The 236,991-nt window shown below is 36.6% G+C and overlaps 97 non-coding genes across 97 annotated transcripts; all 97 read left to right on the top strand.

Annotated features, from left to right (window-relative positions):
- Nucleotides 1-2,131: 2,131 nt before the first annotated feature.
- Nucleotides 2,132-2,249, top strand: LOC145997537 (U5 spliceosomal RNA). Its single transcript, XR_014442940.1, has one exon. It is a non-coding gene; the product is annotated as a U5 spliceosomal RNA (small nuclear RNA).
- Nucleotides 2,250-9,350: 7,101 nt separating this feature from the next.
- On the top strand, nt 9,351-9,468 carry LOC145997857 (U5 spliceosomal RNA). The gene has a single exon (XR_014443245.1). It is a non-coding gene; the product is annotated as a U5 spliceosomal RNA (small nuclear RNA).
- Nucleotides 9,469-11,029: 1,561 nt separating this feature from the next.
- Nucleotides 11,030-11,146, top strand: LOC145997792 (U5 spliceosomal RNA). The gene has a single exon (XR_014443183.1). It is a non-coding gene; the product is annotated as a U5 spliceosomal RNA (small nuclear RNA).
- Nucleotides 11,147-12,707: 1,561 nt separating this feature from the next.
- Nucleotides 12,708-12,825, top strand: LOC145997853 (U5 spliceosomal RNA). The gene has a single exon (XR_014443241.1). It is a non-coding gene; the product is annotated as a U5 spliceosomal RNA (small nuclear RNA).
- A 1,552-nt stretch (nt 12,826-14,377) lies between these two features.
- On the top strand, nt 14,378-14,495 carry LOC145997803 (U5 spliceosomal RNA). Its single transcript, XR_014443194.1, has one exon. It is a non-coding gene; the product is annotated as a U5 spliceosomal RNA (small nuclear RNA).
- A 6,377-nt stretch (nt 14,496-20,872) lies between these two features.
- LOC145997536 (U5 spliceosomal RNA) lies at nt 20,873-20,990 on the top strand. Its single transcript, XR_014442939.1, has one exon. It is a non-coding gene; the product is annotated as a U5 spliceosomal RNA (small nuclear RNA).
- A 1,561-nt stretch (nt 20,991-22,551) lies between these two features.
- LOC145997815 (U5 spliceosomal RNA) lies at nt 22,552-22,669 on the top strand. Its single transcript, XR_014443205.1, has one exon. It is a non-coding gene; the product is annotated as a U5 spliceosomal RNA (small nuclear RNA).
- A 1,560-nt stretch (nt 22,670-24,229) lies between these two features.
- Nucleotides 24,230-24,347, top strand: LOC145997871 (U5 spliceosomal RNA). Its single transcript, XR_014443257.1, has one exon. It is a non-coding gene; the product is annotated as a U5 spliceosomal RNA (small nuclear RNA).
- Nucleotides 24,348-25,907: 1,560 nt separating this feature from the next.
- Nucleotides 25,908-26,024, top strand: LOC145997791 (U5 spliceosomal RNA). The gene has a single exon (XR_014443182.1). It is a non-coding gene; the product is annotated as a U5 spliceosomal RNA (small nuclear RNA).
- Nucleotides 26,025-27,585: 1,561 nt separating this feature from the next.
- Nucleotides 27,586-27,703, top strand: LOC145997852 (U5 spliceosomal RNA). The gene has a single exon (XR_014443240.1). It is a non-coding gene; the product is annotated as a U5 spliceosomal RNA (small nuclear RNA).
- A 2,624-nt stretch (nt 27,704-30,327) lies between these two features.
- LOC145997789 (U5 spliceosomal RNA) lies at nt 30,328-30,444 on the top strand. Its single transcript, XR_014443181.1, has one exon. It is a non-coding gene; the product is annotated as a U5 spliceosomal RNA (small nuclear RNA).
- Nucleotides 30,445-31,996: 1,552 nt separating this feature from the next.
- Nucleotides 31,997-32,114, top strand: LOC145997535 (U5 spliceosomal RNA). Its single transcript, XR_014442938.1, has one exon. It is a non-coding gene; the product is annotated as a U5 spliceosomal RNA (small nuclear RNA).
- A 6,375-nt stretch (nt 32,115-38,489) lies between these two features.
- LOC145997534 (U5 spliceosomal RNA) lies at nt 38,490-38,607 on the top strand. Its single transcript, XR_014442937.1, has one exon. It is a non-coding gene; the product is annotated as a U5 spliceosomal RNA (small nuclear RNA).
- A 1,561-nt stretch (nt 38,608-40,168) lies between these two features.
- Nucleotides 40,169-40,286, top strand: LOC145997814 (U5 spliceosomal RNA). Its single transcript, XR_014443204.1, has one exon. It is a non-coding gene; the product is annotated as a U5 spliceosomal RNA (small nuclear RNA).
- Nucleotides 40,287-41,845: 1,559 nt separating this feature from the next.
- On the top strand, nt 41,846-41,963 carry LOC145997870 (U5 spliceosomal RNA). Its single transcript, XR_014443256.1, has one exon. It is a non-coding gene; the product is annotated as a U5 spliceosomal RNA (small nuclear RNA).
- Nucleotides 41,964-43,523: 1,560 nt separating this feature from the next.
- On the top strand, nt 43,524-43,641 carry LOC145997696 (U5 spliceosomal RNA). The gene has a single exon (XR_014443092.1). It is a non-coding gene; the product is annotated as a U5 spliceosomal RNA (small nuclear RNA).
- A 1,560-nt stretch (nt 43,642-45,201) lies between these two features.
- LOC145997868 (U5 spliceosomal RNA) lies at nt 45,202-45,319 on the top strand. The gene has a single exon (XR_014443254.1). It is a non-coding gene; the product is annotated as a U5 spliceosomal RNA (small nuclear RNA).
- Nucleotides 45,320-46,879: 1,560 nt separating this feature from the next.
- On the top strand, nt 46,880-46,997 carry LOC145997533 (U5 spliceosomal RNA). Its single transcript, XR_014442936.1, has one exon. It is a non-coding gene; the product is annotated as a U5 spliceosomal RNA (small nuclear RNA).
- A 1,560-nt stretch (nt 46,998-48,557) lies between these two features.
- Nucleotides 48,558-48,675, top strand: LOC145997867 (U5 spliceosomal RNA). The gene has a single exon (XR_014443253.1). It is a non-coding gene; the product is annotated as a U5 spliceosomal RNA (small nuclear RNA).
- Nucleotides 48,676-50,235: 1,560 nt separating this feature from the next.
- Nucleotides 50,236-50,353, top strand: LOC145997695 (U5 spliceosomal RNA). The gene has a single exon (XR_014443091.1). It is a non-coding gene; the product is annotated as a U5 spliceosomal RNA (small nuclear RNA).
- Nucleotides 50,354-51,913: 1,560 nt separating this feature from the next.
- Nucleotides 51,914-52,031, top strand: LOC145997866 (U5 spliceosomal RNA). Its single transcript, XR_014443252.1, has one exon. It is a non-coding gene; the product is annotated as a U5 spliceosomal RNA (small nuclear RNA).
- Nucleotides 52,032-53,591: 1,560 nt separating this feature from the next.
- Nucleotides 53,592-53,709, top strand: LOC145997532 (U5 spliceosomal RNA). The gene has a single exon (XR_014442935.1). It is a non-coding gene; the product is annotated as a U5 spliceosomal RNA (small nuclear RNA).
- Nucleotides 53,710-55,269: 1,560 nt separating this feature from the next.
- LOC145997863 (U5 spliceosomal RNA) lies at nt 55,270-55,387 on the top strand. Its single transcript, XR_014443251.1, has one exon. It is a non-coding gene; the product is annotated as a U5 spliceosomal RNA (small nuclear RNA).
- A 1,560-nt stretch (nt 55,388-56,947) lies between these two features.
- LOC145997531 (U5 spliceosomal RNA) lies at nt 56,948-57,065 on the top strand. Its single transcript, XR_014442934.1, has one exon. It is a non-coding gene; the product is annotated as a U5 spliceosomal RNA (small nuclear RNA).
- A 1,560-nt stretch (nt 57,066-58,625) lies between these two features.
- On the top strand, nt 58,626-58,743 carry LOC145997854 (U5 spliceosomal RNA). Its single transcript, XR_014443242.1, has one exon. It is a non-coding gene; the product is annotated as a U5 spliceosomal RNA (small nuclear RNA).
- Nucleotides 58,744-65,010: 6,267 nt separating this feature from the next.
- Nucleotides 65,011-65,128, top strand: LOC145997821 (U5 spliceosomal RNA). The gene has a single exon (XR_014443211.1). It is a non-coding gene; the product is annotated as a U5 spliceosomal RNA (small nuclear RNA).
- A 1,562-nt stretch (nt 65,129-66,690) lies between these two features.
- LOC145997529 (U5 spliceosomal RNA) lies at nt 66,691-66,808 on the top strand. Its single transcript, XR_014442932.1, has one exon. It is a non-coding gene; the product is annotated as a U5 spliceosomal RNA (small nuclear RNA).
- Nucleotides 66,809-73,104: 6,296 nt separating this feature from the next.
- On the top strand, nt 73,105-73,222 carry LOC145997699 (U5 spliceosomal RNA). Its single transcript, XR_014443095.1, has one exon. It is a non-coding gene; the product is annotated as a U5 spliceosomal RNA (small nuclear RNA).
- A 1,479-nt stretch (nt 73,223-74,701) lies between these two features.
- Nucleotides 74,702-74,819, top strand: LOC145997787 (U5 spliceosomal RNA). Its single transcript, XR_014443179.1, has one exon. It is a non-coding gene; the product is annotated as a U5 spliceosomal RNA (small nuclear RNA).
- A 1,560-nt stretch (nt 74,820-76,379) lies between these two features.
- LOC145997785 (U5 spliceosomal RNA) lies at nt 76,380-76,497 on the top strand. The gene has a single exon (XR_014443177.1). It is a non-coding gene; the product is annotated as a U5 spliceosomal RNA (small nuclear RNA).
- A 1,487-nt stretch (nt 76,498-77,984) lies between these two features.
- On the top strand, nt 77,985-78,102 carry LOC145997784 (U5 spliceosomal RNA). Its single transcript, XR_014443176.1, has one exon. It is a non-coding gene; the product is annotated as a U5 spliceosomal RNA (small nuclear RNA).
- Nucleotides 78,103-79,662: 1,560 nt separating this feature from the next.
- On the top strand, nt 79,663-79,780 carry LOC145997783 (U5 spliceosomal RNA). The gene has a single exon (XR_014443175.1). It is a non-coding gene; the product is annotated as a U5 spliceosomal RNA (small nuclear RNA).
- A 1,559-nt stretch (nt 79,781-81,339) lies between these two features.
- LOC145997782 (U5 spliceosomal RNA) lies at nt 81,340-81,457 on the top strand. The gene has a single exon (XR_014443174.1). It is a non-coding gene; the product is annotated as a U5 spliceosomal RNA (small nuclear RNA).
- Nucleotides 81,458-83,831: 2,374 nt separating this feature from the next.
- On the top strand, nt 83,832-83,949 carry LOC145997528 (U5 spliceosomal RNA). The gene has a single exon (XR_014442931.1). It is a non-coding gene; the product is annotated as a U5 spliceosomal RNA (small nuclear RNA).
- A 1,563-nt stretch (nt 83,950-85,512) lies between these two features.
- Nucleotides 85,513-85,630, top strand: LOC145997773 (U5 spliceosomal RNA). The gene has a single exon (XR_014443165.1). It is a non-coding gene; the product is annotated as a U5 spliceosomal RNA (small nuclear RNA).
- A 1,562-nt stretch (nt 85,631-87,192) lies between these two features.
- Nucleotides 87,193-87,310, top strand: LOC145997849 (U5 spliceosomal RNA). The gene has a single exon (XR_014443237.1). It is a non-coding gene; the product is annotated as a U5 spliceosomal RNA (small nuclear RNA).
- Nucleotides 87,311-96,830: 9,520 nt separating this feature from the next.
- LOC145997847 (U5 spliceosomal RNA) lies at nt 96,831-96,948 on the top strand. Its single transcript, XR_014443236.1, has one exon. It is a non-coding gene; the product is annotated as a U5 spliceosomal RNA (small nuclear RNA).
- Nucleotides 96,949-98,511: 1,563 nt separating this feature from the next.
- Nucleotides 98,512-98,629, top strand: LOC145997807 (U5 spliceosomal RNA). The gene has a single exon (XR_014443197.1). It is a non-coding gene; the product is annotated as a U5 spliceosomal RNA (small nuclear RNA).
- Nucleotides 98,630-100,192: 1,563 nt separating this feature from the next.
- On the top strand, nt 100,193-100,310 carry LOC145997846 (U5 spliceosomal RNA). The gene has a single exon (XR_014443235.1). It is a non-coding gene; the product is annotated as a U5 spliceosomal RNA (small nuclear RNA).
- A 1,562-nt stretch (nt 100,311-101,872) lies between these two features.
- LOC145997772 (U5 spliceosomal RNA) lies at nt 101,873-101,990 on the top strand. Its single transcript, XR_014443164.1, has one exon. It is a non-coding gene; the product is annotated as a U5 spliceosomal RNA (small nuclear RNA).
- A 1,562-nt stretch (nt 101,991-103,552) lies between these two features.
- LOC145997862 (U5 spliceosomal RNA) lies at nt 103,553-103,669 on the top strand. The gene has a single exon (XR_014443250.1). It is a non-coding gene; the product is annotated as a U5 spliceosomal RNA (small nuclear RNA).
- Nucleotides 103,670-105,232: 1,563 nt separating this feature from the next.
- On the top strand, nt 105,233-105,349 carry LOC145997858 (U5 spliceosomal RNA). The gene has a single exon (XR_014443246.1). It is a non-coding gene; the product is annotated as a U5 spliceosomal RNA (small nuclear RNA).
- Nucleotides 105,350-106,911: 1,562 nt separating this feature from the next.
- LOC145997873 (U5 spliceosomal RNA) lies at nt 106,912-107,028 on the top strand. Its single transcript, XR_014443259.1, has one exon. It is a non-coding gene; the product is annotated as a U5 spliceosomal RNA (small nuclear RNA).
- A 1,562-nt stretch (nt 107,029-108,590) lies between these two features.
- On the top strand, nt 108,591-108,707 carry LOC145997872 (U5 spliceosomal RNA). Its single transcript, XR_014443258.1, has one exon. It is a non-coding gene; the product is annotated as a U5 spliceosomal RNA (small nuclear RNA).
- Nucleotides 108,708-110,269: 1,562 nt separating this feature from the next.
- On the top strand, nt 110,270-110,387 carry LOC145997771 (U5 spliceosomal RNA). Its single transcript, XR_014443163.1, has one exon. It is a non-coding gene; the product is annotated as a U5 spliceosomal RNA (small nuclear RNA).
- A 1,559-nt stretch (nt 110,388-111,946) lies between these two features.
- Nucleotides 111,947-112,063, top strand: LOC145997861 (U5 spliceosomal RNA). Its single transcript, XR_014443249.1, has one exon. It is a non-coding gene; the product is annotated as a U5 spliceosomal RNA (small nuclear RNA).
- A 1,563-nt stretch (nt 112,064-113,626) lies between these two features.
- LOC145997860 (U5 spliceosomal RNA) lies at nt 113,627-113,743 on the top strand. Its single transcript, XR_014443248.1, has one exon. It is a non-coding gene; the product is annotated as a U5 spliceosomal RNA (small nuclear RNA).
- A 1,563-nt stretch (nt 113,744-115,306) lies between these two features.
- Nucleotides 115,307-115,424, top strand: LOC145997770 (U5 spliceosomal RNA). The gene has a single exon (XR_014443162.1). It is a non-coding gene; the product is annotated as a U5 spliceosomal RNA (small nuclear RNA).
- A 1,562-nt stretch (nt 115,425-116,986) lies between these two features.
- LOC145997859 (U5 spliceosomal RNA) lies at nt 116,987-117,103 on the top strand. The gene has a single exon (XR_014443247.1). It is a non-coding gene; the product is annotated as a U5 spliceosomal RNA (small nuclear RNA).
- Nucleotides 117,104-118,665: 1,562 nt separating this feature from the next.
- On the top strand, nt 118,666-118,783 carry LOC145997856 (U5 spliceosomal RNA). The gene has a single exon (XR_014443244.1). It is a non-coding gene; the product is annotated as a U5 spliceosomal RNA (small nuclear RNA).
- A 1,560-nt stretch (nt 118,784-120,343) lies between these two features.
- Nucleotides 120,344-120,461, top strand: LOC145997527 (U5 spliceosomal RNA). Its single transcript, XR_014442930.1, has one exon. It is a non-coding gene; the product is annotated as a U5 spliceosomal RNA (small nuclear RNA).
- Nucleotides 120,462-122,022: 1,561 nt separating this feature from the next.
- Nucleotides 122,023-122,140, top strand: LOC145997845 (U5 spliceosomal RNA). Its single transcript, XR_014443234.1, has one exon. It is a non-coding gene; the product is annotated as a U5 spliceosomal RNA (small nuclear RNA).
- Nucleotides 122,141-123,701: 1,561 nt separating this feature from the next.
- LOC145997526 (U5 spliceosomal RNA) lies at nt 123,702-123,819 on the top strand. The gene has a single exon (XR_014442929.1). It is a non-coding gene; the product is annotated as a U5 spliceosomal RNA (small nuclear RNA).
- Nucleotides 123,820-125,380: 1,561 nt separating this feature from the next.
- Nucleotides 125,381-125,498, top strand: LOC145997843 (U5 spliceosomal RNA). The gene has a single exon (XR_014443232.1). It is a non-coding gene; the product is annotated as a U5 spliceosomal RNA (small nuclear RNA).
- A 1,562-nt stretch (nt 125,499-127,060) lies between these two features.
- LOC145997841 (U5 spliceosomal RNA) lies at nt 127,061-127,178 on the top strand. Its single transcript, XR_014443230.1, has one exon. It is a non-coding gene; the product is annotated as a U5 spliceosomal RNA (small nuclear RNA).
- A 1,563-nt stretch (nt 127,179-128,741) lies between these two features.
- On the top strand, nt 128,742-128,859 carry LOC145997811 (U5 spliceosomal RNA). Its single transcript, XR_014443201.1, has one exon. It is a non-coding gene; the product is annotated as a U5 spliceosomal RNA (small nuclear RNA).
- Nucleotides 128,860-130,420: 1,561 nt separating this feature from the next.
- On the top strand, nt 130,421-130,538 carry LOC145997840 (U5 spliceosomal RNA). The gene has a single exon (XR_014443229.1). It is a non-coding gene; the product is annotated as a U5 spliceosomal RNA (small nuclear RNA).
- A 4,756-nt stretch (nt 130,539-135,294) lies between these two features.
- LOC145997768 (U5 spliceosomal RNA) lies at nt 135,295-135,412 on the top strand. The gene has a single exon (XR_014443161.1). It is a non-coding gene; the product is annotated as a U5 spliceosomal RNA (small nuclear RNA).
- A 1,556-nt stretch (nt 135,413-136,968) lies between these two features.
- Nucleotides 136,969-137,086, top strand: LOC145997525 (U5 spliceosomal RNA). Its single transcript, XR_014442928.1, has one exon. It is a non-coding gene; the product is annotated as a U5 spliceosomal RNA (small nuclear RNA).
- A 1,562-nt stretch (nt 137,087-138,648) lies between these two features.
- LOC145997844 (U5 spliceosomal RNA) lies at nt 138,649-138,766 on the top strand. Its single transcript, XR_014443233.1, has one exon. It is a non-coding gene; the product is annotated as a U5 spliceosomal RNA (small nuclear RNA).
- Nucleotides 138,767-140,328: 1,562 nt separating this feature from the next.
- On the top strand, nt 140,329-140,446 carry LOC145997669 (U5 spliceosomal RNA). The gene has a single exon (XR_014443065.1). It is a non-coding gene; the product is annotated as a U5 spliceosomal RNA (small nuclear RNA).
- A 1,562-nt stretch (nt 140,447-142,008) lies between these two features.
- On the top strand, nt 142,009-142,126 carry LOC145997842 (U5 spliceosomal RNA). The gene has a single exon (XR_014443231.1). It is a non-coding gene; the product is annotated as a U5 spliceosomal RNA (small nuclear RNA).
- Nucleotides 142,127-143,688: 1,562 nt separating this feature from the next.
- LOC145997839 (U5 spliceosomal RNA) lies at nt 143,689-143,806 on the top strand. The gene has a single exon (XR_014443228.1). It is a non-coding gene; the product is annotated as a U5 spliceosomal RNA (small nuclear RNA).
- Nucleotides 143,807-145,369: 1,563 nt separating this feature from the next.
- LOC145997809 (U5 spliceosomal RNA) lies at nt 145,370-145,487 on the top strand. Its single transcript, XR_014443199.1, has one exon. It is a non-coding gene; the product is annotated as a U5 spliceosomal RNA (small nuclear RNA).
- A 1,561-nt stretch (nt 145,488-147,048) lies between these two features.
- Nucleotides 147,049-147,166, top strand: LOC145997838 (U5 spliceosomal RNA). Its single transcript, XR_014443227.1, has one exon. It is a non-coding gene; the product is annotated as a U5 spliceosomal RNA (small nuclear RNA).
- Nucleotides 147,167-151,922: 4,756 nt separating this feature from the next.
- Nucleotides 151,923-152,040, top strand: LOC145997767 (U5 spliceosomal RNA). Its single transcript, XR_014443160.1, has one exon. It is a non-coding gene; the product is annotated as a U5 spliceosomal RNA (small nuclear RNA).
- Nucleotides 152,041-153,596: 1,556 nt separating this feature from the next.
- On the top strand, nt 153,597-153,714 carry LOC145997524 (U5 spliceosomal RNA). Its single transcript, XR_014442927.1, has one exon. It is a non-coding gene; the product is annotated as a U5 spliceosomal RNA (small nuclear RNA).
- Nucleotides 153,715-155,276: 1,562 nt separating this feature from the next.
- On the top strand, nt 155,277-155,394 carry LOC145997833 (U5 spliceosomal RNA). The gene has a single exon (XR_014443222.1). It is a non-coding gene; the product is annotated as a U5 spliceosomal RNA (small nuclear RNA).
- Nucleotides 155,395-156,956: 1,562 nt separating this feature from the next.
- On the top strand, nt 156,957-157,074 carry LOC145997668 (U5 spliceosomal RNA). Its single transcript, XR_014443064.1, has one exon. It is a non-coding gene; the product is annotated as a U5 spliceosomal RNA (small nuclear RNA).
- A 1,561-nt stretch (nt 157,075-158,635) lies between these two features.
- On the top strand, nt 158,636-158,753 carry LOC145997816 (U5 spliceosomal RNA). The gene has a single exon (XR_014443206.1). It is a non-coding gene; the product is annotated as a U5 spliceosomal RNA (small nuclear RNA).
- A 1,561-nt stretch (nt 158,754-160,314) lies between these two features.
- LOC145997683 (U5 spliceosomal RNA) lies at nt 160,315-160,432 on the top strand. The gene has a single exon (XR_014443079.1). It is a non-coding gene; the product is annotated as a U5 spliceosomal RNA (small nuclear RNA).
- Nucleotides 160,433-162,000: 1,568 nt separating this feature from the next.
- LOC145997687 (U5 spliceosomal RNA) lies at nt 162,001-162,118 on the top strand. The gene has a single exon (XR_014443083.1). It is a non-coding gene; the product is annotated as a U5 spliceosomal RNA (small nuclear RNA).
- Nucleotides 162,119-168,392: 6,274 nt separating this feature from the next.
- Nucleotides 168,393-168,510, top strand: LOC145997523 (U5 spliceosomal RNA). The gene has a single exon (XR_014442926.1). It is a non-coding gene; the product is annotated as a U5 spliceosomal RNA (small nuclear RNA).
- Nucleotides 168,511-170,078: 1,568 nt separating this feature from the next.
- On the top strand, nt 170,079-170,196 carry LOC145997686 (U5 spliceosomal RNA). The gene has a single exon (XR_014443082.1). It is a non-coding gene; the product is annotated as a U5 spliceosomal RNA (small nuclear RNA).
- A 6,275-nt stretch (nt 170,197-176,471) lies between these two features.
- Nucleotides 176,472-176,589, top strand: LOC145997522 (U5 spliceosomal RNA). The gene has a single exon (XR_014442925.1). It is a non-coding gene; the product is annotated as a U5 spliceosomal RNA (small nuclear RNA).
- A 10,969-nt stretch (nt 176,590-187,558) lies between these two features.
- Nucleotides 187,559-187,676, top strand: LOC145997521 (U5 spliceosomal RNA). Its single transcript, XR_014442924.1, has one exon. It is a non-coding gene; the product is annotated as a U5 spliceosomal RNA (small nuclear RNA).
- Nucleotides 187,677-189,236: 1,560 nt separating this feature from the next.
- LOC145997520 (U5 spliceosomal RNA) lies at nt 189,237-189,354 on the top strand. Its single transcript, XR_014442923.1, has one exon. It is a non-coding gene; the product is annotated as a U5 spliceosomal RNA (small nuclear RNA).
- Nucleotides 189,355-190,914: 1,560 nt separating this feature from the next.
- LOC145997518 (U5 spliceosomal RNA) lies at nt 190,915-191,032 on the top strand. Its single transcript, XR_014442921.1, has one exon. It is a non-coding gene; the product is annotated as a U5 spliceosomal RNA (small nuclear RNA).
- A 1,560-nt stretch (nt 191,033-192,592) lies between these two features.
- Nucleotides 192,593-192,710, top strand: LOC145997516 (U5 spliceosomal RNA). Its single transcript, XR_014442920.1, has one exon. It is a non-coding gene; the product is annotated as a U5 spliceosomal RNA (small nuclear RNA).
- A 1,560-nt stretch (nt 192,711-194,270) lies between these two features.
- Nucleotides 194,271-194,388, top strand: LOC145997515 (U5 spliceosomal RNA). The gene has a single exon (XR_014442919.1). It is a non-coding gene; the product is annotated as a U5 spliceosomal RNA (small nuclear RNA).
- Nucleotides 194,389-195,948: 1,560 nt separating this feature from the next.
- On the top strand, nt 195,949-196,066 carry LOC145997514 (U5 spliceosomal RNA). Its single transcript, XR_014442918.1, has one exon. It is a non-coding gene; the product is annotated as a U5 spliceosomal RNA (small nuclear RNA).
- A 1,560-nt stretch (nt 196,067-197,626) lies between these two features.
- Nucleotides 197,627-197,744, top strand: LOC145997513 (U5 spliceosomal RNA). The gene has a single exon (XR_014442917.1). It is a non-coding gene; the product is annotated as a U5 spliceosomal RNA (small nuclear RNA).
- A 1,560-nt stretch (nt 197,745-199,304) lies between these two features.
- On the top strand, nt 199,305-199,422 carry LOC145997718 (U5 spliceosomal RNA). The gene has a single exon (XR_014443114.1). It is a non-coding gene; the product is annotated as a U5 spliceosomal RNA (small nuclear RNA).
- A 1,561-nt stretch (nt 199,423-200,983) lies between these two features.
- On the top strand, nt 200,984-201,101 carry LOC145997512 (U5 spliceosomal RNA). The gene has a single exon (XR_014442916.1). It is a non-coding gene; the product is annotated as a U5 spliceosomal RNA (small nuclear RNA).
- A 1,560-nt stretch (nt 201,102-202,661) lies between these two features.
- Nucleotides 202,662-202,779, top strand: LOC145997754 (U5 spliceosomal RNA). Its single transcript, XR_014443148.1, has one exon. It is a non-coding gene; the product is annotated as a U5 spliceosomal RNA (small nuclear RNA).
- A 1,562-nt stretch (nt 202,780-204,341) lies between these two features.
- Nucleotides 204,342-204,459, top strand: LOC145997794 (U5 spliceosomal RNA). The gene has a single exon (XR_014443185.1). It is a non-coding gene; the product is annotated as a U5 spliceosomal RNA (small nuclear RNA).
- A 1,561-nt stretch (nt 204,460-206,020) lies between these two features.
- LOC145997661 (U5 spliceosomal RNA) lies at nt 206,021-206,138 on the top strand. Its single transcript, XR_014443058.1, has one exon. It is a non-coding gene; the product is annotated as a U5 spliceosomal RNA (small nuclear RNA).
- Nucleotides 206,139-207,700: 1,562 nt separating this feature from the next.
- Nucleotides 207,701-207,818, top strand: LOC145997662 (U5 spliceosomal RNA). Its single transcript, XR_014443059.1, has one exon. It is a non-coding gene; the product is annotated as a U5 spliceosomal RNA (small nuclear RNA).
- A 6,290-nt stretch (nt 207,819-214,108) lies between these two features.
- Nucleotides 214,109-214,226, top strand: LOC145997640 (U5 spliceosomal RNA). Its single transcript, XR_014443038.1, has one exon. It is a non-coding gene; the product is annotated as a U5 spliceosomal RNA (small nuclear RNA).
- Nucleotides 214,227-220,596: 6,370 nt separating this feature from the next.
- Nucleotides 220,597-220,714, top strand: LOC145997660 (U5 spliceosomal RNA). The gene has a single exon (XR_014443057.1). It is a non-coding gene; the product is annotated as a U5 spliceosomal RNA (small nuclear RNA).
- A 1,563-nt stretch (nt 220,715-222,277) lies between these two features.
- LOC145997701 (U5 spliceosomal RNA) lies at nt 222,278-222,395 on the top strand. Its single transcript, XR_014443097.1, has one exon. It is a non-coding gene; the product is annotated as a U5 spliceosomal RNA (small nuclear RNA).
- Nucleotides 222,396-223,956: 1,561 nt separating this feature from the next.
- On the top strand, nt 223,957-224,070 carry LOC145997781 (U5 spliceosomal RNA). The gene has a single exon (XR_014443173.1). It is a non-coding gene; the product is annotated as a U5 spliceosomal RNA (small nuclear RNA).
- Nucleotides 224,071-225,635: 1,565 nt separating this feature from the next.
- On the top strand, nt 225,636-225,753 carry LOC145997684 (U5 spliceosomal RNA). Its single transcript, XR_014443080.1, has one exon. It is a non-coding gene; the product is annotated as a U5 spliceosomal RNA (small nuclear RNA).
- A 1,563-nt stretch (nt 225,754-227,316) lies between these two features.
- LOC145997700 (U5 spliceosomal RNA) lies at nt 227,317-227,434 on the top strand. Its single transcript, XR_014443096.1, has one exon. It is a non-coding gene; the product is annotated as a U5 spliceosomal RNA (small nuclear RNA).
- Nucleotides 227,435-228,995: 1,561 nt separating this feature from the next.
- LOC145997780 (U5 spliceosomal RNA) lies at nt 228,996-229,109 on the top strand. The gene has a single exon (XR_014443172.1). It is a non-coding gene; the product is annotated as a U5 spliceosomal RNA (small nuclear RNA).
- Nucleotides 229,110-230,674: 1,565 nt separating this feature from the next.
- On the top strand, nt 230,675-230,792 carry LOC145997511 (U5 spliceosomal RNA). Its single transcript, XR_014442915.1, has one exon. It is a non-coding gene; the product is annotated as a U5 spliceosomal RNA (small nuclear RNA).
- Nucleotides 230,793-232,355: 1,563 nt separating this feature from the next.
- Nucleotides 232,356-232,469, top strand: LOC145997779 (U5 spliceosomal RNA). The gene has a single exon (XR_014443171.1). It is a non-coding gene; the product is annotated as a U5 spliceosomal RNA (small nuclear RNA).
- Nucleotides 232,470-236,991: the final 4,522 nt, after the last annotated feature.

Below are 236,991 nucleotides of genomic sequence, written 5' to 3'. Positions count from 1 at the left end.
AACACAGAGATTGAGGTTGATCTTGATGTAGGGGATGGCTTTATACACCCCCACAGAGCAGATCTATACATCAAATTTGATGTTGTAAAGCTCGATGGAACAGATTATCCGGCAAATTCAAATATAAGATTGGTAGATAATTTTGTGCCACATCTATTCTCTGAAATTGAGATCAGAAAGCATGGCGTTGTTATAAACAGAGTGGATTATCCCGGCATTACCTCCACAGCTTTGGCCACACTAAAATTATCCAAAACCGAGGCTTCTTACTACAAAATAGGTGGATTTGAGGCTGGTGATAAGATATTATCTAAGAACCACACAGTGCTGTTCCCTATGCGCCTGTTGCCAGGATTCTTCTCAGATTACAAAGATATTATGTGAAAGGGTGGTTTAAGAATCACATTTAGAAGAGCTGCAAATGATAACAATGCTTTGATGAGGTACAGCACATTAAACTCTACAGGGGAAGCTCTGCCTAATACCCTACCTGATGAGGGCAAATGCATTATTCAGACTATGGAGTTAAGAATCCCGGTTGTTGAGTATGAAGCCAGCTATGCTCTTAAACACAAAGCAGATATAATAAAAAATCCACAGATTCCATTACAATTTTATGCATATCAATGTGTACAGAAGCCCGCATCTGCTACCTATTATGAGTTTGATGCTACAAATTCATTCTCCAGCATACAATACGACATGCCTGATTTTGTGGTGGTATTGTTTCAGACTGGAAGACACAACAATCAGGAAAAAAATTCAAGTAAATTTGATAACTGCAACATCAAGAACATATATCTTAAAAATGGCAGAAATGAGGTATTTAATAGAGAAAATTATAATTTAGACATGTCCAAGGATAATTTCCTCAAATTATATGAGGCATTTTCGGCTTTCAAAAGGGTCACTACTGGCAATACTGACATGTATTACACACCAGATGAATTCAAAGCACAGAGACCCATGTTTGTAATCCACACTTCAAAAAGAAAACAAGTTGTGGTGAATGACAGAACAAATATTAAAATTATCTGTGAATTCCATGAGGCATTACCTAATGACACCATATGTAGTGTTATTCTCATAGGAGAAAAATCATATGTTTATGATGTAAGAAATGAGAGGGTCACAGAGCAATTCTAGAGAGTCTCTGCATATTGCATTGTTTTAATATTAGATAAACAAATTGAACCTGATATCCAATTGAACTTAAACCGGAAGTAAATATGAGTGGGTAGGTATGGGTTTTTGCCTTAATTTCAGGTGTATCCAAAAACAATATCAATTTTTAACAAGCTTATGGACAAAAATCTGGCTGATGCAACTTTTGTAAGTATGGGCAAATCAATCTGAGGGGGCTCATCATTTGTACACTGTAGTTTCAGAGCATTTTTACAAAAATCTTGGATTAGACAGAGTTCCACACTTGGCCGATTGGGGCATATGCCCGATTTGCCATTGTTTTAAGTGTGGGAAAATCAATCTGAGGGGGCACATCATTTGTTGTCCTTATAATACAGTCAATACAACTACTTCGAAATGTAACTTGCTTTGATGCCGAGAATTATTACGTTAAGTAATTTCCACGGAACTATCTTGTTTTATATTCATGGCTATTGCCCAATCTATACTAAATTTCGAGATTCCATCACTACATATATACGTGCAAGAATAGCATGACATGAAAGTGACCCGTCACAACCGAAATAACTGCGGTAATTCTCTTTCTTGCTTCGGTTTGGTTTCTTTACGAAACATTATTAAGCATGCCTGTGGGAGAAACCCGAAAGTGTAATCGTGTTGCATATGAGAACAGGTAAACTGAAAATTCTTCGTGAAATGGAATTTGTTGCCAAAGTACAAGTTCCCACTAGTTGAAATGGTGGCCGAGAGATGGCAGAATTTGCTGTCGGTTTATCATTTGTGTACGTTGGTCCGTGCACATGACGCAAATTAGAAATCGGCACGGATTTATATCCTTATTCTCTCGTTTTAAGAAACGAAAATCACACAAAACGAGGTTTTATGTTTCAACAAGTAAAACAGCAATTTCCTACGGAACCTACACGTTCCCATGAGCAGTGAATAGAACTGCAACATAGGCTTGGAAAAATTGGTGGCCTGGAAACAACTCTGGTTTCCCTTCATACGCAAAAATCTTTCGCCTTTTACTAAAGATTTCCGTGGAGGGGAACAACAAACGAGTCTAATATTATTTTTTATAAAGGCTTGGTACAAACTGAGCCCGATTAGCAAACACAACGAAAACTGTAGGTGGAAATGTGTGCTCTTGCTCAGCTTGATAATCTCTCACCTTCTGAAATTTGCAGGCAGGAGGATCTGTATGGGCGCTTGCTGCTAAATTTCCAAATGCTCTTGTCATTTCACAACGAAGCCGAACATGGAAATGACTTCACAGGGGGGATTGTATGGAAACAGAGTTAGCATGATCAAAACAAAGTGCTTTAAACAATGTGTTCTCTTCGTTTAAAACATATTTCTTTGTTTATTTCAAATGTTTTAAAAAAAGCGTTTGAAACATGTTTCTTTTCAGATTTGTTTAAAACACATTTTGATACATGACGTTTGATAGTTTGTGATTATTTGTGTGTTTTGTAACTACGCGTTTTCTTTAAATGAGTATCATTTTCCTCATTGTGCATTAGAATCTTCTCAGTGGATCAAAATGTACATCAAATAACACACTAATCGTGATGAATACCGTGGGCCACGTTTAAAATTCATGGCTATGATTTATGCAGATGTTTAAGATTTAGATCCATTCACGATGATAATTAATCAGAAGCTACCACTTGGACTCAGTGGGGCCTGGAAACTGTGGATTAGTTGGAGCTTCTCGAACAGCGTATAGGCGAGATTTAAGACTAACATAAATGTGTATTTTAAGAAGTTAGTCAAGCGTTTGCTTGTAATATGAACACAATCAATCCTTGGATGTTCTACAGATACATTATTTTTCATTATTCTTAAAAAAATGTCATCTTGGCATTTTGTTTAACTCTTTCGCTGCGGTCGTCGCATTTATGCACAGCACGCCAGGTGCCTTGCTCTGCGGAAGTCGCATTATTGCGACTTCGTACTCCCACTCGCTGTGGGTGTCGCATTTCTGCAGTACGTCGCTTTTAGTAGCCTTCTGACATCTGTTGATAGTATTTGGAACTATTTGAACTTGTAGTTTTGTTTTTATCCGTATGATGTCACTAATTACGCCTCCGTTTAGAATTCTTTGACATACGAGCGTTGAGTTTCTCTGACATGTCAGTTTCAAATGCATGTTCGAATGTAAACAACATGACTTCGTCAAGTTGTCAACACTTGTCTGATAATGATGTTACTCAACTGTTATTTGCCGACTCAGAATCAGAAGGTGAATTAAGTTGTGACGATAATAGCGACAGTTTTTATGAGACTTCAAGTGGTGACAGTGATTGTGTAGTGTCTGATGAAGAATTTGTACCTCCGTCCGTAACATCATGGAACAGATGTTTTTTGTTTTTTTTTCAAAATTTCAAAATTTTTCAAAATATCATACCACCAGGGTATACGTACAGAATGGTTTACCAGTGCAAGGAATGACTTTTGTAAGTTCTCTATAACATATTTTGCAATGTAATTGTGTAAAATTATTGTCTCTAAAAAAATGTTTGTAAAATTGTTGTTTCTAAAAAAATGTTGTTGTTTTTTCAAAATTTCAAAATATCATACCACCAGGGACTACAGAATGGTTTTCAAGTGCAAGGAATGACTTTTGTAAGTTCTCTCTCATATATAATGCAATGTAATTGTGAAAATTATTTGTTTATAAATAAAATATATTTTCAAATTTAATTACGCAGCCAAGGGATATTGTGTGCCAGAGAATTCCGCAGTGAAAGAGTTAAAAGTTTTATTTTTTTAAAAAAATATATCCTTTTCGACAAATCAACATTAAAAGCATGTTAAAACAAACAAAAGAACACAAATTTGCCAACCCTGTATGGAAGTAACATTGTGAAAAAGGAGTCGTTAGCGTATGATTGGAAAATTTGGAACACAAAATTCCTTTTACTTATTTCTTTCTCTCTAATTTACAATTGTCGAAATGTAACTTGCTTTGATGCCGAGAATTATTACGTTAAGTAATTTCCACGGAACTATCTTGTTTTATATTCATGGCTATTGCCCAATCTATACTAAATTTCGAGATTCCATCACTACATATATACGTGCAAGAATAGCATGACATGAAAGTGAACCGTCACAACCGAAATAACTGCGGTAATTTTCTTTCTTGCTTCGGTTTGGTTTCTTTACGAAACATTATCAAGCATGCCTGTGGGAGAAACCCGAATGTGTAATCGTCTTGCACATGAGAACAGTTAAACTGAAATTTCTTCGTGAAATGGAATCTGTTGCCAAAGTACAAGTTCCCACTAGTTGAAATGGTGGCCGAGAGATGGCAGAATTTGCTGTCGGTTTATCATTTGTGTACGTTGGTCCCTGCAAATGACGCAAATTAGAAATCGGCAAGGATTTATATCCTTATTCTCTCGTTTTAAGAAACGAAAATCACACAAAACGAGGTTTTATGTTTCAACAAGTAAAACAGCAATTTCCTACGGAACCTACACGTTCCCATGAGCAGTGAATAGAACTGCAACATAGGCTAGGAAAAATTGGTGGCATGGAAACATCATGGCATCCGGGGAGGCCCAATCCCCGAGAATCAAGGTGGAAACCTAACGGTGACAACTGAAGCCTTGATTGTGCATCGCGAACTGTGCTGCAATCCACGTTTACAGCACTTTGTATTCTGCTTAACTGGAAGCGAACTGTGCTACAATCCACGTTTGCAGCACTTTGTACTCTGCTTAACTAGAAGCGAACTGTGCTACAATCCACGTTTGCAGCACCTTGTACTTTGCTTATTTTTGTAACACCTGAAATAACTCTGTCTCCTAATTGTTTCGTCTTCGAAAAGGATTACTAGGTTGCCTCCCTTCGCTCACCATGCATAAAGGGCTCCCCCAACAAGTTGGGGGTGCAAACTCTCGAGGCAGGATAATCCAAAAACAAGACCGAGGCAACTCAAGAAGCACTTCAGCCGATTCAAAAACACCCAGGGATCGCTCTCGATCTCCTCTTCAACTACAAAAGAAACAAAAATATCAAGAACAAACACGCAATCCAAAGTTAAATCCCAGAGATACCACACAAATTGATGACCGAACTGAAGAAAATCCCACTGTCTACAACTTCCTACTACAAAATTACGACCCCAAGTACAGAACTCCTAAGTTGCTCCTTCAACAGTTACAAAAATACCTCCCCCGAGCACAAGTAGAACAAATTATATTCACCAGAAATGGCATCATTATCAAATCCAGAGATCCGCAATTTCTATCCACCTTGAGAAACAAAGTTTCGTTCGAAATTTTTGGACCACAGGCTGCTCTATCCCAACTGACACCCAAAACTGCCAAACAATCACCACCCCCAAACAAACCACCTCATATGTCAGTCGTTATTAAAGGCGTAGATCCAGAACTCGCTGACCAAGAAGTATTAGAAGAACTACGTTTGGAAGGGCATGAAGTTATAAAATGCGTTCGAATCCAAAACAACAACGGACCAACTTACCTGATGCGAGTAATAACAGACTGTTCCAGCACAATCGATCGCTTACTTCATGAAGGGGCTTATATATATCGCCAACGACACAGGGTTGAACCATCGCATTCAAGGGCACCTCTTCCGTTACGATGTGAACGCTGCCAGAAATACAACGCCCACACTACGGCAAATTGCCCCGAAACACCTATCTGTGGCTATTGCTCTGGCCAACACACGACTAAAGAGTGCACAAATCTGAATGCACCACCCAAATGTAACACGTGCAAACAGGATCATCCCTCATATAGTTACCGTTGTGCGGCACGCCCAAACCCCGAAGCCTCACGCCCTGACCTAACTGTACCATTAAGAACTATGGATACTACAACTCCACCACAGAACTCTCTGAAACAACCAGTGACTGTTGAAGATCTACTTAGATTTCAAACATTAACCCTCCAAAATATCCACCCATTTCTACGCCAACATATATTACAACAGATAGTACAGACAGCTAAGACTCTTTTTCGAGTCCACCTGTTCGCTACATATTCTGGTCCACATGTACATTTTCAAATTGTACCACTGGAAACTGAAGTTTAGAAACCTAACTGTTATTCATACATTTATGGCGGGATATATACATTATAATTTCCTATTTATGAACATCCGTTCTCTACCGAAACATAAAGCTATATTCCAGGAACTTCTCCTGGAAGAAGACATTCATTTCTTTGCACTGAATGAAACCCGTATCCCCAAAGCCACACCCCTTTACATACCCAGGTATTCCTTGCTACATACACCTGGTCCTACAACGGCGCAACGATTATGTGGTGGAGTAGCCCTGGGGATCAAGCCAAAATTTCCCTATAGAACAAATATATTACCACTTCAATTTCCATACCAAGAATATTCAATTGCTACACTTTATCTCAAAAGTATAAATGTGACATTGGCTACTGTATATATACGACCCACTAGCCCTCTACCTACGGACTTCTTTCTTTATATCGCTTCTACATACCGTCACTACTTCATAGTAGCTGATATTAATATACATAGCCGAACAAATGCAGAACGAACAGCTTTCCACACTACCATCGATAACAATACTACAGGTATATTTCAAGATTTACCATCTGCAACTCGTCCAGAGAGTAACACAACCCCCGATGTAGTTTTTGTATCACCTTCCTTAGCTGACAAAATTAACATAGAAGTCCTAGCACCGATAGGAAGTGATCATGCACCAATTAAAATAACTCTACCAGTGCACCACTATACTCAACACAAACAGGTTCCTCCAAAGCGGATCTATGATTATAACAGAGCAAATTGGGAAGGTTATCGAGAAGATCTCTCCACTGTCTTTCAAAATTTCACCCCTCCAACGAACTCTAACGAGCTAGATAAGGCTGTAGAAAACATCACGACAGAAGTCAAACAAGCAGCAAGTACACATATACCACAGATAACTGTGAACAGTTTTAAACCTAAACTACCACCTAAATACCTTCATCTAGTGACTGCATCACGTCGTGCCTATCGGGAATATGTACAAACAAGGAATCCTGAATGTCTGCGAGTTCACCGTCAATGGATAAGAACTGTCCATAACTACATAAAGGCACACAAACAACGTCAGTGGATCGACACTTGCAATCACCTTGATGCTGAAAGCCATCCTAGCAAATTCTGGAAACGATTTCATATGCTTACAGGAAAACATACAAGTACTACGTATCCTCTTCTCTCACAACAACAAGCTCTTACAAATGATTACGAAAAGGCAAATGAATTTGCACAAATTCTCCAAGACACATTTACTCCTCCGCTTCCACTTGCTCCTAATAGCAGATTAGAATCTCAAATAACAAGGAAGGTACATCCTGAAAATAGACAACTGCAACCCAGCCCTCATCATGCTACCAACGCAAATCACCCTCTTACTACTTTAATTACCACAGATGATATAACAAACGCAGTCCGAAACAAAAGAAACACTGCCCCAGGGTTTGATTCCATAACATATGTTTTGATAAAGAAAGCTCCACTAGCAATGTTGTCATTTCTCGCCTTGATATACAACTTAATCCTTCGCACTGGATATTACCCTGTCGAATGGAAAGTGTCGAAAGTACTCATGTTTCCGAAACCTGATAAAGATCGTACAGATCCAAAATGCTATAGACCTATACAACTAACATCAATACTCAGCAAAATCCTTGAAAAAATTTTAGTCCGCCGATTACACTCTCACTTATCGTCAAATAATTTTCTCCCGATCCACCAAGCCGGATTTAGGCCACACTTTAGCGTCTTGGATAACCTACTAAGACTCTCAAATCGAATCTACAACCAGTACAATACATCTAAACCCTCTTGTTTAATACTATTCGATCTTGAAAAGGCATTCGATAAAGTGTGGCACACCGGCCTCATATATAAACTGCATAAGTTTCGCCTTCCTCTCTGTTACATTCGTTTAATTTTCAACTTTCTTACCAACCGAATGGCATATGTAACAATAAATAACAATATGTCTCACCCTATCTTCTTGAACGCCGGAGTACCGCAAGGATCGGTTTTATCTCCACTGCTCTACTTACTTTATGTCGCAGATATGCCAACATTCTCTCAGGTGTCAACATACCAATACGCTGATGATACAGCTCTACTGGCTTGTGGTTCTACAATTCAAGCAATAAATCGCATTATGCAACCAGCTATTAATGTATTTCAACGATGGTGCGACACTTGGAGACTCACCATCAATAGCGCAAAAACTCAAGCCATAATATTTCTTCCTACAGGATGTCGCTCACGGATACAAAGAAATCCAAGTCTGTTAGATCTTAAGATCCGTGGCACACGCATAATACCTACCAACAGCGTCAAATACCTTGGTGTCATATTTGACACAAAACTAACATGGACACCACACCTGCAGAACATCAAAAAGAAAGCCAAAAACAGACTACAGCTGATGAAGAGACTTGTCGGCACGAATTGGGGACTTCGAGCAAACATCCTCCTAAATACCTATCTGGCCTTTCTTCGGCCCGTACTTACGTATGGACACACAGCATGGCTCTCAGCAGAGGACTCGTTCTATGAACGACTACAAATCATAGAGAGACATGCATGTCGACTGGCATACAGAATCAAACTACCAAGCCCAACTCGACTCTTATATACACGAATAAGTTTTCCACATTTAACACTTCACCTAGAGGCATTGCGAAAAGAATATATAAATAACAGGATGAACAAAGAACACCCACCGTTGGTTCACACAATCCGTGAAGATGCAATACACGACTGCTACCCGTACAGATTGTATACTCCATTACAACATCTTTTAACTCTGTATACTCTGACCATCGGGCCCAGACATCCTGATTATGAACTATACACCATTCATCATCCACCACAATTACGACCACATTTATACCCTTCATATTGCAACTAATAATCAAACTACAAGAAAGGGTATTTATTTACTAACATAAGAATGAAAGTAGGGTGTTATATAATATAGCAATGAAAATCCAAGGTCATTTCAAGACCAGGTTAGTGTTCATTTCATAATCCCAAAAATAGAAAAAGTGCACTTAGCCTATCTATTATTATTATTATATATTTAAAAGTATCAGCACGTACCGAAGAGAGGGACATAACCCTCTAAACGGATGAACGGGAAAAAAAAAAAAAAAAAAAAGGCATGGAAAAAACTCTGGTTTCTCTTCATACGCAAAAATCTTTCGCCTTTTACTAAAGATTTCCGTGGAGGGGAACAACAAACGAGTCTAATATTATTTTTTATAAAGGCTTGGTACAAACTGAGCCCGATTAGCAAAGACAACGAAAACTGTAGGTGGAAATGTGTGCTCTTGCTCAGCTTGATAATCTCTCACCTTCTGAAATTTGCAGGCAGGAGGATCTGTATGGGCGCTTGCTGCTAAATTTCCAAATGCTCTTGTCATTTCACAACGAAGCCGAACATGGAAATGACTTCACAGGGAGGATTGTATGGATATAGAGTTAGCATGATCAAAACAAAGTGTTTTAAACAATATGTTTTCTCCGTTTAAAACATATTTCTTTGTTTATTTCAAATGTTTAAACAAAGCGTTTGAAACATGTTTCTTTTCAGATTTGTTTAAAACACATTTTGATACTTGACGTTTGATAGTTAGTGATTATTTGTGTGTTTTGAAACTACGCGTTTTCTTTAAATGAGTATCATTCTCTTCATTGTGCATTAGAATCTGCTCAGTGGTTCAAAATGTACATCAAATAACACACATATGGTGATGAATACCGTGGGCCACGTTTAAAATTCATGGCTATGATTTATGCAGATGTTTAAGATTTAGATCCATTCACGATGATAATTAATCAGAAGCTACCACTTGGACTCATTGGGGCCTGGAAACTGTGGATTAGTTGGAGCTTCTCGAACAGCGTATAGGCGAGATTTAAGACTAACATAAATGTGTATTTTAAGAAGTTAGTCAAGCGTTTGCTTGTAATATGAACACAATCAATCCTTGGATGTTCTACAGATACATTATTTTTCATTATTCTTAAAAAAATGTCATCTTGGCATTTTGTTTAAAAGTTTTATTTTTTAAAAAAAATATATCCTTTTCGACAAATCAACATTAAAAGCATGTTAAAACAAACAAAAGAACACAAATTTGCCAACCCTGTATGGAAGTAACATTGTGAAAAAGGAGTCGTTAGCGTATGATAGGAAATTTTGGAACACAAAATTCCTTTTACTTATTTCTTTCTCTCTAATTTACAATTGTCGAAATGTAACTTGCTTTGATGCCGAGAATTATTACGTTAAGTAATTTCCACGGAACTATCTTGTTTTATATTCATGGCTATTGCCCAATCTATAGTAAATTTCGAGATTCGATCACTACATATATACGTGCAAGAATCGCATGACATTAAAGTGACCCGTCACAACCGAAATATCTGCGGTAATTTTCTTTCTTGCTTCGGTTTGGTTTCTTTACGAAACATTATTAAGCATGCCTGTGGGAGAAACCCGAAAGTGTAATCGTCTTGTATATGAGAACAGGTAAACTGAAAATTCTTCGTGAAATGGAATTTGTTGCCAAAGTACAAGTTCCCACTAGTTGAAATGGGGGCCGAGAGATGGCAGAATTTGCTGTCGGTTTATCATTTGTGTACGTTGGTCCGTGCACATGACGCAAATTAGAAATCGGCACGGATTTATATCCTTATTTTCTCTTTTTAAGAAACGAAAATCACACAAAACGAGGTTTTATGTTTCAACAAGTAAAACAGCAATTTCCTACGGAACCTACACGTTCCCATGAGCAGTGAATAGAACTGCAACATAGGCTAGGAAAAAATCGTGGCCTGGAAACAACTCTGGTTTCCCTTCATACGCAAAATCTTTCGCCTTTTACTAAAGATTTCCGTGGAGGGGAACAACAAACGAGTCTAATATTATTTTTTATAAAGGCTTGGTACAAACTGAGCCCGATTAGCAAACACAACGAAAACTGTAGGTAGAAATGTGTGCTCTTGCTCAGCTTGATAATCTCTCACCTTCTGAAATTTGCAGGCAGGAGGATCTGTATGGGCGCTTGCTGCTAAATTTCCAAATGCTCTTGTCATTTCACAACGAAGCCGAACATGGAAATGACTTCACAGGGAGGATTGTATGGAAACAGAGTTAGCATGATCAAAACAAAGTGTTTTAAACAATATGTTTTCTCCGTTTAAAACATATTTCTTTGTTTATTTCAAATGTTTAAACAAAGCGTTTGAAACATGTTTCTTTTCAGATTTGTTTAAAACACATTTTGATACTTGACGTTTGATAGTTTGTGCTTATTTGTGTGTTTTGTAACTACGCGTTTTCTTTAAATGTGTATCATTCTCTTCATTGTGCTTTAGAATCTGCTCAGTGGTTCAAAATGTACATCAAATAACACACATATGGTGATGAATACCGTGGGCCACGTTTAAAATTCATGGCTAAGATTTATGCAGATGTTTAAGATTTAGATCCATTCACGATGATAATTAATCAGAAGCTACCACTTGGACTCAGTGGGGCCTGGAAACTGTGGATTAGTTGGAGCTTCTCGAACAGCGTACAGGCGAGATTTAAGACTAACATAAATGTGTATTTTAAGAAGTTAGTCAAGCGTTTGCTTGTAATATGAACACAATCAATCCTTGGATGTTCTACAAATATATTATTTTTCATTATTCTTAAAAAAATGTCATCTTGGCATTTTGTTTAAAAGTTTTATTTTTTTTAAAAAAAATATCCTTTTCGACAAATCAACATTAAAAGCATGTTAAAACAAACAAAAGAACACAAATTTGCCAACCCTGTATGGAAGTAACATTGTGAAAAAGAAGTCGTTAGCGTATGATAGGAAATTTCGGAACACAAAATTCCTTTTACTTATTTCTTTCTCTCTAATTTACGATTGTCGAAATGTAACTTGCTTTGATGCCGAGAATTATTACGTTAAGTAATTTCCACGGAAATATCTTGTTTTATATTCATGGCTATTGCCCAATCTATACTAAATTTCGAGATTCCATCACTACATATATACGTGCAAGAATCGCATGACATTAAATTGACCCGTCACAACCGAAATAACTGCGGTAATTTTCTTTCTTGCTTCGGTTTGGTTTCTTTACGAAACATTATTAAGCATGCCTGTGGGAGAAACCCGAAAGTGTAATAGTTTTGTATATGAGAACAGGTAAACTGAAAATTCTTTGTGAAATGAAATTTGTTGCCAAAGTACAAGTTCCCACTAGTTGAAATGGTGGCCGAGAGATGGCAGAATTTGCTGTCGGTTTATCATTTGTGTACGTTGGTCCGTGCACATGACGCAAATTAGAAATAGGCACGGATTTACATCCTTATTCTCTCGTTTTAAGAAACGAAAATCACACAAAACGAGGTTTTATGTTTCAACAAGTAAAACAGCAATTTCCTACGGAACCTACACGTTCCCATGAGCAGTGAATAGAACTGCAACATAGGCTAGGAAAAATTGGTGGCCTGGAAACAACTCTGGTTTCCGTTCATACGCAAAAATCTTTCGCATTTTACTAAAGATTTACGTGGAGGGGAACAACAAACGAGTCTAATATTATTTTTATAAAGGCTTGGTACAAACTGAGCCCGATTAGCAAACACAACGAAAACTGTAGGTGGAAATGTGTGCTCTTGCTCAGCTTGATAATCTCTCACCTTCTGAAATTTGCAGGCAGGAGGATCTGTATGGGCGCTTGCTGCTAAATTTCCAAATGCTCTTGTCATTTCACAACGAAGCCGAACATGGAAATGACTTCACAGGGGGGATTGTATGGAAACAGAGTTAGCATGATCAAAACAAAGTGCTTTAAACAATATGTTTTCTTCGTTTAAAACATATTTCTTTGTTTATTTCAAATGTTTTAAAAAAAGCGTTTGAAACATGTTTCTTTTCAGATTTGTGTAAAACACATTTTGATACATGACGTTTGATAGTTTGTGATTATTTGTGTGTTTTGTAACTACGCGTTTTCTTTAAATGAGTATCATTCTCTTTATTGTGCATTAGAATCTGCTCAGTGGTTCAAAATGTACATCAAATAACACAAATATGGTGATGAATACCGTGGGCCACGTTTAAAATTCATGGCTATGATTTATGCAGATGTTTAAGATTTAGATCCATTCACGATGATAATTAATCAGAAGTTACCACTTGGACTCAGTGGGGCCTGGAAACTGTGGATTAGTTGGAGCTTCTCGAACAGCGTATAGGCGAGATTTAAGACTAACATAAATGTGTATTTTAAGAAGTTAGTCAAGCGTTTGCTTGTAATATGAACACAATCAATCCTTGGATGTTCTACAGATACATTATTTTTCATTATTCTTAAAAAAATGTCATCTTGGCATTTTGTTTAAAAGTTTTATTTTTTAAAAAAAATATATCCTTTTCGACAAATCAACATTAAAAGCATGTTAAAACAAACAAAAGAACACAAATTTGCCAACCCTGTATGGAAGTAACATTGTGAAAAAGGAGTCGTTAGCGTATGATAGGAAATTTTGGAACACAAAATTCCTTTTACTTATTTCTTTCTCTCTCATTTACAATTGTCGAAATATAACTTGCTTTGATGCCGAGAATTATTACGTTAAGTAATTTCCACGGAACTATCTTGTTTTATATTCATGGCTATTGCCCAATCTATAGTAAATTTCGAGATTCGATCACTACATATATACGTGCAAGAATCGCATGACATGAAAGTGACCCGTCACAACCGAAATAACTGCGGTAATTTTCTTTCTTGCTTTGGTTTACGAAACATTATTAAGCATGCCTGTGGGAGAAACCCGAAAGTGTAATCGTCTTGTATATGAGAACAGGTAAACTGAAAATTCTTCGTGAAATGGAATTTGTTGCCAAAGTACAAATTCCCACTAGTTGGAATGGTGGCCGAGAGATGGCAGAATTTGCTGTCGGTTTATCATTTGTGTACGTTGGTCCGTGCACATGACGCAAATTAGAAATCGGCACGGATTTATATCCTTATTCTCTCGTTTCAAGAAACGAAAATCACACAAAACGAGGTTTTATGTTTCAACAAGTAAAACAGCAATTTCCTACGGAACCTACACGTTCCCATGAGCAGTGAATAGAACTGCAACATAGGCTAGGAAAAATTGGTGGCCTGGAAACAACTCTGGTTTCCCTTCATACGCAAAAATCGTTCGCCTTTTACTAAAGATTTCCGTGGAGGGGAACAACAAACGAGTCTAATATTATTTTTTATAAAGGCTTGGTACAAACTGAGCCCGATTAGCAAACACAACGAAAACTGTAGGTGGAAATGTGTGCTCTTGCTCAGCTTGATAATCTCTCACTTTCTGAAATTTGCAGGCAGGAGGATCTGTATGGGCGCTTGCTGCTAATTTTCCAAATGCTCTTGTCATTTCACAACGAAGCCGAACATGGAAATGACTTCACAGGGAGGATTGTATGGAAATAGAGTTAGCATGATCAAAACAAAGTGTTTTAAACAATATGTTTTCTCCGTTTAAAACATATTTCTTTGTTTATTTCAAATGTTTAAACAAAGCGTTTGAAACATGTTTCTTTTAAGATTTGTTTAAAACACATTTTGATACTTGACGTTTGATAGTTTGTGATTATTTGTGTGTTTTGTAACTACGCGTTTTCTTTAAATGAGTATCATTCTCTTTATTGTGCATTAGAATCTGCTCAGTGGTTCAAAATGTACATCAAATAACACAAATATGGTGATGAATACCGTGGGCCACGTTTAAAATTCATGGCTATGATTTATGCAGATGTTTAAGATTTAGATCCATTCACGATGATAATTAATCAGAAGTTACCACTTGGACTCAGTGGGGCCTGGAAACTTTGGATTAGTTGGAGCTTCTCGAACAGCGTACAGGCGAGATTTAAGACTAACATAAATGTGTATTTTAAGAAGTTAGTCAAGCGTTTGCTTGTAATATGAACACAATCAATCCTTGGATGTTCTACAAATACATTATTTTTCATTATTCTTAAAAAAATGTCATCTTGGCATTTTGTTTAAAAGTTTTATTTTTTTTAAAAAAATATATCCTTTTCGACAAATCAACATTAAAAGCATGTTAAAACAAACAAAAGAACACAAATTTGCCAACCCTGTATGGAAGTAACATTGTGAAAAAGAAGTCGTTAGCGTATGAAATAAAATTTTGGAACACAAAATTCCTTTTACTTATTTCTTTCTCTCTAATTTACAATTGTCGAAATGTAACTTGCTTTGATGCCGAGAATTATTACGTTAAGTAATTTCCACGGAACTATCTTGTTTTATATTCATGGCTATTGCCCAATCTATACTAAATTTCGAGATTCCATCACTACATATATACGTGCAAGAATCGCATGACATGAAAGTGACCCGTCACAACCGAAATAACTGCGGTAATTTGCTTTCTTGCTTCGGTTTGGTTTCTTTACGAAACATTATTAAGCATGCCTGTGGGAGAAACCCGAAAGTGTAATCGTGTTGCATATGAGAACAGGTAAACTGAAAATTCTTCGTGAAATGGAATTTGTTGCCAAAGTACAAGTTCCCACTAGTTGAAATGGTGGCCGAGAGATGGCAGAATTTGCTGTCGGTTTATCATTTGTGTACGTTGGTCCGTGCACATGACGCAAATTAGAAATCGGCACGGATTTATATCCTTATTCTCTCGTTTTAAGAAACGAAAATTACACAAAACGAGGTTTTATGTTTCAACAAGTAAAACAGCAATTTCCTACGGAACCTACACGTTCCCATGAGCAGTGAATTGAACTGCAACATAGGCTAGGAAAAATTGGTGGCCTGGAAACGTCAGTGCGTCGAGAGAAAACCCCCTTGGAACATTCGCTGTGACTGTAATTTCAGTACGTTTGGAACGGACGACTGGAGGTAATTGCAGTCTATACAGTGGTTTGGTGTTTCCGAGGTACATTGTTGAACGCCTTGCTGCGAAGGGATATCTAGCTCGAACGACACTTTTCAGGTGGCCGCAACTAGGTTGTAGCCCCAAACTTTCAACGGTGGAGCTCTGGTCACCAGTAACTAATCCTCCAGGGCACAGTACTTAGAGGTATCAATACTGCTTATTTTGAAGCAAACCGTGTTTTGCAACCCACGCTTGCAACACGTGCTTGTACAGGAGCAACCTGTGTTTGCCACCCAGTTATATCTGGAGCAAACTGTGCACGCAATTCCCGTTTGCAGCACTTGTCACTCTGTTTCTCATTGTTGTTTCCGCCTTGTTGATTTTAAGATAAGTATCGGTAGGTGTCCTCCCTGTGTTCACCATGCATAAAGGACTCCCCCAACAAGTTGGGGGTGCACACGCTCGAGACAGGAACATACAAAAACAAGACCGAGGAAAATCAAGAAGCACCTCAGCTGATTCAAAGACGGCTAGGGATCGCTCTCGATCCCCTCTCCAACAACAAAAGAAGCAAAAATACCACGAACAAACATGCAATCCAAAGTTAAATCCCAGAGATACCACACAAATTGATGGCCGAACTGAAGAAAATACCACTGTCTACAACTTCCTACTACAAAATTACGACCCCAAGTACAGAACTTCTAAGTTACTCCTTCAACAATTACAAAAATACCTCCCCCGAGCACAAGTAGAACAAATTATATTCACCAGAAATGGCATCATTATAAAATCCAGAGATCCGCAATTTCTATCCACTTTGAGAAACAAAGTTTCGTTCGAAATTTTTGGACCACAGGCTGCTCTATCCCAACTGACACCCAAAACTGCCAAACAATCACCACCCCCAAACAAACCACCTCATATGTCAGTCGTTATTAAAGGCGTAGATCCAGCACTCGCTGACCAAGAAGTATTAGAAGAACTACGTTTGGAAGGGCATGAAGTTATAAAATGCGTTCGAATCCAAAACAACAACGGACCAACTTACCTGATGCGAGTAATAACAGATTGTTCCAGCACAATCGATCGCTTACTTCATGAAGGGGCTTATATATATCGCCAACGACATAGGGTTGAACCATCGCATTCAAGGGCACCTCTTCCGTTACGATGTGAACGCTGCCAGAAATACAACGTCCACACTACGGCAAATTGCCCCGAAACACCTATCTGTGGCTATTGTTCTGGCCAACACACGACTAAAGAGTGCACAAATCTGAATGCACCACCCAAATGTAACACGTGCAAAAAGGCTCATCCCTCATATAGTTACCGTTGTACTGCACGCCCAAACCCCGAAGCCTCACGCCCTGACCTAACTGTACCATTAAGAACTATGGACTCTACAACTCCACCACAGAACTCTCTGAAACAACCAGTGACTGTTGAAGATCTACTTAGATTTCAAACATTAACCCTACAAAATATCCACCCATTTCTACGCCAACATATATTACAACAGATAGTACAGACAGCTAAGACTCTTTTTCGTGTCCACCTGTTCGCTACATATTCTGGTCCACATGTACATTTTCAAATTGTACCACTGGAAACTGAAGTTTAGAAACCTAACTGTTATTTATATAATTATGGCGGGCTATATACAATATAATTTCCTATTTATGAACATCCGTTCTCTACCGAAACATAAAGCTATATTCCAGGAACTTCTCCTGGAAGAAGACATTCATTTCTTTGCACTGAATGAAACCCGTATCCCCAAAGCCACACCCCTTTACATACCCAGGTATTCCTTGCTACATACACCTGGTCCTACAACGGCGCAACGATTATGTGGTGGAGTAGCCCTAGGGATCAAGCCAAAATTTCCCTATAGAACAAATATATTACCACCTCAATTACCATACCAGGAATATTCTATTGCCACACTTTATCTCAAAAGTATAAATGTGACATTGGCTACTGTATATATACGACCCACTAGCCCTCTACCTACGGACTTCTTTCTTTATATCGCTTCTATATACCGTCACTACTTCATACTAGCTGATATTAATATACATAGTCGAACAAATGCAGAACGAACAGCTTTCCACACTACCATCGATAACAATACTACAGGTATATTTCAAGATTTACCATCTGCAACTCGTCCAGAGAGTAACACAACCCCCGATGTAGTTTTTGTATCACCTTCCTTAGCTGACAAAATTAACATGGAAGTTCTAGCACCGATAGGAAGTGATCATGCACCAATTAAAATAACTCTACCAGTGCACCACTATACTCAACACAAACAGGTTCCTCCAAAGCGGATCTATGATTATAACAGAGCAAATTGGGAAGGTTATCGAGAAGATCTCTCCACTGTCTTTCAAAATTTCACCCCTCCAACGAACTCTAACGAACTAGATAAGGCTGTAGAAAACATCACGTCAGAAGTCAAACAAGCAGCAAGTACACATATACCACAGATAACTGTGAACAGTTTTAAACCTAAATTACCACCTAAATACCTTCATCTAGTGACTGCATCACGTCGTGCCTATCGGGAATACGTACAAACAAGGAATCCTGAATGTCTGCGAGTTCACCGTCAATGGATAAGAACTGTCCATAACTACATAAAGGCACACAAACAACGTCAGTGGATAAACACTTGCAATCACCTTGATGCTGAAAGCCATCCTAGCAAATTCTGGAAACGATTTCATATGCTTACAGGAAAACATACAAGTACTACGTATCCTCTTCTCTCACAACAACAAGCTCTTACAAATGATTACGAAAAGGCAAATGAATTTGCACAAATTCTCCAAGACACATTTACTCCTCCGCTTCCGCTTGCTCCTAATAGCAGATTAGAATCTCAAATAACAAGGAAGGTACATCCTGAAAATAGACAACTGCAACCCAGCCCTCATCATGCTATCAACGCAAATCACCCTCTTACTACTTTAATTACCACAGATGATATAACAAACGCAGTCCGAAACAAAAGAAACACTGCCCCAGGGTTTGATTCCATAACATATGTTTTGATAAAGCAAGCTCCACTAGCAATGTTGTCATTGCTCGCCTTGATATACAACTTAATCCTTCGCACTGGATATTACCCTGTCGAATGGAAAGTGTCGAAAGTACTCATGTTTCCGAAACCTGATAAAGATCGTACAGATCCAAAATGCTATAGACCTATACAACTAACATCAATACTCAGCAAAATCCTTGAAAAAATTTTAGTCCGCCGATTACACTCTCACTTATTGTCAAATAATTTTCTCCCGATACACCAAGCCGGATTTAGGCCACACTTTAGCGTCTTGGATAACCTACTAAGACTCTCAAATCGAATCTACAACCAGTACAATACATCTAAACCCTCTTGTTTAATACTATTCGATCTTGAAAAGGCATTCGATAAAGTGTGGCACACCGGCCTCATATATAAACTGCATAAGTTTCGCCTTCCTCTCTGTTACATTCGTTTAATTTTCAACTTTCTTACCAACCGAATGGCATATGTAACAATAAATAACAATATGTCTCACCCTATCTTCTTGAACGCCGGAGTACCGCAAGGATCGGTTTTATCTCCACTGCTCTACTTACTTTATGTCGCAGATATGCCAACATTCTCTGAGGTGTCAACATACCAATACGCTGATGATACAGCTCTACTGGCTTGTGGTTCTACAATTCAAGCAATAAATCGCATTATGCAACCAACTATTAATGTATTTCAACGATGGTGCGACACTTGGAGACTCACCATCAATAGCGCAAAAACTCAAGCCATAATATTTCTTCCTACAGGATGTCGCTCACGGATACAAAGAAATCCAAGTCTGTTAGATCTTAAGATCCGTGGCACACGCATAATACCTACCAACAGCGTCAAATACCTTGGTGTCATATTTGACACAAAACTAACATGGACACCACACCTGCAGAACATCAAAAAGAAAGCCAAAAACAGACTACAGCTGATGAAGAGACTTGTCGGCACGAACTGGGGACTTCGAGCAAACATCCTCCTAAATACCTATCTGGCCTTTCTTCGGCCCGTACTTACGTATGGACACACAGCATGGCTCTCAGCAGAGGACTCGTTCTATGAACGACTACAAATCATAGAGAGACATGCATGTCGACTGGCATACAGAATCAAACTACCAAGTCCAACTCGACTCTTATATACACAAATACGTTTTCCACATATAACACTTCACCTAGAGGCATTGCGAAAAGAATATATAAATAACAGGATGAACAAAGAACACCCACCGTTGGTTCACACAATCCGTGAAGATGCAATACACGACTGCTACCCGTACAGATTGTATACTCCATTACAACATCTTTTAACTCTGTATACTCTGACCATCGGGCCCAGACATCCTGATTATGTACTATACACCATTCATCATCCACCACAACTACGACCACATTTATACCCTTCATATTGCAACTAATAATCAAACTACAAGAAAGGGTATTTATTTACTAACATAAGAATGAAAGTAGGGTGTTATATAATATAGCATGAAAATCCAAGGTCATTTCAAGACCAGGTTAGTGTTCATTTCATAATTCCAAAAATAGAAAAAGTGCACTTAGCCTATCTATTATTATTATTATATATTTAAAAGTATCAGCACGTACCGAAGAGAGGGACATAACCCTCTAAACGGATGAACGAAAAAAAAAAAAAAAAAAAAAAAGGCATGGAAACAACTCTGGTTTCCCTTCATACGCAAAAATCTTTCGCCTTTTACTAAAGATTTCCGTGGAGGGGAACAACAAACGAGTCTAATATTATTTTTTATAAAGGCTTGGTACAAACTGAGCCCGATTAGCAAACACAACGAAAACTGTAGGTGGAAATGTGTGCTCTTGCTCAGCTTGATAATCTCTCACCTTCTGAAATTTGCAGGCAGGAGGATCTGTATGTGCGCTTGCTGCTAAATTTCCAAATGCTCTTGTCATTTCACAACGAAGCCGAACATGGAAATGACTTCACAGGGGGGATTGTATGGAAACAGAGTTAGCATGATCAAAACAAAGTGCTTTAAACAATATGTTTTCTTCGTTTAAAACATATTTCTTTGTTTATTTCAAATGTTTAAACAAAGCGTTTGAAACATGTTTCTTTTAAGATTTGTTTAAAACACATTTTGATACATGACGTTTGATAGTTTATGATTATTTGTGTGTTTTGTAACTACGCGTTTTCTTTAAATGAGTATCATTCTCTTCATTGTGCATTAGAATCTGCTCAGTGGTTCAAAATGTACATCAAATAACACACATATGGTGATGAATACCGTGGCCCACGTTTAAAATTCATGGCTATGATTTATGCAGATGTTTAAGATTTAGATCCATTCACGATGATAATTAATCAGAAGCTACCACTTGGACTCAGTGGGGCCTGGAAACTGTGGATTAGTTGGAGCTTCTCGAACAGCGTATAGGCGAGATTTAAGACTAACATAAATGTGTATTTTAAGAAGTTAGTCAAGCGTTTGCTTGTAATATGAACACAATCAATCCTTGGATGTTCTACAGATACATTATTTTTCATTATTCTTAAAAAAATGTCATCTTGGCATTTTGTTTAAAAGTTTTATTTTTTTAAAAAAATATATCCTTTTCGACAAATCAACATTAAAAGCATGTTAAAACAAACAAAGGAACACAAATTTGCCAACCCTGTATGGAAGTAACATTGTGAAAAAGGAGTCGTTAGCGTATGATAGGAAATTTTGGAACACAAAATTCCTTTTACTTATTTCTTTCTCTCTAATTTACAATTGTCGAAATGTAACTTGCTTTGATGCCGAGATTTATTACGTTAAGTAATTTCCACGGAACTATCTTGTTTTATATTCATAGCTATTGCCCAATCTATACTAAATTTCGAGATTTCATCACTACATATATACGTGCAAGAATCGCATGACATGAAAGTGAACCGTCACAACCGAAATAACTGCGGTAATTTTCTTTCTTGCTTCGGTTTGGTTTCTTTACGAAACATTATTAAGCATGCCTGTGGGAGAAACCCGAAAGTGTAATAGTCTTGCATATGAGAACAGGTAAACTGAAAATTCTTCGTGAAATGGAATTTGTTGCCAAAGTTCAAGTTCCCACTAGTTGAAATGGTGGCCGAGAGATGGCAGAATTTGCTGTCGGTTTATCATTTGTGTACGTTGGTCCGTGCACATGACGCAAATTAGAAATCGGCACGGATTTATATCCTTATTCTCTCGTTTTAAGAAACGAAAATCACACAAAACGAGGTTTTATGTTTCAACAAGTAAAACAGCAATTTCCTACGGAACCTACACGTTCCCATGAGCAGTGAATAGAACTGCAACATAGGCTAGGAAAAATTGGTGGCCTGGAAACAACTCTGGTTTCCGTTCATACGCAAAAATCTTTCGCCTTTTACTAAAGATTTACGTGGAGGGGAACAACAAACGAGTCTAATATTATTTTTTATAAAGGCTTGGTACAAACTGAGCCCGATTAGCAAACACAACGAAAACTGTAGGTGGAAATGTGTGCTCTTGCTCAGCTTGATAATCTCTCACCTTCTGAAATTTGCATGCAGGAGGATCTGTATGTGCGCTTGCTGCTAAATTTCCAAATGCTCTTGTCATTTCACAACGAAGCCGAACATGGAAATGACTTCACAGGGGGGATTGTATGGAAACAGAGTTAGCATGATCAAAACAAAGTGCTTTAAACAATATGTTTTCTTCGTTAAAACATATTTCTTTGTTTATTTCAAATGTTTAAACAAAGCGTTTGAAACAGGTTTCTTTTCAGATTTGTTTAAAACACATTTTGATACATGACGTTTGATAGTTTATGATTATTTGTGTGTTTTGTAACTACGCGTTTTCTTTAAATGAGTATCATTCTCTTCATTGTGCATTAGAATCTGCTCAGTGGTTCAAAATGTACATCAAATAACACACATATGGTGATGAATACCGTGGCCCACGTTTAAAATTCATGGCTATGATTTATGCAGATGTTTAAGATTTAGATCCATTCACGATGATAATTAATCAGAAGCTACCACTTGGACTCAGTGGGGCCTGGAAACTGTGGATTAGTTGGAGCTTCTCGAACAGCGTATAGGCGAGATTTAAGACTAACATAAATGTGTATTTTAAGAAGTTAGTCAAGCGTTTGCTTGTAATATGAACACAATCAATCCTTGGATGTTCTACAGATACATTATTTTTCATTATTCTTAAAAAAATGTCATCTTGGCATTTTGTTTAAAAGTTTTATTTTTTTAAAAAAATATATCCTTTTCGACAAATCAACATTAAAAGCATGTTAAAACAAACAAAGGAACACAAATTTGCCAACCCTGTATGGAAGTAACATTGTGAAAAAGGAGTCGTTAGCGTATGATAGGAAATTTTGGAACACAAAATTCCTTTTACTTATTTCTTTCTCTCTAATTTACAATTGTCGAAATGTAACTTGCTTTGATGCCGAGAATTATTACGTTAAGTAATTTCCACGGAACTATCTTGTTTTATATTCATGGCTATTGCCCAATCTATACTAAATTTCGAGATTTCATCACTACATATATACGTGCAAGAATCGCATGACATGAAAGTGAACCGTCACAACCGAAATAACTGCGGTAATTTTCTTTCTTGCTTCGGTTTGGTTTCTTTACGAAACATTATTAAGCATGCCTGTGGGAGAAACCCGAAAGTGTAATAGTCTTGTATATGAGAACAGGTAAACTGAAAATTCTTTGTGAAATGGAATTTGTTGCCAAAGTTCAAGTTCCCACTAGTTGAAATGGTGGCCGAGAGATGGCAGAATTTGCTGTCGGTTTATCATTTGTGTACGTTGGTCCCTGCACATGACGCAAATTAGAAATCGGCACGGATTTATATCCTTATTCTCTCGTTTTAAGAAACGAAAATCACACAAAACGAGGTTTTATGTTTCAACAAGTAAAACAGCAATTTCCTACGGAACCTACACGTTCCCATGAGCAGTGAATAGAACTGCAACATAGGCTAGGAAAAATTGGTGGCCTGGAAACAACTCTGGTTTCCGTTCATACGCAAAAATCTTTCGCATTTTACTATAGATTTACGTAGAGGGGAACAACAAACGAGTCTAATATTATTTTTTATAAAGGCTTGGTACAAACTGAGCCCGATTAGCAAACACAACGAAAACTGTAGGTGGAAATGTGTGCTCTTGCTCAGCTTGATAATCTCTCACCTTCTGAAATTTGCAGGCAGGAGGATCTGTATGGGCGCTTGCTGCTAATTTTCCAAATGCTCTTGTCATTTCACAACGAAGCCGAACATGGAAATGACTTCACAGGGAGGATTGTATGGAAATAGAGTTAGCATGATCAAAACAAAGTGTTTTAAACAATATGTTTTCTCCGTTTAAAACATATTTCTTTGTTTATTTCAAATGTTTAAACAAAGCGTTTGAAACATGTTTCTTTTCAGATTTGTTTAAAACACATTTTGATACTTGACGTTTGATAGTTTGTGATTATTTGTGTGTTTTGTAACTACGCGTTTTCTTTAAATGAGTATCATTCTCTTTATTGTGCATTAGAATCTGCTCAGTGGTTCAAAATGTACATCAAATAACACACATATGGTGATGAATACCGTGGGCCACGTTTAAAATTCATGGCTATGATTTATGCAGATGTTTAAGATTTAGATCCATTCACGATGATAATTAATCAGAAGTTACCACTTGGACTCAGTGGGGCCTGGAAACTTTGGATTAGTTGGAGCTTCTCGAACAGCGTACAGGCGAGATTTAAGACTAACATAAATGTGTATTTAAGAAGTTAGTCAAGCGTTTGCTTGTAATATGAACACAATCAATCCTTGGATGTTCCACAAATACATTATTTTTCATTATTCTTAAAAAAATGTCATCTTGGCATTTTGTTTAAAAGTTTTATTTTTTAAAAAAAATATATCCTTTTCGACAAATCAACATTAAAAGCATGTTAAAACAAACAAAAGAACACAAATTTGCCAACCCTGTATGGAAGTAACATTGTGAAAAAGGAGTCGTTAGCGTATGATAGGAAATTTTGGAACACAAAATTCCTTTTACTTATTTCTTTCTCTCTCATTTACAATTGTCGAAATATAACTTGCTTTGATGCCGAGAATTATTACGTTAAGTAATTTCCACGGAACTATCTTGTTTTATATTCATGGCTATTGCCCAATCTATAGTAAATTTCGAGATTCGATCACTACATATATACGTGCAAGAATCGCATGACATTAAAGTGACCCGTCACAACCGAAATATCTGCGGTAATTTTCTTTCTTGCTTCGGTTTGGTTTCTTTACGAAACATTATTAAGCATGCCTGTGGGAGAAACCCGAAAGTGTAATCGTCTTGTATATGAGAACAGGTAAACTGAAAATTCTTCGTGAAATGGAATTTGTTGCCAAAGTACAAGTTCCCACTAGTTGAAATGGGGGCCGAGAGATGGCAGAATTTGCTGTCGGTTTATCATTTGTGTACGTTGGTCCGTGCACATGACGCAAATTAGAAATCGGCACGGATTTATATCCTTATTTTCTCTTTTTAAGAAACGAAAATCACACAAAACGAGGTTTTATGTTTCAACAAGTAAAACAGCAATTTCCTACGGAACCTACACGTTCCCATGAGCAGTGAATAGAACTGCAACATAGGCTAGAAAAAAATCGTGGCCTGGAAACAACTCTGGTTTCCCTTCATACGCAAAATCTTTCGCCTTTTACTAAAGATTTCCGTGGAGGGGAACAACAAACGAGTCTAATATTATTTTTTATAAAGGCTTGGTACAAACTGAGCCCGATTAGCAAACACAACGAAAACTGTAGGTAGAAATGTGTGCTCTTGCTCAGCTTGATAATCTCTCACCTTCTGAAATTTGCAGGCAGGAGGATCTGTATGGGCGCTTGCTGCTAAATTTCCAAATGCTCTTGTCATTTCACAACGAAGCCGAACATGGAAATGACTTCACAGGGAGGATTGTATGGAAACAGAGTTAGCATGATCAAAACAAAGTGTTTTAAACAATATGTTTTCTCCGTTTAAAACATATTTCTTTGTTTATTTCAAATGTTTAAACAAAGCGTTTGAAACATGTTTCTTTTCAGATTTGTTTAAAACACATTTTGATACTTGACGTTTGATAGTTTGTGCTTATTTGTGTGTTTTGTAACTACGCGTTTTCTTTAAATGTGTATCATTCTCTTCATTGTGCTTTAGAATCTGCTCAGTGGTTCAAAATGTACATCAAATAACACACATATGGTGATGAATACCGTGGGCCACGTTTAAAATTCATGGCTAAGATTTATGCAGATGTTTAAGATTTAGATCCATTCACGATGATAATTAATCAGAAGCTACCACTTGGACTCAGTGGGGCCTGGAAACTGTGGATTAGTTGGAGCTTCTCGAACAGCGTACAGGCGAGATTTAAGACTAACATAAATGTGTATTTTAAGAAGTTAGTCAAGCGTTTGCTTGTAATATGAACACAATCAATCCTTGGATGTTCTACAAATATATTATTTTTCATTATTCTTAAAAAAATGTCATCTTGGCATTTTGTTTAAAAGTTTTATTTTTTTAAAAAAAAATATCCTTTTCGACAAATCAACATTAAAAGCATGTTAAAACAAACAAAAGAACACAAATTTGCCAACCCTGTATGGAAGTAACATTGTGAAAAAGAAGTCGTTAGCGTATGATAGGAAATTTCGGAACACAAAATTCCTTTTACTTATTTCTTTCTCTCTAATTTACGATTGTCGAAATGTAACTTGCTTTGATGCCGAGAATTATTACGTTAAGTAATTTCCACGGAAATATCTTGTTTTATATTCATGGCTATTGCCCAATCTATACTAAATTTCGAGATTCCATCACTACATATATACGTGCAAGAATCGCATGACATTAAATTGACCCGTCACAACCGAAATAACTGCGGTAATTTTCTTTCTTGCTTCGGTTTGGTTTCTTTACGAAACATTATTAAGCATGCCTGTGGGAGAAACCCGAAAGTGTAATAGTTTTGTATATGAGAACAGGTAAACTGAAAATTCTTTGTGAAATGAAATTTGTTGCCAAAGTACAAGTTCCCACTAGTTGAAATGGTGGCCGAGAGATGGCAGAATTTGCTGTCGGTTTATCATTTGTGTACGTTGGTCCGTGCACATGACGCAAATTAGAAATAGGCACGGATTTACATCCTTATTCTCTCGTTTTAAGAAACGAAAATCACACAAAACGAGGTTTTATGTTTCAACAAGTAAAACAGCAATTTCCTACGGAACCTACACGTTCCCATGAGCAGTGAATAGAACTGCAACATAGGCTAGGAAAAATTGGTGGCCTGGAAACAACTCTGGTTTCCGTTCATACGCAAAAATCTTTCGCATTTTACTAAAGATTTACGTGGAGGGGAACAACAAACGAGTCTAATATTATTTTTATAAAGGCTTGGTACAAACTGAGCCCGATTAGCAAACACAACGAAAACTGTAGGTGGAAATGTGTGCTCTTGCTCAGCTTGATAATCTCTCACCTTCTGAAATTTGCAGGCAGGAGGATCTGTATGGGCGCTTGCTGCTAAATTTCCAAATGCTCTTGTCATTTCACAACGAAGCCGAACATGGAAATGACTTCACAGGGGGGATTGTATGGAAACAGAGTTAGCATGATCAAAACAAAGTGCTTTAAACAATATGTTTTCTTCGTTTAAAACATATTTCTTTGTTTATTTCAAATGTTTTAAAAAAAGCGTTTGAAACATGTTTCTTTTAAGATTTGTGTAAAACACATTTTGATACATGACGTTTGATAGTTTGTGATTATTTGTGTGTTTTGTAACTACGCGTTTTCTTTAAATGAGTATCATTTTCCTCATTGTGCATTAGAATCTTCTCAGTGGTTCAAAATGTACATCAAATAACACAAATATGGTGATGAATACCGTGGGCCACGTTTAAAATTCATGGCTATGATTTATGCAGATGTTTAAGATTTAGATCCATTCACGATGATAATTAATCAGAAGCTACCACTTGGACTCAGTGGGGCCTGGAAACTGTGGATTAGTTGGAGCTTCTCGAACAGCGTATAGGCGAGATTTAAGACTAACATAAATGTGTATTTTAAGAAGTTAGTCAAGCGTTTGCTTGTAATATGAACACAATCAATCCTTGGATGTTCTACAGATACATTATTTTTCATTATTCTTAAAAAAATGTCATCTTGGCATTTTGTTTAAAAGTTTTATTTTTTAAAAAAAATATATCCTTTTCGACAAATCAACATTAAAAGCATGTTAAAACAAACAAAAGAACACAAATTTGCCAACCCTGTATGGAAGTAACATTGTGAAAAAGGAGTCGTTAGCGTATGATAGGAAATTTTGGAACACAAAATTCCTTTTACTTATTTCTTTCTCTCTCATTTACAATTGTCGAAATATAACTTGCTTTGATGCCGAGAATTATTACGTTAAGTAATTTCCACGGAACTATCTTGTTTTATATTCATGGCTATTGCCCAATCTATAGTAAATTTCGAGATTCGATCACTACATATATACGTGCAAGAATCGCATGACATTAAAGTGACCCGTCACAACCGAAATATCTGCGGTAATTTTCTTTCTTGCTTCGGTTTGGTTTCTTTACGAAACATTATTAAGCATGCCTGTGGGAGAAACCCGAAAGTGTAATCGTCTTGTATATGAGAACAGGTAAACTGAAAATTCTTCGTGAAATGGAATTTGTTGCCAAAGTACAAGTTCCCACTAGTTGAAATGGGGGCCGAGAGATGGCAGAATTTGCTGTCGGTTTATCATTTGTGTACGTTGGTCCGTGCACATGACGCAAATTAGAAATCGGCACGGATTTATATCCTTATTTTCTCTTTTTAAGAAACGAAAATCACACAAAACGAGGTTTTATGTTTCAACAAGTAAAACAGCAATTTCCTACGGAACCTACACGTTCCCATGAGCAGTGAATAGAACTGCAACATAGGCTAGGAAAAAATCGTGGCCTGGAAGGCAAGGTTTCCTGGATTGCTATGTCCGACTCCTCCAATCTTACCTGAGCAAACGCAGTTTCTTTGTCTCCTTCTCAGGTGCAACGTCCCAAACCCGGCTCATATTAGCAGGTGTACCTCAAGGAGCAGTACTCTCTCCACTATTGTACACGCTATATACAGCAGATGTCCCAACTTCAGAGAGATGTTTCCAAGCCACATATGCTGACGACACCGCATTTTTTGCAGCCAGTCGTCGAATAGCCTTATGCTACCGCTACCTTCAACAACAACTCGATGAGTTCCAAGCGTGGGCTCGCAAATGGCGTCTGAAGGTGAACACCGGGAAAAGTGTATGTGTCATCCACACAAAAAGAAGAAAGTATGAACTCAGACAACTTTCATATTACGGACAAGCAGTGCCACATGAAGACAAAGTCAAATATCTAGGGGTCACCCTAGATCGAGGACTCACGTTTGCCTCTCACATCCAAGATGTGGCCAACAGAGGACTACGAAAAGTATTTGCACTTTTCGTTATGTTCACATGTCCGGAACTCACACTACAGACGAGGCTACATCTACTCCAGATGTACATCATTCCAACTTTGACCTACGCGGGCCCAGCCTGGCAGCATGCCGCCTATTCACATCTTAAACGATTGGAACGGGTGCAAAGCAAAGCAGCTCGGATAATCTCAGGCCACGACATCTATACACGCAGCACCCAAGTTTTGGAGGATCTGGAATTAACTCCAGTGATCCAGCAGCTTCGAGACGCTCACCAAAAATTCTGGCAAACCCTGCCGAGACATACAAATCCGGAAATAGAACATATGGGAACAGCAAATCCCTTCAGACACACATATCCAATGCCACGGCCATGAAACATAATTTCCATATGAAGCATTCCTTGTGTTGCGACAGTTGCACACACAAGATCCACGTATAGCCACAGGCACTTTTCATTAATCCCACACACACTTCACTTATACACTTTTCATAGAGTCAAGGGCCAAAACAGCTCGACACTCAACTTCAAAACGTCAGATTTATGCCATGCCATGCCATGCCATGCCTGGAAACAACTCTGGTTTCCCTTCATACGCAAAATCTTTCGCCTTTTACTAAAGATTTCCGTGGAGGGGAACAACAAACGAGTCTAATATTATTTTTTATAAAGGCTTGGTACAAACTGAGCCCGATTAGCAAACACAACGAAAACTGTAGGTAGAAATGTGTGCTCTTGCTCAGCTTGATAATCTCTCACCTTCTGAAATTTGCAGGCAGGAGGATCTGTATGGGCGCTTGCTGCTAAATTTCCAAATGCTCTTGTCATTTCACAACGAAGCCGAACATGGAAATGACTTCACAGGGAGGATTGTATGGAAACAGAGTTAGCATGATCAAAACAAAGTGTTTTAAACAATATGTTTTCTCCGTTTAAAACATATTTCTTTGTTTATTTCAAATGTTTAAACAAAGCGTTTGAAACATGTTTCTTTTCAGATTTGTTTAAAACACATTTTGATACTTGACGTTTGATAGTTTGTGCTTATTTGTGTGTTTTGTAACTACGCGTTTTCTTTAAATGTGTATCATTCTCTTCATTGTGCTTTAGAATCTGCTCAGTGGTTCAAAATGTACATCAAATAACACACATATGGTGATGAATACCGTGGGCCACGTTTAAAATTCATGGCTAAGATTTATGCAGATGTTTAAGATTTAGATCCATTCACGATGATAATTAATCAGAAGCTACCACTTGGACTCAGTGGGGCCTGGAAACTGTGGATTAGTTGGAGCTTCTCGAACAGCGTACAGGCGAGATTTAAGACTAACATAAATGTGTATTTTAAGAAGTTAGTCAAGCGTTTGCTTGTAATATGAACACAATCAATCCTTGGATGTTCTACAAATATATTATTTTTCATTATTCTTAAAAAAATGTCATCTTGGCATTTTGTTTAAAAGTTTTATTTTTTAAAAAAAAAATATCCTTTTCGACAAATCAACATTAAAAGCATGTTAAAACAAACAAAAGAACACAAATTTGCCAACCCTGTATGGAAGTAACATTGTGAAAAAGAAGTCGTTAGCGTATGATAGGAAATTTCGGAACACAAAATTCCTTTTACTTATTTCTTTCTCTCTAATTTACGATTGTCGAAATGTAACTTGCTTTGATGCCGAGAATTATTACGTTAAGTAATTTCCACGGAAATATCTTGTTTTATATTCATGGCTATTGCCCAATCTATACTAAATTTCGAGATTCCATCACTACATATATACGTGCAAGAATCGCATGACATGAAAGTGACCCGTCACAACCGAAATAACTGCGGTAATTTTCTTTCTTGCTTTGGTTTACGAAACATTATTAAGCATGCCTGTGGGAGAAACCCGAAAGTGTAATCGTCTTGTATATGAGAACAGGTAAACTGAAAATTCTTCGTGAAATGGAATTTGTTGCCAAAGTACAAATTCCCACTAGTTGGAATGGTGGCCGAGAGATGGCAGAATTTGCTGTCGGTTTATCATTTGTGTACGTTGGTCCGTGCACATGACGCAAATTAGAAATCGGCACGGATTTATATCCTTATTCTCTCGTTTCAAGAAACGAAAATCACACAAAACGAGGTTTTATGTTTCAACAAGTAAAACAGCAATTTCCTACGGAACCTACACGTTCCCATGAGCAGTGAATAGAACTGCAACATAGGCTAGGAAAAATTGGTGGCCTGGAAACAACTCTGGTTTCCCTTCATACGCAAAAATCTTTCGCCTTTTACTAAAGATTTCCGTGGAGGGGAACAACAAACGAGTCTAATATTATTTTTTATAAAGGCTTGGTACAAACTGAGCCCGATTAGCAAACACAACGAAAACTGTAGGTGGAAATGTGTGCTCTTGCTCAGCTTGATAATCTCTCACTTTCTGAAATTTGCAGGCAGGAGGATCTGTATGGGCGCTTGCTGCTAATTTTCCAAATGCTCTTGTCATTTCACAACGAAGCCGAACATGGAAATGACTTCACAGGGAGGATTGTATGGAAATAGAGTTAGCATGATCAAAACAAAGTGTTTTAAACAATATGTTTTCTCCGTTTAAAACATATTTCTTTGTTTATTTCAAATGTTTAAACAAAGCGTTTGAAACATGTTTCTTTTAAGATTTGTTTAAAACACATTTTGATACTTGACGTTTGATAGTTTGTGATTATTTGTGTGTTTTGTAACTACGCGTTTTCTTTAAATGAGTATCATTCTCTTTATTGTGCATTAGAATCTGCTCAGTGGTTCAAAATGTACATCAAATAACACAAATATGGTGATGAATACCGTGGGCCACGTTTAAAATTCATGGCTATGATTTATGCAGATGTTTAAGATTTAGATCCATTCACGATGATAATTAATCAGAAGTTACCACTTGGACTCAGTGGGGCCTGGAAACTTTGGATTAGTTGGAGCTTCTCGAACAGCGTACAGGCGAGATTTAAGACTAACATAAATGTGTATTTTAAGAAGTTAGTCAAGCGTTTGCTTGTAATATGAACACAATCAATCCTTGGATGTTCTACAAATACATTATTTTTCATTATTCTTAAAAAAATGTCATCTTGGCATTTTGTTTAAAAGTTTTATTTTTTTAAAAAAAATATATCCTTTTCGACAAATCAACATTAAAAGCATGTTAAAACAAACAAAAGAACACAAATTTGCCAACCCTGTATGGAAGTAACATTGTGAAAAAGAAGTCGTTAGCGTATGAAATAAAATTTTGGAACACAAAATTCCTTTTACTTATTTCTTTCTCTCTAATTTACAATTGTCGAAATGTAACTTGCTTTGATGCCGAGAATTATTACGTTAAGTAATTTCCACGGAACTATCTTGTTTTATATTCATGGCTATTGCCCAATCTATACTAAATTTCGAGATTCCATCACTACATATATACGTGCAAGAATCGCATGACATGAAAGTGACCCGTCACAACCGAAATAACTGCGGTAATTTGCTTTCTTGCTTCGGTTTGGTTTCTTTACGAAACATTATTAAGCATGCCTGTGGGAGAAACCCGAAAGTGTAATCGTGTTGCATATGAGAACAGGTAAACTGAAAATTCTTCGTGAAATGGAATTTGTTGCCAAAGTACAAGTTCCCACTAGTTGAAATGGTGGCCGAGAGATGGCAGAATTTGCTGTCGGTTTATCATTTGTGTACGTTGGTCCGTGCACATGACGCAAATTAGAAATCGGCACGGATTTATATCCTTATTCTCTCGTTTTAAGAAACGAAAATTACACAAAACGAGGTTTTATGTTTCAACAAGTAAAACAGCAATTTCCTACGGAACCTACACGTTCCCATGAGCAGTGAATTGAACTGCAACATAGGCTAGGAAAAATTGGTGGCCTGGAAACGTCAGTGCGTCGAGAGAAAACCCCCTTGGAACATTCGCTGTGACTGTAATTTCAGTACGTTTGGAACGGACGACTGGAGGTAATTGCAGTCTATACAGTGGTTTGGTGTTTCCGAGGTACATTGTTGAACGCCTTGCTGCGAAGGGATATCTAGCTCGAACGACACTTTTCAGGTGGCCGCAACTAGGTTGTAGCCCCAAACTTTCAACGGTGGAGCTCTGGTCACCAGTAACTAATCCTCCAGGGCACAGTACTTAGAGGTATCAATACTGCTTATTTTGAAGCAAACCGTGTTTTGCAACCCACGCTTGCAACACGTGCTTGTACAGGAGCAACCTGTGTTTGCCACCCAGTTATATCTGGAGCAAACTGTGCACGCAATTCCCGTTTGCAGCACTTGTCACTCTGTTTCTCATTGTTGTTTCCGCCTTGTTGATTTTAAGATAAGTATCGGTAGGTGTCCTCCCTGTGTTCACCATGCATAAAGGACTCCCCCAACAAGTTGGGGGTGCACACGCTCGAGACAGGAACATACAAAAACAAGACCGAGGAAAATCAAGAAGCACCTCAGCTGATTCAAAGACGGCTAGGGATCGCTCTCGATCCCCTCTCCAACAACAAAAGAAGCAAAAATACCACGAACAAACATGCAATCCAAAGTTAAATCCCAGAGATACCACACAAATTGATGGCCGAACTGAAGAAAATACCACTGTCTACAACTTCCTACTACAAAATTACGACCCCAAGTACAGAACTTCTAAGTTACTCCTTCAACAATTACAAAAATACCTCCCCCGAGCACAAGTAGAACAAATTATATTCACCAGAAATGGCATCATTATAAAATCCAGAGATCCGCAATTTCTATCCACTTTGAGAAACAAAGTTTCGTTCGAAATTTTTGGACCACAGGCTGCTCTATCCCAACTGACACCCAAAACTGCCAAACAATCACCACCCCCAAACAAACCACCTCATATGTCAGTCGTTATTAAAGGCGTAGATCCAGCACTCGCTGACCAAGAAGTATTAGAAGAACTACGTTTGGAAGGGCATGAAGTTATAAAATGCGTTCGAATCCAAAACAACAACGGACCAACTTACCTGATGCGAGTAATAACAGATTGTTCCAGCACAATCGATCGCTTACTTCATGAAGGGGCTTATATATATCGCCAACGACATAGGGTTGAACCATCGCATTCAAGGGCACCTCTTCCGTTACGATGTGAACGCTGCCAGAAATACAACGTCCACACTACGGCAAATTGCCCCGAAACACCTATCTGTGGCTATTGTTCTGGCCAACACACGACTAAAGAGTGCACAAATCTGAATGCACCACCCAAATGTAACACGTGCAAAAAGGCTCATCCCTCATATAGTTACCGTTGTACTGCACGCCCAAACCCCGAAGCCTCACGCCCTGACCTAACTGTACCATTAAGAACTATGGACTCTACAACTCCACCACAGAACTCTCTGAAACAACCAGTGACTGTTGAAGATCTACTTAGATTTCAAACATTAACCCTACAAAATATCCACCCATTTCTACGCCAACATATATTACAACAGATAGTACAGACAGCTAAGACTCTTTTTCGTGTCCACCTGTTCGCTACATATTCTGGTCCACATGTACATTTTCAAATTGTACCACTGGAAACTGAAGTTTAGAAACCTAACTGTTATTTATATAATTATGGCGGGCTATATACAATATAATTTCCTATTTATGAACATCCGTTCTCTACCGAAACATAAAGCTATATTCCAGGAACTTCTCCTGGAAGAAGACATTCATTTCTTTGCACTGAATGAAACCCGTATCCCCAAAGCCACACCCCTTTACATACCCAGGTATTCCTTGCTACATACACCTGGTCCTACAACGGCGCAACGATTATGTGGTGGAGTAGCCCTAGGGATCAAGCCAAAATTTCCCTATAGAACAAATATATTACCACCTCAATTACCATACCAGGAATATTCTATTGCCACACTTTATCTCAAAAGTATAAATGTGACATTGGCTACTGTATATATACGACCCACTAGCCCTCTACCTACGGACTTCTTTCTTTATATCGCTTCTATATACCGTCACTACTTCATACTAGCTGATATTAATATACATAGTCGAACAAATGCAGAACGAACAGCTTTCCACACTACCATCGATAACAATACTACAGGTATATTTCAAGATTTACCATCTGCAACTCGTCCAGAGAGTAACACAACCCCCGATGTAGTTTTTGTATCACCTTCCTTAGCTGACAAAATTAACATGGAAGTTCTAGCACCGATAGGAAGTGATCATGCACCAATTAAAATAACTCTACCAGTGCACCACTATACTCAACACAAACAGGTTCCTCCAAAGCGGATCTATGATTATAACAGAGCAAATTGGGAAGGTTATCGAGAAGATCTCTCCACTGTCTTTCAAAATTTCACCCCTCCAACGAACTCTAACGAACTAGATAAGGCTGTAGAAAACATCACGTCAGAAGTCAAACAAGCAGCAAGTACACATATACCACAGATAACTGTGAACAGTTTTAAACCTAAATTACCACCTAAATACCTTCATCTAGTGACTGCATCACGTCGTGCCTATCGGGAATACGTACAAACAAGGAATCCTGAATGTCTGCGAGTTCACCGTCAATGGATAAGAACTGTCCATAACTACATAAAGGCACACAAACAACGTCAGTGGATAAACACTTGCAATCACCTTGATGCTGAAAGCCATCCTAGCAAATTCTGGAAACGATTTCATATGCTTACAGGAAAACATACAAGTACTACGTATCCTCTTCTCTCACAACAACAAGCTCTTACAAATGATTACGAAAAGGCAAATGAATTTGCACAAATTCTCCAAGACACATTTACTCCTCCGCTTCCGCTTGCTCCTAATAGCAGATTAGAATCTCAAATAACAAGGAAGGTACATCCTGAAAATAGACAACTGCAACCCAGCCCTCATCATGCTATCAACGCAAATCACCCTCTTACTACTTTAATTACCACAGATGATATAACAAACGCAGTCCGAAACAAAAGAAACACTGCCCCAGGGTTTGATTCCATAACATATGTTTTGATAAAGCAAGCTCCACTAGCAATGTTGTCATTGCTCGCCTTGATATACAACTTAATCCTTCGCACTGGATATTACCCTGTCGAATGGAAAGTGTCGAAAGTACTCATGTTTCCGAAACCTGATAAAGATCGTACAGATCCAAAATGCTATAGACCTATACAACTAACATCAATACTCAGCAAAATCCTTGAAAAAATTTTAGTCCGCCGATTACACTCTCACTTATTGTCAAATAATTTTCTCCCGATACACCAAGCCGGATTTAGGCCACACTTTAGCGTCTTGGATAACCTACTAAGACTCTCAAATCGAATCTACAACCAGTACAATACATCTAAACCCTCTTGTTTAATACTATTCGATCTTGAAAAGGCATTCGATAAAGTGTGGCACACCGGCCTCATATATAAACTGCATAAGTTTCGCCTTCCTCTCTGTTACATTCGTTTAATTTTCAACTTTCTTACCAACCGAATGGCATATGTAACAATAAATAACAATATGTCTCACCCTATCTTCTTGAACGCCGGAGTACCGCAAGGATCGGTTTTATCTCCACTGCTCTACTTACTTTATGTCGCAGATATGCCAACATTCTCTGAGGTGTCAACATACCAATACGCTGATGATACAGCTCTACTGGCTTGTGGTTCTACAATTCAAGCAATAAATCGCATTATGCAACCAACTATTAATGTATTTCAACGATGGTGCGACACTTGGAGACTCACCATCAATAGCGCAAAAACTCAAGCCATAATATTTCTTCCTACAGGATGTCGCTCACGGATACAAAGAAATCCAAGTCTGTTAGATCTTAAGATCCGTGGCACACGCATAATACCTACCAACAGCGTCAAATACCTTGGTGTCATATTTGACACAAAACTAACATGGACACCACACCTGCAGAACATCAAAAAGAAAGCCAAAAACAGACTACAGCTGATGAAGAGACTTGTCGGCACGAACTGGGGACTTCGAGCAAACATCCTCCTAAATACCTATCTGGCCTTTCTTCGGCCCGTACTTACGTATGGACACACAGCATGGCTCTCAGCAGAGGACTCGTTCTATGAACGACTACAAATCATAGAGAGACATGCATGTCGACTGGCATACAGAATCAAACTACCAAGTCCAACTCGACTCTTATATACACAAATACGTTTTCCACATATAACACTTCACCTAGAGGCATTGCGAAAAGAATATATAAATAACAGGATGAACAAAGAACACCCACCGTTGGTTCACACAATCCGTGAAGATGCAATACACGACTGCTACCCGTACAGATTGTATACTCCATTACAACATCTTTTAACTCTGTATACTCTGACCATCGGGCCCAGACATCCTGATTATGTACTATACACCATTCATCATCCACCACAACTACGACCACATTTATACCCTTCATATTGCAACTAATAATCAAACTACAAGAAAGGGTATTTATTTACTAACATAAGAATGAAAGTAGGGTGTTATATAATATAGCATGAAAATCCAAGGTCATTTCAAGACCAGGTTAGTGTTCATTTCATAATTCCAAAAATAGAAAAAGTGCACTTAGCCTATCTATTATTATTATTATATATTTAAAAGTATCAGCACGTACCGAAGAGAGGGACATAACCCTCTAAACGGATGAACGAAAAAAAAAAAAAAAAAAAAAGGCATGGAAACAACTCTGGTTTCCCTTCATACGCAAAAATCTTTCGCCTTTTACTAAAGATTTCCGTGGAGGGGAACAACAAACGAGTCTAATATTATTTTTTATAAAGGCTTGGTACAAACTGAGCCCGATTAGCAAACACAACGAAAACTGTAGGTGGAAATGTGTGCTCTTGCTCAGCTTGATAATCTCTCACCTTCTGAAATTTGCAGGCAGGAGGATCTGTATGTGCGCTTGCTGCTAAATTTCCAAATGCTCTTGTCATTTCACAACGAAGCCGAACATGGAAATGACTTCACAGGGGGGATTGTATGGAAACAGAGTTAGCATGATCAAAACAAAGTGCTTTAAACAATATGTTTTCTTCGTTTAAAACATATTTCTTTGTTTATTTCAAATGTTTAAACAAAGCGTTTGAAACATGTTTCTTTTAAGATTTGTTTAAAACACATTTTGATACATGACGTTTGATAGTTTATGATTATTTGTGTGTTTTGTAACTACGCGTTTTCTTTAAATGAGTATCATTCTCTTCATTGTGCATTAGAATCTGCTCAGTGGTTCAAAATGTACATCAAATAACACACATATGGTGATGAATACCGTGGCCCACGTTTAAAATTCATGGCTATGATTTATGCAGATGTTTAAGATTTAGATCCATTCACGATGATAATTAATCAGAAGCTACCACTTGGACTCAGTGGGGCCTGGAAACTGTGGATTAGTTGGAGCTTCTCGAACAGCGTATAGGCGAGATTTAAGACTAACATAAATGTGTATTTTAAGAAGTTAGTCAAGCGTTTGCTTGTAATATGAACACAATCAATCCTTGGATGTTCTACAGATACATTATTTTTCATTATTCTTAAAAAAATGTCATCTTGGCATTTTGTTTAAAAGTTTTATTTTTTTAAAAAAATATATCCTTTTCGACAAATCAACATTAAAAGCATGTTAAAACAAACAAAGGAACACAAATTTGCCAACCCTGTATGGAAGTAACATTGTGAAAAAGGAGTCGTTAGCGTATGATAGGAAATTTTGGAACACAAAATTCCTTTTACTTATTTCTTTCTCTCTAATTTACAATTGTCGAAATGTAACTTGCTTTGATGCCGAGAATTATTACGTTAAGTAATTTCCACGGAACTATCTTGTTTTATATTCATAGCTATTGCCCAATCTATACTAAATTTCGAGATTTCATCACTACATATATACGTGCAAGAATCGCATGACATGAAAGTGAACCGTCACAACCGAAATAACTGCGGTAATTTGCTTTCTTGCTTCGGTTTGGTTTCTTTACGAAACATTATTAAGCATGCCTGTGGGAGAAACCCGAAAGTGTAATAGTCTTGCATATGAGAACAGGTAAACTGAAAATTCTTCGTGAAATGGAATTTGTTGCCAAAGTTCAAGTTCCCACTAGTTGAAATGGTGGCCGAGAGATGGCAGAATTTGCTGTCGGTTTATCATTTGTGTACGTTGGTCCGTGCACATGACGCAAATTAGAAATCGGCACGGATTTATATCCTTATTCTCTCGTTTTAAGAAACGAAAATCACACAAAACGAGGTTTTATGTTTCAACAAGTAAAACAGCAATTTCCTACGGAACCTACACGTTCCCATGAGCAGTGAATAGAACTGCAACATAGGCTAGGAAAAATTGGTGGCCTGGAAACAACTCTGGTTTCCGTTCATACGCAAAAATCTTTCGCCTTTTACTAAAGATTTACGTGGAGGGGAACAACAAACGAGTCTAATATTATTTTTTATAAAGGCTTGGTACAAACTGAGCCCGATTAGCAAACACAACGAAAACTGTAGGTGGAAATGTGTGCTCTTGCTCAGCTTGATAATCTCTCACCTTCTGAAATTTGCATGCAGGAGGATCTGTATGTGCGCTTGCTGCTAAATTTCCAAATGCTCTTGTCATTTCACAACGAAGCCGAACATGGAAATGACTTCACAGGGGGGATTGTATGGAAACAGAGTTAGCATGATCAAAACAAAGTGCTTTAAACAATATGTTTTCTTCGTTAAAACATATTTCTTTGTTTATTTCAAATGTTTAAACAAAGCGTTTGAAACAGGTTTCTTTTCAGATTTGTTTAAAACACATTTTGATACATGACGTTTGATAGTTTATGATTATTTGTGTGTTTTGTAACTACGCGTTTTCTTTAAATGAGTATCATTCTCTTCATTGTGCATTAGAATCTGCTCAGTGGTTCAAAATGTACATCAAATAACACACATATGGTGATGAATACCGTGGCCCACGTTTAAAATTCATGGCTATGATTTATGCAGATGTTTAAGATTTAGATCCATTCACGATGATAATTAATCAGAAGCTACCACTTGGACTCAGTGGGGCCTGGAAACTGTGGATTAGTTGGAGCTTCTCGAACAGCGTATAGGCGAGATTTAAGACTAACATAAATGTGTATTTAAGAAGTTAGTCAAGCGTTTGCTTGTAATATGAACACAATCAATCCTTGGATGTTCTACAGATACATTATTTTTCATTATTCTTAAAAAAATGTCATCTTGGCATTTTGTTTAAAAGTTTTATTTTTTTAAAAAAATATATCCTTTTCGACAAATCAACATTAAAAGCATGTTAAAACAAACAAAGGAACACAAATTTGCCAACCCTGTATGGAAGTAACATTGTGAAAAAGGAGTCGTTAGCGTATGATAGGAAATTTTGGAACACAAAATTCCTTTTACTTATTTCTTTCTCTATAATTTACAATTGTCGAAATGTAACTTGCTTTGATGCCGAGAATTATTACGTTAAGTAATTTCCACGGAACTATCTTGTTTTATATTCATGGCTATTGCCCAATCTATACTAAATTTCGAGATTTCATCACTACATATATACGTGCAAGAATCGCATGACATGAAAGTGAACCGTCACAACCGAAATAACTGCGGTAATTTTCTTTCTTGCTTCGGTTTGGTTTCTTTACGAAACATTATTAAGCATGCCTGTGGGAGAAACCCGAAAGTGTAATAGTCTTGTATATGAGAACAGGTAAACTGAAAATTCTTTGTGAAATGGAATTTGTTGCCAAAGTTCAAGTTCCCACTAGTTGAAATGGTGGCCGAGAGATGGCAGAATTTGCTGTCGGTTTATCATTTGTGTACGTTGGTCCCTGCACATGACGCAAATTAGAAATCGGCACGGATTTATATCCTTATTCTCTCGTTTTAAGAAACGAAAATCACACAAAACGAGGTTTTATGTTTCAACAAGTAAAACAGCAATTTCCTACGGAACCTACACGTTCCCATGAGCAGTGAATAGAACTGCAACATAGGCTAGGAAAAATTGGTGGCCTGGAAACAACTCTGGTTTCCGTTCATACGCAAAAATCTTTCGCATTTTACTATAGATTTACGTAGAGGGGAACAACAAACGAGTCTAATATTATTTTTTATAAAGGCTTGGTACAAACTGAGCCCGATTAGCAAACACAACGAAAACTGTAGGTGGAAATGTGTGCTCTTGCTCAGCTTGATAATCTCTCACCTTCTGAAATTTGCAGGCAGGAGGATCTGTATGGGCGCTTGCTGCTAATTTTCCAAATGCTCTTGTCATTTCACAACGAAGCCGAACATGGAAATGACTTCACAGGGAGGATTGTATGGAAATAGAGTTAGCATGATCAAAACAAAGTGTTTTAAACAATATGTTTTCTCCGTTTAAAACATATTTCTTTGTTTATTTCAAATGTTTAAACAAAGCGTTTGAAACATGTTTCTTTTCAGATTTGTTTAAAACACATTTTGATACTTGACGTTTGATAGTTTGTGATTATTTGTGTGTTTTGTAACTACGCGTTTTCTTTAAATGAGTATCATTCTCTTTATTGTGCATTAGAATCTGCTCAGTGGTTCAAAATGTACATCAAATAACACACATATGGTGATGAATACCGTGGGCCACGTTTAAAATTCATGGCTATGATTTATGCAGATGTTTAAGATTTAGATCCATTCACGATGATAATTAATCAGAAGTTACCACTTGGACTCAGTGGGGCCTGGAAACTTTGGATTAGTTGGAGCTTCTCGAACAGCGTACAGGCGAGATTTAAGACTAACATAAATGTGTATTTAAGAAGTTAGTCAAGCGTTTGCTTGTAATATGAACACAATCAATCCTTGGATGTTCCACAAATACATTATTTTTCATTATTCTTAAAAAAATGTCATCTTGGCATTTTGTTTAAAAGTTTTATTTTTTTAAAAAAATATATCCTTTTCGACAAATCAACATTAAAAGCATGTTAAAACAAACAAAAAAACACAAATTTGCCAACCCTGTATGGAAGTAACATTGTGAAAAAGAAGTCGTTAGCGTATGAAATAAAATTTTGGAACACAAAATTCCTTTTACTTATTTCTTTCTCTCTAATTTACAATTGTCGAAATGTAACTTGCTTTGATGCCGAGAATTATTACGTTAAGTAATTTCCACGGAACTATCTTGTTTTATATTCATGGCTATTGCCCAATCTATACTAAATTTCGAGATTCCATCACTACATATATACGTGCAAGAATCGCATGACATGAAAGTGACCCGTCACAACCGAAATAACTGCGGTAATTTGCTTTCTTGCTTCGGTTTGGTTTCTTTACGAAACATTATTAAGCATGCCTGTGGGAGAAACCCGAAAGTGTAAGAGTCTTGCATATGAGAACAGGTAAACTGAAAATTCTTCGTGAAATGGAATTTGTTGCCAAAGTACAAGTTCCCACTAGTTGAAATGGTGGCCGAGAGATGGCAGAATTTGCTGTCGGTTTATCATTTGTGTACGTTGGTCCGTGCACATGACGCAAATTAGAAATCGGCACGGATTTATATCCTTATTCTCTCGTTTTAAGAAACGAAAATTACACAAAACGAGGTTTTATGTTTCAACAAGTAAAACAGCAATTTCCTACGGAACCTACACGTTCCCATGAGCAGTGAATAGAACTGCAACATAGGCTAGGAAAAATTGGTGGCCTGGAAACAACTCTGGTTTCCCTTCATACGCAAAAATCTTTCGCCTTTTACTAGAGATTTCCGTGGAGGGGAACAACAAACGAGTCTAATATTATTTTTTATAAAGGCTTGGTACAAACTGAGCCCGATTAGCAAACACAACGAAAACTGTAGGTGGAAATGTGTGCTCTTGCTCAGCTTGATAATCTCTCACCTTCTGAAATTTGCATGCAGGAGGATCTGTATGTGCGCTTGCTGCTAAATTTCCAAATGCTCTTGTCATTTCACAACGAAGCCGAACATGGAAATGACTTCACAGGGGGGATTGTATGGAAACAGAGTTAGCATGATCAAAACAAAGTGCTTTAAACAATATATTTTCTTCGTTAAAACATATTTCTTTGTTTATTTCAAATGTTTAAACAAAGCGTTTGAAACAGGTTTCTTTTCAGATTTGTTTAAAACACATTTTGATACATGACGTTTGATAGTTTATGATTATTTGTGTGTTTTGTAACTACGCGTTTTCTTCAAATGAGTATCATTCTCTTCATTGTGCATTAGAATCTGCTCAGTGGTTCAAAATGTACATCAAATAACACACATATGGTGATGAATACCGTGGCCCACGTTTAAAATTCATGGCTATGATTTATGCAGATGTTTAAGATTTAGATCCATTCACGATGATAATTAATCAGAAGCTACCACTTGGACTCAGTGGGGCCTGGAAACTGTGGATTAGTTGGAGCTTCTCGAACAGCGTATAGGCGAGATTTAAGACTAACATAAATGTGTATTTTAAGAAGTTAGTCAAGCGTTTGCTTGTAATATGAACACAATCAATCCTTGGATGTTCTACAGATACATTATTTTTCATTATTCTTAAAAAAAGGTCATCTTGGCATTTTGTTTAAAAGTTTTATTTTTTTAAAAAAATATATCCTTTTCGACAAATCAACATTAAAAGCATGTTAAAACAAACAAAGGAACACAAATTTGCCAACCCTGTATGGAAGTAACATTGTGAAAAAGGAGTCGTTAGCGTATGATAGGAAATTTTGGAACACAAAATTCCTTTTACTTATTTCTTTCTCTCTAATTTACAATTGTCGAAATGTAACTTGCTTTGATGCCGAGAATTATTACGTTAAGTAATTTCCACGGAACTATCTTGTTTTATATTCATGGCTATTGCCCAATCTATACTAAATTTCGAGATTTCATCACTACATATATACGTGCAAGAATCGCATGACATGAAAGTGAACCGTCACAACCGAAATAACTGCGGTAATTTTCTTTCTTGCTTCGGTTTGGTTTCTTTACGAAACATTATTAAGCATGCCTGTGGGAGAAACCCGAAAGTGTAATAGTCTTGTATATGAGAACAGGTAAACTGAAAATTCTTTGTGAAATGGAATTTGTTGCCAAAGTTCAAGTTCCCACTAGTTGAAATGGTGGCCGAGAGATGGCAGAATTTGCTGTCGGTTTATCATTTGTGTACGTTGGTCCGTGCACATGACGCAAATTAGAAATCGGCACGGATTTATATCCTTATTCTCTCGTTTTAAGAAACGAAAATCACACAAAACGAGGTTTTATGTTTCAACAAGTAAAACAGCAATTTCCTACGGAACCTACACGTTCCCATGAGCAGTGAATAGAACTGCAACATAGGCTAGGAAAAATTGGTGGCCTGGAAACAACTCTGGTTTCCGTTCATACGCAAAAATCTTTCGCATTTTACTATAGATTTACGTAGAGGGGAACAACAAACGAGTCTAATATTATTTTTTATAAAGGCTTGGTACAAACTGAGCCCGATTAGCAAACACAACGAAAACTGTAGGTGGAAATGTGTGCTCTTGCTCAGCTTGATAATCTCTCACCTTCTGAAATTTGCAGGCAGGAGGATCTGTATGGGCGCTTGCTGCTAATTTTCCAAATGCTCTTGTCATTTCACAACGAAGCCGAACATGGAAATGACTTCACAGGGAGGATTGTATGGAAATAGAGTTAGCATGATCAAAACAAAGTGTTTTAAACAATATGTTTTCTCCGTTTAAAACATATTTCTTTGTTTATTTCAAATGTTTAAACAAAGCGTTTGAAACATGTTTCTTTTCAGATTTGTTTAAAACACATTTTGATACTTGACGTTTGATAGTTTGTGATTATTTGTGTGTTTTGTAACTACGCGTTTTCTTTAAATGAGTATCATTCTCTTTATTGTGCATTAGAATCTGCTCAGTGGTTCAAAATGTACATCAAATAACACACATATGGTGATGAATACCGTGGGCCACGTTTAAAATTCATGGCTATGATTTATGCAGATGTTTAAGATTTAGATCCATTCACGATGATAATTAATCAGAAGTTACCACTTGGACTCAGTGGGGCCTGGAAACTTTGGATTAGTTGGAGCTTCTCGAACAGCGTACAGGCGAGATTTAAGACTAACATAAATGTGTATTTAAGAAGTTAGTCAAGCGTTTGCTTGTAATATGAACACAATCAATCCTTGGATGTTCCACAAATACATTATTTTTCATTATTCTTAAAAAAATGTCATCTTGGCATTTTGTTTAAAAGTTTTATTTTTTTAAAAAAATATATCCTTTTCGACAAATCAACATTAAAAGCATGTTAAAACAAACAAAAGAACACAAATTTGCCAACCCTGTATGGAAGTAACATTGTGAAAAAGAAGTCGTTAGCGTATGAAATAAAATTTTGGAACACAAAATTCCTTTTACTTATTTCTTTCTCTCTAATTTACAATTGTCGAAATGTAACTTGCTTTGATGCCGAGAATTATTACGTTAAGTAATTTCCACGGAACTATCTTGTTTTATATTCATGGCTATTGCCCAATCTATACTAAATTTCGAGATTCCATCACTACATATATACGTGCAAGAATCGCATGACATGAAAGTGACCCGTCACAACCGAAATAACTGCGGTAATTTGCTTTCTTGCTTCGGTTTGGTTTCTTTACGAAACATTATTAAGCATGCCTGTGGGAGAAACCCGAAAGTGTAATAGTCTTGCATATGAGAACAGGTAAACTGAAAATTCTTCGTGAAATGGAATTTGTTGCCAAAGTACAAGTTCCCACTAGTTGAAATGGTGGCCGAGAGATGGCAGAATTTGCTGTCGGTTTATCATTTGTGTACGTTGGTCCGTGCACATGACGCAAATTAGAAATCGGCACGAATTTATATCCTTATTCTCTCGTTTCAAGAAACGAAAATCACACAAAACGAGGTTTTATGTTTCAACAAGTAAAACAGCAATTTCCTACGGAACCTACACGTTCCCATGAGCAGTGAATAGAACTGCAACATAGGCTAGGAAAATTTGGTGGCATGGAAACAACTCTGGTTTCCCTTCATACGCAAAAATCTTTCGCCTTTTACTAAAGATTTCCGTGGAGGGGAACAACAAACGAGTCTAATATTATTTTTTATAAAGGCTTGGTACAAACTGAGCCCGATTAGCAAACACAACGAAAACTGTAGGTGGAAATGTGTGCTCTTGCTCAGCTTGATAATCTCTCACCTTCTGAAATTTGCAGGCAGGAGGATCTGTATGTCCGCTTGCTGCTAAATTTCCAAATGCTCTTGTCATTTCACAACGAAGCAAAACATGGAAATGACTTCACAGGGGGGATTGTATGGAAACACAGTTAGCATGATCAAAACAAAGTGCTTTAAACAATATGTTTTCTTCGTTTAAAACATATTTCTTTGTTTATTTCAAATGTTTAAACAAAGCGTTTGAAACAGGTTTCTTTTCAGATTTGTTTAAAACACATTTTGATACATGACGTTTGATAGTTTATGATTATTTGTGTGTTTTGTAACTACGCGTTTTCTTTAAATGAGTATCATTCTCTTCATTGTGCATTAGAATCTGCTCAGTGGTTCAAAATGTACATCAAATAACACACATATGGTGATGAATACCGTGGCCCACGTTTAAAATTCATGGCTATGATTTATGCAGATGTTTAAGATTTAGATCCATTCACGATGATAATTAATCAGAAGCTACCACTTGGACTCAGTGGGGCCTGGAAACTGTGGATTAGTTGGAGCTTCTCGAACAGCGTATAGGCGAGATTTAAGACTAACATAAATGTGTATTTTAAGAAGTTAGTCAAGCGTTTGCTTGTAATATGAACACAATCAATCCTTGGATGTTCTACAGATACATTATTTTTCATTATTCTTAAAAAATGTCATCTTGGCATTTTGTTTAAAAGTTTTATTTTTTAAAAAATATATATCCTTTTCGACAAATCAACATTAAAAGCATGTTAAAACAAACAAAGGAACACAAATTTGCCAACCCTGTATGGAAGTAACATTGTGAAAAAGGAGTCGTTAGCGTATGATAGGAAATTTTGGAACACAAAATTCCTTTTACTTATTTCTTTCTCTCTAATTTACAATTGTCGAAATGTAACTTGCTTTGATGCCGAGAATTATTACGTTAAGTAATTTCCACAGAACTATTTTGTTTTATATTCATGGCTATTGCCCAATCTATACTAAATCTCGAGATTTCATCACTACATATATACGTGCAAGAATCGCATGACATGAAAGTGAACCGTCACAACCGAAATAACTGCGGTAATTTTCTTTCTTGCTTCGGTTTGGTTTCTTTACGAAACATTATTAAGCATGCCTGTGGGAGAAACCCGAAAGTGTAATAGTCTTGTATATGAGAACAGGTAAACTGAAAATTCTTTGTGAAATGGAATTTGTTGCCAAAGTTCAAGTTCCCACTAGTTGAAATGGTGGCCGAGAGATGGCAGAATTTGCTGTCGGTTTATCATTTGTGTACGTTGGTCCGTGCACATGACGCAAATTAGAAATCGGCACGGATTTATATCCTTATTCTCTCGTTTTAAGAAACGAAAATCACACAAAACGAGGTTTTATGTTTCAACAAGTAAAACAGCAATTTCCTACGGAACCTACACGTTCCCATGAGCAGTGAATAGAACTGCAACATAGGCTAGGAAAAATTGGTGGCCTGGAAACAACTCTGGTTTCCGTTCATACGCAAAAATCTTTCGCATTTTACTATAGATTTACGTAGAGGGGAACAACAAACGAGTCTAATATTATTTTTTATAAAGGCTTGGTACAAACTGAGCCCGATTAGCAAACACAACGAAAACTGTAGGTGGAAATGTGTGCTCTTGCTCAGCTTGATAATCTCTCACCTTCTGAAATTTGCAGGCAGGAGGATCTGTATGGGCGCTTGCTGCTAATTTTCCAAATGCTCTTGTCATTTCACAACGAAGCCGAACATGGAAATGACTTCACAGGGAGGATTGTATGGAAATAGAGTTAGCATGATCAAAACAAAGTGTTTTAAACAATATGTTTTCTCCGTTTAAAACATATTTCTTTGTTTATTTCAAATGTTTAAACAAAGCGTTTGAAACATGTTTCTTTTCAGATTTGTTTAAAACACATTTTGATACTTGACGTTTGATAGTTTGTGATTATTTGTGTGTTTTGTAACTACGCGTTTTCTTTAAATGAGTATCATTCTCTTTATTGTGCATTAGAATCTGCTCAGTGGTTCAAAATGTACATCAAATAACACACATATGGTGATGAATACCGTGGGCCACGTTTAAAATTCATGGCTATGATTTATGCAGATGTTTAAGATTTAGATCCATTCACGATGATAATTAATCAGAAGTTACCACTTGGACTCAGTGGGGCCTGGAAACTTTGGATTAGTTGGAGCTTCTCGAACAGCGTACAGGCGAGATTTAAGACTAACATAAATGTGTATTTAAGAAGTTAGTCAAGCGTTTGCTTGTAATATGAACACAATCAATCCTTGGATGTTCCACAAATACATTATTTTTCATTATTCTTAAAAAAATGTCATCTTGGCATTTTGTTTAAAAGTTTTATTTTTTTAAAAAAATATATCCTTTTCGACAAATCAACATTAAAAGCATGTTAAAACAAACAAAAAAACACAAATTTGCCAACCCTGTATGGAAGTAACATTGTGAAAAAGAAGTCGTTAGCGTATGAAATAAAATTTTGGAACACAAAATTCCTTTTACTTATTTCTTTCTCTCTAATTTACAATTGTCGAAATGTAACTTGCTTTGATGCCGAGAATTATTACGTTAAGTAATTTCCACGGAACTATCTTGTTTTATATTCATGGCTATTGCCCAATCTATACTAAATTTCGAGATTCCATCACTACATATATACGTGCAAGAATCGCATGACATGAAAGTGACCCGTCACAACCGAAATAACTGCGGTAATTTGCTTTCTTGCTTCGGTTTGGTTTCTTTACGAAACATTATTAAGCATGCCTGTGGGAGAAACCCGAAAGTGTAAGAGTCTTGCATATGAGAACAGGTAAACTGAAAATTCTTCGTGAAATGGAATTTGTTGCCAAAGTACAAGTTCCCACTAGTTGAAATGGTGGCCGAGAGATGGCAGAATTTGCTGTCGGTTTATCATTTGTGTACGTTGGTCCGTGCACATGACGCAAATTAGAAATCGGCACGGATTTATATCCTTATTCTCTCGTTTTAAGAAACGAAAATTACACAAAACGAGGTTTTATGTTTCAACAAGTAAAACAGCAATTTCCTACGGAACCTACACGTTCCCATGAGCAGTGAATAGAACTGCAACATAGGCTAGGAAAAATTGGTGGCCTGGAAACAACTCTGGTTTCCCTTCATACGCAAAAATCTTTCGCCTTTTACTAGAGATTTCCGTGGAGGGGAACAACAAACGAGTCTAATATTATTTTTTATAAAGGCTTGGTACAAACTGAGCCCGATTAGCAAACACAACGAAAACTGTAGGTGGAAATGTGTGCTCTTGCTCAGCTTGATAATCTCTCACCTTCTGAAATTTGCATGCAGGAGGATCTGTATGTGCGCTTGCTGCTAAATTTCCAAATGCTCTTGTCATTTCACAACGAAGCCGAACATGGAAATGACTTCACAGGGGGGATTGTATGGAAACAGAGTTAGCATGATCAAAACAAAGTGCTTTAAACAATATGTTTTCTTCGTTAAAACATATTTCTTTGTTTATTTCAAATGTTTAAACAAAGCGTTTGAAACAGGTTTCTTTTCAGATTTGTTTAAAACACATTTTGATACATGACGTTTGATAGTTTATGATTATTTGTGTGTTTTGTAACTACGCGTTTTCTTCAAATGAGTATCATTCTCTTCATTGTGCATTAGAATCTGCTCAGTGGTTCAAAATGTACATCAAATAACACACATATGGTGATGAATACCGTGGCCCACGTTTAAAATTCATGGCTATGATTTATGCAGATGTTTAAGATTTAGATCCATTCACGATGATAATTAATCAGAAGCTACCACTTGGACTCAGTGGGGCCTGGAAACTGTGGATTAGTTGGAGCTTCTCGAACAGCGTATAGGCGAGATTTAAGACTAACATAAATGTGTATTTTAAGAAGTTAGTCAAGCGTTTGCTTGTAATATGAACACAATCAATCCTTGGATGTTCTACAGATACATTATTTTTCATTATTCTTAAAAAAAGGTCATCTTGGCATTTTGTTTAAAAGTTTTATTTTTTTAAAAAAATATATCCTTTTCGACAAATCAACATTAAAAGCATGTTAAAACAAACAAAGGAACACAAATTTGCCAACCCTGTATGGAAGTAACATTGTGAAAAAGGAGTCGTTAGCGTATGATAGGAAATTTTGGAACACAAAATTCCTTTTACTTATTTCTTTCTCTCTAATTTACAATTGTCGAAATGTAACTTGCTTTGATGCCGAGAATTATTACGTTAAGTAATTTCCACGGAACTATCTTGTTTTATATTCATGGCTATTGCCCAATCTATACTAAATTTCGAGATTTCATCACTACATATATACGTGCAAGAATCGCATGACATGAAAGTGAACCGTCACAACCGAAATAACTGCGGTAATTTTCTTTCTTGCTTCGGTTTGGTTTCTTTACGAAACATTATTAAGCATGCCTGTGGGAGAAACCCGAAAGTGTAATAGTCTTGTATATGAGAACAGGTAAACTGAAAATTCTTTGTGAAATGGAATTTGTTGCCAAAGTTCAAGTTCCCACTAGTTGAAATGGTGGCCGAGAGATGGCAGAATTTGCTGTCGGTTTATCATTTGTGTACGTTGGTCCCTGCACATGACGCAAATTAGAAATCGGCACGGATTTATATCCTTATTCTCTCGTTTTAAGAAACGAAAATCACACAAAACGAGGTTTTATGTTTCAACAAGTAAAACAGCAATTTCCTACGGAACCTACACGTTCCCATGAGCAGTGAATAGAACTGCAACATAGGCTAGGAAAAATTGGTGGCCTGGAAACAACTCTGGTTTCCGTTCATACGCAAAAATCTTTCGCATTTTACTATAGATTTACGTAGAGGGGAACAACAAACGAGTCTAATATTATTTTTTATAAAGGCTTGGTACAAACTGAGCCCGATTAGCAAACACAACGAAAACTGTAGGTGGAAATGTGTGCTCTTGCTCAGCTTGATAATCTCTCACCTTCTGAAATTTGCAGGCAGGAGGATCTGTATGGGCGCTTGCTGCTAATTTTCCAAATGCTCTTGTCATTTCACAACGAAGCCGAACATGGAAATGACTTCACAGGGAGGATTGTATGGAAATAGAGTTAGCATGATCAAAACAAAGTGTTTTAAACAATATGTTTTCTCCGTTTAAAACATATTTCTTTGTTTATTTCAAATGTTTAAACAAAGCGTTTGAAACATGTTTCTTTTCAGATTTGTTTAAAACACATTTTGATACTTGACGTTTGATAGTTTGTGATTATTTGTGTGTTTTGTAACTACGCGTTTTCTTTAAATGAGTATCATTCTCTTTATTGTGCATTAGAATCTGCTCAGTGGTTCAAAATGTACATCAAATAACACACATATGGTGATGAATACCGTGGGCCACGTTTAAAATTCATGGCTATGATTTATGCAGATGTTTAAGATTTAGATCCATTCACGATGATAATTAATCAGAAGTTACCACTTGGACTCAGTGGGGCCTGGAAACTTTGGATTAGTTGGAGCTTCTCGAACAGCGTACAGGCGAGATTTAAGACTAACATAAATGTGTATTTAAGAAGTTAGTCAAGCGTTTGCTTGTAATATGAACACAATCAATCCTTGGATGTTCCACAAATACATTATTTTTCATTATTCTTAAAAAAATGTCATCTTGGCATTTTGTTTAAAAGTTTTATTATTTTAAAAAAATATATCCTTTTCGACAAATCAACATTAAAAGCATGTTAAAACAAACAAAAGAACACAAATTTGCCAACCCTGTATGGAAGTAACATTGTGAAAAAGAAGTCGTTAGCGTATGAAATAAAATTTTGGAACACAAAATTCCTTTTACTTATTTCTTTCTCTCTCATTTACAATTGTCGAAATGTAACTTGCTTTGATGCCGAGAATTATTACGTTAAGTAATTTCCACGGAACTATCTTGTTTTATATTCATGGCTATTGCCCAATCTATACTAAATTTCGAGATTCCATCACTACATATATACGTGCAAGAATCGCATGACATGAAAGTGACCCGTCACAACCGAAATAACTGCGGTAATTTGCTTTCTTGCTTCGGTTTGGTTTCTTTACGAAACATTATTAAGCATGCCTGTGGGAGAAACCCGAAAGTGTAAGATTCTTGCATATGAGAACAGGTAAACTGAAAATTCTTCGTGAAATGGAATTTGTTGCCAAAGTACAAGTTCCCACTAGTTGAAATGGTGGCCGAGAGATGGCAGAATTTGCTGTCGGTTTATCATTTGTGTACGTTGGTCCGTGCACATGACGCAAATTAGAAATCGGCACGGATTTATATCCTTATTCTCTCGTTTTAAGAAACGAAAATTACACAAAACGAGGTTTTATGTTTCAACAAGTAAAACAGCAATTTCCTACGGAACCTACACGTTCCCATGAGCAGTGAATAGAACTGCAACATAGGCTAGGAAAAATTGGTGGCCTGGAAACAACTCTGGTTTCCCTTCATACGCAAAAATCTTTCGCCTTTTACTAAAGATTTCCGTGGAGGGGAACAACAAACGAGTCTAATATTATTTTTTATAAAGGCTTGGTACAAACTGAGCCCGATTAGCAAACACAACGAAAACTGTAGGTGGAAATGTGTGCTCTTGCTCAGCTTGATAATCTCTCACCTTCTGAAATTTGCATGCAGGAGGATCTGTATGTGCGCTTGCTGCTAAATTTCCAAATGCTCTTGTCATTTCACAACGAAGCCGAACATGGAAATGACTTCACAGGGGGGATTGTATGGAAACAGAGTTAGCATGATCAAAACAAAGTGCTTTAAACAATATGTTTTCTTCGTTAAAACATATTTCTTTGTTTATTTCAAATGTTTAAACAAAGCGTTTGAAACAGGTTTCTTTTCAGATTTGTTTAAAACACATTTTGATACATGACGTTTGATAGTTTATGATTATTTGTGTGTTTTGTAACTACGCGTTTTCTTTAAATGAGTATCATTCTCTTCATTGTGCATTAGAATCTGCTCAGTGGTTCAAAATGTATATCAAATAACACACATATGGTGATGAATACCGTGGCCCACGTTTAAAATTCATGGCTATGATTTATGCAGATGTTTAAGATTTAGATCCATTCACGATGATAATTAATCAGAAGCTACCACTTGGACTCAGTGGGGCCTGGAAACTGTGGATTAGTTGGAGCTTCTCGAACAGCGTATAGGCGAGATTTAAGACTAACATAAATGTGTATTTTAAGAAGTTAGTCAAGCGTTTGCTTGTAATATGAACACAATCAATCCTTGGATGTTCTACAGATACATTATTTTTCATTATTCTTAAAAAAAGGTCATCTTGGCATTTTGTTTAAAAGTTTTATTTTTTTAAAAAAATATATCCTTTTCGACAAATCAACATTAAAAGCATGTTAAAACAAACAAAGGAACACAAATTTGCCAACCCTGTATGGAAGTAACATTGTGAAAAAGGAGTCGTTAGCGTATGATAGGAAATTTTGGAACACAAAATTCCTTTTACTTATTTCTTTCTCTCTAATTTACAATTGTCGAAATGTAACTTGCTTTGATGCCGAGAATTATTACGTTAAGTAATTTCCACGGAACTATCTTGTTTTATATTCATGGCTATTGCCCAATCTATACTAAATTTCGAGATTTCATCACTACATATATACGTGCAAGAATCGCATGACATGAAAGTGAACCGTCACAACCGAAATAACTGCGGTAATTTTCTCTCTTGCTTCGGTTTGGTTTCTTTACGAAACATTATTAAGCATGCCTGTGGGAGAAACCCGAAAGTGTAATAGTCTTGTATATGAGAACAGGTAAACTAAAAATTCTTTGTGAAATGGAATTTGTTGCCAAAGTTCAAGTTCCCACTAGTTGAAATGGTGGCCGAGAGATGGCAGAATTTGCTGTCGGTTTATCATTTGTGTACGTTGGTCCGTGCACATGACGCAAATTAGAAATCGGCACGGATTTATATCCTTATTCTCTCGTTTTAAGAAACGAAAATCACACAAAACGAGGTTTTATGTTTCAACAAGTAAAACAGCAATTTCCTACGGAACCTACACGTTCCCATGAGCAGTGAATAGAACTGCAACATAGGCTAGGAAAAATTGGTGGCCTGGAAACAACTCTGGTTTCCGTTCATACGCAAAAATCTTTCGCATTTTACTATAGATTTACGTAGAGGGGAACAACAAACGAGTCTAATATTATTTTTTATAAGGGCTTGGTACAAACTGAGCCCGATTAGCAAACACAACGAAAACTGTAGGTGGAAATGTGTGCTCTTGCTCAGCTTGATAATCTCTCACCTTCTGAAATTTGCAGGCAGGAGGATCTGTATGGGCGCTTGCTGCTAATTTTCCAAATGCTCTTGTCATTTCACAACGAAGCCGAACATGGAAATGACTTCACAGGGAGGATTGTATGGAAATAGAGTTAGCATGATCAAAACAAAGTGTTTTAAACAATATGTTTTCTCCGTTTAAAACATATTTCTTTGTTTATTTCAAATGTTTAAACAAAGCGTTTGAAACATGTTTCTTTTCAGATTTGTTTAAAACACATTTTGATACTTGACGTTTGATAGTTTGTGATTATTTGTGTGTTTTGTAACTACGCGTTTTCTTTAAATGAGTATCATTCTCTTTATTGTGCATTAGAATCTGCTCAGTGGTTCAAAATGTACATCAAATAACACACATATGGTGATGAATACCGTGGGCCACGTTTAAAATTCATGGCTATGATTTATGCAGATGTTTAAGATTTAGATCCATTCACGATGATAATTAATCAGAAGTTACCACTTGGACTCAGTGGGGCCTGGAAACTTTGGATTAGTTGGAGCTTCTCGAACAGCGTACAGGCGAGATTTAAGACTAACATAAATGTGTATTTAAGAAGTTAGTCAAGCGTTTGCTTGTAATATGAACACAATCAATCCTTGGATGTTCCACAAATACATTATTTTTCATTATTCTTAAAAAAATGTCATCTTGGCATTTTGTTTAAAAGTTTTATTTTTTTAAAAAAATATATCCTTTTCGACAAATCAACATTAAAAGCATGTTAAAACAAACAAAAGAACACAAATTTGCCAACCCTGTATGGAAGTAACATTGTGAAAAAGAAGTCGTTAGCGTATGAAATAAAATTTTGGAACACAAAATTCCTTTTACTTATTTCTTTCTCTCTAATTTACAATTGTCGAAATGTAACTTGCTTTGATGCCGAGAATTATTACGTTAAGTAATTTCCACGGAACTATCTTGTTTTATATTCATGGCTATTGCCCAATCTATACTAAATTTCGAGATTCCATCACTACATATATACGTGCAAGAATCGCATGACATGAAAGTGACCCGTCACAACCGAAATAACTGCGGTAATTTGCTTTCTTGCTTCGGTTTGGTTTCTTTACGAAACATTATTAAGCATGCCTGTGGGAGAAACCCGAAAGTGTAATAGTCTTGCATATGAGAACAGGTAAACTGAAAATTCTTCGTGAAATGGAATTTGTTGCCAAAGTACAAGTTCCCACTAGTTGAAATGGTGGCCGAGAGATGGCAGAATTTGCTGTCGGTTTATCATTTGTGTACGTTGGTCCGTGCACATGACGCAAATTAGAAATCGGCACGAATTTATATCCTTATTCTCTCGTTTCAAGAAACGAAAATCACACAAAACGAGGTTTTATGTTTCAACAAGTAAAACAGCAATTTCCTACGGAACCTACACGTTCCCATGAGCAGTGAATAGAACTGCAACATAGGCTAGGAAAATTTGGTGGCATGGAAACAACTCTGGTTTCCCTTCATACGCAAAAATCTTTCGCCTTTTACTAAAGATTTCCGTGGAGGGGAACAACAAACGAGTCTAATATTATTTTTTATAAAGGCTTGGTACAAACTGAGCCCGATTAGCAAACACAACGAAAACTGTAGGTGGAAATGTGTGCTCTTGCTCAGCTTGATAATCTCTCACCTTCTGAAATTTGCAGGCAGGAGGATCTGTATGTCCGCTTGCTGCTAAATTTCCAAATGCTCTTGTCATTTCACAACGAAGCAAAACATGGAAATGACTTCACAGGGGGGATTGTATGGAAACACAGTTAGCATGATCAAAACAAAGTGCTTTAAACAATATGTTTTCTTCGTTTAAAACATATTTCTTTGTTTATTTCAAATGTTTAAACAAAGCGTTTGAAACAGGTTTCTTTTCAGATTTGTTTAAAACACATTTTGATACATGACGTTTGATAGTTTATGATTATTTGTGTGTTTTGTAACTACGCGTTTTCTTTAAATGAGTATCATTCTCTTCATTGTGCATTAGAATCTGCTCAGTGGTTCAAAATGTACATCAAATAACACACATATGGTGATGAATACCGTGGCCCACGTTTAAAATTCATGGCTATGATTTATGCAGATGTTTAAGATTTAGATCCATTCACGATGATAATTAATCAGAAGCTACCACTTGGACTCAGTGGGGCCTGGAAACTGTGGATTAGTTGGAGCTTCTCGAACAGCGTATAGGCGAGATTTAAGACTAACATAAATGTGTATTTTAAGAAGTTAGTCAAGCGTTTGCTTGTAATATGAACACAATCAATCCTTGGATGTTCTACAGATACATTATTTTTCATTATTCTTAAAAAATGTCATCTTGGCATTTTGTTTAAAAGTTTTATTTTTTAAAAAATATATATCCTTTTCGACAAATCAACATTAAAAGCATGTTAAAACAAACAAAGGAACACAAATTTGCCAACCCTGTATGGAAGTAACATTGTGAAAAAGGAGTCGTTAGCGTATGATAGGAAATTTTGGAACACAAAATTCCTTTTACTTATTTCTTTCTCTCTAATTTACAATTGTCGAAATGTAACTTGCTTTGATGCCGAGAATTATTACGTTAAGTAATTTCCACAGAACTATTTTGTTTTATATTCATGGCTATTGCCCAATCTATACTAAATCTCGAGATTTCATCACTACATATATACGTGCAAGAATCGCATGACATGAAAGTGAACCGTCACAACCGAAATAACTGCGGTAATTTTCTTTCTTGCTTCGGTTTGGTTTCTTTACGAAACATTATTAAGCATGCCTGTGGGAGAAACCCGAAAGTGTAATAGTCTTGTATATGAGAACAGGTAAACTGAAAATTCTTTGTGAAATGGAATTTGTTGCCAAAGTTCAAGTTCCCACTAGTTGAAATGGTGGCCGAGAGATGGCAGAATTTGCTGTCGGTTTATCATTTGTGTACGTTGGTCCGTGCACATGACGCAAATTAGAAATCGGCACGGATTTATATCCTTATTCTCTCGTTTTAAGAAACGAAAATCACACAAAACGAGGTTTTATGTTTCAACAAGTAAAACAGCAATTTCCTACGGAACCTACACGTTCCCATGAGCAGTGAATAGAACTGCAACATAGGCTAGGAAAAATTGGTGGCCTGGAAACAACTCTGGTTTCCCTTCATACGCAAAAATCTTTCGCATTTTACTATAGATTTACGTGGAGGGGAACAACAAACGAGTCTAATATTATTTTTTATAAAGGCTTGGTACAAACTGAGCCCGATTAGCAAACACAACGAAAACTGTAGGTGGAAATGTGTGCTCTTGCTCAACTTGATAATCTCTCACCTTCTGAAATTTGCAGGCAGGAGGATCTGTATGGGCGCTTGCTGCTAATTTTCCAAATGCTCTTGTCATTTCACAACGAAGCCGAACATGGAAATGACTTCACAGGGAGGATTGTATGGAAACAGAGTTAGCATGATCAAAACAAATTGTTTTAAACAATATGTTTTCTCCGTTTAAAACATATTTCTTTGTTTATTTCAAATGTTTAAACAAAGCGTTTGAAACATGTTTCTTTTCAGATTTGTTTAAAACACATTTTGATACTTGACGTTTGATAGTTTGTGATTATTTGTGTGTTTTGTAACTACGCGTTTTCTTTAAATGAGTATCATTCTCTTTATTGTGCATTAGAATCTGCTCAGTGGTTCAAAATGTACATCAAATAACACACATATGGTGATGAATACCGTGGGCCACGTTTAAAATTCATGGCTATGATTTATGCAGATGTTTAAGATTTAGATCCATTCACGATGATAATTAATCAGAAGTTACCACTTGGACTCAGTGGGGCCTGGAAACTTTGGATTAGTTGGAGCTTCTCGAACAGCGTACAGGCGAGATTTAAGACTAACATAAATGTGTATTTAAGAAGTCAGTCAAGCGTTTGCTTGTAATATGAACACAATCAATCCTTGGATGTTCCACAAATACATTATTTTTCATTATTCTTAAAAAAATGTCATCTTGGCATTTTGTTTAAAAGTTTTATTTTTTTAAAAAAATATATCCTTTTCGACAAATCAACATTAAAAGCATGTTAAAACAAACAAAAGAACACAAATTTGCCAACCCTGTATGGAAGTAACATTGTGAAAAAGAAGTCGTTAGCGTATGATAGGAAATTTTGGAACACAAAATTCCTTTTACTTATTTCTTTCTCTCTCATTTACAATTGTCGAAATGTAACTTGCTTTGATGCCGAGAATTATTACGTTAAGTAATTTCCACGGAACTATCTTGTTTTATATTCATGGCTATTGCCCAATCTATACTAAATTTCGAGATTCCATCACTACATATATACGTGCAAGAATCGCATGACATGAAAGTGACCCGTCACAACCGAAATAACTGCGGTAATTTTCTTTCTTGCTTCGGTTTGGTTTCTTTACGAAACATTATTAAGCATGCCTGTGGGAGAAACCCGAAAGTGTAATAGTCTTGCATATGAGAACAGGTAAACTGAAAATTCTTCGTGAAATGGAATTTGTTGCCAAAGTACAAGTTCCCACTAGTTGAAATGGTGGCCGAGAGATGGCAGAATTTGCTGTCGGTTTATCATTTGTGTACGTTGGTCCTTGCACATGACGCAAATTAGAAATCGGCACGAATTTATATCCTTATTCTCTCGTTTTAAGAAACGAAAATTACACAAAACGAGGTTTTATGTTTCAACAAGTAAAACAGCAATTTCCTACGGAACCTACACGTTCCCATGAGCAGTGAATAGAACTGCAACATAGGCTAGGAAAATTTGGTGGCATGGAAACATCATGGCATCCGGGGAGGCCCAATCCCCGAGAATCAAGGTGGAAACCTAACGGTGACAACTGAAGCCTTGATTGTGCATCGCGAACTGTGCTGCAATCCACGTTTACAGCACTTTGTATTCTGCTTAACTGGAAGCGAACTGTGCTACAATCCACGTTTGCAGCACTTTGTACCTAGCTTAACTGGAAGCGAACTGTGCTACAATCCACGTTTGCAGCACTTTGTACTCTGCTTAACTAGAAGCGAACTGTGCTACAATCCACGTTTGCGCACCTTGTACTTTGCTTATTTTTGTAACACCTGAAATAACTCTGTCTCCTAATTGTTTCGTCTTCGAAAAGGATTACTAGGTTGCCTCCCTTCGCTCACCATGCATAAAGGGCTCCCCCAACAAGTTGGGGGTGCAAACTCTCGAGGCAGGATAATCCAAAAACAAGACCGAGGCAACTCAAGAAGCACTTCAGCCGATTCAAAAACACCCAGGGATCGCTCTCGATCTCCTCTTCAACTACAAAAGAAACAAAAATATCAAGAACAAACACGCAATCCAAAGTTAAATCCCAGAGATACCACACAAATTGATGACCGAACTGAAGAAAATCCCACTGTCTACAACTTCCTACTACAAAATTACGACCCCAAGTACAGAACTCCTAAGTTGCTCCTTCAACAGTTACAAAAATACCTCCCCCGAGCACAATAGAACAAATTATATTCACCAGAAATGGCATCATTATCAAATCCAGAGATCCGCAATTTCTATCCACCTTGAGAAACAAAGTTTCGTTCGAAATTTTTGGACCACAGGCTGCTCTATCCCAACTGACACCCAAAACTGCCAAACAATCACCACCCCCAAACAAACCACCTCATATGTCAGTCGTTATTAAAGGCGTAGATCCAGAACTCGCTGACCAAGAAGTATTAGAAGAACTACGTTTGGAAGGGCATGAAGTTATAAAATGCGTTCGAATCCAAAACAACAACGGACCAACTTACCTGATGCGAGTAATAACAGACTGTTCCAGCACAATCGATCGCTTACTTCATGAAGGGGCTTATATATATCGCCAACGACACAGGGTTGAACCATCGCATTCAAGGGCACCTCTTCCGTTACGATGTGAACGCTGCCAGAAATACAACGTCCACACTACGGCAAATTGCCCCGAAACACCTATCTGTGGCTATTGTTCTGGCCAACACACGACTAAAGAGTGCACAAATCTGAATGCACCACCCAAATGTAACACGTGCAAACAGGATCATCCCTCATATAGTTACCGTTGTGCGGCACGCCCAAACCCCGAAGCCTCACGCCCTGACCTAACTGTACCATTAAGAACTATGGATACTACAACTCCACCACAGAACTCTCTGAAACAACCAGTGACTGTTGAAGATCTACTTAGATTTCAAACATTAACCCTCCAAAATATCCACCCATTTCTACGCCAACATATATTACAACAGATAGTACAGACAGCTAAGACTCTTTTTCGAGTCCACCTGTTCGCTACATATTCTGGTCCACATGTACATTTTCAAATTGTACCACTGGAAACTGAAGTTTAGAAACCTAACTGTTATTCATACAATTATGGCGGGATATATACATTATAATTTCCTATTTATGAACATCCGTTCTCTACCGAAACATAAAGCTATATTCCAGGAACTTCTCCTGGAAGAAGACATTCATTTCTTTGCACTGAATGAAACCCGTATCCCCAAAGCCACACCCCTTTACATACCCAGGTATTCCTTGCTACATACACCTGGTCCTACAACGGCGCAACGATTATGTGGTGGAGTAGCCCTGGGGATCAAGCCAAAATTTCCCTATAGAACAAATATATTACCACCTCAATTTCCATACCAAGAATATTCAATTGCTACACTTTATCTCAAAAGTATAAATGTGACATTGGCTACTGTATATATACGACCCACTAGCCCTCTACCTACGGACTTCTTTCTTTATATCGCTTCTACATACCGTCACTACTTCATACTAGCTGATATTAATATACATAGCCGAACAAATGCAGAACGAACAGCTTTCCACACTACCATCGATAACAATACTACAGGTATATTTCAAGATTTACCATCTGCAACTCGTCCAGAGAGTAACACAACCCCCGATGTAGTTTTTGTATCACCTTCCTTAGCTGACAAAATTAACATAGAAGTCCTAGCACCGATAGGAAGTGATCATGCACCAATTAAAATAACTCTACCAGTGCACCACTATACTCAACACAAACAGGTTCCTCCAAAGCGGATCTATGATTATAACAGAGCAAATTGGGAAGGTTATCGAGAAGATCTCTCCACTGTCTTTCAAAATTTCACCCCTCCAACGAACTCTAACGAGCTAGATAAGGCTGTAGAAAACATCACGACAGAAGTCAAACAAGCAGCAAGTACACATATACCACAGATAACTGTGAACAGTTTTAAACCTAAACTACCACCTAAATACCTTCATCTAGTGACTGCATCACGTCGTGCCTATCGGGAATATGTACAAACAAGGAATCCTGAATGTCTGCGAGTTCACCGTCAATGGATAAGAACTGTCCATAACTACATAAAGGCACACAAACAACGTCAGTGGATCGACACTTGCAATCACCTTGATGCTGAAAGCCATCCTAGCAAATTCTGGAAACGATTTCATATGCTTACAGGAAAACATACAAGTACTACGTATCCTCTTCTCTCACAACAACAAGCTCTTACAAATGATTACGAAAAGGCAAATGAATTTGCACAAATTCTCCAAGACACATTTACTCCTCCGCTTCCACTTGCTCCTAATAGCAGATTAGAATCTCAAATAACAAGGAAGGTACATCCTGAAAATAGACAACTGCAACCCAGCCCTCATCATGCTACCAACGCAAATCACCCTCTTACTACTTTAATTACCACAGATGATATAACAAACGCAGTCCGAAACAAAAGAAACACTGCCCCAGGGTTTGATTCCATAACATATGTTTTGATAAAGAAAGCTCCACTAGCAATGTTGTCATTTCTCGCCTTGATATACAACTTAATCCTTCGCACTGGATATTACCCTGTCGAATGGAAAGTGTCGAAAGTACTCATGTTTCCGAAACCTGATAAAGATCGTACAGATCCAAAATGCTATAGACCTATACAACTAACATCAATACTCAGCAAAATCCTTGAAAAAATTTTAGTCCGCCGATTACACTCTCACTTATCGTCAAATAATTTTCTCCCGATCCACCAAGCCGGATTTAGGCCACACTTTAGCGTCTTGGATAACCTACTAAGACTCTCAAATCGAATCTACAACCAGTACAATACATCTAAACCCTCTTGTTTAATACTATTCGATCTTGAAAAGGCATTCGATAAAGTGTGGCACACCGGCCTCATATATAAACTGCATAAGTTTCGCCTTCCTCTCTGTTACATTCGTTTAATTTTCAACTTTCTTACCAACCGAATGGCATATGTAACAATAAATAACAACATGTCTCACCCTATCTTCTTGAACGCCGGAGTACCGCAAGGATCGGTTTTATCTCCACTGCTCTACTTACTTTATGTCGCAGATATGCCAACATTCTCTCAGGTGTCAACATACCAATACGCTGATGATACAGCTCTACTGGCTTGTGGTTCTACAATTCAAGCAATAAATCGCATTATGCAACCAGCTATTAATGTATTTCAACGATGGTGCGACACTTGGAGACTCACCATAAATAGCGCAAAAACTCAAGCCATAATATTTCTTCCTACAGGATGTCGCTCACGGATACAAAGAAATCCAAGTCTGTTAGATCTTAAGATCCGTGGCACACGCATAATACCTACCAACAGCGTCAAATACCTTGGTGTCATATTTGACACAAAACTAACATGGACACCACACCTGCAGAACATCAAAAAGAAAGCCAAAAACAGACTACAGCTGATGAAGAGACTTGTAGGCACGAATTGGGGACTTCGAGCAAACATCCTCCTAAATACCTATCTGGCCTTTCTTCGGCCCGTACTTACGTATGGACACACAGCATGGCTCTCAGCAGAGGACTCGTTCTATGAACGACTACAAATCATAGAGAGACATGCATGTCGACTGGCATACAGAATCAAACTACCAAGCCCAACTCGACTCTTATATACACGAATAAGTTTTCCACATATAACACTTCACCTAGAGGCATTGCGAAAAGAATATATAAATAACAGGATGAACAAAGAACACCCACCGTTGGTTCACACAATCCGTGAAGATGCAATACACGACTGCTACCCGTACAGATTGTATACTCCATTACAACATCTTTTAACTCTGTATACTCTGACCATCGGGCCCAGACATCCTGATTATGAACTATACACCATTCATCATCCACCACAATTACGACCACATTTATACCCTTCATATTGCAACTAATAATCAAACTACAAGAAAGGGTATTTATTTACTAACATAAGAATGAAAGTAGGGTGTTATATAATATAGCAATGAAAATCCAAGGTCATTTCAAGACCAGGTTAGTGTTCATTTCATAATCCCAAAAATAGAAAAAGTGCACTTAGCCTATCTATTATTATTATTATATATTTAAAAGTATCAGCACGTACCGAAGAGAGGGACATAACCCTCTAAACGGATGAACGGAAAAAAAAAAAAAAAAAAAAGACATGGAAACAACTCTGGTTTCCCTTCATACGCAAAAATCTTTCGCCTTTTACTAAAGATTTCCGTGAAGGGGAACAACAAACGAGTCTAATATTATTTTTTATAAAGGCTTGGTACAAACTGAGCCCGATTAGCAAACACAACGAAAACTGTAGGTGGAAATGTGTGCTCTTGCTCAGCTTGATAATCTCTCACCTTCTGAAATTTGCAGGCAGGAGGATCTGTTTGTGCGCTTGCTGCTAAATTTCCAAATGCTCTTGTCATTTCACAACGAAGCAAAACATGGAAATGACTTCACAGGGGGGATTGTATGGAAACAGAGTTAGCATGATCAAAACAAAGTGCTTTAAACAATATGTTTTCTTCGTTTAAAACATATTTCTTTGTTTATTTCAAATGTTTAAACAAAGCGTTTGAAACAGGTTTCTTTTCAGATTTGTTTAAAACACATTTTGATACATGACGTTTGATAGTTTGTGATTATTTGTGTGTTTTGTAACTACGCGTTTTCTTTAAATGAGTATCATTCTCTTCATTGTGCATTAGAATCTGCTCAGTGGTTCAAAATGTACATCAAATAACACACATATGGTGATGAATACCGTGGCCCACGTTTAAAATTCATGGCTATGATTTATGCAGATGTTTAAGATTTAGATCCATTCACGATGATAATTAATCAGAAGCTACCACTTGGACTCAGTGGGGCCTGGAAACTGTGGATTAATTTTCAGCTTCTCGAACAGCGTATAGGCGAGATTTAAGACTAACATAAATGTGTATTTTAAGAAGTTAGTCAAGCGTTTGCTTGTAATATGAACACAATCAATCCTTGGATGTTCTACAGATACATTATTTTTCATTATTCTTAAAAAAATGTCATCTTGGCATTTTGTTTAAAAGTTTTATTTTTTTAAATATATATATCCTTTTCGACAAATCAACATTAAAAGCATGTTAAAACAAACAAAGGAACACAAATTTGCCAACCCTGTATGGAAGTAACATTGTGAAAAAGGAGTCGTTAGCGTATGATAGGAAATTTTGGAACACAAAATTCCTTTTACTTATTTCTTTCTCTCTAATTTACAATTGTCGAAATGTAACTTGCTTTGATGCCGAGAATTATTACGTTAAGTAATTTCCACGGAACTATCTTGTTTTATATTCATGGCTATTGCCCAATCTATACTAAATTTCGAGATTTCATCACTACATATATACGTGCAAGAATCGCATGACATGAAAGTGAACCGTCACAACCGAAATAACTGCGGTAATTTTCTTTCTTGCTTCGGTTTGGTTTCTTTACGAAACATTATTAAGCATGCCTGTGGGAGAAACCCGAATGTGTAATCGTCTTGCACATGAGAACAGTTAAACTGAAAATTCTTCGTGAAATGGAATCTGTTGCCAAAGTACAAGTTCCCACTAGTTGAAATGGTGGCCGAGAGATGGCAGAATTTGCTGTCGGTTTATCATTTGTGTACGTTGGTCCGTGCACATGACGCAAATTAGAAATCGGCAAGGATTTATATCCTTATTCTCTCGTTTTAAGAAACGAAAATCACACAAAACGAGGTTTTATGTTTCAACAAGTAAAACAGCAATTTCCTACGGAACCTACACGTTCCCATGAGCAGTGAATAGAACTGCAACATAGGCTAGGAAAAATTGGTGGCATGGAAACAACTCTGGTTTCCCTTCATACGCAAAAATCTTTCGCCTTTTACTAAAGATTTCCGTGGAGGGGAACAACAAACGAGTCTAATATTATTTTTTATAAAGGCTTGGTACAAACTGAGCCCGATTAGCAAACACAACGAAAACTGTAGGTGGAAATGTGTGCTCTTGCTCAGCTTGATAATCTCTCCCCTTCTGAAATTTGCAGGCAGGAGGATCTGTATGGGCGCTTGCTGCTAAATTTCCAAATGCTCTTGTCATTTCACAACGAAGCCGAACATGGAAATGACTTCACAGGGAGGATTGTATGGATATAGAGTTAGCATGATCAAAACAAAGTGTTTTAAACAATATGTTTTGTCCGTTTAATCATATTTCTTTGTTTATTTCAAATGTTTAAACAAAGCGTTTGAAACATGTTTCTTTTCAGATTTGTTTAAAACACATTTTGATACTTGACGTTTGATAGTTTGTGATTATTTGTGAGTTTTGTAACTACGCGTTTTCTTTAAATGAGTATCATTCTCTTTATTTTGCATTAGAATCTGCTCAGTGGTTCAAAATGTACATCAAATAACACACATATGGTGATGAATACCGTGGGCCACGTTTAAAATTCATGGCTATGATTTATGCAGATGTTTAAGATTTAGATCCATTCACGATGATAATTAATCAGAAGCTACCACTTGGACTCAGTGGGGCCTGGAAACTGTGGATTAGTTGGAGCTTCTCGAACAGCGTACAGGCGAGATTTAAGACTAACATAAATGTGTATTTAAGAAGTTAGTCAAGCGTTTGCTTGTAATATGAACACAATCAATCCTTGGATGTTCTACAAATACATTATTTTTCATTATTCTTAAAAAAATGTCATCTTGGCATTTTGTTTAAAAGTTTTATTTTTTAAAAAAAAATTATCCTTTTCGACAAATCAACATTAAAAGCATGTTAAAACAAACAAAAGAACACAAATTTGCCAACCCTGTATGGAAGTAACATTGTGAAAAAGAAGTCGTTAGCGTATGATAGGAAATTTTGGAACACAAAATTCCTTTTACTTATTTCTATCTCTCTCATTCACAATTGTCGAAATGTAACTTGCTTTGATGCCGAGAATTATTACGTTTAGTAATTTCCACGGAACTATCTTGTTTTATATTCATGGCTATTGCCCAATCTATACTAAATTTCGAGATTCCATCACTACATATATACGTGCAAGAATCGCATGACATGAAAGTGACCCGTCACAACCGAAATAACTGCGGTAATTTTCTTTCTTGCTTCGGTTTGGTTTCTTTACGAAACATTATTAAGCATGCCTGTGGGAGAAACCCGAAAGTGTAATCGTCTTGTATATGAGAACAGGTAAACTGAAAATTCTTCGTGAAATGGAATTTGTTGCCAAAGTACAAGTTCCCACTAGTTGAAATGGGGGCCGAGAGATGGCAGAATTTGCTGTCGGTTTATCATTTGTGTACGTTGGTCCGTGCACATGACGCAAATTAGAAATCGGCACGGATTTATATCCTTATTTTCTCTTTTTAAGAAACGAAAATCACACAAAACGAGGTTTTATGTTTCAACAAGTAAAACAGCAATTTCCTACGGAACCTACACGTTCCCATGAGCAGTGAATAGAACTGCAACATAGGCTAGGAAAAATTGGTGGCCTGGAAACGAATCACGTCAGTGCGTCGAGAGAAAACCCCCTTGGAACATTCGCTGTGACTGTAATATCAGTACGTTTGGAACGGACGACTGGAGGTAATTGCAGTCTACACAGTGGTTTGGTGTTCCCGAGGTACTTTGTTGAACGCCTTGCTGCGAAGGGATATCTAGCTCGAACGACACTTTTCAGGTGGCCGCAACTAGGTTGTAGCCCCAAACATTCCCCGTTGGAGCTCTGGTCACAGTAGCTAGAGATACCAATCCTTTCTTTCTTTCGTTGGCTCTGGTTTCTGTCCTCGTTTCTCATTGGCTGTTTGGTTCTAAAATCTTGTTTGGTAAGTGTCTGTTACGAGACTTTGACTCTGACTCTCTCCATCACGTGCAAAGTGCAGCTTCCACACTCACTCGCCGATTGCAAAGTAGTGCAAGGGAGGCGATGCATAAAGGGCTCCCTCAACAAGTTGGGGGTACTGTCCCTAGAGATGTCAGAGCCAGAGGCCGGAACAAGCTGGAAAACTCAAATTCCCGAAGCTCTTCCATGGATTCCCGCGATCGATCTAGGTCACCACTTGCCAACAAAAAGCAGAAACTTCCAGAGAGAACAGACTCCAGACGGAACAAGACCGAAGTAAACACACAGACACCAGAGCTGTACAATTTCCTTCTTTCGAACTACGACACCAAATACAAAACGCCAAAACATATCCTAAATCAAATCCTAAAATATGTGCCAAGAGCTTCAGTTAATGAAATAGTCTTCACCAGGAACGGAATACTTATAAAATCTACTGACCCACATTTCTCCACCATTATCAGAGACAAGGCCTCCTACCAAATTTTTGGTACAAATGCCAATATGAAGCCACTAACCTCTACACGTCCAAAGCAACCTCCTCCGCCTAAACGAGCACCAATGCTATCAGTGGTGATTCGGGGTGTTCCCCCTGAATACACCGACACAGAAATCGCTGAAGAAATTCAGGCAGAAGGTCACACCATCCACAAGTGCATGAGAATCCGAAATGACAACGGACCAACTTATATGGTTCGAATACTGACAGCAGATAAAGATACCGTGGACGAACTATTGCACAATGGAGCCTATATATATTGTCGAAAGCACAGAGTCAAACCTTCCAGGACGTCAACACCACTGCCCGTGCGTTGTGAACGTTGTCAAACATACAATCAGAACACTACAATCAACTGTCCAAATTCAGCAATCTGTGGATACTGTTCTGGGCCACATTCTACCAACACTTGTACAAACATCCAGAACCCGCCTAAATGCAACACATGCTCTGAAGGACATCCTACTTACAGCTATAAATGCCAAGCCAGACCTAACCCAGAACCTAATCACCCTGAGCTTGTTGTTCCCATCCGAACTATAGATAGCTCAACCAAACCGGCAAATTCACTAATGGACCCAATCACTGTGGAAGATCTGCTACGATTCTTTACTATTACAACTCAAAACATCCAGCCATTTCTACGCACACATATTCTGGACCAAGTCATACTCGCTGCAAAAACACTTTTCAAACTGCAGTTACACGCTACGTATACGGGACCACATGTCCATTTCAATATCAACCCTCTTGAAAACACAAGTACATCCTAAAACAGTTTTCAGACTCTTCATAACAATCATGGGTTATTCTTTTCTCTTCTTAAATATTCGCTCTTTAACAAAACACAAAAGATTATTTGAGACTGTCTTGCAGGAAAAGAATATATCAGCTTTTGCCCTCAACGAAACATTCCTAACGCCAAAATTCAAACCCAAGATCAGCGGATATAATATGATTCGACATGATGGGCCAACGGAAGCTCAACGTGCAAATGGAGGGACTGCAATTGGCTTTCGAAAATCATATCCGCACAGAGAACACACATTACCACCGCATTTCAACCTGCCGGAATACAGCATAGCAACAATATATCTGAGACACAGAAGCATTACCCTAGCAACCATCTATGTTCGGCCTGGACATCCTATACCATACAACTTTATCCATTACATTGAAAACAGCTACAAGCATTACATAATCATGGCCGACATAAATCTCCATAGTCGACCACAAGCCGAAAAGCGACAATTTCACCAAACTATAGACAGCTGCCAAAATTGCCATTTCCACCAACTTCCGAAACCATCTAGACCAATCAGCAGTACTTCTCCAGATGTTGTACTTACATCGACTTCCCTCCTTACAAATAGCAAAGTGGATATACTTGAACCCATTGGTAGCGATCACGCACCTATAATCTTTACAGTTGACGCACCTGCACCAACTCCTCACAAACCCTTTCTCATAACAAGGTACTCCTACGATCAAGCAGACTGGGAAAAATATCGTAATGCAATCGAAAACACCGTGCAAAACGCAGATACGCCAACAAACGATAGGGATCTGGATGATGTAGTCCCATTACTCACTTCTGCCTTAACTGAAGCTGCGAAAAGTACCATACCACTTCAAACCATCAATTTATATAAACCAAAATTACCGCCGAACTATCTAAAACTGATTTCAGCCTCCAGGCGTGCCTTCCGAGAGTATGTTGTAACAAGAAATCCTGAAGCGTTACGGCATCATAGACAACTCCTCCGCACGGTACAAAACTATATCATTGCATATAAAAGAAGGAATTGGATAAAAACGTGCAATACACTGGCTGATACATCCCATCCATCAAAATACTGGCAGCAATTTAACAAACTCACAGGGAAAAGGTCAAGAACTACATATCCCATTATAGTCGATGGGAAATCCGTAGACGACGACCAAGAGAAAGCAAACGCCTTTGCGCACCACTTCCAAGGTATCTTCACACCACAAACTGAACCATTACACAAAACAACCCAATCACGTACAATACAACGTGTCTCAAACCCACATAACCGAGCTCTCAAACCTAACAATGACCATAGTATGGATGAAAACGAACCTCTAACCTCACCTATAACACCAGAAGACATCGCATGCGCCATATCTCGGAAAAGAAACACTGCTCCAGGCTTCGACTCGGTAACCTACCGACTCGTCAGAGAGGCTCCAAGAACCTTCCTGCTAATCCTAGCCACCATATATACCTATATACTACGAACAGGCTACTTCCCGACAGAATGGAAAGTTTCCAAAATGCTGCTGTTCGCCAAACCCGGGAAACCTGTTCGCGAAGTATCCTCTTACAGACCAATACAGCTCACATCGACCCTCAGCAAAATCTTTGAAATAGTACTTGTACACAGATTGCACCAACACCTTTCATCCAAGAAGCTCCTACCTGCACATCAAGCAGGCTTCCGACCATCCATCAGCCTCAACGACCAACTTTTGAGATTGATAACAACTATAACAAACCACTATAACAAGTCCTTGCCATCGTGTCTTCTTTTATTCGATCTCGAAAAGGCGTTTGACAAAGTATGGCATTCGGGATTAATATATAAACTCCACAAATTCCAACTTCCTCAATGCTACATTCGCCTTATCCATTCGTTCCTGGCAGGCCGCATGGCATACATCTCTCTGAACTCGGCAACTTCCTATCCCATCTTCTTGCACACAGGAGTCCCGCAGGGGTCTGTTTTGTCACCGCTGTTATATTTAATGTATGTAACAGATATGCCGACCATGGATACCAGCACACACGTATTCCAATTTGCAGATGACACTGCTTTCCTAACTCTTGGGAAAACAGTTCAATCCATTAATAAAACACTCCAAAAGGCCGTAGACTCCTTTATTCGCTGGTGCAACCAATGGAAACTATCAATAAACTCTTCAAAAACTCAGGCAGTAGTTTTCCTACCTCCCCACTGTCGCTCCAAAGTACACCGAAACCCCAAACTCTTGGAGATTATAATAGAGGGGAGACGCATCTTACCTTCAAACCACGTAACATACCTTGGGGTTACCATAGACGAAAAACTGACCTGGCGTCCACACTTAGAAAGGATAAAGAAGAAGGTAAAGAACCGCCTAAACCTATTATGGAAACTGGTGGGTACATCTTGGGGATTACACCCGACAACAGTCCTAACCACCTACAAAATGTTCTTGCGCCCAGCCATCACTCACGGGCATATTGCTTGGATTGACGCTTCTGCCTCCTTCTACGACCAACTGGAAATCTTTGAACGGCACGCATTTAGATTGGCTTTCCGGATTAAATTACCTTATCCCACAGCACTACTGTATGACAGAATTTCCTTCCCGACCATTTTGTATCACGTCGAGAGCCTTCGCCAACGATACATAAACAAAGCCATGATATCCGAAAACCCAGTATTCTGGAATACCATTCATCTTGATATCCGACATGATGCAGCACCTACACATATTTATACGCCATTACAACACCTGCTCACCATGTATTCATGTTATCTAGATGATCTAGACCCACAGAAACACGAATACGATATATATCATCCATCGCAGTTATCAAGCCATATTTATCCCACCACTACAGCCTAAACAGTACCAACAATACTCCGACTCCAAATATCGAAATCCATATTTACAATCTTCTCAACCATGCCCAAAAGTAAGTTAACACATACGAATCACCAATCTTGATAAGAAAAAGATTCTGCAATATAAAAGAGCACTCAGACCATCCAAAATGATGAAAGACACATAACTTACAATGAAATCACTTACCGAAGTGAGGGCATAACCCTCTCAACGGATTAAAACTAGCAAAAAAAAAAAAAAAAAAAAAAAAGCCTGGAAACAACTCTGGTTTCCCTTCATACGCAAAAATCTTTCGCCTTTTACTAAAGATTTCTGTGGAGGGGAACAACAAACGAGTCTAATATTATTTTTTATAAAGGCTTGGTACAAACTGAGCCCGATTAGCAAACACAACGAAAACTGTAGGTGGAAATGTGTGCTCTTGCTCAGCTTGATAATCTCTCACCTTCTGAAATTTTCAGGCAGGAGGATCTGTATGGGCGCTTGCTGCTAAATTTCCAAATGCTCTTGTCATTTCACAACGAAGCCGAACATGGAAATGACTTCACAGGGAGGATTGTATGGAAACAGAGTTAGCATGATCAAAACAAAGTGTTTTAAACAATATGTTTTCTCCGTTTAAAACATATTTCTTTGTTTATTTCAAATGTTTAAACAAAGCGTTTGAAACATGTTTCTTTTCAGATTTGTTTAAAACAAATTTTGATACTTGACGTTTGATAGTTTGTGATTATTTGTGTGTTTTGTAACTACGCGTTTTCTTTAAATGAGTATCATTCTCTTCATTGTGCATTAGAGTCTTCTCAGTGGTTCAAAATGTACATCAAATAACACACATATGGTGATGAATACCGTGGGCCACGTTTAAAATTCATGGCTATGATTTATGGAGATGTTTAAAATTTAGATCCATTCACGATGATAATTAATCAGAAGCTACCACTTGGACTCAGTGGGGCCTGGAAACTGTGGATTAGTTGGAGCTTCTCGAACAGCGTACAGGCGAGATTTAAGACTAACATAAATGTGTATTTTAAGAAGTTAGTCAAGCGTTTGCTTGTAATATGAACACAATCAATCATTGGATGTTCAACAGATACATTATTTTTCATTATTCTTAAAAAAATGTCATCTTGGCATTTTGTTTAAAAGTTTTATTTTTAGAAAAAATATATCCTTTTCGACAAACCAACATTAAAAGCATGTTAAAACAAACAAAAGAACACAAATTTGCCAACCCTGTATGGAAGTAACATTGTGAAAAAGAAGTCGTTAGCGTATGATAGAAAATTTTGGAACACAAAATTCCTTTTACTTATTTCTTTCTCTCTAATTTACAATTGTCGAAATGTAACTTGCTTTGATGCCGAGAATTATTACGTTAAGTAATTTCCACGGAACTATCTTGTTTTATATTCATGGCTATTGCCCAATCTATACTAAATTTCGAGATTCCATCACTACATATATACGTGCAAGAATCGCATGACATGAAAATGACCCGTCACAACCGAAATAACTGCGGTAATTTTCTTTCTTGCTTCGGTTTGGTTTCTTTACGAAACATTATTAAGCATGCCTGTGGGAGAAACCCGAAAGTGTAATAGTCTTGTATATAAGAACAGGTAAACTGAAAATTCTTTGTGAAATGGAATTTGTTGCCAAAGTACAAGTTCCCACTAGTTGAAATGGTGGCCGAGAGATGGCAGAATTTGCTGTCGGTTTATCATTTGTGTACGTTGGTCCGTGCACATGACGCAAATTAGAAATCGGCACGGATTTATATCCTTATTTTCTCTTTTAAAGAAACGAAAATCACACAAAACGAGGTTTTATGTAAATTGGTGGCCTGGAAACAACTCTGGTTTCCGTTCGTACGCAAAAATCTTTCGCCTTTTACTAAAGATTTCCGTGGAGGGGAACAACAAACGAGTCTAATATTATTTTTTATAAAGGCTTGGTACAAACTGAGCCCGATTAGCAAACACAACGAAAACTGTAGGTGGAAATGTGTGCTCTTGCTCAGCTTGATAATCTCTCACCTTCTGAAATTTGCAGGCAGGAGGATCTGTATGGGCGCTTGCTGCTAAATTTCCAAATGCTCTTGTCATTTCACAACGAAGCCGAACATGGAAATGACTTCACAGGGAAGATTGTATGGAAACAGAGTTAGCATGATCAAAACAAAGTGTTTTACACAATATGAATTCTTCGTTTAAAACATATTTCTTTGTTTATTTCAAATGTTTAAACAAAGCGTTTGAAACATGTTTCTTTTCAGATTTGTTTAAAACACATTTTGATACTTGACGTTTGATAGTTTGTGATTATTTGTGAGTTTTGTAACTACGCGTTTTCTTTAAATGAGTATCATTCTCTTTATTTTGCATTAGAATCTGCTCAGTGGTTCAAAATGTACATCAAATAACACACATATGGTGATGAATACCGTGGGCCACGTTTAAAATTCATGGCTATGATTTATGCAGATGTTTAAGATTTAGATCCATTCACGATGATAATCAATCAGAAGCTACCACTTGGACTCAGTGGGGCCTGGAAACTGTGGATTAGTTGGAGCTTCTCGAACAGCGTACAGGCGAGATTTAAGACTAACATAAATGTGTATTTAAGAAGTTAGTCAAGCGTTTGCTTGTAATATGAACACAATCAATCCTTGGATGTTCTACAAATACATTATTTTTCATTATTCTTAAAAAAATGTCATCTTGGCATTTTGTTTAAAAGTTTTATTTTTTAAAAAAAATATATCCTTTTCGACAAATCAACATTAAAAGCATGTTAAAACAAACAAAAGAACACAAATTTGCCAACCCTGTATGGAAGTAACATTGTGAAAAAGAAGTCGTTAGCGTATGATAGGAAATTTTGGAACACAAAATTCCTTTTACTTATTTCTTTCTCTCTCATTTACAATTGTCGAAATGTAACTTGCTTTGATGCCGAGAATTATTACGTTAAGTAATTTCCACGGAACTATCTTGCTTTATATTCATGGCTATTGCCCAATCTATAGTAAATTTCGAGATTCGATCACTACATATATACGTGCAAGAATCGCATGACATGAAAGTGACCCGTCACAACCGAAATAACTGCGGTAATTTTCTTTCTTGCTTCGGTTTGGTTTCTTTACGAAACATTATTAAGCATGCCTGTGGGAGAAACCCGAAAGTGTAATCGTCTTGTATATGAGAACAGGTAAACTGAAAATTCTTCGTGAAATGGAATTTGTTGCCAAAGTACAAGTTCCCACTAGTTGAAATGGGGGCCGAGAGATGGCAGAATTTGCTGTCGGTTTATCATTTGTGTACGTTGGTCCGTGCACATGACGCAAATTAGAAATCGGCACGGATTTATATCCTTATTTTCTCTTTTTAACAAACGAAAATCACACAAAACGAGGTTTTATGTTTCAACAAGTAAAACAGCAATTTCCTACGGAACCTACACGTTCCCATGAGCAGTGAATAGAACTGCAACATAGGCTAGGAAAAATTGGTGGCCTGGAAACAACTCTGGTTTCCGTTCGTACGCAAAAATCTTTCGCCTTTTACTAAAGATTTCCGTGGAGGGGAACAACAAACGAGTCTAATATTATTTTTTATAAAGGCTTGGTACAAACTGAGCCCGATTAGCAAACACAACGAAAACTGTAGGTGGAAATGTGTGCTCTTGCTCAGCTTGATAATCTCTCACCTTCTGAAATTTGCAGGCAGGAGGATCTGTATGGGCGCTTGCTGCTAAATTTCCAAATGCTCTTGTCATTTCACAACGAAGCCGAACATGGAAATGACTTCACAGGGAGGATTGTATGGAAACAGAGTTAGCATGATCAAAACAAAGTGTTTTAAACAATATGAATTCTTCGTTTAAAACATATTTCTTTGTTTATTTCAAATGTTTAAACAAAGCGTTTGAAACATGTATCTTTTCAGATTTGTTTAAAACACATTTTGATACTTGACGTTTGATAGTTTGTGATTATTTGTGTAAAATGTACATCAAATAACACACATATGGTGATGAATACCGTGGGCCACGTTTAAAATTCATGGCTATGATTTATGGAGATGTTTAAAATTTAGATCCATTCACGATGATAATTAATCAGAAGCTACCACTTGGACTCAGTGGGGCCTGGAAACTGTGGATTAGTTGGAGCTTCTCGAACAGCGTACAGGTGAGATTTAAGACTAACATAAATGTGTATTTTAAGAAGTTAGTCAAGCGTTTGCTTGTAATATGAACACAATCAATCATTGGATGTTCAACAGATACATTATTTTTCATTATTCTTAAAAAAATGTCATCTTGGCATTTTGTTTAAAAGTTTTATTTTTAGAAAAAATATATCCTTTTCGACAAACCAACATTAAAAGCATGTTAAAACAAACAAAAGAACACAAATTTGCCAACCCTGTATGGAAGTAACATTGTGAAAAAGAAGTCGTTAGCGTATGATAGAAAATTTTGGAACACAAAATTCCTTTTACTTATTTCTTTCTCTCTAATTTACAATTGTCGAAATGTAACTTGCTTTGATGCCGAGAATTATTACGTTAAGTAATTTCCACGGAACTATCTTGTTTTATATTCATGGCTATTGCCCAATCTATACTAAATTTCGAGATTCCATCACTACATATATACGTGCAAGAATCGCATGACATGAAAATGACCCGTCACAACCGAAATAACTGCGGTAATTTTCTTTCTTGCTTCGGTTTGGTTTCTTTACGAAACATTATTAAGCATGCCTGTGGGAGAAACCCGAAAGTGTAATAGTCTTGTATATAAGAACAGGTAAACTGAAAATTCTTTGTGAAATGGAATTTGTTGCCAAAGTACAAGTTCCCACTAGTTGAAATGGTGGCCGAGAGATGGCAGAATTTGCTGTCGGTTTATCATTTGTGTACGTTGGTCCGTGCACATGACGCAAATTAGAAATCGGCACGGATTTATATCCTTATTTTCTCTTTTAAAGAAACGAAAATCACACAAAACGAGGTTTTATGTTTCAACAAGTAAAACAGCAATTTCCTACGGAACCTACACGTTCCCATGAGCAGTGAATAGAACTGCAACATAGGCTAGGAAAAATTGGTGGCCTGGAAACAACTCTGGTTTCCGTTCGTACGCAAAAATCTTTCGCCTTTTACTAAAGATTTCCGTGGAGGGGAACAACAAACGAGTCTAATATTATTTTTTATAAAGGCTTGGTACAAACTGAGCCCGATTAGCAAACACAACGAAAACTGTAGGTGGAAATGTGTGCTCTTGCTCAGCTTGATAATCTCTCACCTTCTGAAATTTGCAGGCAGGAGGATCTGTATGGGCGCTTTCTGCTAAATTTCCAAATGCTCTTGTCATTTCACAACGAAGCCGAACATGGAAATGACTTCACAGGGAAGATTGTATGGAAACAGAGTTAGCATGATCAAAACAAAGTGTTTTACACAATATGAATTCTTCGTTTAAAACATATTTCTTTGTTTATTTCAAATGTTTAAACAAAGCGTTTGAAACATGTTTCTTTTCAGATTTGTTTAAAACACATTTTGATACTTGACGTTTGATAGTTTGTGATTATTTGTGAGTTTTGTAACTACGCGTTTTCTTAAAATTAGTATCATTCTCTTTATTTTGCATTAGAATCTGCTCAGTGGTTCAAAATGTACATCAAATAACACACATATGGTGATGAATACCGTGGGCCACGTTTAAAATTCATGGCTATGATTTATGCAGATGTTTAAGATTTAGATCCATTCACGATGATAATCAATCAGAAGCTACCACTTGGACTCAGTGGGGCCTGGAAACTGTGGATTAGTTGGAGCTTCTCGAACAGCGTACAGGCGAGATTTAAGACTAACATAAATGTGTATTTAAGAAGTTAGTCAAGCGTTTGCTTGTAATATGAACACAATCAATCCTTGGATGTTCTACAAATACATTATTTTTCATTATTCTTAAAAAAATGTCATCTTGGCATTTTGTTTAAAAGTTTTATTTTTTAAAAAAAATATATCCTTTTCGACAAATCAACATTAAAAGCATGTTAAAACAAACAAAAGAACACAAATTTGCCAACCCTGTATGGAAGTAACATTGTGAAAAAGAAGTCGTTAGCGTATGATAGGAAATTTTGGAACACAAAATTCCTTTTACTTATTTCTTTCTCTCTCATTTACAATTGTCGAAATGTAACTTGCTTTGATGCCGAGAATTATTACGTTAAGTAATTTCCACGGAACTATCTTGCTTTATATTCATGGCTATTGCCCAATCTATAGTAAATTTCGAGATTCGATCACTACATATATACGTGCAAGAATCGCATGACATGAAAGTGACCCGTCACAACCGAAATAACTGCGGTAATTTTCTTTCTTGCTTCGGTTTGGTTTCTTTACGAAACATTATTAAGCATGCCTGTGGGAGAAACCCGAAAGTGTAATCGTCTTGTATATGAGAACAGGTAAACTGAAAATTCTTCGTGAAATGGAATTTGTTGCCAAAGTACAAGTTCCCACTAGTTGAAATGGGGGCCGAGAGATGGCAGAATTTGCTGTCGGTTTATCATTTGTGTACGTTGGTCCGTGCACATGACGCAAATTAGAAATCGGCACGGATTTATATCCTTATTTTCTCTTTTTAACAAACGAAAATCACACAAAACGAGGTTTTATGTTTCAACAAGTAAAACAGCAATTTCCTACGGAACCTACACGTTCCCATGAGCAGTGAATAGAACTGCAACATAGGCTAGGAAAAATTGGTGGCCTGGAAACAACTCTGGTTTCCGTTCGTACGCAAAAATCTTTCGCCTTTTACTAAAGATTTCCGTGGAGGGGAACAACAAACGAGTCTAATATTATTTTTTATAAAGGCTTGGTACAAACTGAGCCCGATTAGCAAACACAACGAAAACTGTAGGTGGAAATGTGTGCTCTTGCTCAGCTTGATAATCTCTCACCTTCTGAAATTTGCAGGCAGGAGGATCTGTATGGGCGCTTGCTGCTAAATTTCCAAATGCTCTTGTCATTTCACAACGAAGCCGAACATGGAAATGACTTCACAGGGAGGATTGTATGGAAACAGAGTTAGCATGATCAAAACAAAGTGTTTTAAACAATATGAATTCTTCGTTTAAAACATATTTCTTTGTTTATTTCAAATGTTTAAACAAAGCGTTTGAAACATGTTTCTTTTCAGATTTGTTTAAAACACATTTTGATACTTGACGTTTGATAGTTTGTGATTATTTGTGAGTTTTGTAACTACGCGTTTTCTTTAAATGAGTATCATTCTCTTTATTTTGCATTAGAATCTGCTCAGTGGTTCAAAATGTACATCAAATAACACACATATGGTGATGAATACCGTGGGCCACGTTTGAAATTCATGGCTATGATTTATGCAGATGTTTAAGATTTAGATCCATTCACGATGATAATTAATCAGAAGCTACCACTTGGACTCAGTGGGGCCTGGAAACTGTGGATTAGTTGGAGCTTCTCGAACAGCGTACAGGCGAGATTTAAGACTAACATAAATGTGTATTTAAGAAGTTAGTCAAGCGTTTGCTTGTAATATGAACACAATCAATCCTTGGATGTTCTACAAATACATTATTTTTCATTATTCTTAAAAAATGTCATCTTGGCATTTTGTTTAAAAGTTTTATTTTTTAAAAAAAATATATCCTTTTCGACAAATCAACATTAAAAGCATGTTAAAACAAACAAAAGAACACAAATTTGCCAACCCTGTATGGAAGTAACATTGTGAAAAAGAAGTCGTTAGCGTATGATAGGAAATTTTGGAACACAAAATTCCTTTTACTTATTTCTTTCTCTATAATTTACAATTGTCGAAATGTAACTTGCTTTGATGCCGAGAATTATTACGTTAAGTAATTTCCATGGAACTATCTTGTTTTATATTCATGTCTATTGCCCAATCTATAGTAAATTTCGAGATTCGATCACTACATATATACGTGCAAGAATCGCATGACATGAAAGTGACCCTTCACAACCGAAATAACTGCGGTAATTTTCTTTCTTGCTTCGGTTTGGTTTCTTTACGAAACATTATTAAGCATGCCTGTGGGAGAAACCCGAAAGTGTAATCGTCTTGTATATGAGAACAGGTAAACTGAAAATTCTTCGTGAAATGGAATTTGTTGCCAAAGTACAAGTTCCCACTAGTTGAAATGGGGGCCGAGAGATGGCAGAATTTGCTGTCGGTTTATCATTTGTGTACGTTGGTCCGTGCACCTGACGCAAATTAGAAATCGGCACGGATTTATATCCTTATTTTCTCTTTTTAACAAACGAAAATCACACAAAACGAGGTTTTATGTTTCAACAAGTAAAACAGCAATTTCCTACGGAACCTACACGTTCCCATGATTAGTGAATAGAACTGCAACATAGGCTAGGAAAAATTGGTGGCCTGGAAACAACTCTGGTTTCCGTTCGTACGCAAAAATCTTTCGCCTTTTACTAAAGATTTCCGTGGAGGGGAACAACAAACGAGTCTAATATTATTTTTTATAAAGGCTTGGTACAAACTGAGCCCGATTAGCAAACACAACGAAAACTGTAGGTGGAAATGTGTGCTCTTGCTCAGCTTGATAATCTGTCACCTTCTGAAATTTGCAGGCAGGAGGATCTGTATGGGCGCTTGCTGCTAAATTTCCAAATGCTCTTGTCATTTCACAACGAAGCCGAACATGGAAATGACTTCACAGGGAGGATTGTATGGAAACAGAGTTAGCATGATCAAAACAAAGTGTTTTAAACAATATGAATTCTTCGTTTAAAACATATTTCTTTGTTTATTTCAAATGTTTAAACAAAGCGTTTGAAACATGTTTCTTTTCAGATTTGTTTAAAACACATTTTGATACTTGACGTTTGATAGTTTGTGATTATTTGTGAGTTTTGTAACTACGCGTTTTCTTTAAATGAGTATCATTCTCTTTATTTGCATTAGAATCTACTCAGTGGTTCAAAATGTACATCAAATAACACACATATGGTGATGAATACCGTGGGCCACGTTTAAAATTCATGGCTATGATTTATGCAGATGTTTAAGATTTAGATCCATTCACGATGATAATCAATCAGAAGCTACCACTTGGACTCAGTGGGGCCTGGAAACTGTGGATTAGTTGGAGCTTCTCGAACAGCGTACAGGCGAGATTTAAGACTAACATAAATGTGTATTTAAGAAGTTAGTCAAGCGTTTGCTTGTAATATGAACACAATCAATCCTTGGATGTTCTACAAATACATTATTTTTCATTATTCTTAAAAAAATGTCATCTTGGCATTTTGTTTAAAAGTTTTATTTTTTAAAAAAAATATATCCTTTTCGACAAATCAACATTAAAAGCATGTTAAAACAAACAAAAGAACACAAATTTGCCAACCCTGTATGGAAGTAACATTGTGAAAAAGAAGTCGTTAGCGTATGATAGGAAATTTTGGAACACAAAATTCCTTTTACTTATTTCTTTCTCTATAATTTACAATTGTCGAAATGTAACTTGCTTTGATGCCGAGAATTATTACGTTAAGTAATTTCCACGGAACTATCTTGTTTTATATTCATGTCTATTGCCCAATCTATAGTAAATTTCGAGATTCGATCACTACATATATACGTGCAAGAATCGCATGACATGAAAGTGACCCGTCACAACCGAAATAACTGCGGTAATTTTCTTTCTTGCTTCGGTTTGGTTTCTTTACGAAACATTATTAAGCATGCCTGTGGGAGAAACCCGAAAGTGTAATCGTCTTGTAAATGAGAACAGGTAAACTGAAAATTCTTCGTGAAATGGAATTTGTTGCCAAAGTACAAGTTCCCACTAGTTGAAATGGGGGCCGAGAGATGGCAGAATTTGCTGTCGGTTTATCATTTGTGTACGTTGGTCCGTGCACCTGACGCAAATTAGAAATCGGCACGGATTTATATCCTTATTTTCTCTTTTTAAGAAACGAAAATCACACAAAACGAGGTTTTATAAATGTGTATTTTAAGAAGTTTGTCAAGCGTTTGCTTGTAATATGAACACAATCAATCCTTGGATGTTCTACAGATACATTATTTTTCATTATTCTTAAAAAAATGTCATCTTGGCATTTTGTTTAAAAGTTTTATTTTTTTAAAAAAAATATATCCTTTTCGACAAATCAACATTAAAAGCATGTTAAAACAAACAAAAGAACACAAATTTGCCAACCCTGTATGGAAGTAACATTGTGAAAAAGAAGTCGTTAGCGTATGATAGGAAATTTTGGAACACAAAATTCCTTTTACTTATTTCTTTCTCTATAATTTACAATTGTCGAAATGTAACTTGCCTTGATGCCGAGAATTATTACGTTAAGTAATTTCCACGGAACTATCTTGTTTTATATTCATGGCTATTGCCCAATCTATAGTAAATTTCGAGATTCCATCACTACATATATACGTGCAAGAATCGCATGACATGAAAGTGACCCGTCACAACCGAAATAACTGCGGTAATTTTCTTTCTTGCTTCGGTTTGGTTTCTTTACGAAACATTATTAAGCATGCCTGTGGGAGAAACCCGAAAGTGTAATAGTCTTGTATATGAGAACAGGTAAACTGAAAATTCTTCGTGAAATGGAATTTGTTGCCAAAGTACAAGTTCCCACTAGTTGAAATGGTGGCCGAGAGATGGCAGAATTTGCTGTCGGTTTATCATTTGTTTACGTTGGTCCCTGCACATGACGCAAATTAGAAATCGGCACGGATTTATATCCTTATTCTCTCGTTTTAAGAAATGAAAATCACACAAAACGAGGTTTTATGTTTCAACAAGTAAAACAGCAATTTCCTACGGAACCTACACGTTCCCATGAGCAGTGAATAGAACTGCAACATAGGCTAGGAAAAATCGTGGCCTGGAAACAACTCTGGTTTCCCTTCATACGCAAAAATCTTTCGCCTTTTACTAAAGATTTCCGTGGAGGGGAACAACAAACGAGTCTAATATTATTTTTTATAAAGGCTTGGTACAAACTGAGCCCGATTAGCAAACACAACGAAAACTGTAGGTGGAAATGTGTGCTCTTGCTCAGCTTGATAATCTCTCACCTTCTGAAATTTGCATGCAGGAGGATCTGTATGGGCGCTTGCTGCTAATTTTCCAAATGGTCTTGTCATTTCACAACGAAGCCGAACATGGAAATGACTTCACAGGGAGGATTGTATGGAAATAGAGTTAGCATGATCAAAACAAAGTGTTTTAAACAATATGTTTTCTCCGTTTAAAACATATTTCTTTGTTTATTTCAAATGTTTAAACAAAGCGTTTGAAACATGTTTCTTTTAAGATTTGTTTAAAACACATTTTGATACTTGACGTTTGATAGTTTGTGATTATTTGTGTGTTTTGTAACTACGCGTTTTCTTTAAATGAGTATCATTCTCTTTATTGTCCATTAGAATCTGCTCAGTGGTTCAAAATGTACATCAAATAACACACATATGGTGATGAATACCGTGGGCCACGTTTAAAATTCATGGCTATGATTTATGCAGATGTTTAAGATTTAGATCCATTCACGATGATAATTAATCAGAAGCTACCACTTGGACTCAGTGGGGCCTGGAAACATTGGATTAGTTGGAGCTTCTCGAACAGCGTACAGGCGAGATTTAAGACTAACATAAATGTGTATTTTAAGAAGTTAGTCAAGCGTTTGCTTGTAATATGAACACAATCAATCCTTGGATGTTCTACAAATACATTATTTTTCATTATTCTTAAAAAAATGTCATCTTGGCATTTTGTTTAAAAGTTTTATTTTTTTAAAAAAAAATATATCCTTTCCGACAAATCAACATTAAAAGCATGTTAAAACAAACAAAAGAACACAAATTTGCCAACCCTCTATGGAAGTAATATTGTGAAAAAGAAGTCGTTAGCGTATGATAGGAAATTTTGGAACACAAAATTCCTTTTACTTATTTCTTTCTCTCTAATTTACAATTGTCGAAATGTAACTTGCTTTGATGCCGAGAATTATTACGTTAAGTAATTTCCACGGAAATATCTTGTTTTATATTCATGGCTATTGCCCAATCTATACTAAATTTCGAGATTCCATCACTACATATATACGTGCAAGAATCGCATGACATGAAAGTGACCCTTCACAACCGAAATAACTGCGGTAATTTTCTTTCTTGCTTCGGTTTGGTTTCTTTACGAAACATTATTAAGCATGCCTGTGGGAGAAACCCGAAAGTGTAATAGTCTTGTATATGAGAACAGGTAAACTGAAAATTCTTCGTGAAATGGAATTTGTTGCCAAAGTACAAGTTCCCACTAGTTGAAATGGTGGCCGAGAGATGGCAGAATTTGCTGTCGGTTTATCATTTGTGTACGTTGGTCCCTGCACATGACGCAAATTAGAAATCGGCACGGATTTATATCCTTATTCTCTCGTTTTAAGAAACGAAAATCACACAAAACGAGGTTTTATGTTTCAACAAGTAAAACAGCAATTTCCTACGGAACCTACACTTTCCCATGAGCAGTGAATAGAACTGCAACATAGGCTACGAAAAATTGGTGGCCTGGAAACAACTCTGGTTTCCGTTCATAAGCAAAAATCTTTCGCCTTTTACTAAAGATTTCCGTGGAGGGGAACAACAAACGAGTCTAATATTATTTTTTATAAAGGCTTGGTACAAACTGAGCCCGATTAGCAAACACAACGAAAACTGTAGGTGGAAATGTGTGCTCTTGCTCAGCTTGATAATCTCTCACCTTCTGAAATTTGCATGCAGGAGGATCTGTATGGGCGCTTGCTGCTAATTTTCCAAATGCTCTTGTCATTTCACAACGAAGCCGAACATGGAAATGACTTCACAGGGAGGATTGTATGGAAATAGAGTTAGCATGATCAAAACAAAGTGTTTTAAACAATATGTTTTCTCCGTTTTAAACATATTTCTTTGTTTATTTCAAATGTTTAAACAAAGCGTTTGAAACATGTTTCTTTTAAGATTTGTTTAAAACACATTTTGATACTTGACGTTTGATAGTTTGTGATTATTTGTGTGTTTTGTAACTACGCGTTTTCTTTAAATGAGTATCATTCTCTTTATTGTGCATTAGAATCTGCTCAGTGGTTCAAAATGTACATCAAATAACACACATATGGTGATGAATACCGTGGGCCACGTTTAAAATTCATGGCTATGATTTATGCAGATGTTTAAGATTTAGATCCATTCACGATGATAATTAATCAGAAGCTACCACTTGGACTCAGTGGGGCCTGGAAACTTTGGATTAGTTGGAGCTTCTCGAACAGCGTACAGGCGAGATTTAAGACTAATATAAATGTGTATTTTAAGAAGTTAGTCAAGCGTTTGCTTGTAATATGAACACAATCAATCCTTGGATGTTCTACAAATACATTATTTTTCATTATTCTTAAAAAAATGTCATCTTGGCATTTTGTTTAAAAGTTTAATTTTTTTAAAAAAAATTATATCCTTTTCGACAAATCAACATTAAAAGCATGTTAAAACAAACAAAAGAACACAAATTTGCCAACCCTGTATGGAAGTAACATTGTGAAAAAGAAGTCGTTAGCGTATGAAAGGAAATTTTGGAACACAAGATTCCTTTTACTTATTTCTTTCTCTCTAATTTACAATTGTCGAAACGTAACTTGCTTTGATGCCGAGAATTATTACGTTAAGTAATTTCCACGGAACTATCTTGTTTTATATTCATGGCTATTGCCCAATCTATACTAAATTTCGAGATTCCATCACTACATATATACGTGCAAGAATCGCATGACATGAAAGTGACCCGTCACAACCGAAATAACTGCGGTAATTTTCTTTCTTGCTTCGGTTTGGTTTCTTTACGAAACATTATTAAGCATGCTTGTGGGAGAAACCCGAAAGTGTTATAGTCTTGTATATGAGAACAGGTAAACTGAAAATTCTTTGTGAAATGGAATTTGTTGCCAAAGTACAAGTTCCCACTAGTTGAAATGGTGGCCGAGAGATGGCAGAATTTGCTGTCGGTTTATCATTTGTGTACGTTGGTCCGTGCACATGACGCAAATTAGAAATCGGCACGGATTATATCCTTATTCTCTCGTTTTAAGAAACGAAAATCACACAAAACGAGGTTTTATGTTTCAACAAGTAAAACAGCAATTTCCTACGGAACCTACACGTTCCCATGAGCAGTGAATAGAACTGCAACATAGGCTAGGAAAAATTGGTGGCCTGGAAACAACTCTGGTTTCCGTTCATACGCAAAAATCTTTCGCATTTTACTAAAGATTTACGTGGAGGGGAACAACAAACGAGTCTAATATTATTTTTTATAAAGGCTTGGTACAAACTGAGCCCGATTAGCAAACACAACGAAAACTGTAGGTGGAAATGTGTGCTCTTGCTCAGCTTGATAATCTCTCACCTTCTGAAATTTGCAGGCAGGAGGATCTGTATGGGCGCTTGCTGCTAATTTTCCAAATGCTCTTGTCATTTCACAACGAAGCCGAACATGGAAATGACTTCACAGGGAGGATTGTATGGAAATAGAGTTAGCATGATCAAAACAAAGTGTTTTAAACAATATGTTTTCTCCGTTTAAAACATATTTCTTTGTTTATTTCAAATGTTTAAACAAAGCGTTTGAAACATGTTTCTTTTCAGATTTGTTTAAAACACATTTTGATACTTGACGTTTGATAGTTTGTGATTATTTGTGTGTTTTGTAACTACGCGTTTTCTTTAAATGAGTATCATTCTCTTTATTGTGCATTAGAATCTGCTCAGTGTTTCAAAATGTACATCAAATAACACACATATGGTGATGAATACCGTGGGCCACGTTTAAAATTGCTACGCCCCTTGTGGGTACGTACTTACATGTTATTTACCACGGCTACAGATATCTTAATCTCAGGGGATAGGTTCTTTGTTTGAGAATTCCAAATAAAAAAGCGTTTTATAGCCAAGAGGATATAGTAAAATGCGGATCTATATTCTGAGAACTTGACAAGATACAGAGAAAATATATGTATATGTATAATCGAAAAGGCTTCTTCTTCTTTTAAATGGCTTCTTCTTCTTTTAAAAGGCTTCTTCTTCTTTTAATATGGAAAAAGCTTCTTCTTTTCTTATGGAAACGGCTTCTTCTTCTTTTAAAAGGCTTCTTCTTCTTCTAAAAGGCTTCTTCTTTTTTAATATGGAAAAAGCTTCTTCTTCTTTTAATATGGCTTCTTCTTCTTTTTCTTTGAATTTCTTCTTCTTTTATTAAAGCGTAATCTTATTTATGTGCTCGCTTTCCCCCCGCTTCTTTGTCAAACAATACAAGCTATACTTGTCGAAAGAGTAGGGTCGACTAAACTGACAATAGCGCCACCTCCTATTTGACGACCAAAGGGGAATAACCAGGATCGCTAATAACGAGCGCTGCCAATGGCCCAGTGCGACTAATAAAAAGCGCAACCGAAAAGTGCTTCGGGGCGTCTAATTTGACACAGCGCCACCGGGGAATGGACAAATGCAAAAGCTGACGATGTTCTCCTCGTCAGAGAATCAAAAAGAAATTGAGATAGATTTCTGAATTCGTTCGTTTACTTAATAACTTTCCTAAACGTTTCGTATGCGACAATATTCTTAATTATTTTAATTTACTATATACAACAATATATTTACTTCTTCTATAGTATTTAGACTCTTCTTTTATATATTTTTCAATTTACTATAATATATATAATCCCTCTTCTCCGCTCCAAGTTTTTACAATTTGCTCTGCTCCTCTCTATATGGCGTGCTGCCATCTCTCGTCGATTCCGAGAAACCATTCCTCCTTGCACCTTTCATTGTGTCATCGAAACTGGCACGTGACACAATATCCCCCTCCTTGAGGATGAAAAATTTATATATTGGAAAGTTCATTTGTAAATTTATAAATTTTTCCCTCGTTCTATGTGACTTCTCTTATTGTCTCTATTATTCATTAACTAAGCTCTTTTTTACTTCCTCCGTGCAGTTGTATCTCCTGATATTCTCCAGGTTCTCCCTTCTCTCTATATTTGTTTCTGTATGCTTTACTACCGCTGTGTTCCGAAATAAATTCGTGACCTCGTATGGCCCTTCATATATGAAAAATAATTTCTTGATTGCTTTCTCTGATGCTTTGCTCATTGGGTGTGTTTTGCAAAATACTAAGTCTCCCCTTTTTAATTTTATTTTTATACCATTTTCTGCTTTCCTGTTAATTTTCTTCATTCTCTTAATGTATATGTCTAGTAATACTTCCTTAGCCTCTTCTTTGGATATTACTTCCCTCGGCCAATCAAATTCCTTGAAGATTCCGGGTTCTTCCATATATCCCAGAAACAATTCAGCTGCACTCTTCTTTGTTTCCTCCGATATAGAGTTATTTATCCATCTTATGGCTCTGTTAACTGCTGTAGACCACTTCGTATGATTGTCATGACATAACATTCTTAGAATTCTTACTATTTCCCCGTTATATCTCTCTATCGGGTTCGAACTTGGATGATACCTAGTAACGTTTATCATCTTAATTCCTTTAAACTTCATGTAATCCTTAAAGTATTCCGATACAAATTGTGTACCATTATCCGTTAGAATTTTTAATGGAACTCCATAGTGTTTGACAAATCCTTCTTCTAAATATTTTACTATCTCCTTTGCTGTAGCCTTCTTGAGGTTATAACATATTACAAACTTACTGCACACGTCGACGCATGTGAGAATATATGTAAATCCTCGCGATCTTGGGAGAGGTCCAATCAGATCAATAGATATCATATCTAGAGGATTTTTTGCAGTTACGTGTAACTCTTCTCTTTCCATTTTCAATTTTGAAGGTTTAGTTTTTATACATAACATGCAATTTCTTACATGACCCACCACGTCTCTCTTCATACATTTCCACAAGAAAAATCTCCGGGCAAGCCTCAATGTTTTATCAATCCCGAAATGTCCAGACTTCTCATGCACTTCTGCGAGTACTTTTTTAATTAGTGCTCCAGGTACGCATAGTTGCACTTGGTTGGATTTCTCTATGCTTACTCTAAAAATCATTCCTTCCTTAATTACATATTTTCCTTCTATCTTCGCTCTTCTCATTTTCTTTTCGTTTTCATTTCTATCTCCATTCAAGACATTTAAGATGCCGCTTAATTCTTCGTCTTTCTTCATGCTTTCTATCCATTCTTGTCTGGATATGTTCCCGAGTTCTTCATCCATGATGGCGTTTATGGATAACTTCAGCACTTCCTCTGGTTCCTGCATCATATGTAAAGGGGATCTACTTAAGGCATCTGCAATTTTATTGTCCTTTCCTTTAATGTCCACTATTTCAAAACTGTATTCCTGAAGAAGTAATGCCCATCTTGTCAAGCGAGGATTCCATTGCCTTGCAGAGTTTAACCATATAAGACTCTTATGGTCGCAAAGAATTTTAAATTTTCTTCCTTTCAAGTAAACCGCAAACTTTTCAATGCCGAATATGATGGCCAAACATTCCAGTTCGCTAATGGTATACGCCCTTTCAAACGCTTTCAGTGCACGACTCGCATATTGAATTACAACATCTTCTCCATCCTCGGTTTTCTGGAAGAGATAGGCCCCTAGACCTATATTCGATGCGTCTGTTCCTATGATGAAAAGTCTTTTAAAATCTGGCTGGCCTATAGCTGGACTAGATGTCAGGTCTTCTTTTAATACATTAAAAGCCTTTTCCTCCTCTTGTGCCCAGTTCCATTTCACATCCTTTCTCAAAAGATCGTATAAAGGCTTGGCTTTTGAAGCGAAATTCCTAATAAATTTGCTCCTCCAATTGCATATCCCTAGGAATCTTTGCAATTGCTTCCTGGTTGTAGGCTTTGGAAAACATTTTATAGCCTCATTTTTATCGCTACAAAGTCTTACGTTTCCTCCAGACACTATATGCCCGAGGAACTTGATTTCTTTCTTTGCAAACGAACATTTTTCTAACTTAACAGTAAGTCCTGCTTCTTTCAATTTACATAAAACCCAGTCTATTTTGCTTATATGATCCATCCAGTCCTTTGAATGTATACACATATCATCTACATATATTGCTAACCATGACTTTGTTTCTAGACCAAATATTCTGTTTAACGCTGTTGTAAACGCCGACACCGATGAATTTAATCCGTAAGGTAGTCTTTTAAATTGCAATAACCTGGACCCATACCTAAATGCTGTGTATTTTCTAGACTTTTCTTCGATCTCCACCTGGAAGTATCCTAGCGTTAAATCAAAAGATGTGAAGTACTTACTTCCCGCAAATGAATGCAATAACTCATTAATTTTTTCAACTTGATTTCGGGGTAGTAATACATGCTTATTTAGCTCTCTCAGGTCCAAAACAGGTCTCACGCCTCCGTTTGGTTTATCCACTACGTGCATGGGGCTTATGTGAATACTATTCGAATCTTCTATGATATCCCAGTCCAGCCATTTCTGTAGTTCTTCTTCAACAGCTTTCCTCTTGGTAAAAGGTATAGAGTATTGCCTAGATACAATGGGCTGATTTGTGTCTACCTCTATTTCATATGAATACACATTCGTAAGTCCAGGTCGTTGGCTAAATAAGTTCCTATGTTTGACAAGTACATTTCTCAATTCTCTTCTCTCGTTTTCCGAGATTTCTATGCATTCGCTCACTTTATCTTGTATTTCTTTAACGGACGCCACATATTCATTTTCTTTTCTCTTTATTTCTCTATGTTTATCTTCGTCGTATTCGCTTTCTTTATACATAACGTCCCTTTTGTTAACCACAAGACCTTGTTTTCGAACACACATTTCTTTTGTCGACTCGTCACACATTGTCTCCATAGGAATATCAAGTCTACACGACTCTTCCAATTCCACATTTAGCCTTCTCTCTTTGACATGAATGTGCCCATCATACTTTTCTAGGAAAGACACTCCTAAAATAATCTCACACCGTAATCCTTTCACCACTAAGAAATTTACTGAGAAATTTTCACCTTGAATATTCATCATGATTTTTATCGATCCCTGTATCTTGTATTCATCCTTGCCGGCTGCCATGACCAATCTAATCCTGTCTTTCTCGCATGTATCTAATCTAGCTTGCGGGTACTTCTCTCTTATTTTCTTCCAGCATTCGTAACTCATGACTTCCACTACGCTTCCACAATCTACCAAACATTTAACTTCCAGTTCTATTATTTTAGCTTTAACATAAAACGTTCTCCCAGGTTTTAGTCTTCCAAAGTCTGGTTCTCCTACTAAACATAATTCTAAACTGTCGCTGGGTTTCTCTATTGTTTCTCCCCTCATTTCATGTTTCTTTTCATTAGCTCTCACACCTGGGGATTGCTGCAAGAGCATTACATGTTTGACGCTCGATTATTCTGGGCGTTCTCCAAATGTTCTCCTCCGTGCGATCTTTCTTGGAACCTTCTTCCATCAGTACAATAGCTTCTTGTTAGCTCCATTGCCTCGTTTCTCTCTTCGTCCTGAGATATATTTCTTCTCTCAGTTTCATCATTGGATGCTCGTCCATTCTGCTGTCTTTCTTCTCTTTCCTCCCTCCATCTAGGACTTCCCCTTCTGCCATATCTCTGGAATCTATTTCTGCCTCTATATTTCCTATCATATCCCTGGTATCTTCCATCTCCAGCAAACTCTTGATTCCTGACGTAATCGTTCCTATTCCTCAAGTTAGTTCCTCTTCCTCTATCCTGGTCCTGACCTCTCAAATCCAGATTTCTAACCTCGAGCTCTTGTCTTCGGAACTTTTGCCTGTTGCTATTATCTTCTTCATCATAACGTCTCTTTGAATAAGGTCGACCATCCCTGTCATTCCTCTCTCTATCCCAAGAGTTTTGAGTTTTCTTCAGCATATCTTCTGTCCTTAGGTATTCTATTAAGTCATCCACTTTCTTTATTTTCACCGCTGCTATGGCTCTTTGGATTCTTACTGGTAGCGTTTGGATTACTTGTTTCACTAATTCCTCTTCGCTGCATCCTTCTTTCAAATTCTTAAAGCTTCTCAAGGTTTCCCATGTACGTTCCTCCAGACTTTCAATTTTCGACCAGTCGATGTGTTTTCGCTTTAGGGCTTCCAATTGCCTTTCCTTGATGTCTTTGCTACAATAGTAATCTAAAAACTTTCTACTGAATTCTCGAAAGTCTTTGAATTTGTGTTGGTTTAATTGATACCACCCGGCTGCTGACTGTTCGAAACACGTGTCAATGAGACTAAGAGTCATGTGATCTGGGATTCTCATTAAACGTATGTTCGTGGTAAGCTCCTTCAGGAATTTCCTTGGGCATTTCTCTGATATATTTCCATTAAATTTAGGCATATGCTGTAATTCCTGTGGCCTAGGTATCCTTGATTTATATCTTTCACAGCCTTTGTATTCTTCTTCTAGCGTATCTAAAAATTTCTCATTGTTGCTACTTTCTTCACTACTCTTCCATTTTCTCTTTCTCCTTTCGTAAGATATTTTCCCATAATCTTTTTTCCTTTCTTCTTCCGTTGTAGACTCATCGCTAGAGCTTTCTTCTTTTATCTCTTTCTTGATATAAGTCTCTTCCTCGCTGCATCGAAAACTGGGTCTAGCGTTCCTTTCTTTTACAGATATATTCCCTAGTCTTCTTTCCACTTCTTCCATTCTCTTCTCTGTCTTATCCATCCTGGATACTGTTCCGTTTATTTTTCTATTCATTTCCTTTTCTCTCTTATCTACTGCAATTATTTTGGCTCGATTTTCTCCAATCTCCCTTTCTATACTCAGAGTTTTTTCTTGAGCTTCTTGAAGTCCATACGAGTTTTCTTCTCTGAGTTTTAGAACTTCCCTTTCAATTCTATTATTCATTTCCAAACTTCTATCTTCTATCAGGAGCTTAGCTTCCTCTATCTTGCTTTCGTTTTCTTCTATTCTTGAAACGGCTAATTCTATTTGAGATTTACTTTCAACCAGCTTTCTCTCCAAATTTTCGTTTCTTTGTTTATTTTCCTCTCTGAGATTCGAAACCTCCTCTTCTATTCTTCTATTTATATCTAAACTTGTACTCTCAATTAACAACGTTGTTTCTTCTATCTTGCTTTCCAGCGACTTTCTATTTCCTTCACACGTTTCATTCAGTCTCAAGAACATCTCATGTGTTTCGGATCTCGATACTTCCAATTTCCTGCTGTTTTCCTCGAGCCTTTCTTCCATCCTTTTATTACTTTCTTCTAACTTTTCTTCTAACTTTCTACTATTCTCTTTTAATTCTCTCCTATTCTCTTCCATCTGTGTTTTTAATTCTCTTTCTAATCGTCTGCTATTTTCTTTTGCTCCTCTGCTATTATTTTTATTACTTTCTTCTATCTGCATCGATAACTTCTGGAACATGTCTATCATGTTCACCTCTTCTGTCTTCTTTGGTTTTTCCTTCATTTTCTCTTCTTCCTTTTCCTTTTTCTTCTCTTCCTTTTCATTTATCCTTTCTTCCTTGCAATTTTTGCATACGTAATCTCCTCTTTCACTTATTCCTATGTACTTTTCTCTTCTTATCTTCTCACATAGCCAATGTTTCATTTCTTTGCATGAGCTGCATAGGATAGCTTCTTCCTTATTTCCCTCTTTTCCACAACAGTTTAATATTTCCTTTCTGTCTTCCATTTCCTCCATTATAGTTTCTCTGTTCTCGCCTTCAATTTTATTTTCTTCCTCCATTTTGGCTTTCTTCCTTTTTCGCTTTCTTAGTCACAATTCTGCTAGCCGCAACGTTGGTCGCCACTAATGCTACGCCCCTTGTGGGTACGTACTTACATGTTATTTACCACGGCTACAGATATCTTAATCTCAGGGGATAGGTTCTTTGTTTGAGAATTCCAAATAAAAAAGCGTTTTATAGCCAAGAGGATATAGTAAAATGCGGATCTATATTCTGAGAACTTGACAAGATACAGAGAAAATATATGTATATGTATAATCGAAAAGGCTTCTTCTTCTTTTAAATGGCTTCTTCTTCTTTTAAAAGGCTTCTTCTTCTTTTAATATGGAAAAAGCTTCTTCTTTTCTTATGGAAACGGCTTCTTCTTCTTTTAAAAGGCTTCTTCTTCTTCTAAAAGGCTTCTTCTTTTTTAATATGGAAAAAGCTTCTTCTTCTTTTAATATGGCTTCTTCTTCTTTTTCTTTGAATTTCTTCTTCTTTTATTAAAGCGTAATCTTATTTATGTGCTCGCTTTCCCCCCGCTTCTTTGTCAAACAATACAAGCTATACTTGTCGAAAGAGTAGGGTCGACTAAACTGACAATAGCGCCACCTCCTATTTGACGACCAAAGGGGAATAACCAGGATCGCTAATAACGAGCGCTGCCAATGGCCCAGTGCGACTAATAAAAAGCGCAACCGAAAAGTGCTTCGGGGCGTCTAATTTGACACAGCGCCACCGGGGAATGGACAAATGCAAAAGCTGACGATGTTCTCCTCGTCAGAGAATCAAAAAGAAATTGAGATAGATTTCTGAATTCGTTCGTTTACTTAATAACTTTCCTAAACGTTTCGTATGCGACAATATTCTTAATTATTTTAATTTACTATATACAACAATATATTTACTTCTTCTATAGTATTTAGACTCTTCTTTTATATATTTTTCAATTTACTATAATATATATAATCCCTCTTCTCCGCTCCAAGTTTTTACAATTTGCTCTGCTCCTCTCTATATGGCGTGCTGCCATCTCTCGTCGATTCCGAGAAACCATTCCTCCTTGCACCTTTCATTGTGTCATCGAAACTGGCACGTGACAAAATTCATGGCTATGATTTATGCAGATGTTTAAGATTTAGATCCATTCACGATGATAATTAATCAGAAGCTACCACTTGGACTCAGTGGGGCCTGGAAACTTTGGATTAGTTGGAGCTTCTCGAACAGCGTACAGGCGAGATTTAAGACTAACATAAATGTGTATTTTAAGAAGTTAGTCAAGCGTTTGCTTGTAATATGAACACAATCAATCCTTGGATGTTCTACAAATACATTATTTTTCATTATTCTTAAAAAAATGTCATCTTGGCATTTTGTTTAAAAGTTTAATTTTTTTAAAAAAAATTATATCCTTTTCGACAAATCAACATTAAAAGCATGTTAAAACAAACAAAAGAACACAAATTTGCCAACCCTGTATGGAAGTAACATTGTGAAAAAGAAGTCGTTAGCGTATGAAAGGAAATTTTGGAACACAAAATTCCTTTTACTTATTTCTTTCTCTCTAATTTACAATTGTCGAAACGTAACTTGCTTTGATGCCGAGAATTATTACGTTAAGTAATTTCCACGGAACTATCTTGTTTTATATTCATGGCTATTGCCCAATCTATACTAAATTTCGAGATTCCATCACTACATATATACGTGCAAGAATCGCATGACATGAAAGTGACCCGTCACAACCGAAATAACTGCGGTAATTTTCTTTCTTGCTTCGGTTTGGTTTCTTTACGAAACATTATTAAGCATGCTTGTGGGAGAAACCCGAAAGTGTTATAGTCTTGTATATGAGAACAGGTAAACTGAAAATTCTTTGTGAAATGGAATTTGTTGCCAAAGTACAAGTTCCCACTAGTTGAAATGGTGGCCGAGAGATGGCAGAATTTGCTGTCGGTTTATCATTTGTGTACGTTGGTCCGTGCACATGACGCAAATTAGAAATCGGCACGGATTTATATCCTTATTCTCTCGTTTTAAGAAACGAAAATCACACAAAACGAGGTTTTATGTTTCAACAAGTAAAACAGCAATTTCCTACGGAACCTACACGTTCCCATGAGCAGTGAATAGAACTGCAACATAGGCTAGGAAAAATTGGTGGCCTGGAAACAACTCTGGTTTCCGTTCATACGCAAAAATCTTTCGCATTTTACTAAAGATTTACGTGGAGGGGAACAACAAACGAGTCTAATATTATTTTTTATAAAGGCTTGGTACAAACTGAGCCCGATTAGCAAACACAACGAAAACTGTAGGTGGAAATGTGTGCTCTTGCTCAGCTTGATAATCTCTCACCTTCTGAAATTTGCAGGCAGGAGGATCTGTATGGGCGCTTGCTGCTAATTTTCCAAATGCTCTTGTCATTTCACAACGAAGCCGAACATGGAAATGACTTCACAAGGAGGATTGTATGGAAATAGAGTTAGCATGATCAAAACAAAGTGTTTTAAACAATATGTTTTCTCCGTTTAAAACATATTTCTTTGTTTATTTCAAATGTTTAAACAAAGCGTTTGAAACATGTTTCTTTTAAGATTTGTTTAAAACACATTTTGATACTTGACGTTTGATAGTTTGTGATTATTTGTGTGTTTTGTAACTACGCGTTTTCTTTAAATGAGTATCATTCTCTTTATTGTGCATTAGAATCTGCTCAGTGTTTCAAAATGTACATCAAATAACACACATATGGTGATGAATACCGTGGGCCACGTTTAAAATTCATGGCTATGATTTATGCAGATGTTTAAGATTTAGATCCATTCACGATGATAATTAATCAGAAGTTACCACTTGGACTCAGTGGGGCCTGGAAACTTTGGATTAGTTGGAGCTTCTCGAACAGCGTACAGGCGAGATATAAGACTAATATAAATGTGTATTTTAAGAAGTTAGTCAAGCGTTTGCTTGTAATATGAACACAATCAATCCTTGGATGTTCTACAAATACATTATTTTTCATTATTCTTAAAAAAATGTCATCTTGGCATTTTGTTTAAAAGTTTAATTTTTTTAAAAAAAATTATATCCTTTTCGACAAATCAATATTAAAAGCATATTAAAACAAACAAAAGAACACAAATTTGCCAACCCTGTATGGAAGTAACATTGTGAAAAAGAAGTCGTTAGCGTATGAAAGGAAATTTTGGAACACAAAATTCCTTTTACTTATTTCTTTCTCTCTAATTTACAATTGTCGAAACGTAACTTGCTTTGATGCCGAGAATTATTACGTTAAGTAATTTCCACGGAACTATCTTGTTTTATATTCATGGCTATTGCCCAATCTATACTAAATTTCGAGATTCCATCACTACATATATACGTGCAAGAATCGCATGACATGAAAGTGACCCGTCACAACCGAAATAACTGCGGTAATTTTCTTTCTTGCTTCGGTTTGGTTTCTTTACGAAACATTATTAAGCATGCTTGTGGGAGAAACCCGAAAGTGTTATAGTCTTGTATATGAGAACAGGTAAACTGAAAATTCTTTGTGAAATGGAATTTGTTGCCAAAGTACAAGTTCCCACTAGTTGAAATGGTGGCCGAGAGATGGCAGAATTTGCTGTCGGTTTATCATTTGTGTACGTTGGTACGTGCACATGACGCAAATTAGAAATCGGCACGGATTTATATCCTTATTCTCTCGTTTTAAGAAACGAAAATCACACAAAACGAGGTTTTATGTTTCAACAAGTAAAACAGCAATTTCCTACGGAACCTACACTTTCCCATGAGCAGTGAATAGAACTGCAACATAGGCTAGGAAAAATTGGTGGCCTGGAAAAAACTCTGGATTCCGTTCATAAGCAAAAATCTTTCGCCTTTTACTAAAGATTTCCGTGGAGGGGAACAACAAACGAGTCTAATATTATTTTTTATAAAGGCTTGGTACAAACTGAGCCCGATTAGCAAACACAACGAAAACTGTAGGTGGAAATGTGTGCTCTTGCTCAGCTTGATAATCTCTCACCTTCTGAAATTTGCATGCAGGAGGATCTGTATGGGCGCTTGCTGCTAATTTTCCAAATGCTCTTGTCATTTCACAACGAAGCCGAACATGGAAATGACTTCACAGGGAGGATTGTATGGAAATAGAGTTAGCATGATCAAAACAAAGTGTTTTAAACAATATGTTTTCTCCGTTTAAAACATATTTCTTTGTTTATTTCAAATGTTTAAACAAAGCGTTTGAAACATGTTTCTTTTAAGATTTGTTTAAAACACATTTTGATACTTGACGTTTGATAGTTTGTGATTATTTGTGTGTTTTGTAACTACGCGTTTTCTTTAAATGAGTATCATTCTCTTTATTGTGCATTAGAATCTGCTCAGTGTTTCAAAATGTACATCAAATAACACACATATGGTGATGAATACCGTGGGCCACGTTTAAAATTCATGGCTATGATTTATGCAGATGTTTAAGATTTAGATCCATTCACGATGATAATTAATCAGAAGCTACCACTTGGACTCAGTGGGGCCTGGAAACTTTGGATTAGTTGGAGCTTCTCGAACAGCGTACAGGCGAGATTTAAGACTATTATAAATGTGTATTTTAAGAAGTTAGTCAAGCGTTTGCTTGTAATATGAACACAATCAATCCTTGGATGTTCTACAAATACATTATTTTTCATTATTCTTAAAAAAATGTCATCTTGGCATTTTGTTTAAAAGTTTAATTTTTTAAAAAAAAATTATATCCTTTTAGACAAATCAACATTAAAAGCATGTTAAAACAAACAAAAGAACACAAATTTGCCAACCCTGTATGGAAGTAACATTGTGAAAATGAAGTCGTTAGCGTATGAAAGGAAATTTTGGAACACAAAATTCCTTTTACTTATTTCTTTCTCTCTAATTTACAATTGTCGAAACGTAACTTGCTTTGATGCCGAGAATTATTACGTTAAGTAATTTCCACGGAACTATCTTGTTTTATATTCATGGCTATTGCCCAATCTATACTAAATTTCGAGATTCCATCACTACATATATACGTGCAAGAATCGCATGACATGAAAGTGACCCGTCACAACCGAAATAACTGCGGTAATTTTCTTTCTTGCTTCGGTTTGGTTTCTTTACGAAACATTATTAAGCATGCTTGTGGGAGAAACCCGAAAGTGTTATAGTCTTGTATATGAGAACAGGTAAACTGAAAATTCTTTGTGAAATGGAATTTGTTGCCAAAGTACAAGTTCCCACTAGTTGAAATGGTGGCCGAGAGATGGCAGAATTTGCTGTCGGTTTATCATTTGTGTACGTTGGTCCGTGCACATGACGCAAATTAGAAATCGGCACGGATTTATATCCTTATTCTCTCGTTTTAAGAAACGAAAATCACACAAAACGAGGTTTTATGTTTCAACAAGTAAAACAGCAATTTCCTACGGAACCTACACGTTCCCATGAGCAGTGAATAGAACTGCAACATAGGCTAGGAAAAATTGGTGGCCTGGAAACAACTCTGGTTTCCGTTCATACGCAAAAATCTTTCGCATTTTACTAAAGATTTACGTGGAGGGGAACAACAAACGAGTCTAATATTATTTTTTATAAAGGCTTGGTACAAACTGAGCCCGATTAGCAAACACAACGAAAACTGTAGGTGGAAATGTGTGCTCTTGCTCAGCTTGATAATCTCTCACCTTCTGAAATTTGCAGGCAGGAGGATCTGTATGGGCGCTTGCTGCTAATTTTCCAAATGCTCTTGTCATTTCACAACGAAGCCGAACATGGAAATGACTTCACAGGGAGGATTGTATGGAAATAGAGTTAGCATGATCAAAACAAAGTGTTTTAAACAATATGTTTTCTCCGTTTAAAACATATTTCTTTGTTTATTTCAAATGTTTAAACAAAGCGTTTGAAACATGTTTCTTTTAAGATTTGTTTAAAACACATTTTGATACTTGACGTTTGATAGTTTGTGATTATTTGTGTGTTTTGTAACTACGCGTTTTCTTTAAATGAGTATCATTCTCTTTATTGTGCATTAGAATCTGCTCAGTGGTTCAAAATGTACATCAAATAACACACATATGGTGATGAATACCGTGGGCCACGTTTAAAATTCATGGCTATGATTTATGCAGATGTTTAAGATTTAGATCCATTCACGATGATAATTAATCAGAAGTTACCACTTGGACTCAGTGGGGCCTGGAAACTTTGGATTAGTTGGAGCTTCTCGAACAGCGTACAGGCGAGATTTAAGACTAACATAAATGTGTATTTTAAGAAGTTAGTCAAGCGTTTGCTTGTAATATGAACACAATCAATCCTTGGATGTTCTACAAATACATTATTTTTCATTATTCTTAAAAAAATGTCATCTTGGCATTTTGTTTAAAAGTTTTATTTTTTAAAAAAAAATATATCCTTTTCGACAAATCAACATTAAAAGCATGTTAAAACAAACAAAAGAACACAAATTTGCCAACCCTCTATGGAAGTAATATTGTGAAAAAGAAGTCGTTAGCGTATGATAGGAAATTTTGGAACACAAAATTCCTTTTACTTATTTCTTTCTCTCTAATTTACAATTGTCGAAATGTAACTTGCTTTGATGCCGAGAATTATTACGTTAAGTAATTTCCACGGAAATATCTTGTTTTATATTCATGGCTATTGCCCAATCTATACTAAATTTCGAGATTCCATCACTACATATATACGTGCAAGAATCGCATGACATGAAAGTGACCCTTCACAACCGAAATAACTGCGGTAATTTTCTTTCTTGCTTCGGTTTGGTTTCTTTACGAAACATTATTAAGCATGCCTGTGGGAGAAACCCGAAAGTGTAATAGTCTTGTATATGAGAACAGGTAAACTGAAAATTCTTCGTGAAATGGAATTTGTTGCCAAAGTACAAGTTCCCACTAGTTGAAATGGTGGCCGAGAGATGGCAGAATTTGCTGTCGGTTTATCATTTGTGTACGTTGGTCCCTGCACATGACGCAAATTAGAAATCGGCACGGATTTATATCCTTATTCTCTCGTTTTAAGAAACGAAAATCACACAAAACGAGGTTTTATGTTTCAACAAGTAAAACAGCAATTTCCTACGGAACCTACACTTTCCCATGAGCAGTGAATAGAACTGCAACATAGGCTAGGAAAAATTGGTGGCCTGGAAACAACTCTGGTTTCCGTTCATAAGCAAAAATCTTTCGCCTTTTACTAAAGATTTCCGTGGAGGGGAACAACAAACGAGTCTAATATTATTTTTTATAAAGGCTTGGTACAAACTGAGCCCGATTAGCAAACACAACGAAAACTGTAGGTGGAAATGTGTGCTCTTGCTCAGCTTGATAATCTCTCACCTTCTGAAATTTGCATGCAGGAGGATCTGTATGGGCGCTTGCTGCTAATTTTCAAATGCTCTTGTCATTTCACAACGAAGCCGAACATGGAAATGACTTCACAGGGAGGATTGTATGGAAATAGAGTTAGCATGATCAAAACAAAGTGTTTTAAACAATATGTTTTCTCCGTTTAAAACATATTTCTTTGTTTATTTCAAATGTTTAAACAAAGCGTTTGAAACATGTTTCTTTTAAGATTTGTTTAAAACACATTTTGATACTTGACGTTTGATAGTTTGTGATTATTTGTGTGTTTTGTAACTACGCGTTTTCTTTAAATGAGTATCATTCTCTTTATTGTGCATTAGAATCTGCTCAGTGTTTCAAAATGTACATCAAATAACACACATATGGTGATGAATACCGTGGGCCACGTTTAAAATTCATGGCTATGATTTATGCAGATGTTTAAGATTTAGATCCATTCACGATGATAATTAATCAGAAGCTACCACTTGGACTCAGTGGGGCCTGGAAACTTTGGATTAGTTGGAGCTTCTCGAACAGCGTACAGGCGAGATTTAAGACTATTATAAATGTGTATTTTAAGAAGTTAGTCAAGCGTTTGCTTGTAATATGAACACAATCAATCCTTGGATGTTCTACAAATACATTATTTTTCATTATTCTTAAAAAAATGTCATCTTGGCATTTTGTTTAAAAGTTTAATTTTTTTAAAAAAAATTATATCCTTTTCGACAAATCAACATTAAAAGCATGTTAAAACAAACAAAAGAACACAAATTTGCCAACCCTGTATGGAAGTAACATTGTGAAAAAGAAGTCGTTAGCGTATGAAAGGAAATTTTGGAACACAAAATTCCTTTTACTTATTTCTTTCTCTCTAATTTACAATTGTCGAAACGTAACTTGCTTTGATGCCGAGAATTATTACGTTAAGTAATTTCCACGGAACTATCTTGTTTTATATTCATGGCTATTGCCCAATCTATACTAAATTTCGAGATTCCATCACTACATATATACGTGCAAGAATCGCATGACATGAAAGTGACCCGTCACAACCGAAATAACTGCGGTAATTTTCTTTCTTGCTTCGGTTTGGTTTCTTTACGAAACATTATTAAGCATGCTTGTGGGAGAAACCCGAAAGTGTAATAGTCTTGTATATGAGAACAGGTAAACTGAAAATTCTTTGTGAAATGGAATTTGTTGCCAAAGTACAAGTTCCCACTAGTTGAAATGGTGGCCGAGAGATGGCAGAATTTGCTGTCGGTTTATCATTTGTGTACGTTGGTCCGTGCACATGACGCAAATTAGAAATCGGCACGGATTTATATCCTTATTCTCTCGTTTTAAGAAACGAAAATCACACAAAACGAGGTTTTATGTTTCAACAAGTAAAACAGCAATTTCCTACGGAACCTACACTTTCCCATGAGCAGTGAATAGAACTGCAACATAGGCTAGGAAAAATTGGTGGCCTGGAAACAACTCTGTTTCCGTTCATACGCAAAAATCTTTCGCATTTTACTAAAGATTTACGTGGAGGGGAACAACAAACGAGTCTAATATTATTTTTTATAAAGGCTTGGTACAAACTGAGCCCGATTAGCAAACACAACGAAAACTGTAGGTGGAAATGTGTGCTCTTGCTCAGCTTGATAATCTCTCACCTTCTGAAATTTGCAGGCAGGAGGATCTGTATGGGCGCTTGCTGCTAATTTTCCAAATGCTCTTGTCATTTCACAACGAAGCCGAACATGGAAATGACTTCACAGGGAGGATTGTATGGAAATAGAGTTAGCATGATCAAAACAAAGTGTTTTAAACAATATGTTTTCTCCGTTTAAAACATATTTCTTTGTTTATTTCAAATGTTTAAACAAAGCGTTTGAAACATGTTTCTTTTAAGATTTGTTTAAAACACATTTTGATACTTGACGTTTGATAGTTTGTGATTATTTGTGTGTTTTGTAACTACGCGTTTTCTTTAAATGAGTATCATTCTCTTTATTGTGCATTAGAATCTGCTCAGTGGTTCAAAATGTACATCAAATAACACACATATGGTGATGAATACCGTGGGCCACGTTTAAAATTCATGGCTATGATTTATGCAGATGTTTAAGATTTAGATCCATTCACGATGATAATTAATCAGAAGCTACCACTTGGACTCAGTGGGGCCTGGAAACTTTGGATTAGTTGGAGCTTCTCGAACAGCGTACAGGCGAGATTTAAGACTAACATAAATGTGTATTTTAAGAAGTTAGTCAAGCGTTTGCTTGTAATATGAACACAATCAATCCTTGGATGTTCTACAAATACATTATTTTTCATTATTCTTAAAAAAATGTCATCTTGGCATTTTGTTTAAAAGTTAAATTTTTTTAAAAAAAATTATATCCTTTTCGACAAATCAACATTAAAAGCATGTTAAAACAAACAAAAGAACACAAATTTGCCAACCCTGTATGGAAGTAACATTGTGAAAAAGAAGTCGTTAGCGTATGAAAGGAAATTTTGGAACACAAAATTCCTTTTACTTATTTCTTTCTCTCTAATTTACAATTGTCGAAACGTAACTTGCTTTGATGCCGAGAATTATTACGTTAAGTAATTTCCACGGAACTATCTTGTTTTATATTCATGGCTATTGCCCAATCTATACTAAATTTCGAGATTCCATCACTACATATATACGTGCAAGAATCGCATGACATGAAAGTGACCCGTCACAACCGAAATAACTGCGGTAATTTTCTTTCTTGCTTCGGTTTGGTTTCTTTACGAAACATTATTAAGCATGCTTGTGGGAGAAACCCGAAAGTGTTATAGTCTTGTATATGAGAACAGGTAAACTGAAAATTCTTTGTGAAATGGAATTTGTTGCCAAAGTACAAGTTCCCACTAGTTGAAATGGTGGCCGAGAGATGGCAGAATTTGCTGTCGGTTTATCATTTGTGTACGTTGGTCCGTGCACATGACGCAAATTAGAAATCGGCACGGATTTATATCCTTATTCTCTCGTTTTAAGAAACGAAAATCACACAAAACGAGGTTTTATGTTTCAACAAGTAAAACAGCAATTTCCTACGGAACCTACACTTTCCCATGAGCAGTGAATAGAACTGCAACATAGGCTAGGAAAAATTGGTGGCCTGGAAACAACTCTGTTTCCGTTCATACGCAAAAATCTTTCGCATTTTACTAAAGATTTCCGTGGAGTGGAACAACAAACGAGTCTAATATTATTTTTTATAAAGGCTTGGTACAAACTGAGCCCGATTAGCAAACACAACGAAAACTGTAGGTGGAAATGTGTGCTCTTGCTCAGCTTGATAATCTCTCACCTTCTGAAATTTGCATGCAGGAGGATCTGTATGGGCGCTTGCTGCTAATTTTCAAATGCTCTTGTCATTTCACAACGAAGCCGAACATGGAAATGACTTCACAGGGAGGATTGTATGGAAATAGAGTTAGCATGATCAAAACAAAGTGTTTTAAACAATATGTTTTCTCCGTTTAAAACATATTTCTTTGTTTATTTCAAATGTTTAAACAAAGCGTTTGAAACATGTTTCTTTTAAGATTTGTTTAAAACACATTTTGATACTTGACGTTTGATAGTTTGTGATTATTTGTGTGTTTTGTAACTACGCGTTTTCTTTAAATGAGTATCATTCTCTTTATTGTGCATTAGAATCTGCTCAGTGTTTCAAAATGTACATCAAATAACACACATATGGTGATGAATACCGTGGGCCACGTTTAAAATTCATGGCTATGATTTATGCAGATGTTTAAGATTTAGATCCATTCACGATGATAATTAATCAGAAGCTACCACTTGGACTCAGTGGGGCCTGGAAACTTTGGATTAGTTGGAGCTTCTCGAACAGCGTACAGGCGAGATTTAAGACTATTATAAATGTGTATTTTAAGAAGTTAGTCAAGCGTTTGCTTGTAATATGAACACAATCAATCCTTGGATGTTCTACAAATACATTATTTTTCATTATTCTTAAAAAAATGTCATCTTGGCATTTTGTTTAAAAGTTAAATTTTTTTAAAAAAAATTATATCCTTTTCGACAAATCAACATTAAAAGCATGTTAAAACAAACAAAAGAACACAAATTTGCCAACCCTGTATGGAAGTAACATTGTGAAAAAGAAGTCGTTAGCGTATGAAAGGAAATTTTGGAACACAAAATTCCTTTTACTTATTTCTTTCTCTCTAATTTACAATTGTCGAAACGTAACTTGCTTTGATGCCGAGAATTATTACGTTAAGTAATTTCCACGGAACTATCTTGTTTTATATTCATGGCTATTGCCCAATCTATACTAAATTTCGAGATTCCATCACTACATATATACGTGCAAGAATCGCATGACATGAAAGTGACCCGTCACAACCGAAATAACTGCGGTAATTTTCTTTCTTGCTTCGGTTTGGTTTCTTTACGAAACATTATTAAGCATGCTTGTGGGAGAAACCCGAAAGTGTTATAGTCTTGTATATGAGAACAGGTAAACTGAAAATTCTTTGTGAAATGGAATTTGTTGCCAAAGTACAAGTTCCCACTAGTTGAAATGGTGGCCGAGAGATGGCAGAATTTGCTGTCGGTTTATCATTTGTGTACGTTGGTCCGTGCACATGACGCAAATTAGAAATCGGCACGGATTTATATCCTTATTCTCTCGTTTTAAGAAACGAAAATCACACAAAACGAGGTTTTATGTTTCAACAAGTAAAACAGCAATTTCCTACGGAACCTACACTTTCCCATGAGCAGTGAATAGAACTGCAACATAGGCTAGGAAAAATTGGTGGCCTGGAAACAACTCTGTTTCCGTTCATACGCAAAAATCTTTCGCATTTTACTAACGATTTACGTGGAGGGGAACAACAAACGAGTCTAATATTATTTTTTATAAAGGCTTGGTACAAACTGAGCCCGATTAGCAAACACAACGAAAACTGTAGGTGGAAATGTGTGCTCTTGCTCAGCTTGATAATCTCTCACCTTCTGAAATTTGCAGGCAGGAGGATCTGTATGGGCGCTTGCTGCTAATTTTCCAAATGCTCTTGTCATTTCACAACGAAGCCGAACATGGAAATGACTTCACAGGGAGGATTGTATGGAAATAGAGTTAGCATGATCAAAACAAAGTGTTTTAAACAATATGTTTTCTCCGTTTAAAACATATTTCTTTGTTTATTTCAAATGTTTAAACAAAGCGTTTGAAACATGTTTCTTTTAAGATTTGTTTAAAACACATTTTGATACTTGACGTTTGATAGTTTGTGATTATTTGTGTGTTTTGTAACTACGCGTTTTCTTTAAATGAGTATCATTCTCTTTATTGTGCATTAGAATCTGCTCAGTGGTTCAAAATGTACATCAAATAACACACATATGGTGATGAATACCGTGGGCCACGTTTAAAATTCATGGCTATGATTTATGCAGATGTTTAAGATTTAGATCCATTCACGATGATAATTAATCAGAAGTTACCACTTGGACTCAGTGGGGCCTGGAAACTTTGGATTAGTTGGAGCTTCTCGAACAGCGTACAGGCGAGATTTAAGACTAACATAAATGTGTATTTTAAGAAGTTAGTCAAGCGTTTGCTTGTAATATGAACACAATCAATCCTTGGATGTTCTACAAATACATTATTTTTCATTATTCTTAAAAAAATGTCATCTTGGCATTTTGTTTAAAAGTTTTATTTTTTTTAAAAAAATATATCCTTTTCGACAAATCAACATTAAAAGCATGTTAAAACAAACAAAAGAACACAAATTTGCCAACCCTCTATGGAAGTAATATTGTGAAAAAGAAGTCGTTAGCGTATGATAGGAAATTTTGGAACACAAAATTCCTTTTACTTATTTCTTTCTCTCTAATTTACAATTGTCGAAATGTAACTTGCTTTGATGCCGAGAATTATTACGTTAAGTAATTTCCACGGAAATATCTTGTTTTATATTCATGGCTATTGCCCAATCTATACTAAATTTCGAGATTCCATCACTACATATATACGTGCAAGAATCGCATGACATGAAAGTGACCCGTCACAACCGAAATAACTGCGGTAATTTTCTTTCTTGCTTCGGTTTGGTTTCTTTACGAAACATTATTAAGCATGCTTGTGGGAGAAACCCGAAAGTGTTATAGTCTTGTATATGAGAACAGGTAAACTGAAAATTCTTTGTGAAATGGAATTTGTTGCCAAAGTACAAGTTCCCACTAGTTGAAATGGTGGCCGAGAGATGGCAGAATTTGCTGTCGGTTTATCATTTGTGTACGTTGGTCCGTGCACATGACGCAAATTAGAAATCGGCACGGATTTATATCCTTATTCTCTCGTTTTAAGAAACGAAAATCACACAAAACGAGGTTTTATGTTTCAACAAGTAAAACAGCAATTTCCTACGGAACCTACACTTTCCCATGAGCAGTGAATAGAACTGCAACATAGGCTAGGAAAAATTGGTGGCCTGGAAACAACTCTGTTTCCGTTCATACGCAAAAATCTTTCGCATTTTACTAACGATTTACGTGGAGGGGAACAACAAACGAGTCTAATATTATTTTTTATAAAGGCTTGGTACAAACTGAGCCCGATTAGCAAACACAACGAAAACTGTAGGTGGAAATGTGTGCTCTTGCTCAGCTTGATAATCTCTCACCTTCTGAAATTTGCAGGCAGGAGGATCTGTATGGGCGCTTGCTGCTAATTTTCCAAATGCTCTTGTCATTTCACAACGAAGCCGAACATGGAAATGACTTCACAGGGAGGATTGTATGGAAATAGAGTTAGCATGATCAAAACAAAGTGTTTTAAACAATATGTTTTCTCCGTTTAAAACATATTTCTTTGTTTATTTCAAATGTTTAAACAAAGCGTTTGAAACATGTTTCTTTTAAGATTTGTTTAAAACACATTTTGATACTTGACGTTTGATAGTTTGTGATTATTTGTGTGTTTTGTAACTACGCGTTTTCTTTAAATGAGTATCATTCTCTTTATTGTGCATTAGAATCTGCTCAGTGGTTCAAAATGTACATCAAATAACACACATATGGTGATGAATACCGTGGGCCACGTTTAAAATTCATGGCTATGATTTATGCAGATGTTTAAGATTTAGATCCATTCACGATGATAATTAATCAGAAGTTACCACTTGGACTCAGTGGGGCCTGGAAACTTTGGATTAGTTGGAGCTTCTCGAACAGCGTACAGGCGAGATTTAAGACTAACATAAATGTGTATTTTAAGAAGTTAGTCAAGCGTTTGCTTGTAATATGAACACAATCAATCCTTGGATGTTCTACAAATACATTATTTTTCATTATTCTTAAAAAAATGTCATCTTGGCATTTTGTTTAAAAGTTTTATTTTTTTTAAAAAAATATATCCTTTTCGACAAATCAACATTAAAAGCATGTTAAAACAAACAAAAGAACACAAATTTGCCAACCCTCTATGGAAGTAATATTGTGAAAAAGAAGTCGTTAGCGTATGATAGGAAATTTTGGAACACAAAATTCCTTTTACTTATTTCTTTCTCTCTAATTTACAATTGTCGAAATGTAACTTGCTTTGATGCCGAGAATTATTACGTTAAGTAATTTCCACGGAAATATCTTGTTTTATATTCATGGCTATTGCCCAATCTATACTAAATTTCGAGATTCCATCACTACATATATACGTGCAAGAATCGCATGACATGAAAGTGACCCTTCACAACCGAAATAACTGCGGTAATTTTCTTTCTTGCTTCGGTTTGGTTTCTTTACGAAACATTATTAAGCAAGCCTGTGGGAGAAACCCGAAAGTGTAATAGTCTTGTATATGAGAACAGGTAAACTGAAAATTCTTCGTGAAATGGAATTTGTTGCCAAAGTACAAGTTCCCACTAGTTGAAATGGTGGCCGAGAGATGGCAGAATTTGCTGTCGGTTTATCATTTGTGTACGTTGGTCCCTGCACATGACGCAAATTAGAAATCGGCACGGATTTATATCCTTATTCTCTCGTTTTAAGAAACGAAAATCACACAAAACGAGGTTTTATGTTTCAACAAGTAAAACAGCAATTTCCTACGGAACCTACACTTTCCCATGAGCAGTGAATAGAACTGCAACATAGGCTAGGAAAAATTGGTGGCCTGGAAACAACTCTGGTTTCCGTTCATAAGCAAAAATCTTTCGCCTTTTACTAAAGATTTCCGTGGAGGGGAACAACAAACGAGTCTAATATTATTTTTTATAAAGGCTTGGTACAAACTGAGCCCGATTAGCAAACACAACGAAAACTGTAGGTGGAAATGTGTGCTCTTGCTCAGCTTGATAATCTCTCACCTTCTGAAATTTGCATGCAGGAGGATCTGTATGGGCGCTTGCTGCTAATTTTCAAATGCTCTTGTCATTTCACAACGAAGCCGAACATGGAAATGACTTCACAGGGAGGATTGTATGGAAATAGAGTTAGCATGATCAAAACAAAGTGTTTTAAACAATATGTTTTCTCCGTTTAAAACATATTTCTTTGTTTATTTCAAATGTTTAAACAAAGCGTTTGAAACATGTTTCTTTTAAGATTTGTTTAAAACACATTTTGATACTTGACGTTTGATAGTTTGTGATTATTTGTGTGTTTTGTAACTACGCGTTTTCTTTAAATGAGTATCATTCTCTTTATTGTGCATTAGAATCTGCTCAGTGTTTCAAAATGTACATCAAATAACACACATATGGTGATGAATACCGTGGGCCACGTTTAAAATTCATGGCTATGATTTATGCAGATGTTTAAGATTTAGATCCATTCACGATGATAATTAATCAGAAGCTACCACTTGGACTCAGTGGGGCCTGGAAACTTTGGATTAGTTGGAGCTTCTCGAACAGCGTACAGGCGAGATTTAAGACTATTATAAATGTGTATTTTAAGAAGTTAGTCAAGCGTTTGCTTGTAATATGAACACAATCAATCCTTGGATGTTCTACAAATACATTATTTTTCATTATTCTTAAAAAAATGTCATCTTGGCATTTTGTTTAAAAGTTTAATTTTTTTAAAAAAAATTATATCCTTTTCGACAAATCAACATTAAAAGCATGTTAAAACAAAAAGAACACAAATTTGCCAACCCTGTATGGAAGTAACATTGTGAAAAAGAAGTCGTTAGCGTATGAAAGGAAATTTTGGAACACAAAATTCCTTTTACTTATTTCTTTCTCTCTAATTTACAATTGTCGAAACGTAACTTGCTTTGATGCCGAGAATTATTACGTTAAGTAATTTCCACGGAACTATCTTGTTTTATATTCATGGCTATTGCCCAATCTATACTAAATTTCGAGATTCCATCACTACATATATACGTGCAAGAATCGCATGACATGAAAGTGACCCGTCACAACCGAAATAACTGCGGTAATTTTCTTTCTTGCTTCGGTTTGGTTTCTTTACGAAACATTATTAAGCATGCTTGTGGGAGAAACCCGAAAGTGTTATAGTCTTGTATATGAGAACAGGTAAACTGAAAATTCTTTGTGAAATGGAATTTGTTGCCAAAGTACAAGTTCCCACTAGTTGAAATGGTGGCCGAGAGATGGCAGAATTTGCTGTCGGTTTATCATTTGTGTACGTTGGTCAGTGCACATGACGCAAATTAGAAATCGGCACGGATTTATATCCTTATTCTCTCGTTTTAAGAAACGAAAATCACACAAAACGAGGTTTTATGTTTCAACAAGTAAAACAGCAATTTCCTACGGAACCTACACTTTCCCATGAGCAGTGAATAGAACTGCAACATAGGCTAGGAAAAATTGGTGGCCTGGAAACAACTCTGTTTCCGTTCATACGCAAAAATCTTTCGCATTTTACTAAAGATTTACGTGGAGGGGAACAACAAACGAGTCTAATATTATTTTTTATAAAGGCTTGGTACAAACTGAGCCCGATTAGCAAACACAACGAAAACTGTAGGTGGAAATGTGTGCTCTTGCTCAGCTTGATAATCTCTCACCTTCTGAAATTTGCAGGCAGGAGGATCTGTATGGGCGCTTGCTGCTAATTTTCCAAATGCTCTTGTCATTTCACAACGAAGCCGAACATGGAAATGACTTCACAGGGAGGATTGTATGGAAATAGAGTTAGCATGATCAAAACAAAGTGTTTTAAACAATATGTTTTCTCCGTTTAAAACATATTTCTTTGTTTATTTCAAATGTTTAAACAAAGCGTTTGAAACATGTTTCTTTTAAGATTTGTTTAAAACACATTTTGATACTTGACGTTTGATAGTTTGTGATTATTTGTGTGTTTTGTAACTACGCGTTTTCTTTAAATGAGTATCATTCTCTTTATTGTGCATTAGAATCTGCTCAGTGGTTCAAAATGTACATCAAATAACACACATATGGTGATGAATACCGTGGGCCACGTTTAAAATTCATGGCTATGATTTATGCAGATGTTTAAGATTTAGATCCATTCACGATGATAATTAATCAGAAGTTACCACTTGGACTCAGTGGGGCCTGGAAACTTTGGATTAGTTGGAGCTTCTCGAACAGCGTACAGGCGAGATTTAAGACTAACATAAATGTGTATTTTAAGAAGTTAGTCAAGCGTTTGCTTGTAATATGAACACAATCAATCCTTGGATGTTCTACAAATACATTATTTTTCATTATTCTTAAAAAAATGTCATCTTGGCATTTTGTTTAAAAGTTTAATTTTTTTAAAAAAAATTATATCCTTTTCGACAAATCAACATTAAAAGCATGTTAAAACAAACAAAAGAACACAAATTTGCCAACCCTGTATGGAAGTAACATTGTGAAAAAGAAGTCGTTAGCGTATGAAAGGAAATTTTGGAACACAAAATTCCTTTTACTTATTTCTTTCTCTCTAATTTACAATTATCGAAACGTAACTTGCTTTGATGCCGAGAATTATTACGTTAAGTAATTTCCACGGAACTATCTTGTTTTATATTCATGGCTATTGCCCAATCTATACTAAATTTCGAGATTCCATCACTACATATATACGTGCAAGAATCGCATGACATGAAAGTGACCCGTCACAACCGAAATAACTGCGGTAATTTTCTTTCTTGCTTCGGTTTGGTTTCTTTACGAAACATTATTAAGCATGCTTGTGGGAGAAACCCGAAAGTGTTATAGTCTTGTATATGAGAACAGGTAAACTGAAAATTCTTTGTGAAATGGAATTTGTTGCCAAAGTACAAGTTCCCACTAGTTGAAATGGTGGCCGAGAGATGGCAGAATTTGCTGTCGGTTTATCATTTGTGTACGTTGGTCCGTGCACATGACGCAAATTAGAAATCGGCACGGATTTATATCCTTATTCTCTCGTTTTAAGAAACGAAAATCACACAAAACGAGGTTTTATGTTTCAACAAGTAAAACAGCAATTTCCTACGGAACCTACACTTTCCCATGAGCAGTGAATAGAACTGCAACATAGGCTAGGAAAAATTGGTGGCCTGGAAACAACTCTGTTTCCGTTCATACGCAAAAATCTTTCGCATTTTACTAAAGATTTACGTGGAGGGGAACAACAAACGAGTCTAATATTATTTTTTATAAAGGCTTGGTACAAACTGAGCCCGATTAGCAAACACAACGAAAACTGTAGGTGGAAATGTGTGCTCTTGCTCAGCTTGATAATCTCTCACCTTCTGAAATTTGCAGGCAGGAGGATCTGTATGGGCGCTTGCTGCTAATTTTCCAAATGCTCTTGTCATTTCACAACGAAGCCGAACATGGAAATGACTTCACAGGGAGGATTGTATGGAAATAGAGTTAGCATGATCAAAACAAAGTGTTTTAAACAATATGTTTTCTCCGTTTAAAACATATTTCTTTGTTTATTTCAAATGTTTAAACAAAGCGTTTGAAACATGTTTCTTTTAAGATTTGTTTAAAACACATTTTGATACTTGACGTTTGATAGTTTGTGATTATTTGTGTGTTTTGTAACTACGCGTTTTCTTTAAATGAGTATCATTCTCTTTATTGTGCATTAGAATCTGCTCAGTGGTTCAAAATGTACATCAAATAACACACATATGGTGATGAATACCGTGGGCCACGTTTAAAATTCATGGCTATGATTTATGCAGATGTTTAAGATTTAGATCCATTCACGATGATAATTAATCAGAAGTTACCACTTGGACTCAGTGGGGCCTGGAAACTTTGGATTAGTTGGAGCTTCTCGAACAGCGTACAGGCGAGATTTAAGACTAACATAAATGTGTATTTTAAGAAGTTAGTCAAGCGTTTGCTTGTAATATGAACACAATCAATCCTTGGATGTTCTACAAATACATTATTTTTCATTATTCTTAAAAAAATGTCATCTTGGCATTTTGTTTAAAAGTTTTATTTTTTTTAAAAAAAAGATATCCTTTTCGACAAATCAACATTAAAAGCATGTTAAAACAAACAAAAGAACACAAATTTGCCAACCCTCTATGGAAGTAATATTGTGAAAAAGAAGTCGTTAGCGTATGATAGGAAATTTTGGAACACAAAATTCCTTTTACTTATTTCTTTCTCTCTAATTTACAATTGTCGAAATGTAACTTGCTTTGATGCCGAGAATTATTACGTTAAGTAATTTCCACGGAAATATCTTGTTTTATATTCATGGCTATTGCCCAATCTATACTAAATTTCGAGATTCCATCACTACATATATACGTGCAAGAATCGCATGACATGAAAGTGACCCTTCACAACCGAAATAACTGCGGTAATTTTCTTTCTTGCTTCGGTTTGGTTTCTTTACGAAACATTATTAAGCAAGCCTGTGGGAGAAACCCGAAAGTGTAATAGTCTTGTATATGAGAACAGGTAAACTGAAAATTCTTCGTGAAATGGAATTTGTTGCCAAAGTACAAGTTCCCACTAGTTGAAATGGTGGCCGAGAGATGGCAGAATTTGCTGTCGGTTTATCATTTGTGTACGTTGGTCCCTGCACATGACGCAAATTAGAAATCGGCACGGATTTATATCCTTATTCTCTCGTTTTAAGAAACGAAAATCACACAAAACGAGGTTTTATGTTTCAACAAGTAAAACAGCAATTTCCTACGGAACCTACACTTTCCCATGAGCAGTGAATAGAACTGCAACATAGGCTAGGAAAAATTGGTGGCCTGGAAACAACTCTGGTTTCCGTTCATAAGCAAAAATCTTTCGCCTTTTACTAAAGATTTCCGTGGAGGGGAACAACAAACGAGTCTAATATTATTTTTTATAAAGGCTTGGTACAAACTGAGCCCGATTAGCAAACACAACGAAAACTGTAGGTGGAAATGTGTGCTCTTGCTCAGCTTGATAATCTCTCACCTTCTGAAATTTGCATGCAGGAGGATCTGTATGGGCGCTTGCTGCTAATTTTCAAATGCTCTTGTCATTTCACAACGAAGCCGAACATGGAAATGACTTCACAGGGAGGATTGTATGGAAATAGAGTTAGCATGATCAAAACAAAGTGTTTTAAACAATATGTTTTCTCCGTTTAAAACATATTTCTTTGTTTATTTCAAATGTTTAAACAAAGCGTTTGAAACATGTTTCTTTTAAGATTTGTTTAAAACACATTTTGATACTTGACGTTTGATAGTTTGTGATTATTTGTGTGTTTTGTAACTACGCGTTTTCTTTAAATGAGTATCATTCTCTTTATTGTGCATTAGAATCTGCTCAGTGTTTCAAAATGTACATCAAATAACACACATATGGTGATGAATACCGTGGGCCACGTTTAAAATTCATGGCTATGATTTATGCAGATGTTTAAGATTTAGATCCATTCACGATGATAATTAATCAGAAGCTACCACTTGGACTCAGTGGGGCCTGGAAACTTTGGATTAGTTGGAGCTTCTCGAACAGCGTACAGGCGAGATTTAAGACTATTATAAATGTGTATTTTAAGAAGTTAGTCAAGCGTTTGCTTGTAATATGAACACAATCAATCCTTGGATGTTCTACAAATACATTATTTTTCATTATTCTTAAAAAAATGTCATCTTGGCATTTTGTTTAAAAGTTTAATTTTTTTAAAAAAAATTATATCCTTTTCGACAAATCAACATTAAAAGCATGTTAAAACAAACAAAAGAACACAAATTTGCCAACCCTGTATGGAAGTAACATTGTGAAAAAGAAGTCGTTAGCGTATGAAAGGAAATTTTGGAACACAAAATTCCTTTTACTTATTTCTTTCTCTCTAATTTACAATTGTCGAAACGTAACTTGCTTTGATGCCGAGAATTATTACGTTAAGTAATTTCCACGGAACTATCTTGTTTTATATTCATGGCTATTGCCCAATCTATACTAAATTTCGAGATTCCATCACTACATATATACGTGCAAGAATCGCATGACATGAAAGTGACCCGTCACAACCGAAATAACTGCGGTAATTTTCTTTCTTGCTTCGGTTTGGTTTCTTTACGAAACATTATTAAGCATGCTTGTGGGAGAAACCCGAAAGTGTTATAGTCTTGTATATGAGAACAGGTAAACTGAAAATTCTTTGTGAAATGGAATTTGTTGCCAAAGTACAAGTTCCCACTAGTTGAAATGGTGGCCGAGAGATGGCAGAATTTGCTGTCGGTTTATCATTTGTGTACGTTGGTCCGTGCACATGACGCAAATTAGAAATCGGCACGGATTTATATCCTTATTCTCTCGTTTTAAGAAACGAAAATCACACAAAACGAGGTTTTATGTTTCAACAAGTAAAACAGCAATTTCCTACGGAACCTACACTTTCCCATGAGCAGTGAATAGAACTGCAACATAGGCTAGGAAAAATTGGTGGCCTGGAAACAACTCTGTTTCCGTTCATACGCAAAAATCTTTCGCATTTTACTAAAGATTTACGTGGAGGGGAACAACAAACGAGTCTAATATTATTTTTTATAAAGGCTTGGTACAAACTGAGCCCGATTAGCAAACACAACGAAAACTGTAGGTGGAAATGTGTGCTCTTGCTCAGCTTGATAATCTCTCACCTTCTGAAATTTGCAGGCAGGAGGATCTGTATGGGCGCTTGCTGCTAATTTTCCAAATGCTCTTGTCATTTCACAACGAAGCCGAACATGGAAATGACTTCACAGGGAGGATTGTATGGAAATAGAGTTAGCATGATCAAAACAAAGTGTTTTAAACAATATGTTTTCTCCGTTTAAAACATATTTCTTTGTTTATTTCAAATGTTTAAACAAAGCGTTTGAAACATGTTTCTTTTAAGATTTGTTTAAAACACATTTTGATACTTGACGTTTGATAGTTTGTGATTATTTGTGTGTTTTGTAACTACGCGTTTTCTTTAAATGAGTATCATTCTCTTTATTGTGCATTAGAATCTGCTCAGTGGTTCAAAATGTACATCAAATAACACACATATGGTGATGAATACCGTGGGCCACGTTTAAAATTCATGGCTATGATTTATGCAGATGTTTAAGATTTAGATCCATTCACGATGATAATTAATCAGAAGTTACCACTTGGACTCAGTGGGGCCTGGAAACTTTGGATTAGTTGGAGCTTCTCGAACAGCGTACAGGCGAGATTTAAGACTAACATAAATGTGTATTTTAAGAAGTTAGTCAAGCGTTTGCTTGTAATATGAACACAATCAATCCTTGGATGTTCTACAAATACATTATTTTTCATTATTCTTAAAAAAATGTCATCTTGGCATTTTGTTTAAAAGTTTTATTTTTTTTAAAAAAATATATCCTTTTCGACAAATCAACATTAAAAGCATGTTAAAACAAACAAAAGAACACAAATTTGCCAACCCTCTATGGAAGTAATATTGTGAAAAAGAAGTCGTTAGCGTATGATAGGAAATTTTGGAACACAAAATTCCTTTTACTTATTTCTTTCTCTCTAATTTACAATTGTCGAAATGTAACTTGCTTTGATGCCGAGAATTATTACGTTAAGTAATTTCCACGGAAATATCTTGTTTTATATTCATGGCTATTGCCCAATCTATACTAAATTTCGAGATTCCATCACTACATATATACGTGCAAGAATCGCATGACATGAAAGTGACCCTTCACAACCGAAATAACTGCGGTAATTTTCTTTCTTGCTTCGGTTTGGTTTCTTTACGAAACATTATTAAGCATGCCTGTGGGAGAAACCCGAAAGTGTAATAGTCTTGTATATGAGAACAGGTAAACTGAAAATTCTTCGTGAAATGGAATTTGTTGCCAAAGTACAAGTTCCCACTAGTTGAAATGGTGGCCGAGAGATGGCAGAATTTGCTGTCGGTTTATCATTTGTGTACGTTGGTCCGTGCACATGACGCAAATTAGAAATCGGCACGGATTTATATCCTTATTCTTTCGTTTTAAGAAACGAAAATCACACAAAACGAGGTTTTATGTTTCAACAAGTAAAACAGCAATTTCCTACGGAACCTACACGTTCCCATGAGCAGTGAATAGAACTGCAACATAGGCTAGGAAAAATTGGTGGCCTGGAAACAACTCTGGTTTCCGTTCATAAGCAAAAATCTTTCGCATTTTACTAAAGATTTACGTGGAGGGGAACATCAAACGAGTCTAATATTATTTTTTATAAAGGCTTGGTACAAACTGAGCCCGCTTAGCAAACACAACGAAAACTGTAGGTGGAAATGTGTGCTCTTGATCAGCTTGATAATCTCTCACCTTCTGAAATTTGCAGGCAGGAGGATCTGTATGGGCGCTTGCTGCTAATTTTCCAAATGCTCTTGTCATTTCACAACGAAGCCGAACATGGAAATGACTTCACAGGGAGGATTGTATGGAAATAGAGTTAGCATGATCAAAACAAAGTGTTTTAAACAATATGTTTTCTCCGTTTAAAACATATTTCTTTGTTTATTTCAAATGTTTAAACAAAGCGTTTGAAACATGTTTCTTTTCAGATTTGTTTAAAACAAATTTTGATACTTGACGTTGATAGTTTGTGATTATTTGTGTGTTTTGTAACTACGCGTTTTCTTTAAATGAGTATCATTCTCTTTATTGTGCATTAGAATCTGCTGAGTGGTTCAAAATGTACATCAAATAACACACATATAGTGATGAATACCGTGGGCCACGTTTAAAATTTATGGCTATGATTTATGCAGATGTTTAAGATTTAGATCCATTCACGATGATAATTAATCAGAAGTTACCACTTGGACTCAGTGGGGCCTGGAAACTTTGGATTAGTTGGAGCTTCTCGAACAGCGTACAGGCGAGATTTAAGACTAACATAAATGTGTATTTTAAGAAGTTAGTCAAGCGTTTGCTTGTAATATGAACACAATCAATCCTTGGATGTTCTACAAATACATTTTTTTCATTATTCTTAAAAAAATGTCATCTTGGCATTTTGTTTAAAAGTTTTATTTTTTTAAAAAAAATATATCCTTTTCGACAAATCAACATTAAAAGCATGTTAAAACAAACAAAAGAACACAAATTTGCCAACCCTCTATGGAAGTAATATTTTGAAAAAGAAGTCGTTAGCGTATGATAGGAAATTTTGGAACACAAAATTCCTTTTACTTATTTCTTTCTCTCTAATTTACAATTGTCGAAATGTAACTTGCTTTGATGCCGAGAATTATTACGTTAAGTAATTTCCACGGAAATATCTTGTTTTATATTCATGGCTATTGCCCAATCTATACTAAATTTCGAGATTCCATCACTACATATATACGTGCAAGAATCGCATGACATGAAAGTGACCCGTCACAACCGAAATAACTGCGGTAATTTTCTTTCTTGCTTCGGTTTGGTTTCTTTACGAAACATTATTAAGCATGCCTGTGGGAGAAACCCGAAAGTGTAATCGTCTTGTATATGAGAACAGGTACACTGAAAATTCTTCGTGAAATGGAATTTGTTGCCAAAGTACAAGTTCCCACTAGTTGGAATGGTGGCCGAGAGATGGCAGAATTTGCTGTCGGTTTATCATTTGTGTACGTTGGTCCTTGCACATGACGCAAATTAGAAATCGGCACGGATTTATATCCTTATACTCTCGTTTTAAGAAACGAAAATCACACAAAACGAGGTTTTATGTTTCAACAAGTAAAACAGCAATTTCCTACGGAACCTACACGTACACATGAGCAGTGAATAGAACTGCAACATAGGCTAGGAAAAATTGGTGGCCTGGAAACAACTCTGGTTTCCCTTCATACGCAAAAATCTTTCGCCTTTTACTAAAGATTTCCGTGGAGGGGAACAACAAACGAGTCTAATATTATTTTTTATAAAGGCTTGGTACAAACTGAGCCCGATTAGCAAACACAACGAAAACTGTAGGTGGAAATGTGTGCTCTTGCTCAGCTTGATAATCTCTCACCTTCTGTGATTTGCAGGCAGGAGGATCTGTATGGGCGCTTGCTGCTAATTTTCCAAATGCTCTTGTCATTTCACAACGAAGCCGAACATGGAAATGACTTCACAGGGAGGATTGTATGGAAATAGAGTTAGCATGATCAAAACAAAGTGTTTTAAACAATATTTTTTCTCCGTTTAAAACATATTTCTTTGGTTCTTTCAAATGTTTAAAAAACGTTTGAAACATGTTTCTTTTCAGATTTGTTTAAAACACATTTTGATACTTGACGTTTGATAGTTTGTGATTATTTGTGTGTTTTGTAACTACGCGTTTTCTTTAAATGAGTATCATTCTCTTTATTGTGCATTAGAATCTGCTCAGTGGTTCAAAATGTACATCAAATAACACACATATGGTGATGATTACCGTGGGCCACGTTTAAAATTCATGGCTATGATTTATGCAGATGTTTAAGATTTAGATCCATTCACGATGATAATTAATCAGAAGCTACCACTTGGACTCAGTGGGGCCTGGAAACTTTGGATTAGTTGGAGCTTCTCGAACAGCGTACAGGCGAGATTTAAGACTAATATAAATGTGTATTTTAAGAAGTTAGTCAAGCGTTTGCTTGTAATATGAACACAATCAATCCTTGGATGTTCTACAAATACATTATTTTTCATTATTCTTAAAAAAATGTCATCTTGGCATTTTGTTTAAAAGTTTTATTTTTTTAAAAAAAATTAAATCCTTTTCGACAAATCAACATTAAAAGCATGTTAAAACAAACAAAAGAACACAAATTTGCCAACCCTGTATGGAAGTAACATTGTGAAAAAGAAGTCGTTAGCGTATGAAAGGAAATTTTGGAACACAAAATTCCTTTTACTTATTTCTTTCTCTCTAATTTACAATTGTCGAAACGTAACTTGCTTTGATGCCGAGAATTATTACGTTAAGTAATTTCCACGGAACTATCTTGTTTTATATTCATGGCTATTGCCCAATCTATACTAAATTTCGAGATTCCATCACTACATATATACGTGCAAGAATCGCATGACATGAAAGTGACCCGTCACAACCGAAATAACTGCGGTAATTTTCTTTCTTGCTTCGGTTTGGTTTCTTTACGAAACATTATTAAGCATGCCTGTGGGAGAAACCCGAAAGTGTAATAGTCTTGTATATGAGAACAGGTAAACTAAAAAATCTTTGTGAAATGGAATTTGTTGCCAAAGTACAAGTTCCCACTAGTTGAAATGGTGGCCGAGAGATGGCAGAATTTGCTGTCGGTTTATCATTTGTGTACGTTGGTCCGTGCACATGACGCAAATTAGAAATCGGCACGGATTTATATCCTTATTCTCTCGTTTTAAGAAACGAAAATCACACAAAACGAGGTTTTATGTTTCAACAAGTAAAACAGCAATTTCCTACGGAACCTACACGTTCCCATGAGCAGTGAATAGAACTGCAACATAGGCTAGGAAAAATTGGTGGCCTGGAAACAACTCTGGTTTCCGTTCATACGCAAAAATCTTTCGCATTTTACTAAAGATTTACGTGGAGGGGAACAACAAACGAGTCTAATATTATTTTTTATAAAGGCTTGGTACAAACTGAGCCCGATTAGCAAACACAACGAAAACTGTAGGTGGAAATGTGTGCTCTTGCTCAGCTTGATAATCTCTCACCTTCTGAAATTTGCAGGCAGGAGGATCTGTATGGGCGCTTGCTGCTAATTTTCCAAATGCTCTTGTCATTTCACAACGAAGCCGAACATGGAAATGACTTCACAGGGAGGATTGTATGGAAATAGAGTTAGCATGATCAAAACAAAGTGTTTTAAACAATATGTTTTCTCCGTTTAAAACATATTTCTTTGTTTATTTCAAATGTTTAAACAAAGCGTTTGAAACATGTTTCTTTTCAGATTTGTTTAAAACAAATTTTGATACTTGACGTTTGATAGTTTGTGATTATTTGTGTGTTTTGTAACTACGCGTTTTCTTTAAATGAGTATCATTCTCTTTATTGTGCATTAGAATCTGCTCAGTGGTTCAAAATGTACATCAAATAACACACATATAGTGATGAATACCGTGGGCCACGTTTAAAATTCATGGCTATGATTTATGCAGATGTTTAAGATTTAGATCCATTCACGATGATAATTAATCAGAAGTTACCACTTGGACTCAGTGGGGCCTGGAAACTTTGGATTAGTTGGAGCTTCTCGAACAGCGTACAGGCGAGATTTAAGACTAACATAAATGTGTATTTTAAGAAGTTAGTCAAGCGTTTGCTTGTAATATGAACACAATCAATCCTTGGATGTTCTACAAATACATTTTTTTCATTATTCTTAAAAAAATGTCATCTTGGCATTTTGTTTAAAAGTTTTATTTTTTTAAAAAAAATATATCCTTTTCGACAAATCAACATTAAAAGCATGTTAAAACAAACAAAAGAACACAAATTTGCCAACCCTCTATGGAAGTAATATTTTGAAAAAGAAGTCGTTAGCGTATGATAGGAAATTTTGGAACACAAAATTCCTTTTACTTATTTCTTTCTCTCTAATTTACAATTGTCGAAATGTAACTTGCTTTGATGCCGAGAATTATTACGTTAAGTAATTTCCACGGAAATATCTTGTTTTATATTCATGGCTATTGCCCAATCTATACTAAATTTCGAGATTCCATCACTACATATATACGTGCAAGAATCGCATGACATGAAAGTGACCCGTCACAACCGAAATAACTGCGGTAATTTTCTTTCTTGCTTCGGTTTGGTTTCTTTACGAAACATTATTAAGCATGCCTGTGGGAGAAACCCGAAAGTGTAATCGTCTTGTATATGAGAACAGGTACACTGAAAATTCTTCGTGAAATGGAATTTGTTGCCAAAGTACAAGTTCCCACTAGTTGGAATGGTGGCCGAGAGATGGCAGAATTTGCTGTCGGTTTATCATTTGTGTACGTTGGTCCTTGCACATGACGCAAATTAGAAATCGGCACGGATTTATATCCTTATACTCTCGTTTTAAGAAACGAAAATCACACAAAACGAGGTTTTATGTTTCAACAAGTAAAACAGCAATTTCCTACGGAACCTACACGTACACATGAGCAGTGAATAGAACTGCAACATAGGCTAGGAAAAATTGGTGGCCTGGAAACAACTCTGGTTTCCCTTCATACGCAAAAATCTTTCGCCTTTTACTAAAGATTTCCGTGGAGGGGAACAACAAACGAGTCTAATATTATTTTTTATAAAGGCTTGGTACAAACTGAGCCCGATTAGCAAACACAACGAAAACTGTAGGTGGAAATGTGTGCTCTTGCTCAGCTTGATAATCTCTCACCTTCTGTGATTTGCAGGCAGGAGGATCTGTATGGGCGCTTGCTGCTAATTTTCCAAATGCTCTTGTCATTTCACAACGAAGCCGAACATGGAAATGACTTCACAGGGAGGATTGTATGGAAATAGAGTTAGCATGATCAAAACAATGTGTTTTAAACAATATTTTTTCTCCGTTTAAAACATATTTTTTTGGTTCTTTCAAATGTTTAAAAAACGTTTGAAACATGTTTCTTTTCAGATTTGTTTAAAACACATTTTGATACTTGACGTTTGATAGTTTGTGATTATTTGTGTGTTTTGTAACTACGCGTTTTCTTTAAATGAGTATCATTCTCTTTATTGTGCATTAGAATCTGCTCAGTGGTTCAAAATGTACATCAAATAACACACATATGGTGATGATTACCGTGGGCCACGTTTAAAATTCATGGCTATGATTTATGCAGATGTTTAAGATTTAGATCCATTCACGATGATAATTAATCAGAAGCTACCACTTGGACTCAGTGGGGCCTGGAAACTTTGGATTAGTTGGAGCTTCTCGAACAGCGTACAGGCGAGATTTAAGACTAATATAAATGTGTATTTTAAGAAGTTAGTCAAGCGTTTGCTTGTAATATGAACACAATCAATCCTTGGATGTTCAACAAATACATTATTTTTCATTATTCTTAAAAAAATGTCATCTTGGCATTTTGTTTAAAAGTTTTATTTTTTAAAAAAAAATTATATCCTTTTCGACAAATCAACATTAAAAGCATGTTAAAACAAACAAAAGAACACAAATTTGCCAACCCTGTATGGAAGTAACATTGTGAAAAAGAAGTCGTTAGCGTATGAAAGGAAATTTTGGAACACAAAATTCCTTTTACTTATTTCTTTCTCTCTAATTTACAATTGTCGAAACGTAACTTGCTTTGATGCCGAGAATTATTACGTTAAGTAATTTCCACGGAACTATCTTGTTTTATATTCATGGCTATTGCCCAATCTATACTAAATTTCGAGATTCCATCACTACATATATACGTGCAAGAATCGCATGACATGAAAGTGACCCGTCACAACCGAAATAACTGCGGTAATTTTCTTTCTTGCTTCGGTTTGGTTTCTTTACGAAACATTATTAAGCATGCCTGTGGGAGAAACCCGAAAGTGTAATAGTCTTGTATATGAGAACAGGTAAACTAAAAAATCTTTGTGAAATGGAATTTGTTGCCAAAGTACAAGTTCCCACTAGTTGAAATGGTGGCCGAGAGATGGCAGAATTTGCTGTCGGTTTATCATTTGTGTACCTTGGTCCGTGCACATGACGCAAATTAGAAATCGGCACGGATTTATATCCTTATTCTCTCGTTTTAAGAAACGAAAATCACACAAAACGAGGTTTTATGTTTCAACAAGTAAAACAGCAATTTCCTACGGAACCTACACGTTCCCATGAGCAGTGAATAGAACTGCAACATAGGCTAGGAAAAATTGGTGGCCTGGAAACAACTCTGGTTTCCGTTCATACGCAAAAATCTTTCGCATTTTACTAAAGATTTACGTGGAGGGGAACAACAAACGAGTCTAATATTATTTTTTATAAAGGCTTGGTACAAACTGAGCCCGATTAGCAAACACAACGAAAACTGTAGGTGGAAATGTGTGCTCTTGCTCAGCTTGATAATCTCTCACCTTCTGAAATTTGCAGGCAGGAGGATCTGTATGGGCGCTTGCTGCTAATTTTCCAAATGCTCTTGTCATTTCACAACGAAGCCGAACATGGAAATGACTTCACAGGGAGGATTGTATGGAAATAGAGTTAGCATGATCAAAACAAAGTGTTTTAAACAATATGTTTTCTCCGTTTAAAACATATTTCTTTGTTTATTTCAAATGTTTAAACAAAGCGTTTGAAACATGTTTCTTTTAAGATTTGTTTAAAACACATTTTGATACTTGACGTTTGATAGTTTGTGATTATTTGTGTGTTTTGTAACTACGCGTTTTCTTTAAATGAGTATCATTCTCTTTATTGTGCATTAGAATCTGCTCAGTGGTTCAAAATGTACATCAAATAACACACATATGGTGATGAATACCGTGGGCCACGTTTAAAATTCATGGCTATGATTTATGCAGATGTTTAAGATTTAGATCCATTCACGATGATAATTAATCAGAAGTTACCACTTGGACTCAGTGGGGCCTGGAAACTTTGGATTAGTTGGAGCTTCTCGAACAGCGTACAGGCGAGATTTAAGACTAACATAAATGTGTATTTTAAGAAGTTAGTCAAGCGTTTGCTTGTAATATGAACACAATCAATCCTTGGATGTTCTACAAATACATTATTTTTCATTATTCTTAAAAAAATGTCATCTTGGCATTTTGTTTAAAAGTTTTATTTTTTTAAAAAAAATATATCCTTTTCGACAAATCAACATTAAAAGCATGTTAAAACAAACAAAAGAACAAAAATTTGCCAACCCTCTATGGAAGTAATATTGTGAAAAAGAAGTCGTTAGCGTATGATAGGAAATTTTGGAACACAAAATTCCTTTTACTTATTTCTTTCTCTCTAATTTACAATTGTCGAAATGTAACTTGCTTTGATGCCGAGAATTATTACGTTAAGTAATTTCCACGGAAATATCTTGTTTTATATTCATGGCTATTGCCCAATCTATACTAAATTTCGAGATTCCATCACTACATATATACGTGCAAGAATCGCATGACATGAAAGTGACCCGTCACAACCGAAATAACTGCGGTAATTTTCTTTCTTGCTTCGGTTTGGTTTCTTTACGAAACATTATTAAGCATGCCTGTGGGAGAAACCCGAAAGTGTAATAGTCTTGTATATGAGAACAGGTAAACTGAAAATTCTTCGTGAAATGGAATTTGTTGCCAAAGTACAAGTTCCCACTAGTTGAAATGGTGGCCGAGAGATGGCAGAATTTGCTGTCGGTTTATCATTTGTGTACGTTGGTCCGTGCACATGACGCAAATTAGAAATCGGCACGGATTTATATCCTTATTCTCTTGTTTTAAGAAACGAAAATCACACAAAACGAGGTTTTATGTTTCAACAAGTAAAACAGCAATTTCCTACGGAACCTACACGTTCCCATGAGCAGTGAATAGAACTGCAACATAGGCTAGGAAAAATTGGTGGCCTGGAAACAACTCTGGTTTCCGTTCATAAGCAAAAATCTATCGCCTTTTACTAAAGATTTCCGTGGAGGGGAACAACAAACGAGTCTAATATTATTTTTTATAAAGGCTTGGTACAAACTGAGCCCGATTAGCAAACACAACGAAAACTGTAGGTGGAAATGTGTGCTCTTGCTCAGCTTGATAATCTCTCACCTTCTGAAATTTGCATGCAGGAGGATCTGTATGGGCGCTTGCTGCTAATTTTCCAAATGCTCTTGTCATTTCACAACGAAGCCGAACATGGAAATGACTTCACAGGGAGGATTGTATGGAAATAGAGTTAGCATGATCAAAACAAAGTGTTTTAAACAATATGTTTTCTCCGTTTAAAACATATTTCTTTGTTTATTTCAAATGTTTAAACAAAGCGTTTGAAACATGTTTCTTTTAAGATTTGTTTAAAACACATTTTGATACTTGACGTTTGATAGTTTGTGATTATTTGTGTGTTTTGTAACTACGCGTTTTCTTTAAATGAGTATCATTCTCTTTATTTTGCATTAGAATCTGCTCAGTGGTTCAAAATGTACATCAAATAACACACATATGGTGATGAATACCGTGGGCCACGTTTAAAATTCATGGCTATGATTTATGCAGATGTTTAAGATTTAGATCCATTCACGATGATAATTAATCAGAAGCTACCACTTGGACTCAGTGGGGCCTGGAAACTTTGGATTAGTTGGAGCTTCTCGAACAGCCTACAGGCGAGATTTAAGACTAACATAAATGTGTATTTTAAGAAGTTAGTCAAGCGTTTGCTTGTAATATGAACACAATCAATCCTTGGATGTTCTACAAATACATTATTTTTCATTATTCTTAAAAAAATGTCATCTTGGCATTTTGTTTAAAAATTTAATTTTTTTAAAAAAAATTATATCCTTTTCGACAAATCAACATTAAAAGCATGTTAAAACAAACAAAAGAGCACAAATTTGCCAACCCTGTATGGAAGTAACATTGTGAAAAAGAAGTCGTTAGCGTATGAAAGGAAATTTTGGAACACAAAATTCCTTTTACTTATTTCTTTCTCTCTAATTTACAATTGTCGAAACGTAACTTGCTTTGATGCCGAGAATTATTACGTTAAGTAATTTCCACGGAACTATCTTGTTTTATATTCATGGCTATTGCCCAATCTATAGTAAATTTCGAGATTCCATCACTACATATATACGTGCAAGAATCGCATGACATGAAAGTGACCCGTCACAACCGAAATAACTGCGGTAATTTTCTTTCTTGCTTCGGTTTGGTTTCTTTACGAAACATTATTAAGCATGCTTGTGGGAGAAACCCGAAAGTGTAATAGTCTTGTATATGAGAACAGGTAAACTGAAAATTCTTTGTGAAATGGAATTTGTTGCCAAAGTACAAGTTCCCACTAGTTGAAATGGTGGCCGAGAGATGGCAGAATTTGCTGTCGGTTTATCATTTGTGTACGTTGGTCCGTGCACATGACGCAAATTAGAAATCGGCACGGATTTATATCCTTATTCTCTCGTTTTAAGAAACGAAAATCACACAAAACGAGGTTTTATGTTTCAACAAGTAAAACAGCAATTTCCTACGGAACCTACACGTTCCCATGAGCAGTGAATTGAACTGCAACATAGGCTAGGAAAAATTGGTGGCCTGGAAACAACTCTGGTTTCCGTTCATAAGCAAAAATCTTTCGCCTTTTACTAAAGATTTCCGTGGAGGGGAATAACAAACGAGTCTAATATTATTTTTTATAAAGGCTTGGTACAAACTGAGCCCGATTAGCAAACACAACGAAAACTGTAGGTGGAAATGTGTGCTCTTGCTCAGCTTGATAATCTCTCACCTTCTGAAATTTGCATGCAGGAGGATCTGTATGGGCGCTTGCTGCTAATTTTCCAAATGCTCTTGTCATTTCACAACGAAGCCGAACATGGAAATGACTTCACAGGGAGGATTGTATGGAAATAGAGTTAGCATGATCAAAACAAAGTGTTTTAAACAATATGTTTTCTCCGTTTAAAACATATTTCTTTGTTTATTTCAAATGTTTAAACAAAGCGTTTGAAACATGTTTCTTTTAAGATTTGTTTAAAACACATTTTGATACTTGACGTTTGATAGTTTGTGATTATTTGTGTGTTTTGTAACTACGCGTTTTCTTTAAATGTGTATCATTCTCTTTATTGTGCATTAGAATCTGCTCAGTGGTTCAAAATGTACATCAAATAACACACATATGGTGATGAATACCGTGGGCCACGTTTAAAATTCATGGCTATGATTTATGCAGATGTTTAAGATTTTGATCCATTCACGATGATAATTAATCAGAAGTTACCACTTGGACTCAGTGGGGCCTGGAAACTTTGGATTAGTTGGAGCTTCTCGAACAGCGTACAGGCGAGATTTAAGACTAACATAAATGTGTATTTTAAGAAGTTAGTCAAGCGTTTGCTTGTAATATGAACACAATCAATCCTTGGATGTTCTACAAATACATTATTTTTCATTATTCTTAAAAAATGTCATCTTGGCATTTTGTTTAAAAGTTTTATTTTTTTAAAAAAAATATATCCTTTTCGACAAATCAACATTAAAAGCATGTTAAAACAAACAAAAGAACACAAATTTGCCAACCCTCTATGGAAGTAATATTGTGAAAAAGAAGTCGTTAGCGTATGATAGGAAATTTTGGAACACAAAATTCCTTTTACTTATTTCTTTCTCTCTAATTTACAATTGTCGAAATGTAACTTGCTTTGATGCCGAGAATTATTACGTTAAGTAATTTCCACGGAAATATCTTGTTTTATATTCATGGCTATTGCCCAATCTATACTAAATTTCGAGATTCCATCACTACATATATACGTGCAAGAATCGCATGACATGAAAGTGACCCGTCACAACCGAAATAACTGCGGTAATTTTCTTTCTTGCTTCGGTTTGGTTTCTTTACGAAACATTATTAAGCATGCCTGTGGGAGAAACCCGAAAGTGTAATAGTCTTGTATATGAGAACAGGTAAACTGAAAATTCTTCGTGAAATGGAATTTGTTGCCAAAGTACAAGTTCCCACTAGTTGAAATGGTGGCCGAGAGATGGCAGAATTTGCTGTCGGTTTATCATTTGTGTACGTTGGTCCCTGCACATGACGCAAATTAGAAATCGGCACGGATTTATATCCTTATTCTCTCGTTTTAAGAAACGAAAATCACACAAAACGAGGTTTTATGTTTCAACAAGTAAAACAGCAATTTCCTACGGAACCTACACGTTCCCATGAGCAGTGAATAGAACTGCAACATAGGCTAGGAAAAATTGGTGGCCTGGAAACAACTCTGGTTTCCGTTCATAAGCAAAAATCTATCGCCTTTTACTAAAGATTTCCGTGGAGGGGAACAACAAACGAGTCTAATATTATTTTTTATAAAGGCTTGGTACAAACTGAGCCCGATTAGCAAACACAACGAAAACTGTAGGTGGAAATGTGTGCTCTTGCTCAGCTTGATAATCTCTCACCTTCTGAAATTTGCATGCAGGAGGATCTGTATGGGCGCTTGCTGCTAATTTTCCAAATGCTCTTGTCATTTCACAACGAAGCCGAACATGGAAATGACTTCACAGGGAGGATTGTATGGAAATAGAGTTAGCATGATCAAAACAAAGTGTTTTAAACAATATGTTTTCTCCGTTTAAAACATATTTCTTTGTTTATTTCAAATGTTTAAACAAAGCGTTTGAAACATGTTTCTTTTAAGATTTGTTTAAAACACATTTTGATACTTGACGTTTGATAGTTTGTGATTATTTGTGTGTTTTGTAACTACGCGTTTTCTTTAAATGAGTATCATTCTCTTTATTTTGCATTAGAATCTGCTCAGTGGTTCAAAATGTACATCAAATAACACACATATGGTGATGAATACCGTGGGCCACGTTTAAAATTCATGGCTATGATTTATGCAGATGTTTAAGATTTAGATCCATTCACGATGATAATTAATCAGAAGCTACCACTTGGACTCAGTGGGGCCTGGAAACTTTGGATTAGTTGGAGCTTCTCGAACAGCGTACAGGCGAGATTTAAGACTAATATAAATGTGTATTTTAAGAAGTTAGTCAAGCGTTTGCTTGTAATATGAACACAATCAATCCTTGGATGTTCTACAAATACATTATTTTTCACTATTCTTAAAAAAATGTCATCTTGGCATTTTGTTTAAAAGTTTAATTTTTTTAAAAAAAATTATATCCTTTTCGACAAATCAACATTAAAAGCATGTTAAAACAAACAAAAGAACACAAATTTGCCAACCCTGTATGGAAGTAACATTGTGAAAAAGAAGTCGTTAGCGTATGAAAGGAAATTTTGGAACACAAAATTCCTTTTACTTATTTCTTTCTAACTAACTAACTAACTCTCTAGCCTTCTTAAACCCGAAGGTTCATGGCTGCAGCAACATAGGCCTTCCATCTGTCCCTATCTTGAGCAAGATCTATATACTCTTTCCCATCCCTACCGATTTCCTTTAGGTCCATCTCAACGTTGTCCCTCCATCTTCGTCTTGGCCTTCCTACAGGTCTCTTACCATCTGGTTTCCCAACAAGAATTCTGTAAACTCCTCTTTCCTCTCCCATTCGTGCCACATGGCCTGCCCACCTAAGTCTTCTTGATTTAATTATTCTAATAATATCTGGACACGAATACAAATTATGTAGTTCTAAATTATGTAACCTTCTCCACTCACCTGTCTCCTCATCCCTTTTAGGTCCAAAGATTTTCCTAAGGATCTTATTTTCAAATACTCTCAATTTATGTTCCTCTTTCAATGTAAGGGACCAAGTTTCACACCCATATAATACTACAGGCAAAATTACTGTTTTGTATATTTTAACTTTTAGTTTCTTAGATATTAAACGAGAAGACAAAAGTTTATGAAGTGAGAAGTAACATGCATTTCCTGAATTGAGCCTACTTTTTATTTCCTCTTTAATATAATTTTCATTTGTTAATATTACTCCTAAGTATTTGAATTTGGAAACTGGTTCAAACGAGTTGTTATCAATAATTAGATTTTGATTATTACCTAACACTTGGTTTCGGCCTGTAAGCATATATTTAGTTTTCTCTTTGTTAACTTCCAAACCTATCTCTTTAGCAGTTTTGAAAAATATTTTAGCATTATTCTTAATTGTATTCACATCATCCCCCAGTAAGTCTACATCATCTGCATATGCTAACAACTGAGTCACACCATTTAATTTTAGTCCTTCTTTAGTTTCTCTTACCTTCCTTACAGCATATTCTAAGGCAAAATTAAAGAGCAATGGAGATAATGCATCTCCTTGTTTTAACCCATCATGAATTGTAAATTTGTCAGACATATTATTACCCACACGAATTTTACTTTCTGTTTCACTGGTGCATATTTTTATCATACTAACAAGCTTCTTAGGTATTCCAAACTCTACTAATATATTATATAATTTATCTCTTTTGACCGAATCATATGCTTTTTTGAAATCAATGAATAGCTGATGGACATTTTGATTATATTCCCACTTTTTTTCAAGTGTCTGTCTGATGTGAAAAATTTGATCTGTAGTTGATCTGTTACGTTTAAATCCACATTGATAATCACCTATAATTTCATTAGCATATGGGGTTAGTCTTGTTAAAAGAATGTTAGACAATATTTTGTATGTTGTTGAGAGTAGAGAAATTCCACGGTAATTACTGCAGTTCATTTTATCACCTTTTTTAAACACAGGAACAATTATGGATTCTTTCCACTGTTGAGGGATTTCTTCTTTATTCCATATTAAGCAAATTAATTTATGAATTTGACATATTAATGAATTTCCACCATATTTAATTAACTCAGCTGGTATTAAATCAATGCCAGGTGCTTTGTTATTCTTTAGCCTTTTAATAGCATCTTTAACTTCAGTCAAGTTAGGTTCTGGAACTAAAGGTTCTGCTGTGTATACTTCATTTACTTCTGATTTATCTCCTACATGGACATTTAAAAGGTCATTAAAGTAGTTCTTCCATCTATTTAGAATATCGCTTGGGTCAGCTAGAAAATCACCGTCTTTATCTTTTATCAAGTTTACTTTAGGTTGCCACCCCTTTCTAAATTCATTTACACCTTTATATAAATCTCTGATATTTTTATTTTTGCTGTTTGTTTCAATTTCGTTAATTTTACTTTTCAAGTAATCTCTTTTTTTTACTTCTGAAGGTGCGGTTAACTTCTCGCTTTATTCTATTATAATTGTTTAGATTTGTATCATCAGAGTTATTTAACCACCTAAGTCTAGCCTGATTTCTTATTTCTATTAGATTATGACATTCATTATCAAACCATGGTTTACTTTTTCTTGGTTTATGGTATCCTATACTTTCTTTAGATGCTGATTCTATTGCATTACGTATGTGCTCCCAATTCTTATTTACGTCTGTTTCATTTATATTTTCATCATCATTTAAATCCTGCAAAACATCAAATCTATTTGACAGTTTAATTTGGTAATCTTTCTTAATTCTTTCATCAGCAAACTTTCCTGTATCAAATTTTATAACTTTTAGATTTTGTTGCTTATGATTTATCACTGAGAGTCTTTGTCTTAATTTAGCAATTACTAAATAATGGTCACTGGCACAGTCAGCACCTCTATGTGTACGAACGTCAATTATACTAGTATGCCTTCTCTTATCAATGAGAATATGATCTATCTGATTATGAGTTTTACCATCTGGAGAAGACCAGGTATATTTATGGATATTTTTATGTTTAAAAGTGGTACTTTTCACAATTAAATTCTTTGAGGTTGCAAAAGTAATCAATCTTATACCATTATCATTACTTAATTCATGAAGACTTTCTTTACCAATCGTGGGTTTAAATGTCTCTTCTTTGCCAATCTGTGCATTACAGTCACCTAACAGAATTTTCATATCATACTGGGAAAATTTATCAAAGATCTGTTCTAACTCTGCATAAAAATCATCTTTAGTACTATCATCTTTATCTTCCGTTGGTGCATGTATGTTTATTAAAATAATTTTACACCACCTACCCTGTAAAACTGCATATGATATCCTATCATTAATAAATTCTACTGTTTTAAGAGCCGAGATAATTCTATTATTTATGAAAAAGCCTGTTCCAAAATTATGATTTTCAGTACCACCATAGAAAAAGGTATAATTTTTAGTTTTACAATTCCCTTCTCCTGGCCACCTAACTTCCTGGACAGCTACTACATCTAATTTATACTTCACTATCTCATTAACTGTACACTGAAATGCCCCAGGCCGGTAAAGGCTCAGAACATTCCAGGTGCCTAATTTAATATCCTTATTCCTAACGTAGATTTTATCCTTAGTCCAGGGACCTCCCAAAGTAGTCCCCACCCGGATATCCGAACGGGGGACTATTTTACCTCCGGAATATTTTACCTTGGGAACATCCATGGCCTTATATTTCTGTTTCTTGACATGTCTTTTTACAGTGCAGAGTTGTCAGCTCTACGCCTAACCCCCAATATGAATGGAGGAACTACTACACAAGACAAACACTTATTTCTTTCTCTCTAATTTACAATTGTCGAAACGTAACTTGCTTTGATGCCGAGAATTATTACGTTAAGTAATTTCCACGGAACTATCTTGTTTTATATTCATGGCTATTGCCCAATCTATACTAAATTTCGAGATTCCATCACTACATATATACGTGCAAGAATCGCATGACATGAAAGTGACCCGTCACAACCGAAATAACTGCGGTAATTTTCTTTCTTGCTTCGGTTTGGTTTCTTTACGAAACATTATTAAGCATGCTTGTGGGAGAAACCCGAAAGTGTAATAGTCTTGTATATGAGAACAGGTAAACTGAAAATTCTTTGTGAAATGGAATTTGTTGCCAAAGTACAAGTTCCCACTAGTTGAAATGGTGGCCGAGAGATGGCAGAATTTGCTGTCGGTTTATCATTTGTGTACGTTGGTCCGTGCACATGACGCAAATTAGAAATCGGCACGGATTTATATCCTTATTCTCTCGTTTTAAGAAACGAAAATCACACAAAACGAGGTTTTATGTTTCAACAAGTAAAACAGCAATTTCCTACGGAACCTACACGTTCCCATGAGCAGTGAATAGAACTGCAACATAGGCTAGGAAAAATTGGTGGCCTGGAAACAACTCTGGTTTCCGTTCATAAGCAAAAATCTTTCGCCTTTTACTAAAGATTTCCGTGGAGGGGAACAACAAACGAGTCTAATATTATTTTTTATAAAGGCTTGGTACAAACTGAGCCCGATTAGCAAACACAACGAAAACTGTAGGTGGAAATGTGTGCTCAGCTTGATAATCTCTCACCTTCTGAAATTTGCATGCAGGAGGATCTGTATGGGCGCTTGCTGCTAATTTTCCAAATGCTCTTGTCATTTCACAACGAAGCCGAACATGGAAATGACTTCACAGGGAGGATTGTATGGAAATAGAGTTAGCATGATCAAAACAAAGTGTTTTAAACAATATGTTTTCTCCGTTTAAAACATATTTCTTTGTTTATTTCAAATGTTTAAACAAAGCGTTTGAAACATGTTTCTTTTAAGATTTGTTTAAAACACATTTTGATACTTGACGTTTGATAGTTTGTGATTATTTGTGTGTTTTGTAACTACGCGTTTTCCTTAAATGAGTATCATTCTCTTTATTGTGCATTAGAATCTGCTCAGTGGTTCAAAATGTACATCAAATAACACACATATGGTGATGAATACCGTGGGCCACGTTTAAAATTCATGGGTATGATTTATGCAGATGTTTAAGATTTTGATCCATTCACGATGATAATTAATCAGAAGTTACCACTTGGACTCAGTGGGGCCTGGAAACTTTGGATTAGTTGGAGCTTCTCGAACAGCGTACAGGCGAGATTTAAGACTAACATAAATGTGTATTTTAAGAAGTTAGTCAAGCGTTTGCTTGTAATATGAACACAATCAATCCTTGGATGTTCTACAAATACATTATTTTTCATTATTCTTAAAAAAATGTCATCTTGGCATTTTGTTTAAAAGTTTTATTTTTTTAAAAAAAATATATCCTTTTCGACAAATCAACATTAAAAGCATGTTAAAACAAACAAAAGAACACAAATTTGCCAACCCTCTATGGAAGTAATATTGTGAAAAAGAAGTCGTTAGCGTATGATAGGAAATTTTGGAACACAAAATTCCTTTTACTTATTTCTTTCTCTCTAATTTACAATTGTCGAAATGTAACTTGCTTTGATGCCGAGAATTATTACGTTAAGTAATTTCCACGGAAATATCTTGTTTTATATTCATGGTTATTGCCCAATCTATACTAAATTTCGAGATTCCATCACTACATATATACGTGCAAGAATCGCATGACATGAAAGTGACCCGTCACAACCGAAATAACTGCGGTAATTTTCTTTCTTGCTTCGGTTTGGTTTCTTTACGAAACATTATTAAGCATGCCTGTGGGAGAAACCCGAAAGTGTAATCGTCTTGTATATGAGAACAGGTACACTGAAAATTCTTCGTGAAATGGAATTTGTTGCCAAAGTACAAGTTCCCACTAGTTGGAATGGTGGCCGAGAGATGGCAGAATTTGCTGTCGGTTTATCATTTGTGTACGTTGGTCCTTGCACATGACGCAAATTAGAAATCGGCACGGATTTATATCCTTATTCTCTCGTTTTAAGAAACGAAAATCACACAAAACGAGGTTTTATGTTTCAACAAGTAAAACAGCAATTTCCTACGGAACCTACACGTACACATGAGCAGTGAATAGAACTGCAACATAGGCTAGGAAAAATTGGTGGCCTGGAAACAACTCTGGTTTCCCTTCATACGCAAAAATCTTTCGCCTTTTACTAAAGATTTCCGTGGAGGGGAACAACAAACGAGTCTAATATTATTTTTTATAAAGGCTTGGTACAAACTGAGCCCGATTAGCAAACACAACGAAAACTGTAGGTGGAAATGTGTGCTCTTGCTCAGCTTGATAATCTCTCACCTTCTGTGATTTGCAGGCAGGAGGATCTGTATGGGCGCTTGCTGCTAAATTTCCAAATGCTCTTGTCATTTCACAACGAAGCCGAACATGGAAATGACTTCACAGGGAGGATTGTATGGAAATAGAGTTAGCATGATCAAAACAAAGTGTTTTAAACAATATTTTTTCTCCGTTTAAAACATATTTCTTTGGTTCTTTCAAATGTATAAAAAAACGTTTGAAACATGTTTCTTTTCAGATTTGTTTAAAACACATTTTGATACTTGACGTTTGATAGTTTGTGATTATTTGTGTGTTTTGTAACTACGCGTTTTCTTTAAATGAGTATCATTCTCTTTATTGTGCATTAGAATCTGCTCAGTGGTTCAAAATGTACATCAAATAACACACATATGGTGATGAATACCGTGGGCCACGTTTAAAATTCATGGCTATGATTTATGCAGATGTTTAAGATTTAGATCCATTCACGATGATAATTAATCAGAAGCTACCACTTGGACTCAGTGGGGCCTGGAAACTTTGGATTAGTTGGAGCTTCTCGAACAGCGTACAGGCGAGATTTAAGACTAATATAAATGTGTATTTTAAGAAGTTAGTCAAGCGTTTGCTTGTAATATGAACACAATCAATCCTTGGATGTTCTACAAATACATTATTTTTCATTATTCTTAAAAAAATGTCATCTTGGCATTTTGTTTAAAAGTTTAATTTTTTTAAAAAAAATTATATCCTTTTCGACAAATCAACATTAAAAGCATGTTAAAACAAACAAAATAACACAAATTTGCCAACCCTGTATGGAAGTAACATTGTGAAAAAGAAGTCGTTAGCGTATGAAAGGAAATTTTGGAACACAAAATTCCTTTTACTTATTTCTTTCTCTCTAATTTACAATTGTCGAAACGTAACTTGCTTTGATGCCGAGAATTATTACGTTAAGTAATTTCCACGGAACTATCTTGTTTTATATTCATGGCTATTGCCCAATCTATACTAAATTTCGAGATTCCATCACTACATATATACGTGCAAGAATCGCATGACATGAAAGTGACCCGTCACAACCGAAATAACTGCGGTAATTTTCTTTCTTGCTTCGGTTTGGTTTCTTTACGAAACATTATTAAGCATGCCTGTGGGAGAAACCCGAAAGTGTAATCGTCTTGTATATGAGAACAGGTAAACTGAAAATTCTTCGTGAAATGGAATTTGTTGCCAAAGTACAAGTTCCCACTAGTTGGAATGGTGGCCGAGAGATGGCAGAATTTGCTGTCGGTTTATCACTTGTGTACGTTGGTCCGTGCTCATGACGCAAATTAGAAATCGGCACGGATTTATATCCTTATTCTCTCGTTTTAAGAAACGAAAATCACACAAAACGAGGTTTTATGTTTCAACAAGTAAAACAGCAATTTCCTACGGAACCTACACGTTCCCATGAGCAGTGAATTGAACTGCAACATAGGCTAGGAAAAATTGGTGGCCTGGAAACAACTCTGGTTTCCCTTCATACGCAAAAATCTTTCGCCTTTTACTAAAGATTTCCGTGGAGGGGAACAACAAACGAGTCTAATATTATTTTTTATAAAGGCTTGGTACAATCTGAGCCCGATTAGCAAACACAACGAAAACTGTAGGTGGAAATGTGTGCTCTTGCTCAGCTTGATAATCTCTCACCTTCTGAAATTTGCATGCAGGAGGATCTGTATGGGCGCTTGCTGCTAATTATCCAAATGCTCTTCTCATTTCACAACGAAGCCGAACATGGAAATGACTTCACAGGGAGGATTGTATGGAAATAGAGTTAGCATGATCAAAACAAAGTGTTTTAAACAATATGTTTTCTCCGTTTAAAACATATTTCTTTGTTTATTTCAAATGTTTAAACAAAGCGTTTGAAACATGTTTCTTTTAAGATTTGTTTAAAACACATTTTGATACTTGACGTTTGATACTTTGTGATTATTTGTGTGTTTTGTAACTACGCGTTTTCTTTAAATGAGTATCATTCTCTTTATTGTGCATTAGAATATTCTCAGTGGTTCAAAATGTACATCAAATAGCACACATATGGTGATGAATACCGTGGGCCACGTTTAAAATTCATGGCTATGATTTATGCAGATGTTTAAGATTTAGATCCATTCACGATGATAATTAATCAGAAGCTACCACTTGGACTCAGTGGGGCCTGGAAACTTTGGATTAGTTGGAGCTTCTCGAACAGCGTACAGGCGAGATTTAAGACTAATATAAATGTGTATTTTAAGAAGTTAGTCAAGCGTTTGCTTGTAATATGAACACAATCAATCCTTGGATGTTCTACAAATACATTATTTTTCATTATTCTTAAAAAAATGTCATCTTGGCATTTTGTTTAAAAGTTTTATTTTTTAAAAAAAATTATATCCTTTTCGACAAATCAACATTAAAAGCATGTTAAAACAAACAAAAGAACACAAATTTGCCAACCCTGTATGGGAGGAACATTGTGAAAAAGAAGTCGTTAGCGTATGAAAGGAAATTTTGGAACACAAAATTCCTTTTACTTATTTCTTTCTCTCTAATTTACAATTGTCGAAACGTAACTTGCTTTGATGCCGAGAATTATTACGTTAAGTAATTTCCACGGAACTATCTTGTTTTATATTCATGGCTATTGCCCAATCTATACTAAATTTCGAGATTCCATCATTACATATATACGTGCAAGAATCGCATGACATGAAAGTGACCCGTCACAACCGAAATAACTGCGGTAATTTTCTTTCTTGCTTCGGTTTGGTTTCTTTACGAAACATTATTAAGCATGCCTGTGGGAGAAACCCGAAAGTGTAATAGTCTTGTATATGAGAACAGGTAAACTGAAAATTCTTTGTGAAATGGAATTTGTTGCCAAAGTACAAGTTCCCACTAGTTGAAATGGTGGCCGAGAGATGGCAGAATTTGCTGTCGGTTTATCATTTGTGTACGTTGGTCCGTGCACATTACGCAAATTAGAAATCGGCACGGATTTATATCCTTATTCTCTCGTTTTAAGAAACGAAAATCACACAAAACGAGGTTTTATGTTTCAACAAGTAAAACAGCAATTTCCTACGGAACCTACACGTTCCCATGAGCAGTGAATAGAACTGCAACATAGGCTAGGAAAAATTGGTGGCCTGGAAACAACTCTGGTTTCCCTTCATAAGCAAAAATCTTTCGCCTTTTACTAAAGATTTCCGTGGAGGGGAACAACAAACGAGTCTAATATTATTTTTTATAAAGGCTTGGTACAAACTGAGCCCGATTAGCAAACACAACGAAAACTGTAGGTGGAAATGTGTGCTCTTGCTCAGCTTGATAATCTCTCACCTTCTGTGATTTGCAGGCAGGAGGATCTGTATGGGCGCTTGCTGCTAAATTTCCAAATGCTCTTGTCATTTCACAACGAAGCCGAACATGGAAATGACTTCACAGGGAGGATTGTATGGAAATAGAGTTAGCATGATCAAAACAAAGTGTTTTAAACAATATGTTTTCTCCGTTTAAAACATATTTCTTTGTTTATTTCAAATGTTTAAAAAAACGTTTGAAACATGTTTCTTTTCAGATTTGTTTAAAACACATTTTGATACTTGACGTTTGATAGTTTGTGATCATTTGTGTGTTTTGTAACTACGCGTTTTCTTTAAATGTGTATCATTCTCTTCATTGTGCATTAGAATCTGCTCAGTGGTTCAAAATGTACATCAAATAACACACATATGGTGATGAATACCGTGGGCCACGATTAAAATTCATGGCTATGATTTATGCAGATGTTTAAGATTTAGATCCATTCACGATGATAATTAATCAGAAGCTACCACTTGGACCCAGTGGGGCCTGGAAACTGTGGATTAGTTCGAGCTTCTCGAACAGCGTACAGGCGAGATTTAAGACTAACATAAATGTGTATTTTAAGAAGTTAGTCAAGCGTTTGCTTGTAATATGAACACAATCAATCCTCGGATGTTCTACAAATACATTATTTTTCATTATTCTTAAAAAAATGTCATCTTGGCATTTTGTTTAAAAGTTTTATTTTTTAAAAAAAAATTATATCCTTTTCGACAAATCAACATTAAAAGCATGTTAAAACAAACAAAAGAACACAAATTTGCCAACCCTGTATGGAAGTAACATTGTGAAAAAGAAGTCGTTAGCGTATGAAAGGAAATTTTGGAACACAAAATTCCTTTTACTTATTTCTTTCTCTCTAATTTACAATTGTCGAAACGTAACTTGCTTTGATGCCGAGAATTATTACGTTAAGTAATTTCCACGGAACTATCTTGTTTTATATTCATGGCTATTGCCCAATCTATACTAAATTTCGAGATTCCATCACTACATATATACGTGCAAGAATCGCATGACATGAAAGTGACCCGTCACAACCGAAATAACTGCGGTAATTTTCTTTCTTGCTTCGGTTTGGTTTCTTTACGAAACATTATTAAGCATGCCTGTGGGAGAAACCCGAAAGTGTAATAGTCTTGTATATGAGAACAGGTAAACTAAAAAATCTTTGTGAAATGGAATTTGTTGCCAAAGTACAAGTTCCCACTAGTTGAAATGGTGGCCGAGAGATGGCAGAATTTGCTGTCGGTTTATCATTTGTGTACCTTGGTCCGTGCACATGACGCAAATTAGAAATCGGCACGGATTTATATCCTTATTCTCTCGTTTTAAGAAACGAAAATCACACAAAACGAGGTTTTATGTTTCAACAAGTAAAACAGCAATTTCCTACGGAACCTACACGTTCCCATGAGCAGTGAATAGAACTGCAACATAGGCTAGGAAAAATTGGTGGCCTGGAAACAACTCTGGTTTCCGTTCATACGCAAAAATCTTTCGCATTTTACTAAAGATTTACGTGGAGGGGAACAACAAACGAGTCTAATATTATTTTTTATAAAGGCTTGGTACAAACTGAGCCCGATTAGCAAACACAACGAAAACTGTAGGTGGAAATGTGTGCTCTTGCTCAGCTTGATAATCTCTCACCTTCTGAAATTTGCAGGCAGGAGGATCTGTATGGGCGCTTGCTGCTAATTTTCCAAATGCTCTTGTCATTTCACAACGAAGCCGAACATGGAAATGACTTCACAGGGAGGATTGTATGGAAATAGAGTTAGCATGATCAAAACAAAGTGTTTTAAACAATATGTTTTCTCCGTTTAAAACATATTTCTTTGTTTATTTCAAATGTTTAAACAAAGCGTTTGAAACATGTTTCTTTTAAGATTTGTTTAAAACACATTTTGATACTTGACGTTTGATAGTTTGTGATTATTTGTGTGTTTTGTAACTACGCGTTTTCTTTAAATGAGTATCATTCTCTTTATTGTGCATTAGAATCTGCTCAGTGGTTCAAAATGTACATCAAATAACACACATATGGTGATGAATACCGTGGGCCACGTTTAAAATTCATGGCTATGATTTATGCAGATGTTTAAGATTTAGATCCATTCACGATGATAATTAATCAGAAGTTACCACTTGGACTCAGTGGGGCCTGGAAACTTTGGATTAGTTGGAGCTTCTCGAACAGCGTACAGGCGAGATTTAAGACTAACATAAATGTGTATTTTAAGAAGTTAGTCAAGCGTTTGCTTGTAATATGAACACAATCAATCCTTGGATGTTCTACAAATACATTATTTTTCATTATTCTTAAAAAAATGTCATCTTGGCATTTTGTTTAAAAGTTTTATTTTTTTAAAAAAAATATATCCTTTTCGACAAATCAACATTAAAAGCATGTTAAAACAAACAAAAGAACAAAAATTTGCCAACCCTCTATGGAAGTAATATTGTGAAAAAGAAGTCGTTAGCGTATGATAGGAAATTTTGGAACACAAAATTCCTTTTACTTATTTCTTTCTCTCTAATTTACAATTGTCGAAATGTAACTTGCTTTGATGCCGAGAATTATTACGTTAAGTAATTTCCACGGAAATATCTTGTTTTATATTCATGGCTATTGCCCAATCTATACTAAATTTCGAGATTCCATCACTACATATATACGTGCAAGAATCGCATGACATGAAAGTGACCCGTCACAACCGAAATAACTGCGGTAATTTTCTTTCTTGCTTCGGTTTGGTTTCTTTACGAAACATTATTAAGCATGCCTGTGGGAGAAACCCGAAAGTGTAATAGTCTTGTATATGAGAACAGGTAAACTGAAAATTCTTCGTGAAATGGAATTTGTTGCCAAAGTACAAGTTCCCACTAGTTGAAATGGTGGCCGAGAGATGGCAGAATTTGCTGTCGGTTTATCATTTGTGTACGTTGGTCCGTGCACATGACGCAAATTAGAAATCGGCACGGATTTATATCCTTATTCTCTTGTTTTAAGAAACGAAAATCACACAAAACGAGGTTTTATGTTTCAACAAGTAAAACAGCAATTTCCTACGGAACCTACACGTTCCCATGAGCAGTGAATAGAACTGCAACATAGGCTAGGAAAAATTGGTGGCCTGGAAACAACTCTGGTTTCCGTTCATAAGCAAAAATCTATCGCCTTTTACTAAAGATTTCCGTGGAGGGGAACAACAAACGAGTCTAATATTATTTTTTATAAAGGCTTGGTACAAACTGAGCCCGATTAGCAAACACAACGAAAACTGTAGGTGGAAATGTGTGCTCTTGCTCAGCTTGATAATCTCTCACCTTCTGAAATTTGCATGCAGGAGGATCTGTATGGGCGCTTGCTGCTAATTTTCCAAATGCTCTTGTCATTTCACAACGAAGCCGAACATGGAAATGACTTCACAGGGAGGATTGTATGGAAATAGAGTTAGCATGATCAAAACAAAGTGTTTTAAACAATATGTTTTCTCCGTTTAAAACATATTTCTTTGTTTATTTCAAATGTTTAAACAAAGCGTTTGAAACATGTTTCTTTTAAGATTTGTTTAAAACACATTTTGATACTTGACGTTTGATAGTTTGTGATTATTTGTGTGTTTTGTAACTACGCGTTTTCTTTAAATGAGTATCATTCTCTTTATTTTGCATTAGAATCTGCTCAGTGGTTCAAAATGTACATCAAATAACACACATATGGTGATGAATACCGTGGGCCACGTTTAAAATTCATGGCTATGATTTATGCAGATGTTTAAGATTTAGATCCATTCACGATGATAATTAATCAGAAGCTACCACTTGGACTCAGTGGGGCCTGGAAACTTTGGATTAGTTGGAGCTTCTCGAACAGCCTACAGGCGAGATTTAAGACTAACATAAATGTGTATTTTAAGAAGTTAGTCAAGCGTTTGCTTGTAATATGAACACAATCAATCCTTGGATGTTCTACAAATACATTATTTTTCATTATTCTTAAAAAAATGTCATCTTGGCATTTTGTTTAAAAATTTAATTTTTTTAAAAAAAATTATATCCTTTTCGACAAATCAACATTAAAAGCATGTTAAAACAAACAAAAGAGCACAAATTTGCCAACCCTGTATGGAAGTAACATTGTGAAAAAGAAGTCGTTAGCGTATGAAAGGAAATTTTGGAACACAAAATTCCTTTTACTTATTTCTTTCTCTCTAATTTACAATTGTCGAAACGTAACTTGCTTTGATGCCGAGAATTATTACGTTAAGTAATTTCCACGGAACTATCTTGTTTTATATTCATGGCTATTGCCCAATCTATAGTAAATTTCGAGATTCCATCACTACATATATACGTGCAAGAATCGCATGACATGAAAGTGACCCGTCACAACCGAAATAACTGCGGTAATTTTCTTTCTTGCTTCGGTTTGGTTTCTTTACGAAACATTATTAAGCATGCTTGTGGGAGAAACCCGAAAGTGTAATAGTCTTGTATATGAGAACAGGTAAACTGAAAATTCTTTGTGAAATGGAATTTGTTGCCAAAGTACAAGTTCCCACTAGTTGAAATGGTGGCCGAGAGATGGCAGAATTTGCTGTCGGTTTATCATTTGTGTACGTTGGTCCGTGCACATGACGCAAATTAGAAATCGGCACGGATTTATATCCTTATTCTCTCGTTTTAAGAAACGAAAATCACACAAAACGAGGTTTTATGTTTCAACAAGTAAAACAGCAATTTCCTACGGAACCTACACGTTCCCATGAGCAGTGAATTGAACTGCAACATAGGCTAGGAAAAATTGGTGGCCTGGAAACAACTCTGGTTTCCGTTCATAAGCAAAAATCTTTCGCCTTTTACTAAAGATTTCCGTGGAGGGGAATAACAAACGAGTCTAATATTATTTTTTATAAAGGCTTGGTACAAACTGAGCCCGATTAGCAAACACAACGAAAACTGTAGGTGGAAATGTGTGCTCTTGCTCAGCTTGATAATCTCTCACCTTCTGAAATTTGCATGCAGGAGGATCTGTATGGGCGCTTGCTGCTAATTTTCCAAATGCTCTTGTCATTTCACAACGAAGCCGAACATGGAAATGACTTCACAGGGAGGATTGTATGGAAATAGAGTTAGCATGATCAAAACAAAGTGTTTTAAACAATATGTTTTCTCCGTTTAAAACATATTTCTTTGTTTATTTCAAATGTTTAAACAAAGCGTTTGAAACATGTTTCTTTTAAGATTTGTTTAAAACACATTTTGATACTTGACGTTTGATAGTTTGTGATTATTTGTGTGTTTTGTAACTACGCGTTTTCTTTAAATGTGTATCATTCTCTTTATTGTGCATTAGAATCTGCTCAGTGGTTCAAAATGTACATCAAATAACACACATATGGTGATGAATACCGTGGGCCACGTTTAAAATTCATGGCTATGATTTATGCAGATGTTTAAGATTTTGATCCATTCACGATGATAATTAATCAGAAGTTACCACTTGGACTCAGTGGGGCCTGGAAACTTTGGATTAGTTGGAGCTTCTCGAACAGCGTACAGGCGAGATTTAAGACTAACATAAATGTGTATTTTAAGAAGTTAGTCAAGCGTTTGCTTGTAATATGAACACAATCAATCCTTGGATGTTCTACAAATACATTATTTTTCATTATTCTTAAAAAATGTCATCTTGGCATTTTGTTTAAAAGTTTTATTTTTTTAAAAAAAATATATCCTTTTCGACAAATCAACATTAAAAGCATGTTAAAACAAACAAAAGAACACAAATTTGCCAACCCTCTATGGAAGTAATATTGTGAAAAAGAAGTCGTTAGCGTATGATAGGAAATTTTGGAACACAAAATTCCTTTTACTTATTTCTTTCTCTCTAATTTACAATTGTCGAAATGTAACTTGCTTTGATGCCGAGAATTATTACGTTAAGTAATTTCCACGGAAATATCTTGTTTTATATTCATGGCTATTGCCCAATCTATACTAAATTTCGAGATTCCATCACTACATATATACGTGCAAGAATCGCATGACATGAAAGTGACCCGTCACAACCGAAATAACTGCGGTAATTTTCTTTCTTGCTTCGGTTTGGTTTCTTTACGAAACATTATTAAGCATGCCTGTGGGAGAAACCCGAAAGTGTAATAGTCTTGTATATGAGAACAGGTAAACTGAAAATTCTTCGTGAAATGGAATTTGTTGCCAAAGTACAAGTTCCCACTAGTTGAAATGGTGGCCGAGAGATGGCAGAATTTGCTGTCGGTTTATCATTTGTGTACGTTGGTCCCTGCACATGACGCAAATTAGAAATCGGCACGGATTTATATCCTTATTCTCTCGTTTTAAGAAACGAAAATCACACAAAACGAGGTTTTATGTTTCAACAAGTAAAACAGCAATTTCCTACGGAACCTACACGTTCCCATGAGCAGTGAATAGAACTGCAACATAGGCTAGGAAAAATTGGTGGCCTGGAAACAACTCTGGTTTCCGTTCATAAGCAAAAATCTATCGCCTTTTACTAAAGATTTCCGTGGAGGGGAACAACAAACGAGTCTAATATTATTTTTTATAAAGGCTTGGTACAAACTGAGCCCGATTAGCAAACACAACGAAAACTGTAGGTGGAAATGTGTGCTCTTGCTCAGCTTGATAATCTCTCACCTTCTGAAATTTGCATGCAGGAGGATCTGTATGGGCGCTTGCTGCTAATTTTCCAAATGCTCTTGTCATTTCACAACGAAGCCGAACATGGAAATGACTTCACAGGGAGGATTGTATGGAAATAGAGTTAGCATGATCAAAACAAAGTGTTTTAAACAATATGTTTTCTCCGTTTAAAACATATTTCTTTGTTTATTTCAAATGTTTAAACAAAGCGTTTGAAACATGTTTCTTTTAAGATTTGTTTAAAACACATTTTGATACTTGACGTTTGATAGTTTGTGATTATTTGTGTGTTTTGTAACTACGCGTTTTCTTTAAATGAGTATCATTCTCTTTATTTTGCATTAGAATCTGCTCAGTGGTTCAAAATGTACATCAAATAACACACATATGGTGATGAATACCGTGGGCCACGTTTAAAATTCATGGCTATGATTTATGCAGATGTTTAAGATTTAGATCCATTCACGATGATAATTAATCAGAAGCTACCACTTGGACTCAGTGGGGCCTGGAAACTTTGGATTAGTTGGAGCTTCTCGAACAGCGTACAGGCGAGATTTAAGACTAATATAAATGTGTATTTTAAGAAGTTAGTCAAGCGTTTGCTTGTAATATGAACACAATCAATCCTTGGATGTTCTACAAATACATTATTTTTCACTATTCTTAAAAAAATGTCATCTTGGCATTTTGTTTAAAAGTTTAATTTTTTTAAAAAAAATTATATCCTTTTCGACAAATCAACATTAAAAGCATGTTAAAACAAACAAAAGAACACAAATTTGCCAACCCTGTATGGAAGTAACATTGTGAAAAAGAAGTCGTTAGCGTATGAAAGGAAATTTTGGAACACAAAATTCCTTTTACTTATTTCTTTCTAACTAACTAACTAACTCTCTAGCCTTCTTAAACCCGAAGGTTCATGGCTGCAGCAACATAGGCCTTCCATCTGTCCCTATCTTGAGCAAGATCTATATACTCTTTCCCATCCCTACCGATTTCCTTTAGGTCCATCTCAACGTTGTCCCTCCATCTTCGTCTTGGCCTTCCTACAGGTCTCTTACCATCTGGTTTCCCAACAAGAATTCTGTAAACTCCTCTTTCCTCTCCCATTCGTGCCACATGGCCTGCCCACCTAAGTCTTCTTGATTTAATTATTCTAATAATATCTGGACACGAATACAAATTATGTAGTTCTAAATTATGTAACCTTCTCCACTCACCTGTCTCCTCATCCCTTTTAGGTCCAAAGATTTTCCTAAGGATCTTATTTTCAAATACTCTCAATTTATGTTCCTCTTTCAATGTAAGGGACCAAGTTTCACACCCATATAATACTACAGGCAAAATTACTGTTTTGTATATTTTAACTTTTAGTTTCTTAGATATTAAACGAGAAGACAAAAGTTTATGAAGTGAGAAGTAACATGCATTTCCTGAATTGAGCCTACTTTTTATTTCCTCTTTAATATAATTTTCATTTGTTAATATTACTCCTAAGTATTTGAATTTGGAAACTGGTTCAAACGAGTTGTTATCAATAATTAGATTTTGATTATTACCTAACACTTGGTTTCGGCCTGTAAGCATATATTTAGTTTTCTCTTTGTTAACTTCCAAACCTATCTCTTTAGCAGTTTTGAAAAATATTTTAGCATTATTCTTAATTGTATTCACATCATCCCCCAGTAAGTCTACATCATCTGCATATGCTAACAACTGAGTCACACCATTTAATTTTAGTCCTTCTTTAGTTTCTCTTACCTTCCTTACAGCATATTCTAAGGCAAAATTAAAGAGCAATGGAGATAATGCATCTCCTTGTTTTAACCCATCATGAATTGTAAATTTGTCAGACATATTATTACCCACACGAATTTTACTTTCTGTTTCACTGGTGCATATTTTTATCATACTAACAAGCTTCTTAGGTATTCCAAACTCTACTAATATATTATATAATTTATCTCTTTTGACCGAATCATATGCTTTTTTGAAATCAATGAATAGCTGATGGACATTTTGATTATATTCCCACTTTTTTTCAAGTGTCTGTCTGATGTGAAAAATTTGATCTGTAGTTGATCTGTTACGTTTAAATCCACATTGATAATCACCTATAATTTCATTAGCATATGGGGTTAGTCTTGTTAAAAGAATGTTAGACAATATTTTGTATGTTGTTGAGAGTAGAGAAATTCCACGGTAATTACTGCAGTTCATTTTATCACCTTTTTTAAACACAGGAACAATTATGGATTCTTTCCACTGTTGAGGGATTTCTTCTTTATTCCATATTAAGCAAATTAATTTATGAATTTGACATATTAATGAATTTCCACCATATTTAATTAACTCAGCTGGTATTAAATCAATGCCAGGTGCTTTGTTATTCTTTAGCCTTTTAATAGCATCTTTAACTTCAGTCAAGTTAGGTTCTGGAACTAAAGGTTCTGCTGTGTATACTTCATTTACTTCTGATTTATCTCCTACATGGACATTTAAAAGGTCATTAAAGTAGTTCTTCCATCTATTTAGAATATCGCTTGGGTCAGCTAGAAAATCACCGTCTTTATCTTTTATCAAGTTTACTTTAGGTTGCCACCCCTTTCTAAATTCATTTACACCTTTATATAAATCTCTGATATTTTTATTTTTGCTGTTTGTTTCAATTTCGTTAATTTTACTTTTCAAGTAATCTCTTTTTTTTACTTCTGAAGGTGCGGTTAACTTCTCGCTTTATTCTATTATAATTGTTTAGATTTGTATCATCAGAGTTATTTAACCACCTAAGTCTAGCCTGATTTCTTATTTCTATTAGATTATGACATTCATTATCAAACCATGGTTTACTTTTTCTTGGTTTATGGTATCCTATACTTTCTTTAGATGCTGATTCTATTGCATTACGTATGTGCTCCCAATTCTTATTTACGTCTGTTTCATTTATATTTTCATCATCATTTAAATCCTGCAAAACATCAAATCTATTTGACAGTTTAATTTGGTAATCTTTCTTAATTCTTTCATCAGCAAACTTTCCTGTATCAAATTTTATAACTTTTAGATTTTGTTGCTTATGATTTATCACTGAGAGTCTTTGTCTTAATTTAGCAATTACTAAATAATGGTCACTGGCACAGTCAGCACCTCTATGTGTACGAACGTCAATTATACTAGTATGCCTTCTCTTATCAATGAGAATATGATCTATCTGATTATGAGTTTTACCATCTGGAGAAGACCAGGTATATTTATGGATATTTTTATGTTTAAAAGTGGTACTTTTCACAATTAAATTCTTTGAGGTTGCAAAAGTAATCAATCTTATACCATTATCATTACTTAATTCATGAAGACTTTCTTTACCAATCGTGGGTTTAAATGTCTCTTCTTTGCCAATCTGTGCATTACAGTCACCTAACAGAATTTTCATATCATACTGGGAAAATTTATCAAAGATCTGTTCTAACTCTGCATAAAAATCATCTTTAGTACTATCATCTTTATCTTCCGTTGGTGCATGTATGTTTATTAAAATAATTTTACACCACCTACCCTGTAAAACTGCATATGATATCCTATCATTAATAAATTCTACTGTTTTAAGAGCCGAGATAATTCTATTATTTATGAAAAAGCCTGTTCCAAAATTATGATTTTCAGTACCACCATAGAAAAAGGTATAATTTTTAGTTTTACAATTCCCTTCTCCTGGCCACCTAACTTCCTGGACAGCTACTACATCTAATTTATACTTCACTATCTCATTAACTGTACACTGAAATGCCCCAGGCCGGTAAAGGCTCAGAACATTCCAGGTGCCTAATTTAATATCCTTATTCCTAACGTAGATTTTATCCTTAGTCCAGGGACCTCCCAAAGTAGTCCCCACCCGGATATCCGAACGGGGGACTATTTTACCTCCGGAATATTTTACCTTGGGAACATCCATGGCCTTATATTTCTGTTTCTTGACATGTCTTTTTACAGTGCAGAGTTGTCAGCTCTACGCCTAACCCCCAATATGAATGGAGGAACTACTACACAAGACAAACACTTATTTCTTTCTCTCTAATTTACAATTGTCGAAACGTAACTTGCTTTGATGCCGAGAATTATTACGTTAAGTAATTTCCACGGAACTATCTTGTTTTATATTCATGGCTATTGCCCAATCTATACTAAATTTCGAGATTCCATCACTACATATATACGTGCAAGAATCGCATGACATGAAAGTGACCCGTCACAACCGAAATAACTGCGGTAATTTTCTTTCTTGCTTCGGTTTGGTTTCTTTACGAAACATTATTAAGCATGCTTGTGGGAGAAACCCGAAAGTGTAATAGTCTTGTATATGAGAACAGGTAAACTGAAAATTCTTTGTGAAATGGAATTTGTTGCCAAAGTACAAGTTCCCACTAGTTGAAATGGTGGCCGAGAGATGGCAGAATTTGCTGTCGGTTTATCATTTGTGTACGTTGGTCCGTGCACATGACGCAAATTAGAAATCGGCACGGATTTATATCCTTATTCTCTCGTTTTAAGAAACGAAAATCACACAAAACGAGGTTTTATGTTTCAACAAGTAAAACAGCAATTTCCTACGGAACCTACACGTTCCCATGAGCAGTGAATAGAACTGCAACATAGGCTAGGAAAAATTGGTGGCCTGGAAACAACTCTGGTTTCCGTTCATAAGCAAAAATCTTTCGCCTTTTACTAAAGATTTCCGTGGAGGGGAACAACAAACGAGTCTAATATTATTTTTTATAAAGGCTTGGTACAAACTGAGCCCGATTAGCAAACACAACGAAAACTGTAGGTGGAAATGTGTGCTCAGCTTGATAATCTCTCACCTTCTGAAATTTGCATGCAGGAGGATCTGTATGGGCGCTTGCTGCTAATTTTCCAAATGCTCTTGTCATTTCACAACGAAGCCGAACATGGAAATGACTTCACAGGGAGGATTGTATGGAAATAGAGTTAGCATGATCAAAACAAAGTGTTTTAAACAATATGTTTTCTCCGTTTAAAACATATTTCTTTGTTTATTTCAAATGTTTAAACAAAGCGTTTGAAACATGTTTCTTTTAAGATTTGTTTAAAACACATTTTGATACTTGACGTTTGATAGTTTGTGATTATTTGTGTGTTTTGTAACTACGCGTTTTCCTTAAATGAGTATCATTCTCTTTATTGTGCATTAGAATCTGCTCAGTGGTTCAAAATGTACATCAAATAACACACATATGGTGATGAATACCGTGGGCCACGTTTAAAATTCATGGGTATGATTTATGCAGATGTTTAAGATTTTGATCCATTCACGATGATAATTAATCAGAAGTTACCACTTGGACTCAGTGGGGCCTGGAAACTTTGGATTAGTTGGAGCTTCTCGAACAGCGTACAGGCGAGATTTAAGACTAACATAAATGTGTATTTTAAGAAGTTAGTCAAGCGTTTGCTTGTAATATGAACACAATCAATCCTTGGATGTTCTACAAATACATTATTTTTCATTATTCTTAAAAAAATGTCATCTTGGCATTTTGTTTAAAAGTTTTATTTTTTTAAAAAAAATATATCCTTTTCGACAAATCAACATTAAAAGCATGTTAAAACAAACAAAAGAACACAAATTTGCCAACCCTCTATGGAAGTAATATTGTGAAAAAGAAGTCGTTAGCGTATGATAGGAAATTTTGGAACACAAAATTCCTTTTACTTATTTCTTTCTCTCTAATTTACAATTGTCGAAATGTAACTTGCTTTGATGCCGAGAATTATTACGTTAAGTAATTTCCACGGAAATATCTTGTTTTATATTCATGGTTATTGCCCAATCTATACTAAATTTCGAGATTCCATCACTACATATATACGTGCAAGAATCGCATGACATGAAAGTGACCCGTCACAACCGAAATAACTGCGGTAATTTTCTTTCTTGCTTCGGTTTGGTTTCTTTACGAAACATTATTAAGCATGCCTGTGGGAGAAACCCGAAAGTGTAATCGTCTTGTATATGAGAACAGGTACACTGAAAATTCTTCGTGAAATGGAATTTGTTGCCAAAGTACAAGTTCCCACTAGTTGGAATGGTGGCCGAGAGATGGCAGAATTTGCTGTCGGTTTATCATTTGTGTACGTTGGTCCTTGCACATGACGCAAATTAGAAATCGGCACGGATTTATATCCTTATTCTCTCGTTTTAAGAAACGAAAATCACACAAAACGAGGTTTTATGTTTCAACAAGTAAAACAGCAATTTCCTACGGAACCTACACGTACACATGAGCAGTGAATAGAACTGCAACATAGGCTAGGAAAAATTGGTGGCCTGGAAACAACTCTGGTTTCCCTTCATACGCAAAAATCTTTCGCCTTTTACTAAAGATTTCCGTGGAGGGGAACAACAAACGAGTCTAATATTATTTTTTATAAAGGCTTGGTACAAACTGAGCCCGATTAGCAAACACAACGAAAACTGTAGGTGGAAATGTGTGCTCTTGCTCAGCTTGATAATCTCTCACCTTCTGTGATTTGCAGGCAGGAGGATCTGTATGGGCGCTTGCTGCTAAATTTCCAAATGCTCTTGTCATTTCACAACGAAGCCGAACATGGAAATGACTTCACAGGGAGGATTGTATGGAAATAGAGTTAGCATGATCAAAACAAAGTGTTTTAAACAATATTTTTTCTCCGTTTAAAACATATTTCTTTGGTTCTTTCAAATGTATAAAAAAACGTTTGAAACATGTTTCTTTTCAGATTTGTTTAAAACACATTTTGATACTTGACGTTTGATAGTTTGTGATTATTTGTGTGTTTTGTAACTACGCGTTTTCTTTAAATGAGTATCATTCTCTTTATTGTGCATTAGAATCTGCTCAGTGGTTCAAAATGTACATCAAATAACACACATATGGTGATGAATACCGTGGGCCACGTTTAAAATTCATGGCTATGATTTATGCAGATGTTTAAGATTTAGATCCATTCACGATGATAATTAATCAGAAGCTACCACTTGGACTCAGTGGGGCCTGGAAACTTTGGATTAGTTGGAGCTTCTCGAACAGCGTACAGGCGAGATTTAAGACTAATATAAATGTGTATTTTAAGAAGTTAGTCAAGCGTTTGCTTGTAATATGAACACAATCAATCCTTGGATGTTCTACAAATACATTATTTTTCATTATTCTTAAAAAAATGTCATCTTGGCATTTTGTTTAAAAGTTTAATTTTTTTAAAAAAAATTATATCCTTTTCGACAAATCAACATTAAAAGCATGTTAAAACAAACAAAATAACACAAATTTGCCAACCCTGTATGGAAGTAACATTGTGAAAAAGAAGTCGTTAGCGTATGAAAGGAAATTTTGGAACACAAAATTCCTTTTACTTATTTCTTTCTCTCTAATTTACAATTGTCGAAACGTAACTTGCTTTGATGCCGAGAATTATTACGTTAAGTAATTTCCACGGAACTATCTTGTTTTATATTCATGGCTATTGCCCAATCTATACTAAATTTCGAGATTCCATCACTACATATATACGTGCAAGAATCGCATGACATGAAAGTGACCCGTCACAACCGAAATAACTGCGGTAATTTTCTTTCTTGCTTCGGTTTGGTTTCTTTACGAAACATTATTAAGCATGCCTGTGGGAGAAACCCGAAAGTGTAATCGTCTTGTATATGAGAACAGGTAAACTGAAAATTCTTCGTGAAATGGAATTTGTTGCCAAAGTACAAGTTCCCACTAGTTGGAATGGTGGCCGAGAGATGGCAGAATTTGCTGTCGGTTTATCACTTGTGTACGTTGGTCCGTGCTCATGACGCAAATTAGAAATCGGCACGGATTTATATCCTTATTCTCTCGTTTTAAGAAACGAAAATCACACAAAACGAGGTTTTATGTTTCAACAAGTAAAACAGCAATTTCCTACGGAACCTACACGTTCCCATGAGCAGTGAATTGAACTGCAACATAGGCTAGGAAAAATTGGTGGCCTGGAAACAACTCTGGTTTCCCTTCATACGCAAAAATCTTTCGCCTTTTACTAAAGATTTCCGTGGAGGGGAACAACAAACGAGTCTAATATTATTTTTTATAAAGGCTTGGTACAATCTGAGCCCGATTAGCAAACACAACGAAAACTGTAGGTGGAAATGTGTGCTCTTGCTCAGCTTGATAATCTCTCACCTTCTGAAATTTGCATGCAGGAGGATCTGTATGGGCGCTTGCTGCTAATTATCCAAATGCTCTTCTCATTTCACAACGAAGCCGAACATGGAAATGACTTCACAGGGAGGATTGTATGGAAATAGAGTTAGCATGATCAAAACAAAGTGTTTTAAACAATATGTTTTCTCCGTTTAAAACATATTTCTTTGTTTATTTCAAATGTTTAAACAAAGCGTTTGAAACATGTTTCTTTTAAGATTTGTTTAAAACACATTTTGATACTTGACGTTTGATACTTTGTGATTATTTGTGTGTTTTGTAACTACGCGTTTTCTTTAAATGAGTATCATTCTCTTTATTGTGCATTAGAATATTCTCAGTGGTTCAAAATGTACATCAAATAGCACACATATGGTGATGAATACCGTGGGCCACGTTTAAAATTCATGGCTATGATTTATGCAGATGTTTAAGATTTAGATCCATTCACGATGATAATTAATCAGAAGCTACCACTTGGACTCAGTGGGGCCTGGAAACTTTGGATTAGTTGGAGCTTCTCGAACAGCGTACAGGCGAGATTTAAGACTAATATAAATGTGTATTTTAAGAAGTTAGTCAAGCGTTTGCTTGTAATATGAACACAATCAATCCTTGGATGTTCTACAAATACATTATTTTTCATTATTCTTAAAAAAATGTCATCTTGGCATTTTGTTTAAAAGTTTTATTTTTTAAAAAAAATTATATCCTTTTCGACAAATCAACATTAAAAGCATGTTAAAACAAACAAAAGAACACAAATTTGCCAACCCTGTATGGGAGGAACATTGTGAAAAAGAAGTCGTTAGCGTATGAAAGGAAATTTTGGAACACAAAATTCCTTTTACTTATTTCTTTCTCTCTAATTTACAATTGTCGAAACGTAACTTGCTTTGATGCCGAGAATTATTACGTTAAGTAATTTCCACGGAACTATCTTGTTTTATATTCATGGCTATTGCCCAATCTATACTAAATTTCGAGATTCCATCATTACATATATACGTGCAAGAATCGCATGACATGAAAGTGACCCGTCACAACCGAAATAACTGCGGTAATTTTCTTTCTTGCTTCGGTTTGGTTTCTTTACGAAACATTATTAAGCATGCCTGTGGGAGAAACCCGAAAGTGTAATAGTCTTGTATATGAGAACAGGTAAACTGAAAATTCTTTGTGAAATGGAATTTGTTGCCAAAGTACAAGTTCCCACTAGTTGAAATGGTGGCCGAGAGATGGCAGAATTTGCTGTCGGTTTATCATTTGTGTACGTTGGTCCGTGCACATTACGCAAATTAGAAATCGGCACGGATTTATATCCTTATTCTCTCGTTTTAAGAAACGAAAATCACACAAAACGAGGTTTTATGTTTCAACAAGTAAAACAGCAATTTCCTACGGAACCTACACGTTCCCATGAGCAGTGAATAGAACTGCAACATAGGCTAGGAAAAATTGGTGGCCTGGAAACAACTCTGGTTTCCCTTCATAAGCAAAAATCTTTCGCCTTTTACTAAAGATTTCCGTGGAGGGGAACAACAAACGAGTCTAATATTATTTTTTATAAAGGCTTGGTACAAACTGAGCCCGATTAGCAAACACAACGAAAACTGTAGGTGGAAATGTGTGCTCTTGCTCAGCTTGATAATCTCTCACCTTCTGTGATTTGCAGGCAGGAGGATCTGTATGGGCGCTTGCTGCTAAATTTCCAAATGCTCTTGTCATTTCACAACGAAGCCGAACATGGAAATGACTTCACAGGGAGGATTGTATGGAAATAGAGTTAGCATGATCAAAACAAAGTGTTTTAAACAATATGTTTTCTCCGTTTAAAACATATTTCTTTGTTTATTTCAAATGTTTAAAAAAACGTTTGAAACATGTTTCTTTTCAGATTTGTTTAAAACACATTTTGATACTTGACGTTTGATAGTTTGTGATCATTTGTGTGTTTTGTAACTACGCGTTTTCTTTAAATGTGTATCATTCTCTTCATTGTGCATTAGAATCTGCTCAGTGGTTCAAAATGTACATCAAATAACACACATATGGTGATGAATACCGTGGGCCACGATTAAAATTCATGGCTATGATTTATGCAGATGTTTAAGATTTAGATCCATTCACGATGATAATTAATCAGAAGCTACCACTTGGACCCAGTGGGGCCTGGAAACTGTGGATTAGTTCGAGCTTCTCGAACAGCGTACAGGCGAGATTTAAGACTAACATAAATGTGTATTTTAAGAAGTTAGTCAAGCGTTTGCTTGTAATATGAACACAATCAATCCTCGGATGTTCTACAAATACATTATTTTTCATTATTCTTAAAAAAATGTCATCTTGGCATTTTGTTTAAAAGTTTTATTTTTTTAAAAAAAATATATCCATTTCGACAAATCAACATTAAAAGAATGTTAAAACAAACAAAAGAACACAAATTTGCCAACCCTGTATGGAAGTATCATTGTGAAAAAGAAGTCGTTAGCGTATGATAGGAAATTTTGGAACACAAAATTCCTTTTACTTTTTTCTTTCTCTCTCATTTACAATTGTCGAAATGTAACTTGCTTTGATGCCGAGAATTATTACGTTAAGTAATTTCCACGGAACTATCTTGTTTTATATTCATGGCTATTGCCCAATCTATAGTAAATTTCGAGATTCCATCAATACATATATACGTGCAAGAATCGCATGACATGAAAGTGACCCGTCACAACCGAAATAACTGCGGTAATTTTCTTTCTTGCTTCGGTTTGGTTTCTTTACGAAACATTATTAAGCATGCCTGTGGGAGAAACCCGAGAGTGTAATCGTCTTGCATATGAGAACATTTAAACTAAAAATTCTTCATGAAATGGAATTTGTTGCCAAAGTACAAGTTCCCACTAGTTGGAATGGTGGCCGAGAGATGGCAGAATTTGCTGTCGGTTTATCATTTGTGTACGTTGGTCCGTGCACATGACGCAAATTACAAATCGGCACGGATTTATATCCTTATTCTCTCGTTTTAAGAAACGAAAATCACACAAAACGAGGTTTTATGTTTCAACAAGTAAAACAGCAATTTCCTACGGAACCTACACGTTCCCATGAGCAGTGAATTGTACTGCAACATAGGCTAGGAAAAATTGGTGGCCTGGAAACAACTCTGGTTTCCCTTCATACGCGAAAATCTTTCGCCTTTTACTAAAGATTTCCGTGGAAAGAAACAACAAACGAGTCTAATATTATTTTTTATAAAGGCTTGGTACAAACTGAGCCCGATTAGCAAACACAACGAAAACTGTAGGTGGAAATGTGTGCTCTTGCTCAGCTTGATAATCTCTCACCTTCTGTGATTTGCAGGCAGGAGGATCTGTATGGGCGCTTGCTGCTAAATTTCCAAATGCTCTTGTCATTTCACAACGAAGCCGAACATGGAAATGACTTCACAGGGAGGATTGTATGGAAATAGAGTTAGCATGATCAAAACAAAGTGTTTTAAACAATATGTTTTCTCCGTTTAAAACATATTTCTTTGGTTATTTCAAATGTTTAAAAAAACGTTTGAAACATGTTTCTTTTCAGATTTGTTTAAAACACATTTTGATACTTGACGTTTGATAGTTTGTGATTATTTGTGTGTTTTGTAACTACGCGTTTTCTTTAAATGAGTATCATTCTCTTTATTGTGCATTAGAATCTGCTCAGTGGTTCAAAATGTACATCAAATAACACACATATGGTGATGAATATCGTGGGCCACGTTTAAAATTCATGGCTATGATTTATGCAGATGTTTAAGATTTAGATCCATTCACGATGATAATTAATCAGAAGCTACCACTTGGACTCAGTGGGGCCTGGAAACTTTGGATTAGTTGGAGCTTCTCGAACAGCGTACAGGCGAGATTTAAGACTAACATAAATGTGTATTTTAAGAAGTTAGTCAAGCGTTTGCTTGTAATATGAACACAATCAATCCTTGGATGTTCTACAAATACATTATTTTTCATTATTCTTAAAAAAATGTCATCTTGGCATTTTGTTTAAAAGTTTTATTTTTTAAAAAAAATTATATCCTTTTCGACAAATCAACATTAAAAGCATGTTAAAACAAACAAAAGAACACAAATTTGCCAACCCTGTATGGAAGGAACATTGTGAAAAAGAAGTCGTTAGCGTATGAAAGGAAATTTTGGAACACAAAATTCCTTTTACTTATTTCTTTCTCTCTAATTTACAATTGTCGAAACGTAACTTGCTTTGATGCCGAGAATTATTACGTTAAGTAATTTCCACGGAACTATCTTGTTTTATATTCATGGCTATTGCCCAATCTATACTAAATTTCGAGATTCCATCATTACATATATACGTGCAAGAATCGCATGACATGAAAGTGACCCGTCACAACCGAAATAACTGCGGTAATTTTCTTTCTTGCTTCGGTTTGGTTTCTTTACGAAACATTATTAAGCATGCCTGTGGGAGAAACCCGAAAGTGTAATCGTCTTGTATATGAGAACAGGTAAACTGAAAATTCTTCGTGAAATGGAATTTGTTGCCAAAGTACAAGTTCCCACTAGTTGAAATGGTGGCCGAGAGATGGCAGAATTTGCTGTTTGTTTATCATTTGTGTACGTTGGTCCCTGCACATGACGCAAATTAGAAATCGGCACGGATTTATATCCTTATTCTCTCGTTTTAAGAAACGAAAATCACACAAAACGAGGTTTTATGTTTCAACAAGTAAAACAGCAATTTCCTACGGAACCTACACGTTCCCATGAGCAGTGAATTGTACTGCAACATAGGCTAGGAAAAATTGGTGGCCTGGAAACAACTCTGGTTTCCCTTCATACGCGAAAATCTTTCGCCTTTTACTAAAGATTTCCGTGGAGGGAAACAACAAACGAGTCTAATATTATTTTTTATAAAGGCTTGGTACAAACTGAGCCCGATTAGCAAACACAACGAAAACTGTAGGTGGAAATGTGTGCTCTTGCTCAGCTTGATAATCTCTCACCTTCTGAAATTTGCAGGCAGGAGGATCTGTATGGGCGCTTGCTGCTAAATTTCTAAATGCTCTTGTCATTTCACAAACGAAGCCGAACATGGAAATGACTTCACAGGGAGGATTGTATGGAAACAGAGTTAGCATGATCAAAACAAAGTGTTTTAAACAATATGTTTTCTCCGTTTAAAACATATTTCTTTTTTTATTTCAAATGTTTAAACAAAGCGTTTGAAACATGTTTCTTTTCAGATTTGTTTAAAACACATTTTGATACTTGACGTTTGATAGTTTGTGATTATTTGTGTGTTTTGTAACTACGCGTTTTCTTTAAATGAGTATCATTCTCTTCATTGTGCATTAGAATCTGCTCAGTGGTTCAAAATGTACATAAAATAACACACATATGGTGATGAATACCGTGGGCCACGTTTAAAATTCATGGCTATGATTTATGCAGATGTTTAAGATTTAGATCCATTCACGATGATAATTAATCAGAAGCTAGCTACCACTTGGACTCAGTGGGGCCTGGAAACTGTGGATTAGTTCGAGCTTATCGAACAGCGTACAGGCGAGATTTAAGACTAACATAAATGTGTATTTTAAGAAGTTAGTCAAGCGTTTGCTTGTAATATGAACACAATCAATCCTTGGATGTTCTACAGATACATTATTTTTCATTACTCTTAAAAAAATGTCATCTTGGCATTTTGTTTAAAAGTTTTATTTTTTTAAAAAAAAATATATCCTTTTCGACAAATCAACATTAAAAGCATGTTAAAACAAACAAAAGAACACAAATTTGCCAACCCTGTATGGAAGTAACATTGTGAAAAAGAAGTCGTTAGCGTATGATAGGAAATTTTGGAACACAAAATTCCTTTTACTTATTTCTTTCTCTCTAATTTACAATTGTCGAAATGTAACTTGCTTTGATGCCGAGAATTATTACGTTAAGTAATTTCCACGGAACTATCTTGTTTTATATTCATGGCTATTGCCCAATCTATAGTAAATTTCGAGATTCCTTCACTACATATATACGTGCAAGAATCGCATGACATGAAAGTGACCCGTCACAACCGAAATAACTGCGGTAATTTTCTTTCTTGCTTCGGTTTGGTTTCTTTACGAAACATTATTAAGCATGCCTGTGGGAGAAACCCGAAAGTGTAATCGTGTTGCATATGAGAACAGGTAAACTGAAAATTCTTCGTGAAATGGAATTTGTTGCCAAAGTACAAGTTCCCACTAGTTGAAATGGTGGCCGAGAGATGGCAGAATTTGCTGTATGTTTATCATTTGTGTACGTTGGTCCGTGCACATGACGCAAATTAGAAATCGGCACGGATTTATATCCTTATTCTCTCGTTTTAAGAATCGAAAATCACACAAAACGAGGTTTTATGTTTCAACAAGTAAAACAGCAATTTCCTACGGAACCTACACGTTCCCATGAGCAGTGAATTGTACTGCAACATAGGCTAGGAAAAATTGGTGGCCTGGAAACAACTCTGGTTTCCCTTCATACGCGAAAATCTTTCGCCTTTTACTAAAGATTTCCGTGGAGGGGAACAACAAACGAGTCTAATATTATTTTTTATAAAGGCTTGGTACAAACTGAGCCCGATTAGCAAACAAAACGTAAACTGTAGGTGGAAATGTGTGCTCTTGCTCAGCTTGATAATCTCTCACCTTCTGAAATTTGCAGGCAGGAGGATCTGTATGGGCGCTTGCTGCTAAATTTCCAAATGCTCTTGTCATTTCACAAACGAAGCCGAACATGGAAATGACTTCACAGGGAGGATTGTATGGAAACAGAGTTAGCATGATCAAAACAGTGTTTTAAACAATATGTTTTCTCCGTTTAAAACATATTTCTTTTTTTATTTCAAATGTTTAAACAAAGCGTTTGAAACATGTTTCTTTTCAGATTTGTTTAAAACACATTTTGATACTTGACGTTTGATAGTTTGTGATTATTTGTGTGTTTTGTAACTACGCGTTTTCTTTAAATGAGCATCATTCTCTTCATTGTGCATTAGAATCTGCTCAGTGGTTCAAAATGTACATCAAATAACACACATATGGTGATGAATACCGTGGGCCACGTTTAAAATTCATGGCTATGATTTATGCAGATGTTTAAGATTTAGATCCATTCACGATGTTAATTAATCAGAAGCTACCACTTGGACTCAGTGGGGCCTGGAAACTGTGGATTAGTTCGAGCTTCTCGAACAGCGTACAGGCGAGATTTAAGACTAACATAAATGTGTATTTTAAGAAGTTAGTCAAGCGTTTGCTTGTATAATGAACACAATCAATCCTTGGATGTTCTACAGATACATTATTTTTCATTATTCTTAAAAAATGTCATCTTGGCATTTTGTTTAAAAGTTTTATTTTTTTAAAAAAAAATATCCTTTTCGACAATTCAACATTAAAAGCATGTTAAAACAAACAAAAGAACACAAATTTGCCAACCCTGTATGGAAGTATCATTGTGAAAAAGAAGTCGTTAGCGTATGATAGGAAATTTTGGAACACAAAATTCCTTTTACTTATTTCTTTCTCTCTTATTTACAATTGTCGAAATGTAACTTGCTTTGATGCCGAGAATTATTACGTTAAGTAATTTCCACGGAACTATCTTGTTTTATATTCATGGCTATTGCCCAATCTATAGTAAATTTCGAGATTCCATCACTACATATATACGTGCAAGAATCGCATGACATGAAAGTGACCCGTCACAACCGAAATAACTGCGGTAATTTTCTTTCTTGCTTCGGTTTGGTTTCTTTACGAAACATTATTAAGCATGCCTGTGGGAGAAACCCGAAAGTGTAATAGTCTTGCATATGAGAACAGGTAAACTGAAAATTCTTCGTGAAATGGAATTTGTTGCCAAAGTACAAGTTCCCACTAGTTGAAATGGTGGCCGAGAGATGGTAGAATTTGCTGTCGGTATATCATTTGTGTACGTTGGTCCGTGCACATGACGCAAATTAGAAATCGGCACGGATTTATATCCTTATTCTCTCGTTTTAAGAAACGAAAATCACACAAAACGAGGTTTTATGTTTCAACAAGTAAAACAGCAATTTCCTACGGAACCTACACGTTCCCATGAGCAGTGAATTGAACTGCAAAATAGGCTAAGAAAAATTGGTGGCCTGGAAACACGTCAGTGCGTCGAGAGAAAACCCACTTGGAACATTCTCTGTGACTGCAATTTCAGTACGTTTGGAACGGACGACTGGAGGTAATTGCAGTCTACACAGTGGTTTGGTGTTTTCGAGGTACTTTGTTGAACGCCTTGCTGCGAAGGGATATCTAGCTCGAACGACACTTTTCAGGTGGCCGCAACTAGGTTGTAGCCCCAAACATTCACCGGTGGAGCTCTGGTCACAGTACCAATCCTTTCTTTCTTTCGTTGGCTCTGGTTTCTGTCCTCGTTTCTCATTGGCTTTTTGGTTCTAAAATCTTGTTTGGTAAGTGTCTGCTCCGAGACTTTGACTCCGACTCTCTCCATCACGTGCAAAGTGCAGCTTCCACACTCACTCGCCGATTGCAAAGTAGTGCAAGGGAAGCGATGCATAAAGGGCTCCCCCAACAAGTTGAGGGTACTGTCCCTAGAGATGTCAGAGCCAGAGGCCGGAACAAGCTAGAAAACCCAAATTTCCGAAGCTCTTCCATGGATTCCCGCGATCGATCTAGGTCACCACTTGCCAACAAAAAGCAGAAACTTCCAGAGAGAACAGACTCCAGACAGAACAAGACCGACGTAAACACACAGACACCAGTGTTGTACATTTTCCTTCTTTCGAACTACGACACCAAATACAAGACGCCAAAACATATCCTAAATCAAATCCTAAAATATGTGCCAAGAGCTTCAGTTAATGAAATAGTCTTCACCAGGAACGGAATACTTATAAAATCTACTGACCCACATTTCTCCACCATTATCAGAGACAAGGCCTCCTACCAAATTTTTGGTACAAATGCCAATATGAAGCCACTAACCTCTACACGTCCAAAGCAACCTCCTCCGCCTAAACGAGCACCAATGCTATCAGTGGTGATTCGGGGTGTTCCCCCTGAATACACCGACACAGAAATCGCTGAAGAAATTCAGGCAGAAGGTCACACCATCCACAAGTGCATGAGAATCCGAAATGACAACGGACCAACCTATATGGTTCGAATACTGACAGTAGATAAAGATACCGTGGACGAACTATTGCACAATGGAGCCTATATATATTGTCGAAAGCACAGAGTCGAACCTTCCAGGACTTCAACACCACTGCCCGTGCGTTGTGAACGTTGTCAAACATACAATCAGCACACTACAACCAACTGTCCAAATTCAGCAATCTGTGGATACTGTTCTGGGCCACATTCTACCAACACTTGTACAAACATCCAGAACCCGCCTAAATGCAACACATGCTCTGAAGGACATCCTACTTACAGCTATAAATGCCAAGCCAAACCTAACCCAGAACCAAATCACCCTGAGCTTGTTGTTCCCATCCGAACTATAGATAGCTCAACCAAACCGGCAAATTCACTAATGGACCCAATCACTGTGGAAGATCTGCTACGATTCTTTACTATTACAACTCAAAACATCCAGCCATTTCTACGCACACATATTCTGGACCAAGTCATACTCGCTGCAAAAACACTTTTCAAACTGCAGTTACACGCTACGTATACGGGACCACATGTCCATTTCAATATCAACCCTCTTGAAAACACAAGTACATCCTAAAACAGTTTTCAGACTCTTCATAACAATCATGGGCTATTATTTTCTCTTCTTAAATATTCGCTCTTTAACAAAACACAAAAGATTATTTGAGACTGTCTTGCAGGAAAAGAATATATCAGCTTTCGCCCTCAACGAAACATTCCTAACGCCAAAACTCAAACCCAAGATCAGCGGATATACTATGATTCGACATGATGGGCCAACGGAAGCTCAACGTGCAAATGGAGGGACTGCAATTGGCTTTCGAAAATCATATCCGCACAGAGAACACACATTACCACCGCATTTCAACTTGCCGGAATACAGCATAGCAACAATATATCTGAGGCACAGAAGCATTACCCTAGCAACCATCTATGTCCGGCCTGGACATCCTATACCATACAACTTTATCAATTATATTGAAAACAGCTACAAGCATTACATAATCATGGCCGACATAAATCTCCATAGTCGACCACAAGCCGAAAAGCGACAATTTCACCAAACTATAGACAGCTGCCAAAATTGCCATTTCCACCAACTTCCGAAACCATCTAGACCAATCAGCAGTACATCTCCAGATGTTGTACTTACATCGACTTCCCTCCTTACAAATAGCAACGTGGATGTACTTGAACCCATTGGTAGCGATCACGCACCTATAATCTTTACAGTTGACGCACCTGCACCAACTCCTCACAAACCCTTTCTCATAACAAGGTACTCCTACGATCAAGCAGACTGGGAAAAATATCGTAATGCAATCGAAAACACCGTGCAAAACGCAGATACGCCAACTAACGATAGGGATCTGGATGATGTAGTCCCATTACTCACTTCTGCCTTAACCGAAGCTGCGAAAAGTACCATCCCACTTCAAACCATCAATCTATATAAACCAAAATTACCGCCGAACTATCTAAAACTGATTTCAGCCTCCAGGCGTGCCTTCCGAGAGTATGTTGTAACAAGAAATCCTGAAGCGTTACGGCATCATAGACAACTCCTCCGAACGGTACAAAACTATATCATTGCATATAAAAGAAGGAATTGGATAAAAACGTGCAATACACTGGCTGATACATCACATCCATCCAAATACTGGCAACAATTTAACAAACTCACAGGGAAAAGGTCAAGAACTACATATCCCATTATAGTCGATGGGAAATCCGTAGACGACGACCAAGAGAAAGCAAACGTCTTTGCACACCACTTTCAAGGTATATTTACACCACAAACTGAACCATTACACAAGACAACCCAATCACGTACAGTACAACGTGTCTCAAACCCACATAACCGAGCTCTCAAACCTAACAATGACCATAGTATGGATGAAAATGAACCTCTAACCTCACCTATAACACCAGAAGACATAGAATGCGCCATATCTCGGAAAAGAAACACTGCTCCAGGCTTCGACTCGGTAACCTACCGACTCGTCAGAGAGGCTCCAAGAACCTTTCTGCTCTTCCTGGCCACCATATATACCTATATACTACGAACAGGCTACTTCCCGACAGAATGGAAAGTTTCCAAAATGCTGCTGTTCGCCAAACCCGGGAAACCTGTTCGCTAAGTATCCTCTTACAGACCAATACAGCTCACATCGACCCTCAGCAAAATCTTTGAAAAAGTACTTGTACGCAGATTGCACCAACACCTTTCATCCAAGAAGCTCCTACCTGCACATCAAGCAGGCTTCCGACCATCTATCAGCCTCAACGACCAACTTCTGAGATTGATAACAACTATAACAAACCACTATAACAAGTCCTTGCCATCGTGTCTTCTTTTATTCGATCTCGAAAAGGCGTTTGACAAAGTATGGCATTCGGGATTAATATATAAACTGCACAAATTCCAACTTCCTCAATGCTACATTCGCCTTATCCATTCGTTCCTGGCAGGCCGCATGGCATACATCTCTCTGAACTCGGCAACATCCTATCCCATCTTCTTGCACACAGGAGTCCCACAGGGGTCTGTTTTGTCACCGCTATTATATTTAATGTATGTAACAGATATGCCGACCATGGATACCAGCACACACGTATTCCAATTTGCAGATGACACTGCTTTCCTAACTCTTGGGAAAACAGTTCAATCCATTAATAAAACACTCCAAAAGGCCGTAGACTCCTTTATTCGCTGGTGCAACCAATGGAAACTATCAATAAACTCTTCAAAAACTCAGGCAGTAGTTTTCCTACCTCCCCACTGTCGCTCCAAAGTACACCGAAACCCCAAACTCTTGGAGATTAAAATAGAGGGGAGACGCATCTTACCTTCAAAACACGTAACATACCTTGGGGTTACCATAGATGAAAAACTGACCTGGCGCCCACACTTAGAAAGGATAAAGAAGAAGGTAAAGAACCGCCTAAACCTATTATGGAAACTGGTGGGTACATCTTGGGGATTACACCCGACAACAGTCCTAACCACCTACAAAATGTTCTTGCGCCCAGCCATCACTCCCGGGCATATTGCTTGGATTGACGCTTCTGCCTCCTTCTACGACCAACTGGAAATCTTTGAACGGCACGCATTTAGATTGGCTTTCCGGATTAAATTACCTTATCCCACAGCACTACTGTATGACAGAATTTCCTTCCCGACTATTCTGTATCACGTCGAGAGCCTTCGCCAACGATACATAAACAAAGCCATGATATCCGAAAACGAAGTATTCTGGAATACCATTCATCTTGATATCCGACATGATGCAGCACCTACACATATTTATACGCCATTACAACACCTGCTCACCATGTATTCATGTTATCTAGATGATCTAGACCCACAGAAACACGAATACGATTTATATCATCCATCGCAGTTATCATGCCATATTTATCCCACCACTACAGCCTAAGCAGTACCAACAATACTCCGACTCCAAATATCGAAATCCATATTTACAATCTTCTCAACCATGCCCAAAAGTAAGATAACACATACGAATCACCAATCTTAATAAGAAAAAATATTCTGCAATATAAAAAAGCACTTAGACCATCCAAAATGATGAAAGACACATAACTTACAATGAAATCACTTACCGAAGTGAGGGCATAACCCTCTCAACGGGTTAACACTAGCAAAAAAAAAAAAACAAACCTGGAAACAACTCTGGTTTCCCTTCATACGCAAAAATCTTTCGCCTTTTACTAAAGATTTCCGTGGAGGGGAACAACAAACGAGTCTAATATTATTTTTTATAAAGGCTTGGTACAAACTGAGCCCGATTAGCAAACACAACGAAAACTGTAGGTACAAATGTGTGCTCTTGCTCAGCTTGATAATCTCTCACCTTCTCAAATTTGCAGGCAGGAGGATCTCTATGGGCGCTTGCTGCTAAATTTCCAAATGCTCTTGTCATTTCACAAACGAAGCCAAACATGGAAATGACTTCAAAGGGAGGATTGTATGGAAACAGAGTTAGCATGATCAAAACAAAGTGTTTTAAACAATATGTTTTCTCCGTTTAAAACATATTTCTTTGTTTCTTTCAAATGTTTAAACAAAGTTTTTGAAACATGTTTCTTTTCAGATTTGTTTAAAACAAATTTTGATACTTGACGTTTGATAGTTTGTGATTATTTGTGTCTTTTGTAACTACGCGTTTTCTTTAAATGAGTATCATTCTCTTCATTGTGCATTAGAATCTGCTCAGTGGTTCAAAATGTACATCAAATAACACACATATGGTGATGAATACCGTGGGCCACGTTTAAAATTCATGGCTATGATTTATGCAGATGTTTAAGATTTAGATCCATTTACGATGATAATTAATCAGAAGCTAGCTACCACTTGGACTCAGTGGGGCCTGGAAACTGTGGATTAGTTCGAGCTTCTCGAACAGCGTACAGGCGAGATTTAAGACTAACATAAATGTGTATTTTAAGAAGTTAGTCAAGCGTTTGCTTGTAATATGAACACAATCAATCCTTGGATGTTCTACAGATACATTATTTTTTATTACTCTTAAAAAAATGTCATCTTGGCATTTTGTTTAAAAGTTTTATTTTTTTAAAAAAAAAAATATCCTTTTCGACAAATCAACATTAAAAGCATGTTAAAACAAACAAAAGAACACAAATTTGCCAACCCTGTATGGAAGTAACATTGTGAAAAAGAAGTCGTTAGCGTATGATAGGAAATTTTGGAACACAAAATTCCTTTTACTTATTTCTTTCTCTCTAATTTACAATTGTCGAAATGTAACTTGCTTTGATGCCGAGAATTATTACGTTAAGTAATTTCCACGGAACTATCTTGTTTTATATTCATGGCTATTGCCAAATCTATAGTAAATTTCGAGATTCCTTCACTACATATATACGTGCAAGAATCGCATGACATGAAAGTGACCCGTCACAACCGAAATAACTGCGGTAATTTTCTTTCTTGCTTCGGTTTGGTTTCTTTACGAAACATTATTAAGCATGCCTGTGGGAGAAACCCGAAAGTGTAATCGTGTTGCATATGAGAACAGGTAAACTGAAAATTCTTCGTGAAATGGAATTTGTTGCCAAAGTACAAGTTCCCACTAGTTGAAATGGTGGCCGAGAGATGGCAGAATTTGCTGTCGGTTTATCATTTGTGTACGTTGGTCCGTGCACATGACGCAAATTAGAAATCGGCACCGATTTATATCCTTATTCTCTCGTTTTAAGAAACGAAAATCACACAAAACGAGGTTTTATGTTTCAACAAGTAAAACAGCAATTTCCTACGGAACCTACACGTTCCCATGAGCAGTGAATTGTACTGCAACATAGGCTAGGAAAAATTGGTGGCCTGGAAACAACTCTGGTTTCCCTTCATACGCGAAAATCTTTCGCCTTTTACTAAAGATTTCCGTGGAGGGGAACAACAAACGAGTCTAATATTATTTTTTATAAAGGCTTGGTACAAACTGAGCCCGATTAGCAAACACAACGAAAACTGTAGGTGGAAATGTGTGCTCTTGCTCAGCTTGATAATCTCTCACCTTCTGAAATTTGCAGGCAGGAGGATCTGTAAGGGCGCTTGCTGCTAAATTTCCAAATGCTCTTGTCATTTCACAAACGAAGCCGAACATGGAAATGACTTCACAGGGAGGATTGTATGGAAACAGAGTTAGCATGATCAAAACAAAGTGTTTTAAACAATATGTTTTCTCCGTTTAAAACATATTTCTTTGGTTATTTCAAATGTTTAAACAAAGCGTTTGAAACATGTTTCTTTTCAGATTTGTTTAAAACACATTTTGATACTTGACGTTTGATAGTTTGTGATTATTTGTGTGTTTTGTAACTACGCGTTTTCTTTAAATGAGTATCATTCTCTTCATTGTGCATTAGAATCTGCTCAGTGGTTCAAAATGTACATCAAATAACACACATATGGTGATGAATACCGTGGGCCACGTTTAAAATTCATGGCTATGATTTATGCAGATGTTTAAGATTTAGATCCATTCACGATGTTAATTAATCAGAAGCTACCACTTGGACTCAGTGGGGCCTGGAAACTGTGGATTAGTTGGAGCTTCTCGAACAGCGTACAGGCGAGATTTAAGACTAACATAAATGTGTATTTTAAGAAGTTAGTCAAGCGTTTGCTTGTAATATGAACACAATCAATCCTTGGATGTTCTACAGATACATTATTTTTCATTATTCTTAAAAAAATGTCATCTTGGCATTTTGTTTAAAAGTTTTATTTTTTTAAAAAAAATATCCTTTTCGACAAATCAACATTAAAAGCATGTTAAAACAAACAAAAGAACACAAATTTGCCAACCCTGTATGGAAGTAACATTGTGAAAAAGAAGTCGTTAGCGTATGATAGGAAATTTTGGAACACAAAATTCCTTTTACTTATTTCTTTCTCTCTTATTTACAATTGTCGAAATGTAACTTGCTTTGATGCCGAGAATTATTACGTTAAGTAATTTCCACGATACTATCTTGTTTTATATTCATGGCTATTGCCCAATCTATAGTAAATTTCGAGATTCCATCACTACATATATACGTGCAAGAATCGCATGACATGAAAGTGACCCGTCACAACCGAAATAACTGCGGTAATTTTCTTTCTTGCTTCGGTTTGGTTTCTTTACGAAACATTATTAAGCATGCCTGTGGGAGAAACCCGAAAGTGTAATCGTGTTGCATATGAGAACAGGTAAACTGAAAATTCTTCGTGAAATGGAATTTGTTGCCAAAGTACAAGTTCCCACTAGTTGAAATGGTGGCCGAGAGATGGTAGAATTTGCTGTCGGTATATCATTTGTGTACGTTGGTCCGTGCACATGACGCAAATTAGAAATCGGCACGGATTTATATCCTTATTCTCTCGTTTTAAGAAACGAAAATCACACAAAACGAGGTTTTATGTTTCAACAAGTAAAACAGCAATTTCCTACGGAACCTACACGTTCCCATGAGCAGTGAATTGAACTGCAAAATAGGCTAAGAAAAATTGGTGGCCTGGAAACACGTCAGTGCGTCGAGAGAAAACCCACTTGGAACATTCTCTGTGACTGCAATTTCAGTACGTTTGGAACGGACGACTGGAGGTAATTGCAGTCTACACAGTGGTTTGGTGTTTTCGAGGTACTTTGTTGAACGCCTTGCTGCGAAGGGATATCTAGCTCGAACGACACTTTTCAGGTGGCCGCAACTAGGTTGTAGCCCCAAACATTCACCGGTGGAGCTCTGGTCACAGTACCAATCCTTTCTTTCTTTCGTTGGCTCTGGTTTCTGTCCTCGTTTCTCATTGGCTTTTTGGTTCTAAAATCTTGTTTGGTAAGTGTCTGCTCCGAGACTTTGACTCCGACTCTCTCCATCACGTGCAAAGTGCAGCTTCCACACTCACTCGCCGATTGCAAAGTAGTGCAAGGGAAGCGATGCATAAAGGGCTCCCCCAACAAGTTGAGGGTACTGTCCCTAGAGATGTCAGAGCCAGAGGCCGGAACAAGCTAGAAAACCCAAATTTCCGAAGCTCTTCCATGGATTCCCGCGATCGATCTAGGTCACCACTTGCCAACAAAAAGCAGAAACTTCCAGAGAGAACAGACTCCAGACAGAACAAGACCGACGTAAACACACAGACACCAGTGTTGTACATTTTCCTTCTTTCGAACTACGACACCAAATACAAGACGCCAAAACATATCCTAAATCAAATCCTAAAATATGTGCCAAGAGCTTCAGTTAATGAAATAGTCTTCACCAGGAACGGAATACTTATAAAATCTACTGACCCACATTTCTCCACCATTATCAGAGACAAGGCCTCCTACCAAATTTTTGGTACAAATGCCAATATGAAGCCACTAACCTCTACACGTCCAAAGCAACCTCCTCCGCCTAAACGAGCACCAATGCTATCAGTGGTGATTCGGGGTGTTCCCCCTGAATACACCGAAACAGAAATCGCTGAAGAAATTCAGGCAGAAGGTCACACCATCCACAAGTGCATGAGAATCCGAAATGACAACGGACCAACCTATATGGTTCGAATACTGACAGTAGATAAAGATACCGTGGACGAACTATTGCACAATGGAGCCTATATATATTGTCGAAAGCACAGAGTCGAACCTTCCAGGACTTCAACACCACTGCCCGTGCGTTGTGAACGTTGTCAAACATACAATCAGCACACTACAACCAACTGTCCAAATTCAGCAATCTGTGGATACTGTTCTGGGCCACATTCTACCAACACTTGTACAAACATCCAGAACCCGCCTAAATGCAACACATGCTCTGAAGGACATCCTACTTACAGCTATAAATGCCAAGCCAAACCTAACCCAGAACCAAATCACCCTGAGCTTGTTGTTCCCATCCGAACTATAGATAGCTCAACCAAACCGGCAAATTCACTAATGGACCCAATCACTGTGGAAGATCTGCTACGATTCTTTACTATTACAACTCAAAACATCCAGCCATTTCTACGCACACATATTCTGGACCAAGTCATACTCGCTGCAAAAACACTTTTCAAACTGCAGTTACACGCTACGTATACGGGACCACATGTCCATTTCAATATCAACCCTCTTGAAAACACAAGTACATCCTAAAACAGTTTTCAGACTCTTCATAACAATCATGGGCTATTATTTTCTCTTCTTAAATATTCGCTCTTTAACAAAACACAAAAGATTATTTGAGACTGTCTTGCAGGAAAAGAATATATCAGCTTTCGCCCTCAACGAAACATTCCTAACGCCAAAACTCAAACCCAAGATCAGCGGATATACTATGATTCGACATGATGGGCCAACGGAAGCTCAACGTGCAAATGGAGGGACTGCAATTGGCTTTCGAAAATCATATCCGCACAGAGAACACACATTACCACCGCATTTCAACTTGCCGGAATACAGCATAGCAACAATATATCTGAGGCACAGAAGCATTACCCTAGCAACCATCTATGTCCGGCCTGGACATCCTATACCATACAACTTTATCAATTATATTGAAAACAGCTACAAGCATTACATAATCATGGCCGACATAAATCTCCATAGTCGACCACAAGCCGAAAAGCGACAATTTCACCAAACTATAGACAGCTGCCAAAATTGCCATTTCCACCAACTTCCGAAACCATCTAGACCAATCAGCAGTACATCTCCAGATGTTGTACTTACATCGACTTCCCTCCTTACAAATAGCAACGTGGATGTACTTGAACCCATTGGTAGCGATCACGCACCTATAATCTTTACAGTTGACGCACCTGCACCAACTCCTCACAAACCCTTTCTCATAACAAGGTACTCCTACGATCAAGCAGACTGGGAAAAATATCGTAATGCAATCGAAAACACCGTGCAAAACGCAGATACGCCAACTAACGATAGGGATCTGGATGATGTAGTCCCATTACTCACTTCTGCCTTAACCGAAGCTGCGAAAAGTACCATCCCACTTCAAACCATCAATCTATATAAACCAAAATTACCGCCGAACTATCTAAAACTGATTTCAGCCTCCAGGCGTGCCTTCCGAGAGTATGTTGTAACAAGAAATCCTGAAGCGTTACGGCATCATAGACAACTCCTCCGAACGGTACAAAACTATATCATTGCATATAAAAGAAGGAATTGGATAAAAACGTGCAATACACTGGCTGATACATCACATCCATCCAAATACTGGCAACAATTTAACAAACTCACAGGGAAAAGGTCAAGAACTACATATCCCATTATAGTCGATGGGAAATCCGTAGACGACGACCAAGAGAAAGCAAACGTCTTTGCACACCACTTTCAAGGTATATTTACACCACAAACTGAACCATTACACAAAACAACCCAATCACGTACAGTACAACGTGTCTCAAACCCACATAACCGAGCTCTCAAACCTAACAATGACCATAGTATGGATGAAAATGAACCTCTAACCTCACCTATAACACCAGAAGACATAGAATGCGCCATATCTCGGAAAAGAAACACTGCTCCAGGCTTCGACTCGGTAACCTACCGACTCGTCAGAGAGGCTCCAAGAACCTTTCTGCTCATCCTGGCCACCATATATACCTATATACTACGAACAGGCTACTTCCCGACAGAATGGAAAGTTTCCAAAATGCTGCTGTTCGCCAAACCCGGGAAACCTGTTCGCTAAGTATCCTCTTACAGACCAATACAGCTCACATCGACCCTCAGCAAAATCTTTGAAAAAGTACTTGTACGCAGATTGCACCAACACCTTTCATCCAAGAAGCTCCTACCTGCACATCAAGCAGGCTTCCGACCATCTATCAGCCTCAACGACCAACTTCTGAGATTGATAACAACTATAACAAACCACTATAACAAGTCCTTGCCATCGTGTCTTCTTTTATTCGATCTCGAAAAGGCGTTTGACAAAGTATGGCATTCGGGATTAATATATAAACTGCACAAATTCCAACTTCCTCAATGCTACATTCGCCTTATCCATTCGTTCCTGGCAGGCCGCATGGCATACATCTCTCTGAACTCGGCAACATCCTATCCCATCTTCTTGCACACAGGAGTCCCACAGGGGTCTGTTTTGTCACCGCTGTTATATTTAATGTATGTAACAGATATGCCGACCATGGATACCAGCACACACGTATTCCAATTTGCAGATGACACTGCTTTCCTAACTCTTGGGAAAACAGTTCAATCCATTAATAAAACACTCCAAAAGGCCGTAGACTCCTTTATTCGCTGGTGCAACCAATGGAAACTATCAATAAACTCTTCAAAAACTCAGGCAGTAGTTTTCCTACCTCCCCACTGTCGCTCCAAAGTACACCGAAACCCCAAACTCTTGGAGATTAAAATAGAGGGGAGACGCATCTTACCTTCAAAACACGTAACATACCTTGGGGTTACCATAGATGAAAAACTGACCTGGCGCCCACACTTAGAAAGGATAAAGAAGAAGGTAAAGAACCGCCTAAACCTATTATGGAAACTGGTGGGTACATCTTGGGGATTACACCCGACAACAGTCCTAACCACCTACAAAATGTTCTTGCGCCCAGCCATCACTCACGGGCATATTGCTTGGATTGACGCTTCTGCCTCCTTCTACGACCAACTGGAAATCTTTGAACGGCACGCATTTAGATTGGCTTTCCGGATTAAATTACCTTATCCCACAGCACTACTGTATGACAGAATTTCCTTCCCGACTATTCTGTATCACGTCGAGAGCCTTCGCCAACGATACATAAACAAACCCATGATATCCGAAAACGAAGTATTCTGGAATACCATTCATCTTGATATCCGACATGATGCAGCACCTACACATATTTATACGCCATTACAACACCTGCTCACCATGTATTCATGTTATCTAGATGATCTAGACCCACAGAAACACGAATACGATTTATATCATCCATCGCAGTTATCATGCCATATTTATCCCACCACTACAGCCTAAGCAGTACCAACAATACTCCGACTCCAAATATCGAAATCCATATTTACAATCTTCTCAACCATGCCCAAAAGTAAGATAACACATACGAATCACCAATCTTAATAAGAAAAAATATTCTGCAATATAAAAAAGCACTTAGACCATCCAAAACGATGAAAGACACATAACTTACAATGAAATCACTTACCGAAGTGAGGGCATAACCCTCCCAACGGGTTAACACTAGCAAAAAAAAAAAAAAAACCTGGAAACAACTCTGGTTTCCCTTCATACGCAAAAATCTTTCGCCTTTTACTAAAGATTTCCGTGGAGGGGAACAACAAACGAGTCTAATATTATTTTTTATAAAGGCTTGGTACAAACTGAGCCCGATTAGCAAACACAACGAAAACTGTAGGTACAAATGTGTGCTCTTGCTCAGCTTGATAATCTCTCACCTTCTCAAATTTGAAGGCAGGAGGATCTGTATGGGCGCTTGCTGCTAAATTTCCAAATGCTCTTGTCATTTCACAAACGAAGCCAAACATGGAAATGACTTCAAAGGGAGGATTGTATGGAAACAGAGTTAGCATGATCAAAACAAAGTGTTTTAAACAATATGTTTTCTCCGTTTAAAACATATTTCTTTGTTTCTTTCAAATGTTTAAACAAAGTTTTTGAAACATGTTTCTTTTCAGATTTGTTTAAAACAAATTTTGATACTTGACGTTTGATAGTTTCTGATTATTTGTGTCTTTTGTAACTACGCGTTTTCTTTAAATGAGTATCATTCTCTTTATTGTGCATTAGAATCTGCTCAGTGGTTCAAAATGTACATCAAATAACACACATATCGTAACAATCCCTAAGATTGTATGTTTATTTTATTAAGTCTCTCTGAACGCTTCATGTTGACCAGGGCATTCACTTGTTTTTCTCAGCTGTCTCAAGCCTCTTAGGCATGTTTACAATGCATTGTGTTGTGCCATGCAAACCTCCTGAGCATTCAGGAACAGGTAACACTTCTGGTTATGGTGTCAGCGGTTTGCATGGTAGCAATTATAATAAACACGATTCGGCGATTCGGCATCGAGGAAGAGCTCGATGGCCAGGGAATATAGAGGCGAGACAAGCTGGGAAGTGACTGGACTTTGGGAATTGAGTTGATAGAGAGAGGTGGTCAGCAAGGCAGGAGGTCGATAGTGGAAGCACGCTTTGGTCAGCATTAGAGAGAAGCTTACAGAGGACTTCGCTATTTTGATTCAGCTCAGAGACTTAAGTTAGACAGGTAATTATCCTACACCCAGCCATGATACAGGTTCAACGGTTCACAAAATCCAACGAGTTACCATTGTCTTTTCAGTAGTTTAATTCCTTTGTGTAATTTGTACCTTTCGCATGCCAAGCAATAACTCGTCATGTTAATGACGAGTGGTCTCATCAAGAGGATGAATGATGAGTAGTTTACATCACCCCATCAGTTAACTGGTTCAGATCCCTTCATTCTATAGAATGACACGTGGTGGAGAGATGCGGGCCTTTTCATTTCTTACAGGAATGAAAAGAGTTTGTTAGCCAGTTTAAATTTAAACCCACCCCAATAGCTTGACACGTGGTGGAGAGATGCGGGCCTTTTCATTTCTTACAGGAATGAAAAGAGTTTGATAGCCAGTTTAAATTTAAACCCACCCCAATAGCTTGACACGTCGTGGAGATTAGCGGGTCTTTTCATTTTTTTTCAGAAATGGAAAGAAATTGTTAACCAGTTTTTAATTAAATTTAACCCCACCCCAAATTTTGACACGTGGTGGATTTGCTAGGGCTTCTCATGCATTTTTTCGGAAATGCGATGAGAAAAGAGTTTGTTAACCAGTTTAGGATTTAAACCCCACCCCAAATTTTGACACGTAGTGGAGTGCTTTATAACATCCTTAAGTTCGTAACCCACCCCAAAATTTTGCTCATTTGTTTAGTTTTTCTTGGTATGTCCTTGCCAAAATTAATTTTGAAAATACATAGGGCTTAAAGTTTTTTTGCATTAATGGGGGGGAGAAGAATTTATATATGCCATGATAGATGTTTAGTCTAACATGAGGATGAATTCGATTAAATTTATCGACTTCGAGTCTGGGTCGGTAATCAGCGAAATGTAAGAATGCGGAGGAACTGCGCCCTAGCTCCGTCGCGGTTACCCGCGTCGGGCTGGCGCTTTGGTATCAGGAGCGTCCGGCATTCCGCGTGGCGGAAGGTTCGATGTCGGGTTTCAGGCAGCCACATTTTGCCAAAAATGCGGTCGGCCAGGGACGTCCGTGGACGATTCCCTATCAATCTGCTCCTGGTAGCTCTGTGGTTCACTCACGAACCCGGTACCATGGCTACGACAAATTCCCACCTGGAAAATTTTTACCATCCAGAATTTTAAATAAGGAATAAGGGAAAGGCATTTAGATTTGAAGATTTCTTGCATTGACAGTGATTTTAGAATTTTTTTTACATAATCTTGAATACGAAAATTATTACAACGTTGGTCATGAGGATGCAGTAAGCTACAGTAAACAGTAAATGATTTTTACCCTTAACATTTTAATTAATTAATAACGTGGATTACAAGTGGAATTTAAAGTTATTTGTGAATGAGGAAAATAAATTAGTGCCACCGAGTTAGAGTCAATCAGCACTATGGTGCATTTTTTTTTCATGGCAGAGAGTATGCTTGTCTGAGTCAATATTTTGTTATTATTATTAATTGAAATTCATTAAAAGTTTAATTTAAATTTGGTTTAAAACTGACCGTAACTTGTAAAGGATTTAGAATGCTTAAACTATGACTGCTAAGACTTTTACAACGAGGATATTACTTTTTATACATATATAGTTTTGGGAACGTATAAGGCCCCGAGGACCACTCATTTATATTCTTAATGACTGAAGTCTCCTAGCACCTCTTGAAGGGAGCTTAGATTAAGGAGATAGTCAAGTTTATACGAGATAGTCACTTGCCTTATGTTACCTTAACTTACGCATACATTGCCTGAAAATTTTAATTCATGTTAATATGAAAAGAAACAAAACGCCAATTATATTCCTCGACACGCATGTACAATGTTCGTACCGTGATTTAGGGTATAAACCGCCCGATTAATTAAAAGTTCTAGTTGAGAAGTAATAGATGTATAATTAGGCTGCAGTGACGAGAGATGTCCGTTCACAGGTAAGCAGTTGTGACGAGAATGAGTCTGTACACAGATATACATATACTTATATGCTTTAAGCAAAGTTAGGCACAGCCAACTTATTTTGAATAACTAGAAGAGAATTATGAAAGCATTACACGGCGTGGACGTTTCTCACATATTAACGAGATTTTTTTGTTAGTATATATTTATATATTTTTTTTTCCTGTCCGAAACATTGTTTCGTTTGACAGTTGAATATTTATCCTTAGCACGTTGTAGCTTCGAATGTTAAAAACTTTAAAATGCAGATTATTTTGAAATCTTAAATATAAATATTGCAAGTTTGCTCCAAGTTACGGCATTTATTAAAGTGAAACAGGTCTAATATTTTAATTTCACTTGCATGACATAATAATAATAATAATAATTTATCATAGAATAGCACTAATAATATTAACAATTAAAAGCAGACTTATTATTTAATAATGTGCTTTAGGCACAAAAGTTTTTTGCAGTATGTAACTATACTAGCTCAGCGAATACATCACTAGAATTTTATAGTTACTCTTCAGAAGAAGGTATATGATTATATTAGCAAAGTTTATTTTAAGCGCCAGTTATGAGAATATTTATACTATATGAATATGTAGACGTCGACGTCAAGATTTTATTGCGCTCCACTAACAAGTATTTTCCTTCGGATATTGGATCATGACCAAAATCCTGGAAATCCATTCTGCCATCGCAGAATGATTATGATTAAACCACAACGGTTTTAGTTTAAAGCTTTGCCACAATAATATGCTAAGCATATTTTAGAATGAGTAGAGAGAATTAAAGATTCTTCAAGTTTTAGTGATGTTAGTATTTTAATGCATTTAAAGATCGCATAAATAATAATTATTATTTTATTTCAGGTAGTCAGGAGTAAATCAGACTCAATTTTTCCTTTACCTTGTACCTTAGTACAGTTCGTTTAATTTTAAGTATTTAAACATAACGTTAACACCTGAAATTAAATAAGATAAGTTTGCAGTAAAATTCAAAATAAGATAAGCTAAACAGTGCTAATAAATTTAGAGACTAAATAAATTATATTAAATAAATAAATCACGCAGATAATTTGAGCCTAGAGTCAGAAATAATTAAAAGTTGAGTTAAAATATCTACTACTTAGACTAGGCAAGCTTAAAATACGTATTAGCTTTGAAGAACTGTTTGTTTTGATTGCCTAAGCAACATGAAAATCATTGCGATTTTAGTTATTTTAAACGGATTTCTTCCATACGTAAAAACTTTTAATTTTATTTATCTGTTGAACAAGTCCTTTGACTATCCTTATAATATAATTACAATTTTATTATTAACAACATTTATTATTAGTATTTTTATCATTTTCATAATCTGTTATTTTCAATGTCACCGCAAGAAATCTATTACTTATGACCATGAGTGTACCAACGAATTACAGTTAAGCAAACTTAATAATGATCCACCGTCCATTGATCAGATTTACGACGATGTTGCACCGATTGTTGAAGTGGTACCATTTAAACCGAGTCACCCGCCAATTCCCCCTCCACTCCCTCAGTCCATTATTATTCAACCTAGGGAACAACAAGAAGTTCAAGACGTATCCGGAAATAGTTTAGTCACTAAATACGACAATATAGATTTGCCGAAGAATATTTTATCCATTAAAGATAGAGTTCAGAAATTTGCCGTAAGCAAGGGTCCTAATTTTGATCAAAACAGTTGCAAAATGGAAAGTGAATTGCCTATTTCACCCTGTGTTCAGCCAGTTGTAAAAATTAAAGAGTCATTTGCGAATCAGTCACCAGTAAAAGTCGAGAAAGTTTCAAGTGTTACTTTAAAAGCAGAAAGTAAGCCAAATTTTCAGGTTACCGAACCTGTTGTATCTTTTACAGACCATATTTTCTACGACTTCATGTTCACCTAGAATTTTTATATTAATTACGATTTAAATTTTAAGTATAATTCATTTTTTACGTTTGATTGTACCTTATGCAAGGTTTATTAGTCATTTAGTTTGCTAACAGCTTCCCAACTGTTGTTATTACGAGCACGGAAGTGTTCTAGTAACACACTGTCGCAAGCGCGACGATATTTTTTCCCTTTCCATTCCGCCTATGATGTAATTTTCAAAAGTCCTTGACTTCCGTTTCGATTCTCGCAGCGCTTATTAGACTTTGTTCGTAGTAATTTAAAGTTTTGTACACATGTACGCGTCATTCCGGGCGTCAGCGAACCATCGCCTTGCATTTTCTTTCTCCGTTCCTTTGCCGCTGCCCGAAGCAGCGATTTTTCCCCTCCACCTCTCCGACAACACCCGAACGTACCCGAAGTCGCCGATCACGGCAGCGAACTTGCAAGTGCTCTCGTTGTCGCCATAGAGAAATTTTCAGTTACGTCCAGCGACCACTAATGCAACTTTGCACAATTTAGAATGTCTGGTATCAGCAAATTCCTTTCTCCGCACGGAAGCTCTCTCCCGAGTACTTTGAACACGCTGGAAGCTTAGAAAACACTTAGCATGGAGATTACAACAGCCAGGGGCGGTCGTCCATTAAAATTTTATGGGATCAGTTTAGTTACGCATATAGCCTTCAGAATTTGATTTGCACGATAGAAGTTCATGTAAACAATGTTAGGGATATTTTGTTCTATATAGATAATTTTTTCCGTAAAACGTCGCATTTATGCACTTCAGACTAATCACGACCAATAATTTTACAAAGGGAACAACAAGACGAATTTTTTTTTTCGTTTTTCTCGCAAAATTTTCCCGTTTTTTATAAGAGATCTTTATAGTAAGTAAGTTTTTAGGGAAATCGACGTACAGTTGGTTTAAATCAGGATAAAGTCAAACGAAATTTTGATAAAATCAGGGAAATTTCTACAAAAGGGCAATTTTAGCACTTTATGCATTTAGAGTAATCAAGATTATTAGCAACATGCCAGGCTAAGCCTCGGTGATTGGCACAGGCATGTGCAGCAAAAGTCGCCACGGCATCGTTAGCCTTTTCAAATTTAAACAGAGTGGTTTACCACAAATGTTATAATTTGAGGAATTTATTATTATTATTACTATTTATTATTAGGAAATTTAGCTCACTTACCCAATTTGCACCTTATTTGACAATGCAGCAATACATTAATTACTTCTTACTGATTAACTTCATGTTAATGTTAGTACAGTAGGTAATAACTAGTAATTTCTATTTATATTTTAATATATTGCATAACTATTCTCTATCTATTTTGTTTAAACATACCTAAGGGATTGACACACCATTCTTATATGGGTCAAGTATACTTTTCCGCGGCGGGTCTGTTTACACGACCAAGTGATTTGAGGTATACGGCGGACTCAAGAAGTTTATAGTGGTAAAAATTTCTTTTGTTTAAAGAAAATTTGAAATTGAGAAAGTTTTTATTATTTTTATTGTGTTTAAAATTTGAATTTCACTTTTTTTAATTCCCTGATGCTATATTTTGTTACCACCTAGATTTTCAACGAAACTCAGAAGTAGCATTTACTGAATTTTTTGTCTTACATTGCATATTTATGAACCACGGCAAATTGCACCGGCCTATCATTTATTAGGAGGCCATTAGAGGCTTGCCAAAGCAACCTTTTAGATACTAACAGCTTGCTTTGCGCAACTCACATTTTATATATTTATTTTAAGGGTTCACAACATAATTTATTTTATAATTATTAACAGAATTTAGAACATGCTTGCAACACTTACTTTTGTTTATTAATTTTACATTTTGTAATTTTGAAGTGAAATCTATTACTGACAATAAATTATTTCAGTTTATGAGGACACGTAATGGTATTTTAATATCAGGTTCAGGTCAATTTATTGTTATTCAGAATTTGAATAATAATTTGAACACGCACAGATTAATTCAGCTTAACGAAGGGGAATCTATATTTTTTACTTATCAGGATTTTTCGCAAATTATTGTGGATCAACAAATTTTACACACAAGAATTTTAGCTTTCGAACAAGTCAAAATGCAGGAAATTGAGTTACTACCTAATATTCCCAAGAATTTATCTGATTTCACTATTCCCCAATGGACTCCGCTTGAACTTGCTTTAAAGCAACTTAATCAATCAATTAGTAAGAACATTTCATTTCAGGAATTAGTTCTAAACCCTTTGCCCATGTCTATTTTAGTTTTTGCTATTTGGAATGTGTTATTAACCGCAACCCTAGGATATTATTTTTATAAGCATCATCAGCTTGCGAAACAGATTAATTCAGAGCAGCGCAGTAATAATTAATAGGTTAAGGCAACACATTAATCATGGACATTAATATTTTAATTACGGTTGGATATTTTATTTAAATTTTCCTTATTTATTTTCAAAGAGTTATGGCAATTATTTTATCAATTCATTTTTAATCATATTTTATTTTGATGAGGCAAGTTAATTTGATTTTAAAGAAAAGGCAGTGGAAATCCGTTGGTGTTGTGTGCTTGCATGAACATGAATCATACATTTCCTATCCTTCACTATTTCCTTTCTTTGTCATAAGTGTTCCTTTTAACATAACCTGTCTATACGGAGCACCATGGACAAGCAATGCCTACACCATCCATGGGCATTTTTCATGACGGACATCCGCAGGTAGTCTACTATTACCAGGCAGAAAGACTTATTACCATTCTACGAGGGACACATGCAGACATTTCCAATTATTATTCCACGGAGACTACCTTTTACAGGAAGGGTGTAGTCAACCATACATTTCCCAGGATAGCGGACTACACAATATCAACAACACCTAGTGATGGAGCTAGATAAAATTTCCCTCCACACTGTTTGCAGTTCCAACAACAACTTTTCCCCATCTCCCAAGTTCTACGGGTAATTTACTACATTATTTTACATTGCCCCAATGCAGTCAAGACGACAAGCAATCCCGAAAGAAGAAGAAGCATAGAACACATACATTCTACAAACAGCAGTTCCGGTCACAAACAATATTTACAGAATTGTGCTACAGTGTTTCTACACATACACATGCGAGCTCCTATCATGTGTATCTATTTGGTCATCTAACATGCATTATGGGAAACTATACTTTTCCATAGCCCTTATACACATTTTCAGTTTTGTGCCATGCATGAGAACCAGTTTTATATGCATTTAAGTTTACATTTTACTACAAGGAAGCGACAAGCATCAGTGGTGTCAATTGACCAGTGCATCAATTAGTGCATAATTTTTTTTTAAGATGAAATTTTGCACTTTGAATAATAAATGGACATGCAAGCAATAAAAAACATAATTACAGCACTTTCGAACATTTTAGAAAGCATGCTTTAGTGACAATATTTTATGCATATGTTTATCGCATGCAGGTATTATTGTTATTTTTTTTTTCTCTTCTCACCAACATGGAATATTGAAAGCGACACATTTGTTCGCAGAACATTTATTTGATATTTATAACTCAAGCACATAGTTTTGTCACTTGGAAGATTATTAATTTGTGTGTGCAGTCATACAAAGGTATTCACCAAGCCATATATATGTATACAGTGTACAGTTTAACGTAGAAAAGAAAATTGAACGCTATAATTAAGTTTTACCAGCGACAGTTTTCACTGTAACTCACTATATGCATTGAATATTGTATAATAATACATTGGAATGTGTAACATAGCCAGTGCAAGTTCATACAAGTTCATATATTCAACGATTTTAGGAGTGCAGTGGCTACGTAGTTCGTACAACATACTACATTTTTATATAAAAAGGCTTTCACACGGACAAAACAGTGAGATGTGACAATGTTTTACATGCCTACTTACGTGTACTTACTTGTGCACCTTTTTAAGGTTTTCTTAATTATTTGAAGAGTCTATATCGAGAGGCAATATAAACAAACATTGTGAATTCCGTTCTATCTTGCAAAGACGCTCTAGCCGTTGGCCTCGCGGGAGCCACAGAGTCGTTACAGCGTGGCGAGGCATCACAGACTCTTGACTAGGAGCAGGTGGATGAGCAATTATACATAATACACATTACGTACACGCACATGTGATACATTAAGAGTTTTATCGCTTAACGACACGAACTTTTGTGATTTCTAGTCTTATAATAGTATATATTATTGTTTTTTACATCGTATAAACATACGAATTTGTTAGTATTAAGGGTATTATTCACTATAAAGTTTAGGGAATGAAAATTTTCTTTCCTTCAGGATGCAGTAGACAAGAGAAAGTTATGTTATGGTGGATTTCTTTTGTATATTTGGGTTTTTTAAGAAAATATATGGAATTGGCGAATCTGAGTCATGTCAAGCTTTGCGATTTGACTTTTAAATTTTCAAAGGAGAAAATTTTCCTACGCGAGGCGAACGTAACAATCCCTAAGATTGTATGTTTATTTTATTAAGTCTCTCTGAACGCTTCATGTTGACCAGGGCATTCACTTGTTTTTCTCAGCTGTCTCAAGCCTCTTAGGCATGTTTACAATGCATTGTGTTGTGCCATGCAAACCTCCTGAGCATTCAGGAACAGGTAACACTTCTGGTTATGGTGTCAGCGGTTTGCATGGTAGCAATTATAATAAACACGATTCGGCGATTCGGCATCGAGGAAGAGCTCGATGGCCAGGGAATATAGAGGCGAGACAAGCTGGGAAGTGACTGGACTTTGGGAATTGAGTTGATAGAGAGAGGTGGTCAGCAAGGCAGGAGGTCGATAGTGGAAGCACGCTTTGGTCAGCATTAGAGAGAAGCTTACAGAGGACTTCGCTATTTTGATTCAGCTCAGAGACTTAAGTTAGACAGGTAATTATCCTACACCCAGCCATGATACAGGTTCAACGGTTCACAAAATCCAACGAGTTACCATTGTCTTTTCAGTAGTTTAATTCCTTTGTGTAATTTGTACATTTCGCATGCCAAGCAATAACTCGTCATGTTAATGACGAGTGGTCTCATCAAGAGGATGAATGATGAGTAGTTTACATCACCCCATCAGTTAACTGGTTCAGATCCCTTCATTCTATAGAATGACACGATATGGTGATGAATACCGTGGGCCACGTTTAAAATTCATGGCTATGATTTATGCAGATGTTTAAGATTTAGATCCATTTACGACGATAATTAATCAGAAGCTAGCTACCACTTGGACTCAGTGGGGCCTGGAAACTGTGGATTAGTTGGAGCTTCTCGAACAGCGTACAGGCGAGATTTAAGACTAACATAAATGTGTATTTTAAGAAGTTAGCCAAGCGTTTGCTTGTAATATGAACACAATCAATCCTTGGATGTTCTACAGATACATTATTTTTCATTATTCTTAAAAAAATGTCATCTTGGCATTTTGTTTAAAAGTTTTATTTTTTAAAAAAAATATATCCTTTTCGACAAATCAACATTAAAAGCATGTTAAGACAAACAAAAGAACACAAATTTGCCAACCCTGTATGGAAGTAACATTGTGAAAAAGAAGTCGTTAGCGTATGATAGGAAATTTTGGAACACAAAATTCCTTTTACTTATTTCTTTCTCTCTAATTTACAATTGTCGAAATGTAACTTGCTTTGATGCCGAGAATTATTACGTTAAGTAATTTCCACGGAACTATCTTGTTTTATATTCATGCCTATTCCCCAATCTATAGTAAATTTCGAGATTCCATCATTACATATATACGTGCAAGAATCGCATGACATGAAAATGACCCGTCACAACCGAAATAACTGCGGTAATTTTCTTTCTTGCTTCGGTTTGGTTTCTTTACGAAACATTATTAAGCATGCCTGTGGGAGAAACCCGAAAGTGTAATCGTCTTGTATATGAGAACAGGTAAACTGAAAAATCTTCGTGAAATGGAATTTGTTGCCAAAGTACAAGTTCCCACTAGTTGAAATGGTGGCCGAGAGATGGCAGAATTTGCTGTCGGTTTATCATTTGTGTACGTTGGTCCGTGCACATGACGCAAATTAGAAATCGGCACGGATTTATATCCTTATTCTCTCGTTTTAAGAAACGAAAATCACACAAAACGAGGTTTTATGTTTCAACAAGTAAAACAGCAATTTCCTACGGAACCTACACGTTCCCATGAGCAGTGAATAGAACTGCAACATAGGCTAGGAAAAATTGGTGGCCTGGAAACAACTCTGGTTTCCCTTCATACGCAAAAATCTTTCGCCTTTTACTAAAGATTTCCGTGGAGGGGAACAACAAACGAGTCTAATATTATTTTTTATAAAGGCTTGGTACAAACTGAGCCCGATTAGCAAACACAACGAAAACTGTAGGTGGAAATGTCTGCTCTTGCTCAGCTTGATAATCTCTCACCTTCTGAAATTTGCAGGCAGGAGGATCTGTATGGGCGCTTGCTGCTAAATTTCCAAATGCTCTTGTCATTTCACAACGAAGCCAAACATGGAAATGACTTCACAGGGAGGATTGTATGGAAACAGAGTTAGCATGATCAAAACAAAGTGTTTTAAACAATATGTTTTCTCCGTTTAAAACATATTTCTTTGTTTATTTCAAATGTTTAAACAAAGCGTTTGAAACATGTTTCTTTTCAGATTTGTTTAAAACAAATTTTGATACTTGACGTTTGATAGTTTGTGATTATTTGTGTGTTTTGTAACTACGCGTTTTCTTTAAATGAGTATCATTCTCTTTATTGTGCATTAGAATCTTCTCAGTGGTTCAAAATGTACATCAAATAACACATATATGGTGATGAATACCGTGGGCCACGTTTAAAATTCATGGCTATGATTTATGCAGATGTTTATGATTTAGATCCATTCACGATGATAATTAATCAGAAGCTACCACTTGGACTCAGTGGGGCCTGGAAACTGTGGATTAGTTGGAGCTTCTCGAACAGCGTACAGGCGAGATTTAAGACTAACATAAATGTGTATTTTAAGAAGTTAGTCAAGCGTTTGCTTGTAATATGAACACAATCAATCCTTGGATGTTCTACAGATACATTATTTTTCATTATTCTTAAAAAAATGTCATCTTGGCATTTTGTTTAAAAGTTTTATTTTTTTAAAAAATATATCCTTTTCGACAAATCAACATTAAAATCATGTTAAAACAAACGAAAGAACACAAATTTGCCAACCCTGTATGGAAGTAACATTGTGAAAAAGAAGTCGTTAGCGTATGATAGGAAATTTTGGAACACAAAATTCCTTTTACTTATTTCTTTCTCTCTAATTTACAATTGTCGAAATGTAACTTGCTTTGATGCCGAGAATTATTACGTTAAGTAATTTCCACGGAACTATCTTGTTTTATATTCATGGCTATTTCCCAATCTATAGTAAATTTCGACATTCCATCACTACATATATACGTGCAAGAATCGCATGACATGAAAGTGACCCGTCACAACCGAAATAACTGCGGTAATTTTCTTTCTTGCTTCGGTTTGGTTTCTTTACGAAACATTATTAAGCATGCCTGTGGGAGAAACCCGAAAGTGTAATCGTGTTGCATATGAGAACAGGTAAACTGAAAATTCTTCGTGAAATGGAATTTGTTGCCAAAGTACAAGTTCCCACTAGTTGAAATGGTGGCCGAGAGATGGCAGAATTTGCTGTCGGTTTATCATTTGTGTACGTTGGTCCGTGCACATGACGCAAATTAGAAATCGGCACGGATTTATATCCTTATTCTCTCGTTTTAAGAAACGAAAATCACACAAAACGATTTTTTATGTTTCAACAAGTAAAACAGCAATTTCCTACGGAACCTACACGTTCCCATGAGCAGTGAATAGAACTGCAACATAGGCTAGGAAAAATTGGTGGCCTGGAAACAACTCTGGTTTCCCTTCATACGCAAAAATCTTTCGCCTTTTACTAAAGATTTCCGTGGAGGGGAACAACAAACGAGTCTAATATTATTTTTTATAAAGGCTTGGTACAAACTGAGCCCGATTAGCAAACACAACGAAAACTGTAGGTGGAAATGTCTGCTCTTGCTCAGCTTGATAATCTCTCACCTTCTGAAATTTGCAGGCAGGAGGATCTGTATGGGCGCTTGCTGCTAAATTTCCAAATGCTCTTGTCATTTCACAACGAAGCCAAACATGGAAATGACTTCACAGGGAGGATTGTATGGAAACAGAGTTAGCATGATCAAAACAAAGTGTTTTAAACAATATGTTTTCTCCGTTTAAAACATATTTCTTTGTTTATTTCAAATGTTTAAACAAAGCGTTTGAAACATGTTTCTTTTCAGATTTGTTTAAAACAAATTTTGATACTTGACGTTTGATAGTTTGTGATTATTTGTGTGTTTTGTAACTACGCGTTTTCTTTAAATGAGTATCATTCTCTTTATTGTGCATTAGAATCTTCTCAGTGGTTCAAAATGTACATCAAATAACACATATATGGTGATGAATACCGTGGGCCACGTTTAAAATTCATGGCTATGATTTATGCAGATGTTTATGATTTAGATCCATTCACGATGATAATTAATCAGAAGCTACCACTTGGACTCAGTGGGGCCTGGAAACTGTGGATTAGTTGGAGCTTCTCGAACAGCGTACAGGCGAGATTTAAGACTAACATAAATGTGTATTTTAAGAAGTTAGTCAAGCGTTTGCTTGTAATATGAACACAATCAATCCTTGGATGTTCTACAGATACATTATTTTTCATTATTCTTAAAAAAATGTCATCTTGGCATTTTGTTTAAAAGTTTTATTTTTTTAAAAAATATATCCTTTTCGACAAATCAACATTAAAATCATGTTAAAACAAACGAAAGAACACAAATTTGCCAACCCTGTATGGAAGTAACATTGTGAAAAAGAAGTCGTTAGCGTATGATAGGAAATTTTGGAACACAAAATTCCTTTTACTTATTTCTTTCTCTCTAATTTACAATTGTCGAAATGTAACTTGCTTTGATGCCGAGAATTATTACGTTAAGTAATTTCCACGGAACTATCTTGTTTTATATTCATGGCTATTTCCCAATCTATAGTAAATTTCGACATTCCATCACTACATATATACGTGCAAGAATCGCATGACATGAAAGTGACCCGTCACAACCGAAATAACTGCGGTAATTTTCTTTCTTGCTTCGGTTTGGTTTCTTTACGAAACATTATTAAGCATGCCTGTGGGAGAAACCCGAAAGTGTAATCGTGTTGCATATGAGAACAGGTAAACTGAAAATTCTTCGTGAAATGGAATTTGTTGCCAAAGTACAAGTTCCCACTAGTTGAAATGGTGGCCGAGAGATGGCAGAATTTGCTGTCGGTTTATCATTTGTGTACGTTGGTCCGTGCACATGACGCAAATTAGAAATCGGCACGGATTTATATCCTTATTCTCTCGTTTTAAGAAACGAAAATCACACAAAACGAGGTTTTATGTTTCAACAAGTAAAACAGCAATTTCCTACGGAACCTACACGTTCCCATGAGCAGTGAATAGAACTGCAACATAGGCTAGGAAAAATTGGTGGCCTGGAAACAACTCTGGTTTCCCTTCATACGCAAAAATCTTTCGCCTTTTACTAAAGATTTCCGTGGAGGGGAACAACAAACGAGTCTAATATTATTTTTTATAAAGGCTTGGTACAAACTGAGCCCGATTAGCAAACACAACGAAAACTGTAGGTGGAAATGTCTGCTCTTGCTCAGCTTGATAATCTCTCACCTTCTGAAATTTGCAGGCAGGAGGATCTGTATGGGCGCTTGCTGCTAAATTTCCAAATGCTCTTGTCATTTCACAACGAAGCCAAACATGGAAATGACTTCACAGGGAGGATTGTATGGAAACAGAGTTAGCATGATCAAAACAAAGTGTTTTAAACAATATGTTTTCTCCGTTTAAAACATATTTCTTTGTTTATTTCAAATGTTTAAACAAAGCGTTTGAAACATGTTTCTTTTCAGATTTGTTTAAAACAAATTTTGATACTTGACGTTTGATAGTTTGTGATTATTTGTGTGTTTTGTAACTACGCGTTTTCTTTAAATGAGTATCATTCTCTTTATTGTGCATTAGAATCTTCTCAGTGGTTCAAAATGTACATCAAATAACACATATATGGTGATGAATACCGTGGGCCACGTTTAAAATTCATGGCTATGATTTATGCAGATGTTTATGATTTAGATCCATTCACGATGATAATTAATCAGAAGCTACCACTTGGACTCAGTGGGGCCTGGAAACTGTGGATTAGTTGGAGCTTCTCGAACAGCGTACAGGCGAGATTTAAGACTAACATAAATGTGTATTTTAAGAAGTTAGTCAAGCGTTTGCTTGTAATATGAACACAATCAATCCTTGGATGTTCTACAGATACATTATTTTTCATTATTCTTAAAAAAATGTCATCTTGGCATTTTGTTTAAAAGTTTTATTTTTTTAAAAAATATATCCTTTTCGACAAATCAACATTAAAATCATGTTAAAACAAACGAAAGAACACAAATTTGCCAACCCTGTATGGAAGTAACATTGTGAAAAAGAAGTCGTTAGCGTATGATAGGAAATTTTGGAACACAAAATTCCTTTTACTTATTTCTTTCTCTCTAATTTACAATTGTCGAAATGTAACTTGCTTTGATGCCGAGAATTATTACGTTAAGTAATTTCCACGGAACTATCTTGTTTTATATTCATGGCTATTTCCCAATCTATAGTAAATTTCGACATTCCATCACTACATATATACGTGCAAGAATCGCATGACATGAAAGTGACCCGTCACAACCGAAATAACTGCGGTAATTTTCTTTCTTGCTTCGGTTTGGTTTCTTTACGAAACATTATTAAGCATGCCTGTGGGAGAAACCCGAAAGTGTAATCGTGTTGCATATGAGAACAGGTAAACTGAAAATTCTTCGTGAAATGGAATTTGTTGCCAAAGTACAAGTTCCCACTAGTTGAAATGGTGGCCGAGAGATGGCAGAATTTGCTGTCGGTTTATCATTTGTGTACGTTGGTCCGTGCACATGACGCAAATTAGAAATCGGCACGGATTTATATCCTTATTCTCTCGTTTTAAGAAACGAAAATCACACAAAACGAGGTTTTATGTTTCAACAAGTAAAACAGCAATTTCCTACGGAACCTACACGTTCCCATGAGCAGTGAATAGAACTGCAACATAGGCTAGGAAAAATTGGTGGCCTGGAAACAACTCTGGTTTCCCTTCATACGCAAAAATCTTTCGCCTTTTACTAAAGATTTCCGTGGAGGGGAACAACAAACGAGTCTAATATTATTTTTTATAAAGGCTTGGTACAAACTGAGCCCGATTAGCAAACACAACGAAAACTGTAGGTGGAAATGTCTGCTCTTGCTCAGCTTGATAATCTCTCACCTTCTGAAATTTGCAGGCAGGAGGATCTGTATGGGCGCTTGCTGCTAAATTTCCAAATGCTCTTGTCATTTCACAACGAAGCCAAACATGGAAATGACTTCACAGGGAGGATTGTATGGAAACAGAGTTAGCATGATCAAAACAAAGTGTTTTAAACAATATGTTTTCTCCGTTTAAAACATATTTCTTTGTTTATTTCAAATGTTTAAACAAAGCGTTTGAAACATGTTTCTTTTCAGATTTGTTTAAAACAAATTTTGATACTTGACGTTTGATAGTTTGTGATTATTTGTGTGTTTTGTAACTACGCGTTTTCTTTAAATGAGTATCATTCTCTTTATTGTGCATTAGAATCTTCTCAGTGGTTCAAAATGTACATCAAATAACACATATATGGTGATGAATACCGTGGGCCACGTTTAAAATTCATGGCTATGATTTATGCAGATGTTTATGATTTAGATCCATTCACGATGATAATTAATCAGAAGCTACCACTTGGACTCAGTGGGGCCTGGAAACTGTGGATTAGTTGGAGCTTCTCGAACAGCGTACAGGCGAGATTTAAGACTAACATAAATGTGTATTTTAAGAAGTTAGTCAAGCGTTTGCTTGTAATATGAACACAATCAATCCTTGGATGTTCTACAGATACATTATTTTTCATTATTCTTAAAAAAATGTCATCTTGGCATTTTGTTTAAAAGTTTTATTTTTTTAAAAAATATATCCTTTTCGACAAATCAACATTAAAATCATGTTAAAACAAACGAAAGAACACAAATTTGCCAACCCTGTATGGAAGTAACATTGTGAAAAAGAAGTCGTTAGCGTATGATAGGAAATTTTGGAACACAAAATTCCTTTTACTTATTTCTTTCTCTCTAATTTACAATTGTCGAAATGTAACTTGCTTTGATGCCGAGAATTATTACGTTAAGTAATTTCCACGGAACTATCTTGTTTTATATTCATGGCTATTGCCCAATCTATACTAAATTTCGAGATTCCATCAATACATATATACGTGCAAGAATCGCATGACATGAAAGTGACCCGTCATAACCGAAATAACTGCGGTAATTTTCTTTCTTGCTTCGGTTTGGTTTCTTTACGAAACATTATTAAGCATGCCTGTGGGAGAAACCCGAAAGTGTAATCGTGTTGCATATGAGAACAGGTAAACTGAAAATTCTTCGTGAAATGGAATTTTTTGCCAAAGTACAAGTTCCCACTAGTTGAAATGGTGGCCGAGAGATGGCAGAATTTGCTGTCGGTTTATCATTTGTGTACGTTGGTCCGTGCACATGACGCAAATTAGAAATCGGCACGGATTTATATCCTTATTCTCTCGTTTTAAGAAACGAAAATCACACAAAACGAGGTTTTATGTTTCAACAACTAAAACAGCAATTTCCAACGGAACCTACACGTTCCCATGAGCAGTGAATTGAACTGCAACATAGGCTAGGAAAAATTGATGGCCTGGAAACAACTCTGGTTTCCCTTCATACGCAAAAATCTTTCGCCTTTTACTAAAGATTTCCGTGGAGGGGAACAACAAACGAGTCTAATATTATTTTTTATAAAGGCTTGGTACAAACTGAGCCCGATTAGCAAACACAACGAAAACTGTAGGTGGAAATGTGTGCTCTTGATCAGCTTGATAATCTCTCACCTTCTGAAATTTGCAGGCAGGAGGATCTGTATGGGCGCTTGCTGCTAAATCTCCATGTGCTCTTGTCATTTCACAACGAAGCCAAACATGGAGATGACTTCACAGGGAGGATTGTATGGAAACAGAGTTAGCATGATCAAAACAAAGTGTTTTAAACAATATGTTTTCTCCGTTTAAAACATATTTCTTTGTTTATTTAAATGTTTAAACAAAGCGTTTGAAACATGTTTCTTTTCAGATTTGTTTAAAACAAATTTTGATACTTGACGTTTGATAGTTTGTGATTATTTGTGTGTTTTGTAACTACGCGTTTTCTTTAAATTAGTATCATTCTCTTTATTGTGCATTAGAATCTTCTCAGTGGTTCAAAATGTACATCAAATAACACATATATGGTGATGAATACCGTGGGCCACGTTTAAAATTCATGGCTATGATTTATGCAGATGTTTAAGATTTAGATCCATTCACGATGATAATTAATCAGAATCTACCACTTGGACTCAGTGGGGCCTGGAAACTGTGGATTAGTTGGAGCTTCTCGAACAGCGTACAGGCGAGATTTAAGACTAACATAAATGTGTATTTTAAGAAGTTAGTCAAGCGTTTGCTTGTAATATGAACACAATCAATCCTTGGATGTTCTACAGATACATTATTTTTCATTATTCTTAAAGAAATGTCATCTTGGCATTTTGTTTAAAAGTTTTATTTTTTTAAAAAAATATATCCTTTTCGACAAATCAACATTAAAAGCATGTTAAAACAAACGAAAGAACACAAATTTGCCAACCCTGTATGGAAGTAACATTGTGAAAAAGAAGTCGTTAGCTTATGATAGGAAATTTTGGAACACAAAATTCCTTTTACTTATTTCTTTCTCTCTAATTTACAATTGTCGAAATGTAACTTGCTTTGATGCCGAGAATTATTACGTTAAGTAATTTCCACGGAACTATCTTGTTTTATATTCATGGCTATTGCCCAATCTATAGTAAATTTCGAGATTCCATCACTACATATATACGTGCAAGAATCGCATGACATGAAAGTGACCCGTCACAACCGAAATAACTGCGGTAATTTTCTTTCTTGCTTCGGTTTGGTTTCTTTACGAAACATTATTAAGTATGCCGGTGGGAGAAACCCGAAAGTGTAATCGTGTTGCATATGAGAACAGGTAAACTGAAAATTCTTCGTGAAATGGAATTTGTTGCCAAAGTACAAGTTCCCACTAGTTGAAATGGTGGCCGAGAGATGGCAGAATTTGCTGTCGGTTTATCATTTGTGTACGTTGGTCCCTGCACATGACGCAAATTAGAAATCGGCACGGATTTATATCCTTATTTTCTCGTTTTAAGAAACGAAAATCACACAAAACGACGTTTTATGTTTCAACAAGTAAAACAGCAATTTCCTACGGAACCTACACGTTCCCATGAGCAGTGAATTGAACTGCAACATAGGTTAGGAAAAATTGGTGGCCTGGAAACAACTCTGGTTTCCCTTCATACGCAAAAATCTTTCGCCTTTTACTAAAGATTTCCGTGGAGGGGAACAACAAACGAGTCTAATATTATTTTTTATAAAGGCTTGGTACAAACTGAGCCCGATTAGCAAACACAACGAAAACTGTAGGTGGAAATGTGTGCTCTTGATCAGCTTGATAATCTCTCACCTTCTGAAATTTGCAGGCAGGAGGATCTGTATGGGCGCTTGCTGCTAAATCTCCATGTGCTCTTGTCATTTCACAACGAAGCCAAACATGGAGATGACTTCACAGGGAGGATTGTATGGAAACAGAGTTAGCATGATCAAAACAAAGTGTTTTAAACAATATGTTTTCTCCGTTTAAAACATATTTCTTTGTTTATTTAAATGTTTAAACAAAGCGTTTGAAACATGTTTCTTTTCAGATTTGTTTAAAACAAATTTTGATACTTGACGTTTGATAGTTTGTGATTATTTGTGTGTTTTGTAACTACGCGTTTTCTTTAAATTAGTATCATTCTCTTTATTGTGCATTAGAATCTTCTCAGTGGTTCAAAATGTACATCAAATAACACATATATGGTGATGAATACCGTGGGCCACGTTTAAAATTCATGGCTATGATTTATGCAGATGTTTAAGATTTAGATCCATTCACGATGATAATTAATCAGAATCTACCACTTGGACTCAGTGGGGCCTGGAAACTGTGGATTAGTTGGAGCTTCTCGAACAGCGTACAGGCGAGATTTAAGACTAACATAAATGTGTATTTTAAGAAGTTAGTCAAGCGTTTGCTTGTAATATGAACACAATCAATCCTTGGATGTTCTACAGATACATTATTTTTCATTATTCTTAAAGAAATGTCATCTTGGCATTTTGTTTAAAAGTTTTATTTTTTTAAAAAAATATATCCTTTTCGACAAATCAACATTAAAAGCATGTTAAAACAAACGAAAGAACACAAATTTGCCAACCCTGTATGGAAGTAACATTGTGAAAAAGAAGTCGTTAGCGTATGATAGGAAATTTTGGAACACAAAATTCCTTTTACTTATTTCTTTCTCTCTAATTTACAATTGTCGAAATGTAACTTGCTTTGATGCCGAGAATTATTACGTTAAGTAATTTCCACGGAACTATCTTGTTTTATATTCATGCCTATTCCCCAATCTATAGTAAATTTCGAGATTCCATCATTACATATATACGTGCAAGAATCGCATGACATGAAAATGACCCGTCACAACCGAAATAACTGCGGTAATTTTCTTTCTTGCTTCGGTTTGGTTTCTTTACGAAACATTATTAAGCATGCCTGTGGGAGAAACCCGAAAGTGTAATCGTCTTGTATATGAGAACAGGTAAACTGAAAAATCTTCGTGAAATGGAATTTGTTGCCAAAGTACAAGTTCCCACTAGTTGAAATGGTGGCCGAGAGATGGCAGAATTTGCTGTCGGTTTATCATTTGTGTACGTTGGTCCGTGCACATGACGCAAATTAGAAATCGGCACGGATTTATATCCTTATTCTCTCGTTTTAAGAAACGAAAATCACACAAAACGAGGTTTTATGTTTCAACAAGTAAAACAGCAATTTCCTACGGAACCTACACGTTCCCATGAGCAGTGAATAGAACTGCAACATAGGCTAGGAAAAATTGGTGGCCTGGAAACAACTCTGGTTTCCCTTCATACGCAAAAATCTTTCGCCTTTTACTAAAGATTTCCGTGGAGGGGAACAACAAACGAGTCTAATATTATTTTTTATAAAGGCTTGGTACAAACTGAGCCCGATTAGCAAACACAACGAAAACTGTAGGTGGAAATGTCTGCTCTTGCTCAGCTTGATAATCTCTCACCTTCTGAAATTTGCAGGCAGGAGGATCTGTATGGGCGCTTGCTGCTAAATTTCCAAATGCTCTTGTCATTTCACAACGAAGCCAAACATGGAAATGACTTCACAGGGAGGATTGTATGGAAACAGAGTTAGCATGATCAAAACAAAGTGTTTTAAACAATATGTTTTCTCCGTTTAAAACATATTTATTTGTTTATTTCAAATGTTTAAACAAAGCGTTTGAAACATGTTTCTTTTCAGATTTGTTTAAAACAAATTTTGATACTTGACGTTTGATAGTTTGTGATTATTTGTGTGTTTTGTAACTACGCGTTTTCTTTAAATGAGTATCATTCTCTTTATTGTGCATTAGAATCTTCTCAGTGGTTCAAAATGTACATCAAATAACACATATATGGTGATGAATACCGTGGGCCACGTTTAAAATTCATGGCTATGATTTATGCAGATGTTTATGATTTAGATCCATTCACGATGATAATTAATCAGAAGCTACCACTTGGACTCAGTGGGGCCTGGAAACTGTGGATTAGTTGGAGCTTCTCGAACAGCGTACAGGCGAGATTTAAGACTAACATAAATGTGTATTTTAAGAAGTTAGTCAAGCGTTTGCTTGTAATATGAACACAATCAATCCTTGGATGTTCTACAGATACATTATTTTTCATTATTCTTAAAAAAATGTCATCTTGGCATTTTGTTTAAAAGTTTTATTTTTTTAAAAAATATATCCTTTTCGACAAATCAACATTAAAATCATGTTAAAACAAACGAAAGAACACAAATTTGCCAACCCTGTATGGAAGTAACATTGTGAAAAAGAAGTCGTTAGCGTATGATAGGAAATTTTGGAACACAAAATTCCTTTTACTTATTTCTTTCTCTCTAATTTACAATTGTCGAAATGTAACTTGCTTTGATGCCGAGAATTATTACGTTAAGTAATTTCCACGGAACTATCTTGTTTTATATTCATGGCTATTTCCCAATCTATAGTAAATTTCGACATTCCATCACTACATATATACGTGCAAGAATCGCATGACATGAAAGTGACCCGTCACAACCGAAATAACTGCGGTAATTTTCTTTCTTGCTTCGGTTTGGTTTCTTTACGAAACATTATTAAGCATGCCTGTGGGAGAAACCCGAAAGTGTAATCGTGTTGCATATGAGAACAGGTAAACTGAAAATTCTTCGTGAAATGGAATTTGTTGCCAAAGTACAAGTTCCCACTAGTTGAAATGGTGGCCGAGAGATGGCAGAATTTGCTGTCGGTTTATCATTTGTGTACGTTGGTCCGTGCACATGACGCAAATTAGAAATCGGCACGGATTTATATCCTTATTCTCTCGTTTTAAGAAACGAAAATCACACAAAACGAGGTTTTATGTTTCAACAAGTAAAACAGCAATTTCCTACGGAACCTACACGTTCCCATGAGCAGTGAATAGAACTGCAACATAGGCTAGGAAAAATTGGTGGCCTGGAAACAACTCTGGTTTCCCTTCATACGCAAAAATCTTTCGCCTTTTACTAAAGATTTCCGAGGAGGGGAACAACAAACGAGTCTAATATTATTTTTTATAAAGGCTTGGTACAAACTGAGCCCGATTAGCAAACACAACGAAAACTGTAGGTGGAAATGTCTGCTCTTGCTCAGCTTGATAATCTCTCACCTTCTGAAATTTGCAGGCAGGAGGATCTGTATGGGCGCTTGCTGCTAAATTTCCAAATGCTCTTGTCATTTCACAACGAAGCCAAACATGGAAATGACTTCACAGGGAGGATTGTATGGAAACAGAGTTAGCATGATCAAAACAAAGTGTTTTAAACAATATGTTTTCTCCGTTTAAAACATATTTCTTTGTTTATTTCAAATGTTTAAACAAAGCGTTTGAAACATGTTTCTTTTCAGATTTGTTTAAAACAAATTTTGATACTTGACGTTTGATAGTTTGTGATTATTTGTGTGTTTTGTAACTACGCGTTTTCTTTAAATGAGTATCATTCTCTTTATTGTGCATTAGAATCTTCTCAGTGGTTCAAAATGTACATCAAATAACACATATATGGTGATGAATACCGTGGGCCACGTTTAAAATTCATGGCTATGATTTATGCAGATGTTTATGATTTAGATCCATTCACGATGATAATTAATCAGAAGCTACCACTTGGACTCAGTGGGGCCTGGAAACTGTGGATTAGTTGGAGCTTCTCGAACAGCGTACAGGCGAGATTTAAGACTAACATAAATGTGTATTTTAAGAAGTTAGTCAAGCGTTTGCTTGTAATATGAACACAATCAATCCTTGGATGTTCTACAGATACATTATTTTTCATTATTCTTAAAAAAATGTCATCTTGGCATTTTGTTTAAAAGTTTTATTTTTTAAAAAATATATATCCTTTTCGACAAATCAACATTAAAAGCATGTTAAAACAAACAAAAGAACACAAATTTGCCAACCCTGTATGGAAGTAACATTGTGAAAAAGAAGTCGTTAGCGTATGATAGGAAATTTTGGAACACAAAATTCCTTTTACTTATTTCTTTCTCTCTAATTTACAATTGTCGAAATGTAACTTGCTTTGATGCCGAGAATTATTACGTTAAGTAATTTCCACGGAACTATCTTGTTTTATATTCATGGCTATTGCCCAATCTATACTAAATTTCGAGATTCCATCAATACATATATACGTGCAAGAATCGCATGACATGAAAGTGACCCGTCATAACCGAAATAACTGCGGTAATTTTCTTTCTTGCTTCGGTTTGGTTTCTTTACGAAACATTATTAAGCATGCCTGTGGGAGAAACCCGAAAGTGTAATCGTGTTGCATATGAGAACAGGTAAACTGAAAATTCTTCGTGAAATGGAATTTTTTGCCAAAGTACAAGTTCCCACTAGTTGAAATGGTGGCCGAGAGATGGCAGAATTTGCTGTCGGTTTATCATTTGTGTACGTTGGTCCGTGCACATGACGCAAATTAGAAATCGGCACGGATTTATATCCTTATTCTCTCGTTTTAAGAAACGAAAATCACACAAAACGAGGTTTTATGTTTCAACAAATAAAACAGCAATTTCCAACGGAACCTACACGTTCCCATGAGCAGTGAATTGAACTGCAACATAGGCTAGGAAAAATTGATGGCCTGGAAACAACTCTGGTTTCCCTTCATACGCAAAAATCTTTCGCCTTTTACTAAAGATTTCCGTGGAGGGGAACAACAAACGAGTCTAATATTATTTTTTATAAAGGCTTGGTACAAACTGAGCCCGATTAGCAAACACAACGAAAACTGTAGGTGGAAATGTGTGCTCTTGATCAGCTTGATAATCTCTCACCTTCTGAAATTTGCAGGCAGGAGGATCTGTATGGGCGCTTGCTGCTAAATCTCCATGTGCTCTTGTCATTTCACAACGAAGCCAAACATGGAGATGACTTCACAGGGAGGATTGTATGGAAACAGAGTTAGCATGATCAAAACAAAGTGTTTTAAACAATATGTTTTCTCCGTTTAAAACATATTTCTTTGTTTATTTAAATGTTTAAACAAAGCGTTTGAAACATGTTTCTTTTCAGATTTGTTTAAAACAAATTTTGATACTTGACGTTTGATAGTTTGTGATTATTTGTGTGTTTTGTAACTACGCGTTTTCTTTAAATTAGTATCATTCTCTTTATTGTGCATTAGAATCTTCTCAGTGGTTCAAAATGTACATCAAATAACACATATATGGTGATGAATACCGTGGGCCACGTTTAAAATTCATGGCTATGATTTATGCAGATGTTTAAGATTTAGATCCATTCACGATGATAATTAATCAGAATCTACCACTTGGACTCAGTGGGGCCTGGAAACTGTGGATTAGTTGCAGCTTCTCGAACAGCGTACAGGCGAGATTTAAGACTAACATAAATGTGTATTTTAAGAAGTTAGTCAAGCGTTTGCTTGTAATATGAACACAATCAATCCTTGGATGTTCTACAGATACATTATTTTTCATTATTCTTAAAGAAATGTCATCTTGGCATTTTGTTTAAAAGTTTTATTTTTTTAAAAAAATATATCCTTTTCGACAAATCAACATTAAAAGCATGTTAAAACAAACGAAAGAACACAAATTTGCCAACCCTGTATGGAAGTAACATTGTGAAAAAGAAGTCGTTAGCGTATGATAGGAAATTTTGGAACACAAAATTCCTTTTACTTATTTCTTTCTCTCTAATTTACAATTGTCGAAATGTAACTTGCTTTGATGCCGAGAATTATTACGTTAAGTAATTTCCACGGAACTATCTTGTTTTATATTCATGGCTATTGCCCAATCTATAGTAAATTTCGAGATTCCATCACTACATATATACGTGCAAGAATCGCATGACATGAAAGTGACCCGTCACAACCGAAATAACTGCGGTAATTTTCTTTCTTGCTTCGGTTTGGTTTCTTTACGAAACATTATTAAGTATGCCGGTGGGAGAAACCCGAAAGTGTAATCGTGTTGCATATGAGAACAGGTAAACTGAAAATTCTTCGTGAAATGGAATTTGTTGCCAAAGTACAAGTTCCCACTAGTTGAAATGGTGGCCGAGAGATGGCAGAATTTGCTGTCGGTTTATCATTTGTGTACGTTGGTCCCTGCACATGACGCAAATTAGAAATCGGCACGGATTTATATCCTTATTTTCTCGTTTTAAGAAACGAAAATCACACAAAACGACGTTTTATGTTTCAACAAGTAAAACAGCAATTTCCTACGGAACCTACACGTTCCCATGAGCAGTGAATTGAACTGCAACATAGGTTAGGAAAAATTGGTGGCCTGGAAACAACTCTGGTTTCCCTTCATACGCAAAAATCTTTCGCATTTTACTAAATATTTCCGTGGAGGGGAACAACAAACGAGTCTATTATTATTTTTTTAAAGGCTTGGTACAAACTGAGCCCGATTAGCAAACACAACGAAAACTGTAGGTGGAAATGTGTCCTCTTGCTCAGCTTGATAATCTCTCACCTTCTGAAATTTGCAGGCAGGAGGATCTGTATGGGAGCTTGCTGCTAAATTTCCAAATGCTCTTGTCATTTCACAAACGAAGCCGAACATGGAAATGACTTCACAGGGAGGATTGTATGGAAACAAAGTTAGCATGATCAAAACAAAGTGCTTTAAACAATATGTTTTCTCCGTTTAAAACATATTTCTTTTTTTATTTCAAATGTTTAAACAAAGCGTTTGAAACATGTTTCTTTTCAGATTTGTTTAAAACAAATTTTGATACTTGACGTTTGATAGTTTGTGATTATTTGTGTGTTTTGTAACTACGCGTTTTCTTTAAATGAGTATCATTCTCTTTATTGTGCATTAGAATCTTCTCAGTGGTTCAAAATGTACATCAAATAACACACATATGGTGATGAATACCGTGGGCCACGTTTAAAATTCATGGCTATGATTTATGCAGATGTTTAAGATTTAGATCGATTCACGATGATAATTAATCAGAAGCTACCACTTGGACTCAGTGGTTCCTGGAAACTGTGGATTAGTTCGAGCTTCTCGAACAGCGTACAGGAGATATTTAAGACTAACATAAATGTGTATTTTAAGAAGTTAGTCAAGCGTTTGCTTGTAATATGAACACAATCAATTCTTGGATGTTCTACAGATACATTATTTTTCATTATTCTTAAAAAATTGTCATCTTGGCATTTTGTTTAAAAGTTTTATTTTTTTAAAAATAATATATCCTTTTCGACAAATCAACATTAAAAGCATGTTAAAACAAACAATAGAACACAAATTTGCCAACCCTGTATGGAAGTAACATTGTGAAAAAGAAGTCGTTAGCGTATGATAGTAAATTTTGGAACACAAATTTCCTTTTACTTATTTCTTTCTCTCTAATTTACAATTGTCGAAATGTAACTTGCTTTGATGCCGAGAATTATTACGTTAAGTAATTTCCACGGAACTATCTTGTTTTATATTCATGGCTATTTCCCAATCTATAGTAAATTTCGAGATTCCATCACTGCATCTATACGTGCAAGAATCGCATGACATGAAAGTGACCCTTCACAACCGAAATAACTGCGGTAATTTTCTTTCTTGCTTCGGTTTGGTTTCTTTACGAAACATTATTAAGCATGCATGTGGGAGAAACCCGAAAGTGTAATCGTGTTGCATATGAGAACAGGTAAACTGAAAATTCTTCGTGAAATGGAATTTGTTGCCAAAGTACAAGTTCCCACTAGTTGAAATGGTGGCCGAGAGATGGCAGAATTTGCTGTCGGTTTATCATTTGTGTACGTTGGTCCGTGCACATGACGCAAATTAGAAATCGGCACGGATTTATATCCTTATTCTCTCGTTTTAAGAAACGAAAATCACACAAAACGAGGTTTTATGTTTCAACAAGTAAAACAGCAATTTCCTACGGAACCTACACGTTCCCATGAGCAGTGAATAGAACTGCAACATAGGCTAGGAAAAATTGGTGGCCTGGAAACAACTCTGGTTTCCCTTCATACGCAAAAATCTTTCGCCTTCTACTAAAGATTTCCGTGGAGGGGAACAACAAGCGAGTCTAATATTATTTTTTATAAAGGCTTGGTACAAACTGAGCCCGATTAGCAAACACAACGAAAACTGTAGGTGGAAATGTGTGCTCTTGCTCAGCTTGATAATCTCTCACCTTCTGAAATTTGCAGGCAGGAGGATCTGTATGGGCGCTTGCTGCTAAATTTCCAAATGCTCTTGTCATTTCACAACGAAGCCGAACATGGAAATGACTTCACAGGGAGGATTGTATGGAAACAGAGTTAGCATGATCAAAACAAAGTGTTTTAAACAATATGTTTTCTCCGTTTAAAACATATTTCTTTGTTTATTTCAAATGTTTAAACAAAGCGTTTGAAACATGTTTCTTTTCAGATTTGTTTAAAACACATTCTGATACTTGACGTTTGATAGTTTGTGATTATTTGTGTGTTTTGTAACTACGCGTTTTCTTTAAATGTGTATCATTCTCTTTATTGTGCATTAGAATCTGCTCAGTGGTTCAAAATGTACATCAAATAACACACATATGGTGATGAATACCGTGGGCCACGTTTAAAATTCATGGCTATGATTTATGCAGGTGTTTAAGATTTAGATCCATTCACGATGATAATTAATCAGAATCTACCACTTGGACTCAGTGGGGCCTGGAAACTGTGGATTAGTTGGAGCTTCTCGAACAGCGTACAGGCGAGATTTAAGACTAACATAAATGTGTATTTTAAGAAGTTAGTCAAGCGTTTGCTTGTAATATGAACACAATCAATCCTTGGATGTTCTACAGATACATTATTTTTCATTATTCTTAAAGAAATGTCATCTTGGCATTTTGTTTAAAAGTTTTATTTTTTTAAAAAAATATATCCTTTTCGACAAATCAACATTAAAAGCATGTTAAAACAAACGAAAGAACACAAATTTGCCAACCCTGTATGGAAGTAACATTGTGAAAAAGAAGTCGTTAGCGTATGATAGGAAATTTTGGAACACAAAATTCCTTTTACTTATTTCTTTCTCTCTAATTTACAATTGTCGAAATGTAACTTGCTTTGATGCCGAGAATTATTACGTTAAGTAATTTCCACGGAACTATCTTGTTTTATATTCATGGCTATTGCCCAATCTATAGTAAATTTCGAGATTCCATCACTACATATATACGTGCAAGAATCGCATGACATGAAAGTGACCCGTCACAACCGAAATAACTGCGGTAATTTTCTTTCTTGCTTCGGTTTGGTTTCTTTACGAAACATTATTAAGTATGCCGGTGGGAGAAACCCGAAAGTGTAATCGTGTTGCATATGAGAACAGGTAAACTGAAAATTCTTCGTGAAATGGAATTTGTTGCCAAAGTACAAGTTCCCACTAGTTGAAATGGTGGCCGAGAGATGGCAGAATTTGCTGTCGGTTTATCATTTGTGTACGTTGGTCCCTGCACATGACGCAAATTAGAAATCGGCACGGATTTATATCCTTATTTTCTCGTTTTAAGAAACGAAAATCACACAAAACGAGGTTTTATGTTTCAACAAGTAAAACAGCAATTTCCTACGGAACCTACACGTTCCCATGAGCAGTGAATTGAACTGCAACATAGGTTAGGAAAAATTGGTGGCCTGGAAACAACTCTGGTTTCCCTTCATACGCAAAAATCTTTCGCATTTTACTAAAGATTTCCGTGGAGGGGAACAACAAACGAGTCTATTATTATTTTTTTAAAGGCTTGGTACAAACTGAGCCCGATTAGCAAACACAACGAAAACTGTAGGTGGAAATGTGTCCTCTTGCTCAGCTTGATAATCTCTCACCTTCTGAAATTTGCAGGCATGAGGATCTGTATGGGAGCTTGCTGCTAAATTTCCAAATGCTCTTGTCATTTCACAAACGAAGCCGAACATGGAAATGACTTCACAGGGAGGATTGTATGGAAACAAAGTTAGCATGATCAAAGCAAAGTGCTTTAAACAATATGTTTTCTCCGTTTAAAACATATTTCTTTTTTTATTTCAAATGTTTAAACAAAGCGTTTGAAACATGTTTCTTTTCAGATTTGTTTAAAACAAATTTTGATACTTGACGTTTGATAGTTTGTGATTATTTGTGTGTTTTGTAACTACGCGTTTTCTTTAAATGAGTATCATTCTCTTTATTGTGCATTAGAATCTTCTCAGTGGTTCAAAATGTACATCAAATAACACACATATGGTGATGAATACCGTGGGCCACGTTTAAAATTCATGGCTATGATTTATGCAGATGTTTAAGATTTAGATCGATTCACGATGATAATTAATCAGAAGCTACCACTTGGACTCAGTGGTTCCTGGAAACTGTGGATTAGTTCGAGCTTCTCGAACAGCGTACAGGAGATATTTAAGACTAACATAAATGTGTATTTTAAGAAGTTAGTCAAGCGTTTGCTTGTAATATGAACACAATCAATTCTTGGATGTTCTACAGATACATTATTTTTCATTATTCTTAAAAAATTGTCATCTTGGCATTTTGTTTAAAAGTTTTATTTTTTTAAAAATAATATATCCTTTTCGACAAATCAACATTAAAAGCATGTTAAAACAAACAATAGAACACAAATTTGCCAACCCTGTATGGAAGTAACATTGTGAAAAAGAAGTCGTTAGCGTATGATAGTAAATTTTGGAACACAAATTTCCTTTTACTTATTTCTTTCTCTCTAATTTACAATTGTCGAAATGTAACTTGCTTTGATGCCGAGAATTATTACGTTAAGTAATTTCCACGGAACTATCTTGTTTTATATTCATGGCTATTTCCCAATCTATAGTAAATTTCGAGATTCCATCACTGTATCTATACGTGCAAGAATCGCATGACATGAAAGTGACCCTTCACAACCGAAATAACTGCGGTAATTTTCTTTCTTGCTTCGGTTTGGTTTCTTTACGAAACATTATTAAGCATGCATGTGGGAGAAACCCGAAAGTGTAATCGTGTTGCATATGAGAACAGGTAAACTGAAAATTCTTCGTGAAATGGAATTTGTTGCCAAAGTACAAGTTCCCACTAGTTGAAATGGTGGCCGAGAGATGGCAGAATTTGCTGTCGGTTTATCATTTGTGTACGTTGGTCCGTGCACATGACGCAAATTAGAAATCGGCACGGATTTATATCCTTATTCTCTCGTTTTAAGAAACGAAAATCACACAAAACGAGGTTTTATGTTTCAACAAGTAAAACAGCAATTTCCTACGGAACCTACACGTTCCCATGAGCAGTGAATAGAACTGCAACATAGGCTAGGAAAAATTGGTGGCCTGGAAACCACTCTGGTTTCCCTTCATACGCAAAAATCTTTCGCCTTTTACTAAAGATTTCCGTGGAGGGGAACAACAAGCGAGTCTAATATTATTTTTTATAAAGGCTTGGTACAAACTGAGCCCGATTAGCAAACACAACGAAAACTGTAGGTGGAAATGTGTGCTCTTGCTCAGCTTGATAATCTCTCACCTTCTGAAATTTGCAGGCAGGAGGATCTGTATGGGCGCTTGCTGCTAAATTTCCAAATGCTCTTGTCATTTCACAACGAAGCCGAACATGGAAATGACTTCACAGGGAGGATTGTATGGAAACAGAGTTAGCATGATCAAAACAAAGTGTTTTAAACAATATGTTTTCTCCGTTTAAAACATATTTCTTTGTTTATTTCAAATGTTTAAACAAAGCGTTTGAAACATGTTTCTTTTCAGATTTGTTTAAAACACATTCTGATACTTGACGTTTGATAGTTTGTGATTGTTTGTGTGTTTTGTAACTACGCGTTTTCTTTAAATGTGTATCATTCTCTTTATTGTGCATTAGAATCTGCTCAGTGGTTCAAAATGTACATCAAATAACACACATATGGTGATGAATACCGTGGGCCACGTTTAAAATTCATGGCTATGATTTATGCAGGTGTTTAAGATTTAGATCCATTCACGATGATAATTAATCAGAAGCTACCACTTGGACTCAGTGAGGCCTGGAAACTGTGGATTAGTTCGAGCTTCTCGAACAGCGTACAGGAGAGATTTAAGACTAACATAAATGTGTATTTTAAGAAGTTAGTCAAGCGTTTGCTTGTAATATGAACACAATCAATCCTTGGATGTTCTACAGATACATTAATTTTCATTATTCTTAAAAAATTGTCATCTTGGCATTTTGTTTAAAAGTTTTATTTTTTAAAAAAATATATCCTTTTCGACAAATCAACATTAAAAGCATGTTAAAACAAGCGAAAGAACACAAATTTGCCAACCCTGTATGGAAGTAACATTATGAAAAAGAAGTCGTTAGCGTACGATAGGAAATTAAGAACACAAAATTCCATTTACTTAATTCTTTCTCTCTAATTTACAATTGTCGAAATGTAACTTGCTTTGATGCCGAGAATTATTACGTTAAGTAATTTCCACGGAACTATCTTGTTTTATATTCATGGCTATTGCCCAATCTATAGTAAATTTCGAGATTCCATCACTACATATATACGTGCAAGAATCGCATGACATGAAAGTGACCCGTCACAACCGAAATAACTGCGGTAATTTTCTTTCTTGCTTCGGTTTGGTTTCTTTACGAAACATTATTAAGCATGCCTGTGGGAGAAACCCGAAAGTGTAATCGTGTTGCATATGAGAACAGATAAACTGAAAAATCTTCGTGAAATGGAATTTGTTGCCAAAGTACAAGTTCCCACTAGTTGAAATGGTGGCCGAGAGATGGCAGAATTTGCTGTCGCTATATCATTTGTGTACGTTGGTCCGTGCACATGACGCAAATTAGAAATCGGCACGGATTTATATCCTTATTCTCTCGTTTTAAGAAACGAAAATCACACAAAACGAGGTTTTATGTTTCAGCAAGTAAAACAGCAATTTCCTACGGAACCTACACGTTCCCATGAGCAGTGAATAGAACTGCAACATAGGCTAGGAAAAATTGGTGGCCTGGAAACCACACGTCAGTGCGTCGAGAGAAAACCCCCTTGGAACATTCGCTGTGACTGTAATTTCAGTACGTTTGGAACGGACGACTGGAGGTAATTGCAGTCTATACAGTGGTTTGGTGTTTCCGAGGTACATTGTTGAACGCCTTGCTGCGAAGGGATATCTAGCTCGAACGACACTTTTCAGGTGGCCGCAACTAGGTTGTAGCCCCAAACATTCACCCGTAGAGCTCTGGTCACAGTACCAATCCTTTCTTTCTTTCGTTGGCTCTGGTTTCTGTCCTCGTTTCTCAGTGACTGCTTGGTTCTAAAATCTTGTTTGGTAAGTGTCTGTTCCGAGACTTTGACTCTGACTCTCTCCATCACGTGCAAAGTGCAGCTTCCACACTCACTCGCCGATTGCAAAGTAGTGCAAGGGAAGCGATGCATAAAGGGCTCCCCCAACAAGTTGGGGGTACTGTCCCTAGAGATGTCAGAGCCAGAGGCCGGAACAAGCTAGAAAATCCAAATTCCCGAAGCTCTTCCATGGATTCCCGCGATCGATCTAGGTCACCACTTGCCAACAAAAAGCAGAAACTTCCAGAGAGAACAGACTCCAGACAGAACAAGACCGACGTAAACACACAGACACCAGTGTTGTACATTTTCCTTCTTTCGAACTACGACACCAAATACAAGACGCCAAAACATATCCTAAATCAAATCCTAAAATATGTGCCAAGAGCTTCAGTTAATGAAATAGTCTTCACCAGGAACGGAATACTTATAAAATCTACTGACCCACATTTCTCCACCATTATCAGAGACAAGGCCTCCTACCAAATTTTTGGTACAAATGCCAATATGAAGCCACTAACCTCTACACGTCCAAAGCAACCTCCTCCGCCTAAACGAGCACCAATGCTATCAGTTGTGATTCGGGGTGTTCCCCCTGAATACACCGAAACAGAAATCGCTGAAGAAATTCAGGCAGAAGGTCACACCATCCACAAGTGCATGAGAATCCGAAATGACAACGGACCAACCTATATGGTTCGAATACTGACTGTAGATAAAGATACCGTGGACGAACTATTGCACATTGGAGCCTATATATATTGTCGAAAGCACAGAGTCGAACCTTCCAGGACGTCAACACCACTGCCCGTGCGTTGTGAACGTTGTCAAACATACAATCAGCACACTACAACCAACTGTCCAAATTCAGCAATCTGTGGATACTGTTCTGGGCCACATTCTACCAACACTTGTACAAACATCCAGAACCCGCCTAAATGCAACACATGCTCTGAAGGACATCCTACTTACAGCTATAAATGCCAAGCCAGACCTAACCCAGAACCAAATCACCCTGAGCTTGTTGTTCCCATCCGAACTATAGATAGCTCAACCAAACCGGCAAATTCACTAATGGACCCAATCACTGTGGAAGATCTGCTACGATTCTTTACTATTACAACTCAAAACATCCAGCCATTTCTACGCACACATATTCTGGACCAAGTCATACTCGCTGCAAAAACACTTTTCAAACTGCAGTTACACGCTACGTATACGGGACCACATGTCCATTTCAATATCAACCCTCTTGAAAACACAAGTACATCCTAAAACAGTTTTCAGACTCTTCATAGCAATCATGGGCTATTATTTTCTCTTCTTAAATATTCGCTCTTTAACAAAACACAAAAGCTTATTTGAGACTGTCTTGCAGGAAAAGAATATATCAGCTTTCGCCCTCAACGAAACATTCCTAACGCCAAAACTCAAACCCAAGATCAGCGGATATACTCTGATTCGACATGATGGGCCAACGGAAGCTCAACGTGCAAATGGAGGGACTGCAATTGGCTTTCGAAAATCATATCCGCACAGAGAACACACATTACCACCGCATTTCAACTTGCCGGAATACAGCATAGCAACAATATATCTGAGGCACAGAAGCATTACCCTAGCAACCATCTATGTCCGGCCTGGACATCCTATACCATACAACTTTATCAACTATATCGAAAACAACTACAAGCATTACATAATCATGGCCGACATAAATCTCCATAGTCGACCACAAGCCGAAAAGCGACAATTTCACCAAACTATAGACAGCTGCCAAAATTGCCATTTCCACCAACTTCCGAAACCATCTAGACCAATCAGCAGTACTTCTCCAGATGTTGTACTTACATCGACTTCCCTCCTTACAAATAGCAACGTGGATGTACTTGAACCCATTGGTAGCGATCACGCACCTATAATCTTTACAGTTGACGCACCTGCACCAACTCCTCACAAACCCTTTCTCATAACAAGGTACTCCTACGATCAAGCAGACTGGGAAAAATATCGTAATGCAATCGAAAACACCGTGCAAAACGCAGATACGCCAACAAACGATAGGGATCTGGATGATGTAGTCCCATTACTCACTTCTGCCTTAACCGAAGCTGCGAAAAATACCATCCCACTTCAAACCATCAATCTATATAAACCAAAATTACCGCCGAACTATCTAAAACTGATTTCAGCCTCCAGGCGTGCCTTCCGAGAGTATGCTGTAACAAAAAATCCTGAAGCGTTACGGCATCATAGACAACTCCTCCGAACGGTACAAAACTATATCATTGCATATAAAAGAAGGAATTGGATAAAAACGTGCAATACACTGGCTGATACATCACATCCATCCAAATACTGGCAGCAATTTAACAAACTCACAGGGAAAAGGTCAAGAACTACATATCCCATTATAGTCGATGGGAAATCCATAGACGACGACCAAGAGAAAGCAAACGTCTTTGCACACCACTTTCAAGGAATCTTTACACCACAAACTAAACCATTACACAAAACAACCCTTTCACGTACAGTACAACGTGTCTCAAACCCACATAACCGAGCTCTCAAACCTAACAATGACCATAGTATGGATGAAAATGAACCTCTAACCTCACCTATAACACCAGAAGACATAGAATGCGCCATATCTCGGAAAAGAAACACTGCTCCAGGCTTCGACTCGGTAACCTACCGACTCGTCAGAGAGGCTCCAAGAACCTTTCTGCTCATCCTGGCCACCATATATACATATATACTACGAACAGGCTACTTTCCGACAGAATGGAAAGTTTCCAAAATGCTGCTGTTCGCCAAACCCGGGAAACCTGTTCGCGAAGTATCCTCTTACAGACCAATACAGCTCACATCGACCCTCAGCAAAATCTTTGAAAAAGTACTTGTACGCAGATTGCACCAACACCTTTCATCCAAGAAGCTCCTACCCGCACATCAAGCAGGCTTCCGACCATCTATCAGCCTCAACGACCAACTTCTGAGATTGATAACTACTATAACAAACCACTATAACAAGTCCTTGCCATCGTGTCTTCTTTTATTCGATCTCGAAAAGGCGTTTGACAAAGTATGGCATTCGGGATTAATATATAAACTCCACAAATTCCAGCTTCCTCAATGCTACATTCGCCTTATCCATTCGTTCCTGGCAGGCCGCATGGCATACATCTCTCTGAACTCGGCAACATCCTATCCCATCTTCTTGCACACAGGAGTCCCACAGGGGTCTGTTTTGTCACCGCTATTATATTTAATGTATGTAACAGATATGCCGACCATGGATACCAGCACACACGTATTCCAATTTGCAGATGACACTGCTTTCCTAGCTCTTGGGAAAACATTTCAATCCATTAATAAAACACTCCAAAAGGCCGTAGACTCCTTTATTCGCTGGTGCAACCAATGGAAACTATCAATAAACTCTTCAAAAACTCAGGCAGTAGTTTTCCTACCTCCCCACTGTCGCTCCAAAGTACACCGAAACCCCAAACTCTTGGAGATTAAAATAGAGGGGAGACGCATCTTACCTTCAAAACACGTAACATATCTTGGGGTTACCATAGATGAAAAACTGACCTGGCGCCCACACTTAGAAAGGATAAAGAAGAAGGTAAAGAACCGCCTAAACCTATTATGGAAACTGGTGGGTACATCTTGGGGATTACACCCGACAACAGTCCTAACCACCTACAAAATGTTCTTGCGCCCAGCCATCACTCACGGGCATATTGCTTGGATTGACGCTTCTGCCTCCTTCTACGACCAACTGGAAATCTTTGAACGGCACGCATTTAGATTGGCTTTCCGGATTAAATTACCTTATCCCACAGCACTACTGTATGACAGAATTTCCTTCCCGACTATTCTGTATCACGTCGAGAGCCTTCGCCAACGATACATAAACAAAGCCATGATATCCGAAAACCCAGTATTCTGGAATACCATTCATCTTGATATCCGACATGATGCAGCACCTACACATATTTATACGCCATTACAACACCTGCTCACAATGTATTCATGTTATCTAGATGATCTAGACCCACAGAAACACGAATACGATATATATCATCCATCGCAGTTATCATTCCATATTTATCCCACCACTACAGCCTAAGCAGTACCAACAATACTCCGACTCCAACTATCGAAATCCATATTTACAATCTTACCAACCACGCCCAAAAGTAAGATAACACATACGAATCACCAATCTTAATAAGAAAAAATATTCTGCAATATAAAAAAGCACTTAGACCATCCAAAATGATGAAAGACACATAACTTACAATGAAATCACTTACCGAAGTGAGGGCATAACCCTCTCAACGGGTTAACACTAGCAAAAAAAAAAAAAAAAAAAAAAAAAAAAAGCCTGGAAACAACTCTGGTTTCCCTTCATACGCAAAAATCTTTCGCCTTTTACTAAAGATTTCCGTGGAGGGGAACAACAAACGAGTCTATTATTATTTTTTATAAAGGCTTGGTACAAACTGAGCCCGATTAGCAAACACAACGAAAACTGTAGGTGGAAATGTGTGCTCTTGCTCAGCTTGATAATCTCTCACCTTCTGAAATTTGCAGGCAGGAGGATCTGTATGGGCGCTTCCTGCTAAATTTCCAAATGCTCTTGTCATTTCACAACGAAGCCGAACATGGAAATGACTTCACAGGGAGGATTGTATGGAAACAGAGTTAGCATGATCAAAACAAAGTGTTTTAAACAATATGTTTTCTCCGTTTAAAACATATTTCTTTGTTTATTTCAAATGTTTAAACAAAGCGTTTGAAACATGTTTCTTTTCAGATTTGTTTAAAACACATTCTGATACTTGACGTTTGATAGTTTGTGATTATTTGTGTGTTTTGTAACTACGCGTGTTCTTTAAATGTGTATCATTCTCTTTATTGTGCATTAGAATCTGCTCAGTGGTTCAAAATGTACATCAAATAACACTCATATGGTGATGAATACCGTGGGCCACGTTTAAAATTCATGGCTATGATTTATGCAGATGTTTAAGATTTAGATCCATTCACGATGATAATTAATCAGAAGCTACCACTTGGACTCAGTGGGGCCTGGAAACTGTGGATTAGTTGGGGCTTCTCGAACAGCGTACAGGCGAGATTTAAGACTAACATAAATGTGTATTTTAAGAAGTTATTCAAGCGTTTGCTTGTAATATGAACACAATCAATCCTTGGATGTTCTAGAGATACATTATTTTTCATTATTCTTAAAAAAATGTCATCTTGGCATTTTGTTTAAAAGTTTTATTTTTTTAAAAAAAATATATCCTTTTCGACAAATCAACATTAAAAGCATGTTAAAACAAACAAAAGAACACAAATTTGCCAACCCTGTATGGAAGTAACATTGTGAAAAAGAAGTCGTTAGCGTATGATAGGAAATTTTGGAACACAAAATTCCTTTTACTTATTTCTTTCTCTCTAATTTACAATTGTCGAAATGTAACTTGCTTTGATGCCGAGAATTATTACGTTAAGTAATTTCCACGGAACTATCTTGTTTTATATTCATGGCTATTGCCCAATCTATACTAAATTTCGAGATTCCATCACTACATATATACGTGCAAGAATCGCATGACATGAAAGTGACCCGTCATAACCGAAATAACTGCGGTAATTTTCTTTCTTGCTTCGGTTTGGTTTCTTTACGAAACATTATTAAGCATGCCTGTGGGAGAAACCCGAAAGTGTAATCGTCTTGCATATGAGAACAGGTAAACTGAAAATTCTTCGTGAAATGGAATTTGTTGCCAAAGTACAAGTTCCCACTAGTTGATATGGTGGCCGAGAGATGGCAGAATTTGCTGTCGGTTTATCATTTGTGTACGTTGGTCCCTGCACATGACGCAAATTAGAAATCGGCACGGATTTATATCCTTATTCTCTCGTTTAAAGAAACGAAAATCACACAAAACGAGGTTTTATGTTTCAACAAGTAAAACAGCAATTTCCTACGGAACCTACACGTTCCCATGAGCAGTGAATTGAACTGCAACATAGGCTAGGAAAAATTGGTGGCCTGGAAACGTCAGTGCGTCGAGAGAAAACCCCCTTGGAACATTCGCTGTGACTGTAATTTCAGTACGTTTGGAACGGACGACTGGAGGTAATTGCAGTCTATACAGTGGTTTGGTGTTTCCGAGGTACATTGTTGAACGCCTTGCTGCGAAGGGATATCTAGCTCGAACGACACTTTTCAGGTGGCCGCAACTAGGTTGTAGCCCCAAACTTTCAACGGTGGAGCTCTGGTCACCAGTAACTAATCCTCCAGGGCACAGTACTTAGAGGTATCAATACTGCTTATTTTGAAGCAAACCGTGTTTTGCAACCCACGCTTGCAACACGTGCTTGTACAGGAGCAACCTGTGTTTGCCACCCAGTTATATCTGGAGCAAACTGTGCACGCAATTCCCGTTTGCAGCACTTGTCACTCTGTTTCTCATTGTTGTTTCCGCCTTGTTGATTTTAAGATAAGTATCGGTAGGTGTCCTCCCTGTGTTCACCATGCATAAAGGACTCCCCCAACAAGTTGGGGGTGCACACGCTCGAGACAGGAACATACAAAAACAAGACCGAGGAAAATCAAGAAGCACCTCAGCTGATTCAAAGACGGCTAGGGATCGCTCTCGATCCCCTCTCCAACAACAAAAGAAGCAAAAATACCACGAACAAACACGCAATCCAAAGTTAAATCCCAGAGATACCACACAAATTGATGGCCGAACTGAAGAAAATACCACTGTCTACAACTTCCTACTACAAAATTACGACCCCAAGTACAGAACTTCTAAGTTACTCCTTCAACAATTACAAAAATACCTCCCCCGAGCACAAGTAGAACAAATTATATTCACCAGAAATGGCATCATTATAAAATCCAGAGATCCGCAATTTCTATCCACTTTGAGAAACAAAGTTTCGTTCGAAATTTTTGGACCACAGGCTGCTCTATCCCAACTGACACCCAAAACTGCCAAACAATCACCACCCCCAAACAAACCACCTCATATGTCAGTCGTTATTAAAGGCGTAGATCCAGCACTCGCTGACCAAGAAGTATTAGAAGAACTACGTTTGGAAGGGCATGAAGTTATAAAATGCGTTCGAATCCAAAACAACAACGGACCAACTTACCTGATGCGAGTAATAACAGATTGTTCCAGCACAATCGATCGCTTACTTCATGAAGGGGCTTATATATATCGCCAACGACATAGGGTTGAACCATCGCATTCAAGGGCACCTCTTCCGTTACGATGTGAACGCTGCCAGAAATACAACGTCCACACTACGGCAAATTGCCCCGAAACACCTATCTGTGGCTATTGTTCTGGCCAACACACGACTAAAGAGTGCACAAATCTGAATGCACCACCCAAATGTAACACGTGCAAACAGGCTCATCCCTCATATAGTTACCGTTGTACTGCACGCCCAAACCCCGAAGCCTCACGCCCTGACCTAACTGTACCATTAAGAACTATGGACTCTACAACTCCACCACAGAACTCTCTGAAACAACCAGTGACTGTTGAAGATCTACTTAGATTTCAAACATTAACCCTACAAAATATCCACCCATTTCTACGCCAACATATATTACAACAGATAGTACAGACAGCTAAGACTCTTTTTCGTGTCCACCTGTTCGCTACATATTCTGGTCCACATGTACATTTTCAAATTGTACCACTGGAAACTGAAGTTTAGAAACCTAACTGTTATTTATATAATTATGGCGGGCTATATACAATATAATTTCCTATTTATAAACATCCGTTCTCTACCGAAACATAAAGCTATATTCCAGGAACTTCTCCTGGAAGAAGACATTCATTTCTTTGCACTGAATGAAACCCGTATCCCCAAAGCCACACCCCTTTACATACCCAGGTATTCCTTGCTACATACACCTGGTCCTACAACGGCGCAACGATTATGTGGTGGAGTAGCCCTAGGGATCAAGCCAAAATTTCCCTATAGAACAAATATATTACCACCTCAATTACCATACCAGGAATATTCTATTGCCACACTTTATCTCAAAAGTATAAATGTGACATTGGCTACTGTATATATACGACCCACTAGCCCTCTACCTACGGACTTCTTTCTTTATATCGCTTCTACATACCGTCACTACTTCATACTAGCTGATATTAATATACATAGTCGAACAAATGCAGAACGAACAGCTTTCCACACTACCATCGATAACAATACTACAGGTATATTTCAAGATTTACCATCTGCAACTCGTCCAGAGAGTAACACAACCCCCGATGTAGTTTTTGTATCACCTTCCTTAGCTGACAAAATTAACATGGAAGTTCTAGCACCGATAGGAAGTGATCATGCACCAATTAAAATAACTCTACCAGTGCACCACTATACTCAACACAAACAGGTTCCTCCAAAGCGGATCTATGATTATAACAGAGCAAATTGGGAAGGTTATCGAGAAGATCTCTCCACTGTCTTTCAAAATTTCACCCCTCCAACGAACTCTAACGAACTAGATAAGGCTGTAGAAAACATCACGTCAGAAGTCAAACAAGCAGCAAGTACACATATACCACAGATAACTGTGAACAGTTTTAAACCTAAATTACCACCTAAATACCTTCATCTAGTGACTGCATCACGTCGTGCCTATCGGGAATACGTACAAACAAGGAATCCTGAATGTCTGCGAGTTCACCGTCAATGGATAAGAACTGTCCATAACTACATAAAAGCACACAAACAACGTCAGTGGATAAACACTTGCAATCACCTTGATGCTGAAAGCCATCCTAGCAAATTCTGGAAACGATTTCATATGCTTACAGGAAAACATACAAGTACTACGTATCCTCTTCTCTCACAACAACAAGCTCTTACAAATGATTACGAAAAGGCAAATGAATTTGCACAAATTCTCCAAGACACATTTACTCCTCCGCTTCCGCTTGCTCCTAATAGCAGATTAGAATCTCAAATAACAAGGAAGGTACATCCTGAAAATAGACAACTGCAACCCAGCCCTCATCATGCTATCAACGCAAATCACCCTCTTACTACTTTAATTACCACAGATGATATAACAAACGCAGTCCGAAACAAAAGAAACACTGCCCCAGGGTTTGATTCCATAACATATGTTTTGATAAAGAAAGCTCCACTAGCAATGTTGTCATTTCTCGCCTTGATATACAACTTAATCCTTCGCACTGGATATTACCCTGTCGAATGGAAAGTGTCGAAAGTACTCATGTTTCCGAAACCTGATAAAGATCGTACAGATCCAAAATGCTATAGACCTATACAACTAACATCAATACTCAGCAAAATCCTTGAAAAAATTTTAGTCCGCCGATTACACTCTCACTTATTGTCAAATAATTTTCTCCCGATACACCAAGCCGGATTTAGGCCACACTTTAGCGTCTTGGATAACCTACTAAGACTCTCAAATCGAATCTACAACCAGTACAATACATCTAAACCCTCTTGTTTAATACTATTCGATCTTGAAAAGGCATTCGATAAAGTGTGGCACACCGGCCTCATATATAAACTGCATAAGTTTCGCCTTCCTCTCTGTTACATTCGTTTAATTTTCAACTTTCTTACCAACCGAATGGCATATGTAACAATAAATAACAATATGTCTCACCCTATCTTCTTGAACGCCGGAGTACCGCAAGGATCGGTTTTATCTCCACTGCTCTACTTACTTTATGTCGCAGATATGCCAACATTCTCTGAGGTGTCAACATACCAATACGCTGATGATACAGCTCTACTGGCTTGTGGTTCTACAATTCAAGCAATAAATCGCATTATGCAACCAGCTATTAATGTATTTCAACGATGGTGCGACACTTGGAGACTCACCATCAATAGCGCAAAAACTCAAGCCATAATATTTCTTCCTACAGGATGTCGCTCACGGATACAAAGAAATCCAAGTCTGTTAGATCTTAAGATCCGTGGCACACGCATAATACCTACCAACAGCGTCAAATACCTTGGTGTCATATTTGACACAAAACTAACATGGACACCACACCTGCAGAACATCAAAAAGAAAGCCAAAAACAGACTACAGCTGATGAAGAGACTTGTCGGCACGAACTGGGGACTTCGAGCAAACATCCTCCTAAATACCTATCTGGCCTTTCTTCGGCCCGTACTTACGTATGGACACACAGCATGGCTCTCAGCAGAGGACTCGTTCTATGAACGACTACAAATCATAGAGAGACATGCATGTCGACTGGCATACAGAATCAAACTACCAAGTCCAACTCGACTCTTATATACACAAATACGTTTTCCACATATAACACTTCACCTAGAGGCATTGCGAAAAGAATATATAAATAACAGGATGAACAAAGAACACCCACCGTTGGTTCACACAATCCGTGAAGATGCAATACACGACTGCTACCCGTACAGATTGTATACTCCATTACAACATCTTTTAACTCTGTATACTCTGACCATCGGGCCCAGACATCCTGATTATGTACTATACACCATTCATCATCCACCACAACTACGACCACATTTATACCCTTCATATTGCAACTAATAATCAAACTACAAGAAAGGGTATTTATTTACTAACATAAGAATGAAAGTAGGGTGTTATATAATATAGCATGAAAATCCAAGGTCATTTCAAGACCAGGTTAGTGTTCATTTCATAATTCCAAAAATAGAAAAAGTGCACTTAGCCTATCTATTATTATTATTATATATTTAAAAGTATCAGCACGTACCGAAGAGAGGGACATAACCCTCTAAACGGATGAACGAAAAAAAAAAAAAAAAAGCCTGGAAACAACTCTGGTTTCCCTTCATACGCAAAAATCTTTCGCATTTTACTAAAGATTTCCGTGGAGGGGAACAACAAACGAGTCTATTATTATTTTTTTAAAGGCTTGGTACAAACTGAGCCCGATTAGCAAACACAACGAAAACTGTAGGTGGAAATGTGTCCTCTTGCTCAGCTTGATAATCTCTCACCTTCTGAAATTTGCAGGCAGGAGGATCTGTATGGGCGCTTGCTGCTAAATTTCCAAATGCTCTTGTCATTTCACAAACGAAGCCGAACATGGAAATGACTTCACAGGGAGGATTGTATGGAAACAAAGTTAGCATGATCAAAACAAAGTGCTTTAAACAATATGTTTTCTCCGTTTAAAACATATTTCTTTTTTTATTTCAAATGTTTAAACAAAGCGTTTGAAACATGTTTCTTTTCAGATTTGTTTAAAACAAATTTTGATACTTGACGTTTGATAGTTTGTGATTATTTGTGTGTTTTGTAACTACGCGTTTTCTTTAAATGAGTATCATTCTCTTTATTGTGCATTAGAATCTTCTCAGTGGTTCAAAATGTACATCAAATAACACACATATGGTGATGAATACCGTGGGCCACGTTTAAAATTCATGGCTATGATTTATGCAGATGTTTAAGATTTAGATCGATTCACGATGATAATTAATCAGAAGCTACCACTTGGACTCAGTGGGGCCTGGAAACTGTGGATTAGTTCGAGCTTCTCGAACAGCGTACAGGAGATATTTAAGACTAACATAAATGTGTATTTTAAGAAGTTAGTCAAGCGTTTGCTTGTAATATGAACACAATCAATTCTTGGATGTTCTACAGATACATTATTTTTCATTATTCTTAAAAAATTGTCATCTTGGCATTTTGTTTAAAAGTTTTATTTTTTTAAAAAAAAATATATCCTTTTCGACAAATCAACATTAAAAGCATGTTAAAACAAACAAAAGAACACAAATTTGCCAACCCTGTATGGAAGTAACATTGTGAAAAAGAAGTCGTTAGCGTATGATAGTAAATTTTGGAACACAAATTTCCTTTTACTTATTTCTTTCTCTCTAATTTACAATTGTCGAAATGTAACTTGCTTTGATGCCGAGAATTATTACGTTAAGTAATTTCCACGGAACTATCTTGTTTTATATTCATGGCTATTTCCCAATCTATAGTAAATTTCGAGATTCCATCACTACATATATACGTGCAAGAATCGCATGACATGAAAGTGACCCGTCACAACCGAAATAACTGCGGTAATTTTCTTTCTTGCTTCGGTTTGGTTTCTTTACGAAACATTATTAAGCATGCCTGTGGGAGAAACCCGAAAGTGTAATCGTGTTGCATATGAGAACAGATAAACTGAAAAATCTTCGTGAAATGGAATTTGTTGCCAAAGTACAAGTTCCCACTAGTTGAAATGGTGGCCGAGAGATGGCAGAATTTGCTGTCGGTTTATCATTTGTGTACGTTGCTCCGTGCACATGACACAAATTAGAAATCGGCACGGATTTATATCCTTATTCTCTCGTTTTAAGAAACGAAAATCACACAAAAAGAGGTTTTATGTTTCAACAAGTAAAACAGCAATTTCCTACGGAACCTACACGTTCCCATGAGCAGTGAATAGAACTGCAACATAGGCTAGGAAAAATTGGTGGCCTGGAAACAACTCTGGTTTCCCTTCATATGCAAAAATCTTTCGCCTTTTACTAAAGATTTCCGTGGAGGGGAACAACAAGCGAGTCTAATATTATTTTTTATAAAGGCTTGGTACAAACTGAGCCCGATTAGCAAACACAACGAAAACTGTAGGTGGAAATGTGTGCTCTTGCTCAGCTTGATAATCTCTCACCTTCTGAAATTTGCAGGCAGGAGGATCTGTATGGGCGCTTGCTGCTAAATTTCCAAATGCTCTTGTCATTTCACAACGAAGCCGAACATGGAAATGACTTCACAGGGAGGATTGTATGGAAACAGAGTTAGCATGATCAAAACAAAGTGTTTTAAACAATATGTTTTCTCCGTTTAAACATATTTCTTTGTTTATTTCAAATGTTTAAACAAAGCGTTTGAAACATGTTTCTTTTCAGATTTGTTTAAAACACATTCTGATACTTGATGTTTGATAGTTTGTGATTATTTGTGTGTTTTGTAACTACGCGTGTTCTTTAAATGTGTATCATTCTCTTTATTGTGCATTAGAATCTGCTCAGTGGTTCAAAATGTACATCAAATAACACACATATGGTGATGAATACCGTGGGCCACGTTTAGAATTCATGGCTATGATTTATGCAGATGTTTAAGATTTAGATCCATTCACGATGATAATTAATCAGAAGCTACCACTTGGACTCAGTGAGGCCTGGAAACTGTGGATTAGTTGGAGCTTCTCGAACAGCGTACAGGCGAGATTTAAGACTAACATAAATGTGTATTTTAAGAAGTTAGTCAAGCGTTTGCTTGTAATATGAACACAATCAATCCTTGGATGTTCTACAGATACATTATTTTTCATTATTCTTAAAAAAATGTCATCTTGGCATTTTGTTTAAAAGTTTTATTTTTTAAAAAAAAATATATCCTTTTTGACAAATCAACATTAAAAGCATGTTAAAACAAACAAAAGAACACATTTTTGCCAACCCTGTATGGAAGTAACATTGTGAAAAAGAAGTCGTTAACGTATGATAGGAAATTTTGGAACACAAAATTCCTTTTACTTATTTCTTTCTCTCTAATTTACAATTGTCGAAATGTAACTTGCTTTGATGCCGAGAATTATTACGTTAAGTAATTTCCACGGAACTATCTTGTTTTATATTCATGGCTATTTCCCAATCAATAGTAAATTTCGAGATTCCATCACTACATCTATACGTGCAAGAATCGCATGACATGAAAGTGACCCTTCACAACCGAAATAACTGCGGTAATTTTCTTTCTTGCTTCGGTTTGGTTTCTTTACGAAACTTTATTAAGCATGCCTGTGGGAGAAACCCGAAAGTGTAATCGTGTTGCATATGAGAACAGGTAAACTGAAAATTCTTCGTGAAATGGAATTTGTTGCCAAAGTACAAGTTCCCACTAGTTGAAATGGTGGCCGAGAGATGGCAGAATTTGCTGTCGGTTTATCATTTGTGTACGTTGGTCCGTGCACATGACGCAAATTAGAAATCGGCACGGATTTATATCCTTATTCTCTCGTTTTAAGAAACGAAAATCACACAAAACGAGGTTTTATGTTTCAGCAAGTAAAACAGCAATTTCCTACGGAACCTACACGTTCCCATGAGCAGTGAATAGAACTGCAACATAGGCTAGGAAAAATTGGTGGCCTGGAAACAACTCTGGTTTCCCTTCATATGCAAAAATCTTTCGCCTTTTACTAAAGATTTCCGTGGAGGGGAACAACAAGCGAGTCTAATATTATTTTTTATAAAGGCTTGGTACAAACTGAGGCCGATTAGCAAACACAACGAAAACTGTAGGTGGAAATGTGTGCTCTTGCTCAGCTTGATAATCTCTCACCTTCTGAAATTTGCAGGCAGGAGGATCTGTATGGGCGCTTCCTGCTAAATTTCCAAATGCTCTTGTCATTTCACAACGAAGCCGAACATGGAAATGACTTCACAGGGAGGATTGTATGGAAACAGAGTTAGCATGATCAAAACAAAGTGTTTTAAACAATATGTTTTCTCCGTTTAAAACATATTTCTTTGTTTATTTCAAATGTTTAAACAAAGCGTTTGAAACATGTTTCTTTTCAGATTTGTTTAAAACACATTCTGATACTTGATGTTTGATAGTTTGTGATTATTTGTGTGTTTTGTAACTACGCGTTTTCTTTAAATGTGTATCATTCTCCTTATTGTGCATTAGAATCTGCTCAGTGGTTCAAAATGTACATCAAATAACACACATATGGTGATGAATACCGTGGGTCACGTTTAAAATTCATGGCTATGATTTATGCAGATGTTTAAGATTTAGATCCATTCACGATGATAATTAATCAGAAGCTACCACTTGGACTCAGTGAGGCCTGGAAACTGTGGATTACTTCGAGCTTCTCGAACAGCGTACAGGCGAGATTTAAGACTAACATAAATGTGTATTTTAAGAAGTTAGTCAAGCGTTTGCTTGTAATATGAACACAATCAATCCTTGGATGTTCTACAGATACATTATTTTTCATTATTCTTAAAAAATTGTCTTCTTGGCATTTTGTTTAAAAGTTTTATTTTTTTAAAAAAATATATCCTTTTCGACAAATCAACATTAAAAGCATGTTAAAACAAACAAAAGAACACAAATTTGCCAACCCTGTATGGAAGTAACATTGTGAAAAAGAAGTCGTTAGCGTACGATAGGAAATTTTGGAACACAAAATTCCTTTTACTTATTTCTTTCTCTCTAATTTACAATTGTCGAAATGTAACTTGCTTTGATGCCGAGAATTATTACGTTAAGTAATTTCCACGGAACTATCTTGTTTTATATTCATGGCTATTGCCCAATCTATACTAAATTTCGAGATTCCATCACTACATATATACGTGCAAGAATCGCATGACATGAAAGTGACCCGTCACAACCGAAATAACTGCGGTAATTTTCTTTCTTGCTTCGGTTTGGTTTCTTTACGAAACATTATTAAGCATGCCTGTGGGAGAAACCCGAAAGTGTAATCGTGTTGCATATGAGAACAGATAAACTGCAAAATCTTCGTGAAATGGAATTTGTTGCCAAAGTACAAGTTCCCACTAGTTGAAATGGTGGCCGAGAGATGGCAGAATTTGCTGTCGGTTTATCATTTGTGTACGTTGGTCCGTGCACATGACGCAAATTAGAAATCGGCACGGATTTATATCCTTATTCTCTCGTTTTAAGAAACGAAAATCACACAAAACGAGGTTTTATGTTTCAGCAAGTAAAACAGCAATTTCCTACGGAACCTACACGTTCCCATGAGCAGTGAATAGAACTGCAACATAGGCTAGGAAAAATTGGTGGCCTGGAAACAACTCTGGTTTCCCTTCATACGCAAAAATCTTTCGCCTTTTACTAAAGATTTCCGTGGAAGGGAACAACAAACGAGTCTAATATTATTTTTTATAAAGGCTTGGTACAAACTGAGCCCGATTAGCAAACACAACGAAAACTGTAGGTGGAAATGTGTGCTCCTGCTCAGCTTGATAATCTCTCACCTTCTGAAATTTGCAGGCAGGAGGATCTGTATGGGCGCTTGCTGCTAAATTTCCAAATGCTCTTGTCATTTCACAAACGAAGCCGAACATGGAAATGACTTCACAGGGAGGATTGTATGGAAACAGAGTTAGCATGATCAAAACAAAGTGTTTTAAACAATATGTTTTCTCCGTTTAAAACATATTTCTTTGTTTATTTCAAATGTTTAAACAAAGCGTTTGAAACATGTTTCTTTTCAGATTTGTTAAAAACAAATTTTGATACTTGACGTTTGATAGTTTGTGATTATTTGTGTGTTTTGTAACTACGCGTGTTCTTTAAATGTGTATCATTCTCTTTATTGTGCATTAGAATCTGCTCAGTGGTTCAAAATGTACATCAAATAACACACATATGGTGATGAATACCGTGGGACACGTTTAAAATTCATGGCTATGATTTATGCAGATGTTTAAGATTTAGATCCATTCACGATGATAATTAATCAGAAGCTACCACTTGGACTCAGTGGGGCCTGGAAACTGTGGATTAGTTGGAGCTTCTCGAACAGCGTACAGGCGAGATTTAAGACTAACATAAATGTGTATTTTAAGAAGTTAGTCAAGCGTTTGCTTGTAATATGAACACAATCAATCCTTGGATGTTCTACAGATACATTATTTTTCATTATTCTTAAAAAAATGTCATCTTGGCATTTTGTTTAAAAGTTTTATTTTTTAAAAAAAAATATATCCTTTTCGACAAATCAACATTAAAAGCATGTTAAAACAAACAAAAGAACACAAATTTGCCAACCCTGTATGGAAGTAACATTGTGAAAAAGAAGTCGTTAACGTATGATAGGAAATTTTGGAACACAAAATTCCTTTTACTTATTTCTTTCTCTCTAATTTACAATTGTCGAAATGTAACTTGCTTTGATGCCGAGAATTATTACGTTAAGTAATTTCCACGGAACTATCTTGTTTTATATTCATGGCTATTTCCCAATCAATAGTAAATTTCGAGATTCCATCACTACATCTATACGTGCAAGAATCGCATGACATGAAAGTGACCCTTCACAACCGAAATAACTGCGGTAATTTTCTTTCTTGCTTCGGTTTGGTTTCTTTACGAAACATTATTAAGCATGCCTGGGGGAGAAACCCGAAAGTGTAATCGTGTTGCATATGAGAACAGGTAAACTGAAAATTCTTCGTGAAATGGAATTTGTTGATAAAGTACAAGTTCCCACTAGTTGAAATGGTGGCCGAGAGATGGCAGAATTTGCTGTCGGTTTATCATTTGTGTACGTTGCTCCGTGCACATGACACAAATTAGAAATCGGCACGGATTTATATCCTTATTCTCTCGTTTTAAGAAACGAAAATCACACAAAACGAGGTTTTATGTTTCAGCAAGTAAAACAGCAATTTCCTACGGAACCTACACGTTCCCATGAGCAGTGAATAGAACTGCAACATAGGCTAGGAAAAATTGGTGGCCTGGAAACAACTCTGGTTTCCCTTCATATGCAAAAATCTTTCGCCTTTTACTAAAGATTTCCGTGGAGGGGAACAACAAGCGAGTCTAATATTATTTTTTATAAAGGCTTGGTACAAACTGAGCCCGATTAGCAAACACAACGAAAACTGTAGGTGGAAATGTGTGCTCTTGCTCAGCTTGATAATCTCTCACCTTCTGAAATTTGCAGGCAGGAGGATCTGTATGGGCGCTTGCTGCTAAATTTCCAAATGCTCTTGTCATTTCACAACGAAGCCGAACATGGAAATGACTTCACAGGGAGGATTGTATGGAAACAGAGTTAGCATGATCAAAACAAAGTGTTTTAAACAATATGTTTTCTCCGTTTAAACATATTTCTTTGTTTATTTCAAATGTTTAAACAAAGCGTTTGAAACATGTTTCTTTTCAGATTTGTTTAAAACACATTCTGATACTTGATGTTTGATAGTTTGTGATTATTTGTGTGTTTTGTAACTACGCGTGTTCTTTAAATGTGTATCATTCTCTTTATTGTGCATTAGAATCTGCTCAGTGGTTCAAAATGTACATCAAATAACACACATATGGTGATGAATACCGTGGGCCACGTTTAGAATTCATGGCTATGATTTATGCAGATGTTTAAGATTTAGATCCATTCACGATGATAATTAATCAGAAGCTACCACTTGGACTCAGTGAGGCCTGGAAACTGTGGATTAGTTGGAGCTTCTCGAACAGCGTACAGGCGAGATTTAAGACTAACATAAATGTGTATTTTAAGAAGTTAGTCAAGCGTTTGCTTGTAATATGAACACAATCAATCCTTGGATGTTCTACAGATACATTATTTTTCATTATTCTTAAAAAAATGTCATCTTGGCATTTTGTTTAAAAGTTTTATTTTTTAAAAAAAAATATATCCTTTTTGACAAATCAACATTAAAAGCATGTTAAAACAAACAAAAGAACACATTTTTGCCAACCCTGTATGGAAGTAACATTGTGAAAAAGAAGTCGTTAACGTATGATAGGAAATTTTGGAACACAAAATTCCTTTTACTTATTTCTTTCTCTCTAATTTACAATTGTCGAAATGTAACTTGCTTTGATGCCGAGAATTATTACGTTAAGTAATTTCCACGGAACTATCTTGTTTTATATTCATGGCTATTTCCCAATCAATAGTAAATTTCGAGATTCCATCACTACATCTATACGTGCAAGAATCGCATGACATGAAAGTGACCCTTCACAACCGAAATAACTGCGGTAATTTTCTTTCTTGCTTCGGTTTGGTTTCTTTACGAAACTTTATTAAGCATGCCTGTGGGAGAAACCCGAAAGTGTAATCGTGTTGCATATGAGAACAGGTAAACTGAAAATTCTTCGTGAAATGGAATTTGTTGCCAAAGTACAAGTTCCCACTAGTTGAAATGGTGGCCGAGAGATGGCAGAATTTGCTGTCGGTTTATCATTTGTGTACGTTGGTCCGTGCACATGACGCAAATTAGAAATCGGCACGGATTTATATCCTTATTCTCTCGTTTTAAGAAACGAAAATCACACAAAACGAGGTTTTATGTTTCAGCAAGTAAAACAGCAATTTCCTACGGAACCTACACGTTCCCATGAGCAGTGAATAGAACTGCAACATAGGCTAGGAAAAATTGGTGGCCTGGAAACAACTCTGGTTTCCCTTCATATGCAAAAATCTTTCGCCTTTTACTAAAGATTTCCGTGGAGGGGAACAACAAGCGAGTCTAATATTATTTTTTATAAAGGCTTGGTACAAACTGAGGCCGATTAGCAAACACAACGAAAACTGTAGGTGGAAATGTGTGCTCTTGCTCAGCTTGATAATCTCTCACCTTCTGAAATTTGCAGGCAGGAGGATCTGTATGGGCGCTTCCTGCTAAATTTCCAAATGCTCTTGTCATTTCACAACGAAGCCGAACATGGAAATGACTTCACAGGGAGGATTGTATGGAAACAGAGTTAGCATGATCAAAACAAAGTGTTTTAAACAATATGTTTTCTCCGTTTAAAACATATTTCTTTGTTTATTTCAAATGTTTAAACAAAGCGTTTGAAACATGTTTCTTTTCAGATTTGTTTAAAACACATTCTGATACTTGATGTTTGATAGTTTGTGATTATTTGTGTGTTTTGTAACTACGCGTTTTCTTTAAATGTGTATCATTCTCCTTATTGTGCATTAGAATCTGCTCAGTGGTTCAAAATGTACATCAAATAACACACATATGGTGATGAATACCGTGGGTCACGTTTAAAATTCATGGCTATGATTTATGCAGATGTTTAAGATTTAGATCCATTCACGATGATAATTAATCAGAATCTACCACTTGGACTCAGTGAGGCCTGGAAACTGTGGATTACTTCGAGCTTCTCGAACAGCGTACAGGCGAGATTTAAGACTAACATAAATGTGTATTTTAAGAAGTTAGTCAAGCGTTTGCTTGTAATATGAACACAATCAATCCTTGGATGTTCTACAGATACATTATTTTTCATTATTCTTAAAAAATTGTCTTCTTGGCATTTTGTTTAAAAGTTTTATTTTTTAAAAAAAATATATCCTTTTCGACAAATCAACATTAAAAGCATGTTAAAACAAACAAAAGAACACAAATTTGCCAACCCTGTATGGAAGTAACATTGTGAAAAAGAAGTCGTTAGCGTACGATAGGAAATTTTGGAACACAAAATTCCTTTTACTTATTTCTTTCTCTCTAATTTACAATTGTCGAAATGTAACTTGCTTTGATGCCGAGAATTATTACGTTAAGTAATTTCCACGGAACTATCTTGTTTTATATTCATGGCTATTGCCCAATCTATAGTAAATTTCGAGATTCCATCACTACATATATACGTGCAAGAATCGCATGACATGAAAGTGACCCGTCACAACCGAAATAACTGCGGTAATTTTCTTTCTTGCTTCGGTTTGGTTTCTTTACGAAACATTATTAAGCATGCCTGTGGGAGAAACCCGAAAGTGTAATCGTGTTGCATATGAGAACAGATAAACTGCAAAATCTTCGTGAAATGGAATTTGTTGCCAAAGTACAAGTTCCCACTAGTTGAAATGGTGGCCGAGAGATGGCAGAATTTGCTGTCGGTTTATCATTTGTGTACGTTGGTCCGTGCACATGACGCAAATTAGAAATCGGCACGGATTTATATCCTTATTCTCTCGTTTTAAGAAACGAAAATCACACAAAACGAGGTTTTATGTTTCAGCAAGTAAAACAGCAATTTCCTACGGAACCTACACGTTCCCATGAGCAGTGAATAGAACTGCAACATAGGCTAGGAAAAATTGGTGGCCTGGAAACAACTCTGGTTTCCCTTCATACGCAAAAATCTTTCGCCTTTTACTAAAGATTTCCGTGGAGGGGAACAACAAACGAGTCTAATATTATTTTTTATAAAGGCTTGGTACAAACTGAGCCCGATTAGCAAACACAACGAAAACTGTAGGTGGAAATGTGTGCTCCTGCTCAGCTTGATAATCTCTCACCTTCTGAAATTTGCAGGCAGGAGGATCTGTATGGGCGCTTGCTGCTAAATTTCCAAATGCTCTTGTCATTTCACAAACGAAGCCGAACATGGAAATGACTTCACAGGGAGGATTGTATGGAAACAGAGTTAGCATGATCAAAACAAAGTGTTTTAAACAATATGTTTTCTCCGTTTAAAACATATTTCTTTGTTTATTTCAAATGTTTAAACAAAGCGTTTGAAACATGTTTCTTTTCAGATTTGTTAAAAACAAATTTTGATACTTGACGTTTGATAGTTTGTGATTATTTGTGTGTTTTGTAACTACGCGTGTTCTTTAAATGTGTATCATTCTCTTTATTGTGCATTAGAATCTGCTCAGTGGTTCAAAATGTACATCAAATAACACACATATGGTGATGAATACCGTGGGACACGTTTAAAATTCATGGCTATGATTTATGCAGATGTTTAAGATTTAGATCCATTCACGATGATAATTAATCAGAAGCTACCACTTGGACTCAGTGGGGCCTGGAAACTGTGGATTAGTTGGAGCTTCTCGAACAGCGTACAGGCGAGATTTAAGACTAACATAAATGTGTATTTTAAGAAGTTAGTCAAGCGTTTGCTTGTAATATGAACACAATCAATCCTTGGATGTTCTACAGATACATTATTTTTCATTATTCTTAAAAAAATGTCATCTTGGCATTTTGTTTAAAAGTTTTATTTTTTAAAAAAAAATATATCCTTTTCGACAAATCAACATTAAAAGCATGTTAAAACAAACAAAAGAACACAAATTTGCCAACCCTGTATGGAAGTAACATTGTGAAAAAGAAGTCGTTAACGTATGATAGGAAATTTTGGAACACAAAATTCCTTTTACTTATTTCTTTCTCTCTAATTTACAATTGTCGAAATGTAACTTGCTTTGATGCCGAGAATTATTACGTTAAGTAATTTCCACGGAACTATCTTGTTTTATATTCATGGCTATTTCCCAATCAATAGTAAATTTCGAGATTCCATCACTACATCTATACGTGCAAGAATCGCATGACATGAAAGTGACCCTTCACAACCGAAATAACTGCGGTAATTTTCTTTCTTGCTTCGGTTTGGTTTCTTTACGAAACATTATTAAGCATGCCTGGGGGAGAAACCCGAAAGTGTAATCGTGTTGCATATGAGAACAGGTAAACTGAAAATTCTTCGTGAAATGGAATTTGTTGATAAAGTACAAGTTCCCACTAGTTGAAATGGTGGCCGAGAGATGGCAGAATTTGCTGTCGGTTTATCATTTGTGTACGTTGCTCCGTGCACATGACACAAATTAGAAATCGGCACGGATTTATATCCTTATTCTCTCGTTTTAAGAAACGAAAATCACACAAAACGAGGTTTTATGTTTCAGCAAGTAAAACAGCAATTTCCTACGGAACCTACACGTTCCCATGAGCAGTGAATAGAACTGCAACATAGGCTAGGAAAAATTGGTGGCCTGGAAACAACTCTGGTTTCCCTTCATATGCAAAAATCTTTCGCCTTTTACTAAAGATTTCCGTGGAGGGGAACAACAAGCGAGTCTAATATTATTTTTTATAAAGGCTTGGTACAAACTGAGGCCGATTAGCAAACACAACGAAAACTGTAGGTGGAAATGTGTGCTCTTGCTCAGCTTGATAATCTCTCACCTTCTGAAATTTGCAGGCAGGAGGATCTGTATGGGCGCTTCCTGCTAAATTTCCAAATGCTCTTGTCATTTCACAACGAAGCCGAACATGGAAATGACTTCACAGGGAGGATTGTATGGAAACAGAGTTAGCATGATCAAAACAAAGTGTTTTAAACAATATGTTTTCTCCGTTTAAAACATATTTCTTTGTTTATTTCAAATGTTTAAACAAAGCGTTTGAAACATGTTTCTTTTCAGATTTGTTTAAAACACATTCTGATACTTGATGTTTGATAGTTTGTGATTATTTGTGTGTTTTGTAACTACGCGTTTTCTTTAAATGTGTATCATTCTCCTTATTGTGCATTAGAATCTGCTCAGTGGTTCAAAATGTACATCAAATAACACACATATGGTGATGAATACCGTGGGTCACGTTTAAAATTCATGGCTATGATTTATGCAGATGTTTAAGATTTAGATCCATTCACGATGATAATTAATCAGAAGCTACCACTTGGACTCAGTGAGGCCTGGAAACTGTGGATTACTTCGAGCTTCTCGAACAGCGTACAGGCGAGATTTAAGACTAACATAAATGTGTATTTTAAGAAGTTAGTCAAGCGTTTGCTTGTAATATGAACACAATCAATCCTTGGATGTTCTACAGATACATTATTTTTCATTATTCTTAAAAAATTGTCTTCTTGGCATTTTGTTTAAAAGTTTTATTTTTTTAAAAAAATATATCCTTTTCGACAAATCAACATTAAAAGCATGTTAAAACAAACAAAAGAACACAAATTTGCCAACCCTGTATGGAAGTAACATTGTGAAAAAGAAGTCGTTAGCGTACGATAGGAAATTTTGGAACACAAAATTCCTTTTACTTATTTCTTTCTCTCTAATTTACAATTGTCGAAATGTAACTTGCTTTGATGCCGAGAATTATTACGTTAAGTAATTTCCACGGAACTATCTTGTTTTATATTCATGGCTATTGCCCAATCTATAGTAAATTTCGAGATTCCATCACTACATATATACGTGCAAGAATCGCATGACATGAAAGTGACCCGTCACAACCGAAATAACTGCGGTAATTTTCTTTCTTGCTTCGGTTTGGTTTCTTTACGAAACATTATTAAGCATGCCTGTGGGAGAAACCCGAAAGTGTAATCGTGTTGCATATGAGAACAGATAAACTGCAAAATCTTCGTGAAATGGAATTTGTTGCCAAAGTACAAGTTCCCACTAGTTGAAATGGTGGCCGAGAGATGGCAGAATTTGCTGTCGGTTTATCATTTGTGTACGTTGGTCCGTGCACATGACGCAAATTAGAAATCGGCACGGATTTATATCCTTATTCTCTCGTTTTAAGAAACGAAAATCACACAAAACGAGGTTTTATGTTTCAGCAAGTAAAACAGCAATTTCCTACGGAACCTACACGTTCCCATGAGCAGTGAATAGAACTGCAACATAGGCTAGGAAAAATTGGTGGCCTGGAAATCATGGAATCCGGGGAGGCCCAGTCCCCGGGAATCGAGGTGGAAACCTAACGGTGCCAACTGAAGCCTTGATTGTGCGACGCTGTAGGTATATTTGACTACCATTCCATTTTTTGGGTGATAGTGCAAATCGACCCTTACTACGAGTGCGGTGAAGTCTTGTCACCGCCTAAAATAATCTTCCAAGGCTACGCTTTTGCTCTGCAGTGACACTCATACGAACTGGTCTCTATAAGAGATAGGAGGGCATTGACTGTTCTTGCTTGTCCCACCCCTCGGAGTGGTGACATAGAAACGCAGGTTCCTAGACCTCTTTTATAACGTCTACGAACTACTGCAATGTCAGCCAGACACAAGAACCTTCCCTTTAGAGGGATGGAGCACCTCAAAGCCAGTTCAGCAGGCAAAATGACGCAGTCTACGCGTATCAATTACCGACCAGAGAATTTTCTGATTCCCTTGGGAAAACAAGGCGTTTCATTATCGCAACCTACACCCACCACAGATAAGGCAGCCCTCACATTCGGGGAATCTTCCAACCAACCTTCAGCAGAATTTACACTTGTTGGCCGGCATCGCCGCCAAAGGTCACTTACGGACTTGGACAGTCTCGCCCAACTATATGAAGGGAGACATCCAACAAAACTACAAAAAACCATGCCGTTATCAACTGACGTCCCAACTTCAAATACATTTGCGCCCCTGGCACAAGATTCCTCAGGTGACATGGAGATCCCCCAAGAAGAGGAAACGCAACCACCCCCAACAACTCAACCTAAGAAAATCCCAAGGCCTCCACCTATTTCCGTGTTCGGAATTAAGGAAACTTACGCCTTCACCTCTACTATAAGCAAGACGCTTAGTCAACCTCCTCACATACAGCACAATAGAGAGAAGGTCACCTTCCAAGTATCAACCAGGGCAGATTATGATAAAATAATTGCATTTTGCGACCAGACCAAACGAGAATATGCCACCGGCATCGTTCGCAGTGAACGGCCTGTGAAGGTGGTAATACGAAAACTACCCATCGATACCTGTCTGGGCGACCTGGAGCAGAACCTGAAAGACAAGAACTATACACCTATATCAGTTCACCAAATGTCTCGCAGAAAGAAGGACTCAAATGAACGAGTGTTGATGCCACTCTTTCTGGTGTCGCTTTCAAGAAACTCCACTACTCACGAAATATACAAAGAAGAATATCTTCTTGACTACAGAATTAAAGTACAGGTATACAAACCACCCACCACACTGCAGTGTTACCGCTGTCAGCGAATGGGACATGGTCAAACCCAATGTAAAGCACTGCCCCGCTGCCTCAAATGCGGACAGGGACACTTGACAAGGGCTTGTCTCAAAACAGACACCACTACCCCAGCCAAATGTGCCAACTGCCAGGGCGATCACCCCGCAAATTTCAGAGGATGTCCAGTGTTCAAAGCATACACGGACGCTCAAACTTCCACCAACAAGAAGACCCAAAAATCTCCCCCAATCATCACTTCTCAACAAACACCTGCAACTTCTGCAGAAACCACTTCTTCACAACAAACCTCGACAACATACGCAGGCGCAGCCTCTCCGTCCAGACACACCCCAACCAAAACCATCACCAAAGAGGCCCCCTCCACAACAAATATATCAGAATCGACTCGGGATGACACATCAGCTTCAGATATTAAACTCATTTTTGAATTCTTCAAAGGAATGAATCTAAGTAAAATAATACCACATGTTAAAAGAGGTATTGCTCGTCTTACCTCTGCTACGGACACAGCCACAAAAGCAGCCGCATATATCGATACCATTGCCGAAATGATTGACGATGGCTGTTTCTAGTCTGTCGAAAATTCACCACTCACTTACCATCATGGCGTGGAACGCCGATGGGTTAAGAGGGCAGAGACATACCCTCATTCAGTTTCTTCAACAAAACAAAGTAGACGTAGCACTGATCAGTGAAACACACTTCTCCCACACAGTCAAAGGCTGGAAATTGCCCAACTATCTCATATACCGACTGGATAGAATTGGAAGGCCGAGAGGCGGATTATTAGTAGTAGTAAAAAGGGACTTTCCATCTCAGCAAGTACATGTACCACCTTTGTACGGTCTAGAAGCGCTAGCTGTGCGCATTCTAACTCCCGGAGATTCACTCATTCTCGTGGCTGGATACAGATCTCCTGCTGCGGGACTTGTACCAGATGATTATGACAACATAAGTAAACTAGGCAATAAAGTGGTTCTTGCCGGAGATCTCAATGCCAAGCATACATCTTGGCATTCACGGTATCCCAATAATGCAGGTGACCTACTGCATGACTACATACTTCGATCCATCTTCACTATACAAGCACCCCGGGAACCCACTCACTATCCGAAGATGGGTGGCAGACCTGACGTGCTAGACGTAGTCATGAGTAAAGGGGTGCCACTCCTCACAGACCCGTACGTAATCTCTGCTTTGGATTCAGACCACGATCCCGTCATGTTCCAAGTCTCCCACCGTACTCTTACTCAAGGAGTACCACCCCTTCTAAGAAGCGAGACAAATTGGGACAAATTCAGAGGGAATGTGAACTCACTTCTCGATCTTCATGATAGGCCTCAGACACCCCAGCAAATCGATCAGTCAGTATCACATCTCACCCACTCTCTGCTCAAAGCTGAGGCAGAAAGCACAGAAGTAACACAGCTACACCGATCGTCACAAATGACAGGCAGTCTTCGTCTCCAAATGTACATTCAGTTAAAACGGTGGGCGAGACGAAGGTGGCAACACACTAGGAGTCCCACATATAAAACTCTTTGGAACTCTCTCTGCTCCAAGGTGAAAACCCTCATTCAAAAAGAAACTGCACATCACTGGAATAACACACTTAGCGGCCTTTCAGTGAATGATCAGCGTATATGGAAATATACCAGGGCATTTCTTCGTCCCAAGGACTCATCACA

This window comes from Lepisma saccharinum, chromosome 13 (assembly GCF_977018435.1).
Source record: "Lepisma saccharinum chromosome 13, izLepSacc3.1, whole genome shotgun sequence".
Classification (NCBI taxonomy): domain Eukaryota; kingdom Metazoa; phylum Arthropoda; class Insecta; order Zygentoma; family Lepismatidae; genus Lepisma; species Lepisma saccharinum.
The sequence above is the reverse complement of the archived record's forward strand: the minus strand, read 5'-3'. Positions and strand labels throughout refer to the sequence as shown.